This window comes from Microtus pennsylvanicus, chromosome 3 (assembly GCF_037038515.1).
Source record: "Microtus pennsylvanicus isolate mMicPen1 chromosome 3, mMicPen1.hap1, whole genome shotgun sequence".
Classification (NCBI taxonomy): Eukaryota; Metazoa; Chordata; class Mammalia; order Rodentia; family Cricetidae; genus Microtus; species Microtus pennsylvanicus.
In genome coordinates this window covers 18,174,695-18,463,052 of record NC_134581.1, presented here as the reverse complement: position 1 = coordinate 18,463,052, position 288,358 = coordinate 18,174,695, and the positions used below count along the sequence as shown (strand labels likewise).

Below are 288,358 nucleotides of genomic sequence, written 5' to 3'. Positions count from 1 at the left end.
AAGTGCTAACCCCTGAACTAAACCTGTGTGTGTGGGACCATAAGTCCATCACATCCACCCCCTGTCAAGATGACACCCAAGTGCATCTCCTTAAACATTAACATCCTGTCCCTGACCTCCAAAGGCTCATGTCACTTCATATTATAAAATATCTCCATTGTGCCCATGCTCAACAGCTCCATGGATGCTGTTAGTCAAAGTTTACAGCCTTGATACTTGAGCAAACTCTTAGATGTGAGGCACTATAAAAGTAAAAAGTTAGATATTTTCAAAGTACAATTACTCAGAGTAAAAATCCCATTGCAAAGATGGGAGATGTGTGATTAAAAAAAGGAAGAATGGTACCAAAGCAAGATATAAACCCCGCTGGAAAAACATCAAATCTTACAGCTCCATATCCAGTACTCGGGGTACACAGAGATGTGAGGTGAGCTCCAGAGGGCCTACGTAGTCCTTACATAGTCCTTCCTTGTTCCTGCTGCCTACAGCCACAGGACCTGCTCCTTGGGCTGAAGTCCTCTGGGGCAGACATGACACACCACTGGGTCTCCTCTGCAGCCTTGGATTCACCATCACAACTTGACCCACCACCTTCCCAGAGACTGCCTGTCACAATTCTGGCACACATCCCTTGGCTGTGGAACCTCCATGTCCTCACGCATTTTGCATTCTGCATTCCTGAAAACTAGCGCCATGTGGACAACACTAAGGTCTACTGCCAATTTGAGCAGTTGGCAAGCTCTTAGATTACAGCTGCTTTGGCTTCTGAGTGGGGAGCGGATGAGCATGGAAGAATAAAACCTGGAGAAGCGAGTGTTTAGACAGTCCTGTGAAAGCAAGGTGCCCTGGAGAGTCTCTCCTCTGAAGGGTGTCTCTCAAATAAGTTTACTCACATTCTTGAGCCTGCAGCTGGTGGAATCTGACCAATTTCTGAGAGAGCCGGTGCAAAGGATTCGGCTTCTTAGTAATGTCTTTAGTATCTCCAGCAGCTATACCTTTCCCTGCGTCAACTTGATGGGTGCTACTTTTCTGGCAAAACGTCACAGTTTTCAAATTTTCTGCTCTGCCTTTTGCACCAAATTCTCACTACAAACCTGGCTACACGTACCTTGCAAAACTTATACAATACCCTACATAGTAGCTGCCTCAGTTTCTCCTCTATCAGCTGAGTTAGTCTATCACTAACAAGAGCTTCAACAGTCTTGGGACTTAGATAAAAATAAGCAAATTATTTACAAGAATGTAGCATGCATGGCCTCAAACCCAACTCCTGACAGAAGCCTGGCTTCCATCTGAAGCTCTGTGAGTACAGTTATTCCTGCCAGTATTCCCATCAGCACTCTGGTTTGGAGCCTCAACAAAGCCAGTCATTAAGTTCTGCTATGCATTGCAGCGGTTTCCTGACACACATCTCCAAACTCCCAAATTCCTACCATAGATTAGTCCCCAAAGTCTCTGGACCTCCTCATCAGGAAGAGTCACATCAATGCCCCCATGTCCCTAGGGTCATCTTTCTACACTAGCTTTTCCATCACTATGACGAGTAAGAAAACAACCTATGAGGAGGCATTGATTTGGGGCTATGGTGTCTAGGCTTTCAGTCGTGGCAGTAAGGTAAGCAATGAAGAAGTGCAGCTACTATGACGGTGGCCGTGAAGGGTTGGAGAGGAAAAGAGAGAGAGAAGGAGAAAGAGTAAAAGGGAGGGAAGAGGAGCAAGGGGGAGGGAGGGAAGAACAGAGGGAAATACAGATAATAGATGAATAGACACACAGACACACACATAGAGACACACAGGCAGACAGCAATCTGCCTATGTCCCCTCAGGCGTTTTCCTCTTCCTTATTCCATACATATTGGGGTCCACACATACTGGATGTACTGTAAACATCCAGGTAGCTTCACCTTCTCTGAGTTAATCCTCAGTGCTCTCTGGAAATGTCCTGGCATACCTAGATGTGTGCCTTTCAATCTAATGACTTAACAGTCAAGGTTAACCAGTGGCTATCCCAACATTTTATTTACATTATGAAGCCCTCATGTTGTTCTGGGGCGCACTAAAGCATTCTGTGTATATCTTCTGGTATACACATGCACATATCCTTCCAAGGAATACATTCTGGGCCTAAATTGTGGAGCCGTGCTACTGATGCCAGGAGCTAGTTCACACAGACTACACACCAGTGTAAACTCTTGCCAGCAATGGAAGCATTTGTTCTGACAGTTCTGCACCCCTGAAGAGAGCTGGTACTCTCCGGCTTTCAGGCTTCTGCCTGTTTTAGCGATTGTGCCTCGGTGCGTGCCGGGTTACTCTCTGTGGATGGCAGGTGGGAGGCTTCTGCCCATGCGCTGGAGCTGCCCCCGCTCTGCCGCTATAGGTCAGCAGCTGCTTTGGTACTCCCCTGAAAATCATTTCTTGTTTTTCTCTCTGGGTTCTTTTAAGAACATAGACGACTTTGCTTGTCTGAAGTTTAATATGATTAACAATTCTATTTTTCTTTTCTTTATGTTTTCCACTTGGCACTGCGCATCTCTAAAATTTATATAATGTTGTCTACCATCAATTCTAGGCATTTCTATCCATTCCTTCTTCAAACACTCTTCTCGGACTCTATCAGTCACGTAAATTTCACTACACCCTTCCTGCAGCCCCTCCTCTGTAATTCACATGCATTGCCTCTTCACATTTTCATCCTCCAGTTTGTTTCTTTCTGCTTCTACTGTATTGAACCTGCTACTCGACTCATTTATGGGCTTATAAATTTCAATGCACTTCACTTTAATGTCTATGTGCTTTCTAATTCTAATATGTGACATCTTCATAGTCTTTTGCTTTCTAAAACTGCACTCAGTGTTTGATTATTTAAGCACAGGGAACCTTATTGCTTTGCGCGCTGTGTCAGTTTCAACGTGTGAGAGCTGCGTGACCTGTAAGCACTTTGTGATGGCGCCCCCTACTGGTCATCTTAGTCCACTCTAGTGGAAACCTGCAGCAATCCCTGGCCTACACTAACAGAAGGACTCCGCTGCGTTTTGTAAGATACCATCTCTAATTTATATTTAGTTATTCTTATTAATTCCCCACTTGTCGTCTGTAATTCTGCATTCCATATGGGAAAGGGCTTTTTAAAATCACCATGTCAGCAACAACCACAACAGCGCTCTACATACAATCCTTTAGGAATCAGTAAGTCAAGAAAGAACGAACCCACTATTCAGTATTCCAGGAGAAACACTTACCTGTGGCAGTCAGCCATTTGTAACAGTGAAGCAAACACAAAGTGGCCCCATGGAAAAGGAAGGAGTTTAACAAAAATATGAATTATTTTTAAATAAAGATATTTCCTTAAAACGATGCTGTTTTAGCAACAATATATAAGTAATCCTGATGTGGAATTCCCCTCTGTGTGCTGTGATTGCCATTAGTGAATAAAGAAACAGCTTTGGGCCTATAGCAGAGCTATAGGGGAACAGAGCTAGGCCGGGAAAACTAAACTGAATTCAGGGAGAGAGGTGGCAGAGTCAGAGAGAAGTCATGTAGCCCTGCCGGAGACAGACACCAAAACTTTATCTGGTAAGCCACAACCATGTGACGATACACAGATTAATAAAAAATGGATTAAATTAGTACATAATAGTTAGCCAATAAGAAGCTAGAGCTAATGGACCAAGCGGTGTTTTAATTAATTCAGCTTCTGTGTGATGGAGGAGGGTCATCTGTCTATTTGATGCTTTCATTGGTTAATTAATAAAGAAACTGCTTGGCCTTTGATAGAACAGAAAATTAGGTAGGCGGAGTAAACAGAACAGAATGCTGGGAGAAAGAAGCAGATTCAGGCAGTCGCCATGATTCTCCCACCCAACACAGACGCAGGTAAAGATCTTCCCTGGTAATTCACCTCATGGTGCTACACACATTATTAGAAATGGGTTAATCAAGATGTGAGAATTAGCCAATAAGAGGCTGGAACTAATGGGCCAGGCAGTGTTTAAAAGAATACAGTTTCCATGTAATTATTTCGGGTGTAAAGCTAGCTGGGAGCCGGGGCCGCAGCCCGCCGCCCCTCACTACATCTGTGTGATTATTTTGGGGCTAAGCGGGCGGGAACCAACTAGTGGCTTTCCTCCTACATAATCCTGTTTTTCTCCAAGTATTATCTGACAATGTATATTCCCAAGTCTTATAAATACTTGTTGTTTTATAAAATGTGACACATCAAAATGTGAAAATTTCTTCTGATTAAATAATTAGCAAGGTTAGCCGGGTGGTGGTGGTGCACACTCCTTTAATCCCAGCATTCTGGAAGCAGAGGCCGGTGGATTCTGCTGAGTTCCAGGCCAGCCTGGGCTACAGAGTGAGTTTCAGGACAGGCTCCAAAGGTACAGAGAAACCCTGTATCAAGAAAATTTAGCAAGGTCAAACCACTATTAGTCATTTGTGGTAGTTCTTCATGAACTTGGTGATTTTCCTTTCCTATATTTTTTTCTGTTGGATTGTTCTAATTTTCTTTTAGTTATGGAAATATATATGAAGTATTACATTTTATATATTAAAAAGTATATTAATTAAAAGAAATGAAACTATTTTCTTAACTTGGTATGTCTCATTTTTATATCTTTTATTTTATTGATATTGTGCATCTATATACACAATTCTGTAGGTCTTATATTTTATGGGTTTATGTCACAAAATGCATTTTAATATAAAAACTCACAAATAAAAACATCACATACTAAAATTAACTGGACCCAAAGTGAATATAACTCAATGAATGTCTATACAGTTAGAGTAGGCATTTGGAGTGGGAGATGTGGAACTTTTCATTAAATTTTACACTTTCAATATTGAATATATTTTATGTATCCTCTACCAAAACCTAAAAAAATGCCATGACAGAATTAGAACTAGGAAAACAGTCTTTTATCCTTTCATAACTCATGTCCATAACCTCCCCTTATGTTTGCCTTTCTTGTTCTCTTTTCTTCATGTTATACTGCAATCACATGTACATTTGTTTACACATAAACATATATTATTGGCTAGATTTCACATATGAAGGAGAACATTCAATATTATACATTCTGAATCCATTCATTTTACCTGCAGTTTTACACTCAATTTTGCTGTAGTGCTGGTTAGTGTTGATATATATTTCCATTATCCATCCACCTGCGGATGAATAAGGAGGTTGATTCCAATTCTTTGAGATAGTGAATAAACCAGCAGTAAACATGGTGGGTACAAGGATCTCTGTGATGGGGTGTGGAGATGTCTGGGTATATGCCCAGAAGTTAAACTGTGTGGTCATGTGGTACTTCTAGATATATTTTTTTGAGATATATAGAAACAGATTTTCACAATGGCTGTATTAATTTGCACTCCCACAAACAGTGAGTAAGTGTTCCTTTCTCTCCACATCCTCTCCAACACTTGTCAAATTTGTTGATGATAGCTATTCTGATTGGGGTGAGGTGGTATCTCAAAGTACATTTAATTTGCATTTCCCTGATGACTGGGGATGCTGAACACTTTTAAAAATAGTTATTGTCTATTTGTATTTCTTTTTCTTTTTGAAAATTGACTATTCAATGAATCTGCTTATTTGCTAATTGGCAGTTTTATTCTCTTGGCATTTAGTTTCTGTGTCATAATTATAAAGAAATTTCATATTCCAAGATTAGAAAATTATTCTCCAATATATTATTTCATTATTTAATGTTCCATACATTTTAATTTATTATAACTTATTTACTTATGTAGGAAGCTACCCTTTTTCACAAGGAGTTCTTTCCAACATCACTTACTTCAATACATCATTTTTTACTAAATAAAATAATGCATTTTCTATAATTCACATGCACACTGGGGCAAGTGTTTAAATTCATCATTTACTACCATACCTTCCTGGAGAATCTTGTGCTATTTTAAAGACACTTAGAAGTTTTATTCTGCACTAGAATCTAGGCCCTTTTTAAATCATCATTTTCCTATTTTACCATTACCATAAAAATAGTTATTATCACCATTTGAACTTGCAAAGGTCTTTCAGTTCTTAACATACAAAAGTCATCAAATCCATATGAAATGTCTGTTTTCACACATTTATTAGCATATATTTATTTGCTGGCACACAGGCAACAAATCAGTAATTGTGTATTAGTAGGATCAAATCATAGAGATTTACATGAAACTTGAAGCCAATGGACTACATAAAACTTCTTAAACATATGTATATATTTTAAATATATAGTACACGTATATTTTATATATTTTAATTAGACATACTAAATGTACACCAACAACTGTTCTCTGAGGGGAAAGAGCAGGGTTCCAGCATTGGCTAGCTGTACCACTCCAGGGAATACATTCACATCATCTACTTGATCACTGATGTTCTGCAGTACACACCAGGTAAAACCGTGTGCAGTGGCCCTGGTGGTGCTAAGGCAAGTGAGAATAACATGTAGGATCTTGTTTCTGTCTGTCATTCAAGGGAGAACGAGCTGACATTTAAACAGGGGCTGGAGAGTGGAAAAGCATATGTACATGGTGAGATAATGAGATTTCCAGGAGAACTTTTAAATAGTGAGGAAGAGGGGGACACACCGAAGGATGAGGGAGAGAGCCAGCAAGGCTGAACCATCCATAGGGATTGGGGAAGACAGTCATTCTGGTTCTTCATGATGAAATCGAGCTAGCTGAGTCACCCCACCAGATCAGATGCTACATGGTACGGGATGAGATGACAGGGTTGAGGACAGGAGTAAGGAAACAGGGGACACTGCAGGTATTGATGTATTTTTATGTTTTACCTATTCATAAGATTCCACTTTACAGCTGGCAGTGCCAAGGCCTGGTCTTATGCCACTCAGCTGCTACTGGGATGGATGGACTTGACCTTAAATCTTGTGCTAATATCATGAGCCTCACTATATATACTGCATAGCTTTCTTTGCTTGATTATATATATAAGTAAGCCCCTCAGGCGGGGTAGATGCCTGCAACTGTATGATGGATAAGATGAAAGTTTCTTAAGGAAATAAAGGGGCAATCATTTGTTTTACAAATATTATGCCTTCTATTTAAACTATTTTAAGAGTCTACTTAAAAGATAAACAAAAATCAGTTAAAATGGTATAATAGTTCACTATTAAAATGCTACTGGAAAAGATAAAATGCTGGGCTAGAGATATGGCTCAGTTAGTTAAATGCCTGTCCTGCAAACACAAGGACCCCCGTTCAATCCCCAGAATCCTTACAAAACTCTCTGTAAACCAAGAAGGCAGAGAGAGGCAGGCCTGGGGCTCACTGGACCAGCCTAACTCTCACTGGCAGAAAGCCAGCCTAGCCCTCATTGGCGGGCAAGCCAGCCAAGCTCTCATTGGTGGGCAGTCAGCCAAGCTCTCATTGGCGGGCAAGCCAGCCTAGCCCTCATTGGTGGGCAGTCAGCCAAGCTCTCATTGGTGGGCAGCCAGCCTAGCCCTCATTGGCGGTCAAGCCGGCCTAGCTTTCATTGGTGGGCAGCCAGCCTAGCCCTCATTGGCAGGCAAGCCAGCCTAGCCCACAGTAGTGGGCTGCAGAGTGGGAGATCTTATCCTCAGGAATGACACCAGAAGCTGCTCTCTAGCCTCCACAGGTACATGTAAACACATGCTATCACACACAAAAGGTAAATGTATAGAACTTAATGCAATGCAAATGACATTAATACAATAAAATTGACATAAATGGAAATGGAACTGGACACGTGTTCAGTGCTAGTTTGGCAAGCTTAAGGCCCTGGGTTCAACCCTAATTACAGCAAATACAAGCAAGCACATAAACCACAATAAGTGTGACTTTTAATAATGGGGAAGAGAAATATTAGCAACAGTAAAGTAAGAAGATGTGAGTCAATCTAGACCCCAGTGTCTGGATCATCCAGGTTCTAACAAGGGAGCCCTAGGAGACTCTGTAGGAGCTAATACATGTAGACAATGGAGAAAGAGAGAGAAATAGCAAGAAATACAAATTCCGGATCACTGGTATTTTTGTTGTGCACTCAACTAGAATCGGGTTTATTCAAACTGCACATTAAATGCATTTGCCCAAATGCACCAATTTTTCCATAAGCTATTCAACTAAAAATAATTTCATACTTTCCCAAGAGAGAATCAAGCAAAATGGGAATGTATTCATTTAAGATTATTCCTGGATAAGCCAAAATAGAGATGGTTGTGTGTTCCATTCATCAATGCTGACATAGAACAATGCATCTAAAGACACTCTCTGAAATGCCACCAGGGACAGTCACATGTCACCCTCACCACTCCTCCAAGTGTCTGAAGGGACCATCTCCACAATGAGAAAAGCGAAAACAGACCAGCTATAATGTATTTGTTGTACTTTCTGATGCTATGTCTCTTCAAGGTTGTTTACTTGAGATTTGAAGAGTAATACAAAATACACTATCAGATAATTTGCTTCTTATATGGAATTCCTTGAGGATGATAAAATGCTGTACCTATAAAGCGTTGGAATTGGGCATTTGGGTAGTTGACTTAGAAACTCCCAAACTCTTTGAGAGAGGTAAGTCGAGAAACTATTTTAGCACATACTTATCCCTGTAGGAGACCCTCTCAAGCAATTCCAAGACCTTGCACTACCTACTTAGCATATACAGTGCAGTCACTGAGAACATAAAGTGCACCATGGCAGTAAGACCGCACATTTTATGACCATTATAATAATATCGGCAACATTAATTCTGCTTATTAATGATTCCACACCCATGAAATTTAAATAAGCAGAGCTTTTACCTTAGAATACCCTGTTCATAAAATAGGCTCCTACTGCCCCATTATCCTTCTCGGGATTATTAAAGATTGTTTAACAGAGCAGTATGAGTAGAGAAATTATTTATGATCTCCTGGAATATTTAATACCCCCTCTTTTAGTGTCTCTACTTTGTGCCTAGAGCAGCAGTTCTCAAAGACTGGTCCAGGGACCCCGGGGAGTTCCTAAGATGCTTCGAGCAGGGAGTCCAAAGCTTTAATATTTCATAGCATCTGCCCTTATCAAGCTTCTGGAGTGACTAGAACTTCCCAGAGACTATACAGCATGTAATATGACAAAGGCCCAAACACAAAGCAGCCGTCTTCTATTAGAGTAGCTATTAAGAACTGTAAATGTAAAAAATAACAATTTTCAACTCATTACTAATTTTGGAAAACACAATTTTAATAAGAAATATGCTATGTCTATCAACATGCAATTGACATACTGTTCTTACTTTAAAATGATTGTTTTGCATGTGTAATGCATGTGTGTGTGGCCATGAGTATTGCACATGAGTGTGCAGGTCCATTTATGCAGGCAGAGGCCAGATGTCTTTCTCAATCACTCTGTATTTTGTTTTCTGAGGCAGGGTCACTCACAGAACCTAGAGCTGACTGGTTCAGTTAGTCTGACTACTTAGCAAGCTTCAGGGCCCTGTCTGTCTCCATTCTCCCTGTACACTCCAATCTCCTCAATGCTGAGCTTACAGATGCCTGCCACCAAGCCCAGCATTGTACTCAGGTGCTGGAGATATGAGCTCTGGTCCTCATGCTTCTGAGGCAAGCAATTTACCATCTTCCTAGTTCTGAATGAGCGGGTTTTTGTTTTGCTTTGTTTTTTGAGGTCTCAATTTCCCTATGTGACACAGACCATATCTGTATTAGGAAGAGGAGGAAGCTCAGTAGTGCTCTGAAGGATTTTAAAGAGTGTAAAGGTGTCCCGGGATGAAAATGCTTGAGGAATGGTGAACTAGAGATCATCCAACAGCCAGGGACAAGGGGACCACCTTGTTGAAGAGATCCAGGTCAACATCAGGAGCAAACAAGCACAAGAACATCAAGTGCCCCCACGTGACACTCAGAAGGACACAATGTCAGATCCACGGTCATCTTATCTGGAAGACACAACTTCAGTCTAACTATGAGAAAATGCGTTATGGAGAATTCACAAAATACGTGATGGGCTCCCACTCAAAATGCTAAGGTGCCATGGATTAGAAGTGTCCCAGTCTAAGAGCCTGTGCTCGGACATACAAACCAGGTCGCCCAGTTACCAGATTCAAGGTCAGTAAGATCATTTTAGTCTGGGCCACAGACTTTAAGGCAGAGGGTCACATCTAACCCAAGTTCCTTCGAGCAGCCATTTCATACCTTCATCCTGATAAGATGAATGCTGTCACAGGCCTAACCTACTCCATGGGCAGTCCAAAGCACAAGCCACGCACCATTTTAACCACAAGGTGTGCTCGCTCGCTCTCTCTCTCTCTCTCTCTCTCTCTCTCTCTCTCTCCCTCTCTCCTACTTAAAAAGTGCGGATTATGTTGTTTTAGTTAAAATAATCTAGAATTGGCTACAATTATTTTTAAAAAACTCTCTCACATCTAGTCAGCATTCCAGTATGGGGGGTACAAGAGCCCCCGCCCCTACAGCAGAGGAGTTATTGACAGTTGATGGCTAGTAGATGGGGGGGATCAGTTTCTTTATGGGCATGGGCCCTGTACATTAACCCTGCTCCAGTGGGTAGCCCGATATCTAAGTGCACATAGGCAATACTTAATAGATTCAGTGGGTTATTCTTTAAAAGAGGACATGAAGATAGGAGGAGTACATGGGAGCACTCAGGAGGAGTTGTAATGAGGAGTGGGATATGTATATTATCAAAATATATCAAATGTCCAAAGATTTAAATAAAGAATCTAAATATACTGTATAGCTTTGTGACTCACAGTAACCAAAAGTACCATTTCAAAGATGCTTTCATCATGTTTGAAAGAAAGGTATGCCCTTCTTTCAAATAAATTTGATTTGTCTGTCTCAATAGATTTGTGATATGATTCAAATGTTGAAACTATGGATAGGAAATCATTTCTAGAATATTTTAATACCAGATATACTTCCAAAGGGAACAAAATCCCATCCTCCTTTGAATGGAGCATCAATTTTTATGTCTTAGAAATCTATACTGTGGGAAAGGAGATTCCTGAAGTCTCCTTACCCTCTAAGTAAAAAGGAAACTAATAGAAGGGATCCCAAGATGCCTCGCTGAAGGCAGGGGGTACACAGCCTCTGAGGTGGAGAACATACATCAAGGTATCAGCAAATCACCCGACTTCATTATAATCCCAGAGCAGAGAGAGTTCCATCAAAATAACTGCATGAACAGACTGAATATTTCCATTGCAAGGACATTATCAGGCTCTGCATTTTTATCTGATAGATTTGCCCTAAATCCCAAATGAGATTCCAGTGGGAAAACTGATGTACATTCTTGCTCTTATTATACTCCTTAGCACAACATGCATTTGCATCTCTAATGCATTTAGAGAAAGTAGCTGAATTTTTATCTGTTGGCGTATGGACTCCAGATGGCTGGCAAAGGCATGTCTTTAAAGAGCTCTGGTCCAAGTCTTGCACTGGGCACAGCGAGGGCATCACTGACCCTTGGGCAGGGGCACACTCTGCAGACAGCTTTCCTGGCTTGAATTGTAGTGCTGCCAACTCTGCCCACACACCTGCAGGGACTTGGTGGAATTCCTGGGCACTGTCCAAGATCCTGACAAAGAAAATAATTTATCTTGGTGCTAAACTAATTGGCCCAAATGGACATCTTTATGGCCACAGTTTGACAAGGGGAACTAACCAGGCCAAGCAAATTTCTATTTTTCAGAAGCGAAAAAAAAAACCAGATCAAATGTTGTTACAGGTTACACATAACTCACAAGGGAAGATGTTAAAGAGTTGTAATCAGATTTCTGGGTGATTCAAAGTATCCATGATAATCTCAAAAGTTTTATGTGGAACTTGAGAAAACATGAATCTTGCCTGAACATTGCTTACACTTCTTTTGTGGAAGGTTACTGGGTGCTTTTTATGACTTAAGTCCTGTGCTAAGCTTGCTGTTTTCATTAACTCCAAAATTTGGATTATTATTATTCCCATTATACAGATGAGAACACTTAGCCTTGAAAAGGTTTTCCCCATGATCCATAAAGCTTGTATGTGGTAAAAATGAACAACAAGAACAAGAACAACAAAAAAAGATAAAATGAGAAAGAAATATCTGACTTCGAACCTCCTTTAAGTATACTAACAGCTTTTGGTCTGGGGGGTGCGGCATGTGAAATCTCTATGGATATTCTAGATTTCAGGAATTCTCGCTTTGAACATACTAAAGGTAATATGGAGAAAATAACTGGACCAAACTGGAGTTTTATCAAAACACCACGCTATTCATCTCAAGCACAAGAAATGATTCCAGTGGACTACTGCAGTATCTATGGAGATGCCTCTGAGATTTCCTTCCTACACTTTGTTAGTTAGCTCAGCACACACAACAAGCCAAGATTCTCCATCTGCAGTACATTGGTGATCAACTGAACAGTTGAGCTTTTACTGGAGACCAGGCCCCAGAATTTCAGCTCTATATAGCTTTATTTTGTGGGAAATCATTGGCAGCAGCTGACTGTGACTCTGCCCACTCCTCCTCCCTTCCATCCGCCTTTCACAGTGTTAGGCTGACTCCATGATCTGAAGACTCTCAGCTACCACCGATGCTAAGGCTTTCTTTTAGCTGATGATATGCTCTATACTACTCCCCTTGGCTTTGAACTCTGTCTTATATGCTCACAAAAGTACACTAAGTATTTTCAGAATGGCCCTCAAAAGTCTTATTACTTAAAAAAAACAAAAAAAAAATTACTCACCAAACAGTATTTGCTCATATCCTGCCATGGAGACTGCTGTGGATTTCATGGACACACGCGAGAGACACACTATTTCCCAAAACCTCTTAGCACCTTTAATTTTTGGTGGAAAATACATTTATGAGGTCAGGGAGAGCCAGGTGGGTTCGCATATGCCTTTAATTCCAAAACTCAGGAGGCAGAGGCAGGAGTTCAAAACCAGCCTGGTCTACAGAGTGAGTTCAGGACAACCAGGGCTGTTACACAGAGAACCCCCCCCCCCAAAACAAAAGAGGTAAGGGAGAATGATTCTGTGACGAGGCCACTTCTAGGGTAAGGCGTGGTCATTCTAACAAAAGCACACATTTTCATCCTGTTGCTGACCTGTAAGATAGTATTTGGACATAACTCTATTTGTAAAGAAAGAAGCATGACCAGGGAACTTAGACAGTATAAGCAGGGGATCATGTCCCCCATGTCTCAGGTACTCATTACTTTCTACCTCTCTGGTATATAACATATAGACTATATACCAGAATACACACACACACACACACACACACACACACACACACACAAAACAATGATCTTCTCAAGAAGAAAGAGAAATATATTTCAGGAGATACTAAGCACACACATTCTGCCAACTTGTTTGAACAATTGTCTAAACAAATTAATCCTTACAAGAAAGGTATGCTGACATATAATTTTTCACAAAAAAATAACAAAAAAGTAGTACTGCTTATAGTATCCAGATTTAGCCTGTTATTCAATAATGTCTAAGCAAGAATCATCTCAAAGCTAGTCATTGGGAAAGGTGATATGGTGACAAGACAGATGCCATAATAGGGCTTAGAGTCAAGCTTGGTGCTTTTCAATCCCTTTAATACGAACACAGATCACTGGAATTCTGTTTAAAACACATCATCTGATCCAGTCAGTCAAGACTCTCGACTTCTAACGAGTGTCAGCAATCCAGCGATGCTCTTGTAGAGATAACGCGTCAGCAGCAAAGGACCAGCTGACAGCTGTCAGCTGATATGCTATGCCAGCCTCCCATTTCTGAGCCCTGCTCAGGAGTACCACCCCTGAGAACTAAAGCCAACAGATACTGGTGGCATGAAAATCAACAGATATTGCTAATACAAGAGAAAACCTATGATTTTACAGTGATGAGTTGTCAGAGAAATTTTGAACTTGGAACACAATGGCTGTAGGAGTAGGAAGCGTGCAGTGACATCATGGTAGCTTCAAAGAAAAATGGGATTCTCAGGGACAGGTAACAATGTGGCCTATCAACATGCCAGCAGTCAGGACATTGGCTCAATCTTCTCATTAGATACAGAGCTAATGGAACCCTCATTCCTCCCCTTCTTTCTCCTTTCCTTCTCCCTCCTTCCTTCTAGACAGTGTCTCACTGTGTATCCCAGGCTGGCACTGAATTCCCAATCCTCAGCTCAAACAGTACTGGGACCTCAGCTGAGTGTCACCACTCCCAGCCAAGTAAAACATTTAAAAGAAATGTTTAGTCCTGACAAGGAGGCCTCTAAATTTCCTCATTCAAAGTGCTGTGAACACACAAAAGCTGCTCTTACTCAAAACTGTAATCTCAGAAATAAAAGGATGCTAAATACGTAGCTGAAGGCCATATGTTCATAAGCATCTGCTTGTATAAGTTGTCCAATTATATCTGAAGACGAAGCCGTGAGGAGGTTGGGGGCAGAGGGAGGGGACTCTGTGCTATTTGAAACCAGGAAAACAGGTCACATTGAATTCAGCTGGCAGAGAGGTTGAGTTTCTTCCTTTTTCCTGAGCTAACAGGAGGAAATCAATCCAGGTCATAAAAGGGGTAAACCGCCTTGATCTTCACAAGCCCAAACACCCATGTGCAAAATCTAAGATATTTGCTTTGCTGGCCAATCTTTAATAGTAATAACGCCCACTAAAGATTTAAAGGAACCAAGAAGGGAGAAAGAAATACAGATGCGTCAATGGGTTAGCAGGAAGGAAAGATGAAAGTACTGGACGTGTGTATTCTACATACTGATATGAGTGTATTGCCACATGTGGACCCCATACCTCCAGAGCAACAAGACTGGGTTTTGAATGTCCAGTCTTGCTAGCTCGGAGACCATGCCAGGGTGAGCTACCAATTCTGGCAACCTTACAGACATAATGCCCTGAAGTTAACAGGAAAACTGGATCGACTTTAGAAAAACTCAAGTTCATGACGGTGTTCAGACACAGACTGCCCCTGTGAAACTGACAGTTGGATCCTTTTGAAGGCTTCTAAGTTTTATGTTTTGATAGTTATTTTAGAAACAAGAGAGACATGTTTGGTGAAAAGTGGTGTCAGTCATTCACGGCAAAGTCATTAGATGCTGCTCCCATGGTGCCTTGCCAAAAACTGCTATGCTTCTTCGCCCTTTGTAGAAACTGTTCTCGTTTACTCCACAAACCACGATTTTGACTAATGGTCAATAAAGAAAGCGCGCTTGCCTACAACAATTTAATTAGTATCTGGTGTGATGGGGTGCTCAACTATCACAAAACAAAATAGAAAAGTGACATGGGTTGGGAGGCAAAATTTTTGAATGCCTATCAGAAAAATGTAGATTAATGCCTAAAACCAAGCAAAATACTCCAATCATACACACACACACACAGAGAGAGAGAGAGAGAGAGAGAGAGAGAGAGAGAGAGAGAGAGAGAGAGAGAGAGAGAGAGAGAGAGAGAGAGAGGAGGGAGGGAGGGAGGGAGGGAGGGAGGGAGGGAGGGAGGGAGGGAGGGAGGGAGGGAGGGAGAGGGAGAGCACATACAAAGCAATTGGTGGCTGCGGCTATTGACTGGAAGCCAGTATAGCTGTATTAGTTTTCTATGAGCATTAGTCACAAGTTACCATAAATTTAGTGACTCACAAAATAATACAAAACTGTCTCCTCAGAGCTGTACAGACCAAAGTCTGACACGGATCTCTGAGTGAGGATACTTCTTTGCTGGAGGTTCCGTTATCTCGTCATCTTCCTCTTTTGAGATATCACCTATTTCCCCTAACTTGTCACCTTTCCCTGGATCTCCAAAAGAGCAATGGGGGCTAAGTTCTCCCACACCACCTCTCTGATCTTCCTCTTTGCCTTCCTCTCCCATTAAAAAATTTAAAATTTATTTTTATTTCATGGGTATGCACATGGGTACAGTACCTGTAGCAGTCAGGGTAAGGTGTTGGACCCCCTGGAAGTGGTATTACAGAGGTCATGAGCCACCACATGGGTGCTGGGAATTGAACCCTGGCTCTCTGGTAGATCAGCTAGTGCTCTTAACCACTGAGCTATCTATCTCTCCAGCCCCCTTTCTTGTCTAAGGACTCCTGAGACTACACGGAGGCTGTTCAAAGACTCAGAACAGTCTCCCATCTTGAACTTAGCAGATTCAAATCTTAGTTCCATTTGCAACGTTAATTCACAGCCTCTCTCATGTCTACAGACCCAAGGATGTGAGTGTCCTTGTCCTTTTGTCCCCACTCTACTGCCTACCATAACAGCTTTTAGCTGGTGGAGATGAAGACTTAAGCTTAGCTTAAAAATATTTCCTTTGCACATAAAATTTGTCCACCAGCAGTTTTGGCAAAGCTCTGTGTGGACACAAAATAGAATATTTTACATGTCGAGGACTGAATTAAGAGATTTAAGGGCTTTCTTAAACGCTTCACATTTAGTGAAAAGTTTTGCTTTTCAGGCTTAATTAGATAATCTAAAAGACTAAAAAGACGTGATGTTTTAGTCAGTAGGCTCACGAGATCCAGTCACATAAAGAAGTCGGACCATTTTACTTCGTAATAAGATCAGTGTGTACTACTGGAAAGCAGGCCTTAAATGAGCCAATTATGTACATGAGTTTTGTTAATTATACCATAACTAGGTCTAACCATAATGCTGTAATACCTTTTCTGGCATACATAAAATGTCTATTTACCCCTGTTAGAGAGGGCAATGACAGACCAAGAAACAAGACCGGCCAGGTCTGGGTTGGGTGAACCAGTGAGTTTATGAGGGTGACATACAGGAGCTGGGTGACTCTGATAGCGTCATCACTGAAAGGCGCACCCCGATGTGGGCGACATCGTCTGAGTCTAAACCACTGAGTTCTCTGCACAGCTGGCAGACAGCTACAGCTCCTCAGCCCCAGCAGCTGTTTCCTGCTCTTAGAACCTTGGGGAGGGGCAGGGGCCTCCAGTGGCTTATGATTTCCATGAGCCTCCATAGTTCCCCTGTCCTCTAGGAGGGAATGTGTCAATCGGGAGGAAACAGCTACATGGCACACGGGGAGACATGCAAACTTTCCCCCCACTTTCTAGTAAGTATATTATTTCTAATAAGAATATTATAACATCACACTATTAGCAATATAAATTAAACAGATAAATGTCTGAGTGCAATATTCATTGCTAATTTGATAAATTTAAAATTCTGTTCCTACACCGTATAATGAAATACATTTGGAGGCAATATTGTGTTTCCACTCTGAAATGTCATGAGACTCAATTATTCAAACTCCTCACACAGACAGAACATCCCTGGCGCGACTCTGGACTCTGACTTCTGTAGAGTCATGCAACCCCGGTTCTGAGAGCCCTTACAGTAAAGACTGGCTGAGCATCAGCCTTCCCCCCCTCTGTGCAGCGGGTGGCCATTTTTGAGTCCTAGTCCACTTGTGCTGCTATTGCAACACGTCACTGACTGGGCAAATCTGAAAAGGACAGGACTCAATTCTTCAGCGCTAGACGCTACATTTCCAACTCCCAGGCCTCTGGCTGGATCTGAGACCTGCTCCACAGGACGGAATTTCACATCTGGTACTTGAACTCTGGGCAAAATCCCATGGCTACGGAGGCTATAGGCCTAGGTAGGACCTGCAGTTATTATTTTGCTAAAAGGCCATATTGACTAATCAACTTCTAAACATGTGTTCCTATCCTAGACCCAGGCTGCTCTCAACATTGATCAGAGGAGCTTCTCTCTGCAGGGGCAACAGTCAATGACGAGATGCACAGCTGGTCAAAACATCTTTCTCACCCCTCTGCACCGAGGCTCAGGGAACACCATGGAAGGGGAAGAGACTATGATGGGGAGGGGAGCTATGACATGTAAACTACTGGATATGACATGATTGTCACACACATGAGAGAATAGACACATGATGGGGAGGGGAGCTATGACATGTAAACTACTGGACATGACATGACTGTCATACACACAAACCCAGAGCAGCCATGGTTACTTGCACAAGACCAAACCAGCCAAAATTCTGTCTCCAGGCCCTCCTGTTCATTACTGAGGAGTAACTGACAGTTGATAGCAGTCTTTATAAATGTGTGGCCACCGGTACATTTCACATGCTCTATTGGATGGTCCCAAACTCAAACACATAGGTAAGTACTAACTGGGACTTAGTGAGAGCTGGAGGGGGATGAGGGAGATGGAGGAGGATGAGAATAAAAACCATCCTATATTAGTGTATATATATTTCAAGCACAAGAATAAAGAAAAATTAATACAAGTTTTTAATTAACATATAATGAAATTTAAATCCTTAAAAAGTGATTCTGAAAAGGTCTGTTAGCAACAATATCCCAGCTTTAGAACTCAGGTTAGGGCATGACTCAGGTACAGACTCACGGTACTCCAAAGCAACGTAAAGCAAGTCCTAAGGAGAACACAATCATTGATGACAGTCAAGGAGTCCCAGTGGTAGTTATCAGAACAGGCTAAAGCAAGCAAATGTCTTTGAGCCAGATCTTCAGGATATCAGGATGTCAGCCAGGATATCAGGCATCCTGGAGGCAGTAAGAACCATCTACCATTCTGTCTGGCTGGGTAAAAACAGCCCCTATTCAAGTGAGCCACATGCCGGAAGTGCCATTTAGTGCATCCAATCCCATTTAATATTCATAGTGGCATCATTAATTCCACTGCATGATTTATAAAAACTATAACCCGAGTAACTGTCTTATCCAAAATCTGAGTGCTAGCACATAGAAGTCAAGGCTCAAACATGAGTCTAAATTGGTCTTTTTCCTGAGTCCCATGGCAACTTAGGAATGGCTGAGCATCAGAGTATAGTCTCCAAGTAGGAGAACCCAGAGTGCAACTGTAGAATACGCATGCATGCGGACTGAATGTACCTACTGAAGGAGAATGCTGCGGTCTGTCCAGACCGCTGTAATGTATATTGCATAAGATTTTGCCATCTAACCTTAGGCTGCAATGGACATTGATAATTTTCTACTTAACTGGTTCATTCCGAACTTGAACTATAATGGGCCAGGCAAGGTAACAAGGTAACTCTTCTCCAGCAGTGTGGCCTTTAGTTTAATGACTGTGTTTTATTTTTATTTCACTAGGATGAGGGTCACAGCCTTCTCAGATGAGAAAGCTTACTTTCTGAGGTCCACAAGCGCTGCTTTCCTATGACTGCTGATGTTCTGGGGCTCAACCGTCCTATTTCTGTGACTCTTTCTTAGGCTATGACAGCAAAGTGGCTGGCAGGCCAGTGTCAGTCTATACCCACTTTAATTTTTCAAGTTGAATATAACTTTAAAATTTTAGTTAGAGACCAATCATGCAGAAGAAACACTCTAAATTATTAATTATGCTTCAGGGTGGAGAATATACCATTTTAATTCAATATTATATTCATTCTAATTATCCTCTAGAATGCAGAGAATTAGTGAATGACTGCAGGGGCCTTTATTCCTAGGAATTAATTATTACAGTAGGAAGAAACACTGTAATAAAACACACATAACAATGAAATAGGTGGCAAATATTAATAAAACTACCATCGATGTTCCTCAGTCATGCTTGAAGAGAGCCAAGCTTTAATAGTGAGGAAAATCTAGGAATGCCTAAGTGGCCCCAGTGTTTGGTATTCTTTTCTGAGCCAGCATCTCACTGGCTTCTCTGTCATGAGCTAGATTTGCAATCCGGGCTGAGATTGCAGCCTACCCCACCACACCCAGCTCCAGGCTATCATTTTCTGCTCTATTATGCCCAGTGTCTTCGTTAGGTTTCTAATGCTGGGACGAAACAGAGTGACCAAAAATTAAGTTGGGGAGAAAAGGGCTTGTTTGGATTACACACAGTTCATTATCAAAGGAAGTCAGGACAGGAACTCAAACAGGGCAGGGATCCGGAGCAGCAGGTGATGCAGAGGCCTTGTGGGGTGCTGCTTACTGGCTTGCTCCTCCTGGCTTGCTCAGCCTTCTCTCCTTCCTTCCTTCCTTTCTTTCTTTTCTTTTCTTCCTTTCTTCATTCTTCTTTCTCTTTCTTCCTTCGTTCCTTCTTTCCCTCCTTCCTTCCTTTCATTTTTGTGATTTCATAGCAACAGTTTTATTCACACAGAAAGAACATGTAATTGGCTGTTATAAATATGCCGGAGATTATTGCTCAGAACAAAATTCAGTTTAAAAGCACACACACACACACACACACACACACACACACACACACACACACAAACTTCTCCTTAAGTTTCTTGCTTACTTTTCTTTGTAAAAAGAGTGCAGTACTAACAAGTCCACTATCATAACACACTTTTAAGGCAAACATCTTCCATTTAAAAGCTATTTAAAATGTTCGATAAAGGTGCCTTTTCCCACTTAGAAATTCAAAAGTCTACAGTGGTAGTCATTTCTCTTACAGAAGTAAATCATGGATACCTAACAGTTGGATGGCAAGATATTTGTTAAGTGTGCACTCGCCGTCAAGCTGCGACTATTAAGTACTATTAAGACTAAGTACTCTATCATCAGACTGAAGTGGGCCTTTTTGTGTTTGAGATTGCTATGTGGGTATCATAAACTAAAGTTAACGTGTTCTTGTTTTCTTTGCTAAGAGTACTTCATAAAATGCCTGACAAAAACCTGAAAATAATTTTTAATATTTGTAATATTATTTGGTTAGAGATAGAACCAAACATATCAAAGATTTCTATTTAGGTCTGAAAAACTTTCAGTTCTGAGTTTACCCCATGAATTTCCCTGGAAATTTTCACAAACTAAGCTGTAAGCATCACTCCCGAATCGCTGAATACAGTTTAGTAGTCTATAAGTTTTTAGGTGTATGTATATGGCCAGACAGTTTTCTTTAAGTACCAAAGTTCCACTAGCGTTTTTATACCATTATTCTACCATATTTTGTTGGTATGGAACTAAAGTAGTTATTACCAATGTGTGCAGAGAGTGGAATTTTAGGTCCCGCTTCAGTGTGAGTCTGATGCATGTGCCACATTTAAGAGTGTGTCTGAATGACTACTACTTTATTGGCAAAGTGAGGAAAATTCGGGTTATCACTGGGCCTTTTAGAAACTAGAAGGACTGGTCATTGTTACCAAGCAAACTTCCAGTAATGGTTCTTTTTTTTTAGATTTATTTATTTATTATGTATACAATGTTCTGCCTCCATGTATGCCCACACGCCAGAGGAGGGTGCCAGATCTCATTACAGATGGTTGTGAGCCACCATGTGGTTGCTGGGAATTGAACTCAGGACCTTTGGAAGAGCAGCTAGTGCTCTTAACCACTGAGCCATCTAATTTGGTTCTTAATGCAGGAAGTCAATTCATGCTTTTAGGCTTAATTATGAATCAAAGTAATTTTTAACTTTTAACACACTAGGGCAGTGTAGACTCCAGTGGAAAAACTATGAACTACAAAGTCTGTTAACAAAACTATGGGCAACTAAGAAATTCTGAGAGTGAAAATAGTCTTTTCCATGGTAGATCATGCCAACTGCTTATCCAACATCAAACGGTCAATCCTAAAAACACACAAACTGAGCAGATTACATGCTTACAAACACACACACACATACTCACATCCCTCACCACCACCACCACCAACAAAGACAAAGAGTCCATGAATTTGAAAGAGAACAAGGGTATGAGGATTTGGAGGAACAAAAAGAAGAGTGAAATGTAATTAAATTCTCCAAAAGAACATTTTTAAAAATTAATGTGCAAGAAGTCAGGAATTAAATGGGGATACAGTCCTTAGTGTTCCTGCTGTGTGTTCTCATTTGACTATAACAGTAAGCCATGACTAGCTAGATTAACTCAAATAAATGCATATCAAATGCAACTAATAGCTTATCCTGTCTTCCTTTTCTACAGCTAGCTCCATACTTCCTAGGGAAATAAATTTTCCAGTTCATTATCAAAAACTGATTAAATAATTGGGGTAGGAGCATTTAAAAATGACTGCATAATTTATGTGTCCACGCTAGGCAAATAAATAATGGTTCCTCTAGGTGTTGAATTAAAAAAAAAAGGACCCTGAGTAAAATAATTAACCATTTCAGGGTTAATCAACAAATTAAATAATCCTATTACAAAATTTCACAATTACCTAATATGCTCACCAATAATCTTAACCTCAGTCACTTACCACTCTAATACTGTCAACTTCAAATGTTACATACTTCTAAGCTTTTCTTTTCAATTTAGTGTTTGTGAGAAAATAATATTTATAGAAAAATAAGGGAAATGTTCAAAGTATTTTATAAGGCATCTGCCCCATTAAAGCTACTGTGTGTTTCTTCTATTCTGAATTTTATGACTTACAATGGAGACTAAGCATGCAGGAGGTGGTTCGGGGATAGGGCTGACCAGTGGCAGTTGGCCTGATAAATCAAGATATTGTCTACCCCAGTGAAACACACCAAACAAGTGTGCTCCTCTCTCCATGGCAGACAGAGCTAGCCTTAACGCAGAGACCCACAGCAAAGGCAAACTGTGAAAATCTCAGTCAGTCTCCACACTTGACTGTTTCTCCACACTGCAGTACAAGTGGATGGCAGCCGAGGAAAGACTGAAGAGATGTTGCTCTGGAATGAAGTTACACGATCTTTGAGTGAATGTCTTCATGTCTTTGGTTTCTCTTTGCAGAAACACATTTAAAGTTACCATTTCCTCTTTGAACAGACTGACTTCTCTATCTCAGACAATAGTTTATTATCCTATGCTGGGCTGTATTCATAGCAAGGACTCTGCCATCCAGCATAACATCACCTACATCAGGGGCTACACAAGATCTAACTTTCCAACTCATGGAAAGAAAAACCCTTGGAACAGTTGATCCCTCCACTTTCCTCAAATGGAAACAAATAATACAGTACAAAATACTTCAAAAATTACCACAGATCCAGCTGATATAAACATTTCATCATCGTGCCTAGGATGGCCTCCACAACATCACTTTGAACTTGGTAACTGGCAGCTTAAAGAGCTTTAGGTGCTCGTCTCCATACAGCAGAAAGAGATAACCTGTATTCTACTAGTTCAGGAAACCCCAAGTGCAAATTTGGGCTGAGATGAAGACACAATCCAAGTTTCACTTCTTCAGTGTTCGATTAGTGAAGAGTTTACACGTGGCACCTCCAGTTCCCTTCCTCCCAAACAGTTTACAACCTTGTAACACAAGGCATTGACAGCACTGCCTTGCTATTGTGTGCCAGAGTGGCTCAGCTGCTGCCCTGGAACCATCCTGCGTTCTCTCAGAAGCTACGGCTCCTGTTGACAAACACTGCTAATACACAACAGCCATTCGCTACAAGGGCGGGTACCTGGCAGCTGGCCTGGCTCTGGACTTCCTGGGTAGAACAGTTCATTTCCACTGAGCATCCCCTCCTCTTAGAGCAATAAGATTTGGGTTGCGGTCTACCGGCTCTCCTAGCCTCACCTAGTTCTTTTCTTTCATGCAAGTATTTTTTTTAAAAAATTATTCATTTTAGTCTTGCATTGTCATTTGCTTTTTTTTTATTTTTTTCCATTCAAAAATTTACACTTCCTCTCCTCCTCCCATTCCCCTCCCCCACTCATCCTCTCCCCCCCCCCCCCACTTAAGAGAGGGCAGGGAACCCTACCCTGTGGGAAGTCCAAGGCCCTCCCCCTTACATCCAGGCCTAGGAAGCTTTGCATCCAAATAGACTAGGGTCCCAAAAAGCCAGTACATGCAGTAGAAACAAATCCCAGTGCCTTTATCAGTCAGCCCCCATTGTCAGCCACATTCAGAGAGTCCAGTTTGATTGCAAACGCACCCGATCTCGGCTGTCATTTGCTTTTTAAGGGTCTAAATTAATATAGCATCCATTCATTTCTTCATCTACTCATTAATTAATAATAAATTCATTCAAGAAATACTGAGAATAATATTCCTGGTGTGTTATTCTAGGCAAGAGGGATATTGGTGAACAAGACTTTTGCATTCAAAAATATCCTCAAAGTGTTGTAACTGCTTCTTTTTTCTATTCTTACTATGCTAGGCACTAAGCTAAGAGAACATCCATGTCCAACCTTGTTTGCTCTTGATAATAACCAAAGGAGGACTCGTTATTCCTGTTCTATGGGTAGGGCAGCAAAGACCCAGAAAGACCCTGTAGCCAGGGCCTTCCTCTCTAGAGGGCATGCAGCACCTCCAGCTGGGTAACAGCTCTGAACACTCTTACTTTCCAGCAAGTAAGTACCTCTCAACAGTGGCTCTTGCAAAGTCTGCTTCATGCCTTCAATTTAAATATATCAAAGGAGCAGGGGAGCCATTCATGGAAAAGGGGACTAGAGCTTTGGGGAATTCTTAATCAGGTTAATGACAATATTGTTTAACCCAGGAAATGAAATCTCCCACCAGAAGTTTCTAACCCATCTTCACTATTGCCATGAAGACAGAAAGGACAAAGGACCTGAACATCACAGTCCAGGGCTGGGCAGCAATGGCAGGTAGTCACATTCATGGGGACAAGTACCTGCTAACAGGTGACACAAACACATACCATAATGTCCAAGGCCAACTATGGTGTCGTCTAAACTTGACTCTACTTCGACGAGGTCCAGGGAAGGAAGGGACTGAGGGTCAGGCAGGTTCTCCGAAGTCCGTTCATCTAATTCCTTGTGGAAGGGAATCAATAAATGATGAGAAGCAGACAGAAGGAAACGGCCCTGCCACAAATGAAGCAACATTTTTCTCCCTTAAGCCTGATAACATTTTCAAACTTTGGGTTGGTAACTCGGGATAAGTGAACCAGACTTGGGCAAAGCATTTAACCTCTCTCTGTAGGAATCAGTTTCTAGGCCATAAGTAGGCGAGCCAAGCAAAATAGCCAGGGAGCTAAGTCAAAGGTTCAGGCAAATACAGGCTCCATCAGCATCTAGAAGCAAGCATCTCTCTCCAATGTGCACCCACTGTATCCCACCTAACTTCTCATTCCACTCCTTCTCGGCTTCATTTCAAAACTAACCAGCTTGAATAGCTCCCATGTCTCATCGGGATTTACAAGTCCTGAGTCTGAGAATTTCAATTTCCTAAAAGACAAATATCTAAGAAATGATGAAGGAATTCACGCTTCGAAAACATAAAAGATAGGGTTGGAAATGTGTGTTAGTTGGTAGATCACTTTCCAGGAATAAAAGAAGTTCTGTGCTCAATCCCCAGCCCTGTGTAAACGCATGCCTACAATTCCTGCTGGAGAAACTGTCCTAGCTACTGCCCTATTGCCATGAAAAGACACCATGACCAAGGCAGCTCTTATTTTGAAATGCATTTAATTAAGGGCTTGCTTACAGTCTTAGAGGGTTAGTCCATGATCATCGTGGCAGGAAGCAGGCCAGCATGACAATGGGGCAGTAGCTAAGGGCTTTACATCTTGATTGGCAGGCAGCTGGGAAAAAGAGGAGAGGGGAGGAAGGCAGGGAGGGAAACTGGGCCTCAAAGACCACTCCCAGGGACACAATTCCTCCACTAAGGCCACTCCTACTCCAACAAGGTTAATCTTTCCCAAACTGTTCCACCCTCTGGTGACTAAAGCATTCAAATGTATAAGCCTATGGGGGTGGGGTGGGGCGGGGTGCAGGTGGGGAGTATTCTCATTCAAACCACCACAGAGGTGGAGGCAGGAACATTAAGTAATCCTGGACTAAATGGCAGGTTTGAAGTAAGCCTGTGCAATGTGAGATATTGCCTCAACCAAACAAAACAAAAATTAAGTAAATAAATAAAAATAAAAGGTAAAATGCCCAAATTTATAAATGGGAATTTTAATAGGCCATTTGTAGTTTACTACTTTTTTACATGGGTGTGTGTGTGTGTGTGTGTTTGCAAACTACATGTAATATTGAATTGCCCTATTTTCTCATGGGGGAACTATTCAAAGGCTGTCTTGTTAAGAAAGACATTAAGTCCAAAGTAATATTAAATGAGTAAGTCCCATGAAGCCAGGCCCCACCACAGCAAGCCATTTATAAGAAGGCATTCTGAAAGTATTGCTAAGAAGTCTGCTTCCTGTATGGTCTGGTCATTGTTTAAGGAGGTACAGCTGGGTCCAGATTGCAAAGTTTCACTGCTGGTCCACACAGAATATAAAGAACAAGGAGACTGCAGGCTATCAATGCTGCATGCCCTTCAGAAGACATCTCAAAAGAATCACCCAGGTTCTCTCTGGAGAGGACAGGATTGCTAGAGCTGCCACTCTTAGGAAGAGAAGCACCGGACTCCCATTCCCAGCGCACATTGGAGCCCAGGTCTAGCACCAGTACAACTGTACACGCCAAGGGAAAAGGAGAGCCTGGGCTTAGGCTTGCCTTGTATGGTACTGTGGGTTTTCTTTGTTTCTCTTGTTTTCTAAGCTGCTATCCTCTTAAGAAATGGAGTCAAGCATGATTCCACACTCAACTGGGCTTCAAGATTTCAAAACCCCAATTCAGTCAAGCAGAAAATGCCAGTCAAAATAAAATCATTGTCAAATAAGTCTGAAAACAAATCAAGCCACTCCCCTGAATGACTTAAGGAATTTTCTTATCAATGACATACTGAGTCCATTCTCTCTCAAAACTGTCCCTCCTCTAACTGTTTCTGAGATATATGAAGGGGGTTCTGGAGATATGGCCCATGAGGACCTAAATTCAGATTCCTAGCATCTGGATTTAAAAGAAAAAGGCAGATGTTAATCCCAAAGGTGGAAGGCAGAGACAGTAAGATCCCCAGGGTTTGCTGCCCGGCCAGCATGGTGTGATCAACCAACGAGCTCTAGGTTGAGTGGGAGACATGCGCTCACAAAATAAGGTCAAGAGGAATAGAGAGGGAGCCCAATATTCCCCTCTAGTCTTCACATACATGCATGTATGAACATGCACACACATGAACACACTCTCCACAGTGAAGCACAGAGGAGTTCATTCCAGCCTGACTAGAGAGGAAGAAGGAATTGAGAGCAGATCTTCAATGAGCTTAGGAAGAAATGAAGCCATCAAAACGGAGAGAAGAGGAGCGAGGAAATGCATTTGAATACAGGTGCATTTTTCCTTTATTGGGTTTTCCTTCAGCCTCTTGCGTCTGATTAATCCAGTTTCTGTCATATTTTATTTCATCCTTTTTAGTTCAACAATGCCTTTCCCCGAGATGATGAAAACCCTTCAGGCCTCTGCAGAGTGTTTAGCTTCTTCCTTTGTTCTGTGAATATCATTAAGCCTGTCTCCCGCTTGTGCCTGTGAGTATAATTAAGTCTTGCCTCTTCCCTGCCTGGCTGCCCCACTCCCTCCTCTGCCTGGGGTGAACAAGAAAGTCTTCCCCTCAGGTCATGGCTCCTTTTCTTCCATTCCCATTAAATGATTTTTTTTTCCTCTGAAGAGATAAGAGATCTATTCAGTGGTGCCATTTCAGTTCTTCCTTCATCTAGGGGAGGATGGTCATGTTCAGGAGCCCCACTTTCTGCCCCTGACTAATGGGATATAATTCTTGGTCAGCAGCATTGGAAGCAAGGCAGAGCTTATTAGACATCTGACAGCCCAGGCCCTAACTCCAACCAATAGAACCAGAATCAAGATAACACAGAATACTCTGGCATGCTCTGAAGTTTAAGAAGTGTCCCTTAAGTCACAGAATTCAGAAGGAATTTAGAAGAGAACCAGCAGGTTTGTGGACCTGAGAAGTCAGAAGGTTTTTTCAAAGACAAAGAAACCTCTGAAGGAGAGAAGGGCACTAACAATGAATCGCTTATTGTTGCTACGCTGCCATGTGATGTGGGAAGTCCTTCTGTATATGTGTTGCTTTTAGTGGTTGATGAATAAAGCTGCTTTGGCCAATGGCTTTGCAGAGTAAAGCCAGGTGGGAAATCCGAACAGAGATATATAGAGAGAGTAGGCGGAGTCAGGGAGATGCCATGTAGCAGAAGAAGAAGGCAAATGCTGGAACCTTACCAGTAGGCCACAGCTTTGTGACGATACACAGATTAATAGAAATGGATTAATTTAAGATATAAGAGCTAGCTAGGAATATGCCTAAGCTATGGGCCAAACAGAGTTTTAATTAATATAGTTTCTGTGTGATTATTCGAGTATGGGTGGCTGGGACACAAACGAACAGTCTCAAACTACAGCCATGCCAACAATGCTTCATCCATATACAAACTTAGGAAACAATGAGATATTGAACATAAGAACCTACTGTTCTCAGGAGATCTTGTCTATTTCCCCTCCCAGGGGAATCTATATATGTTTCTCTTACGGTTCTCCTTGTTACTTAGCTTCTCTGGGGTCGTGGACTATGGGCTCATTATCCTTTGTTTCACAGTTGGTATCTACTTATGAGTGGGTACATATCATACTCATCTTTCTGGATCTGGGTTACCTCACTCAGGATGGATTTTTCTAGTTCCATCCATTTGCATGCAAATTTCAAGATGCCCAGACAGTGTAGGAACCAGCATAGGACTAAACTAGGCATGTGGGTGACAGTTGTATGGCTGGGGCAGACTATGGAGCCACTGGCAGTGAGACCGGGATTTATCCCTACTGCTTGCTTGTTCTGGCTTTTTGGAACCCGTTCTCTTTGGTGGGATACCTTTCTCAGCCTAGGCATGGGAGAGGGGTACCCTGGCCCTGCCTCAAAGCAATGTGCTAGACTTTGTTGACTCCCCATGGGAAGCCTTACCCTCTTTGAGGAGGGGATGGGGGTGGGGTGGGGAGGAAGATGGAAGTAATGGGAGGAGAGGAGGAAGTGGGAACTGAGATTGGTATATAAAATGAGAAAAGATCTTATTTTTATTCCTATTGCTCCTATGCTGCCATGTTAACAGTGCTCCTATCCATATGCAAACTCAGAAAACACTCCTGAGAAGTTCCGAACCAGTGACAGTGACTAAACCTCAGAAAACTCAAAGAATGAACCAAAACCTTTAGCCAGGACAGGACTGTGTGTGCATGTGTGTACACACTTGCGCACATGCACAAACACACACACACACACTACTTGGTGAGAGAAAGGAAAGCATGAGGGTCAGTCTTACTTGTCTACTGGATGAGATTTAGAATCACTATGGAAACACACTTCTGGGTGTGCCTACCTAAGTGCTGGCAGAAAGGCTGACTGAACAAGGAACGCCTACTCTGAATGTGGGCAGCATCAGCCCACAGGCTGGGTTCCTAGGCTGGCTGAAATGAGAAAGTCAGCTGGGCAGTGACGGTCCCTGCGTCCTGAGTGCAGTTGTAATGTCTTTGCCATCACTACTCCGCAGCCATTATGGACTAGAGTTTCAAATTACGAGTTCCTCAAAACTCTTCCCCAAAGCAAAAGCCTTCCTTAAGTTGCTTGTGTTGCTTGTGTTGGGAATTTTGTTACTGCATCAAGAAAAGTGACTCTCCCAGGAAGTCACTGGGGATGTATGCTGGGAACAACAGGGTCTTAGTGTGACCTCTTCCTTAATCTGAGCTGAGCCAAATTGAAGATGCTTTCTCTGGCTCCATGTTCTGTGTGGTAACATGTGGATAACAAAATCTCTTAGGTTCTGCCTGACATGCAGCCTTGAGATCATCGTTGTTACCTTAATCCCCCAGTTTGCAGAGATTACCAAGGGCTTTGGCTTCCATAGCTGTTCAGCTACACCATGTGTCATATAGTGTGCTCAGAATACTGGCAATAATTACATCAAACACCAAGATAATTATCTTAAAGGTCAAAGAATAAACCAAACAGGTGAAGTAGATTATCAGTCTCTAATACAAAAGACCTTACTTTTTATTTGTCATAGATAACTGCGAAATAAAAGCAGGGCTTGGTGTGGCTTTTCATGCCTGTAATCTCAGCCCCTGAGAGGCTGAGGCAGGAGGCTCATGAAGTTAAGGACAGCCTGAGACACATAATAAAACCCTCTCTGGAAGGAAGGAAAGAAGGGAAGGAGGGAGGGAGAAGGGAAGTAAGGGAATGAGGGAGGAAAAGAGGGAGGGAGGCCATTTGGGCATCATAATACAAAAAAAGGAGACCATATCTGGTTTTCAAGCTCCAGTCTTAGCAAAGAAATGTTTCTGATCTCAAGGGTTCCTGGTATTCCAGAAATAAGCACCCCAATTTATTTTGGTGATTGAGCAAACAGTTTGAACACATTAACACACAGAGAATCTTCATAACCTTATCAGCTTGGAAATGCCTGGTTTTCAGTCTTGTTCATCCTCTGGGTGAACATCACAAAGGTTTTCTGCCCCAATGAATGTGCTGTGTGAGGCTGACATCAGCTGCCCCACACGGCCCCTCACATAGACTACCTTAGTATCAGATCCTGCCACCAAGGCCCAGAGAGATATTCTAACCATGAATGAAAACAGTGTTTGCCACTCAGAGATTTCAAATGCAGAAGTACAGGAAGAGGGGTCCTGCAAATCTATTTATTCACTATCAGATATCTGTGGTAGTTCTTCAGTTTGAATGACATTCTTATCACAGTGCATGATAGATAGATAGAAAACAGAAAATAAAGGGTTAAAAAATAATAATAAGACAAAAAGGGATTGACAGACTGGAGAGGTAAAACACACAGGATAGAAGTGAAAATCAGATATGTGCATATTTGTTCTATTAATTAATCATCTTAACCATAATCTCTGCATTCAGGGAAATTCAGTTATTTTGTAAACAATAGCCACTGGCTGGGTGATGGCTGAATCAACTGGTCCACTTCCAGACATAAGCTGCTTTACGCTAGGGTCACCATCCACTGTGGGCTTACTTGTAGAGCCCTCCCTGAGCTGGGCCAAGTTCGTCTGGGGTTTTCTACACTTTTCCTACACATCTAGCTCAGTGAATCTGAAGTACTCAAAGCAAGAAAACATTCCATGTGAACATGAAATAGGGATGCTTACATGGGGCACACCAACTCCTAGAGGTTCAAACTCCTGGAATCTTGAGTCTTTCATCTGCTTGCTATTTTCTTTATATTTTTCTTCCACAATCTTTCTGTAAATTTAACGTGAATGTATAAAAATCAGTACAAGATGTTTAAGCATATCTATAGAATACAAACAAGCATGATCACTATTTTAACAGGCAGACCGGCTTATCATGTCTGTCCCTCAAGGTGCAGCACCCTAAATGAGTCTTTCTCTCTTTAAAATTTTAAGTGAAATTGCTCTTCCGAAGCACACACAAGGAAGCTATGGTTCCTTTGTCAACTCTGGAACCTCTATCAGGAGACGATAACACTCAGCCCTGAGCATCCTGACTGTGAAGACACTGATTTATTTATTCTGCTTCATGATGAGCAAGCCTCTATACAGGACAATGGAAGCACATGTCAGGGAATGTGTGAGCACTGTGGAAGTGGTAACAGATCTACTGCCCAAGTAGCTTTCAACTCTCCAATTCTGTATTATTAGTCTCCATAACACATGACAGACTTCTAGGGCTTAGGATTCCTTTTGTCTAACATGCCCGCCTCTCTCCAGAAACCACCATAATTCTTTACTTCCACAAGCTTCAGTTTTCATACTATATAATAACTAAGATTGTGCACAGTGTTGGCATGTCTAAACGACATTAAATAATATATACGGCCCCTTTAGAATCCTAGAAACAATGGTCAAAATTCTAATTCAACTAATTTATAAAATTAAGATCAAATTGCAACAATATTAGTATAGCATGTGGAATACTTATGCTATTCTTTTGCCTATAAATAATTTTAATCTGTATAATGATTTTAATATGCATGCGAAATATTACATTTACCTTTTTTATATCTTCCTTTCAGATTGAATCACCCATAACATTCAACCAATGACATGAATTTTTGCTACCTCGGAGACATTAACATTACTTGCATTTAGACACAGATTTGAAGCTCTGAGTTGATGTAATAACTCAAATAATTTCAGGGCATATATTTCCTCAGTTAGAGCCACAATCAGTGGTTTATAGGGACCAGCATGCTTTGGCTCTCAACAACAGACTGCACATAAATCTTCCCAACTGAATAACCCATAATATCACCTGGTAACCTGAAACTGGCCATGATAAGAACATTTACCCCACAGAGTTCAGCAAACAAATGAGCTGCCTCCCAATCCAAGTTTGTTCAATAACCATTCTTCACAGTCCTACTGCCTGTGACTTCACTGTGGAGGACTGCACCCTCCAACAGCTAGCCGAAGCAGGCCTTTCTCCCTTAAGTTGCTTCTTTCAGGACACTTTATCAAACAATGGGAAAAGTAACGAAGGCAGACTAAATTGTAAAGCTGTTCTGTTCGGCTTCTTGATGGGATAGGTCCAAGTATCAGCAGCCAATGAGGTTTCCTTTAGAGCCTGCCCACATTCTCATCACTAGTAACCTCCCTACCTTTCAGTCCGCCTTCACACAGGCCTGAACATATGATGTAAACAGTACTTGACATCCAATCTCTGGCTCAGGAACCTTGTTCGGGGGAGCAGGTGAACGAAGGCATAAGTGATCATGTGCGCCTTGGTTTTGGCTTTTGCCTTCCTTGTGTGAGTTCTTTGAGAGCGCTGTTAGGCAGCGCAGGGCACGGGGCACCCAAAGGAAAGGCAGCTTACTTGACCTTCCTGGCTTTCTCATCAGCGGCCTGCAGCTTCCTCAGCCGCATCCTTTCCCTCGGAGTCATTTTCTGCACTTCAGACAGGGCTTGCAGAGTCTGAAGGTGGGTCTTTTTCTGCCTAGAAGTAATAAACATTCCCCAACATGCAACTCATACCAAACATGCTCAGAAAAAAAAATAAACAAATATCTTACAGAAGTATCATTGCTCTATGGAGAGAGCGGCAGCGTCTCAGGGCAGGCCATGAAAATCTAATAAACTCCAAGTGGGTAATGAGCAATAAGGACTGGAGTTAATCAGCATTATTTTTCAAATTAGATTTCTGCTTAAAAGCAAATTGTGTACATTCTAAATTCCTGCTCATTTTGTTGCCTATGGCTGGCCTTTCTAATGGAAGCCAAATTAGGATCATGCCGTTAGAGAGGAAATAGGCGGCCACAGTCACTCGTCTCTGGGCAGGATTAGCTCGCAGTCTTTGGAAAGATGGTGAATCCTACCTCCGCCAAGGTGGGATTCTACCTACCTCCACCACCCATCCTCTCTGTAGCCAAGGGCAGAAAGAGGACCCAGGTTTCTACCTCTGTAAAGAGCGGGCTGTGTTACAGTGAGCATCATGTGGGATAATGTATGCACACTGCCCAAGGGTAGCATTATAACAACTGTATTTTCTTCAACGGCTTATATTATCTGGGCTCACTCCCACAGACATTTTATGGTAGCATGGTCCAGTGGGTAACTACGAAGGTTAATAATACTCCCTAGGCTCAAATTGTAGCTCCGGGGTTACACACCGCATGTCTCTTGGAGGTTTCGGAATCTCTGTGTAATTCTGAAAGAGAACATTGCCACCTACTTCACAGGGGCATCCCTCATTTATTGAAGAACCTCTTTTTGTTAAGTTGAAGAAACCACTCACACTAAACAAGGATGGCAAGGCCTGAGGTTACATTCCCAGTGACCTCAGCTTCTTCCTTAGGAAACACTGTGAGAAACTGAATATCATCCAGACCACAGTGTCCCAGGAAGGGAGAATTTATCAGGAATATGCACCCCTTATTTTGTAGGACTTAATGAACTCCCCCTGAAACATAACCACAGATCTTGAAATCAATATTTTACAGTGTGAAGTGCCCTCCTGACAATTGATTTCCAGCATGCAATTGACTGTAAACTGTGCTAGGCAATCTGCCCCACAACTGCTGTGCAAAATGATAGCTAAATTTGCTATTTTAAAAATAAGATAACCTCTATTCTCACACCTATAAACAAAACTAAAACTTAGACTTTCTTGAAATAATGGGTAGCAACACAAGAAAATAATCATATTAGAAACCTGTCTATAAATTTACCCCAAGGGACCTTTCCAGGTGCACGTTTGTTAGGTGGACTGTGAGGCTGGGAAAACATATAGGACACAGTTGAGAAACCACTGGGGTGTGTCAGAAAAGAGTGTCTGCATTGGTGTGTGTGTGTGTGTGAGTGTGTCAGAGGAGAGTGTCTGTACTGGGGTGGGTGAGTGGGTGTGTCAGAGGAGAGTGTCTGCCCTGGGGTGTGAGTGTGTCAGAGAAGCGTGTCTGCCCTGGGGTGTGAGTGTGTCAGAGAAGCGTGTCTGCCCTGGGGTGTGAGTGTGTCAGAGAAGTGTGCCTGCCCTCAGTGTGAGTGTGTCAGAGAAGCGTGTCTGCCCTCAGTGTGAGTGTGTCAGAGAAGTGTGTCTGCCCTGGGGTGTGAGTGTGTCAGAGGAGCGTGTCTGCCCTGGGGTGTGAGTGTGTCAGAGGAGCGTGTCTGCCCTCAGTGTGAGTGTGTCAGAGGAGCGTGTCTGCCCTGGGGTGTGAGTGTGTCAGAGAAGCGTGTCTGCCCTGGGGTGTGAGTGTGTCAGAGAAGCGTGTCTGCCCTCAGTGTGAGTGTGTCAGAGAAGCGTGTCTGCCCTGGGGTGTGAGTGTGTCAGAGAAGTGTGTCTGCCCTCAGTGTGAGTGTGTCAGAGAAGCGTGTCTGCCCTGGGGTGTGAGTGTGTCAGAGAAGTGTGTCTGCCCTCAGTGTGAGTGTGTCAGAGGAGCGTGTCTGCCCTGGGGTGTGAGTGTGTCAGAGGAGCGTGTCTGCCCTGGGGTGTGAGTGTGTCAGAGGAGCTTGTCTGCCCTCAGTGTGAGTCATCTGAGAGTAGGAGAGTATCTGGCTATTTGGCCTTGAAGGTCAGCCTGGGGTTCTCCTGTATCAGCCTGGGGGCTCCTTATCAGCCTGGGGGCTCTTCTTCTCATACTACTGGGGAGGTAGAGCCATTGCCTTTGGATCCTTATAAAATAAAGCAGAGTCCCATCAGCAAAATCATAGGTTCCATCTTTAAGAAGGGGCCCTGGCACCTGTAATTCACTGCTTGTCCAGGTGCCCACCACTGGAGCCGCCACCATCTGTACTTTAAGTTAAACCAAAGTAATTTCTTAAATGAGAAAGGAGTCAGGCCCAGAAATTATTGTTGCTCTTTTGGAAAGTACCTTATATTTTTATTTTTCCAGAGAGATAGTGTGTATAATATGTAAAGAAAGCGAATTTTGGCTTTCCCCCCCAAATGCCTACAGCACTCTCTTTCTATAGATACATATTCTTGTCAGTTAAACAAATACCATATGAAGCCACTTAGGTTTCTGATAGAAGAGTCATTAGCAGAAACATTCCTAAATGTCTGAGATATTCGCTTCTCTATGCCATCACAGGGTAACTGTGGTGCTGCCCTGCAGATCTGTGAGTGTGTGGAGGTTTAGACAGTCAGGATTTCAGCCTGCGATCACCCGGGGCAAATGGCTCTTGAATACCACGTTACCGAAACTTCTTAATTTCCTGGCAAGATTTAAGTGCAATCTAGGATGCCCCGCACAGTCAGCTTAGCGCTAATAGATTTTTAAAGACAGACACACTTAGCATTTACATGGAATGGGCTTGTTAAAAATAAAGCAATTACTTACATGGCACTAATTATATGAACAGCATCCTTCTGACAAACCGAGTTCTTGCCTTCCAGCGTCGCATCTGAATATTTACACATCAGGTGCTGAAATGAAGGAAACCACCATGGCCTTAGAACCCCTTTCCAGGAACGGAAGGGCACGAGGACCCACGCGCCTTTTCCAGCTGATCTTCCTGACCACAGCAAAGCACTGAGGTAAACTCACAGCAGCGGTTCTTTCTCTCTCCGAAGGGTTAAATTAGATGGTGTTGCAGGTTGTGTGAGATCCCCCAGAAGGAGCTCCTGCCTTCTTCTCTAACTTACCTTGTCCTTGTCTCTCCCTCCTCACTCACCCCCCACGGTGCACCAACAGACCTTCCCTCAGCTCCAGGAATACTCACTCATCTCTCGGCCTTTAACCGTCAATGTCAACCCTCTCACCCCGACGAGATGGACATTAGCAAATGAGACACTTAGCTAAGGTACAAGATTCAAAGGTGTAACCCAGACCTCAGCAAGCAGGGGAGGTACTTCCTTAATACACGGCAGCATCTGTGAAATCAAAATCAGTGCCCAAACCCATGAAGAACAGAATTCCATATGCTTACAGACAAGGTCCAACCCTAAACCTGAGCAACTATACCCCGTGTGCCTCTCACCAATCTTGGCCTTGTTGGAGTTTTCTTTAAATTTTTATATTTTGCTATCAGGGTGATATTGATTCTGAAATACTGCAGAGCTAGAGAGATGGCTCAGCAGTTCAGAGCACTGGCTGCCCTTCCAGAGAACCCTGGTTTGTTTTTCTGCACCCACATGGCAGATCATAAACGTCTGTGACTCTACTTCAGGGGGATCTGATACCTTCTTCAAGTTCTCCTCTTAGACTGCTTACATGGCTGGCTGCGTCTTCCCGCTGTTAAGATGGTGTCAACACCTATGACTACCAAAGAGCCCTTCTCTCTCTTTATTCTTAGTGAAGACCCAGTCCCCTTTCTTCTTGGTTCTTCATGTTCCTTACGTTTCCTCAGCTACTGAATTCTTACTCTAGCAGACAAACGTCAGCAGAGCAGACCATGCCTGCCCCTTTCGTTTTAGCCTTCCTGGGGTCAGCACTGTATCTCATGGTTGAGCACACCTCACTGTTGTCTTTGCATCCTCTGATTTAGATCTTACCCCACTGGTGAAAAGTAGGCACCCGTGACAAGGTAGGTGACCCGGTGGTTCCTGTTAGACTTATTTATAACAGAGGAAACTTGCTGAGGAGCTGGCAAATGCCTGAGAGGGTCATAAAAGAGAAAAGCCTTGGAGAAAACAGCCAGCTTCTTACATCCTAGACAGACCCTCTGTCTAATCAAGCTCTCCAATGCAAAGGAAAAGAAAAGAGACACCTGGTCAATTGAAGACGCTAAGTCGTGTCCGAAGGAGGGAATAATAACAGCTCAATGAAAATCCCAGATTTACATATTCTTAGCAGTATATTCCTGTATTAACAGGGATGGATTTCAAAGTGTTCAGGTAAGATCTGTCAATCTCAGAGCCACTGGGTAGATAACAACGATTTTAAGCAGAAAATTAGAACTCCAGCTTCCCATGTCTCATGGCATCATGCAGCCAGAGTTTGTGTAGCCTGCTTTGTAAAGAGATTTTCCCAGTGTTCCTCTTGGCTTCGCTTAAGTCCTGCTTTCCTCCTTTCTGGCTGATTCATATATATATATATATATATATATATATATATATATATATATATATATATATATATATATATATAATTTATTTTATATATATTATATATAATTTATTTTATTTTTTCAGAAAAAGAAAACAAACTTATCTTTTGTTCATTTTACATACCAATCCCAGTTCCCACTTCCTCCCATCCTTCCATTCCTTCCACCTAACCCCTCCCCACCTTACCCCCCATCTTCCACTCCTCAGAAAGGGTAAGGCACATTGCTTTGAGTAAGGTCCAAGGCCCTCCTTATTATATCCAGGCTGAGAAAGGTATCCATCCAAAGAGAATGGGTCCCCCAATAAAGACAGTACAAGCAGACTGCCAATGGCCCCTCAGTCTGCCCCAGCCATACAACTGACACCCACATTCAGAGGGACTAGTTTGGACCTACACTGTTTCCTTCCCTGTCCAGCTGGAGTTGGTGAGCTCCCATTAGCTCAGGTAGACTGTTTCAGTGGGTGAACCCATCATGGTCTTGACCTCTTTGCTCATATTCTCACTCCTCCTGACTCACTTCAACATGACTTTGGGAGCTCAGTCCAGTGTTCCACTGTGGGTCTCTGCCTCTGTTTCCATCAGTCACTAGATGAAGTTTCTATGGTGACATTTAAGATATTCCCCAGTCAGACTACAGGGCAAGGCCAGTTTGGGCACCCTCTCCTCTATCGCTTAGGGTCTTAGCTGGGGTCATCCTTGTGGATTCCTGGGAATTTCTCTAGTGCCAGGTTTCTTGCTAGCCCCGTAATGGCTCCTTCAATCAAAATATCTCTTTCCTTGCTCTCATCTCTGTCCTTCTTCCATCTCTTCTATCTCATTCTTTCAAGTTCTCCTCCCCTTCCCTTTTTTCTCTCCTCTTCCTCTTCTGCCCTCCCTTCTCCCCCACCCCCATACTCCCAATTTTCTGACTGATTCTTAACCATATCTGAGTCCCACAGCATATCCTTGAGACACAGAATGGTAGGTGGCCCTGATATTACTCTCATTCCCAGTACCTGAAGGTGCTCTTCGATGTAAGGGATTTTTAAAACTTCTATAGCAGATGGTCTCAAGGAAGGACTCTTGTTCAACATGCTGTAATATTAAAAAAGAAAATTACTCTTCAAATGAACAAAAACCAAAGTTCATTTCAAGCAGAGGAATGAAACTTCAATGGCCTCTCATTCAGACTTGCTGCCATACCATTCCAGGATGGTGTTTAGTTCTCGTGAGAATCTCTCGGGAAGTGAAGGTGTGCTGCCTTCAACAATATTTAAAACCACAGACAAGAAACTGGAACCAGCAAACGCGTGATCCATGCAACACATCTCGTATAAAATGCATGCCAGCGACCTGCAGACAAAAATCAAAACATTTAAACAGAGAACAAACATCCCATATAAAATTTGTCTATCAAGAAAAACCTCACAGATATTGGGCATTAGCTTGTTGTAAGCACCACTCTGGGCTGCCATCTGTCATAAGGTTCGTACATTCCAGGCTAGGGGCATGAGGATTAGAAATATCAGGTAGGAAGAACAGAGATTTGAAAGAGACATAGGATAGTACCAGGAGGGGCAACTCAGCAGATAACGAATGCTAATTCGCCCACATTTATTTTCCATACATTTTCCTATCCCAATATAAAACAGGGGGAAGAAGGTAAGACTGCTTTAACATGACACAAAGGACAACCAGAACAGTTACTTGTTTCAATACTTGAGACATCAAGCCATTATTTCCTGAGTAAAGTATTTGATGTTTGGGCAGGAATGTGCAGTGAATCAAGTATCCTATAGGCAGCCACCCCCTATGTCAAACCTCCTATTTTAGAGAAGAATCATAGGAGTATGCTTAAGTTCTCTGACAGATGGTCACGGTGGAACAGATCCACCTCTATGGGCCATTTTAATATCCAAAACACCAAGTAATCACACCCTAGCTCAAGATATCTTGTTTTGTAGCCACAACTTTGAAAGACAAAAATAAGCTCAAATTCTCTGACCTCCAGACAAGGTGGAACAAGCTCACATGTGTGTGTGTCCTCATATTAGAGCCAATGTACCAGCATCGATTTGCGTTTGTTTACAGACTACTATTCTCCTGGACCCAAAAGACAGACAGACAGACAGACAGAGACACACACAGAGGGAAACACACATACACAGGGACACATAGGCACACACATATGCATGTAGGCACGCTGCACACAAATCCAAGACCCAACACAGGATGGAGTACAGAGAGACCTGAACACTACTTTCTCCAAAGGAAAAATAAACAGTCCAATAGCAAAATGTCTGCACAGAGTAAAGAGTCTAAGATTTGATTAATGTAGCTGGGAATTTTTAAATTAGCTCCTGTGAAAGACAAACAAAATGAGGCTGCATATTACCTGCCTAAGGTAGTTTTTGAAAGCTATGTATGTAGAAGGAAATTTTAATTTATCAGCCTGACCTGGCCTCTGTGTGCGCTGTGCATGTTGAAAAGCAAGCAGGCTTATTTACTCGCTTTCTGAATAGAATCCATTTGCAGGTAGAAAGGGAGGGAAACTATTTGCTGCTCACATTAAAATGTCTAACTCTCCCTTGGGGACCATGAAACAGGGGCTGAGAATCAGTGATCAGCCCAACTCTGAGGTGGATTCACCGTGTCAAGTGGTCACCTCTGAGCCGACAGGAACACATTCTTAATGGTTCCACATTACAAAGAAAATGACCATGACCTTTAAAGTCTTCCCTGACCTAGTATTAAGAAACAATAGGCTGTTTTTATCTTGTGGGCATTGTGAATGATTTAACAGCTAGATCCCTCTTTTCATAGTGGTTTTCTGAAAGACGGAAAAAATGAGTTTGTAATAGAGTGTTTATAAGCTATATTTTATATAACTTCTAACACAGTGTTTAGTAAGGGGAGAGTATACACAAATAAACACATGAACACAGAATTTATTCCATGGTTTGTTATGGAAATGCACACATGTAAGAGAATTCTGAAAATGGTTCTGTTCTAATAAGCAAAGCAACATTAAAGCTTTCCAGTTGACTACAAAGCACTTTCATGTGAATCACAACAAACTCAGACCTCCCCAGTGAAACAAGCCAAAATCAGATATTTGTTTCCAACTCTTAGGTGAGGAAACTGGCTGTGAGAAGCTAAATGATCTGGTCAAGGTGATACAGTAGTAAATGGCAGAACTGACTCTCGATTAAAGCATTGTCTGTCCAAACTCTTTTAGAAAGACAATATCAGAAGCAATTACACAGTACTGACTAGAGCAGCAATATCAACATAAATATTATAAATCAAAATATTTGAAGCTCAATCTATTTTGTGTCCATCTTTAAGAGTATCAAGTGGCATCTTACATAGGAATTTTAATATACTTAGATTTCTGACAGGATGATAAATTTCTTCAAATAAATATAAAATAATGACATTTTTAGAACAATAAAACCAGAGTGTCCATGTCAGCAGGAAAGCACTAAACACGTTCAGGAAGGGAGTTTTTCTAAAAAAGAAAAATGATCCTAGGCAGAAACAAGCAATTCTAGAACAAAGAAACAACATTAAAGAAGCACTCTGTGAATATGCATAAATAGACATTAATGTTACACGACAGTATAGATAATATCTTGTTGGGCCGGAAAATTGTATATAATAAAATGCATGGCAGGATAACACAAAAGACAAAAAAGAACAAGACAAAGTGTTTTCTGCTCCTTCTGCTACTGAGAAAGAGGTCATAATGACATCTTTACTAGACAGTAATAAGGATGCATGTTGTATTTTCTAAAGTTATCATTAAAGGATAAGATAAGACAGAAGCAAAACAAGCTAAAGGAAGAAAAATCAACTACCAAATTTTAAACTAAAAGGAAGAAAGGAAATAAAAACGAAAACAAAACAAATGGGACATGGAGAGATTAAACACAGTTCAACCACAAACATAGTTACACTAAATGTCATAGCAGTAAAATAGTTCAATTGAAAAAGGCTTATCAGACTAGATTTAAAAAATAATGCTCTCCAAATAACCTTGAGTATCTGACCTTGAGCAAGCCTGGTGGAGTTGTACACAGAGCCAGGGAGACACCTTAGCAGGTGAAGGTGCCTGTGGCCAAACCTGATGACAGGAGTTGAATCGACCTACCCAGAGGAGAACCAGCTTCTGAGGTTCCCCCCCATCTCCACACTCACACCATGACATGACCATGCTCCACAAATAAATAAAAATTCAAAAGACAAAGATATTTCATACAAGCACTTGCCAAAATACTGCTAGTATAGGTATACTCATATCTCATGAATCAGGCTTTGAGGTAAGAATCACTATTAAAATTAACATGAGGGATTAATAAAGAAACCAAGCTATCAGGAGTATATGATAACTTTAAATGTGCATGCATCAAATGTGTGTGTAAGTGTGTGTGAGAGACAGAACAGAATTAAAGCTCAATCATGGTGTTTCATAATCATTCAATAGCTAACAGAACACACAGATATCAAAATCAATAAGAATGGAGAAAATATACACAATAACCCAAATTGACAAATTGCTATTAGGAAACCCTATAATGACAAAATTCAGATTATTTTAAAGAACTCACGAGCCATATATCAAGACTGGCCATACACAAGGTCACAGACAAGCTTCAATGAGTTCAAGAATCAAAATCTTGAGATCATACTCTCTGACTACAGAGCAAGTAAGCTAGATATTAAAAATGAGAAGAAGGGAGATAGGAGAGGCGGTGTGGGTGCAGGAGAGCTGGGCCCCCTGAAGGTGTGAGAACAGAACTGGCCCAGCCCCTTGCTACCTGCTTCATTGGGTGAGCTAGCCTGGGCAACTCTGGAGAGCTCACCTTGGTGGTGAGGATGAGGGAGAGCTAGCGGGATGACCAACCCCACTACCGCCCAGGCCCAGAACCAGGGCTATGAGTTGGCCCACACCATCTATGATCTACTGGAGCATGTGAAGGGGCCAGTCCTGAGGATCCAAAGCAGCAGGGTCTCCATGACACAGGGCAACAACAGGATATCCATGAAGAGTCCTTGTGAGGGTTCAGTACTGATGGTGGAGCAGAAACTAGAGGCATCAAACCAGACTAATGACTCAATGCAATGAACACTTGCAAGTAAAGATGTACGGACTAAAGGGTATACTGTGTGACTCACCGGCCCATACTACGGCTTCCATGACGAAACTTTTTTTTCTTTTAAATTTTGTTTTATTTTATTTTGGGGGGGGGGGTGCAAGGGCAGAAGGCAGATATAAAGGGACAGGGAGATGAATAAGATTGGGATGCATGATTTGAAATCCACAAAGAATCAATAAAATGTTTTTAAAAACACAAAATAAATTTTAAAAAAAGGACAGGAGAAAGGGCTAAGAAATCTCCAACAGCTTAGAAATTAGGAAACACACATTTAAATTCCTTAGATTAAACATGAAATACACATCTAAAGCCCTTGGATTACACAGGAAAGCTTACTAAATGAAGCTATAACAAAATTGAAAGTATCAGATATATAAGGAGATAAAAGTTTAAATCTATGACCTAAGTCAAACTTGATCATTTAATATATTTATTAATATATATAAAATTATCAATTTTAATATATCTCAAAATAGGGATATATTAAATTATCAAGTATATATCTCAAAATAGGGATAGAGACAGGGTTCTAGGGGTGAAGAGGCAGGGTACAGGATCCACGAAACAAATTTTCTTTGAAAATGTTCTGATGAGACAATGCTTTGTATGCAAAAGAAAGATAAAGAAAAGACACTCCCAAGAAAGAAAGGTTAGATAACGAGTTTCCTTTTTTTTAAAGATTTATTTATTTATTATGTATACAGTGTTCTGTCTGCATATATCTCTGCAGGCCAGAAGAGGGTGCCAGATCTCATCACAGTTGGTTGTGAACCATCATGTGGTTGCTGGGAATTGAACTATTCGGGAACCTCCCGAAGAGGTTCCCGAATAGTTCAATGCTTTTAACCACTGAGCCATCTCTCCAGCAAGATAAAGATTTTCCACAGCAGAAAAAAAAGACAATAGCTTGCTAAATAAACATGCTGTCAAACAGTCTTCTAAACATTTATGTTTCCATACATAAACTAACGCTGCCCTCAATCAGAGGGAAGCTTCTCTTTACAGTGGACAGCAGACATTCATAATTGGCCAAAGAGCTGAGAAGAAGTGACTACTATATATTCAGCCCTAAATGGGACTTTTACGTCAACCACTCACCAAAGCTCAGGAGATGCCACAGGAAGGGGTAAAAGAATGTCAGAGCTGGAGGAGGGGAGCGGGCTATGAAATGCTGTCCTCTGGACATGACAAGGCCACTACCCACACAAATTCACTAAAGCTAGGGTTAGCTGCACAAGAGCAAGGCAAGAAGATGTGTCAACAGTTCAACATGCAGCATATTTTGGATGGGTAACCAAGGGAGGAGCAAGGTGTGGGCTACCTGAGGAAAGTTGGAGGTGGATATAATCAAGTTACATTGTTTGCATGTATAGGACAGTCAAAGAATAAATAGCGATTCTATTTTTAAAAAGACAATAAAAGTAGAATGTATAAAACCAAGAAAATTTAATAGATCTCTAGCAAGACTAATAAGAAAACCAAGTAGGAAAAAACACATCAAAAATCATAGGAATGGGGAAAAGCATAACACTGCAGACTCCACGTGTCTCAGAAAAAGGCACAGGAAGGTGTCTCCATGAGTCAAGCACTTGCTGTGCCCACATGAGGCTATGAGCTTGGGTCACCAGCACCCACAAAAGAGCTGGGCATAGCGTCACAATCTGTAACTGCAGTGCTGGAGAAGTGAAGGATTCCCGAGGCTTGCTGTTGCCAGTCAAGTCAAAATGGCAAGACCCAGATTCAGTGAGATAAACCATAAAGTGGAGATAAGTTATAGAGGAACATACCTAATGTCAATCTTAGACCTCAGTATACATCTCACGTGCTCACACGGCCAAGTATTAGAAAGTGTTAGAGCAGCATTTATAAGCACGTTTCCCTCAAATAAATTGACAGTTCAGATGAAATCATCTTTCAAATATAGTATATCAAACTGACATAAGAAAAAAAACAGAAAACACTCCCTATCCTATTTAATTGCTATCTATTACCTAAATAATAAATCTGAGTTTCAAAAAAAATCTGTGGTTCTTACTATCAAATTCTTCTAAACATTTATTGAATGACTCATACTAATCTAACTCAATCTGTTCATGTTATAAAGTCAGAAAAATATAGATAGTAAAATACAACAAATGCATTATATGAAGTAAAAATTATAAATTTTCTCATGATTATAGGTTTTAAACCCCCAATACACACACACACACACACACACACACACACACACACACACACACCACAAATAGAATATTATGATATATTTAAAAGGTCCATATCATTAACAAGTGATTTTTATTTCAGGAATATGGTATTGACCTAAAATTCACATAGCCAATCAATAAAAAACTAGAAGAAACAAAAGAAAAACTGTAACATCACCTTCACGTATTTGGAAAAAGTGGGCTGGAGAGATGGCTCAGCCATTAAAGGCTAAGCTCATGACAGACTGGGAAAAAACATTTCACTCAATAGTCAACATTCATCTGTAGTTTTGTAAAGAAGAATAGATAAGAATTCTCAACAGAAGAATCTCAAATGGCCAAAAGATATTTTAGGAAATGTTCAAAATCCTTAGCCATCACAGAAATGTAAATTAAAACAACTCTGAGATACCATCTTACACCTGTCAGAATGGCTAAGATCAAAAACACCAATGACAGCTTATGCTGGAGAAGATGTAGAGTAAGGGGAACACTCATCGGCTGACGGGAATGCAAACTTGTACAACCACTTTGGAAATCAGTATGGTGGTTTCTCAGAAAATTGGGAATCAACCTACCTCAGGACCCAGCAATACCACTCTTGGGCATATACCCAAAAGATGCTCAATCATATTACAAAGGTATTTGTTCAACTATATTCATAGCAGCATTATTTGTAATAGACAAAACCTGGAAACAACCTAGATACCCCTCAACCAAAGAATGGATTAAAAAATGTGGTACATTTACACATTAGAGTACTACTTAGTGGTAAAAAGCAATGACATTTTGAATTTTGCATGCAAATGGTGCAATTAGAAAACACTATCCTGAGTGAGGTAACCCAGATGCAAAAAGATGAATACAGTATGTACTCACTCATAAGTGGATACTAGCTACAAACAAAGAATATTGAGTCATGATTCTAGAGAAGCTAAGTAATAAGGTGAACACTAAGGAAAAAACATATATAGATTCACCTGGAAAGTCAAAATAGACAAGATCACCTGACAAAATTGGGAGCATGGGAGTGGGGGGAGTAGGGAGGGTAAAAGGAAAAGACAAGAGGAGAAGGGGAGGTGTGAGGAGAAGTTGAGGGAATGGGATAGAAGATATGGAGGAAGGACAGAGATGAGAGCAAGGAAAGAGATATTTTGATTGAGGGAGCCATTATAAGATTAGCAAGAAACCTAGCTCTAGAGAAATTCCCAGGAATCCACAAGGATAACCCCAGCTAAGACCCTAAGCAATAGAGCAGAGGGTGCCAAAACTGGCCTTATCTAATAGTCAGACTGATAAATATCTTAAATATCACCATAGAATCTTCATCAGCAACTGATGAAAACAGAGAAAGAAACCCACACTGAAGACATGAGCTGAGCTCCCAAGTCCAGTTGAAGAGTGGGAGGAATGAGAATATGAGCAAAGAAGTCAAGACCATGATGGGTAAACCCACTAAAACAGTGTACTTAAGCTAATGGGAGCTCACCAACTCCAGCTGGACTGGGAAGGAACCAGCATAGGACCAAACTGGTTCCTCTGAATGTGGGTGTCAGTTGCATGGCTGGAGTAGACTGCGGGGCCATTGGCAGTGGCACCAGGATTTATCCCTACTGCTTGTACTGGCGTTTTGGGAACCCATTCTCTTTGGATGGATACCTTGCTCAGCCTGGATATAGTAGGGAGGGCCTTGGATCTTCCTCAAAGCAATGTGCCTTACCCTCTCTGAGGAGTGAATGGGGAGTGGGGTGGAGGGGAAGGTGGAGGGAATGGGAAGAGGGAAGGGAGTGGGAATTTCGATTGGTATGTATTATGAAAAAAGTTTGTTTTCTTTTTAAAGATAAATTCTTTAAAGAGGAAAAAAAGAAGAAAAACGGACAGTGGAAGAAATCCATATTTCTATTTGTAGGGTTTTAAAATATAAAGCAAAAATATACTTATTGGTAAAATACTGAAATTTACAATTTTCTATGATTGGGATCAAGATAAGAATCAATATATCTTATCTATACTACAGGAAATGAATACCTAGACAATAAGGTTAGAAAAATTAATTATAAAGATAAGCTAAGAATATTAAGTTATCATTAATCATGCCAAAATGACTGAGTACATGTAAACACTAGAACACTTTAAAAACCGTTGGAAATAGCAAACAAACTCAGCAATCCTGCTAGATACAAAGGTCATTCTTGTCTCTAAGTTGGCAAAAAAAAAATGCACTTTTTAAATAAAATTAAAATTAATTACACTGGCATCACAAAATGTCAAATATCTAGAAATAAGCCTAGTAAGAGGAATGCCAGATCCTACAGTGTCAGCCATGATATAGTGATAAGGGAAATTAATTGTCAAAAGGCAAGAGAGGAAGAAGGAAAGATAGATGCACTTACACTGGTAGATACAGTAAGAGGAAGATATCAATTTCCTAAAATAATCTACAGACCCAATGCAATCATGGTCAGAACCTTACTGGGTTTGTGTTCTTACACAGGATTGATAAAATGACTTGAAATTTAAGTGAAAATGCTACCAAAAGAGTTTATTTAACAATTCATTCCTGCTGGGCGGTGGTGGCGCTCGCCTTTAATCCCAGCACTTGGGAGGCAGAGGCAGGCGGATCTCTGTGAGTTGGAGGCCAGCCTGGTCTACAAGAGCTAGTTCTAGGACAGGCTCCAAAGCCACAGAGAAACCCTGTCTCGAAAATAAAAAAAAAAAATCCTTCCTTATAAGAGTGTGGTAATGGCAAAGAAGAAAGGAAGATGAGTGAAGATAAAGAGAACTGTTGTCTAAGGACATGCAAATTCTATCGCTTGATTAAGGCAAGGAGGGAAAGCATAACTGCATAGGAAAAGAGAGAGAGAAAGTGGGTAAAGATCTTCAACAGATACTAAAGATCAAAACTCATGAGATGCTCAACCATATTAGACATCAGAGAAATGCAAATAAGCACCCCAGGGTAGTAATTCTGCATGCTCCTAGAATGGCTAAAAACTGTCAAGATCAAATCAGTACTTGTTATGCTAGGAATAAAAGTTTTTAAGAAAAAAAAAGAAGTTGAAAGAACAAAGCCATACAAACCCCACCTCACTCTACCAGATCAGAAGGGCTGCGTGAGAACAGTAGTCTCTGCCTTGGTCAGTGTTCTATTGCTGTGAAGAGATGCCATGACCATGTCAACTCTTAAAAAGGAAAACAATTAATTGGGGCTTGCTTACAGTTCAGAAGTTTAGTCCATTGTCAGCATGACAGGAAGCATGGGTGCATGCCAGCAGACATGATGCTGGGGAGTAATTGAAAGTTCTACATGTGGTTCAGCAGGCAGAGAAAGACACTGAGCCTGACATGAGCATTTGAAATCCCAAAACACACTCCCAGTGACACACTTCCTCCAACAAGACCACAACTACTCCAACAAGGCCACACTTCTTAATCTCTCTCAAGTAGGGCCACTTCCTGATGAACAAACATTCAAATATATGAGCCTATAGGGACCTATTCAAGCTACCACAATCTCTGACCCAGGACATCCTGAGCTGTCATGGAATCAGACTGGTGAATGTATTTACCAATAACACAAATGGTTACCATGACACCAATGAAACTGATAGCTGAAAACTTAATGTCTACCAATGAGCTAAATCTGCTTTCTTGACACACACACACACACACACACAGAAAGAGAGAGAGAGAGAGAGAGAGAGAGACAGACAGACAGACAGACAGACAGACAGAGACAGACACACAGAGAGACAGAGACAGAGAGAAAGAGAGATACATACATCATATATGTATTTCTGTGTATATGTCTATGTGTAGCGTGTGTGTGTGTGTGTGCGCGCTTGCAAGTGCCTGTAGAAGCCCAAAGCTGACACGGGTTATTTTCCTCAATTGCTCCACACTTTATTTATTGAGGTAGGGTCTCTCACTTGAAACAGAGCTAGCCAACTTGCTCCAGGGATAGCTTGTGTCTGCTTCCCAAGTGCTGAGCTTACAAGTGGCCTCCATGATACCCCAGCTGTTTACACGGGTTCTGGGGACCCAAACCTGAGTACCCATGCTTGCATAACAAGCACTTTATCCACTGAGCCATTGCCACAATGCTTCCTTACATATTTTAACTCACTGAATTAGCCTCACAACTATTACTATAATTGCAATTGGGTCAGGTAAGAGGTTCAGGGCACCATCCATACTTAGCAGGTGGTAGAACTAGGATTGCGATCCTGACTGCCTGCCTACACAGACATGAGCTCTGGGTCAATCTGCCTCTCAATGCTGCCTCTATCTGAGCATTTCAGATGCTCATTATAAGCTGTTGAGTTAGAAATTGGGGCTGGCTCCAACAGAGCCTTTCAGATAGGGTTTGGCTTCAAACTTACTTCAGGAGCTTATATAGAGTTGTAATCCACCTTTAATGATTGCTGGGGCCTTAGGCAACAGCACACAGGGCATCTGATCAAGGCAAATACAGGCTATGCTGTGAGACCCTGTGGGAAAGGGAAAGGAGGGCCATGAGCATGGATTTTGATTTTGCATGGCTTAGAAGCAAACAGGGATTAGATAGAGGTCTATGAACTGTGAGCACATCACAAAATAAACCCTGGTGTTGTGGAGCCCTAACTCCACCTGAGCCATGCTTGGTGAATTTATTAAGGTTGTAAAATGATGAACAATTGCTTTGCTAAGCAGATGATGGAATAATTAGATCCACAGTCTGATTAAGTAACCAAAGAGTATTGATGTGACTACTCTTTTATGGAAATCCTCTTAGTTACACTTCAAGCATGCTGGTTTTTCGTTACTCAGATCACTTTGATCTACTGCTATGTGCTTGTGCTTGAATGCGCAGAGGCTTCATTTTATCAGCCAGGAACTTCTAGAAAATAACCTGCAGTGCTACTGTACACACACACAAGTAGGTGCTAGCAAAAGAAATATGAGACAATGTGACTGGAATAACTTCTATTTGGGGTCAAAGATGTCTTGATTGTCCAGTCATAGATTTTAAAACCTATCTTCTGGATGTGTTGTCTATTCTGATAACTGTAACTGCATCTATCTATGCTTTTATTTTCTCTAATTTTCAACCAAATATTTTTATATGACACTTATAGCACCTCCTAACTCCCATCCTTTTCAGGACAGAAAGCACATTTTGGAAAGCAAAAATAGAGAAACACACACACACACACATATGGTGTAGGAGGTTCTTCTGTTCATGTGTTGTTTTCATTGGTTAACAAATAAAGAAACTGCCTTGACCTAGCTGATAGGGACAGAACTTAGGTAGGCGTGGAAAACAGAACTGAATGCTGGGAGGAAAAAAGCAGAGTAAGGGAGAAGCCATGGATCCTCTGCCTGAGATGGGCGCCGGTTAGAATCTTGGGTAAGCCAGTACCACTAGATGATACACAGATTAATGGAGATCGGTTAAACTAATATGTAAGAGTTAGCCAATAAGAAGTAGAACTAATAGCCAAGCAGTGTTTTAATTAATACAGTTTCTCTGTGTTTATTCTGGGTGTAAGCTAGCCAGGCAGCTGGGACAAACAAGGGCCCGCTCCTTGCAACACACACACACACACACACACACACACACACACACCAAGTGCATTTTACTTTGAGGTCTGTGATTTGCATTCTTTCCTTTTCCAAAATATATACAACTTAGAAGAGCTAAACACATATATCCTGAGGGATCACATTGTATGAAGTGAAAGGAGAAGAGGGGATTAGGTAAATGTGAGACATTCCCCACCCTAAATCTCCCAAGCTGCCATCTGTCCAGGTTGCCAGACCTAGAGAGAGGGTTTCCAAGCACGGAGTCATAATGAATCGCAAATGGAATGACAACTGCCTTGCCACTGTGTAGCTAAAGTTACTCCTTTACAGATCTTCCAGGCCCTCAAGCAGAAAACTGCCCCAGTGTGCATGACCATGGTGTGCTGGAAAATCTTATCATCGTTTAAGTACTATTTCCATTCAATGTGATTGAGAGACATTCTGACGTTTTCATTAAAAAGGTATGTGTAGAAAGAGCTGCAGGCAGTCAAGAGCTGCTGAGAGAGTGAGATTCAATATTCTCCAAGGACTGCTTTCCTGATAGGTTAACCAGTTCCAAGTATGAGCAGCACTAAATGGGCTCAGTGGATTTTAGACACACACATTGTAACAATAATAATAAAAGAAGAGGTCATGAACTTCAGAATAGGGGTATATGGGAGGAGTTAGGAGATGCAGGAAAGATGGAAATAATGTAATAAAGTACTAATATATGAAAGTCTCAAAAAGAAAATTAATATTATTCATTTTATTTTAGAAAGGAATGGTTTATTTATTTTTACATTTTAAATTAAAATACAATCATATAACTTCTCCCCTTCCTTTTCTTCCCTCCAGCTCCTAATAAGTCCCTTGCCTCTGACTCTTCCCATGCCTCCCTATTCTCAAGTTGTTAATCATAATAGAACACAAGAAGGTTATTTTATTTTTCAGTCCAACATAAAGTGAAAATTTGGGATCAAGCTTCATTAGTAAACTGCTTGCTACACAAACATGAGGATGTGAGCTTGATTCCCAGAAAGCTGGATGTAGCCGAATATGCTTACTTGTAACTGCAGCAAATCCCTGAGCCTCTCTGGTGAGTCAGTTTAGCCTCATGAGCGAGGCCAAAACCAGTGGAAGATCTTGCTTCACAAAAAGAGGTGAATGGTAGCCCAAAGTTACGCTTTGATCTACAGACACACACACGCACACCTATACACAAATGAATACATATGAACACACACAAAAGCTGATAGTGTGTGCATTATTGAATATAACATATATCATTTGCAGGTAGACTTTGTGATGGTTTGAAAAATGTCCCCCATAGGCTCATAAGGAATGGCATTATTAGGAGGTGTGGCCTTACTGGAGGAAGTGCATCACTGGTGGGTGGGATCTAAGGTCTCAGATGCTCAAGACAATGTCTCACTATCTTCCTGCTGCCTGCAAATCTGGATGTAAAACACTCAGCTAGCTCTCTAGCACCATGTCTGCCTGTGTGCCGCCATGCTTCCTGCAATGATGATAATGAGCTAAACCTCTGAACTGTACACCAGCCCCAATTGAATGTTCCCTTAGGGGACTGGAGAGATGGCTCACTGGTTAAGAGCACTGGCCGCTCTTCCCAAGGTCCTGAGTTCAGTTCCCAGCAACTGTATGGTGGCTCACAACCGTCCCCAATGATATCTGGCGCCCTCTTCTGGCCCGCAGGCACATATACATGGCAGAATACTGTATACAAAATAAATAATAAACAAATCTTAAATAATAATAATAATAACTGTTTCCTTATAAGAGTTGCCGTCGTCATGGTGTCTTTCAAAAAGAAAATTAAAATTTAAAAGGCATACATAATGACTACAGCTACATGTCTAGAGAAAGAAATAAAAAGTTAATACAAGAGGAATGGGCTTCCCTTTAGTGTATAATAACCTAAATAACTCTTAGAATTGAAAATTAGCATAAACTGCCCAGGTGTAGTGAAACTTAAAAAGTTAAAACACACAGGTCTTCCACTTGCTTGGTTAGAGTTACCCCAAGACATTTTATATTGTTTGTGGCTATTGTGAAGGGTGTTGTTTCCCTGATTGCTTTCTCGGCCATCTTATCATTTGTATATAAGAGGGATACTGATTTTTTCTGAGCTAATCTTGCCATCCAGCCACTTTGCTAAAAGTGTTTATCAGCTGTAGGAACTCCCTGGTAGAATTTTGGGGGGTGCTTATGTATACTGTCATATCATCTGCAAAGAGTAACACTTTGACTTCTTCCTTTCCAATTAATATACACTTGATCTCCTTTTGTTGTCTTATTGTTCTAGCTAAAATTTTGATTACTATTTGGAGAGAGTGAATAGCATTGTCTTGTTCCTGATTTCAGTGGAATTGCTTTGAGTGTCTCTCTATTAAATGTAATCTGTCAGCTTGTTGTATATTGCTTTTATTATATTTAATTATGTTTCTTGTATCCCTGATCTCTATAAGAATTTTTTTCTTTTTTAAAAAAGAAAACTATTGTTTTTGATTTTATATACCAATCCCAGTTTCTACTCCCTCCCCTCCCTACTCCCATTCTTTCCATCTAATCTCCCTGCCCTACCTCCCATTCTCTCCTCAGAGAGGGTAAGGCATATTGCTGAGGTCCGAGGCCCTCCCTACTATATCCAGGCTGAGCAAAGTATTTATCCTATGAGAACAGATTTCAAAAAAGTCAGTACAAGCAATAGGGATAAAATCCGGGTGCCACTGCCAGTGGCCCAGCAGTCTGTCCCAGCCACACAACTGACACCCACATTCAGAGGGACTAGTTTGGACCTATGTTGTTTCCTCCCCTGTCTGGCTGGAGTTGGTGAGCTCCAATTAGCTCAGGTAAACAGTTTCAGTAGGTGTACCCATCATGATGTTGACCTCTTTGCTCATATTTCTCATTCCTCCCACTCTTCAACTGGACTTTGGGAGCTCAGTCCAGTGCTCCAATGTGGGTCTCTGCCTCTGTTTCCATCAGTTGTTGGACAAAGGTTCTATGGTGACATTTAAGATATTCATCAGTCTGACTACAGGACAAGGTCAGTTCAGGCCCCCTCTCCTCTTCTCTGTCCTTCTTTCATCTTGACTATTCAATTCCCTCAAGTTCTTCTCACCCTTCTCCTTCTCCCCTCATCTTCCCCTTCCACCCTCCCTACTCCCACCAACCCCATGCTCCCAATTTTGTCAAGCAATCTTGTCTATTTCCCCTTTCCAGGTGGATCTATGAATCTTCTTTCCTTAGGGTTTGCCTGGTTTCTTAGCTTCTCTAGGAGCATGAACCATAGCCTCAATATCCTTTGCTTTACAGCTAGTAATCACTTATGAGTGAGTACATACCATGTTCATCATTCTGGGTTTGGGTTACCTCACTCAGGATTGTTTTTTCTAGTTCCATACATTCACATAAAAATTTCAAAAAATGAGACAACAAAAGGAGATCAAGGAGATTCAAATTGGAAAGGAAGAAGTCAAACTTTAATTATTTGCAGATGACATGATAGTATACATAAGTGACCCCAAAAACTCTATTAGGGAACTTTCAAAACTGATAAATGCCTTCAGTAATGTGGCAGGGTACAAGATCAACTAAAAACAAACCAGTATCCCTCCTATATACAAATGATGAATAAGCTGAGAAAGAAATCAGAGAAACATCAACCTTCACAATAGCCACAAATAATATAAAATATCATGGAGTAACACTAATCAAAGAAGTAAAAGACCTGTTTGACAAAAACTTTAAGTCTTTAAAGAAAGAAATTGAAGAAGATACCAGAAAATGGAAAGATCTCCCATGTTCTTGGACAGGTAGGATCAACATAATAAAAATGGCAGTCCTACCAAAAGCAATCTATAGATTCAATTCAATCCCCATTAAAATCCCAACACAATTCTTCACAGACCATGCAAGAACAATAATCAACCTCATATGGAAAAACAAAAAAACCTAGGATAGCCGAAACAATCCTGTACAATAAAGGAACTTCCGGAGGTATCACCAGCCCTGACATCAACCTCTATTATAGAGCTATAGTAATGAAAACAGCTTGGAATTGGCATAAAAACAGAGAGAATGACCCGGCAGGCAGGTCTAACAGATTACAGAAGGAAGGTAAGGCTGCATATGGGCAAGTGTTAACAGATGAAAATGTAATTAGTATTAGACTAATTCTTTTTTTAAGTGCTATAAATATAGTATGTCCCACTATTAGTGCTAAAGCAAAGCTCTATAAATTATTCATATATACTCCCAGTTCCAAGAAAATATTGCCCGGTACATAGATGCTACCCACTCAGAGGCTGAGATGAGTTCCCAGCTTGTGCAATCTAATTTTCCTGAGTGTGTCCCTAAGATCACTTGTCACACTTCTCTATCTGCACTATAATTAATAGTTCTCTCATATTTGTCCCACTTTAGACTTGGCAGCCGAAATTTCATTACTAGATAAGCCCGTTTTGATTTAGATACAAGCAAAGTAATTACTAAATTCATAATAAAGTGGTTATTTGGGGTCAAGATGCTGATACATTCTCAGCTCACACTTGCTGAGTAGTTTATAATCACGGTAGGGGGCTGATCCAACACCAGGATTTTGTGTGTGTCAGGTACTTCTGTAGCCACAAAACACCACAGGGATACTGCTTGATATTCTTATCATTTCCCATGTAATACAAGGATAATTTGTAAATAAAAAAAAAGTGGAATGGGCACAGATGAAGTGAAAAAGAGGCTTTGTTTCCCTTGGGGTTCTACTGCCTCCATTTCCTGAGAGTCATCCCTCTGATCTGGCAGAAAGGTGTGAACACCCAGTCTAAAGGAATCAGGCATACTGCCACACATCATCCCTGACACTTACACTATGGCTTTCTGAACTTTCTGTTCCTAACCAGATGAAATGGCACAGTAACTTAAGATGACATAGTCATAAGTCATAAAGACATTACATATTTGAATCTATTTTTATTCATCTGTTTATTTTACATCCTCCCCACATCCTTCCCTCCAAGTTCCTCTCCCCCATTGTCCTCCTCACCCCTATTTGAATTTATTTTAAAATTCATAGTATTTTAAAAGTGTGAAGAGAGAGGTGGGTAGGTAACTAACAGCCACTGCAAAGCCCAGAACTGCTGTCTTTGAGCTGAAAACGGAATCACAAAATGAGCAAGGTTTTTCACAAGGAGCCAAGAGGCAAGTGTTTCTGCTTTTAGACCCAGGATACTGATCAGTGCTAGGGAAGAAGTATGCGCTCAGTTAAACGATGTAAAGAAGGAGGTTCTTGGTGGCATTCTTTTGTAGGTTTTGTTTTCTACCTTTTGTTTCAGTTTTCTTTTTACTTTGGTGTGGGGTGCACATGGGGAAGGACTAGGGAAAGTGAAGGGAGAACTGGAATGAACCTCTAGGACAAAAGACTCTAGCGAGAGCAAGCTATAATGGAAAACCTAAGAAAACACAATCACAAGACAGAAACAAAGGGATGGGATTATGTGGAGGTCAGAGACAGAGCAAATCTTAACAGCTCCTCTCCCATGGGAGGCACCAGAGTAAAGAGAGAAATAACTCTTACATGGGCCCTCCACCAGCTGCTCTGTGGTGGTTCACTCTTCCCTAATCACACCAAAGGGCATTTTCTACCTCATCATCTTTAGAAAACAGAGTGGGCATGCCTTTCACATTGCTCATCCTTGAAAGTTCAGAGCTACTTAATGCTGATTTGCATACAATAATTATTTTTACTTAATGAACAAGCTCTCAGCTAGATTGTCCTTCAACCCATGGATGCTGAAAATTATGTAAGCTCCCTTCAAAGCACAACAACACTCCCTGAACAGGGCCCGCTGCTGAGGCATTTTCCCAGTGGCTCTGCCTGATCCAAGAGCGCCACGGAACTGGAATATCACAGAAGCCTCTTTCACTGAAAACCCAGGAAACGGTAAATGTTGGTTACCCATAAATCCAGTATCTTTAGAAAACTTCTTTAAAAATGCAGAAAAGCAGCATATTCCCTACAGAGCTGGGAGTTAACCTTAAAATAAAATAAAGCCTGGTCTTTAGGATGACAAATGCCTTATTTAACAGGCTAGCTGAAGCACATCAAAATTTAATGTGTCTGCCGCATTAAGAACTTTCCCCTGTGGTTCAGGAATGACAGAATCCAAACCTGTCGACTCATCTACGAATAGAGAGAATCTTTGAAATGAATTTCACAGAGTATAACAAGCTCCAAGGCCTCATCTCCCTCCGGCCACGGAACAACTCAAATGCCAAAAGGGACAGAGTAGCTGGAGTAAGCAGATGAACTTCAAAACAAAGCGTACAGCCCTCTTAGACGGCAGAGAAAGAAGTCCCTGGGCAGCCACCACCTACTCACCAGATGTCAGACTTGGCATCATAGCCTTGGTGCTTCAGGGCCTCAGGACTCATATAATGGGGAGTCCCGGTTAAAGTTGTAGCCAGCTCACACGATCCCATTAGCAGTCGAGAAACTCCAAAATCCCCTGGAAATTGTGGTTACTTTGTATAAATATTTTAAACAGACAAAAAAGTTGGAAATTAACAACTAAAACTGATTTAACAACTTCATCATATGTATCGCAGTGCTTCGTGCCATTTAAAGGAAGAGGAAAGTGACATTTTAAATGACATAATGGTGATCAATAACTTCAGACATATGTGCTCTATAGGAGAAGGAAGACTGAACAAGGAAAGTGAATTATATAACCTCAGATTCCTTATTATTTCTAGAATTATAGAAAACTAGAGTCACCTGCTGTTAAGCCACTTGAAGTATAATAAGAACTAGCAGAAGGATTCTGGTAGGATTGATGAAGACATGAAAGTTCACGAGCAGGAAGAAGAGTTTCATCTAAATTCACAACAGAGGGAAAATTCTAAAGATTTAAACTATTCATGAATATACGTACAAAAATTTGAACCAACTGACTTTTCTAATTAGTCACAACCTGTTTTCTTTACTTCCCTAAGAACACCCTGTGAGATGCTTAGACAGCTGAGTGACTATTTGAATGGAGATATTGTTCCAAAGAATTAAATATTAATAAAGCCATTATAGCGGCATTTAAATTATGTATGGTCACTGCTCACTGATCATACTAAAATAAGTGAGTGGGGATGGAGAGATGGCTCAGTAGTTAAAAGTACTCATTGGCTGCTCTTCCAGAGGACCCAGGTTCAATTCACAGCACCCACAGTTTCACAACCAAGCTCTAACTGTAGTTCCAGGGGATCCAAGGCCCCCTTCTGGCCTCAGTGAGTACTGCATGCAAGAGGTGCAGGAACATACATACAGGCATGATGCTCATACACATAAAAATCATACAACTTTTAAGTAGATGAAGAACCTACAGCAGTTCATAAAACCAGCAAAACAAGTCAACTGTTTACAAAGTGCCCCGTAAAGGGGAGGATTGCAAAGCATGCCTGTTAAATCAACCAGCCATGGAGCAAGGGTTTTATGCTTCAATTTATATCAGACAATCACAGACAAAATAACTGGAATTTGTTGGTCTCATCCAGGTCAAAGCAAACATTTTCAAAGATTGAAGAAGCCAGGGCTGGATTACTTCAGTACCAACTTGAACTATGCACTTCAGCTTGCTGTGACTACATCTAGGATAAACCCACTTGGAGCTTTAGAGTAGGCATTTGAAACATCTTACCGATTTTAAGTTGATTATTTTTCAGAAATACATTCTTTGATTTCAAGTCTCGATGGAGTATCCTCCTACAAAGGGAAAAAAAGATGACAAAACAGAAAAACCAAACCCAGTTTGAAATCAAGAGTTTGGTTGTATATGGGGAGTAAACATAGATCCACAGATCCAGCTTTCACTGTTTAAAGGCTGCAAAGCCACACTTCTCATTCTCCAAGGGAAGAAGACTTTGTAAATGGGAGCTTTAGAGGGGAAGGAGCCCAGAGTCTTGCCTTTTTACAAGTGTTTCAAGGGGTCAGATTGTGCTGAGGGGTTTGTTTGGTTGGTTTTGCTTCATGGTTGTTGTGGTAAGGTTGAGGTAAGGTCTCATAGCTCAGGTTGACCAAGAACACTCCATGTAGGCCAGGCTGTCTACTTTTTTTGTAGCACAATATACGTAGCACCTCATCCAGTAACAATACCCTCAGCTGATGGGCAGGTTAGCACAGAACTTTATATTATTACCAGATGTTTACATTCTGTAAAAGCAACAATACAGGCAATGCTACTGGTAAATACTTATTGAGTCTTGCTATAAGCCAGCAGTGTGAAATATGTACATTAAGACTTCTATTTCTGAAATTGAGAGAATCACACAAGAAGTCTTTTCTATAAAGGCCCCAAATGCTGAACAAAGCTTACAAACGGGCATCATGAGCTGAGCCCACGATGCGGCAAAGTACCTGGGGTTCTATATGAAAGAAACTGAAAACAGAGTGGACAGTTGGTATGGACTGCTAGGCTGCCGCTGGGAATGCCGTGGTCTCAGAAAGCTGTGGGCGGGCTGTAATGGTCACAGCAGAAGATGGAAAGTCTGGACAAAGCGTCAGAGAGTGCTAGTGCACACCCAGAGAGGCAGAAGCCCACACGTGCTGCAGACAGACAGTGACCAGATGACCAAAGAAGGATGCCTGTGTGCGCACAGAAGGGAAGTTGGTAATCTGAGTGAAGGACAGTGCTCACCCCAACAAGGGGTTTAGGTATGCAATAGCTGTGTGGCCACAGAGGCCCTGACCCAAGAGAATAAAATCTAATGTGATCGTTATCATCCTCTTCACTCCTCTGGCAGAAACAAATGCAGGCTAGGAGCCAGCAGAGAATAAGCAATGGTACCAGATGCCTGGGCTGCTCAGACAAGCAAATGAGATACAGACTCTCAGTGCATTTCAAGTGTTCAAAACCACAAAGGAGACAGAAGAAAACTTGAAGCAGAAACATCAAAAGGATGGGGCTGATTGCCAAGCAGAACTTCAAAGGGAACATGTGACCCCTGAAATTAGGAGCTGGGGATTAAGTCATATGTCTTGGTTTAACCCCATTGAACACATAACAACATGTTCAGTGGGGATAAATCTTAGATCCACATCAAACCTCTCATTGATTAGCTGTATTCACAATGGTTAAGGCATGGAGGTAAATAAGATGTTCTTCAGTAAGTAAACAGCCAAGCCACTGACACTGTGGACAACGAGGTGTCATTCAGGGCTAACATGAAACAAGCTATCAAGCCAGGAAAGGACCTGGCAGAAACTAAACCCATACAGTAGAATGAAATAAGCCAGTCTGAGAAGCCTGTATATCATATGGTATCAATGAAGTCTGAGAAGCCTATATATCATATGGTACCAACAAAGTCTGAGAAGTCTGTATATCATATGGTACCAACAAAAGGGACATTCAGGAAAAGGCAAAATAACCAAGATGATAAATACAAGAGCGGCTGCCAGAGGCAAGGGGGAAGAAAACTGAGTAAGCAGAGCCTAACGGATTTGGCCGCCAAACCCTGCTTCAGTTTGATGCATTCATGCCAGCAAACATTCTTCCCAATCCCTATACAACACCAAGAATGAGCCCGGGGTAATCTATGGACTTTGGTGGTGGTTTGAATAATAATGAACCCTCCAGGCTCACATACTTGAATGCTCAGTCACTAGGGAATGGAAGCCTTTGTTAGAAGGATTAGGAGGCGTGGCCTTGTTGAAGGAAATGTGTGGCTGGGGGGTGCTCTGAGGTTTCAAAAGCCCATGCCAGGTCCAGTCCACTTCCTCCCCTGACCATGGGTTAGGATGTAGCTATCAGTTACTTCTTCAGCTCCATGCCTTCCTGTCATCATGCTCTCTACCGTGATAATAGACTAAGTCTCTAAACTGTTAGTAAGGCCCCAATTAAATGTCTTCTTTTAAAAGAGGGAAAGTATAAGAGAAAGTTAGAGTAGCATGGTTGGTTTAAATTGTTAACCTGACAAAACTCTAGGATCACCGGGGAAGGGAGTCTCAAGGGGGAACTGTGTAGAGGAGGTTGACCTGTGGACATGCACGCCTGTGCATGTTTTCCTAACTGGGTTAAATGGGGTAGAAGACCCAGCCAGACTTGGTGGCACCATTTCAAAGGCTATGCCCTGGGATGAATAAAAAGGATAGAGTGGTCTGAGGGTAACATTAATGGATTCTTTGTGTTTGCCTGGGGGCTTCACCCCAGCTCCTCCAGGGAGGGTCAAGAAAGCCCACCAAACAGTAACCCCTCCCGAGGAAAGGTCAAGACCACTCCCACAGACTATTTAAACTGCCCCCCACAAGAGAATGAACTCGTGGTCTCTGGGTTTTGCATGGTCTCCCCTTCTCTCTCGTTCCTCTCCATGCTTTCCCAGTCTCACTCGGGAGCACTGCATTAAACATGGGCATCTTTTATTTGGTCTTATTTGGTCTGATTGGAATTATTTGTGTAGGCAGAGAGGCTTGTCGTAAGAAAAACTGAACACTTTGTTCTCTCTTTCTGATTATGATGTAGCTGACAAGCTTCCTTAAGCTCTGCTGCTCTGATGTCCCTACAATGATGGGCCTGGAACTCTGAGATGAAGCAAACCCTCTCTCCCCTAAGTTGCTTTTGTTACACATTAGAAGTCTCTTAATAACTCGCCTACCTTCTTCAGTCACTCAGAATTACCAGGAATACTAGGTAACAAGACTGGCCAAGACCAAAATAAATGAGAAATAACAGCCAAAAGCTCCAAGAGGAATCCATAAATGATTGACCTATTGACATCACTAGATTAGTGCACATGAGGCCCTTCCCTGGGGTTACATGGTGTAGTGTGCAAATGCTATAGTGTGCAAATGGACCGTAGTGTACAGTAGAGCTGTCTGCAAGCTGTGCAGTAAGCACCAATGATAGTCTTTGTGAGTCAACGTCCACCTTGGAGTGGGCATTAGGGTAATACAGCTGTCTTTCAGTCATCCATGAGCTTCTTAGTAACCTCAATAAACCCATTCATTCACTAAGTGTTCCTGGTACCCTAACTGGGGTAGACATTTGTTCACGTCTCTCAGGAAAAGTCATGCAATATAAACTTGTAGATGATATTTCTCTGTTCTTAGAAAAGATAAAAAAAAAAGGTGTGTGTGTGTGTGTAAGAGAGTGAGAGATCAACTTCATACTTTCTGGACCCTAGTTATTGTTATAGCATGGGGAAGTTTATGGAAATGTTTCAGGCAGCCTGACAACTACAAGAGAACAAGTCTGACCGGATAACAGAGGCAGAAAGAACAGGAACCCCAGAGGACATTGCTGAGGTCACCTCAGTTAACCAACTCCTGAACTGTCCTCATGGAAAGCAAAATGATGAATCCTTCCTATTGATTGAGATATTTCTGTTACTTGCAATTAAAGGACTCCTCTGTTGAGTCTCTTCACACTGGCCCTATTGATTCTGGATCCAAGGAGACAGCATCTTCTCTTTTGGAGCTGTAAGCATGCAAGGAGTCAGAATATCTAAGGGTTGGGCTTTGTGGTAGTGAGCTAGGGAACATGCCAGAAGACTGGCTGACAGGACATTAGGATAAGTAAAGCACACATACGGGAGTTATCTGTGACAACTGGACAGGTAGAAGATGAGTTACAAATAGTAATTTATTACTGTCCCTCACATACAAAGACATGAAAATATGTGAATTAGCATTATGCACAGAATATGCTAGAACACAGCTTTTAAGATCCAATGGACTGTCTCTGCGATGGAGTAAGAAGGCTTCTGTAACAGGCCAGCTGTCAAGCTATTGGGGAACTGTAAAACTGTGACTTACGACTTTGTAGTTTGAGTGAGAAAAATGTATCCTGCAATAAAAAGTCTCACTATGTCCTGGGCCAACAACAAGCTCTTTAAAATAGGCTTTTAAAAATCCAGGGAATAAAAAAGGGTAACAAACAGTCTAGACTGCTTAAATTTTTCTCCAGAAATCCCAAAGTATCTCTAATGGTTCACCAATCACTACCCCACCTCTTATCTACGGAAGTGAAACCTTTCTCTCCTTTCTGGTCCATGGCACCCAGGTGCTGTGTAAAGATTCAGGAGCTGCTTGTTTGTGGTCAGCATCATGTTAGGATTCCATCTCTACCTCCCCCTCGGGCTATTCTCCACAGCCTCCAGGTCTTTCCTGGGGTGAAGAGCAGCTTTACAGAGGCAGAGTGCCATGAGGCAGACTTGTGGATAAAGCACAGACAACCTAGCCTTCTTTCCGTAGACCCTATGTAAATAGTGTCTGACACCTTAGCTCCTTCCCCTGATGGTGTATCTTTCACCTGGCAGGGACTCACAGTGGCCTGCAAACTCTGCTTCCCAGAGGCCAATGACTCCTTCCTAATTCTCAGTCTGGGAAGATCCTGCTCTTTTCTCTGCCATGGGACCCCTTCCTGAGCTCCAAGGTACCTGCTTGACTTTCCTCATCTGTGATTTGATGATGAGCTTCCATGCTGAAGCCGGAGACAGACGTTAGGTCCTTCTAAAATATCCTGCCTATGGCCAACACACCAGACGTCTAGACTTGAAGTGGAAAAGTGCTGACAAGAACTGACCACACAGCATTCTCAAGAAGGGGAAAAAGAAATAAGTTAGAGTTCAAAGGAACACAGACAAAAGACACTTAAGGAAATGCTCAACATCTTTAGTCATCAGAGAAATGCAAATCAAAAGAACTCTGAGATTCCATCTTACACCTGTAAAAATAGCCAAGATCAAAACACTGATGACAACTTATGCTGGAGAAGTTGTAAGGTAAAGGGAACACTCCTGCATTGCTGGTGGGAGCGCAAGCTGGTACAGCCCCTTTGGATATCAGTGTAGCAATTTCTCAGAAAATTAGAAAACAACCTTTCTCAAGACCCAACAATATACTTTTGAGTATGTAGCCAAAGGATGCTCAACTGTGCCACAAGGACATGTTCTCAACTATGTTCATAGCAGCATTGTTTGTTATAGCCAGACCCTAGAAACAACCTAAATGCCCCTTGACTGAAGAATGGATAAGGAAAATGTGGTACATATACACAATGGAGTACTACACAACAGAAAAAATAATGATATCTTGAAATTTGCAGGCAGATGGATGAAGCTAGAAAATATCATTTTGAGTGAGGTAACCCAGGCTCAGAAAGACAATTATCATATGTACTCACTCATAAGTGGTTTTTAAATATTAAAGCAAAGAAAACCAGTCTACAAATCACAATCCTAGAGAACCTAGACAACATTGGGACTTTAAGAGAGACATACATGGATCTAATCTACATGGGAAGTAGAAAAGGACAAGATCTCCTGAGTAAATTGGGAGCATGGGGACCTTGGGAGAGGGTTGAAGGGGAGGGGAGGCTCAGGGATGGGAGGAAAGAAAAATGTAGAGCTCAATAGAAATAAATAAAAAAAGAAGTTGACTAACTACTTCTCAGAAGAAGGAGGAGGAGGAGGAAGAGGAAAAGAAGAAGAAGAAGAAGAAGAAGAAGAAGAAGAAGAAGAAGAAGAAGAAGAAGAAGAAATAACAGAGACTCCACAGCTTACCTCAGCATTCCCATCCCCCCAGACTTGGGTGGGACCCCTCCTTCCTCAGCCAAATATGCTGACATGCATTCTGAAGCAGGTGCCTTCCTCAGGAAATGAGTTCTCCATGCCACTTTTTAGAGACTCAGTTAGATACCTTATCACAACACTTTTGCAAGCTGGCTGAAAAATGTGTGTGTGGCGAGGTGATGCCAAAGCCACCTCAGGGAAAGTACATTAGCCTGTCCCCCACACTGGGGAAGCGCACTAACATAAGCATCAGCAACATTTCCAGATCACCAAGGCTGTGCACACCACAAGGGGCTGCCAACCTTCCCTCAAGAAACAAGGGCTAATAAGCTCTACACCCCGTCAGGAAGGTTTTGCAGCAGTCTCAAGACAGCTGAGCGAACTGTTAATATCCCTAGGCTTTAACAGTCTCATTTTTGAACCTGCCATATGCTACAGACTCCAAGTATTCCAAATTTAAAAAACAAACCAAATTAAAACATAGTACAGGAATGTTTCAAAGGAAGGAGCCCATTTTTCCTTTCTTCTGTTCCCTCCCTCTTCTTAATCCCCCTACCATTATCTTTGTCTTCTCTAGAATACTGTATTTTGTCAAGGTTCTCCCCAGAGATGAAACCAAATACATGACTTAGGACTGAGAACTGGCTTGTGCACGTGTGTCTCAGAAGGCCTATCACCTGCATACGCAGGCTAGTGGCCCAGGAGAACCGGGGCGTCAGTCTCCATCTGAAGACCAGAGTCCCTGGGGAGCGAGCACTTAAATACCTGTCTGAGGTCAGAAGCGGGGAAGGGGGCCCTTCCCTCTTCCTTCACGCACAATGGGGAGGAAACCTTCTTTACTAATTCAAGGGCCAGTCTCACACAGACAGATTCTCAGAGACCACCCAGAAGCAGCATTTTAAATTGGGCATCCCATTGTTCACTCCAGTGGACATAAAATTAACCAATATTTGCACTGAGTTATTTTGCAAGACATTGGAAACAAAGGCCTAAAGCCTAACCTCTCACATGTGTGCACTGTTTCCAATGTGATCCTCCAGATTAACACGTAAGCAATCTGTGTACTTTTCAAAGCACACTAATAGATGCTACAGAACATGTGTGAAGCTGGAATAATTTCCATAGACCTATTTTAGTTGGAAAGTAGTAAGTTCAAATCTGAGAAAAATATTGTGTATGTATGTGCTGTGTTCTTGTTCCTAAATATCCAAGTGTTTTCTGTCTTGTAAGGAGTACTACTTTGGGGAGGTAAGGGCATCTCCACCTCTTTGCCACTGGGCTTGGCCATGTGACTTGCTGTGGTCACTGGACATGAGCAGGCAGTCACTGTGTCTGAGGAGTGATGAATGCTGTCCTGACTCCCCCATGCCTTCCTCAGCCAAAGCAGCTTTTACTGGACTATGAATACTCTTGGCTTCTAACATTACATTTTTAGTTGTTTATTTTAGAAAAATCCTTTTGGATTTTACCCATTTTTAAAACAGACAATTAAGTTTATTTTCTAAACTGAAGACAGGTACAATGTCACATGTCTGTAATTCCAGCACTTAGGAATGGAGGTTTGAGGCTAGCCTGGGCTATACATGGAAACCTAATCTCTGACAAACAAAAACTATTCTAAGGGCTAAGAATGTAGCTCAGTAGTAGAGTACTTGTCTATCAGGGCCCTATGTTCAGTGTAGTGATGGGAGCGGTGGCTGTGGCCCGGCTCTCGGCTAGCTTTACCTGAAATAATTACACGGAAACTGTATTCTTTTAAACACTGCCTGGCCCATTAGCTTCAACCTCTTATTGGCTAACTCTCACATCTTGCTTTAACCCATATTTAGTAATCTGTGTAGCACCATGAGGTGGTGGCTTACTGGGAAAGATCTTAACCTGCGTCCGTCTCAGAGAGGAGAGGCATGGCAACTGACCCCATGGGGGCTGCCTTCTACCCAGCATCCTGTTCTGTTTACTCCACCTACCTAATTTTCTGCCCTATCAAAGAGTCAAGACAGTTTCTTTATTAACCAATGAAAGTAACACATAGACAGATGACCCTCCTCCATCAGTTCAGCTCAGTAGAATAGCCAAAAACCAAAAAAAAAAAAAAAATCAAAGCCCTCTGGAGACTGAATTTAGATGGAGTTATTTGTCTTTCAAATTCAAATCAAAAGTTCCAAACTATAAAATAATTCAAGAGGGAATTGATAAATAATGTTATAAAATAAGAGCTATATGTAGTCAAGAATTTGTGAACAATTTCTTGGAAAAAATGCACAAAGAGGAATCCAAAACCTAAACCAAGCAGGAAAGAGTCCTGCCTCTATGTTGTTCTGACTGCCCTGCCCAGCAGCTCAGCTGTGCACTGGTGCCACTGTGCCCCTCTGACCACCCACCCCAGCAGCTCAGCCATGCCCTGGTGCTTCTGTGTCCATTCAACAATGGCCCCAGCAGCTCAGGTGTGCACTGGATGCTCTTCTCTTTTCTCCCTACACATTGGTTTCTGCTTCCTGAGCTCACCTCCTGTCAGAGTGACTTTCCTATTGCTGTGATAAGATACCATGACCAAGACAACTTATAAAAGAAAGCATTTAATGGGGAATCACGGTTCCATGGGGTTAGAGTCCATGACCATCATAATGGGGGAGCATGGAAGCAGACAGGTGAGGATGGTGCTGGATCAGTAGTTGAGAACTCACATCTTAAAACACAGTTATGAGGCAGAGAGAGTTAACTGGGAATAGTGTGGGCTTTTGAAACCTCAGAGCTCACTCCCACAAACTTCTCCAACAAAGACACACCCAACAATCCTTCTCAAACAATTCCACCAATTGGGAACCAAGCATTCAAATATATAAGGCTGTGAGGGTCATTCTCATTCAAACCAATGCACTTTCTAAGCAAACTATACCCTAGTATTGGTTTTAGGACTTTAATAGTATAGGAATCAAAACAAATACAAGCCCTGGTGCTTCCCCAAGACTCTCTTGAAACTCCCTTCTCTCACCCCTCCACTCTCCATATTTTACCTGCAATGGTCGCAATCTCAGCACAATTGTGTCCAACCTGTTTTCGCTCTCACCTTCCTAGACCCCAGACCTCAATTTCATCTTTGATAACCACCTCCAGTTCTGGGGACCCTCCAGAATGAAAGATGAGTAGGTCCAACCACTCTAACCCTTATTTTTGCCCTTTCTGTCATAGGTTAAAATACCTACTTCAAGTTCAGTCACTGCAGCTCACCAAGCTCATTATAATCCTCCCCAAATCTCTACTGCCTCCCCTTTGCCTCAGGTCTCATAGCCAGCACCTCATGTTACAATAACCTCACATATGGAAAATATAAGATGTTTATTATTCATAGTTTAGCTCTCTATCTCCTTTTCTGTGTATCTGTCTCTCTGTCTGTCTCTGTCTCTCACTCTCTGTGTCCCACACCCCACCTCTCTTCCACAAGTTATCATCTGATCTCACTGAAGCAAGCTCTGGCCACACAGCATCACTAAGCCTCTTAATCATATCCACTGTCCAAGCTACATAAGGCCCCTCTTGGCCCCAACTTCTCTCTGCCCATATCTCCATCCAAACCCTCACCTCAAGAGCCTTCCCAACAGAACCACTTGTCATTCACTCGACCTGGATTGTTTTCCAACCTCTGTGTGTCTCTTCTCACTGTTCCTTAAACCCGGGAAGCCCCTGGGCCATCTTTCACCACACTCAAAGCCTACCCTTGGGCAAATCAAACACCATTTCTCTCAAGAAGCCTTCTAGAGCATACCAAATGAAATACCTCTTCTGATCTCCTATAGAGTATACATCTACTTTTCTTGACAGTCTTATCATTTGCTGTAATGTACCCTGAAGTGCATAAATCCTGAGCTTAATATATTTGTATATATCACCCAAGTAGTCCTCAACCCTAATCTCCATACAGAACAATTTCAATATCCCACATCCTTTCTTTGAGTCACTTACAGTACATTCCCAAGGGCACTCTCTATTGTGACTCATCATCAGTTGAATGCATCTTAGTTTGAACTTAGATTTGAACAATCACACAATAGTGTGCACCCACCTACATCCATCTTCTTTCATCCTACATTGTATATTGGAGAGTCATTCAGATCATACATTATTGCTGATGTGTTATTTTTATTATAGGCTAATATTTCACTATATAATGATACAGTTTATTTAATCATTCCATTGTAGACAAAGATTTAAGAGTCTTAAATGCATTAGTCATTACAAAAAAAAGGCATCCTCAGTCATTTTTATCTATATGATCAGGCCTCATCTCTCCTCTTTTGATATTTATGTCAGTCCATATCATTTATACAAAAGAATGCATTTCGTTATGACATTTCCACACCTGCATCTTGTAGACTTTGATCATTCTTATCCCTTTCAGCCCCTTCCCCTCCCACTGATCTCCTCAATAGGCTCCTCCTACTTTCATGTCCTTTTATAAAAATTTAGATTCTACATGTGGGAGAAAACACCTGGCATGTCTCTAAGTCTGATGTCGCCTGATTTGATTATCTCTGACTCCATCCAGTTTCCTGCAAATGACACATGGTTCTTCATTATGCCTGAGTAAGCCCCACCGTGTATATAGATACTAAGTTTTCTTTACCCATCCACCCCAGTGATGGGTATCTTTGATGATTGCACAACTTGATCATGTGTAGGCATCAGAGAGAGCATGAGTACAGGTCTGTCTACTGTATATTCACTATGATTCTTTTGGTCTATATTCAACTCATCATTGACCCCCCAAGGACTAGAACCCCTATTTGTATGCTTAGTCTAGCAAACACCATCACACATTTCCCCAACGCATTTCTACCAGTGGACACCCCACAAATAATGTGACAAATGTCGAGTTGCTCTGCATCCTTGCCAACATACGTGATTGTTACATTTTAAAAACCCTGTCTGCTAGCTGTGCCCTTACGCCTATATTTAATTATTACCACAGACGATAATGTTACAGAAGCTTCTTGTGCTCATTAGTTTCCAGTGTGCACGCCCTGCGAAACAAGCAGTGACAGTCCCTTCCTTGTTACTGTCTTACAGAGAAAGAAACAAGGCTCAGAGACGTCAAGCAGCTTGTCATGGTCTGTCATTCAATGAAGACAGTGACTCTGTATAGCCACCTGCCTTGCAGCTATGACATCCTAAGTTTTTATCACTCACAGTTAACTGTTCTCTGAGCTTAGGACTTCCTTTAGTTTAGTGCTATTACATGAATAAAGTAAATTAAAACATAAAATTAGCATTGCATATACATAGGAAGCTTATAATGATTGGATACAATATAATGATTTAGTGAGACCATCATTTTTCATCTGAATCACAAAAAATAAAATTTCAGATCCATAGATTCAGTAACATCCATATATGTAGCCCTGTTGAATGACTCTATAAATAGTGACAGATGGAAAATGGCAATCCTCTCTTTGGAGGTTCTTTTTAAGTTCATTTATTCTTCACTATCACTAAATAATCTTAAGCACATCAAAAACATTGGGGGAATGTGCTCGGAGCATATTTTATACTGACATGGGAATAGCCTTATGTAATTCTGTATAATAAAACTAAAATAACAAAATAGAAAAACAAGAATAAAAAATAAATCAAGTCAACCAGATTCCAATTGTCTATTTGCATACAGAACAGCCCCACAGTGGGCATCGTTGATGGTATTGTTTTATAATCACATCCTTTATGTAATAAGCCAACAATATGCTAGCAAGCAGTGGGGCAGGAAATACAGGAAGGAGAGAGACGGGGAGGAGGGAGAGAGATGGGGAGGAGGGAGAGAGACGGGGAGGAGGGAAGATGCTAGCAATGTGAGTGTCCATGCTCAGCAGCTGCCAGTCAGCAGCTTCAGACCGCTTACTAAACATTATGTGATATTTCATCGTCATCTCAGGACAGAGACGGCTGGAGTCAAGCTGAATTAGTCACATCTGTGCTACCAAGTGTGTGTTTCAGCAGATACAAGGCCAGTTGCAGAGGAATCTGATTACTTTTTGCACTATCAGACCACAGATAGCACACGTAAGCAATGACATCCCTGGACCACCAAGCCTTGCTGTGCCCTACGATTATCGCTATCACTCAAGATGGCTGTTCTGGGTGTTCTGCTCACTCCCGCAGCGAGCATGCCATGACCACCCACTTTGCAAGAGTCTATTCTTACAAATTCATCGGTACTATTTGATGAGTCTAAAAAGATTTAAAACCTTCACATCTGAAAAGATCATACAATGTTTTAAAATGTATTGTTGAGGCAAATTCCATAAATAAGACTGGCAGATAACTGAAACTTGAAGGATACACTTTGACTGTTGCTTGACATTTTATAGCAAAACTGACTTTTAGTTTGACTATTTATCTGCCATGACCTGCTAATGATGCCTGAGTATCATCTCTAGTTCACAAAAGATGGTTAGAGAAGGCACCCACCATACTCAATACAGTTGCTGCTACATTGAGGATCAACTTGGTTTCTAGAGGAGAAGAAGAAGAAGGAGAAGGAGAAGGAGGGGGAGGGGGAGGGGGAGGGGGAGGGGGGAGGGGGAGAAAGAGGAAGAAGAAGAAGAAGAAGAAGAAGAAGAAGAAGAAGAAGAAGAAGAAGAAGAAGAAGAAAGAGAAAGAGAGAGAGAGAGAAGCAGGAGATACGGCTCAGTACGCAAAGTGCTGACTGTACAAACACGAGGATCTGGATTCAAATCCCAAATACCTACATAAAAAAAAGCTGAATATAGAAACTCCTGTCTGTAAACTGAGCCCTCCTGACAGGATGGGAGGTAATAGAGGTAGAGGATACTCAGAGGCCAATAGGCCTGGAATATTTAGCAGAGAAGATGAGCTATCCAATCGCAGACAAGGGGAAAGGTAAGGACTTACCAAAGGCTGTCCTCCACACCCAAGCTGTGGCATGCACACATGTGCACACACCTGCACACACCTGCACTGACATACACACAACTGATATAAAAAATATTATGTGAGTAAATAATTAATCAACAGTTTCCTCAAGAAAAAAAAATGTCATATTATAAAATACTACAGATGTTTGACTGTAGTGATTCATCTTCTGAACCTGTTTGCTTTCAAATCAATGAAAAATATTCACCTTTCAAGTTCAGACACAAGCATTAAAAACTATACCTGTGCCCAGAAGAAAGTCAGCATACCTCTCGTGCATATAATCAACTCCAAGCAACAACTGGATAAACCATTCCACAATCTGATTTTCAGGAAAGATTTTCCCAGCTTCTTTATATTCCTGAATTTTATAGTCCAGATCTCGGCCCTGAAACAAAATAACATAATCTTTCATACTGTTATAGATAAAAATTTAATATCAAGTTCTGTGAACAATGTAAGGTAGGCAGGCCCAAGAAGAAGTCACCTAAGAGGACACTGAGATGGATGCCCCAGGAGGGGCCAGCCCTTCTGGGGAACTGGAAACTGAACACTCTGCACACCTCAGAAGCCATCTGACCCTGCCTTCCTATCAACCAGGAGATCCGTCCTCCTAAAAACGTCGTCACTCCCACAGAAATCCAAACAGAGCGCCTATTCCTATTGTCATCAGTCAACAAGCAAAATCTGCCATCCCTCCTCCAGTTCATGTCCATCTAACCGGGTTTTATCTTTGCCATCAAACAAGGAAAAAACAAACCATATAACAGAGAAATGGTATCAGGTGTAACATCCATATGACATCCCCTGAATCTGTGTTCATATACGACTAGGAATAACATTCCTAGTACCCTAATTTTGCATACAGAACCCTAACATGAGGGAAAGTTAAAAATGGAAGACAGTAAAATTCAAATCAGAGATATTAATTGAATTGCAGTGATGTTTGCAAGAAATGAAATTGGTATTGACATGGGGCACCAGTGCTGGTTGCCATGGGAGACACTTTAGAATTTTAACTTATTTTGTTGTATTGTTAATGTGTGTATAAATGGGGTGTATGTGTGGTACAGCTGGAGGTCAGAGGACAATTTCAAGAGAAGATTATTTTAGGCCATCAGATGTGTGGCCTAAGTGCTTCTCCTCACTGAGCCATCTTGCAGCTCCAGATTATTTTGACTCTGGCATGGACAAACAGACAGTGTCTTGGAGTGAGTGAGTTTCCTCTTCTCTATTAAACCCCAGCACACCCCTCAGGAATACAAGGGCTGGTGGTAAGTGCATGGCTCTCCACACAACAGTGAAACATTCGGTCATTCAAGTGGTGATGAAATAACAGTGATTAAAATTAAGACCAGAAACTGACAATCATGAATGCCTCAATCTGCCTGGCAGTGTCTGGTGTGACTCTGATGATAATATGTCTTAATATATTTTAATTGCCATGGAAAACAAAACATAAAGGGTTAGATTCTCTTAGAGAAACCATACACCTCAAAAGTTTTATATAAAAACATTGAAAGATTAAAGCTTGTTTGATATATGTCCTTGGAAGAAAAGGCAAGGAAAAATGTTCTTTGTGGGACGAGAGGCACAGATCCATGGAGCGTGCAAACGGTGAGAGGAAAATGAAGCCATACACAGACTATGGAAGTCCTCCTCAGCAGCAGAGCAAAAGTATTTCTAGCCAATGAGGCAACTGGGAGAGATTACTTGTAATCAAGTAATCAAACAACATGTGGTCAACTGACAAAATGCTTGTAATGCAGTGTTTAATTTCCTTTCAGTGCGATGTGTAAATATTTGCTTAGCATTTTCTCTTTCCAAATCAAGAAATAAGAAGTCAAAAGCATATCACACATTCACAAGCAGGCTTGATGAAATCGTCTTCCTTGCTGGATTTTCTAGGCCAAGGGGATCAAAGCTTCTTGGAATTAAAAACTGAAGTGAATTAATATTTAACTCTTGGCAATAAAAAGAGAGAGAGCCCAGTTCCCATGTCCTTCTCCAGCACTCACTTTCCAACCATGGCACGCCTCAGAGTTCTGGGTCAGCACACAAGTTGTGCAGTAATAATATTTTTGACAGTGGATCGTTGTGGCTTCCTAAAGAGTGGATGAGAAAGTCCTTCAGACAAAAGGCAACCCATGTCTACTACACGGTCTCTATTATATACAGTTTTATATTCCCATCCAGCGACTCAAACTCTGACCATAGTAAACATTTCTAATGTCAGAAAACAGTGTTTCACCTCCTGGGGAGGGAGGGAGCAAGGGAAAGATGAACAGATGGATGGACTAAAAACATATAAATGAGGGGCGAGAGTGAGAGTTCAGTTGGTAAACTGTTTGCTGTGAAATCCTGAAACCACGAGTTTGATTCCCAAAATGCACATGAAGAAGCAGGGGATGGTGATAAGTAATCACAGCTCCAGAGCTGGAGTGGTAGGGACACACAGACCTGCACACTGCAAACACAGGCATGCACACTACACACACACATACACACACAAGAAATATCATTGAAACTGCCTTCTAGTTTCTTATATCTTTCCAATATTTAGCACTTTAGGACAATCATAAGTATAGCCGTCATCATAAATTTAATTTTCAAGTGTATAATTATCTATCTCACTTATAATAATACTGAGATTTCAAAACTTCATCTGTGAATTAAAATAGCATTCCTTTTAGGAATTTATTCTCAAACTACAGGTTCCTATTGTTGATGCAGAATATTCCTTTACACTGTGGGAAGATGTGTTACTGTGCTTGGTTTAATAAAGAGATGACTGGCCAGTAGCTAGATATGAAAAGATTAGTTGGGACTTCTAGGGAGAGAGAGGTCTCAGGGAAAAAGAAAGCAGAGTCTCCACACAGATAGAGAAGAATCAGGATGTAAAGGTAACCAGACCATGTAAAAGATATAGGTTAATATAGGTTATAAGAACTAGTTAGGGACAAGCCTAAACTAAGACTGAGCTTCCATAATTAATAATAAGTCTCTACCTTGCTTTTTGTGGATTGGCAGCCCAAAGAAAAATCTGTCTAAATATTGTCATTATAAAACCATGTCAATTGGATATGAAACTCTGCATACTCATGGTGTCTGCACTGTCTTCTTTGAGAATGAGCAGAATTGTGTTTCCTGTGGTGATACTGACTGATACTCTGCTACCTCTCTCTTCAAACCCTCTATCACCAGTAAACGCAGAACCTCTCAAATACTAGGCAAACCCTTTACCACAAAGGTGCATCCCCAGGCCCCATCACACTTTAATCCCAGCACTCGAGAGGCAGAGGCAGAGGCAGGTGGATCTCTGTGAGTTTGAGACCAACCCGATCTGTAAAGCAAGTTCCAGGACAGCCAGGACTGTTACACAGAGAAACACTGTCCTGAAAAACAAACAAAAAAAGAAGGAAAAAGAAGAGAAAGGAAGACAGAAAGGAAGGAAGGAAGGAAGGAAGGAAGGAAGGAAGGAAGGAAGGAAGGAAGGAAGGAAGGAAGGAAGGAAGAAAGAAAGAAAGGTCTGAATGTTTTATGCTAACCTCTTTGTGGTTCAATATCTAGACCCAAGGTGTGATTTGTAAAATGAATGAGAACAACTCTCATGTGTTGGAGTCTGAGATGATCCATATAATTACACTGAGTTTCATGCAAAAGAAAAATACTTCACCAGTTAGAGATATGGGGGTGCAAATGGCTTCTAGCCAATGACTCCCCCTATTCCTCCTTGCATTCTCACTATACATGTGAGAGGAGAGCCTTCCTTATGAAAGGAAGCCTCTGGTTGTGAGAGAAGAGGAACCTGGATAGAACCTGAAGATGTGGGGCTAGAAGACAAAGTGTTAGAAAAGTAATGGCTAAAACGAGAGCTATGAGACTGTGGAGGAAGAACAGGAAGGAGAGGGCACATAGCTCCATTTCCTTCTTGTGTGGAGGGGAACAGAAGACACCAGGGTCCAGAGTTCTTCTGATTTGGTGGCTTTGGAACTCTCAGGCCGTACCTGGTTCTGCAGCTCAGACTGGCCTTGAATCTGTGAGCTTCCTGTTTTTGATCCTTCATCCTGGGATGATGGATGTTTTGCTTATGTATTTATTAAGTGCATATGTAATGTATATATGTGCTTGTGTATGTATGTACATGTGTGTGTGTGTATGTGTGTGTATACATATGTATGTGCAAGGCATTTGTCCTCTATCACTTCCACCTCATGTTTTGAGACAGTGTGTCACTGAGCCTGGAGCTCACTGATTGCACTGGCCAGCTCTGGGCATCCACCTGTCCACACCTCCCCTGTGCTAAGGTTATAGATACATGCCACCATATTCAGATTTTACATGAGTTCTGGGGATCTAAACTATGGTTCTCAATTCTTGTGCAGCAGGCCCTTTACTGATTGAGTCATCTTCTCAGCCCCTGGCTGCTTGTATTTTCACACACATAATCTGAGGTGCCCAGTGGGTTGAGCAGCAGATATAGACATATCAGAGATGAATGAATACATTACAGACTTGAAAGGTCCCAAATTAAATTTCACAAGAGGAAACATGGACATAGAGAGATAGACATAGAAATGGTGATAACCTTTTTTATGAGGCCAAGGTTTAGTTTTAGTTATCTGCCATTTCCTATATCAATAACTTTACCTCAATTAAGAAAAATATAACATCAGTCCTGAGCAAGCTAAGAGTGAATTTGCATCTGAAGATGAGAAATATCTCTGTTAACAAGAAACATGCACACATCATTTCTCAGGAGCCTGAGAAGAGGATCCATAGACCCCTGGACGCCCAGCAGCTGTGTAGTGCAGCTGGCAGCCATCACCATGGCAACATTCCTTCCCAGGAGAGCAGCTCAGTCCATGGAAACCAACCATCATTTAAAAATTAACGCAGATGATCCTGCATTGGATCCTGCACAACAAAAGCCGTTTTTAGAAAAATGCCCTTTCTAAGGACATAATTGGAACAAATGAGCAAATTTGAATATAGATTGTGAGTTAGATGGGCGGCTCTCAAACTTCAGTTTGTTTCAGACTCACCTGGTGAGCTTGTCAAAACACAGATGGTTGAACCCCACCCCCACAAAGTCTGATTCAGTATAGCTGGGCTTCCGGCCAGGACTCTGTATTTCCACCAAGTTACTAAGTGGGGTTGGTGCTGCAGATGTGAGATTCTGCTTAAGAATTACAGTGACTTACATGCTCACATTGGTTCAGTGCTAATTTCTTGAGTTCTTATGACTTTAACAGTTGCTATGAAAGAGAAGGTCCTTTACCTTAGATATTCTAATATGAAGCTTTAGCCTTTAAGCAACATAGGTATATCATTCAAGTCTGGTGGTCCACAACTACCTGAAATATATGCTCCATGGCATCTGATAACATCTTCTAGTGCCAGTGGGCACAGGCACACAAATGGGCATAGGGCTGCACACACACACACACAACACACATCCACACACAACACATACACAAACAACACATAAACACACAGAGACCATTAAAAGTAAAAATAAAATGTTACTCATTGCAATGATATTATTTAAAATTTCCTGTCTTATAATATTTTATACTTACCACAACATTAAAAACAAGTCTATAATAAACAAAAGAAAATACAGTAGCTATTTGGACAAGATTAGGGCTGGAACTTAGTCTTCATTAGCTTTCTGTTGCTGTGGGGGAACCCATAGAAGTGGGTCCACTCCACCTTGACTGAAGGTCAGAAATCTTAAGCCTACTCTTGCTCTTCCAAAGTTATTGGCAAGAATTCTGACTTAAGATGTAGCTACAAACAAGATATCCTGACCTAGGCTGTGTTTACTGGGTGTTTTGGATATTAAGATGGCCTGTAGAGGTAGAGCCACTCCACCTTGACCAAAGGTCAGAGAATTCAAGCCTATTCCTGCTCCTTCGTTTTTAAGAAAGGAGGTTTGACCCAGGAAGTGGCTGCCCACAGTATACTTGATCTAAGGTGTAGTAGCTACATGTCCTACCTAAAACATCAGAAGGCTTAACTCAGAAAATAGTGACTTGATGTCTCAAGTATTGAAGCAAGGAAGTGTTCTGTTTGTCCTTTGTATCACATTAAAACAGTCTTTTGCCTCCTTCCCCATTTTTGGATTTTGGTATATAAGCATGCGGAAAATAAATACGGGCATATTCAGGATTACGTATTCCCTGCTTGCCCTCCCAGTACTATCCTATGTCTCTGTGTTTCTTTTATATCTCTGTTCCTCTTGCCTAACATTTCTAGTCCACATTCCCCTCCCCTGGAACATACGAACCCGTCGAGGCTGGACCCCAACGTGTGGCTATGACAGCTATCGCAAAATCCCTGAGAAAATCAACTCAAAAGCAGGAAAGATTTATTTTAACTCCTGGTTTCGGAGGTTCCAGTCAGCAGTCAGTTGCCTCTATTGCTGTGGGGGCCAATGAGACAGATTGTTATAGTGGGACGCATGTGGCAGAGAGAAGCTACTCATGTCCTAGCAGCTGGGGGGAAAGAGTGAGAAGGAGGCTTGCATTCTGACACCATCTTGAAAGGAATGGTGCCAATGGCCTCACCTTCTCCTAAGGTCCTACTTTCTAGAGTTTCTGTCACTTTCCAATAAAGATGCTGGCAGCTAAGCCTCTATTTTACATGGGTTTCTGGGAGATGTGCAAGCAGTTCAAGATGCAAACTACATGTTTATTCTCAAGTAGTTCAGGAAAGAGCTAGGTAGAGTGTGTATACATGGACAAAAGAAATAATGATGCAAACGTGGGAAGCAAACAAGAAAACTGGGAAGTCTGAGGAAAGGAGATGTGGGAGAAGCAAATAGTCTCACAACCTGTCTGAAAGCTCAAAATTACAGTCAATTTTAGAAAAAAAATCAAAATTAGCATGGGAAAAGAAAGTTAGACCATGTCATCTATCACCCATGGCAGCCACTAGCTGCACAGGCCAATTCATTTTAAGTTAATTAAAATTAAACATAAATTTTGCTTACACCAAATTCCTTAATTTCAAAGACAAAAAGCCAACGTGACTAGAGGTGACCGTGGCAGAAGGCACAAGCACAGGCCACTTCAGTTTCCCAGAGCCTTCTACGGAACACTGCTGACTTCAGTCAAAGGTGTTTTAAGAGGAGGAGAAGTGTCTTTAGAAAAACTTCGTGTGCCCCTAGGTGTGGTGACCAACACCTACAATCTCATTTCTTGGGAGATGGAAGCAGGGGGATCAGAAGTTCAAGGCCAGCTATGACGACAGAGTGAATTTAGGAACAGCCTGAATTACAGAGACAATATAACATCTTACAAACAAATGAATACGCCAAAATCAGCAGTGGGGAAAGATCATCATCTTATGTAGTAATAGCCAATTGTTTTTTCTGAAAGTTTAGCAACTAAAGGAGCTAAAGAAGAAAAAGTCTTAAATAATAACAGGTAGATTACAAGAGAGCTACATTAGAAACACATTTTCCAGAGCGGCTATTCAATAGTTCACTGCTACCACCCTATACTCCTCTTCATCTTACTGATTTTTTTTAACAACCCATTAGGTAAAGAAGTTACATATCTAAGTAACTGGTGTTCATCACTACCACCCCTGTGTGTGTGTGTGTGTGTGTGTCTGTCTGTCTGTCTATATTTCTGCCTCTCCCTCCCTCTGTCCTCAAAGCAGAGAAGGAGCAAACCAGGAGAGTGATTTAAAGTGAAAGGCCAAGGTTTAGATTACTCCAGGTTCATTGAGAGGAATGTGACTACTGGTATCTTAGTGGTTGCACCAGCAAATGGGGAAGCAGCATGGTGGTTTGGGTACAGTCTCTACTCTTCCTTCTGCCACTCAAACACAGGGCACCCTCAGCTTCCATCTGCTTGTCCAAATTCTCAGAGCCAAGCCTGCTTGTCTTCTGTTCCAAAAAGACACTTCTTTCTTCCCAACATAATTTCTCTAGGGCCACCCAAGTGATGAGCTGACTAATTCCATTTTCCACGGTTTCAAATCCTCCTAAGAAGTATTTGGCTAGCCTAGCTCAAAGAGCACCTGAGCATAATTTTAAGCATGGCATCTTCTTTTATGCTCTGCCTGACACAACCCCAGTCACCCACCCTACGCCTAACCTCTGAGTTGTAAACACAAAGATCCACAATTCATATTGTCCGTCTTCTCCTCTCTCATCTTTCTAAACTTCGCGTTCGTTTCAGACTCAGTAAAGCACAAAGATGTACTTAAGAGAACAGAGAGCAGCGGAGAAAACTGCAAATGCTGTGCCACAGTTCACAAGTCAACAAATAGGAAAGACTTCTCTAGGAGAAATGAGATGTACGTCAGATCTTCACATATCAAACAACAGAACTGGAAATCAAACTGTGAGCTATGCCTCCACTGTACCCAAGCCTTGGTTAAGAGTCTAGATGTCCAGCTAAGCATTCATGATACTATCATAGGAGGTTTGGGCAACTTGCCCCCCATATATGTAAAAGCACTCCCCAATCACGACACAGAGAATTATTATTAATATTGAATGCTTCACCTTAGCTTAGGCTTATTTCTAGCTAGAATTTTTTTTAACTTAAATTAACCCATTTCTATGAACCTGTGTCCTGCCCCAAGGCTCGATTACCTCATTTTGAACTGTTTATTCTGCATCCCTGCTTCCTCCGTGTTTGTCTGTCTCGACCCTAGCTGGCTGGCCACTGGCTGGCTGGCTCCCTTCTCTTTCTGCCCACCAGTACCACCTATCCCTCCTCTGTCTAACTATTGGCCATTCAGCTTTTTATGAGACCAATTAGACCTGTCAGGTGCCGTAGGCAGGCAAGGTGAAACAGCTACGCATCTTTACATAGCTAAACAAATGTGTCATAAACAAAATCAACACACCTTTATATAGTTAAACAATTATTCTATTCCACAACATTTGTCAGTTACTTAGAGTAGATTATTCTTAGCCACAAGACATGAGACACTAGGCCTTTAGAATTCAACTTGCTGTTTGATAATAAAACTTCTAAGATATCTCTTTATATAAATTTTTTTACCATGCAACAGATTTTTACAAGTATTTCTAAGAGAGGAGAGTCTCACCTCACAGTATTCTGTGATAATGCAGAAATTATCCTGCTCCACGAAGCTTGCATGGAACTTGACAATGGCTGGATGATTTAGCTTGGAAAGGAGCTGGGCTTCCACACTGGCCTGAACAGTTTCATTTGGGTTTAATTCTCCAACAGAGATTTCCTTGAGTACCTTTCTGCAGTCAAAAAAAGAAAAAAAAGAAAGGAAGGAAGAAAGAAAGAAAGAAAGAAAGAAAGAAAGAAAGAACAGAGAAAAGTGAAGAAAGACATTAAGAGTTGAGAAGTACATTTAACACATCTGAGCAAATAGTACAGAGCCCCGTCACTGTGGCCAGGTGATCAGCTGCTCAAATGTCTAGTTCTGTCTGCTAGGATGCTGATGCCCTAGGCCTGCTTCCTATCCTGGTCAGTCCCATGGTGTCCCGAAGTCTCTGACTTCCACACCTATACCCTTTACAAGTGAATGTCAGTCAAAATGTGTGATATTTATTTATTCTAACCTAACTGTCCTTGGTGCACCATGTTTTATTGCTAGCAGGATTTAAGAAGACAAAGTTTTAACTGAAAACACTGATAGAGATAGTAAGAATTTCTATCCTGGGAGAGGATGTACGGTAAAGGGAACACTCCTGCATTGCTAGTGGGAGTGCAAGCTGGTACAGCCCCTTTGGATATCAGTGTCGAAATTTCTCAGAAAATTAGTAAACAACCTTCCTCAAGACCCAGCAATACAGTTTTGAGTATGTAGCCAAAGGATGCTCAATCGTGCCAAGTATGTGTGCTCAACGATGTTCATAGCAGCTTTGTTTGTCACAGCCAGAACCTGGAAACACCCTAAATGCCCCTTGACTGAAGAATGGATTAGGAAATGTGGTACATTTACACAATGGAGTACTACACAGCAGAAAAACTTAATGATATCTTGAATTTTGCAGGAAAATGGATGGAGCTAGAAAATATCATTTTGAGTGAGGTAACCCAGACCCAGAAAGACAATTATCATATGTACTCACTCATAAGTGGTTTTTAAACATAAAGGAAAGAAAACCAGCCTACAAATCACAATCCCAGAGAACCTAGACAGCAATGAGGACTCTAAAAGAGACATACATGGATCTAATCTACATGGGAAGTAGAAAAGGAAAAGGTCTCCTGAGTAAAAATTGGGAGCATGGGGACCTTGGGAGAAGGTTGAAGGGGAAGGGAGAGGCAGGGAGAGGAGCAGAGAAAAATGTAGAGCTCAATAAAAATTAAAAAAAAAAGAATTTCTATCCTGGATAAATGGAAGATTTCATTAAATCTCCAAATCATTAATTTAAAAATTTGTGATAGCGCCATGAAGAGTGGACCAAAACACTACCTTTCCCTATCCAAGAAAAGAAAATAGTCTGATGAGCCAAGCAATTATACACTGTACACTAGCTCGCCCGGGGGCAGTGCTTTAGCATGCCAATTACACTGTGCAGACAGACGCTGCTGATTGCCAGGGAGCCTGGCTGCTCATTAAGGCTGTTCTGTAGAACTCCTGCTAGAAAACACTTTGCAAAAACTGTTAAGAGTTACTTCTTGGGCATATTAGTAGAAATGCTTAATTAAAGACTGTAACTGACTCATAGACTATCCGGCAGACCCCAGTCATGTCGAGCAGGTGTTCACTCTGTCCTTGCCATATGGAGTGCCCGAAGCTGGTAGTCTGGCATGCCCATGAACTTCTGTCTTCCCTCTGATTGGGAGATGCTTATCCAAATCCCTGGGTCTCATTCCAGGTCCGTTTCTGCCACTGTACTCACTATTATGAATTTACATATAATATAAACTGATGGAAAATGAATATCCTTGCTAGGAAAAAATAAATCAAAGGCTTACCAAAAAGGTCTGACGGTGACAAATGGAAAAAAAATCATACTTTCTTGTCATTGACAGGCCAGTTCTTTGTTTGTTTGTTTTGTTTTGTTTTGTTTGTTTTTCAGTACAGTGTTTCTCTGTGTAACAGTCTTGGCTGTCCTGGAACTCACTCTGTAGACCAGGCTGGCTTTGAACTCACCGAGATCCTCCTGCCTCTACCTCCTGAGTGCTGGGATTTAAGGCCTGTTCTACCACAGCCCGGCTTTCTTTTCTTTTCTTTTCCTTTCTTTCTTTCTTTCTTTCTTTCTTTCTTTTTCTTTCTTTACTTTTTTTGATACAGGGTTTTTTTTGGAGCCTCTCCTTGAACTAGCTCTTGTAGACAAGGCTAGCCTCAAACTCACAGAGATCTGTCTCTGACTCCCAAGTGCTGGGATTAAAGGTGCGTGCCACCACACCCAGCCTTAAGTCAGTTCCTAATGGAGCAAACTTGTAAAACTATTGTCTGAACTCAGATTTCTAAGTTCTCAGTCTAGCCAGTAAAAGATAAACCTGGAAGACTAGATATACATGGGTGTGCTCTATGAAAAAAGATGAAAGAGAAACTAACCAAAGAATTTTAGATTTTGGCAATACATAATAAATTTTTCTTCCAATGGATGTCGTTCCAATTTACTAATTGTCTTTTCTACCCAGGCAAATACCAGCTTTGATTACACCGAATAAGAGGGCTCTTCCCAGTCTCTGAGGAGTGCTCCAAGCTTTTCATTCACTTGGACAAGCCTTTCCTTCCAGCTGTATTACTGTAAAAGAACAGCAATTGTCTTGGGCAATGCTAGACCTTAATACTCAGCCAGACCTGGGGTCAGAAGGTTTGCGATTGCAGTCAGTACCCTAGTGTGTACAGCTGAGTGACACTCTGTGGGTTATGTTTTCAGTGGCATTATAAATGAAGGGGGCAGGAGATGCTTCAGCATCAGCTGCACAAGCATGAGGACCTGAGTTTGGACCCCCAAATATCGGGTATAATCTGAGTGTGGCAGACAAAGGGATCCATGGGCTTGCTAGTCAGTCTAGCCAATCAGTGAATTCCATATCTCAGAAAGGAAGGTAGGGGAGTGACTGAACAAGGCATGTCTTGTTCAACCTATAGCCTCCTTACACACCTGCACTGATGGACGCACACACAAGAAATAAAATTCTAAGTAAGAAACTTTGTCCTGCAAGTTGAGAATGTAAATATGAAAACTTGAAAAATGACCTCTGGTGTTAGAGGATTAACATTTGACTTTTCTGCTGGACCAATAAAAAAAAGTCATATTTTTCTTCTCCAAAAGAAAGAAAACGCTTCAATGCTGAGATGAACATCACTGAGAATACAATTTTCTTAAATGCAAGCATGTTAGCATGCTCAGTTTAAAGGCTTTCCATAGCCTATTAATTTTAAACTCATCCCATTTCCAAAGAAAACCAAGAAAGAACTGTCAGTTCCCACAAAGAACACATGGACTGTGGCAGGGGTGGGCCCTCTCCAAGAGATGCGCAGGCTTTGGCCTCCTCCTCCATTTTACAGGAGTCTTTCTGTATATTGTAATTTTAAAAATTATTTATACATTTGCTTCTCTTCCCTAGTTTCATTAGATGCTAAAGAGACTATTAGACCCCTTCCTTGATAATGAAGTAGAATCTGCAGAAATGCATGGTGGGTAAACTAACATTGTATTTTAAAAAAAAAACTCTTATATTAAGACTTTTTCAGAGAGTGGGGATAGTCCTGTTTTTAGAAGTGGTGGCTCAGACCGCTAATATGCCCCAAAGAAACAAAAATGACATATGAAGACGCATTTTCTTCTCTAGCTTCTGAAGGGTATACAGCAGCAGCAGGCCGTTTAAAGACATCTTCATAGTGCTTTCAGTAATCTGCATGCCCCAGCTGGTATGCAGCGGTAAAAGTCACAGTGGTTAAGCATGCCAATATAAAAGCCTTACACAGACTTGCAGTGTTCTCTTACTGCAAAGGAATATGTACTATAAAAAGACTGAACACACTTAATTTTCAGGCAAGCACTAGCTACTTGGGATTTTCCATGGGATTTTGCCCAGGCCCTGCCTGACCACCCAATGACAAAGCATAAGACTGTATTTGCCCCTAGCTTAGCAGATGAAGCTGGGACTATTATGACAGACGGTATATACCACATCATCACTAGGGGACACAGATGCATTCTTCCTTCCTTGCCTAGAACTGTGTCACTGGGTAACAGAGGGAACTTTCATGGCAGATCAATGTGAGAACCATATCCACTGAAGACGCATGGAAGTTTGCCAAGTCAAGGGCAGCTTATCACTTGCTCAGTGGCTCTCAGCCTGCCATCCCTTCCTAAATAACATGACAGATACTTATTTTATCAAAGCCCTGACTGTTTGAGAGGAACTCTGTGACAGCAGAGAAGAGAGCTGTCCCTGGAGACCCATCTTATTTTTGCAAACGGCCTCTTCTCCCGCCTGAGTGGCATGCTGCTTTCTAGAGTTTGTAGTAAACTGACAAACTTCGTAAAGGGATTTTTGAAATTTGGGATAACTGTCAGCAATTTGTTTCCCTTGAAATCAGTCCACTGTTTCCATAAATGAGACAGACAGATAACATATTCAAGAGATTAACCCTGCATTATTCTCCACCAAATGTCTGTGTGTTTTCTCATGACCTCCATGTTCAGTCAGAAGCAGACACTGCCTCATGACCAAGAGAACACTACAAAACTGTAACTCAGACTTCTGGCCCATTGGTCTTCAGGAGATAAGACAAGCCTAAAACACAAGACCCTGGAGGAACTCTTAGCCAGAGGGTGAGCACTGTCCCTAACCAGTGCAAGGGTCAGGAAACAGATAGGAAACAAAGTGCTTCTGAGCCCTTGAAAGCAGCTTTGAGATGCTGAAGGCCAGGCCCAGGGAGGGAGCTACATGTGGGAATTCCAGAGGGTTCAGAGCAGAAGGCTTGCATGCTTCCCTAGGTGAGCAGAGCACAGCACAGAAACCCACATTTTCTGTGTCCAGATAAAGAAAGGTCTTCAATTCAGGCGCCCTCTCCTCAGCTGCTCAAGGAACAAGCTGGGGACATCTCCTTGGACACCTGGGAACCCCACTAGAGTCCAGTCTCTTGCCAACCCTAAAATGGCTCCCTTAATTAAGATACATATTTTCCTGCTCTAGCCACACTGATGAATATCTTGCATATTATCATAGAACCTTCATCTGGCGATGGATGAAGATAGAGACAGAGACCCACATTGGAGCACTGGACTGAGCTCCCAAGGTCCAAATGAGGAGCAGAAGGAGAGAGAACATGAGCAAGGAAGTCAGGACCGTGAGGGGTGTGCCCAACCACTGTGACGGTGGGGCTTATCTAATGGGAACTCACCAAGACCAGCTGGACTGAGACTGATGGAGCATGTGATCAAACCGGACTCTCTGAACATAGCTGACAAGGAGGGCTGACTGAGAAGCCAAGGACAATGGCACTGGGTTTTGATTCTACTGCATGTACTGGCTTTGTGGGAACCTAGTCTGTTTGGATGCTCACCTTCCTAGACCTGGATGGAGCGGGGAGGACCTTGGACTTCCCACAGGGCAGGGAACCCTGACTGCTCTTTGGACTGGAGAGGGAGGGGGAGGAAAAATGGGGGGAGGGAAATGGGAGGAGGGGAGGAGGTGAAAATTTTTAATAATAATAATAAAAGAAAGGTCCGGGATCCTGTGTGAGCCTTGCCTGAACACTGGAGATGGGAATAGCCTCCAATGACAGCAATGTCTCAGAGAGTCAGGGCAACTAGACAGCTTTCTAGCAAGCTTAAAGAAACTAGGATCATTTCCTTTGTGATTTAGCCACCAACATCCATGCTGGACACAGTGGTAAATGCTTACAAGATGTAGCAGCACGTGAACACTGTGCGGTTCTGGTCCCTTCCCTGTGTGCACTGGGGAAGGCAAAAAATAAATAGAAATGTGTGCATGGATAGAGCATAAATATATGCTTTTAAAACCGCAAATTGAGAAAAACGTCTAGATGTTAGAGTAAAGAGTATCTGACTTCAAGACTAGGAAGGCAATGTGGTAAGCAACTATGGTTCCTGTTTAGGACAAAATCACAGGAAATAGATTTTAACCTTAATGAAACAAAGTTTGGATTTTTGTTTGCTTTTGAGAAATATCCAGTGTTTAGCAAAGAAGAGTAAGATAATCCTTTCCCATCAATCTAACAAGGTGGTAGGTGTTCTTCGTGCCTTTCTTAGACAGGAAGACCTCCATTTGCCCGTTGCCATCTCTGCAGCACATACCTGTTATGAGAGCCCGCTTGTTTGTGCCTGGATTCTTGGCCCCAAAATAATCACATAGAAACCATATTATTTGCAATACTGTTTGACTAATAGCTTAAGCATATTTCTGGCTAACTCATATCTTAAATTAATCCATCTCTATTATTCTGTGTATTGCCATGAGGCTGTGGCTTACTGGGTAAAGTTCTAGCATCTGTCTCTGGGGGGCTACATGGCTTCTCTCTGACTCCATCTTCTTTCTCCCAACATTTAGTTCAGTCTTCCCCACCTAGCTCTACTCTACCCTATCACAGGCCAAAGAGAGTTTCTTTATTTACCAATAGTATTCACAGCATGCAGAAGGGAATCCCACATCACCTACCTGTCATTTCAGCAGCCCTGCATCAGACACCTTCCTTACATTGAGACAGATTCCTGGGCTGAGAACCCAACCTTCTCCAGATGACATGACAAACACAGACAGGTGCCCTGCACCACACACACACACACACACACACACACACACACACATCATTTTCGACACTGATGGGTAGGTAGCCCATGCTTTGATAAATCAGTTGTGCCCACCTAAGATCTTAACATGGGGCTGAGTCATATGAAGAGTTGGTGGGGCAGGGCTTTCCTCATGCTGAGGCAGGTGTTGGACAACATCTGTGGTAGTGTTGTGACCTCTATCTGGCTCCCCATGCCAACAGCTGTGAGCGATCTATTGCCTTTACCATCTAAACTAGGCAAGCTTCCAGCTCTGACCTACACCTAGAAGCCCTGATGGATGCAGCTAAGTACCACAGCAGACTTTGCAGTGACCACAAGTCGCTGCTAGACCTGGAGTGGAACTGCCAGAGGCTTAACTCACTTGACTTAATTTCTTTTCTTCTTAAAACTTAGACTCTTCTAAAGGACTTAAGGCCACAGTGTTGCTCTCTTACTTTATAACTAGAAGCATCATGATAGTGTTAACATCCTGTTTTAATGGTTTCTCATCTCCTTTAATATGACATATAACTTTATTAAGTATAAAGACATGAAATGAAATGGCAGAGATGCATCATTTTTAGCTAGTACATTGATTTAAAAAACAGAAAAGTCAAAATCTAAAGACACTTAAAAAGGGGAAATTACAGAGTAGGGAGACCAATACAGATAGAATTTTATTGCTGATATTTTTCTTTCCTTTGAGAGTCACAAAAAAGTATCTTTAATTTAAGACAGAATTCCTTAATGGGTTATCTTCATGTGCCTTAAACATGACATCACATTTGCTTTTTTTGTTTGTTTGTTTTTCAAGACAGGGTTTCTCTGCGGCTTTGGAGCCTATCCTGGAACTAGCTCTGTAGACCAGGCTGGTCTCGAACTCACAGAGATCCGCCTGCCTCTGCCTCCCAAGTGCTGGGATTAAAGGCGTGCGCCACCATTGCCCGTCTCACATTTGCTTTTTTAACAATTAAATCTTTTTTATTTTTTATTTTTATTTTTAAAACAACCTTATTTTACATACCAACCACAGTTCCCTCTCCCTTCCTTCCTCCTGCTCCCCCTATCATCCCCCTACCCCACCCCATTCACTGTTCAGAGAGGATGAGGCTTCCCGTGGGGAGTCACCAAGTCTAGCACATCACTTTGAGGCAGGACCAAGGCCCTCCCCACTACATCTAGGCTGAGCAAGGTATCCCACCATAGGGAGTGGGCTCTAAAGAGCCAGTTCATGCATTGGGATAAATACTGGTTCCACTGCCAGTGGCCCCACAGACTGCCCAAGCCACACAACTGTCACCCACATCCACAGGGCCTAGTTCGGTCCTATGCAGGTTCCCCAGCTGTGTCTGGGGTCAGTGAGCTCGCACTAGCTCAGGGCAGCTGTAAGAATTAAATCTTGATTCCAGCTCATGTGGGATTCTAGTTCATCCTGTATAGTCCTCGGCGCCTCTTATCACAAACATGCAGCAGGTCGCGGCAGGGACTTCAGTGACATTAAGGAACAAAATATGGACAGCCGACAGAAGCTGAGGAGCAGGCTGCTGGCATGACAACTCGGGGTCCCTCTGGGTCTGTACAAGGTCCCAAGCAGCCACTACTAAAGACCTAAAGGTAGGAAATGCCACACTTCTGTTACCTTGCTGTCTATAGAGTACTTTTTGTGAGGCAGACACCATGCTATGGGTTGAGGACACAAATGTGGAGAAGGTAACCTCCTACCTCCTGAGGGCACAGGAAGCAAATCTAGAACCCCTGTCAACCTCATAGTAAAACTACAGCAGAGCTAGAAATGAGGCTGAGACCCCAGACCATTCACTGAGGAGAAAAGAAAAGCAAACATCTTCGGTCTTGAATGCCAGGACCCTGACTTTTGTACATACAAAGTTCTAAAAAACTAGCCGAATCATCTTTTCCCAGGCGAATCCCATAAAGTGAAAAAGGTGACTTTATCATTCTTTACTATTTTGCCCATACAAATCAATATCCAGTAGAGGAATGATTGCATTTGTAGTATTTAAATAGGGTATTAAAGTCAATAAGCATATAGCTTTTAAAATAAAACTACTTAGTGCATTATATAATATGAAAATGTTGTGGACACGTGCTTTTTGCTGAGAGGAGATATCACACTATTTCTTTTAAAAATATTTTTAATTCTTTAATAATTTCATCCATTGCATTTTGATCACATTCAGTCCCCTCCTCCTAGCCCTTCTCAGATCTGTCACATTGCATGCCCACCCATGTTTGTGCCCTCATATTTTAAAATCCATTGAGTCCAATTAGTATTACCCATATGCTCTTGGATGTGTGGTCAACCTACTATGGAACATATGCTTAGAGAAAGCAGACTCTCCCATTCCTGGGAGCTGTCAATTGCCAATGCTCTTCAGTTGGGGTGGGACATTGTGCCCACCTCCTCCCTCCAGGCTAGGATTTTGTCTGACCTAAGCTTACATAGACAGTGCATGCTTTCTCAACTGCTGTGAGTTCACATGCGTAGCTACCCCATTGTGCCCAAATAACACTGCCTGGCTATAGTCACCAACCACCTCCGGCTCCTACAATCTCTCCGCCCTTTTCTCCTCTGTGACCCCTGAGTATGATAAAGATGTACCAGGCAAGGCTGAGAACTCTGAAGTGGCAAAAATCACTTTTTAAGAGACATGTAAAACCATCAGATTCACAAACCACTCCTTCCTTTCTCCCTACCCATCTACCCCAGACTTTTAACCAGAGAGTCTAGAAACTCCAGCATGTTTCGGGAATAAGAGTGAGACAAATTACAAGTAAGCTCTACTGTGCTCCAGAGGACTCCTCATGCTCTTTCTCCAGAAAGCAGGTCCTGAGATAAGAATTTGTGTGCAAGCAGTCAATGCGGAGAAGTGATGGGAAAATAAGGCAAGCTAGAGAAGGGGAGGAGGCCATTGCAGGGTTCGTTATCAAGAGAGTTACCAACGTGAGCATTGCCTTGCCTCTGGGGAGCAACATTGAGAGCCAGTGACTAATGTGATGCTCAGAGTTCTGCTTCACAGCAGAGAGCTGGGGAGCTGCTCTTACTCCACCTCCTATCGCTCCCTAGTTACCAAATTGAATCACTTCCTTCTGGAGGGAGGATGGAGACTCAGCAGACTGAGGAAACCAATGAGACTCTGGAAGCTAACACAGCTCAGCAAATTACTAAACTCCTGGGCTCCCTTCCCAAGGTCTAGAACCACTGCTGGGGGTAGATAAAGGGAGAGCTTGCAGTCCATGCAGGGAGCTCAAGGAACGGAGCTCTCATGAGTGTGAGTCCTTACCTATACCAAGGTGGGCTTTTCAGTGATGCAGCTGCCTTTGATCACCCACACTCTTGGGAGTAACCCCAACAAACTCACTGACTCACCCCACAGACTTGAGATAAAACTCGTTCATTCATCTCTCCCCAGGAAAAGTCACACAACAGGGGATGCCTCCTGAGAATACGAATTTCCACACCCTTCTATCCTGCCAGAACACAGTAGGCCCAAAACTGCAGGAGAGCCCGCAGGCAGAGCTGCAGGCTTTGCTAGTGCAGGCTGGGAGGGGCACGGAGTGTGTTTTGTGCTCAGGAAACACAGACAGGACCCCAATTCTGCCTTCCACAAGGATAAAAATGAAGGAAAAGTCCCATTTTAGAAGCTGGTCTACTGCATATTCCTGAAGATGGCGGGTGTTTCACTTAACTTTGCATTTCTGAGTTGACAGAAAAAACTCAGGGGAGGGTTCCTTCTGACTCAGAGTTTCTGAAGGATTCAGTCCGGTGGGTGGGTGAGTGGCTCTGTCCCTAGGGAAAGAAGCAGGAGGCTGAGCAGCTGTTCACACAGAACTGAGGACAAGCCAGAACTGGGGAGGGGGGTTAGACTTCAAAGGGACTACTTTACCAGCCAGGGCCCACCCTCCTAAAGACCCAACACCCTCCAAATGTGGACCCACAAGCTGGGGTCCACATTCAAGGCATTAACCCATGGGAATAGTTTACCTTTAAACTGTGTAGTGGTTTGAATGAGAATAGCCCCTATAGGCTCATCTATATGAATGCTTGGTTCCTATTGGTGGAACTGTTTGGGGAAGGATTAGGAGGTGTGTCACTAGAGGTGGGCCTTGAGGTTTCAAAAGCCCAAGCCTGACACAGTCTTGTTCTCCCTCTCTGCCTGCTGCCTGTAGATCAGGATGTGAGCACTCAGCGTCTGCCTCGGCACCATGCCTTCCCGCTGCTGCCATACTCCCACCATGGACTAACCCTGAAGCTATAAGCAAACCCTCAATTAAATGCTTTCTTTTGTATGCTGCCTTGGTGATGGTATCTCTTCACAGCAATAGAACAGTAACTAAGAAAAATGATTAATAGTAGGACATAGTGATTCCTAGACAAAGTGAAATCAAGTGTCACAAATATAGGTAGATGATAGATAGATAGATAGATAGATAGATAGATAGATAGATAGATAGATAGATAGATAGATCAGAGAGATGATAGCCAAATTATAGATAAATGGTAGATAGATAAATGAATAGACAGGAAGATTGTTGGGTGGATGGATGGATGGATGGATGGATGGACGGACAGATGAATGGATGAAGCAAATAATACTACAAGTAAGACATTTTCAGTAGCAATTTCACTATTCCTGGGTATGGTCTGGGTTATATTTCCAAGGCTGGTACTACAATACATTTCACATGTTATTTCTCATTTTTGAGAAGAACAGAGTAAATAGAACTTTCAGGAGGGGGAAGTTTGAAGATGGGTGTCGCCTCATTAAAAAAATCACTACTCATGAATTCAGTGATTTTATTTTTGGCCTTTATGGATAAGAAAAATAAAACCAAATGTGTCATAATTAGAGATGGGCTGATGCTCAGTGGACATTCTTAGTGGAGCTCCAACGGTGACAATGCAAGAACAGGATAGCTTCAGGATAGTCCACATCCAGCCCCTAGTCACGTGGAGAAATGAAAAACCTCAAACTACTATGTTGTGTAAAGCCCTTTCCCCAGGACCCCCTATTTGATCAAGAACTCCAGGGCTGTAAGCATGGACACCAGCATTTCCCGGGCATGAGATCAGCCAGTGTGCTTGTACACCCCTTGAAAGCCGCCACTCTCTCCCACCTCTAAAGAACAGCCTCCGGCAAGCTGCCAGGACAATCCCCAGAAGGGCCATTGAGAGCAATGCTTTTTCTCTCTTTAGCTCAAATATGAGTGGGTTCCCTTACAGAAGCCAGCTTCTGGAACTTCTCGTTAGTCTGTTCTTTACAACTCTGTGTATGAAAGGCCTCTTCCAACCTCACCACTCAGTTGTCTGTGGCCCCCCCTCTCCCCACCCTTCCTTCCCTATGTCTTGAGACAAGCAGTCCGGCAATCCTATGTTTCTTCTTCCTACAGATGAGAAAAATCAGCAAATATTGAAGATCAAGTATTTCAAATACAATGGAAGTTATCTCCGCCAACAAGTCCTTGTTCCCCACCCTCACTCCCATGGGCTCTGGAGGGCAAACCTCCTGCCCCAGAGCAGAGCCTGACTTTAGGCAGGCTGCAGAGTTCTGGCCTGAGAGGTGTGAAGAAGTCTCTCGAAGAGCTTTAAAAAAAACAAACAAACAGGTATTTCTATTATTATTTGTCTGATAGTGGAAAAGAAAGAAAATTCCTCAGATAAAGAATCACTTTGTCCAAAGCCTAAGCTTGAGACATTAAAAATAAATCTAGCAGGTGACAGAGGCACAAAATTGATCACAATCATTTTTATTTAAAAAAAGTAAATCAAAGTTCTAATAGTAAGCAAAACATAGTGGTTCACAGCTGTAATTCTAGTACTCGAGGCACGAGACAGGAGGATCACTGCATGCTCGAGCCCAGCCTAGGCTACAGACTGAAAGGCTGTCTCAGAGAAACAAAACAAACAGAACAAAGGAGTTCAGAGCCCAGCCCAGATCCTCTTACATCATGTTACTCTACGCTAATCCCACTAACAAAGATATGAACGTGCCCATCAGCTGACGGATGGATAAAGAAAAGCAGCTTCTGCATACAATATAACTTACCCAGTTGTTTAGAAAAAAATTGCAAGAGTTGCCAGAAAATGCACGGAACCGGAAACTGATGTGATGTTGCCTCAGAAAGACACAATTCGCATGACTCTTTTTCGGGTGAGGATCCTAACCTTTAATGCTTGTATGTAGGCAAATCGGGCTGGTCAGAGTGGCTACAGACTATCAAACTAGACAGACGACGGTGAGAGGGAAACAAGAAGCATAGCGAGCCGAGCAAAGGTCAAATGTGTGTGATGTGAAAATGACCGTATTGGGGGTGGGAGGTCACTAGGGAGGAGGAGCGTAAAGAAGAGGGGAAGAGAAATTAAAAAAAATTGTTTGGAAATGCCTCAATAAAATCTAATCCTTTGCAAGCTAATAAAAAAAATTAAAAATTGTTCGTTAACTTTAAAAGACTATATGTAGCATTTATTTGTATTGAAACACTGAAAAAAAAGCTTCCCTCTCAAAGCCTTTCTTAACTCTTACAGGTGTAGGCCAGAGTCCTCCCCTGTCTGTGCTCCCTCACTCTGCTGTTTAAGACATTTCTTTTTGGTTTTGGTTTTGCATAACAGCTCTGGCTGTCCTGGAACTCACTTTGTAGACCAGGCTGACCTCAAACTCACAGAGATCTACCTTCTTCTGCCTCTCAAGTACTGCGATTAAAGGCATGCACCACCTTCCTGACTAACAATGTCTACTTACATTCTTGGTCAGCACAGAGATTTCTCTTGCTAGACTGTAGACACTCAAAGGCCAGACTGATACTTATTTCCCACGGAATTCCCAGTTCCTGGGAGCACCCAGGACGGGAGCACTCCTCGCTGTCAGTTCACTCCACCATCACCCTCTAAACATCATTTATGTCTGCATTTATTTCTTTGTCTTTCTCCGGCTGAGCATCATCACGGTTTACATGGCAACAATCCCTGGTACATAGTAGCTGCCCCGGAAACATCGGTTACTGACTGCATGCTCCAAGGTCCAGTTGAAGAGTAGAAGGAGGGAGAGTATGAGCAAGGAAGTCAGGACCACGAGGGGTGCACCCACTGAGACAGTGTGCCTGAGCTAATGGGAGCTCACCAACTCCAACTGGACTGGGAATGAATGAGCATGGGATCAAACTGGTCCCTCTGAATGTGGTTGACAGTTTGGGCAGACTGAGGGGCCAATGACAATAGCACTAGGGTTTGTCTCTAGTGCATGGACTGGTGTTTTGGGATCCTATTCTCTTTGGATGTGTACCTTGCTCAGCCTGGATGTAGTGGGGCGGGCCTTGGATTTCCCACAGGGCAGGGTGCCTTGCCCTCTCTTAGGACTGGAGGGGGGTGGGGGGAAGGGAGGAGCAAAAAGAAAACTAAAATTTATAAGAAATTTAAAAAAAGTCAAGAGCACCCCAAACACTGGAAGCAAAGGTCCTATAAGTCACAGCTCTTACACATGAGGCCCACTGACCCTGAGATACACTTGTTAGCAGAGCATCAAACAGAAAATATAAATTTATTTTTAAAATCTGCTTTCTAACACATATTGGAATAGAATTTTACTGGGAGTTGACATACCCACAAGAGCTGACAAGAACATTAACACAAATAAAGAAAAATAGAGGTGAATGAGAGCAGACAAATGGCTTGGTTTAGTCACTTCATAATACGGAGAGAAATGGTAACACCCACAGCAGTCACCCTGCCAAGCAAGTACAAGGCTACCCAGTTTTCCGAAGGCCACGCCCTTATTCTACCTCTTCTCCAGTTTGGGGGTGGATTTGCTTCATTTTAACAGGAGGCACTGAACTCAGGGATCAGACAAGAGCAACACCTCCAGCCAGGAAGGTCCTGAAAGGTTAGGGGGTCATCCAGGAAGGTCCTGAAAGGTTAGGGGGTCATCCAGGAAGGTCCTGAATGGTTAGAGGGGTCAGCCAGGAAAGTCCTGACTCTAAGGCTGGTCCCTTCCTAAGGCTGGTCCTAAGGGGCATCTCAGCAGAGGCAGCACTAACTCTTCCAGGATGAACCAACCACTGACTCTAAAGAAGAAATTCTTGTCTCTGAAGGTAAGATCTTTTCTTTCCCGCTTAGTCATAGAGCTCCTGAGTGTCTAACAATTAAGAAATCTAAAATATGTTTTTAAGGATGAAAACACCTGCCACCCACTCTCTTCCTGTCTTTAGAATCAAAGACAAACAAAAACAAAAATCACACTCAGTGATTTGGAATGTGGGCCTCCTTCTGATGAGGCGCTAATGAGGCCATGTCTCCTGTTCATTAATTATCTTTTGAGACGTAGAGAAAATCTTACTCACTGTCAATTAGGAAGCCACAGTTGAGGCAAGCTGGGTGGCATACTCCTGTAATCCCAGTACTCGAGGCTGGAGACAGGACCTAAAATTCAAGGTCAGCCTCTGCGGCAGGCCCTTCCTTCTTTTAAGGTGCTTTTGTGGGGATATTTAATTATAGCAGACGGAACAGTAACTACTGAATGCATTCTGACAACTACTGAGTTCTGAGTAAACAAAGACTCTGTTTATGTCAGCATGGAAATTAAGGAGCATAACAATGTCAGTGAGGAGATGAAAAAATAATTTACCATGAATAATTGGATTATCTTTTGATATTATTGTTATGGGATGCAAATTCATAATTAATATTAGGTTAATATTTAAAATGCAATATTGGGATGAATAATTCATGTCATGCCTTTATTTTTAGTATTATAGGAAAATATCAGAATTGTTTACTTCAATAAGATGATCTGTCATGACTCAAAGAATGCCATGAAACCAGGCTACAGTGACAAATTAAGTTTTTAAGAAGCAACAAAAAAAGCTCCATTTTCTTAGCTAAGTAAAGCTGATCAAGCAGAAGCACCACTGGTGCAGGACAATTGTCTATATTCTGTCAATTATGTTTTAAATAAATGCTGATTGGCCAGTAGTCAGGCAGGAAGTATAGGCAGGACAACTAGACAAGAAGTAGAGGTGGGTCAATGAGAACAGGAGAATTCTGGGAAGAGGGAAGCTCCCTCTGGGGTCCTGTCTAGACACAAAAGAAGCAAGATGTGACTACGCCGCTGAAAAAGATACTGAGCCATGTGGCTAACACAGATAAGAATAATGGGCTAATGTAAGTTATAAGAGTTAATAAGAAGCCTGAGCTAATGGGCCAATTGTTTATGATTAATGTGTGATTTCTTTGGGACTTAACAACTGCAGGAACCAGACAGGACAGAAACCTCAGATAACACACTGCATAATGCAAAATTAAATTAGGATGTAGTAAGATTTTGGTTTTCCAAATATAAAATGGAAAAAAAACTAAGCTTTGGGGATGTGGCAAAATGGCAAGAACACTTGCCTAGCATGCCCTAGGCCCTGGGTTCCATTCCCAGCACTGAAAATCATTATCACCACCACCACCATTATCATCACCATCAAGAGTTTTAATAAATTCCCATAACTGCATTTGTAACAGGTGCTAGTTAGCCTCAGGTTATAAAAGGCAATTTTCTTTGAAATTTGTAACTCTAAATTTTAGTCTCTATACCATCATTATGGTGAAGAACCTGAACTAAACAAAATCTTCTAACTTTAGCATTAAAAAAGTTGTTCCTTTTATTTTTAATCCTTTTGAGCCTTTTCTATTCCTGTGTGTGATTTGTATGGTGTATACGTGTGCACTTGTGTGTCTATGTGCCACACATGTGGAGGCCACACATCAAGTCAGCTGTCTTCCTCTGTCTCCATCTTAGTTTTGAGACAGGGTCTCTTTACAGAATCTGCAGCTCATGGATTAGCTAAACTAGTGGGCCAGTGAGCTCTAGGGATCCATCTGTCTAGAGAGACAGAGAGACACACAGACACACACCATATACACACAGATACCCACCACATACACACCACTCATACCACAAACACATGCATCACACACACATACACACACACACAGCCCAGAAATGGAATTCCAGAAGTTCACAGCCATGAATGGCTCTTTAATGGGTGCTGGGTATCCTAACTCAGATCCCAATCCTTTACCAATAAGCACTTTACCCACTAAGCCATCTTCCCAGCCCCTTCTTCATTTTGATGAAAATAGGAGGAAATGAGGTCTGGCTAGCATTCCTCCATTAGAGAGTTTAAGCAACTGATTTTGGGTCTTAATAGTTTTGCTAAATTGTGCTTATACTAAAATTAAGCCTGCTTCATACAACTAAAAGGGTAAAGCCTCACTTAACAACAGAGCTCAAACTAGAACCTACAACTAGGAAAGAGTGGTGTGTGTGTGTGTGTGTGGTGGGTGTCTATGTGGACGTGGTGGATGAAGGACGTGCCCAGGCCTCAGAGCACGCAGTGGGCCTCACAGGAAGGGCTGTGTACGTCATCCTGCACACATACTCTCTCCAGAGGAACTACATAGATGATATTGGTCTCACATGTAACACTGACAACAGGACGCTAAAGAAGGAGTCCCCTGGGAAACTAGACCAGCTCTGTCTCCAGAGTTTCTGGAGTTTATTTGAGGATAAGCCAAAGTGTTCCATGTTCAGATGTTGAGAGGAAGAACGTTTTTAGGATCCTAAGGTGTGATACCCAGTTAGGGATTTAATGAGAAACGTGGAATCTCAAAGCAGTCCTCACATTCAGCGTGTGTACTAATCACCGCAGGAGCTGCTAAACGCTGCCTCTCAAAGTGGAATAATGCCTGCTGGGGAAACTGAAGGAGGGCGGGATGGAGAAAAGATAGAATATTCAGGCCTACAGTCGGATGGCGGGACAATGTCTAATGCTCTGTAGTACAGTAGCATAACTATCATTCACAAAATTAACTGTCTATTTCATGACAGCCAGGACAGTGCCTTCTGGATTTCCTCAACACAAGGAAAAGATAAATGCCTGAGGCAGTAGCCATGCCAGTTACCCCAGCTGATCTTCATGCACATGAACACACTGTATTCCATTAACCAAGGCCAGCTGGCCTGGGTCTGAAAAAGCATGGGATAAAACCGGACTAGCTGAACATAGCGGACAATGAGGACTACTGAGAACTCAAGAACAATGGCAGTGGGTTTTTGATCCTACTGCACGTACTGGCTTTGGGGGAGCCTAGGCAGTTTGGATGCTCACCTTACTAGACCTGGATAGAGGTGGGCAGTCCTTGGGCTTCCCACAGGTCAGGGAACCCTGATTGCTCTTTGAGCTGATGAGGGAGGGGGACTTGATCGGGGGAGGGGGAGGGAAATGGGAGGCGGTAGTGGGGAGGAGGCAGAAATCCTTAAATAAATAAATTAATTTAAAAAAAAAAAAGAATTGTGTTATCACTGAAAATGTTCTTAACTGCTGCCTCTGGTGTGGCAGGTCGAGGGAGGGCCTGGGGAGCTGGCTTTCTAACACAGGCGCAGATGCTGGCCAGGGCAGCTTCTTCAACCAGAACCACTTTTTAAACAGCAAAGCTGTAATTAGGGATCCAGAAGCCTGCCACGGATAAGTGTCAGATGGCCCTGGTCTTCCCCAGCGTCAGAGGGAAGAGGGCTAATTTGAAGAACAGGCCAAGTGAGAGGGCACGCAGCCCCTGAAAGCCGTGAAGCATGCACTCTCATCTGATAATGAAGGCCAGGCTGTTAGAACAGCTCATTCGTCACACGGGGCAGGACGACATGACAGAATACAAGGCTGAAGTAAAGGCTCCCGAGCATACAGGGTTCTGTTCTGTTCAAAATGGAGTCTTTCCAGCGAAGTCCAAGATGGTCTCAAAAGTAACATCCTCCTGCCTTCTGAGAGCTGAATTACAAGTGTGCACTACCATGTCTGGCAACTTGCAAACTTTAAAGCTCAGTTAAGAAAGTCCATACAGTTTGGCCCATATGTTTCAACTGCAGGTTCTACTGACTTCCTCTCATTCCGTTCCCAGCAGGGACAGATTAGAGCTTCCCATTGACCTTCCCAATTTTTCTTGCTGCACAATTGATTAATTTAATGTATCCATACTCAGTCTTATTTCTCAGGTAATTTGACATAATTTATATAATAAAGCAGAAAATTAGGACCAACATGACTAGATGGGAAGGGGAAATCAAGTAAAGAATGCAGATACGTTGACCAAACATTATTGCTAACTGAAAAGATTTCTTTTCATCTTCTGTGTATGGGCACTCATACCTGCATACATGTCTGTGTACCAGTGGAGAGCAGAAGAAGGCATGGATCCTCTGACACTGGGGTTACAGTTGCCTGTCAGCTGCTATGTGGGTGCAGGGAATCAAACTCTGGCTCTCTGCAAGTGCGGCTGGTGCTCTTAACTACTGGGAAATCTCTTCACCCATTGTTATGATGTTTGAGGTTCAAAGGAAGCTCCAAACTTCATACAATATATTACTAGAATCATTGCTACTATACATACTGTGGCTGCTATTGACAACAATGTCACAGGTGCAATTCTGCCTGTTGTAAGAGGCCACGTCAATCTCTGGTTCCTGTGACATATAAGCCAGTTTTGATTTTAGTCACAGAGTAGTGGAGGACATTATTTGTGCACTCAGCTGGGCACGGTGCTGCACATGTCTCTAATCCTAGCACTAAAGAAGCTGAGGATCAAGTTCAAGGCCAATCTAAACCATATAAGAAAATTCTATCTCACTAAATTTAGAGGGAAAAAATGTACCTTAAACAGAACAATTTTTTGAGAAAACCAAATAGAGGTAATTATAAGAAAACATCAACACAAAAAAATGGTAGCAATGATGGCAAACAGCAAACACCACTCATCTGACACGTGAACTGTGCCAAGAGATTATTATCACAACCTCCCATTTAAAAATTCTTTAAATATGTTTGAATTAAAATATGATTAAATCGGGAGAGCGGACCCCAGAGAGCCCTGAGAGCCCCACCGCCGCTGCCGGCCTAGTCACCATCACACCCCGGGAGGAGCTGCAGCCGTCGCTGCCGGCCCCAGTCACCACCACCGCAACCATGAGCAGCGAGGCGGAGACCCAGCAGCCGCCCTCAGCACCGCCAACACCAAGCCCGGCTCCACGGGCAGCGACCTCCACGGGCAGCAACACGGGGAGTAGCGGCCTGGGCAGCCTCACATCGGCGGCGCCCGCCCGCAGGGACAAAAAGGTCATCACAACGAAGATTTTGGGAACATTAAAATGGTTCAATGTAAGGAACGGATACGGTTTCATCAACAGGAATGACACCAAGGAAGACGTATTTGTACACCAGACTGCCATAAAGAAGAATAACCCCAGGAAGTACCTTCGCAGTGTAGGAGATGGAGAGACTGTGGAGTTTGATGTTGTTGAAGGAGAAAAGGGTGCGGAGGCAGCAAATGTTACAGGCCCTGGTGGAGTTCCAGTTCAAGGCAGTAAATACGCAGCAGACCGTAACCATTATAGACGCTACCCACGTCGTAGGGGTCCTCCACGTAATTACCAGCAGAATTACCAGAATAGTGAGAGTGGGGAAAAGAACGAGGGATCGGAAAGTGCTCCTGAAGGCCAAGCCCAACAACGCCGGCCCTATCGCAGGCGAACGTTCCCACCTTACTATTTGTGGAGACCCTATGGGCGTCAACCACAGTATTCCAACCCTCCTGTGCAAGGAGAAGTGATGGAGGGTGCTGACAACCAGGGTGCAGGAGAGCAAGGTAAGACCAGTGAGACAGAATATGTATCGGGGTTACAGACCACGATTTCGCAGGGGCCCTCCTCGCCAAAGACAGCCTAGAGAGGATGGCAATAAAGAGGACAAAGAAAATCAAGGAGAGGAGATCCAAGGTCAGCAGCCACCTCAACGTCGGTATCGCCGCAACTTCAATTACCGACGCAGACGCCCAGAGAACCCTAAACCACAAGATGGCAAAGAGACAAAAGCAGCCTATCCACCAGCTGAGAATTTGTCCGCTCCTGAGGCTGAGCAGGGCGGGGCTGAGTAAATGCCGGCTTACCATCTCTACCATCATCCGGTTTGGTCATCCAACAAGAAGAAACGAATATGAAATTCCAGCAATAAGAAATGAACAAAGATTGGAGCTGAAGACCTTAAGTGCTTGCTTTTTGCCCGTTGACCAGATACGCTAGAACTATCTGTATTATCTATGCAGCATGGGGTTTTTTATTATTTTTACCTAAAGATGTCTTTTTTGGTAATGACAGATGTGTTTTTTTTTTTTAAAAAAAAGGTCTGGTTTTTCTCAATACACCTTTAATGGTTTTTAAATTGTTTCATATCTGGTCAAGTTAAGATTTTTAAGAACTTCATTTTTAATTTGTAATAAAAAGTTTACAACTTGAAAAAAAATATGATCAAATCCCTTCCCTCCTTTCCCTTTCCTTCCACCATGCTCCCAAGTCTTCTCACTTTCAAAGTGATAGCCTCGTTTTCTTTATTATTGTTTTATATATTTACATATATATAAACACAACCTGTTGAGTCAATTGTTACTGTTTGTGTATACGTTAGTTCTAGGTTGACCACTTGGATAACCAATTGGAGGGTTCACTCTTGGGAGAGGCCGGTCCTCCCTCAAGCAGTCGTCAATGGCCTGTAGTTCTTTGTCTGGGTGTGGAACCCTGTGTGAAAGGGAGAAAATCCTATTTCTAACATAAAGAAACTGTGGTATGCAGAGGTTTAAAGCCGTAGGCAGCAGAGTATCCTCTAGCCCGAGCAGTTAGAAGATAAAAGCAAGAGGATCGGGAGCTCAAGGGCAGCCTCAGCTACACAGCAATTTTAAGCCAGCCTAAACTACATGATATTATTTTCTCAAAAAATAAAATAAAACACTAAAGTTGAGACCCTCTGCCAAAAACAGTTGGTCAAGTGATAGCTTGAAGACAGGGTCTCAATGAGCTGCTTTCAATCCTCCTGTCTCAGCCTCCTCAACAGATGGGAAAGCAGAGATATCCTCAGGCTAGGACCTTACCTATTGAGTCTGGGTATCATTTTGGGAAGCTATCTTCTGGATTTATAAAGTTGAATTCCAATGAGCTGCACACAGTGAGCTCAACTTGAAAATGCATTCTCTACACGTGGTTGCCAATCTGAATAATTCGAGAGGAGGAGCATACTTCCCTACAAAGCTCAACTTGTCATCCAAATTATGCTTCAAAAATCATAGAGCAGGAGTTCAGGCACAGTCTTAATTGGTGACGAAACCGATGGCTCTGAGCCACTCCAACATGCAACATCAGGCTCACACGGGCTTCTGAAGAATAGGCCAATTTCTTTCTGTAAAAGCGTTACTTGATTGGTAGACCAGAGAATAGTCATCAGTCATACTTTATCCTGATTTTAGACCATCTGATGACACCCTGAACTTTCTCATAATGCCATTTGAATCTGTCCATAACAATGAATCCCCCACCTCTGGTGTATATGTGCTCATGGGTATATGAGCAGGTGTATACCCCCGTACTGATCAGGATTTAATGACGTCTTCCTCAATCAATTCTGGGCCTCACTTTTTCCTTTTTGAAACAGGGTCTCTCATTGGGCCTAGAACTCAAGGTTTTAGCTAGACTGACTGTCCAATAGCCCCCAGGATCTTTCTGTCTCCACTCTCCTTCAGAGCTGGGGTCACGGGCACACGCTGCCTTGCCTAGCTTTTATATGGATGATGATGGGGATCCAACCTCAAGTCCTCACGCTTGTGCAGCAGGTGCTGTACCCACTGAGCCACCTCCCCTGCCTTCTAAAGATATCTTCACCAACATTTATTAATGATTTGGACTAGACATAAGAAGATATGTCTTAATCTCAGCACTCAGGAAGCAGAGGCAGGTGGAGCTCTGTGAGTTCGAGGCCAGCCTGGTCTACAAGAGCTAGTTCCAGGACAGGCTCCAAAGCTACAGAGAAACTCTGTCTCAGGAAGAAAAATTAGATATGTCTATATCTTTTTTTCGATATATGTCTATGTCCACAGGTGCTTCCCCAACACTGGGCACATAGTACAGGCTCAATAAGCAGAAGTTATAAAGCACTTGTTACAAAACTACCACAGCTCATGAATCCCAGCTGATAACTACAGGATCAAATTTCCTAGGCTTGAAAAATCTCTATCCATTTGTAAAAGGATCAGGGGTGTCTGCCTCACTGCAGTGGTTTGAATGAGAAAGGTTCCCACCCATGTATGTTCACGTATGTGAACACTTGGTTCCCAGTTAGCAGTGCTGTTTGGGAAGGTTACAGAACCATTAGGAGAAGGAGCTTGCTGGAGAAAGAATTAACACTGGAAGCAGATGTTAAGAGTTATAGTCACACACACACACACACAAACACTTCCTATTATTTCTCTGTTTCATACATAAGGAAGAAAGCGTGATCAGCCAGCTTCCTGTTCCTGCCCCTTGCCTTTCTTCCATGATAAACCCACTGGAACCTTAAGCTAAAATAAACCCCGTCTCCCCTGACTTGCTTTTTGTTGGGGTATTCTATCATAGCAATAGCAAAGTACCAAACACAGTGAATCAGTCCTTTAACTGGATGAAGATTCTTTAGATACCCTAGGAGCCGGGATGATTCAGAAGTCCACATGATCTGTGTGGTTCTAGACCCCAGCAGTAGGACTCATGGGCAATGGAACCTGTGTATAGCACTGTAAGTGTAGTGTTGTGGAGTCACAAGTAGCTAAGAAACTTGGCAACCCATAAGCTCTGAGCTCTGGAGACACACACACACACTGAACCAGGGAACTTCTAAGAACTTCTAAGTTAAATATCCACTCTTTCCTTTGCTCAATTTGCATCACCACAGTCTGTCTTTAAAATAAATAAATCTATTTTTAATTGTGTGTGTGTGTGTGTGTGCCTGACTGAGTTTATGTGGGCCTCAAGAGTACAAGCACCCACAGAAGCCAGCGGGCATGGATCTTCTAGAACTGGAGTTACAGACATGTGAGTTACCATGTGGGTGTTAGGACCCCAACCTGGTTCCTCTGCCAGAGCCACAACACTCATGACTGCTGGTCCATCTCTCCAACCCCCATAGCCCTGCATAGTTGACTCTGTAGCATTATAATGTATGTGCAATAAAAGGTCCCATTTTAAGTGTACAGTTCTAATAATACTGAAATGTTTATGTGTTCTGCTAACTACAGCCATGGATAAAACATAGAGCTTTCTACTCCCACCCTAAAGTTCCCATCATCCACTCTTCTCCATTTCACTCAGGTCTAGGCCCCACTTTCAACCCAAGTACTGGTAGGAAACTCTGGCATTTCCTACAACCCAGTACTGGGAGAAATGGAATAAAGGTTCCCAAGAACACGGTGGACCAAAACCAGTAAAGATAATGTCCCCTCTGCCAGGATCTCAGATATGATGGGAGCTTGTATGCTATGGGTCCCAAGGCCCTTATTCTCCGCCTAGGATATTTAAGCACCACAGCATTTATTCTAGGACCTGAATACTAGATCTATTTACAAAGACAAATTGCAGGTGGAGAAGTCCACAGACTTGCATCCTTTCTTCCAAGAACAACAGAGAAGAGTGAGACAGAAACAAGAGAAGGTAAAAGGAGGGGAGGTAGATGGGTTAGATGCTGGTTATTGATCAGCCAGCCCAGCTGACAAGAGTGCCTCAAATATGGGGCTTCGTTTAAGTTTTGTCTGACACGATGATTCAAGAGCTAGAAAGATCTTTGCCAAGGGATTGACAAGATAAAAATAGTATTCAAAAAATCATTATCCTTGAGCTTGAGGAAAATAAGGAGTAATTGGCAAGCCCAAGAAGTGGCTGCACTTGTGAATTATTAGAGGTCTGAGTTAAGGTGACAGAGGAAAACAGAAGCAAGGCAGAGAGACCCTTGGTCACCTGGGCATGTGGAAGACAAGCAGACAGAAACAGCAGTCCCCAGTCTTCAGGCTCTGGGGTGCACCATAGGAAAGGATCTATGTCTTTGATTTTCTAAATCCTAATCTAGACAGTCCAGTGAAGATTCCTCTCAAGGCTCTAAATGTATGAGTGCAAAAAATAATGTGGCCAAAAGGTCAGAGAAGTCCAAAAGGCCAAAGGTCCAAGCCAGAGAAGTAGGCATTAGGGATGCCTGCTTGCAGATGAGAAGGAAAATCAAGAAGGAAAATGGCTCCTTCAAATCTTCTCACAACCCTGGATCTAGATGACCACAACTCAACTCTGTCAGTATAGCTATGTTTTCTTAAGAGTTCTGAGTCAGTACAGTCAGTGTAGTCACACTTAGGTGCGTATGGCTTCTTCCACTCAGCACAGTGGTGTAGCCCAGAAAAGCCTGATCTACAGTGTGAGTTTCAGGATAGCCAGGGCTACACAGAGAAACCTTGTTTAGAAAAGAACAAATACAGTACAATACAATACAATACAATGTATTCTCAGCAGGAAATCAGGAGTCAAGAAACCCATCAGAACGCATCTGAAGCCTGTAACACTGTTTCCCCCACTTTGCTCTAACCTGCCTATGAGTCCTACCTTTATTTCTGACTTTACTTGCTTGATAGTAATGAAATCTCAAGCAGCCATTGCCACAGTGAAACATGTCTTTCATGAATCCATATTCTCAGGCCACGGGCACTCATTCTTGACTCAAGAATGAACTATAACATATTCCCTTTGTAAGAACTGTGCTATTGTTGCATTGACAATAATTTAGAGGGGCCTTCACCCTTAGAGATATTCTTCCAGATAAATGTAGAACCCACTAATCATCAGAAAGTTGGATAAACTGTCCCAATGAGAAAAGCAATCAAGGCCCATAGTCCATGGTGACAGTTTACTACCTTTATGTCAAAGAATCTCTGGTCAATTTGCCCAAATGAGATAATTTCATCCTTAAAATCAAAATATTGCAATTACAGTGACTATCCGATCTATGCACAATGGCAATCATCAGGGACATTGTCCTGCTCCCCACCAGTGGCAATCCCAGCCTACGCTGTCTCCAGCTGCTTTCTTAGGCTTGGAGCTACACAGTCACATGAAAGCCTGTAATCAGGAGGACCCTGAATTTTCACTCGTATTGGGTCCCACAAGCTATGTATGTATGTATCTGGTCTGGTTGACATTATCCCGGCATAAATGTATGGTCCCACAAACTATGTATCCAGTCTGGTTGATATTACTCTGGGATAAATGCCATTTCTAATTACTCTCACAAAAGTAACCAACCTGATTCTTGGTCACTGGGTCGTTTGCTTTTATATGTTCAAGAAAGTGAGCTGTGTGGCTCAGCTCTAGAAATCCATGTCTTTCAAAGCTATCAGCGGCCTTCACGTATAAGCGGTAGAGAACTGTGGTGCGGACTGGAAAGTTACGAAGGCCGCAGGAACACTGGGAGAAAGGAAAACACCTTGTCTATGCCTATGCAAATGAGGTGTTTAAAGGAATACTGGCACCAAGGGAGCCACTTTAAAATGTACTCTTTTGAGTCTCCAGAAACGCCTCATCAAGTGGAAATAAACTGCATGCATATTTGATACATGGGCCATTAAACACATGTACCTCACACCATGCTAATGGATCTTAATTTGGCTCGCCTCTTGAAAGGACTATAAAAAATAACTAATGCACATATCTGCAAATTGACAGAGCTTTGATAAATGATTTACAATTCATATTTAGGATACCTTATGGCTCACTATTTTAATTTTTAAAATTTATTGTGTGTTTATATGTGGGCATGCATGCCAAGTCAAAACTGCTCAGTGGGTAAAGGCACTTGCTGCCAAAACTGATAACCTGGGTTCAATCCCTGGAGTCAATAGGTAGGAAATATATACTTCTAACAACTTTTTTAAGGTTTACTTTATAAAGAAAAACTGCACTTAAATGTGTACAATTTGACACGTTTAAACATGCACAAACCCACAATAGAATCACCATACACACCCTTCTGTAGCCTGGAAAGACGGCTCAGAGGATAAAGAGTGATGACATGAATTCAATACCCAAGACCTACAGCAGAAGGAGAGAACCAAAATCCAAAAGATGGCCTTTCACCGCCACCTGAGCACCACGGCCCCACACATATGTCCATATATACAATAAATAAAAAAAATTAAATAAATTTCTCTAGTGTTGAATCACCAGTACCAGAGAGAAAAATACCTTGAAAAAAATATTTTTATGAAAACCAAGCAAAATAATGCCTTAAGATAGGGAGATACTCTCTAGGCCCAGCTCCCCGGTGAGGAGCTATTGGCGGTGGACAGCTAGCTCCTGGGGGTGGGGGGTAATCATTCTCTTTCAGGGGTGTTCTCACTGGTAGGCATCCAGTGCTCTACCAAAGGCGCCACCCACACGTATGCACACAAGTGACTGTTTCTTGGGCTTAGCTGGTTGTCAGAACACCAAGAAAGAGACAGACAGACATGGGGTTGGGAGGGCCAACTGGGGAAATGGAAAGATTGGAGGAAGAAATGGGGAGTTGATGATAATTCATGGTATCCATGTATGAAATTCTCATAAAGAAAAATTATGAATAAAAAGAGTAACTGTGGTGGCATGTCTAGATGAAAGTTTTCACAAAAATCACATTTTCTAGGACTAAAACCTGAGCTATTCAGCTGTGCTTTACGTTCTACATTAAACACACTGGTAACGTCCCATCTCCTTTGGTGGTGGTTACATGTGACCAACGGCCTTGCTTTGAAACAGTGTGTGTGTGTGTGTGTACATTAAAACACACAGCAGATTTCCTTTTCCATTTATTCTATTAAAATTAAAAATGTCTATGGTTCTAAATAAAAAATGATGACTTTCACTATGAGAATTTGGAAATGGATCTTCACTGTTAGGCATTCACAGGTCAGCGTGCTAAGGGTCACGTGGTGCTCAAAGGTCAGCGTGCTGAGGGTTACGCGTGTGCTGAGGGTGACTTGGTAGGTTCGGTTTGGGTTTCTATTTAGATTTGTGCCGCTGGTCAGCCACTGAGAGGACGTGTACATGCTAAGCAATCATTTCTCACTGAGCAGCAACCTCAGTCCTGGGTATTTAAAAAATATTTTGTTGGGTGTGGTGATTCATGCATTTAATCCCAGCACTTGGGAGGCAGCAGCAGGCAGATCTCTGTGAGTTTGAGGCCAGCCTGGTCTACAGAGTGAACTCCAGAACAGCCAGGGCTGCACAGATAAACCCAGTCTCAAGAAAACAAAATGTTATCATTGAAGTACTTTTTGTTAAAAGAAAAAAATTATACTATTGTTAATACAGAATAGAGTAAAATGCGTAATTTCTGGGATTAAAAGTATAAGCTTTGTGGAGTGTTACTTTATGCACCCCATATTGTAAAGAAAATGGATAAAATTCAGTCATAAAAATGAGAAAAAAGAAATTCAATATTCGCTCTTAGATACAGATTTTATTTTTGACATTTAGTGGTCAAGCCCACAATTAGACAGAGGAAACCTCAGTTTAGGGATGATATATGATGTATAGAGTTTGCCTACAGACAAAGGGCCCTTGATCCATTAAGACTTAAGGGAGGGAAGAGAACACAAGAGGGGCCAGGGAGAATAGTTGTTCCCCAGCGCGCCCTCCATCTGGGCCCAGCCCCTCTTGTGGCATACCTCTGCCTTCCAGATGATCTCTGTGAAGACCGGTGGACAAACAGGGACTGACTTAGGATAGCTCAGGATCTTAAATTACAGTCCATTTCCCTCTTTTGTCTAAATTCTCCTGAGAGTCTTTTGAGGGGCTGTGGGGGCGGCTTTCTGGGCTCGTACAGAGAGGTGAGTCAGTAGGTTTTATTTGTAAAAAAACAAGATACGTGATGTTCAGAGAAAACACCAGAGTCCTCAGTATGAGGGGGAGAGTCTTCACCTTCTTAATACCATATAAGATCATTAATAATGACTATTGGCTCATATAATCTGCCAAAGACTCATACCAAGCACGTAAGACTTTCTTTCTTTTTTTTTGGGGGGGGGGTGTTCAGGACAGGGTTTCTCTGTAGCTTTGGAGCCTGTCCTGAAACTAGCTCTTGTAGACCAGGCTGGCCTCGAACTCACAGAGATCCGCCTACGTCTGCCTCCCAAGTGCTGGGATTATTTTTTTGAAGACTTTCATTTTTATCTATAGCATTAACTAATATTTCAGTATTGCGTAGCTCTATATATGATCCATCACCTTCTACTATCCCACCAGAATGTCCTGTGCCTCAAACACTGTAGAGAGCCCTGCCTAGGACAGTGGCTGCCACTGCCATCAGCCCATTCACTAGCCAGGACTGAAGAACGATAGTCACACTAAATGTTCCTTGCCGTAAATGCTGTTTCCTCACTTGGTACTAGCCAACGGTCTCCTCTGCAGTAAGCAGCTAGCGGATAGAAGTTCTTCGTATTTCTTTATCGTATAACCTCGAGAGATAAGTTCAAAAGGGCAATTTCCTTTCACTTGAGGAGCAGCAAGCCATCAGGACCCTCCTTTCCAAAGAGGTGAGGTGGTGTGGCCAGTGTGTGGAGGGCAGTTTATCAGCTACCAGTGAGAGGGCTCAGCGAGCGGAGGCATTGCCACCAAGTTGATGACCTGAGTTCAGTCCTAGCCATCCCCCACAATGGGAAGAGAGAATTACTCCTGTCCTTTGGCCTCCATACATACATCACGGCACACATGAGTATACATGTACACACATATACAGACACACACACACACACACATCCATGTGCACAGTCAATAATTCACAGACGATGTACCTATGTGGAAACATCATCCCTGCCTGAAGCTGCTAGGTTACGTCTTGAAAGTAGGGGTAAGAAAGCGCACTCCTGGATCAAGGAGCAGAGGACAGGCAGGAAAATTGTACCCTTGAAGGGTCGTGGTTTTACACATTAGGGGACACCCGTTTGTGTAAATCATAACACCCCCAGGCCATTTCTATCAATTTCTTGTCTACCGGTAGCTCCAGATCACCTTTCCTGGGAGAAGAGCCATCCTGCAGCTCTCTAGGCTCATCAGTCTACACCAAGACTCCAAGATTCACCTCACAAGTAGCCAAGAGTCTCGCTCAGGGATGCAGACTAACAGCTTCAGATGCTCATCTCCTGTCACCCCTTCTCTCTCCCTCCTCTCTCTCTCTCTCTCTCTCTCTCTCTCTCTCTCTCTCTCTCTCTCTCTCTCTCTCTCTGTCTCTCTCTCTCTCTGTGTGTGTGTGTGTGTGTGTGTGTGTGTGTGTGTAAGGACAGAGGTCATCAGGAGTCTACTTTAATCTCTCTCCACCTAGTTTTTGAGATGGTGTCTCTCAATTTGGCTATACCAATTTAAAACTGGCTGGCCAGTGAACCCTAAAGATCCACATATCTCTGCCTTCATCACGCCTGGCTTCTTATTGCATGGGTTCTGGGAACTAAACCATACATATCCCCAGCCCCAAATGCTACTCTTCTTGTATTACTACATTTATTAATCCATAGTGTGCATGTGGGCATAGGTGGGGGTGTGGTGTGGAAGTCAGAGTATAACTTGCAGGGGTCAGTTAGTTCTCTCATTCCACTGTGCAGGTTCTGGGGATTAAAGTAGGTAGTCAGCTTGGCGGAAAGTGCCTTTACCTTCTGAGTCACTATGTCCTGAATGTTCATTCTTAACAAGACCTATAATCCAGGACACACCTCTGTCATAGACACACACTGACGGCCTGAAAAGCTCTTCACCACACATACTCAAACGGGTACCCCATTTCTGGCCTTGACATACTGTGAATTAAAATTCATAGTAATCCTGTAATTCTCTTATTAATAGTATACTCAAATTTTATTGTATTTTTGTCTTCATCTTATTCAATGTAAATATTCAAAGTGTATCAAATATTTCATTGTCCTGTCGCAGTTTTCATGTAAAAAGAATGGAAGTGAAACACATGCCTCTCAGCATCTAAGAGGCCATACCTGTCTCACGCCACTGGCTTGTCGTGCTCTCAGCTAAGTGTCATTTTAACTGACATGATTGTTTCATCACTGAGATCACAGAGTGTCCCTAACAGCACCAACTAGCAGCTTCCTGAATGATTGCAACTGCTCTCCGTCCTTCTATGGGCAATGGAGACTTCAGGTTTTCTTTCAAGAGAAAGAGAGCACACATACATCTGTGTGTGCATGTAAGGTAGGAACGCCCAGCCAATACACCGAGGGCATGACCACACAAATCTATCCCATCCCATAGAAAATGCTCTGTGAAGATACAAAGATTTCTCCAAGCTTATTTCTCAGCTGATCTGTTCTTTTCCTAGAGTATGTTAATGACCCATATTTAGCCTTTATTTACTTAATCAGCAAAACTAAAGGATTGGTAGACCTTAATTAAATAAAGACATGTTGGACCTGGAACTAACGCTGCCATTAGAAATACTGTCATGTCATAACAGCTGACGTACATGTCGCATTACCACCATCTGCTGTCCGTCATGGCCAGCTTTCAAACGGGGACTTGCATTCTGACTTCTGCTCCTTCCTTTAGCAACACTATGTGTGCTTATAACTTCTGATTTCACCATGCCATCCCCAACTTGGCTCCTCAGTTTAACAGTGTTAATAAAGCCTGCGGTGGGAGGAACAAGTTTGGGTACTGCCATGGGATCTGTCCAGGTCTTTGAGCCGCAGCCTGCCTCAGTAGATCAGTACCCAGAGTCCTTTGGAAAGGAGTCTGCTCTAATTCTGTGGAACCCAGTGTTTTACAAATGTGTTTCGCATGAAATCCTTTTTAATACAGAAACTTTACTAGCAATTTCCAAAGTTCAGTGTTGGGTGCGCTAGGGTTTAAAGTGATGGGGCCCTGAGCTTGTTATGGAAACAGCTCTACATGTCACAGTGTATCGAATGTCTGCAAGAAAGAGAGGCTATTTTACAAGGTCTCTGCTTACAGATAAAGTGCCACCACACTCACACCTTTTCTTAGATAACCAGGAAAACAGGATGGGAAAGTGACTGCTGTCACCCTCCCTCCAAAGTAGAGCCATTTAGGAGAGTGAGCAGTCATCCAGCAGCCAAACTCAGGAACAGTCTCTAGCAGGGCTTCTCAAAGCAAAATACCCCAAACAGCAGAGGATTGGCTTGTCCCCCTGGAATAGGACTGGCAGGGCATGTCCCCCAAATCTCATGTTTTGTCTTAAGAATCCAAGTAAGAAACAGTGACATATTTGTGAAATGACAAATATCCAGGCTTGTTCATTGTGGCAGTGCTTGCAAAAACAAAAGAATTAAAGCAATCCAAATGACAGCAATAGAAAAATAGTTATATTCTACTAGCTTACCATGGAATATACTATTGAGCTGCTTACAAGAAAAAAAAGGACAAGGTGTTCCTTGTAAGGGGCGTAATAACCAGGCTAGCTTAATATGAAACAGCAAATTTTAATGAAGGGATAGCTTACAACACCAGGGATCCAGCGATGAGCAGGAAATAAAAAAAAAGAGAGCGGTGGGGCTCACACTCGCCAGATTTATATGTAAACATTAGCCCAAGGCGAACATGCCCTCTAAGGGGCTGGGCTATTCCCTACAGTTCCCATATACAAATATGGAAATGCATTCTAGATTTTTTACAGACTAAAAAGCATCAAACACAATATGTAATATGCTAGAATCTATCATGGGGGAAAGGAGAAAATAAGACTCAATATTCTGAAGCTATTTGTGTATGTATATACATCAGTTCTAGGAGCATCTATATTCAGAAATTCCTTTTTGTTTAATGGATTTGGTTTGAGTTTTGCTTAGTTTTTGAGACACGCTATGATACAGCCCCAGCTGGTCTGTACCTAACAGTCTACCTGCCCCAGACTCCTAAGTACTACAATAACAGGTGTGTACCGTGTGTGTGTGTGTGTGAGAGAGAGAGACAGACAGACAGACAGACAGACAGACAGACAGACAGACAGACAGAGAAGGGACACCCTCAGGCAGTCAGTCCTTGCCTTTCTACCCTATTTGAGATAGGATCTCATTCACTGCAGGGTAAGCCAGGCTAGCTGAGGATCTTGCACTACTACTGAATCGGGGCTCCGTAGATCAAAACTCTGGGCCTCACACTTAAATGTTTCAAGCATTTATCCACTGAGCCATCTTTCCAGCCCAGGAAATTCCCAGTAATGGTTCTATGGGGGTGGGGGGGGGAGCAGTGTGAGAATAATGGTTCTATGTGGGAGGACAAGTATAAGAGACTTTTAAAATTCACCTTTTTATATGAACCACGCAGATGTATAACATACTAAAATTAAATTTAAAAGCCACAGAAACTTTACTCTGCTTCATGGCATATTCACATATGTACTTTTATAATAGCAAAACTCATAAGTGGTGCGTTCTGGAACACTATATATGGTCTAGTGTGTATTCGGGCCACTTTAAAGCAGTCTAGCATTGAGCTCACATGCGCTATGATTACCTGCTTAAAACTACACAAGACAGGCCTAGGTAACATACTGTCATGGAGTGGGGAGGGGCTTACAAGCCCCACCTCCCCCAAGATCTAGATGCAGTTCACAGTCACTCCTGGACAGACATACTTTCTTCAGTGGTGTAGCCACTAGGGGAGGTGCCTATTATGCTCCTGGAATAACCTGTCACACAGATGCTCACGGGCAACTCTGATGAAATGGACTGGGTCATAAAAATATGAACATAGAAGGGGAACAAATTGAAAAAGTAGAGAACCAACAGGACTAGGAGGAGAAGACAGTAAAGAGGGCTGAATATGACCAAAATATATTGTATACATGCATGAAAATGTTATGATAAAACCCATTATTAGTTTACCTCAGAAAAGACAGTCTACAGGCAACTTTTATATCTCTGTGGACTTCCTGAAAATGATTTCATAAACCAAGAGAGCTATAAATGTCTTCTACATCCCCTCAAACTGAGATTTTATTTGTAGGTGTAAATGAGGCCAGAATTCAAAAGACAAACAGCGTGAGGAGCAGCGGGGAGGTGGCTGTCACTTTCATGAATTCTGATTCTCTCTCGCAGGCTGTTCTCTTTGGAATCCCTTCAGAGGAATAAACAGGCAGAGGGGATGGCAAGGACTTCACCTCCACCGTGGTCTCCTGATGATCTCTTGGATATTCATAAGTAGCAGAACGATTGCACCTTTAGGTTTTGGTTCGGTTGTAATAATGAGTTATGAATAATTGATTACCATATGATCAATTATTCAGGCAGGCACACAGTTTCCAAGAAATCCTGGGGGAGCCTGGTTAATGGCTTAAGAGGAGCCAAAGGCAGTTGCCAAGGGGACACATTGGCAAAAGCCCATGCTGCTGCGGTGTGGGCAGCTATAGTTAATGCCCCTCACTGTGAGCCTCTCAGGGAGGAGCCATATGAACACCTTTTGAACTTTCATGAAGTAGGAGTTCCCACTGGGTACTTCTGGTGCCTGTCCATGTGTGGTACGGAAATATTAGCCCCAATCCCTCCACCACCACACCGGATCTGGTAAGCTAAGTACAGCTTTGCCAATGAAACCCGTGGTAAAGTGAAAACCTACAGAATCAAGATGCAGACCAGGACTCATACAAGTGCATACACACACACACACACACAGAGAGAGAGAGAGAGAGAGAGAGAGAGAGAGAGAGAGAGAGAGAGAGAGAGAACAGACAGACAGAGACAGAGACAGAGACAGAGACAGGGGGAGGAACAACCTGAGGGCGACAGTCCTTGCCTTTCTGCTTTGTTAGCAATAGAATCTATTTCACTGCTGAGTAAGCCAGGCTAGTTGAGGAGCTGTGTGTGTGTGTGTCTGTCTGTCTGTCCTTGCACATGTGGGTACACTCGTCTGTGCCTGCACATGCAGAGCCCAGAGGTCATCACTAAGGCAGGGCCTCTCACTGAAGCTGGAGCTCATTCCTTGGCCAGTGACACCCCTCCCCCACACTTCTGCCTCCACCTACAGATTACAGGCACAAGCTGCAAAGTCCAGTTTTTGACCTGGGTGTTGGGGATCCAAACTCAGACCCTCACATTTGCAAAGGGAGCACTTCCCCCATGGAGCCACCTGCCCGCTGCGATTTCACAATTCTCCATCTTAAAACAACTCTGGCAATAATGCTACTCACCGAAGTACAGCAACCACAGCACTGACATCTCTAAACAGCAATACCAATCAAAAGCACTTGATCACTAAATAGCAAATCAAATATTATAAAACATGGAGCAGCAGTTTTGTTTTTAAACTCCCAGCATGTACATTTGTAGGCGGCCCAGGAGATGGAAGACACTGAGAGGAAAGAGCAAGGGCAGCTGGGCCCCACATCTGGGGAAGCAGGGAGAGAGCTAAGTGATCCAGTTTAAACGGATTTCTGCATAAGAAACTAATGAGAAAAAAGAAACATGGGCCAAAGTTTAATTAAAATGCTAAGTGACTAGCGCATGTGGGCAAAGCTAAGAAAACCTCCTTCCAAACGCGTCCTGATAAGAGACTCAATATTCCCAACTCTCCACTCTTCAAAACTCAGGATAAATGTGATAAATGTTGCTACGTTACAACCTTCCTTTCCCACACGCTCAATAAAGGTCAAATAAAGCAAACTCTATAATTTTCTCTAAATTAGAAACAGTAAGATTAATTAGAATGACCTTGAGGTTAAAGACCACTCTAAACTATTAAATTTCATAACGCTCAACACTGGCAAACTATCCACGTGAATTTACCCAGCTGAGCGGTCTCGAAGGCCTCAGGTGTCGGAGCTTGGATTTTCAGAAGGTAAATATTATGGTAGAGCTAGCACATGTCCTACAAATGCACATGGTCCATATGTTAAGTGTGTGCTTTTAGGGAGTTTGATGTAACATCTCCAGAGTCACAGTAACAGAATATCCAATTAGCCCCAAAGTTTTCTCATACACACAATTTAATCTCCCCACAGCCCGCCTCCAAAGACAGGGTGTCAAGATCCCAGGCTGACCTCAAACTAATTATGTAGCTAAGAATGACCTGGAACTCCCATATTCCTGCCTCAACCTCTCAAGTGCTGGGATTAGGGGAAGCTTTGTTAACTAATTATCTTCGTGAGGTGGGACCAAGTTAGGGTGTGGCTTTCTGGCACCTGGAGAAAAAACAGGCGCACGACCCAGGTGCTCTCTCTCTCTGTGGTTTCCTTGTGGCACCGCTGAATTTGGACTTCTTGTTCCGATTTCGTGAGTTTTTCCCCTTATAATAAATAAAAATATAATTCTTTTAGCTAGGCTGGTTATTTCCCGAATCAAGCTAACTTCTACAGATTACAGGTACGCACAACCATATCTAGCTTATGCAGTGCTGGGATTCGAACTCAGGACTTCATGCCTGTTAGCCTTTCACTGTACCAATTGGATTCACCTTTGACCTCTAGGATTTGCTTTTTAACAACTGAAACTTTGAGTTTTTCACATAACCACCTAAATACAGTTCTCAGTGTGTTCTGAAGTACATCAAAGGTTCACAATTAGTTTTTCATATTTGTGAGTATTGATAACAGGGTTTGAAAGGGCAGCTGAGGAGTAAGAAGCCACTGTGTTCTTAGTAGGCTATGTACAAACAACCACTAAAGGTCACATAGTAAATATTAAGTGCTTGTTTTCAATACTGTAGGAGCACTTGCAGTGGAGAATAAGTAGAGGACACAGGCTACTTTCAGAATCTTTATACCAATGACGTTTACTTCCCATGTAAATACATATTCACAAACCACTCTTTAAAAAAAAAGCTAATTTTGATTCTACTCCATGTACTGGTTTTGTGGAAACCTAGTCTCTTTGGATCCTAGACCTGGATGGAGGGGAGAGGACCTTGGACTTCCCACAGGGCAGGGAACCCTGGCTGTTCTTTGGACTGGAGAGGGAGGGTGGAGTTGGGGGAAGGGGGAGGGAAATGGGAGGAGGGGAAGAGGTGAAAATTTGTAATAATAATAATAAAGAAAAAAAGCTAAGCTTGGAGAATGCTAAGCAAGAAGCTGTTAGTGCCATGTTTGATCTTGTGTTTCTGTTTATAGTAAGGTGCATATGCACATGTATGCACATGTATGTAAGGACCAGAGAGAAACTTCAGGTGTCTTTCTCAGCAAAGCTGCACCCTCCTGCGAGAAAGGCCTCTCCTTAGCCTGAGGCTCCTCAATCAGGCCAGACTGGTTGGTCAGTGCACCCCAGGGATCTGCCTGTCTCTGCCTCCCCACTCGGGGTGACACGGGGCAACTGTGCTCAGCATACTTAGAGGGTTGGGGAATCAAACTTAGTTTCTTATGCTTACAAGACAAGTATTTTACTGACTGAGCAATCTGCCCCGCCCCCCACCATCTTATATATTTAAGTGGATATTTCTAATTTCCTTCAGGGGACATTTAGCGTTGGCAGAGCTGTTGGCTTCCCTCTTCAAAAATTCACAAGACAAGCAAAGCACCCTGCGAGGCCGACGGCAGAGGGGTTTAAAGTCTGAACTCTCAATCGTCTATAGTAATTCGAAGGCACTCTTTACTGTCAGCACTGACCTGAGTGTGCTGTCTGAGCAATCACTTGCTTTCTTTTTCATAATGGTAACCTTATTTTGTTAAAGAAAAGAATGCACAGAGAAACCCTGTCTTGAAAAAAACAAAAAAAAAAAAAAAAGAAAAAAAAGAAAAGAAAAGAATGCTTGAGTGTTGTCTCCAAACAAGCTTCTCTGGCCTCCTGCCATGGGCAAAAAGAAACCCAGAGTTTCCCTGCATCCTCGTCACCCCACAATATTGTGCTCATCGCCATCACTGGTCCATGAAAGCAGGAGGAAAGGTACACGGTTTCTTCTATCCCAGATGTGCAGATCAGAAAGGTACACGGTTTCTTCTATCCCAGATGTGCAGATCAGAAAGGTACACGGTTTCTTCTATCCCAGATGTGCAGATCAGAAAGGTACACGGTTTCTTCTATCCCAGATGTGCAGATCAGAAAGGTACACGGTTTCTTCTATCCCAGATATGCAGATCAGAAAGGTACACGGTTTCTTCTATCCCAGATGTGCAGATCAGAAAGGTACACGGTTTCTTCTATCCCAGATGTGCAGATCAGAAAGGTACACGGTTTCTTCTATCCCGGGATGTGCAGATCAGAAAGGTACACAGTTTCTTCTATCCCGGATGTGCAGTGGAGCTGAGGAAAGTCCCCTATCTCACAATATGGCTTCTTTACCAGGGTTGGAATAAATGAAAACAACTGTCTGACTTCGCATTTTCTTCTCTTGTTCACCCCATCCCAATCTCCCCACACTGCAAGATGGCCACAGCACAGTGCTGAGCCTTTTACAGGCAGGGAACGGGGAAAGACCAAATGAGGCTACATTCAAGCCTAGCCTTGCTAGATTACCCACGGACAAAACTGCAAGAACACCAGTATTTTAAAGACAATTTTGGTACACTTTCACTTTATCATTTATCATAGAAGACAAGACTGATGTTTTTGAAAAATGATCACTATAAAATAAAACTGAAGAAAACTGTTTTGATATCTAGCAAGACAATACGGAAAGAAATCCTGGGTCCCTCTAATTTGCTTTCATAGTTCTCCACTACTAAACTAGGTCAGCCCACTCATCAACTTCAGTCTTCCGTTACAGATCCCCACTGCAGAGAATTGGCCAGAATATAAAAATCATAGCTTTAATACGGTATATGGAATGAGCTCAAAGTTAAGCCATTAAACCCACTGACGCTTTCTTAGAATGACTCACAAACAGTAAGCACATGTTAAGATGATTGAGTAATTTTGACGGAAAGATGCATTAAGTAGTGTTAGTGGGTGCCATACATAAACACCCGCTTTGCTAAGGGCTGCTCACTATTAAACAGCTCACAGCTGAGTTGCTGAAATTTGACTTGGTTATCTCCTCTCTCACCCCGCCCTCTGCCCTGCCCTCCGGTCCCTTTCTCCATTTAAACCTCCCTCTCCTTTATCCCCTCTGTCCACTTTATATCACCTCCATTCTACTATACCCACTTGTCACCAACGGTGTCTTCTAGTTCCCTGGATGCTAATTTAAACACAGAGGGCTACAGCTTTAACGCTAAGATCTGAGTAAGACTCAACTGGATAGACCAGGCTTAGCTGACTCTACCTGTGGATGTCTTACCCTCTCTAAGGAGTGGATGGGGGTTTGTGGGGGAGGGGAGGGAAGGGGAACTGTGGTTGTTATGTAAAAATGAATAAAAAAGATATGAGTGAGAACATGCGATGTTTCTCTTTCTGGGTCTGAATTATTTCATAATAATGTTTTCCAGCTCTGTCCATTTACCTAAAAATTCCACAAATTCTTTTTCCTTCACAGCTGAATAAAATCCCACTGTATACGAATACTACATCTTTATCGTCCATGCAACAGTGGATGGGCACTTAGGCTGTGTCCACGTCTCAGTTATTGTGATTGGAGCCAGAATGAAAGTGGATGCACATGTGTCTCTGTGCTAGAGAACAGACTCCTTTGTTACATGCCCAGGAGTGGTATAACTGCCTTATATGACAGCTGTTTTTCTAGTTTTTTAAGGAACTGAACACCGATTTCCATAGTAGTGACTTATAAAGTTCATATATACTTTGTGTGTGTGTGTAAGAAGAGTTTAATTGGAGTTAACATAACAAGAGTATGTTCTTCCTAAAAATCAAAGGTTGCCAAATAGAAAGCCCAGTGCTAGGTGTGGGATACCTTCCCTGAAGTTATTGGTCAGGTGTGTTCTGGAGAGCAATTGCCATTGCTCCTGGATATCCAACAGAACCTGATGGTAAGACCACAGTGCTGAAGACACAGCACACTCTAGCCACGGAACATGAAAAAGTCAAGCTGGTACTGACCAGGGAGCTGCCTCCTTGGTGGCTAGCTTCCAAGTATCCAATGGTGCTATGCAGGGCACTAGTGGAGAAAACATTCACAATAGCCTTACACAGCTCTGAACAGAGCAAGCTATACAATAAAGACCTGGCAAGACATGCCCATGATGCAACAGTGGCCCCCAAGCTTTAAAGACAACACTGCTTTCTGACCCACTCCACAGGAGGAACTTCATGCCGGGCACTATAAGTCTGACCAATAACCCACGGCTGAAACTGCCCTCTTCGTTTTTATCTCAGTGCCCACAGAAAAGTGCAGCACTCAGAACGCATCAGAAAAGATTCTCTGTGGGATGAACAGTGGGTAACACAGAAACTCACAACTAGTCAAAGCACAGAGGAAAAGTTCCAGTGGGATATTCAGTTACGAATGCGACATTTCTAGCACATCCTGGGCAGAGGCTCAGGGACCATCATGGAGGTTGGGGTGGAAAGATTTTAAGAGTCAAAAGTTGAGGAGGACCAGAGTAAAACGGTGTCTGCTAGAGATGGCAGGACTGCAGCCCTCATGAGCTGTGGTCGCCTGCAGAAGACCTGAACAAGATGGAGCCAGTCAACATGCTAGCCTGGGGCGCTCATGAGCCCCCACTCCTAACTGAAGAACCATGGGCAGGTAATGGCTTCCGGAGAAGGAAGAGTCAGTTTTGTAGAGGGTGCTGAGTCCTGGCTGCCTGACCCCGTTCCAGTATATGGGCTGCATACCCATGAGTATCTGAGCAGCATAAATTGGACTCTTGGTGGGTTATTTTTAAAGAGAGGGGGGTAAGAAAGTAAGGGTGGACCTGGGAGAAGAGAAGGGAAGGAATGTGGGGTGAATATGATCAAAATACATTGCATGGACCTCTTTGATAATTAATAAAATACATTTAAAAAGCAAATTGTCTTATTGTATTACAAAACCTATGCATTCAAGAAAGAATATCCACTTAAAATTGGATTTGGCGATATTGAGCTACTAACCTCAAATTATTAATCCTTTGAGAATAATGTCCTTTTTATGAACAGTGAAGCCTTATACAGAGAAAGGAGGGTGTCCTGGTTCACTCCTAACAATTTGAACCTGTTTTCTCCATTTCTTAACATGTCATAAATAAACTTGAAAACAAATGAAGTGCTTTATTTCTAATTACAACTGAGCCCCTTGGCAAATAGAGTCATAATTTATATCTGATTCTCAAATACATCCAGTGAACGATGCAGAGTGCCTTCGACTTTCCAGTGACTGCAGCCGAGTTTCCCATTAGCCTGCACTTATGCACTGCAGAAAGGGTGTGCTGGAGGAGGCACAACGCACCCTCTCCAAGCACTTGAGCAGCTACAGCTAACAGTCGTATAGAACAGAAGCTGGATGTGCAGCCAGGGGGCTTGCATGATATAAATCAGCACGGTAAATCACTATGTAGGAATTTAAGATAGGGTGTCTTGCCTGCATGTATGTGCACCAAGTATGTGCCTGGCACCCTCAAAAGGCCACAAAAGGACATCAGACAGCCTGAAACTGGAGTTACAGACATTTGTGAGCCATCATGTGGGTGCTGGTGTTCAAGCCTGGGTCCTCTGGAAGAGCAGCCAGTGTTCTTAACTGCTGAGCCCTCTCTCCAGCTCCTGAAATGATGCTTTTACACAGTAGTCAGCAACCTGGGAAAATACTTAAATCTTACTGCTTTAAAAATGATGCAGCTAGATACACACTGAACCCCTGCCCCATTTTAGGGTCTCGTGCATGGAATGGAATCATTCCTCCACAGCTGTGCAGAGTTCAGTGCACCTTAAAGTGTACTCCTCTCAAAACCAGGACGGCCCCAGCATTGCTCATTCTTGAGCCCTCCCACCAGATCTGCTCAGTCAGAAGCCTTGCGGGACGAAGGAGCCAGCCATGTATTCTTTTTATAAGCCTTCTTCACAATTCTGATACCCAATAATGCATGAAAATCAACTCCTAGCAAATCCTTCAGGCCTCACATGAAATAATCCCTTCCAGGAAGCCTTGCTCCACATCTGAGCCTGCAAGCTTAGACAGATCTGTGTTATGTGACAGCAACCAAAACTTTTAATCCCCCAGAGTTGTAGGTGCCTCAGCTTTTTCCTTCCGGTTATAAAATCACTGTTTTCAGCTTCCGTCAGACCGGACACTCTTGATACTGAATGTACACTCAAATCACCTGTAAGTGCTCAGGAATTCAGAGGCCCATGTCAGACCCCAGGCCAGGCAGCATCTACTGCAAGGTTCAAGCATCTATACTTTTGAAATGCGAGTCTTCTGTTCAGCCAGAGTTAAGAAAACACTCCTATGTATTCCAATTTCTTGAGGATTTGGTAACCAGTAAATAGTGACCAATATGATGTGTTAATTAGGTTTTTGGTGTATTTGTGTGTGTGTATACATGTTTTCCTTTTAATTTTTTGTGAGTTCTTCCCCTAATATTGGACATAATAGAAAGCTGCCAAACCACATGAAGTTCTCAGGGAAGAGTCAGTCTCCTTTGCCACTCATCTCTTAGGCAAGATCATGTTTTCTTACTTGCTAATCCATACAGGAAAAGACCAAAAGTTGTGCAGATTATTCTCCTGCTTTTGTAGCCGCATCTGCACTTCTCATAAAATGCATACACATTGCATTCAGTATCAGGAAGGGGGAGCCCTAAAGACATCATAAGATAGAGACACTGAGAATGTCCACAAAAATAGTGCCTGTGGGTGAAGTTTCACGTTACGATGAAGACATTATCTGCCTGGTATAAACAAGTAACTGTCAAATTATCCCACTGACTTTGTTTAGAAGTATTTTCACTTCGGATTGAATATTCAGGATTTCCCAAAACTGACACCAGGAAATATGGAAGACAGGCACTACTCGATATAAGCTTTGAGCTCAATTAGAATCAAAGTTCCAACCTTCCCTTGTCATGGCTCACACCAGAACTACCGCAGCAACACCCAACATGGGACATCTTGAGTAGCTGAGGCCTGGCTTCCAGAGAGTGATTCAAACATGTTCTGTTCTTCAAAGACCTAGGTTCCTTCAAGTCCATGCCAGAATATGATTGTATCTCATAGCAAGACTGCTGTGGAATAATGCTCCTATACACTGTAAAGATTTATCATTCATATTGGTCTAATAAAATGATGATTGGCCAGTAGTCAGGCAGGAAGTATAGGTGAGGCAACCAGACTAGGAGAATTCTGGGAAGCAGAAAGACAAAGAGTCAGTTACCAGCCAGATGCAGAAGAAGCAAGATGAGAATGACTTACTGAGAAAAGGTATAAAGACATGCAGCTAAACATAGACAATAATTAAGGATTCATCTAAGTTGTAATAGCTAGCTAATAATAAGCCTAAGCTAACAGTGCAGCTGGTTTATAATTAATAAAAAGCCTCATGTGTTTCTTTGGAACTGAATGGCTGTGGTGGGAAAGGAACTTTCATCTATATAACACTACACATGCCTGAAACCTCTTCTAGAGAAATGGACTGATATTGAAGTTTGGACTTAGTTGGTTGACTGATTTGGCTGACTTGCTTTTTGTCCTCTTCCTCTCCAGCTCTACCACCACTTCTCTCTGTTGTCACTCTTCAGTTCATTCTATGAGCTACTCCTGGTTCTGGAGCTCCTCTGGTTTGTGTGCCTGAGTGGGAAATCAGCTTGTTCAGACTTTGAAAATCACCCACTACAGAGCCAAAAATTCTCCAGGGAGGTAAGAGCTTTGGGGTTGAAGCATGTGCTTGAGAACATTTCTTTGAAGACTGATGAGTTTTTCATCTTTAATTCCTCATCCTCAGCTCATGCTATAGTCATAGGAGATCAGGAAGAAATGACCTAAGAAAAGATCAAGTATTTCCATGACTGCCAAGCTGACAATGTTATTTTGGTAGTGGTCAAAGGACCATATTATAATTAATGGGAAAATGTTTGATATTTGAATGGACAGGATTATGGGAAAAATATTAGAACTCTTATCTAATGATGACAACTAGAAAGATAATGACTAAAATTACCTAAAGGAGAGCCACTCAGCTCCTCTGAGAGCAGCCTACCATACAGACACTTGTACTTGTCCTGTACCAGTGCCATCTACTTTATGTATGTTTGTTGTGTCTCTCTTCTAACCTAGAAATGAGTGGGGTGGGGGAAGCAGACCTTCTCTCCTTATGCCTCAGTTTCTGGTGCTGAGTCCAGGGCAAAGTTCTATTAAATTCTGTTCACTATACTAAATCAAAGTAACATGTTAGCCCACCCAAATTTTTTGTGCTTGCCTTTACATCTTTCCAAGGGTCAATATCTAGAATATATAAGAAGCTTAAAAACTGGGTAGCAAAAAATAATGAAACAATATGGTTTAAAATGGAGACCCTGTCTCAAGGAAATTCTGCCTCAAGGTGAACAGATGGAGCAGGACACCCAATGTCCTCCTTTGTCCTCCTTGCTTATACACAGGCATGCACAGTGCACATACATGCACATGATTACACCATGCAACATCCCCCCATTGACATACATAATGGGAAATAGAGACATTTATCAAAAGAATACAAGCAAATCACCAACAAATACATGATAAGGTACTTAGCATCATTAATCACTAGGAAAATGTAACTTAAAGTCACAATAAGTTACTTCCTCATTATATTTAGTGTGGTTATTATCAAAAACACAGAAGAAAAAGGTGATGGCATGGATACAGAGAAAAAGAAACATATTCTGTAGGTAGGCATGTAATTAGTACAGCTCTTATGAAAAATAAGGTAGAAATTTTTCAGAAAATTAAAAAAAGAACTATTCTCTGATCCAGCAATAAGCACAAAACCAGAGGAAAATGGTTCAAAAAGACATCTGTATCCCCATGTTTATTGAAACAGTATTCCTAATCACAGAGAAACAGAGTCAACTGGAGCATCCATCAACTGGCAAGACAGGAAGTAAAGTATGATACACACATATGAACATAAACAATGAAACACTACTCAGTCTTAAAGGACAAATTGTGTCAATACAGCATCATGGACACAACTGGAAGCTAAGCCCAACGCTGCTCTGGGACAATAATTTGTACCCTGTCACTTGTATTTTAATAAAATACTGATTGGCCAGTAGCCAGGCAGGAAGTATAGCTGGGACGACGAGAACAGGAAAATTCTGGGAAGAGGAGTCAGTCAGCAGTTGTCATCCAGACACAGAGGAAGCAAGATGAGAAAGTCTTGCTGATAAAAAGTACCAAGACATGTGGCTAACCAGACAAGAAATATGGGTTAAGTTAATAAGAAGCCTGAGCTAATAGGCTACCCAGTTTATAATTAATGCAGACCTCTGTGTGTTTCTTTGGGACTGAATGGCTTGTGGGACCAGGCAGGACAAAAATCTCTGTCAAGACAAGACCCACACAGAAAGATAAATACCACAGGATTTCACACAAATGTGTAATCCAGACGTTTACCTCAGAGAGGTAGAAAAGAAAGCCAGAAGCAGGGCAGAGGACTAGGAAGGTCTAGCAGTGATGATGAAAGGAGGGAGAAATAAGTTCCATTTCATTGCAGGACGATTGACCATAATGACAATGTGGAGAATTTTAATGTCTTTCCACAAAAAATGATAATATTTAGAGAGAGGTATGTTTATCCTGATTTGAACATTATACAATGATACATATACTGAAATATTACATGGTACCCCATAGATACACATAATTTTATGTATCAAGAAACCCTTGGGAATTTTCTTTTTAAAATGCATTGACAGCTTAGTGAAAATATAAACTGAAACTATGAACTATAATATTCCTTTAGAACATAATTACAGTCATTAGACCAGAGCATCTATAATTATGAAAGAAAATACTCAACAAAATATATTTCTAAATTTTATGAGACATAATTTCATAATGCAAGAAACAACTTTCTGATTCACTACTCAATGTAACAGTTTAATCTTATTATAACTGCAGTAACTAAAAATGGAATGTCAGATATCTGTGCCCAAAGAAAATTCTCTCCAAACATGCACTAATTAAACATAATGCCTGCAGCTTTATTTTTAACCCACAGCTAATCTGGAGAGCAATAAAAATTTAAAGGAATGTGGAATTTACATTTCCACTGTAATTAAAGTTCCCAGCATACACAAAATGTCACTGGTGATGTGGTGCCCCCACGTGGTAAAATGATGAACTGCAGGACTCTGTTATGAGGATCAAAAGTTATTTTGTCAAGTTGATTGTATATATGAGTGTATTACATAAACCTGTATTTCACAGGAGCCAATAAGAAGTTTCTTACATCCAAATTCAGAACAGGGGGATGTTAAAGTCCATTTTTTAATATTTAATATTAGGGATATCTGCTTTGATCCACTAAGGAAACAGTAGTAATAACATTATAGAAATCTTCTTAGTAAGCATTCACTTTTGCCTAGTCATAACATCACTTCCTTCTATTTGTGGTCCAAGACATAAAGCAGAGATCAACATCTTTCCTAAAAACCAAATTTTCAGATAATGAGGGGTGTCAATGAGGTAGCCCTGTTCATAAAACAAAAGATATAAAGTCAACAGCACAGGGGTGAGAGGGGTCATTGTAAAAAAATAATATAAGCCAAACTACAACATTCTCTTTTAGACATAATTACATCAAGTAGTTATCAGAAATTTAGCATTCATTATGTGTGACTAGAGGACCAACGTTAGGACTGAAGTTGAAAATTCTTTTCAGAAAGAACACGTAATGTTTAATCTTTATTGTCAACCTGACAATTTAGAATTTACCTAGGAGGCATACTGATGTGCTTTTATTGGATAATAAATAAAGCTGTTTGGCCAATGGCTTAGCAGAGTAAAGCCAGGTGGGAAATATGAACAAAGACATATAGAGAGAGTAAGAGAACGCACAGAGAAGTCATGTAGCTGCTGAAGGGAAAGGACGCAGGAAACTTACCAGTAGGCTATAGCCTCGGGGTGATTCACAGATTAATAGAAATGGGCTAATTTAATATGCAAGAGCTACCTAGAAATAAGCATGAACAATTGGCCAAATAGTATACAATTTCTGTGTGATTATTTAGGCCTGGGCATCTGGGAAATGAAAAAGCAGTCTCCATTTACAAAATGGTACCCATCTCTGAGGCATGGATCCACAGAAGACCTAGAAAAGTTTTTTAAAAAAGGAGGGCTTCTAGGTCCACAAAAATGGGAGCCAAGCACAGCTTCATGTTAACATTTTTTTTTCCAGATAAGCTCTGTTTTCTGATGGCAAGCAGAGGCTTGGTTCCTTTAAGAGGTTTCCTGACTCAGCCTTAGCAGCAAAAACTGCATGGTTTCTTTAAGAGATGGCTTCAAGATTTATGCTTGCAGCTCTTTCAGGAGGTCCTGCATTTAAATGGGTTTTGTGAGCAGAGTGCTACAAGCTGATTAATAGTGACATAGACCCCCTGTGTCCCTGGAGCTGAGACAATTAAGCATACCTCACAAAGGCAGTGGACTGTATTTTCGCAATATTGGATGGGACAGAGCCAACAGGTAGGACTGCAGACTTGGTCCTAACCATGCCCACTTTTTTTTTTAAAAAAAAAAAACTTACCTCTAAATGAGTCACAGTATTGGACTCATTTATATATATATAAGAGGGAAAGATGAAATAATACAGACAATCATAGATTAAAGGAGTAAAGATAATAAAACAAATACTTTGGAAAAGAAGTTCTGCTTTTGGTTCCACAGAAGATGAGAATCTGTGGATTCCTTCCAGGTTAATGTGATTTGATAAAACAGGACCCTACCCCAAAAGATCTACATGAGCCCTAAAAATACTTTGCCCAACAAACAGCAGAAAGCAACTTGGAGAAAACTATGCCCAAATTCTCAAAATGATTGTTTATAAATGTTTGTTTTCATTTAAAGGGAGAGATGATATAAAGATGAATACTTTGTATTGGTATGGATCTTGGTCTATTGATACAAATTTAACATTAATTTTGTTACACTGTGTATATGTATTTTTATTCTTGTTTAAGGTATTATGTTTATTCAGCTCATTTAAAATATAATGTATAATTAAGAAATACAGACTAATAGATAGTCATAATAATCAAACTTGTAGTCATGTTAGGTTTTCTAGATATACACAGAAATATTTCAGTTAGATAGAAATGATTTTCAAACCTTTCAAAGACCTACAGAATATGGCATTTAAAATGTTAAAGACCTTAGACTTTTCTTGACAGTGAGGCATGTCTGCTTCTAGCAGCACAAATTACTTCAGAGAGGTTGATGGGCTCTGAAGAAACTTGTTATAGAATATGCCTTCAATGGGATAAGGCTAATCATTTGGGCAAGAAACTGCTCTTGCCTGAACTGCTTGATGGTATGCTGCATGAACTGGACACATGCAGGACCCACAGAAAATAGACTGCTGAACTTTCCAAAAGATGGAATGGTCCTTCAGGGCTCCTGCTTCATAGAACAAACTGTCATACATTCTGCAGGACACAGAAGAAAGCAACTGATGAACTTTGCCATTACAAGGCATAACAGGTCTTCAAGTTTCCTGTTTCATGGAAAAGTCTGCCAGATACTATGGGCCTGTAGGCTGAAGATGGATACCCCAATGTTACAGAAAAACTCTGGGTGACTGTCCAGGCAGTAAGATGTCTCTGTCAATTCTAGAGTTTTGGAAGTTGCTTACAATACACTTTTTGTTTATTTAGGTAATATTATATCTTTCTTGAGTCTCCAAAGAGTTGAAAACAGATAATTATAGTTACAGTTTTCCTTAGTTATGACAAAGGATAAATTAGATATGAAACTTTAGACTCGCAAAGATAGGATAGATGATAGAGTATTTTCCTTAATTTGCCAAATGCAAATGGACTAAATATTGTAACTATGATTCTTGCTTGAAAACTGTTGCTTATGAATTTTTCTGTGCTAAAGTTAAAACCTTTCTTTTTATTTAGACAGAGGAGGAGATGATGTGGGATGTCCTTCTGCATATGTGCTGCTTTTATTGGATAATAAATAAAGCTATTTTGGCCAATGGCTTAGGAGAGTAAAGCCAGGCAGGAAGTCTGAACATATATATATATATATATATATATATATATATATATATATATATACACACACACACACACACACACACACACACACACACACAGAAGGTAGAGTCACAGACAAGCCATGTAGCAGCCAAAGGAAAAGGCCATCAGAACCTTTCTGGTAGACCACAGCCTTGTGGTAATATGCAGATTAATAGATATGGGTTAATTTAAGATCTAAGAGCTAGCTACTAAATGCCTAGGCTATTGGCCAAGCAGTGCTGTAATTAATATAGTTTCTGTGTGATTATTTGAGTCTGTGTGACAAGGAAACGAAAAAGCAATATCCATTTACAGCAAACCTCTAGGCATGTCTGGAAAGGTGTTTCCAGAGGGGTTGAACTGGGGAGGAAAGATCCACCCCAAATGTGAGCAACATCATCTGATGAGCTGTGGTTCTGGACCCAATAAAGAGATAATGGAGAGAGCTGAGTACTGCTTTCGTGGTGCTGTTTTCTGACTGCAGAGACAATGTGACCAGCTATTTCACACTTCCACTGCCATGCATTACCATGATGGACAGTATTCCCTCAGTCCCTGGGTCAAAACAAACCTTCCTTGTTCAAGTTGTTTTGTGTGTTGTTATAGCATCAAAAAAAATAGCAAATATATAGTATAAATCATGCTTGAAGAACCAGGAAAATACCAGATTTCACCCTTCTTCATGCTGGACTGACTGAAAATGCCAAATTCTAGAAAACTACAACTTGTTCAAATGTTATACATAGAGACAATTTCAAAAGTTGATATTTAAAATAAACCATTGGTAACACTTTTATAATTCATACAATATAGCAAGACATTGAAAGTCATTTATCATGTTGATTTCAACCCATACTTAAATATTCAATGGCAGGAGCCAGAGGCTGCTAAAGACAAAAATAGACACTAGCTGGTGTGCCAATGTGGGGCAGCTACAGCCAATTACCACTGGAGAAAGCTTTGAAAGGAATTCTAGGCACAAAAGAACAGAGTTTAGCAGTTTCTTGGAAGCCACATTTTTTTTTTCAGATGAGCTCTGTTTGCTGGCAGTGAGCAGAGATGCCACAGCTCCTTTAAGAAAAGGGTTACTGACTAAACATAAGAAATGGTGGGTGGCTTCCGGGTTTGGGCAGCACAAACTCTGGCTCTTTAGGAGGCTGAGCACTTGAATGGGACTTGTGGGCAGAATGCTGCAAGTTACTTGGTAGCAGCATGGGCCAACTGGTTACCAGAGTTGAGGTGGTAAGGGTGGCTTCCACCTGGCAGTCTCAGAGAAAGTAAATGGACCCCCACCAAATTGGACTGAGTGGAGCCAAAAGACAAAGCAGCTTAGCCACACCGCTTAGCATTTTAAGAAGTGGTCCTGGTCAGAAAAGCATTACAGATACACAATTAAAAGAGATTCATAGCCGGGCGGTGGTGGAGCACGCCTTTAATCCCAGCACTCGGGAGGCAGAGGCAGGTGGATCTCTGTGAGTTTGAGGCCAGCCTGGTCTACAAGAGCTAGTTCCAGGACAGGAACCAAAAGCTATGGAGAAACCCTGTCTCGAAAATCAAAAGAGAGAGAGAGAGAGAGAGAGAGAGAGAGAGAGAGATATTCAGATGAAAAAGACCCCTGAATGGGTCAACAGTGTTGGATAAATGTACGTAGGCTTGGGAGAGAGAAAAAGAGTATAGAGAGTTATAAAAAGAAGTAAATTGTTTAAAAAAAACCCCAAAGTCTTTAAAGAGACAGACTACAATCATAGATTAAAGGAGAAAAGAAAAATAAGCCATGTAAAGATGGAATATACAGAGAGCATCTCGATTATGTATATTATTGTGTTTTCTTTTAATTTTTTGTCTGTGAATGAGGTAAGTACAGAGAGACATTTCATCGTACAGGCTGCTAAGATAAAGCAACATACATATTTTAAAGGTATCTTGACTTCAAAATTTGGGTCTAAAAATATGTTGCTTTAGAAAAGAAGTTCAGTTTTTGTTTCCAGAGGATGAGAACCTGTGGATTCCTTCCAGAGTAATGTGGTTTGATAAACCAAGACACTCTGAAAGGTCTCCATAAAGCCCCCCCAAATACTTAGCCTAACAAAAAGCAGGAAACAATTTGGAGAGAACTACATCCAAATTCCCTAATCAATTGTTTATAAATGCTTGTTTACATTTAAAGGGGGATATGATTTAGAGAGGAATATTTTGCATTGGTATGGATCTTGGTTTATTGATACAAATTTAAGGTCAATTATGTTATATGTATTTCTGTTCTTGTTTAAGGTATTGTGTTTGTGCAGCTCATTTAAAAATGTAGTGTATAATTAAGATATATATTAATAGATAGTCATTTAGAATAGTCAAAATTGTAGTCATGTGAGTTAGGTTTTCTAGATATACAGAGATATATTTCAGATGAATAGTTATTCTTCAAACCTTTCAAAGACTAATTGAATATGGCATTTAAAATGGTTAAGAACTTGGGACTTTACATGACAATGAGACACATCTGTTCCTGGCAGCACCAATCTACTTCAAGAGGATGATGGGCATCTAAGAGGCTCTTTATGGAGTTTCTTAGCCATTTGGGCAGGAAACTGCTATTGCCTAGACTGTTTGATGGTATGCTGTATGAACTGGACACTCAGGACCCACAGAAAAATGATTGCTGAAGTTGCCTAAAGAAGGTGAGGCAATCCTTGAGGGTCCCGCTTCATGACAGAGTCGGCCAGACATTCTGCAGTACACAGAAGAAAGTGACTGACAAACTGCCAATATAGGTGGAACTATCTTTGAAATTTCCTACTTCATGGAAAAGTCTGTCAGATACTATGGGCCAGTAGACTGAAGATGGGTGCCTCAATATTACAGAAGAACTTTGGGTGACTATCCAGGCAGCAAGATGTCTTTATCAATTATAGAGTTTTGGGAGTTGCTTACAATGCAATTCCTGTTTACTTGGTACTATTACATCCTTCTTGAGTCTTTCTTTCACGGAGTTGATGAACAGTTATAATTATAGTTTTCCCTTAGTTATGATAAAAGATGAAGTAGATATAAATATTGTAACTGTAAACCTTGGTTGATAACTGTTTTGTTGTATGTAATATTACTATGTTAAAGTTAAAACCTTCCTTTTTATTTAGACAGAAAAGGGGAGGTGATGTAGGATTCCCCCTCTTTATGCTATGAATACCATTGTTTAATAAAGAAGCTGCTTTGGGCCTATTGCAGTACAGAATAGAGTGAGGCGGGAATTCCAAGCCGATAGAGGAGGAGAGAGCAGGCGGAGTCAAAGAGAAGCCATGGAGCTGTAGCAGGAGACAGACGCTGGACTAAACCTTACTGGTAGGCCACAAACACGTGGTGATTCACAGATTAATAGAAATGGGTTAATTTAAGATGTTAGAACTAGCTAGAAATATGCTTAAGCTAATGACCAAACAGTATTGCAATTAATACAGTTTCTGTGTGATTATTTCAGGTCCAGGCAGCCGGGAACAAACAAGCAGCCTCTGCCTACATACTAGGACAGACACTTGATCTTCCAGAGCAAAGAGCTTCTTGGGTACATCATTTGTTTTATATTCCTTCCATGTTACCTCCCTTTCTCTCTCTCTCTCTCTCTCTCTCTCTCTCTCTCTCTCTCTCTCTCTCTCTCTCTGTCGTGTGTGTGTGTGTGTGTGTGTGTGTGTGTGTGTGTGTGTGTAGAGAGAGAGAGAAAGAAAGACTAGGAATCAACTTTAGGTGTCATTGTTCTTCAGTTTCTAATCACCTTGTTTTTGAGACAAGGTCTCTCACTGAAACAGGAGTTTGGCAATTTTGCTTGGCTGATGGCTAGCTAGCTCCAGGGACCAATCTGTCTCAGACTCCACAGCACAGAGATTATAAATACATGTCACCACACCTAGCTTGTTTTGTGGAGGTCCTAGGGATCAAACTCAGGCCCAAAGCTTGCATGACAAGCATTTGTCAACTGAACCACCATCCCAGCCTAACTTCAGTTCCAACTAACTTTAAACTGCAACAAATAGAAAACAGATTAATCCAAAATGGATACTGTAAGAGAGGATCAAGCAATGGTATCAAGAATTTTCCAGAGTTTACAGGGTCTGAGCAAAATTACAGGTGACAAGGGTACCATTAATGTGAACTATTTTGAATGAGAAGATCCATTCATTTTAAGTTTCTAGCTTCTGACTACTGATTCTGGAGGGCTCTTCAAATAAGCCTAAGAAAATACCGTCTTTCCTTCAGCAGGCATTTATCTGGCATGTGAATTATTGTTTATTTTCATTTTGTAGCATTTCTAAAAACAGTCATCATCTTGAAGAATTCAACTTTTCTCGGTAGAGAAGTCCTGACCAAGGTCAGTGGGGACATATTGCCACTGAGACTGTGGTATGCATTAAAGAGTCATTTTTACATAATCTACCCTATTCACCTTCTCTGCATCATCTGAATACTTTATCTGGATCTGAAGTGATTATTATTGTTGTTTTTTATAATCTTACCTGGGGCTGGGAGTGTAGCTCAATTTTAGAGCAAAACCCTGTGAGTTCAAAGAAAATGGGATGGGGGATCTAAGGAGGAACCAGTGAAGGGATGTTTCCATGATTAGCAGTTTCTTGCTTCATATAAAGTACAGCCTAGCCTGTGGCTATGCACAGATTTGAACATTTTATTACTTACAGCTCCTCCCCCTGTTTGGCTTTCTTGTCTGACACCAGATAGACAGTTCCAAAACTTCCACTGCCAAGTTTCTGCTGAAGAACATATCTTCTTGCAATCAAGGGAGCTGGATGCTTGGAAGTGGCTGTGCACCCTCTCGCACACTTAGTCTCTTGGAATTTCAGCATTGCTCCAAGCAAGTTAAAACTGGCTTGTTTATCCACAGAAACAGTCCCAGCTAGTGGTCAAAGAGTCAAGCAGGAAGTGGCGACTGATGCCGGAAATATGGAAAATCCACAGATCATGTCTAAAGGCAGCTATAAGATTCCTACAAAAAAAGTATAAGCTTTTGAAAATGATACCTGCACCATACCTTGTGTTATCACACCAGTTAGCGTGTGTGTGTGTGTGTGTGTGTGTGTGTGTGTGTGTGTGTTGTGGTGAAAATGCTGCAAACTCTAGAAGGCACTTTCTTATAAAGACAGCCTTACTTGGATTTACAGTCAAAACTTTACTGACTTCTGAGATGTGTATACTCCCCATCAATGTAAAGAGATTATCCAAACACAGGACCATATCTTCCCTTAATGCACAGATTGTATCAACTTTCTTGTGGTGATTTCTCCCTTCTATGTCTACTCTGGTTTAAACCAGGAATTAGCATAGTCTGCTTTCCTTTGCATTTCTTCCATGTAGACTAAAGTAAATCACAGGGTTTTTTTTAGTTTATTAAACTAGATATGTGAAGGAATATTAATTTGGAGTGTTTTTTTTCTCCCTTTCATCCTAAGCAAAGTTTGATTCTGTTTTTATTATACTGGGTGCAGTTATCTCCTTGGATTAGAAGTCACAAAATACAACTCGAACCTAAAGCTGCGTTTTAAAAGTAGCTGAATATGAATATATTATCGGTAAAACCATAATTCCTCAAGGAGCTTTGAAATATACAGCAGTGATGAACAGCAGAACCGTTTCATGAGAAGATATTCCACAGAACATACCCTTGTTCCATCCAAGTGTTAAATGTTTTCTTGAAAATTTTGCTTTGTTTTAAATTTGTATGAAAATGATTTTATGCTGAATACTATGTATTGGCCTTAGTTTTCATATTCAACAATTTCATCAAGAAAAAGTACTGTTATTAATGATGACCTCTAGGCTTGGCATTTACCACAAAACCTACCAGGGCAATCAGACACGAAAATTTGCAAAACAGAAGCATAAGGCCCGGTTGTAATACTGTCTTCTTTAAAGAATATACTAATCTGCTGTTTCACCCAGTTCCAGTGACAGTGATACTCCTCCTCATGGAAATGTTAGAAAAATCTACAGCACCTACAGTGTAGGCCTCTAAAAGGTACCTTGTTTGCTTTTTGATTGCCACAAAAGTGGTCATTTCTAGATAAAAGTAAGCTGTTTGGAAAAGTGTATGGCGTAACCACAGCCTTGAGGATCACTAATAATTTTCCTTATTGTGGAGAGGAGACTAAAGTTTAGTGAAGGACCCAACGCAAGATGGAGTTCTATAGCTTCTATCTGTAATGGAGAGATAAACCCGGCAGTGTGTAAGCAGCCCCTCCAGGCTAATCTCACAGACTCAGCTCTGTCCATAACCACAGTGTACATATAGGGCAGCGTGGATCTGAAACTAGGACGGTGGATGAACTTGGGCGATGGGAACAAATGTTATCGTTGTATCCCTGGTGTCTCGCTAACAGCTGATATACAGTATCAGTAAACGTTTGGAGAGCAAAGAAGGGTTTAGAAAACCAACTGTGGTCCAAAGACAAAAAAAAAAAAAAAAAAAGGAAAGAAAGCAGGATGGGAAACTCGGAGAAAGCAGAGAGATGCCCACTTTGTGCTAACCATTCCTAAGAAAAAAACCCATCCCACTGGGACAGGGCAAGGAAAAGGCAAGTGTTGACCGCGGTGGAGACCGAGTGGTTTATGCCCACATAACAGACTTTAGGAAGCGGTCCTGACCGGGTTCTGCTAAATCTTACCTGAGAGGTAAACGCTAACCCTGAGGTAAAAGGAACAACTTCCTGTCTCTTCAACAAATAAACCCTGATTTTGGCAAAGCAGGTAAAAGTATATCGAGGGGCTGAGCGCTTATTCTTCCGAGGGGAAATAGGGTCCGGGGGCTGCGGGGGCCCGGCTGCCCGAGCTCCACTTTTGTTACCTTTCCCGGTCCCTGACCGGCGACCGCCCACGCCTCAGCCTAAAGCTTCTTTGCCTCGGCGGGCGTGGTTGTTTGACGCCGTCGCCACGGAGACGGCGCGGGGGCTGCTGGGAAGTCGGGATTGGGCCGCCAGGCCCGCGGAAGCGCGTGGGACCCTATGAGGCGGCGGGAAGGGTCGGGGCGTGGCGGGCAGAGAATCCCTGAGGAAGAGGTCGCTCTCGTGAGACAAACACCTCATCCTACACCAAGTTACCGCCACTGGCCCGAAAACACTTTCCCTACCAGCAGTGCCCTCAGCTTCTCTGAGCCAGGCTTCCCAGTGACGTCCAGGTACTTCCGGTTTCCGCTCGTGGTCTTCAACTCACCTGCGGGCCTGCCAGGCCACCCTGGACTGCTGATGAAGGAAGTGGGGGGCCAGGAGGAAGCAGCAGGTGGGTCGAGGGCTGGAGATGGCTTGGGGTAGGAGGTCTGTGTATGAGCAATTAGATCCTACGTCTTTTGCGCACCTTTGCCCTACCCGGCTTGCATTTGTTGAGCAAATGCAAGGTCATGTCATTAGCTCACATTAGTCGTGAGTTTGCAGAAACCACACGACAGACCGGGAAAGAAATGACTGTTCAGTGCAGAGGTGTCGACTGAGGTGGATCTGAAGTGAGGTGAAATGTAGGCAGATGCCAAAACCAAAAAATTCTGGGTGATGAATTTTTACGTAGCATCTCTAAAAATCAAAGTGCAAGAATTCTAAGACTGAAAAAACATTTCACAATTTTAAAGAAAGGCAAGGCTGGTAATAGTGCCACACTAAGCTAGAGGGAAAATCAGTAGCACCAACCAGTCCTATGAGTCGTTAGCCAGAGATAGGCCAGACGCTGATGTAAATAATTGGGGCTAAAATTGGATAGTTGGGGGTCTTAGAAGCATAAAGCGGTTGCTTTTTCTTACCCTAGACTGCATCTAATGGCCCCACACTCAAGACCTGTAAGAAGGGTCCATAAGAAAAACTGGATCCTTATGTGCCCAACACTGAGATTTAAGACATTGATAAGGATGTCATTTTTATAGGTTAGGACTTTTTACCTTGACCCTCACCAAACAGATACTCCACCTTATAAAATGGAAACATAAGCCAGGCGGTGGTGGCGCACGCCTTTAATCCCAGCACTTGGGAGGCAGAGGCAGGCGGATCTCTGTGAGTTCGAGACCAGCCTGGTCTACAAGAGCTAGTTCCAGGACAGGCTCCAAAACCACAGAGAAACCCTGTCTCGAAAAAACAAAAAAACAAACAAACAAAAAAATGGAAACGTAATACCAGTAGCAGAATCCATAGAATTCCTGTTGATGTGACCATGGTGTTCCAGTGAGGCCAGGAGTAGCCTCCACCATTAACCAAAGATCAAACCCCATGAAGCAATTGGGTTTGTGCCTTGTGAATGCTCAGCTAGACATGCTGACGGCCAATATAGTTTATCCGAAGAGCAGGTCTCATTTTCTACTGAGGCGATGATCTGGTGCCCCTGAGAGCACTGTGTTAGTCAGGATTCTCTAGAGAAACAGAACGGGTAGTAGGATCTGTCTACACACACATGCACACAGGGCTTAGCAGAGGGACTTAAAGTCTAACAGTGGCAATGAAAAGCCCAAGAATGCAGTAGTTGTTCAGTCCATGAGACTGCATATCTCAGCTGCTCTTCAGTGCCCTCCAGAATGCTGAAGAAGTCGGCTCTAACGCCAGGCAAGGAATGAATTTGCCAGGGAGAGTTAGAGCAAGTGGGCCAAGAGCAAGAACTTTGTATCCTTTATATAGGCTGCTGCCAGAAGGTATGGCCTAGATTAAAGGTGGGTCTTCCCACCTCCAGTGATCCAATTAAGAACAATTCCTTTATCAGTATACCCAGCAGCTTGGGTCTGGGTTGGTTCCAGATACAGTGAGATTAGCAACCAGGAATGGCCTTTGGAAGCACCGTCCACTGAAATTGTTTTTTTTCTCATTTCCCAGGCAGCTCTTTCAGTCATCATGGGCATCAGAGGACTCATGAGTTTCGTGGAAGATTACAGTAATGAGTTCTTCACTGATCTGAAACTGAGGGACACAAAAATTATCATCGATGGCTATTCTCTTTTCCATCGACTTTGCTTCAACTCAAACTTGGAACTCCGGTATGGAGGGGACTATGATTCATTTGCAGACGTTGTACAGAGATTCTTTGAGTCACTGTTCGCTTGTCATATCTGTCCCTATGTTGTATTAGATGGAGGATGTGACATTTCAGATAAGAAGCTTACAACTCTGAAGGATCGAGCTAGAGAGAAGATCCAGGCGGCCCATTCCCTTTCTGTCGGCGGGGGTGGGAATGTGTGTCCCTTACTCATCCGAGAAGTGTTTATACAGGTTTTGATCAGGCTTAAGGTATGTTTTGTTCAGAGCTTCTCGGAAGCAGATCGGGACATCATGACACTTGCCAATCACTGGAATTGCCCTGTGCTGTCATCAGATAGTGACTTTTGCATTTTTGACCTGAGAAGTGGGTTTTGCCCACTGAATAGTTTTCAGTGGAGAAATCTGAACACTGTTAAGAATACACAGGATTACTATATTCCTGCCAAATGCTTTTCCCCCGATGCATTCTGCCATTACTTCAGCAATATGAACAAGACTCTATTACCTCTCTTTGCGGTGCTGTGTGGAAATGACCACGTTAATCTGCCCATCATAGAGACACTCATCAGCAAAGCACGGCTTCCTCTTAGTTCTAAGGGGAGGAGATACCACCGAGTTCTGGGACTTCTGAACTGGTTGTCTCATTTTGATGACCCCGCTGAAGCACTGGAGAATGTCCTGAAGCATCTCCCCAGAAAGGGCCGAGAAGATGTTAAGGAACATCTCTGCACTTCCATGGAGGAGTACCAGCCGTCCCAGGTGAAGCTGCAGGACTTCTTCTACTATGGAACTTATGTCTGTCCAGACGCTTTGAATCTGGGCTTGCCAGAGTGGGTACTAGTAGCCTTAGCCAAAGGCCAGCTACCACCTTTCATCAGTGATGCTCTGGTGCTTCAGAGGACCTTTCTTCACACACAGGTAGAAAACATGCAGAGACCAAATGCCCACAGAATAGCTCAGCCCATCCGGCAATTCATCTATGGGCTTCTTTTGAATACCTCATCACATCCAGAAGGTATTTCCCAGAATGCAGCGCCTTCTCAGCCTCCAGCTTTCAATGAAGTGGAAAGAATTGATAAAAATATCAAAACATCGGTTGTTTATGCAAAACAGCTGCTCAAGAATCATTCTGACTTGAACAAATTGACTGAGGTAAGTTTGTAAAACTAATACAATTCTTAAAAATCTATAGATAATAAGTTGCTTTCATATGTTGTAGCATGATTAACAAAAACCCAGAGATAGATAGTGGGGTTCAAGCTGAAAGATCAGAGAAGCAAAGCAGCCACCTACTAGCGAGCTCTTACCTCTACAAAATCTTCAGACTAAAAAGAGAGTGAGTTCCTGTCTCATCCCGCTTTACATTCCTCTAGTGCTGGGATTAAAGGTGTGTGATCCCAAGTGCTGGGATCACCTCTGTGTGTTTAGACAGATTCAATCTTAAGTAGTTCAAGGTGGCCTTGAACTAACAGAGATCCCTTTGCCTCTGTCTCCCAAATCCTGGGATTAAAGGTGTGTGCCACCACCACCCAACTTCTATGGCTAACTAGTGTGGCTGCTGGGATTAAATGTGTGTGCCACCACTACCTGGCCTGTATGGCTGACTGGTGTGGCTAGCTTTGCACTCTGATCTTCAGGCAAACTTTGTTAGATCATAAACAATATCACTATAATATGTACTGTCTCTCTTAATGTAACACATTGTTTCCCACCATGCCTTAATGTTGTGTTTGAAAACGAACTCCAGGGAACTAGGTAACCTCTTAGTCACCTAGTTAGTGTCAGTACTAACAGCAAACCTAGCACCTGTAGCGCTAAATTTGCTATTCTCAGTGCTGTGTTCTTCAGTAACCCGTTCCTTTGCAGTTGTTGTACTATATTGATCCCAACTAGAACAGAGTTATATAACTTGAATTGTAAAAGGAGTGTACATATAGGCACTTGCTTCGGGCCTAACAGCATCTTAGATTATCTCAGAGTTGAATTAAGATTGATACTGATGCTTCTATCTAAAGGTTTCGTTTTTATCAATGAAGGTCTCTTTTTAGGCTTTAAGCTTGTGGCATCCTGGCGACTTGCTTAAACCCATCCTTAAAAGCATGCCTTACCCTACTTTGTTGTTGCTTAATTCTAAGTAACACTCAAATCAGTCATCATTTCAAGGAAGAAAATATTCTCATGGATTCCAGTCTTGCCTTTATTTTGATAATATGTCAATATACTAAGAATAACAGATGAAACTATTTTGATAACATAATTAAACATACAAATTAAATGTAAATGAATTTATAAAGCCAGTTGCAGTACCCACTAGATTTTTGTTTGTTTTTTAGCACCAACTAAATATTCACTTGCATATTCACAGGGTCATTGGCATGAACCTACTCAAGTATGAAAGTCAGCAGCCTGTTTCCTGACTTCCAATTCGATCCCCAAGGGACATGTGGTAGTGATCGTCACTTCCTAGGGAGTGGAAAAGGTGGAGCTGCCACTAAGATCTAGTTGGGAAAAGCAAGAATGTTCAGCCTCTTAGAATGAACAGATTGGCACTCCACAAGAAAGAATTATGTGACCCAAAATGCCCCTTGTGTGTCCACTAGTGACAGCATAGGCACAAGAAAAAGATTTGGAAGTGGGTATCAGAAGCATCCTTGGCACTGGGAATTAACTACTTGCAGCAACAGTGCTGCTTTTGGAGGTGATGAGATTGTTCTGGGATTAATAAAGGATGCACAAGCCTATAAATATACTAAAACTACTGAATTGTGTACTTTAAAGGGGTGAATTTTCTGACCACAGGATTTATATCGCAAAGAAAGCAGAGTTTCAGTTAAAAGTCCCACAGGAAGAATGGATCTTTTCCACCAGGCATCTTCTGTTCGGTGTATCTGTGAGACTCGCTCACAACTCCTTCCTTCCTCAGTGTATCTGTGAGACTCGCTCACAACTCCTTCCTTCCTCAGTGTATCTGTGAGACTCGCTCACAACTCCTTCCTTCCTCAGTGTATCTGTGAGACTCGCTCACAACTCCTTCCTTCCTCAGTGTATCTGTCTGTGAGACTCGCTCACAACTCCTTCCTTCCTCAGTGTATCTGTGAGACTCGCTCACAACTCCTTCCTTCCTCAGTGTATCTGTCTGTGAGACTCGCTCACAACTCCTTCCTTCCTCAGTGTATCTGTGAGACTCACAACTCCTTCCTTCCTCAGTGTATCTGTGAGACTCGCTCACAACTCCTTCCTTCCTCAGTGTATCTGTCTGTGAGACTCGCTCACAACTCCTTCCTTCCTCAGTGTATCTGTGAGACTCGCTCACAACTCCTTCCTTCCTCAGTGTATCTGTGAGACTCGCTCACAACTCCTTCCTTCCTCAGTGTATCTGTGAGACTCGCTCACAACTCCTTCCTTCCTCAGTGTATCTGTGAGACTCACAACTCCTTCCTTCCTCAGTGTATCTGTGAGACTCCCAACTCCTTCCTTCCTCAGTGTATCTGTGAGACTCACAACTCCTTCCTTCCTCAGTGTATCTGTGAGACTCGCTCACAACTCCTTCCTTCCTCAGTGTATCTGTGAGACTCGCTCACAACTCCTTCCTTCCTCAGTGTATCTGTGAGACTCGCTCACAACTCCTTCCTTCCTCAGTGTATCTGTGAGACTCGCTCACAACTCCTTCCTTCCTCAGTGTATCTGTCTGTGAGACTCGCTCACAACTCCTTCCTTCCTCAGTGTATCTGTGAGACTCGCTCACAACTCCTTCCTTCCTCAGTGTATCTGTCTGTGAGACTCGCTCACAACTCCTTCCTTCCTCAGTGTATCTGTGAGACTCGCTCACAACTCCTTCCTTCCTCAGTGTATCTGTCTGTGAGACTCGCTCACAACTCCTTCCTTCCTCAGTGTATCTGTGAGACTCGCTCACAACTCCTTCCTTCCTCAGTGTATCTGTGAGACTCGCTCACAACTCCTTCCTTCCTCAGTGTATCTGTCTGTGAGACTCGCTCACAACTCCTTCCTTCCTCAGTGTATCTGTGAGACTCGCTCACAACTCCTTCCTTCCTCAGTGTATCTGTGAGACTCACAACTCCTTCCTTCCTGAGTGTATCTGTGAGACTCACAACTCCTTCCTTCCTCAGTGTATCTGTGAGACTCGCTCACAACTCCTTCCTTCCTCAGTGTATCTGTGAGACTCGCTCACAACTCCTTCATTCCTCAGTGTATCTGTGAGACTCACTTATAACTCCTTCATTTGTCCTGCTGTAAACTCACTGCACTGTGACAACGGATATAGCACGAGTGACTTTCCTTCTGGGTGGTTTCCAGTAGTGCTGTTTCAGACAGCACGTGAATACCGCGGTGCGCATCACCCATGACATACTTCTGTTGCACATATATGGAATTGCTGGGTGGGGTGGGGAGACTTTGTGCCCAGCTCTTTAGAAGTCTTGCCAAAAGATCTTGACAGTGGACCCACTAACATTCCCACCAACAGCACAGGAGAGTGCTTCTTCCTGTGCTCTTGCCAATACTAGGTGTTTATTAGCCCAGGAAACATTCCGGCTGTTCTAGTGGGGTTACAGCATCTTAGTCATTTGGGTGGGCAACTTGCATTTGTCTGATGACTTCCTTGTGTTCAGTAGCCATTTAGATATTCTATGTAAAGTCTTTTGCCTACTAATCATTTGTCAATTAACACTGGCTGGAACCTCCCATTCTGACTTTCACTGTGGTATATTTTATTAAACAGTTTTAGTGCAGTCATTTAATTTTTTATTACTTACGATTACCCTTTTGTGATCTTCGTATGAAATTACTACCTACTCCCAAGAGCATGAAAACAATTACCTTTCCCTTTCACATTACACCTGCAATCTGTCCAGACGGCAGGATATGAATAGGGATCGGGACACTTTTTTCCCTATGAAATCTGATCTGATCAATGAGATGTAGCATGCTGATTGTATTTCCTGATGAGTGTAGCTAAAGCATTCTCGGCAGTTAGTTGTAGTCACAGTCAGAGGACGTTTTCACACACTTTGTACCACTGTAGATCATTTGGCTTGCCTTTGGCATGAGTTAATCAGTTCTGTGTTTAGCTCAATGGTTTTAATCTGTAATTAGCCCGTAATTCTAAGTGCTGCCAGGTGCAAATGTATTTCCAAACACAAACGCAGGTTCAACTACAGAAACCCTGTGATCATTCCTGCTTTTAACATGACGTTATTACTGTAGTTTTGTGTCAGCCTCATGAGGGAGACTTTACATGCTGGCTCATTTCAGTCCCATCAAATCCAAATGGGATGTTGTAGGATATTTTGATCGCATTCGAGAATTCCCAATAAAGTTATACGCTGAATCACGGAGTGGAACTAGTGACTAGCTGACCAGAGCCAGCAATTTGGATAGAGAAGACCCACAGGAAGGAAAGAGAGCAGGGACTACAGGGACTAGAGTTTGAGTACTTTTGGTTCTGGGACAAGGGAAGAGACCCGTCCCTTGAGATTTCTCTGACCTAAAAAACAAGGTCATCTAGTTGCTTTTCACCCCAGCCTTTGACTTCTGAGCGTTATTGATAAGTAGAACGATAGAGACTTAATTTAAACCTACATATCCACGCCACAGGATCAGATATCCCACCAGGCCTTAGCTGGTGAGGTACTGACTGAGGAGCTATGAGGCAGCAGACAATAATTAAAATATCAGCAGATTCATGTACAGCCACTAAGCCGACAGAAAAACATCAATGGCATAGTGCCACACAGGCCTGGGAGCAAAACAGATGAGACCACCAACAGAGTAATTCCTTCTCTAGAAGGCGCTGAGGACAGAGCAGTTAAAGCAAAGAAACAAACAAACAAAAAAACACCCGGTGCAACTCCAACACATACGGCTCATTTTACAGATGATCAAACTAGAAAAAACCCGTTAGAAACTTGCCCAAAGCCACTTGCCGAGAGCAGAATCTCTGATGTCAAATCCTAGACTACTTTGTTCATAAAAGTTCTAATTTGAAGTTTAGACTTGTTTTCACTTAATGTATGAGTCCTGTAGGGGTTGCTGCTATACTATGAAGAAATCGTTTATTTCTGATTATAAAGCTAAATTACTGAAACAATATTAAATTGCTGAAACTATATTTAGAGTCACCGTACTATCCAAAGACCTCTGACATTAATGATGTAACTATTATGTCAATCATGATGTTGTTTGAATTAACATTTCATCTCATCTCTCAGTCACTATACTAACCACCCGTTAAGTGCTAAGGATGTACGGCACTGGCTCATCCTCTGGAAGGGAGGGTATTTCTCTGACTGCATAGAGACACTAGGAGTCTTTCGTAAATGTTCATCAAAGTGTGGCCTATAAGGCCCTTTATGATTCCCAACATCTTGAGATTCAAAATTCAGCGAGCAGCCCAAAGCTCCAGGCTGTTTCCTTCTCCGCCTGTGTTTGAAGTACTTTCTACTATAAAGTGTAGGGAAAGTGAGTGCGTCCATGTGCTGCAGACACAGCATGGGACTGCACTAAGACTGTCCTATCTGACTTCAGTAGATCTCTCACCCTGGAGCAGCCACATGCCAGAGGTATTTGTAATTTATTTTGTGGAGATGCTTAGTTATGGCATCAGAGAAAGTGGTAACAGATCCACTAGCAAGTAAGAGCAGAGCGGATGTAGATCTTTGTTTCCCATAGTAAAGTATGTGGGCTTCAGTTACAAGTTCTTAGGCTCCCCTCAGATTACTGAACCAAAATTAAGGGGGAGAGCCTCAGAACTGAATTTCTAACAAGCTTCCTGAAGGATGTGTGTATTGAATATGCAGTACAGAGAGACAGGGCAGAAACACAAGAAAAGCTATTTAGAGGGCATAGAAGATACATTCCTTCAAAGAACCAAATGTAATTTATTAACTTCTATAACTCAATTAGATCTCTTCATGCTACCACACAAAAAAAAAATCCCTAATTTGCGGAATATTTGATGTTTCAGCTCCCCTTGCCTAGGCGGCGGATGCTTCTGTTAGAAGCCCTGAAGGTCAAACAGGTTGTCCTGGAGGCCATCCCTACTTTGCTGAAGTTGCCCATTGCTGTCACTTGTTACTGGTTGCAGTCCACAGAGGCCAAGGCAAAGCTCCATCATCTGCAGGCCTTACTGCTGGGAATGCTGATGGAGCCCTTGAATGCCATCATCAACTGCCCTGGTAGGTTCTAGAAACCCAGGAATGTTTTGTCAAGTTGTATATAAACTGTACATCCTCAAGAATTTACACACTCACACACACACACACACAATTGACTATTACAGAACTTAGAAGTGAAGGTGCCAAAATGCCCTTCACAGGTAAAAATATTCCTAACAGTTGCATATACCAAACTTGGAGCCAGGAGTTTGGCCACAGGTAAAGAGCTGAGATGTACTAGTACTGCCTAACTGTCTGCTATGAGGTAGTTGATGCCCCATCGCCACCAATGCAGCAGCAGCAGCAGCAGCAACAGAATACATGACTTGCACTTGCCCAGAAAATGAAACTTCTCAATACTCCAACCTTAGCATTCTTGCTTGTATTGTTTTCTTTCTTTAAGGATATCAAGTTTCAACTAATATGTAAGTAATAATAGAAAGAAAAAAATAAAAACTTGTTTCCATTAGAGAAATAGCCTGGGCAGTTTTGTCTACATTAAAATATTTGGTGAGATAATAAGTGAAGCATTGGAACATTTTAGTTCTTTAATGCAACTTTCTCCTTAAAAGATTATGAATGCCATGTGTGGACAGAGAAAAAACATCATGGGAAGAGTTTTGTAGATGGTCCTACCTTGGGTGTATTCTATATTAAGAATGAAACAGCATGGACTCAAAACATCCCAAATAGTCAAGCTCAAATGTGACAAGAGGGACCACTAATATATGACAATCAAAACAAGTCAGGCTCATGGCTGTAAGAACACTGTTTGAAGCTATGTTCTGTTTAAATAAACACAGAAACTCCCATAGCATGAGCCCGTTAAGATTTTGCATGAGTCCTATAGCAGGGGCATGTCTGTTTGTTTTCTTTTAGGAAATATGGACCCTGCACCAAGGCAGGCCCAGTGCCTTGCTTCCTGCTAATTGTGAAAGGTGGGCCTCCTTTTTATTACTTTCAAGTTGGTCCCAAGGTTATTTTGTGCACCTCTGCTCAAACAAACCTGCATAAGTTGCATCTGCTAAGGTTGTCAGTTCTTGTCCCTTCTGTTAAGCAATGAAGTATTCATACTTTAGTTTTCCTCCTGTACAACAGGCAAAAATGTACTTTGAACCTATATGAGCTGTCTTTAAGCAAGTGTGCTACCCTCATGGGGGCATTTGTGAAAGGAAAGAGCAGATAAAAACAGTAAAGAGAATGGTGTTTAATGTGATATTTTCATAGACACTGATCTTAGAGAATTACATACAGATTTGTTTAAGGTCACGTAGCATACTACTATAGGAGAGATCTTATTTCAAGGAAAAATAAATAATTTGTGATTGAATAAAGTCATGAAAAGGGACTGTTAGTGTAAATATTTCAGCTTTTATAAGACATTTATGAAACCAAAAGAGAAAAACAACGAGTTTTCAAACTAACTGTCTTTGGGGCTTTGATGCTGCTATGTACAAAGAGTGCAAACAAATGCAGTGCTTGGGAAATGCTGCCTTTCGGTGGTTTCTTTATCTAGGTGAGGAAGATCCACAGGCAGGTGGTGCCAAGGTGCTGTATGAAGAGTTACAGCGGGTGAAGGCGCCCATGCTGCCAGGTGCAAGATTGGATTTAGACACAGCTCACGTCTTCTGTCAGTGGCAGTGCTGTCTCCAGATGGGGTTGTATCTCAACCAGCTGCTGTGCACTCCTCTCCCAGAGCCAGACCTAACTCAGTAAGCACCATGGGTACAAAGAGTCCTTTCTTTATGTCTAAAACAGGATGCTCTGACAATAGTCAGTGTTACTGTTCTCAGTCTCAGAGCAGTTAGAACTCAAGTTCTGGAAATGGAAAATAGTCCCAGTTTCTACTGTCTCTAGTTTCTCAAAATCAGTTAATAGGATATAACTAATTACCTCTCATTTCTTTTGGGTGTTTGAATGATTACTTTGTGGAGAATTTTTATGCCACCCTACTCCTAGGCATATCTTATTACTGGTGTATTGTGTGTGTGTGTATGTTATGTGTGTGTGTGTATATATATATATACACACATAATACATACATATACGTATGTATGTATATGATGACATTTCTTGCCATTTGACATTCACTCAAATAGTAAATGCCTACTTTGTGCTAGGGTGAGGTAAACAACAAGAAAATCTCTGTTCTCTTGGAGCTTTCTCTGGGGATTTGTCTTGTCAGACAGTATAGGAAGAAGGGAGCTGAACATGTATGCCTGAGTTTAACTCTGGAGTTTAAGCTGGGTGGGACAGACGGGAGCCCATGGGAAAGTGATAGTAACAACGGATTAGGCATCGGGGTAACTGTCCATCAGAAAGTATCAGAGGGAGAGTAAGATAATAAGGCAATGGCTAGGAAATGGGATTTGAGGTTGTATACATGCTTCATCTGTATTCCATGCAAACTCAAGTACAAGTTCAGAGCCTGGTGTATTTTCAATGAGTAAAAAGATGTGGCACCATAAAGTTTAGCAACAAAAGGGTTGCTTGCTTGGTGTTTGTGTGGTACTAGGAACCGAAGACAAGGCCTTGTGCAAGTCAGGCAAGCACTCTACCACTGACCTGTAAGCCCAACCCTACTTTTGTTAATGTATCTCTGGACCGCATGTCTGAGCTAACACAAAACCCTCCACACAAGTCTAATAAACTGGCCTTTTGTTTTTGTGCTTGTTCCTTTGATAATTTTGGTCATTCTTAATTGGATCTTCGCTGGGTACACATGCCACAGTTCCCTTCACATCAAAACAGGAGCAACAATATCACATATGTTTTTGCTAATATGTTTTCTGCAGGATTATTGTTGCATCTCAGCATAATCAAGACTTCTTAAATGATGATTTTACACTTATTGAGGACTGCACTGATTGCCAAAGTACACCAGGTTGATCAGCTCTGTCCATGAGTCATTAAATTTAGGGGTTCTAGTTAATACCCTTTTGCATTTGTGTAGTGGCTTTTTATTCCAAATGGCCATACAAATGATGCCACTGCAATTTTCTGATACTTTAATAAACTGCCTATTTTGTTTACCAAGGCCGTTTCATTAAATTCCTTTCCTCTGAAGTGTTAGAGAGGCCTATTTAACTCTGGTCTAGCATCATCACAAGGTTTCATGTCACTCGGTTCTAGTAAGTAATTTTACTGTTTATATAGGAGCAGTAAGCTGAGTGTTTAGATACTTCTATTGGAAATGTTCATCGTAGTTATCCCATTGCATTGAACTGATGCTTTCAAATCATGTTCTCCCACTGAACAGGTTGTACAGTGGAAGCTTGGTGCACGGACTCTGCCAGCAACTGCTAGCATCCACTTCTGCAGAAAGCCTCCTGAGCATGTGTCCTGAGGCAAAGCAACTGTATGAACATCTGTTCAATGCCACGAAGTCATATGCCCCAGCTGAGTTATTTGTACCAAAGACTCAATCAAACTCAAAGAAAAGGAGGCAAAAGAAAAAGGTTGCCAGCCAGTCAAAGAACAAAGTGGTAACCACTTCAGACAGCAGGCACTGGTATGACAGAAGCAATCGGTTTGGGCTGTTAATGGTTGAAAGCTTGGAGGAGCACTTAGAGACCTCAGAGCTTGAATAAACAGTCTGTGTAGCACATGAGACTTGTTGTTCTAACTTAAAAAAAAAAAATCTCTTACCTCCCTTGAAACTAACTTTTCTTTAGGAGTTGCCTATTATGGGATAAACCTTATAACAGATCATCTGAATTCCAAGATATTTTGTACTCTATTTTTAATACAGCCTAATTTAAGAAATGTATCACTTATTTACTTGCATGTGTGTTGGGGACGCAAAAGCCATGGTACTTGTGTAGAAATTGGAGAACAACTCAGGAGACTTGGTTCTGATTCTATCATGTGGGCTCCAGGGATCAAACTCAGGTAGTCAGGCTTAGAAGCAAGTGCTGTACCTCCTGAGTCATCTTGCTGGCCCAGAAACGTCTATATTTAAGCGGGTTTTCACTCTTCATGGTCCTTCAAAGCAAACACTAATACTTTATAGCCTTTAAGTTGCAATAGCTTAGCCAACTATATTCTTAAGAATAGGAATCTCACATAGTAAATTACCACAAAACCTAGTAGTGATCGTTTCGTTAAAAAGTTTTGTTTTGTATTTGAGGTTGGAAAGTCTGGGTCATATAAAAGACAGGAGGCCTAAGAGAAAGTTAGAAATGTGGTAGACTACATATGATCGCTAAAAGTACAGATACACTGCAGGTCTTACAGCATAAACTGCAACTCTAGCAATCCACAAACAGTATTCTGAGCTGCTACATCTCCAACAGAAATGAAAATCTCAGATCCACTCTGGACTCGAGATCTTCCACATGCTAGGTTTTGACAAGGGCTCCAACACTTTGTTTTGTTTTGAATTTTGCTGTGATGGAGATCCAACCCAGGCCTGGCATATCCTAAGCAAGCATTCTACTACTGAGATAAACCCTCAACCACAGGCCAGCATTTTATACATCAAAAAATGAGGACGGAAAGTAGCAGAATGGACATCTCCTACTTGGCAGTTCTAAAAATGCGTATCTTAGCATATTCAAAACAGTTTGAGCTGGGTGTGCTAACACGTCTCAGGAGGCTCAGACAGGAAGAGTGGAGGTCGGGTAGCCTGATGTTTGAGAGGTGCTATTCTAAAACTCCTAATACCAATAGGTTTGTAAAGATGCTAGCTAGTTCCAGAGCTCAGGCAAACAAGAATTAGCAAGTAGGAGAAGTACATTGGGGCAGGTGCCAAAGTATAGTCTAACTTGTACAGCTGTGCATTCTCCTGCTCTGTCCTCCCACTAGTATATTCCAACAGTGATAATATTCATTATGGCTGTAAGTTGCCAATTTTAGCCTGCCCATGACTAGTTCTTGACAGTTGACAATTCTCTACACTAGGTAGACAAACACACTCATAGAAAACAAACTGGGCATCAACCAGTAAGTATATACTCACATGACTTCAAATGTTTCCACAAATAATGCTATTTGCTCCTCAAGTATTTAATCCTAAACACTATCTTCTTTTCAAATATTTTAGGAGAGCGTTATGTTCCTTAATGGGGTTGATTATGTATCTATAAAGACTGTTTTTACTAAAAGGATCAAGAACAACATTGTTGTGCATCCATGTTTGAAAAGAAACATTCTTTACCCACAGTAGGTCTAATGGGGAGTATGTTATACCAAAGTGTTACCTTCCTTGGCTCCTAGACATACTGATGTACAAATTATGCCAGTCCAAGTGTCCCACTCGCGGGCTAATCAACACCGCTTTTCAAAACTGCCAACCTTGCATGGAGCTCTCATTTTGGCAAATAACTGGCTTAACAGGCACTAAGGAGGAATGCATAAGCTACAGAGTTTAATTGAAACTCATGAGACTAATAGCAGGCTTTCCCATTCATTAAGACTGTTACCACCTGTAGTCTCAGCACTCGAAGGTTAAGGCAGGAAGGCTGTGTGCCAGTTTGAACTATATAGTGAAGTTGGCTGGCCTAGGCTACACAGTAATATTTTCTCAAATAAATTAAGGAATGAATGAATGAGTGAGTAAATAAATAAATGGTCCCTCCTAAACACCAGTCATTTGGTTTTCCTTTTCTTACCATTGATACCAGGTGGCCCGGACTACAGAGAAATTATTTCCTCAGACAGACAGATAATGGAGGGAGAAAGATGGATGATGGATGGGTGGGTGGATGGATCTTTTAAACAATAGTCACTTGGCTTTCCTTTTTTAACCACTGATACCAAATGGGCAATTCCCTTAAAATCCGCCCATTCAGTAAAGGAAATAGCGTCCAGTAGTCTCCCATTTCTTGTGAAAATCAAAACGTTTTCCTACCCTGTTGTATACTGTGTAATAGAGTAGAGGCCACAGGCACTCCACAGGATATTCAGTGGGCTTCGCCAGACAGTAAGGACCTAGTACCTGATTCCAGGAGTCATATTTGCTTAAGCTGCTTGGGGGAAAGCACACAAAGAAATAATGAGAACATTTTATCAACAGTCTGCCAAGTACAAAGACCAGACTTGACTGCTGTGTACTGAGACAAGAAGTCACCAAGAGGCACGGTTGAATCAGGAAGATTCACTACATGTGGCGTTTGGCCTGGCCTTTCTTTTCCTCCCTCTTCTATTTACCTTTGGTTGACTGGCCTTTTAAGACTGAAAAGAAAGAACAGGGATGAGGCAATGAGGGCACCTCATATAAAGAGAACGTGGCGTGTTCCGTATTCCCAAAATCTACAGTATCCCGTGTTTTCAATCAAGTCTTGCTCTGTGTGACTCAGTTCTAGCAAATGAAACCTCATGAGGCTCTGGATGTGTCAATCTTCAGTGAGCAGTTCAAGTAACAAAAGGAGTTCTGGACAGCTAAGATGAGTAAATCTTGGGGTAAATCTTGGTCATGAAAAAGGGACTTAAGTGGACCTTAGTATTTCAACTTGAATTCCTAATTTAAATTAATTTTAGCAAGCAAAGGAGCTTTATTACCTAAATGACCTTACCATTCCCTCCTTTGTGCATAAAGCAATCAGTGACTACATCTCAGTTGCCCTACCTGTGAAATAGAATTGCTACCCTCAGATCACTGCACAAAATCAAAATAATGTGCCTATATGCATTTCGTATCAGTACTAAAGCATGGTAATTCATGCCTGGCACTAAAATGTGCTAAATCACCAATAATGTTACATCTGTACATGAAAAGAAAGGAGCCTGGGGAAAAGGTGAATGCCAAGTGGTAGAAAAGGATACCATGGGACAAGGGATGTCTAAACTAAGAGCAGAATTCTGCAAAGGCAGTCAAGATTATTAGATATGGTGGGGAATGTGAGAATTGTATAAGAACGAGGTGTCAAGTTCAAGTCAGTACAAAGACATGTAACTTGGATTAATCGACATGTTAGCAGATGAATTTGCTTTGAAAAAAAATGTAGGCACTAGGTTGAAGACAGCCCAGTTGCAAGCAGAAGGATCTAGTCAATTTCCAGATTCCCATGTTTGGTTTTGCTTTTTAAAAGCTGGCATGCTTGTAATCCCTATTGCCTGGCCTCAAAACTGTAGACACATTGTGAAGGAGGAGCTGAAATCTAGGAATGGGAACATCCCCAAACCCAAGTTTCTAATGACAAAGTTCTATAGGCCTTTAAAATCCAGACCTAAATGAGTTTTCAATAGACAAATTCAGGCTGGGGAGATGGCTCTGTGGGAAAATCACTTTGTACACATGCATGAAGACCTAAGTTTGGATCCCCAGAACCCGTGTGAAGCTAGACATGGCTGCATACAGTTGTAACCCTAGAGCTGAAAGGGTGAAGACAGTGGATCCTGGGGGACTTGCTGGCTAGCCAGTGAACTTTAGGTTCAGACAAGAACCTGTCTAAAAAATAAGGGGGAGCATGACAGAGGAAGACAGCCAGTGCCAACCTCTAGCCTCAACACAAACACATGGGCAGCCATATCTACACACACACTTAAACACAAACACATGGGCAGCCGTATCTACACACACATTTAAACACAAACACATGGGCAGCCGTATCTACACACACACTTAAACACAAACACATGGGCAGCCGTATCTACACACACATTTAAACACAAACACATGGGCAGCCGTATCTACACACACATTTAAACACAAACACATGGGCAGCCATATCTACACACACACTTAAACACAAACACATGAGCAGCCGTATCTACACACACATTTAAACACAAACACATGGGCAGCCGTATCTACACACACATTTAAACACAAACACATGGGCAGCCGTATCTACACACACATTTAAACACAAACACATGGGCAGCCGTATCTACACACACATTTAAACACAAACACATGGGCAGCCGTATCTACACACACATTTAAACACAAACACATGGGCAGCCGTATCTACACACACATTTAAACACAAACACATGGGCAGCCGTATCTACACACACATTTAAACACAAACACATGGGCAGCCATATCTACACACACATCTAAAATGCACACACATAAACAAAGACAGGCGTGGTAGTGAGCATTTGTAATTCCAGGACAGGGACGTGCAGACAGGCCAGCCTAGTCTACTCGCTTGTCAGACGGCATGTGAGAATCGACATCTGAGGATATCTCTTCCACATATGCATACAGAGAAGACAAACTGATTAAACTGGCTCTGCTATAACTAATTATAATGTGTTTAATAAAGAATGGGGAGAAAAGAATGAATGCTAAGAATAATTCACTAAAAAGTATAACAGTTTTACCTTTGATAAAAGCTGTATAACACATTTTCAGGTAGAATGTTCTATGAAAATGAGGAAAGAGTATGCTTTCCCTTAAGACTAGGCTGTTGGGTTATTTTAATTTCTACTATTGAAGTTTGTTTTTTCTAAGCAAAATAATAAATTTTAGCTTACTCAAATTAAGCTGCAGTCCCTGGGAGGTTGCCATTTCTCTTGTGCACTAAAGAGGGTAGGAGAGCAGATGATCAGACAGGAGATGTTACATCAGAGGGATACACGCTTGGATGAAGGGTGTGGGAGCAGAGGAAGGAAATGCACGGAGGGAGACTGCAAGTGCAGGTGTAGTGGTGCAGCGTTCAAAACACTCGACCCACTTAAGAACAGTGGCCAACCCTGCTGATGAGTTGAGGACAGGCTGAGACACACCTTCTCTACACTAACATCCAATCTGCTACAGAATGGCAACTTAGAGATGGGCAGTTGCATAACTGGTGCACTTCCTAGCCAATATTTTCTTGATATTTAAATATTATAGGCAAATATTTTCTATAAAGGACCAGATGGCATTTTAATTTTTTATTATTAATTTTATGTGTGTATGCCTGCTTCTATGTCTGTGACTGGTTTCTTCCATGGCCAAAAGAGGGCATCCAATCCCCTAGAACTGAAGTTAGAGATGGTAGTGAGCTACCCTGTGAGTGCGCAGAATTGAACCTGGATCTTCTGGAAGAACACCAAGTATTCTCAACCACTAAGCCATCTTTCTCCTGTTCTGGTTAAGTAGTTTAGGTATTTTGAGCCTTGGCATCCCTATTTTTTTAAGCCTTGCAATCCCTATTCTACCTACCCTTGCTGCTGGGGCATGTAAACAGTAATAATCAATAAATGAATGCAACTGTGTTCCAATAAACTATTTACAAAAAAATTTAAATGTAGCATGCAGATTTGGCCTACACAGCATCACCTGTCAACTTCTAAATAACAATTCCATGTAAGTGATGCAGCTCACTGCCATCTGTAACTTCAGTTCTAGGGGACCTGATGAAGAATGTGAGATGCAGTTCCTCATGTCTTCTCTATCAGGCATACAACCAGCTATGTAAGAGTAACTTTTCCCATATTGTTTCATGGCTAGTGTTTTATAAGCCTTGCCTATCAGCCTCATCCATACTATGCTGTAAGATGCAGACTTGACAAACAGGAGCTGACTGGTGAAGGCATAGGATTTTCTTTATGACCATAAGATGGCACCAAAATGCCACTTCTCAGCTAAATACACTTCAGTAGGCTTACAACAGGAAAACTTTAGTAGGCAATCACCTACCTGAAATATGAGATATGTATTTTTAAAATATTTAAAAGCACATTTTGTCAGAGTTCTAATGCTAGAAACACAGCATCTCTGAAAATAATGTAACTATTTGCCCAATTTCTGCTCAATGATACTGGGAGATGTGGTTTCTATAGAAAATATTACCAAGAGGAAGAAATGTACCCAATACTTTGAAAATAAACTGGGCATGGTAGTGCACACATTCCAGCAGTCAGGAGGCAGAGGTCAGCCTGGTTTACAGAGTAAGTTCCGGGACAACTACGGCTACACAGAGAACCCCTGTCTCAACACTCCCCCCTACAGAAAAAAGTTAGTTTTACTTTTGATGGAGCCATCACAGAAATGTGAGCTACAAAGAATATTTGTCAGTTTGGCTAGAATTGAGCAAAACTAACAAGAAAATCATGACATGGACCAGTCCTACAACTGACCTTTCCTGCCTCCCTGGATACACTCGTGTTGCCATACACAGGAACACCGACAGGCATGGAAACAAACAAACGAAGGCTATGACTCAGATTGCTTCAATTTTCTCTTCACGCTTGCCAAACTTCTGCCTAGATTTATCAACCAAGTGACTTGAACTTGCATTTCTAACATTTTCTAAAAGATGAAAACTTTTCATTTTCCCCACTCAAATTTATAGCTGTATGTTTTTTTTTCCCTTGGCAAAGTGTAAGGTGCGGCACCGGAACCACCGCACACACCCCTTCCCTTCCAAGCAATTGGAACCATCCTAAGCTGATGTTTCTGCGGGGCCTTAAAAGTACAGGTGAAATTTGTAATTCTCACAACCAACTAAGGCTAATGAACATTGCCCCCAGAAATGGACACAGAACTGGAGAACTGTGTGAGAGGAGGCTAGAGAGGGCCTCGGCTGACAGGACACAGAACTGGAGAACGGTGTGAGAGGAGACTAGAGAGGGCCTCGGCTGACACAGGACACAGAACTGTGTGAGAGGAGACTAGAGAGGCCTCGGCTGACACAGAACTGGAGAACTGTGTGAGAGGAGGCTAGAGAGGGCCTCGGCTGACAGGACACAGAACTGGAGAACTGTGTGAGAGGAAGACTAGAGAGGGCCTCGGCTGACACAGGACACAGAACCTCACTGATCTGCTGCCACCACTTGTCAGAGCATGCCATTGTTGTCTGATGCTAATCCTGCTGTCCACCACACAGCAAACCAAACCACAGGACTCTGACTCAGAAACACAGTCATTCATTATCCCTGCCTCACCTAAGAGAATCTAACTACAGATACTAAAGAGGGGTACTACCAATGGTTCAGACAGGTGTTCCCGGCTTGTTGGCCTTAATAAAAAGATTCAATGTGGAGGCTCTGTAACAAAAGAGACTACAAGGTTCGTACTTCCACTTTCTTAACGTATCCAGCTGCATGCTGTGTGAACTAGGTCAAACTTTAAAGAATCAAGTTCTGTCAAGCTGAGCTTTAGTATAGTTATTTATTTATTTATTTATTTATTTATTTTACTTGTATATGGGTATGTGTGTGGGCACAGGTGCTATGGTGCATACAAGATGGTCAGAAAGCATCCTGAGGAAGTCAGCCCTCTCTTTCTATCATGTGGGCTTTGGGGATTGAACTCAGACCCTTCAGGATTAGTGGTAATTTTTACCCACTGCGCCTTTCTGCCAGCTCACTCATTTTATTACCTCCAAGATTTCAAATGAGCCTGTATCCCACTAAAGCCTGCTCTGCTTTGATTACTGTCTCAATAGCTCAAAAGCATGTCTTCCAGCATGCCACAGTAAACAAGTTCTGCCTGTCACTAGCCCTTCACACTACAGACCTGCAGCCTTAATAACAGAACTTCTGTGGGTCTCAATGTTCCTTCATCTCTCTACCAACCTCTCTTGGACACTCTACTGTCCAGCTGCAAAGGCCCACTGCTTCTTGGCTGGAACGTCCCCCATTGAAAGATTTAATAATATGCCACTAGTCCTAGGACATTTCTTCAGCAAGACCCTTCCACAAAGTCATTTGTCTCCTTCACTCACTACTATTTTAGATGGTATATTTCACGCTGGTCTCCAGTGTGAATTAAAAGCTTCCTAGAACAAGATACTTATTATAAATCTAACACTACAGCAGTATTTTTAGAAAATTATGTCTGTCAATCAATACATTATCCATTATCAGCAATCAACAACTCTGACAACTATAAGCCAAAGTAAGACTATCAAACAAGAGTCTAACTGAACTCAACAGTCACATCAAATGCCAACTGAGTTCATCAGGATAATGTGTATGTTCAGTCACAGACGAGTGGGATTAATATTTTATATCTTCATATGTTAGTGCACACATCACTTGCTATTTAGATCACTGAGCTTAGTCTGAAAAGCCACTTCAAAGATTTTCAGATGCTAAAGGGAAATGTGTGCAGTATTTAATGTATGAATTCTTTTAAAATAAATGTACAAAGATCACTATTAACATTAATAAAGTAGCTTTTAAACAGTTTGTATCTGCTTTTCCTGTCCAGGAAGTACTGATGGGCAAGAATGCCATTGTATTCCTAGTACATTCAGTTTACTAAATAAAAACTGAATGAAAAACTGATCAATTTATCACACTTTTTGGATGAGTTATACAAGCCAAACAAACTGTACATACATTGCCAGGCAACAGGCAGAAAGCAGTGTAATGTTAAATAATTTATAACCAGATAGTTACTGATGCTACTGACTCATCTCAGTGAAAAATTTGCTTATGTACTACATCAGAGATCCAAAATTACAGCAACCTCAGAAAGATCACCATTTACCAGATGTACAGTGAGTGAGTGTAAAATGTGAAGAACAACATGTCTTATCCTCATGGAGGTAGTTAATGCCTTTGGATAGATCCCATACCCCGGGTAGGGGGCGGGGCGATTCCTTGGGTTGAGCAATTTCATTGTTACTTTGCCTCAGATCTCCAGTACCTAGCACAGGTATGCTCAGACTTTATTTTTTTTTAATATTTATTTATTTATTATGTATACAATATTCTGTCTGTGTGTATGCCTGCAGGCCAGAAGAGGGCACCAGACCCCAATACAAATGGTTGTGAGCCACCATGTAGTTGCTGGGAATTGAACGCAGGACCTTTGGAAGAGCAGGCAATGCTCTTAACCTCTGAGCCATCTCTCCAGCCCCCTATGCTCAGACTTTAGCATTTGAAAGATGTCTACCTAAATGGTCCATTATGTCAAGGTCATTTCTTTTTTCTTTGAAGCTTAGCTACCATGGAATTGAATAACTTAAAGAAGTAGTCTTAATGGGGGTAAAAAAAAAAAAAGATACAGCCAAGGACAAGAACTAGAACAAGGAGAATGAGTGAAAATTAACACAATGAAGTAATCCACACTAATCTGGACTAATAGAATTTAAAAAACTGAAATCTGAATCTGTATTACACATTTAATATTTTTTCAAAACTATAAAAATTTCTGTCTTTCAGCATCCACAGACATAACTTTATTATTAACAGTACTAAGTGGGAAGTCATTAATGAACTTATGAAAAAAATCATTTTATTTTTATACTTCAAAAACCAAGTGAGAAGATAGGCACATTCATTTCACGAGTTATGTTCTCAACTCTAATGTAAAACAAAGAAGACTGAATACGCACTCTAATGTATTTTTCAAGTCTGTAACAGAATGTAAAAACCATTATAAAATTTAGGTATGAGACATCAAACCTCTGAGAGTTGATAGGACAATGACATCATGTTCCATCTAATCAGACAGAACAATGTACATGACAGCTCGGCCTCAAAGAGTGAGAACGAAGAGCAGACGTTCTGGCTCCGTATACTCATGCTTCAGTAGTAAGGACTCAAACAACAGACTCCTCCTATCAGTAACAGCACATCAGTGTTAACATTCACCATTAACATTGAACAAGCTCAGGAACAGTTTATTCTGATTGATAGGTTATGAAATACAAAACTTAACACTTACCTTTATTTTGTCAAGCTTTTATAAAAACTGATGGTATTACACAGAGCAAACCCATCAATTTCCAAAGCATGCCCAGTGAAATAGAAGACAGAGCACAAACAAACAGTAGAAGGAACAGACTCAGGGTTGTGCTACACTCTAGGCCAAGGCAGCTGCCTAGAAAATTCAGAGGAGCAAGGCCAGCACAGGATCTCCCAAGTACACCCTGGTTCATATACTATCTATATGAGTTTGGGACTTTTTATTCTGTAAGTATAGTAGTCTATACTCTCTAAGAAATAGGCTTAAAAATATACATATGAAACAGTAATAAAGGTTAATTATTCAGCTGAAGTGTTTGATTTATGAGCAAGGAATGACAAAATGATATTGACAAAGTATATTTATATTAAAATAAAATGGAGACAAAGACGTGTTACTATAATCTGTCATAAATTCCAACCCGGCCTTGTTTTTTACTCTATGACTGTGTGTTAACTACAATTACTCTAACTGTAATACCAGTGACAGCCCTGAACTAATTCTGCTAGAATTAAAAGACTCATATCTCTATGAAAAAAAAAAACAACTACAAAAAAAACAACCATTTACACTTACAAAGAAGAGCAAACATTTACTTCAATTGCAGTATATGCTTTTCAGTCACAAGAAGAAAGAAAAGAAAGTGATCAGACAGTGGTCATATCCTGTGCAAAATAAAAAAAAAAAACGTAAAATACAAAAATGGTAGCACAAAGTATCAGTCTGCTTATATTGCAGGAAAAAGGTAACACGGGAGCTGAGATGTGGCACTCCTGGCAATTTCTAAACCAAATAGAATGCCTTTGAAATGATTAAATTTATTTGTGTATTAGTAAGAAAGCCCCACCACCATAAATAGTACAATATTTAAAAATAAAAAAAATATTTATATCCATCTAAGACAGACAGTGTATTTGTACATTAGAACTCTTTAAGTGCAGAAGGTGGTTCAGGTTTTGTCTTCTGTATTTTTAATTCAGTACTTGCCCATATGTTTACAAAGTTCCACTCAATTGCAAAGCCAATTCAAATCAAGGATTATGTTATCAAAGCTGCATAATTTCATTTGGGACTACCAAACAGGTTAAAGGCTGAAATCAAGTCTTTAACATTAATGTTCATTTTTAGTCAATGGAAAGGTAAAAAGTCCTTAAATCTTCATTATCCTCTTGAACTTGCCCTTCTAAATGATCCTTGGACTGCAATTCCTAGTTTGCAAATTAAAAAAATGCAATATGCATCATACTTCAAGAAAAGACGATGATGTCGAACTCGCATTCTTCTGGATCTTTTCCCTGCTTCTTTCAACCTTCTTTATAATTTCAGACACAATACACACTGACGAGGTAAGACCCAAAAGAAACAACAGATCTGCAAGAGAAAGCAAACTGAGTTTTACAATTCTTACACAGCAGCGACTTATGCATTAAAACACACTGTTTCAAGTATTTCATGTGGTAGAGACTATTCCTAGGAACTAAAAATGCTGAGATGGAGGACAAGCAAGGTGGCCCATACGTAAAGGCCTCGCTAGCAAAGCTAGAGTACCCAGTTCAACCCAGAACCCACGAGGGAGGGTGTCCAGACCTCTGTGCGGGGCTGCAGCACAAGCGCCTGCACACAACACACACCAGTGATGAACCTTAGAACATGTATGGAAGAGAATGCTCAAATCAACTGCCCAAAGTCACACAGCTAACAGAGCAGTCAGAGCCAGAACCCAGATTCCAGGCCACCTCCTCTGAATCCTAAGTTCACATAGTGACTTTAATAGCAACATCAAGGGTTTCCTATTTGATAGAACAGGTCTTTCGCAAAGCACTCTTCAAGCAGTGGTACCGAGGCCTGACTGACAGTGCCTTCCTAGTGTGAGAGTCACTGCATCTCTAAACCTAGGACTGCCTGTTAGTAGTCACACAATCTCTACTCTTATTTGTTTAAAAAAATAGATCTGTGCTTTGAAAATTCTGCTTTTTAAAAAGTGGAAGCAATATGAATATAGAATTAGAATATTAAAATTAAATTAGCTCAAGTTTTAAGGTAAACTTCAACTTATACCAAAAAAAAATAGGAATCATAAAACTCACTTCATAAATACACAAATTAACTTTTAAAAAAAGTCTAAGAAATAGGGCAGGCACAAGCCTATAATTCCAGCACTCAGGAGGCAGAGGCAGGTGGATCTCTGTGAGTTCAGGCCAGCCTGGTCTACAAGAGCTAGTTCCAGGACAGGCTCCAAAGCTATAGAGAAACACTGTCTCGGAAGAAAAAAAAACAATTAAAAATAAAGGCACATTTATAAATACACTCTCCACATACTTAAGAACATTAATTTTTGATGCATCTGATGGAGGTGGTTGTTTCTAGTGCTGAAGATAAAACCAAGGACTGCAAAGCGGTAGTGGCAATGCCTTTAATCCCAGCACTCAGGAGGCAGAGGCATGTGGATCCCTGTGAGTTCGAGGCCAACCTGGTCTAGAGAGGATAGCAAGGGCTGTTACACAGAGAAACCCTACTTACATAGAGAAACACTGTCTTGAAAAAAACAAAACAAAGTAAAACAACAAAAAAAGAAAAAAACCAAGCGCCTTAGCTTGCCAGCCAAACATCACCAGCAAGCTCTATAGCTGGCCTTGCACCATATACTTAATGCATATGAAAGAATAATAATTTCCACAGAAACATTATAAAAGTTAATGTCTCTTGGATCAAACTGAGATTTCATCAAGTAAGAATGTATGAGAATGATGAAATATTAAATATTAATTTTATTTAAAAATGACTAAGTTTTAAGAACAATTTGATTTAATATAAGCATAAGTATAGTTCTCTCATTTCATGAAAGAAATGTCCTGATTTTTTTTTAAATAAATTGAAATATAAACTACAATTAATCTACAACAGGTTTTGTGAGTTGCTGTATTTCAAAATCACCAAACATGATTTTATAACAACTGATGTAATAAATAAATAAATGAAAATGAGTTTTCCTCTGAATGTCCTGAAATGAAAACATTTCATTTGTTACAAGTAAAGGCAGTTGTTTTTCTATTTCCTATTTTAAAATAGTTTTTTATTATGATAAACACATGAGAAAATACAACAATCATTTATTGTACATAGACAGCATTTTCTTTACCCAGTATACTTAGGCTCTCGGTCTGAAAAACCTTCTGAAGTGGAGGGAAGTAAATAACAAGTAACTGTCCCATGATGGATCCAAGAACTGCATAGCAAAACATCTTATTACTGCAGAGTCCAATCTCAAACACAGACTTGGTCTGTTGAAAAATAGAGAGTTCTAATTATTCCACCCTGGTCATAGAAATGACACCATTATAGTTTGTTCAAGTCTAAATAATTGGTATCATTGGATTCTATCATGCCAACACCATAAAGACTAAAGGAAATTCTAATCCAACTTTTATTTTCCAAGGAGTTTATGGGGGGAGGGCAAAGAGATTCTAAGAACAAAAAGTAGTGAATGTCTGTAGCAAAACAGCATTTGTTGGCTATGGCAGGACTCTGCACACATGTCAAGGATACTGAGCATGCACTCAAGCAGGTCTGACTGCATGGACAAGATCCAGCCAGCTAAACCCCAGCATGAACAAAAGGGTTCATGAAGCTCCAACCCTAGCTAGAAAGCTATGGACAACTGATTGCTGGGGGAAAGAGTAAGTTTTCTCCAGATAAACTAGCTATGCTCAGGAAGAGAGTCTTACAGTCATGTGTATATGGGCATCACGAAGCAGACTCAATGAGTATTTTAAAAAAAGAAAAACAAATGAAGTGGGGAGGGAGTAATAAGGGAGGTTTGGAGAGAAGGGAATAAGAAGCAGATCTGACCAAAACACATTATATGAACATATCAAATTCTCAAACAATAAAAAATTAAATTTAGCAGATTATATTTACTATATCTTTACATATATGTACATCACAATAATAGCCAAGAAAGACCACTTTGAAAGGAAGAGGATATAAAAAGTTGGAGAAAGGGTACATAAGAGGGACTAGAGGGAAGAATGAAAAGAGGAAAAGAGGAAATTACATTCTAATTAAAATTAAAGAAAAAAATTGCACACTGGGGAGTTTAGATCCCCATCCACAATGTGAAAAGCCAGGACTGAGTACTGGCTATAATCTTAGCCAGCCCCAACAGGTGGAGACAGGTAGATCTCAAGGGTTCCTGTAGGTGGAGGCTGCTTTTTCATTCCCATCCGCCCAGATCCGAAATAATCACACAGAAACTATATTAACTGCAACACAGTTTGGCCTACTAGCTTAGGCTTCTTGTGAACTAACTCTTACATCTTAAATTAGCCTATTTCTATTATTCTTTGTATCTCCCCAAGGCTGTGGCCTATCAGGTAAAGTTTTGGAGTCTATCTCCTTGGTAGCAACATGGTGTCTCCCTGCCTGACTCCAAGGCCTTCTCTTCTCTTCTCTTCTCTTTTCTTTTCTCTCTCTCTCTCTCTCTCTCTCTCTCTCTCTCTCTCTCTCTCTCTCTCTCTCTCTCTCTCTCTCTCTCATACACACATCAGTTCACTGGTCAACAATCTCACTAATCTGTGAGTTCCAGTTTCAATGAAAGGCTGAACAAACAAACCATCAAACAAACAAAGATATACATCTCAAAAAAAAAAGAAAGAAACAAAGGCAAAAGCAAAAGGACACTTACTAAAAAGCTTCAGTTATAAAAATGAGTCCATAAAAAGAAAAATACTTGAGTACTTGCGGTGCTTTAAATAAGAATGGCCCATAGGCTCATATACTTGAATGTTTAATCACCAGTTTAGCACTACTTGAGAAGGATTAGGAGGTAATGGCTTTATTGGGAGAAGTGTGTCACTAGGGGTGGGCTTTCTGTGCGTGTGTCCCTGCCCCCCCCCCCCATTTATAGATTAGGATGTAGTCTCAGCTATTCTCCAGGACCATACCTGCCAAGCTCTCTGTCATGATTAAGAAGGAACTAAGTCTGAAACTGTAAGCAAGCCTCCAACTGAATGTTTTCTAAAAGTTGCCTTGGTCGTGGTGTCTCTTCACAGCAAGAAAACACCGACTAAGATAATACCTCCAAAATATTAATAAATTTTATTCATATTTTGTGAACTCTTTTCTAACCATTCACTAAAGTAGACAAACTCAAACACTTTCTCAACAAAAACACCTAATTATGTGTATATGAAAAAGGTAAACCACCTTTCACATAACAAACACAAGTACTAGTTTCTAAAACAAGTAGTCTAAATTAGTGATAAATCACTGTCCTTGGAAAGTTCTAATATAAAAGATGCTAACAGATACAGTCAAGGACTCATTAAGGGTTAAGGCTTTCAAGCCAGGTAGTGGTGGTGCATGCCTTTATTCCCAGCACTCAGGCGGCAGAAGCAGGCAGATCTCCATGAGTTCAAGGCCAGCCTGGTTTACAAAGCGAATGCCAGGACAGGATCTAAAGCTATAGAGAGAACCTCTGTCTTGAAAAACAAAAACAGGGTGGAGCAGGGGGGGCACTAATGCCTTCAAAGGGTAAAAGACTCCTAGAAGTCAAAGAGAAACCAGAGTGTATAAAGCTTTGAAGCTGCGGTGATGCCGTGTACACAGAACTGGTTTTCAAGGACACTATGCTCTCAGGAGGACCAGAGGTTCTGGTGCTGGCACAGCATTCTTTATCGAAATGGCAAACAGTTTAATGTAGAACACGGGAAGAAAAAAATAAGAATCTAAACGTTGACACAATGACAGATGTAAGGAACAACAAACTGTCCTTTTAACAAGGCTTTCTAAAATGAGACTAATATTATCTTTACAGCCCCGTGAGGTTTGTCCTATGTTCAGATATTGTACTGACTGGTTTCGTATGTCAACTTGACACAAGCTAGAGTCATCAGAGAGGAAGGAGCCTCAGTTAAGGAGATGCCTCCATGAGATGCAGTTGTATCACATTTTCTCAATCATTGATCAATGGAGGAGGGCCCAGCCCATGGTACGTGGTGCCATCCCTGGGCTGGATTCTCTAAGAAAGTAGGCTAGGCAAGGCATGGGGAATAAACTAGTAAACAGCAGCAACTCCCCTCCCCCATAATCTCTGCATCAGCTCCAGCCTCCATATTCCTGCCCTGTTTCAGTTCCTGTACTGAATTCCTTCAGTGGTGAAAAAACTGTAGAAGTATAAGCCTAATAAACCCTTTTCCTACCCAACTTGCTTTTTGGTCATGGTGTTTAGTTGCAGCAACCGGCACCCTATCTAAGACAGATGTTAGCCTAAAACTACTCTATAGCTATAGCTAATACCTGAAGAAAGACCAGATCTCCTCTGAGATCAAACCCCATCCTTATTGTTGACCATAGAACATCTCTATAGTAAAATGTGTGGTACTGTAATCTGTGGCTACAAAATCAAAGCTAAAATATTTATAATCTGTCTACTTCTTATAAAAGGGCTCTTCTCAAACAGGTGAACTAGATAAGACCATTTAAGCATACCTGAGATCTGGAACTCAGTGCATTGAACATGTCAAAAAACACAAAGCAAGTGAAAGTCATAGTAGTGTCTCGTGGTGTTATCACATTGTCTCGAAGCTGCCAAGAAGAAAGACAAAATGACCTCTTTTCCCCCTTTTTGTGGCAGAATAAAATGGATAAACATTAACATTACATGCTTTCAAAATGAAATAGCTTTCGTCCAAACATGACACTTAAAAACTATCTGAATTTTCTATAAACCACTTAGTGAATAAACACAGTCTACATCAAAGTTAAAAAATCTCTCATGGGCTAGGTATCAGAAATTAAAATACTGGCACTATTTAACACAGCCATGTAAGATTTTGTTTTCTGACTTTCCCAAATTTCCATCCACATGATACTTTACTATATACTTAATGACTTTAGATTATAGTTCCTTAACTTGTATTTTTCAATCAGAAGGCTCTTCACTTGCCAAACATCTGTACAACACACCAAAAAAAACTAAGAATCCTACTACAGAGACACATGGTAACACAGCAGTTTATCAGTGAATATACCTCTCGCCAGAAGACAAACAGAGTCCCACAAACAATGATTATTGATGAAACAAGTATTTTAAGTATCAAATTTTTTGTCAAAATGCTGTCCTTCCAGTTTCGAGGAGGTTTGCGAATGACGTCTTTATCCACTGGCTCTACTCCAAGGCTTAAAAACAGAAAACAAAGTACTTTGAAATGTTTACACTCACTTTCATAGTCTAACTAGCTTCAATTATCTAGAAAACGAAATGTTTTCTTTTAAAAATAAAACGTTGAATATAAAGAAAATACCGGCCATGATTATTTGAAAACTATCACTGTTGGACATGCTGATATAATGTCTATAGTACTAACTACTAGCAAGAAGAAGGAAGGGAAGGGAAGAAGGAAAGGGAGAGAGGGCAAGAAGACTACTGATTTTGTCATCTTCTGAATTCTTACACTTATGCTTTGGCCGAGGTATGACAGACAATTGATAGCCAACTTTCAAAAGACCATCCAATTTCATTTACATATAAATTGATTTTTCAAATCCATAACCTACCAAGGAAATGATATAGTTCATGCAAGGATGTCTTTGATTAGAAGGATTTACTGGGATGACCATGACAGATATCACCCAATTACCATACTATTAAAAACGACACTGAAATATTTGAACATGTATTTTAGCAAGGCTCTTAAACAAAATTCAGATATAAAACTTGGAGAGATGGTGTTGATGCAGTATTATGAAAGTATCCCCTTTGTACTAAGAGCCTGGAACTTCTGCCAGACTTCAGCAGAGTTAACAATACACCTTGAAGTAACGTAACAACTGCTATCCTACTATGTACTCAGCATGTATAATCTGCATTTAAGAGAACAGTAACAAAACCAATCTTGTCTTAGACTTCCCATGTAATCAATTTTTACAGTTTGAGCTAATACGTAGCTGTAATCTTCAGTTACATACTTTGCAATGCTCCGACCCAGAGTAATGCATATGTGTTTTCATGTGTATTATAACCATTTGCTGGAAACAGCAAATAAGCTGAAAGCAACCTTATAAAACAAATATCCATAAATGCTGGACACACATTAGGATATTGCTTGATAGTGTCTATTATCCGGGTCAGTTGGAGTAAGTGACTTAATTCCTTATAAAACTCTAGTTAAAATTGCTGTAAAGTATCCACCTTTCCTTCCACATGTGAAGCGTTCTGTGCTGTTCAATAAGAGCCCTTCATTAGGGACAGATATAACAAACACAGATACACAGAACACAATACAACTTTCAGGCAGGCAGAGCTTCTCAGATTCATACATCTGCCATAAAACAGAAGACACAGGAAAAATGAAGAAGTAATGTAATGACGGGGGGGGGGGGGCGTTGATTCCTTCCCATAGTGCAACATCAATGCATTGGTGGTGACCAAGTTTATTGTTAATGTGTTCAAACTGACTGTAGAAAATTTCTCCATTATATCCAGTTCTGTCCAAAAAACAAGAAAGAACTGCAATTGTTCCATGATCTGTTTGGACCCAAAAGCTGGCACCTCAGACAATGTAAACAATCAGATCTATGCTGAATGAATGGGCAATCAAAGAGAATAAATGATATGCAGACATGACAATTCCTAAGAAGCATGTTGCTGGAAAGTGTACATGATGAAAGTTTGATAGAGCTTATTCACAGCTGCCTTCTCTTTTCAGTTCATCCATGAAGAAACTCTTACCTCTGAGCTGGCGGTCCATCCATAATAATATTGATCCACAAAATTTGCATTGCATTCAGAGGGTTAGGAAAGTTCATTAACGTAGCCAATGAGATTAAAGTTAATGCTGCTATACTCCTGTTGAAAAAGAGTCATTTAAAAATTAGCACAATAAATTTTATACATTTTATTAGAACTTAATCCTCATATTACTAGGGCTGGGAAACCAGCTCAGCTGGTAAAATATTTTCTGAGTAAAAGCCTGAGAACCTGAGTTTAGATCCTCAGAACCAAAGGTGAAAAGCTAGGGGCAGTGGTGCACACCTGCAATCCCAGTACTGGGGACAGAGAGACAAGAAGGTCCCAAAAACTTGCTGGAGGAGCAGAATGGTTAATCAGTGAACCCAGGTTCAGTAAAGACATATCATCAAAAATTAAGGTAGGAGATGACTGAGAAAAACATCTAGTGTCAATATCGGGGCTCCACATGTAAGTACATACATGTGTACACAGAAATAGGTACATTAATGAACATATTCACTACATAAAAAAATCATGTTCTACATATTTTAAAGAAATCCTATTAATTCAACTGAGCTATGCTTCATTCATATAAATATTTTGTTAAGAAACTAAGGGGAATTTTTGAAAGTGAGTCTGATTCTGCAGCTCAGGGTCTTGCTGTATAGACTAGGCTGCCTCAAACAACAATCTACTTGGTCTCCCAGGTGATACAATAAAAAATAAGAGCCACCTATCAGGCAAGCTAAGAGTATTTTAACAGAAGACTTTTCTAAAAGAAAAAAAAAAATCTTATGCAACAACAACAAAAATACAAAGACCTCCTAACCCTGACAGAGGCTCTCACCTAAGTAATACAGACCAGGCCTCTTGAATTCTCCTGCCTCAGCCTTCTAGAATGCTGGGATTACAGATGTACCACCAAACCCAGATGAAAGGAAGGATTTTTGGACCTACCACAAAGTCAGCTTCAAAAATATTTAACAACTTTGAATAGAGAAAACCTATTTTATTTTTAGAAAAAGATACCAAGAAACATTACTGAGATTTGACACATCCCCTTTTAGATTTCAGAATCAATTAAATAAATCCCAAAGGTTTATGCAAGCATCCTTTAGTTGGGAGTTGGTCGGGTTGCAGGATCTCCTTCAAATGCCAGGTCCCAGTCACTTACATAAATGGCAAATATAAAATGACAAAATATCTACCTATTATTTATACATTTCCTATTTTATACTTTAAATCATCCCTTTGAGAGCATCTAATATGACCTAAACGGTATGTTCATAGTTGTTAATACTTTTTTCTTTTTAGAAAACTACTTATAAGCAATCTTCAAGAATATAAGTAGGGGGGGCTGGAGAGATGGCTCAGCAATTAAGAGCATTGCCTGCTCTTCCAAAGGTCCTGAGTTCAATTCCCAGCAACCACATGGTGGCTCACAACCATCTGTAATGGGGTCTGGTGCCCTCTTCTGGCCTGAAGGCATACACACAGACAGAATATTGTATATATAATAAATAATAAATACTTAGAAAAAAGAATATAAGTAGGAAGTTTCTAGACATTACTTCTCAAATAATTTCTCTAGAAGACCCATTGGCAAAAGTTCTTGCAAACTTACGTGCTCAGTTGAAATCTAACAAAATTCTTAATGTTATTATAAATGCCTTTACCCTCTTCAATTGCAGACCTGAAATTTAAAAATAATGAAATAAGAAACTATCACAAAAAATATACCCATATGAAAACATTTTAAAACTAAGTTTCCAAATAAATAATAATTAGCATGTTTTAAAAAATTTATTATTAGGTAAGAGTAGGAAAGATGGGCTTGTTTTGTTTTTCAAGATAAGAGTTTCTCTGTGTAGCCCAGGCTGTCTTGGAACTCACTCTGTATATCAGGCTGGCCTAGAACTTACAGAGATATACTTGTCTGTGCCTCCCCAATGCTGAATTAGAGGTGTATATTACCACCACTGCCTGGCACAAACTCTTACTCTTTAAAAAAAAAAAAAGGTTGGCTAGAAAGATGGCGATGGCTGAGCATTGAGAGGGGCATGCTGCTCCTGCAGAGGACCTGGGTTCTACTTCCAGGACCATGTCAAGTGGCTCACAGCCATCCCTAACTCCAGTTTGTGGAGGAATACCACCTCTGGTCTCCAGAGACACCTGCACCATTATGTACAATCATACATGTAATTAAAAATAAATCTTTAAAAAAAACATGTATTATCTCTCTCCACACAAGAGAGATTTCTATATATTTCTGGTAATAAAACAATGACATTCTATATCCTTCTTAGCTCACTTTTCTTAGTAGGTTAAATTAAAACATGTCAAAAATTAAATGGCATTGAGTTATATAAGAATTATGAAATTTATTTATTGTTTCTATCTAACTATGAAGAATTTAAAGATATGGTTTACAAAAATTTACTTAGGAATTCTCGGATTCACTTGGTTGAGTACAGGGAAAGGTGAATTCTTAAAACAACTGCACCCTCCAAGATTTTCAGATAAATGGGGGACAAAACATCACTCTTCTTGCAAAAAGTTGGCATATGCAGAGTCCTGTGCTCCAAAGTGAACCCCTTTAGGCCATATTTGGATGATAAAGCCTGGCGGGACTCATTAGAATTCATCACTGTGGGGAGTTATGGACAGTGAGATTCACACGATCTCCCCCACTGGCATTAATCTGGAGTCTCAATCAACTGAAAACACGGACTACCAAAGGCATTCGGGGATAAGGTGCTGTCTCATGAAAATGAAGGACAACAAGAACACTCACTAATATATAAAAATATTCATGAATGTGAACTTAACTTTTAATGCTGCATATATGTCTCCCATAAACTCAACCTAACTAAAATAAAGACTCTGCAAGAAGGGTTGTGCCATCATTCTATGCCCAGAAAAACATGACATGTGGCTGTCACTCAGTAAATATTCCTTAAATGAACAGTCTTCTCATTTATTATGTGTGTTCCACTGACACAAATAATTTTCTCTTGAACTACATAAAACAAGATTCTCCAAAACAAAATCATGTTTTAGTTTGCCCAATCTTGCTAATTCTTTTCAAGCTGAATTATCTGAAGGTAAGATGCATGTAGGCAAGGAAAACCAATGTCTCACATTATTGTTTGAAAGTCATCATCCACCAAGATCATGTCTGCAGCCTCTTTGCAAACATCTGTGCCAGTCTGGCCCATGGCAACTCCAATGTCTGCAGCCTTCAGAGCAACGGCATCATTTACTCCATCTCCTGTCATGGCTACAACTGACCCATTCTTCTGGAGAGACTAAGAGGGCCAGAAAAGAAGAGCAGAGACAACTGTTCTGATTTTTTGAAATTATATAATAGGATAAGGAAATATTATCAATCACTTTTCACATAATTAAGATTGGAAAAAATATATAACCACTTTTTTGGTCAACTTAAATACATCAAAGTCTTTATAAAATAAATCTTAGAAAATACTGTTAATAGCATTCCCAAGCAAGAGAAATGTATATCTGAAATGTGACAGTCAACTATATAATGGTTCGTAACTAGGGGTATTTTCATTATCCAGAGAACATCTAACAACGTTTGATGGCATTTTGATTATCTTAAGTTGTAGGATGGCACTGGCATCTACTGGGTAGGAGCTAGGGATGATACTAAACATTCTAGAATACTCAGGAGAGCCCTATCACTCCTACCTACAAATAACCCATCCTAAGATATCAACAACCTCAAAACTCAGAAGTTCTCAACTATACAATGTCTGGCTACTATATGTAACAATTAAATCTGCTTATCTGTTGGATAAAATTCCAGTTGATATATACAATTAAATAGAACATAAAAATATTCCAGGAAATAATGCATCATACATACAGCAGGTGGTGCTAAAACATTGCTAATGCCTGGTGACATGCAAGTGGTATTGGTGTTCAACACACTGCTCACTAATTTGTGGAGCATACTATCTATTGACAACATAGCTTGGTTAGTGAACTGATGGAAATAATAAGCCTTCTTGATACTGCTCACTCTTATAAAACATCTTTCTTACACTGACACAGTGTCTATCACTATTCACGCTGGGATGATTCAGCTATGCATCCCTGCCATATTATACTTCTACACTCTTGTTTAAAGAGGCTGTACTGGAAAATGCTTTATAGCTTTCTTCTGTCTTTATATGCCAACCATCTATTTTAAGGTATAACTCTTAAAGAATTATACCTGTTTTGTCTCATAATACCCTAAAACTTTGCCATACTCATGAACAAAAGACAAAGTAGCAACCTTTTGTAAAGAGAATTCAAAATAATTTAGTTGTCAGACACCCACCTTAATAATTTTCATCTTGTGTCTTGGGCTTGCTCTGTAAAATACTGCGACCTGTTAAAACACAGATACACTAAAAATCTCTGATGCTAACAAGTGCCAGTGTTTCTAAGAAACATTTTTAACAATTTAGTTTGGCACAAAGGCTGAAATTAGTTAGTGCCATTTATGTGCCAAGATCCCTACCTTGTGCAGGGATTCAATCTTTACCAAAGAAAAGGGTATATTCATCATAAGAAACACATAATCTAAGCATGTGTGTCCTCACAACACTAGTGTACAACAGGAACTGCTTTTCTCTTTGGTGTGTCTCAGAGAAGAATGGCTGCTTCCCAATGTCTGAGGGGCTATTTTCACAGTGTGATGTAGGTGCCCCCTCTTGATCTGGAATAATGCATCAGCCTCTCTTCAACTGTAATTCAAAGCTACTTAATGATCACAATTATTTCTTCATAACTCTTCTGTGTAATCCTATCACCATGCCAAATGCCAGCCAGAACAGTGAGTCTTGTACCCTTAACTTTCACCTTGTTTTGGTAACATTGCCAGCCCTTACACCTCTCTCACACAGTCCCAGTGGGGGAGTGAGAAAGGGGAGCTTCATGGCATCCTCCTTCATAAAACCAGTTATGAGTGTCACATCAGTTCATACTTCTAACTGTAAGCATCCATGTTGCAAATCATAAATAATCTTTTGAATTTTATTATTTGTTTCTCAGTCTAGCAAAAGGGAGCAGCAGTGACTAAAGAACAAAACATAACCACTGTGGTTTGGAAGTAGAAATGAGGAGAGAGGAGAACAGACAGTGGAAAGCTGCATTATAAAAGAAAAGAATACAGGGAAATACTGGGGTTGGGAAAAACACCAAATAAAAATCCACAAAAGGCCTTCACATTTTCAGGAGGACTCTTCAAGGGCATTTCATTCTTCTTAGCACTGCTCTGGGAACTGAACTTGTGGTCAGCATTCACAGTTCTTTAGAATGGCATAAACTGACAGGGTGAGATGGGGAAAGGAAGTCAGGAAGAAAATAGGAAAACATTAAAAAAGAGGTTGATGAAAACAGAGATTGAAAGATTAGAACAACCTGTCACAGTCCTCAAATCTAGGAGACTTCCTACTGATGTACTGGATAAACTGTAGGTGAACTACAAAAAATGAAAGCATGAGTGTGAGGATTTGTTAACAGAGTAAACAAAAACAAGTACTAATATCAAAAACAGAAAACAGATGAACAAGGACACTCAGTTCTATCTATGGACAACGGGACAGAATCTAAAATAAATCACAAATGGAAAATGCTAAGAACTTTCAGGAATACTTCACAAAGCAGGCACAAATCAGCTTCCATATTGCTTTCTAATTGGTTCTAGGTAAGTGAATAATTCCACATATAGAAGTTAAAAGGTTGGAATATATTCCCCAGAATCACAAAAATAAAATACAGAAATGACAAACAATTACATAATGTTAAGATGTGGGAAAACTAGCAGGCTAGTAATTTAGAACACTTTTATCTACACACTAAGAAAACAGGCTCTGCAAATTAACTGAAAACAAAAGCAGATGAAATAAAACCTGCCCGTTGTCAGAGGTTTTCATGAACACAAGATGAAGGGTGGGGGCAAAGGGAGAGGAAAACCGCTCACTAAAAAAATCATTAGTACTTGGAGAACACTCACTTAAAACACATTAAGTTCCATGGTATTATACAAATTCCTCTTCTAAGTTGAATACATTTAACCGATTCAATAAACTGACTTCAATGCTTATTTGATTCAAGTCTCTTTAGAATAGTGCCAGTGTATCTGCCATCATTAACACTCTGTCTATTTGGAAAAGAAAGATGATGTCATCTGTCCAGGCTAATGATACAATTCGGAATTTGCTTCTTCCTTCTCTAAATACCTTTTAGGCTCGTTTCCAAAATGTTTTATCAAAGAAACAGAAGGGGAACAAGACGAGGCAAACGCAAGGCTGGCAGCTCTAGAAAGAGGCTGCACAAAGGTCTAGTGGGAAAATGGTTAATTAACTTTAGATTTTACAACCACTTAGTAATGTATACTCTAGCCCATACCCCGGGAGAGGCCAAGGAAGGATTTGTTCATCCATAAATAAACTATAAGGTAATAGGCACACAGAAGCTCCTATTCAAATAAGTAACACTTTCTCCCTTTAATCTCAAACAAAGAAAATGTTTGTGCTGCTCTAGAAGATTGGGAAATAACATTCACGAATGGGTAGAGCTTGATTAAACTAATTTTGGCTGAACAAAACAGTGATATTGCTGGCAACCACATCCCCAATCAGTTTACTAGAAGATGGAGAAAGTACAACTGGAAGTCTAGGAACTCAACACCATTGCATAAAGTACAGACTGTGAAAATATAAATTGAAATCTCTTCAGAAGACAGTTCAGCAGTAAGCTTTAAGAGGTCTCTCAGTGCACTGAACTTTGGTTAAATCACTTTAGATTCAGGGATCTGTTCTACAAAAGAAAGTGCATCTAGATGCTGCATGTACAGTAATGTTCGGAACTACAAAGAAACAGATGGTGAACAATTTCGGAGTAGCAGACATGGGCTCCAGTATCAGTGGTATCTCCTCTCACTGGCTCTAAAACATCAGCCAGACTTTATAACTGCCCAAAATGGAAGTAGCCAAGATGCCCTTCAAAATGAAACGTCACCATCATATATATTAAGGAAGAATCAGATGCCAGGTGGGTGGTACACATCCTTAATCCTAGCACTCAGGAGGCAGAGGCAGGCAGATCTGTGGGTTTGAGGCCAGCCTGGTCTACAGAGCTAGTTCTAGGACAGCCTGGAACACAGTTACACAGAGAAACCCTGGTGAAATACCAAATGTATACAGGCTAGTCTAAAAAGCCAGCCTGAAAAGGCGACTTATGACATAATCAACCCCATGACACTTTTGAAAGTATGAGGAACAAGTAAACTACCAAGGATTTCTTAAAGCAACGGCACAGTTCTACATAAAACTAATGGTTGACAAAGTAAATACTCATTTGTCAAAACCCCTAGAAATAGTAGAGTTGGACTAAGTGTTATTTCCTAAGTTTTTTTGAAAATCAAAACTTGAGCTAACAAAAATCTACTAATTACTTGAAAATTTTTAAGTGATCCAACCTTTAGAAGGTAACTGTAGAGTAAATAAGATATGTATAATATATGCACTCCTGGTTGCTACTATTATCATTAAAACATTATTCACAGTAAAAATATATAAACTAAAACTTCACTAAGAAAATGACTTTATAAATACATATATTAAAGGCATATTTTCTAGTATTAATTTGTGATTTCAGAAATGCTGAAATTACATAAAATGAATATTAAGCTTGTGAATATATGAAGTCCAATCTATGTTTCTGTTTTTTTGTTTTGTTTTGGTTTTTCGAGACAGGGTTTCTCTGTAGCTTTGGAGCCTGTCCTAGGGCTAGCTTTCGTAGACCAGGCTGGCCTCGAACTCACAGTGATCCGCCTGCCTCTGCCTCCCAAGTGCTGGGACTAAAGGCGTGCACCACCACCACCCGGCTCTATGTTTCTGTTAAATGTGTATTTGAAAAGTCACAGTGGGTTAACTTATTATGCTAATGATATGTGGGCACATAACTTCTGAGTGTCTTGATTATATTACTAATAGTTTGAATTGACCTTACTGTTCAATTCTTTTACAATAATTATATACTATTATTGACTTTTTCTAATCAGGAAAAAGTATTATAAAGATATATACAATATATATGCATCTAAATACAGAATGCCATAAGTCTATAAAAAGCTATAAGTGAAGATACTGAGATAATTTAAGAAAATTCCATATTCTCAAAAGACAGCTTTTAAGTAGCACGTTTTATTATTAATGGCAACAGACAGCTAAAACTGCTAACCAAATAAATATCAGGTAAGTACTTATTCTGAAGGACATATAAATACATACACTCAAATATTAACAACATGGAAAAATAATGCTGCCCAAATCTCATGAGGCCAACTTCCTATGTGTCTTGTATATGTGATAACCAGATTCTATAAGACTTCCCCAAAGCAGACTTGGATAATAAAATTAATTTCATTTAAGGGAAACTGGCTTATAGAAGTTACTATGTTATACAAAACAGCACTATTCTTTGATGGAGGAAGGTCATTGGTTAAATAAAAAGAAACTGCTTGGTCCTCCCTCATTGGTTAGGAGATAGGTGGGAGGAGTAAACAGAACAGAACGCTGGGAGGAAGAGGAAGTGAGGTCAGACTCGACAGCTCTCCTCTCCGGAGCAGACGCAGGAGAGACGCCATGCTACCTGCTCCAGGGAAGACGCACGCTATGAAGCTCCGACCCAGGATGGACTTAGGCTAGAATCTTCCCGGTAAGCGCACCTAGGGGCGCTACACAGATGATTAGAAATGGGCTAAATTAATATGTGAGAATTAGCCTAGAAGAGGCTAGATAGAAATGGGCCAAAGCAGTGTTTAAAAGAATACAGTTTCCGTGTAATTATTTTGGGTAAAGCTAGCCGTGCGGGCGGGGTGCTGGGGATGCAGCCCTGCCGTCGCCCCTATTACTACAATTCTTTATTTCCTATAAATTCCTACAAAAAGCATTAGAATCAAAGATTAAAAAGCATTTCAATGCCAAACAACCGGCCTTTTCAACAGAAGGTGCTGGAACAAACAAATACCATGCATAATAAAATCAAATGTGACCACTGTAATATACATAAAATTTAACTCAAAATGATCACTGGACAAAGCAAAAAAAAAAAAGAAAGAAAAAAAAACCCAAACTATAAAACTTCTAAGAGAAAATACTCTGTAACTATAGTTTAGATTGGTCTCCTAAAAAAGAATATGCATGATCCATGAAAGTAAAGATTAATAAGCTAGACTTTATCAAGTTAAATAGCTCTCTGTAGCCACACTAGAAAAAAAAAAGGCTGAAAAGGGCTATAAATACACTTAAAAAAAAAAAACCAAAAACAAAACTCTGAACTAAATAAGAAAAAAACATAATTTGTAAAAATATTCAGAAGGTGTAAATGACATAATATGTTAAAAAAATATTTAACATGAGAAGTTTTTGAGAGAATGCAAAGGAACACCACAAAAAAGTCTTCCTATACCCCATGAGATGAGCACTCACAGGCGATGGGACTAAAGACGGGAGCATACCCACATGCTACACTAAGCTTCAAATGGATGCTGTCCTGTCGCCCAACCTGAGTGAAGTCCTTAGAAAGCTGTATGATCATTCAAGCATTTACACAACTTTCACAAAGAAACTGACACACACAGCTTTATTCACTGACAGCAAATACTGAACCGATCCAACTGTCATTGAGCTGAAACGATACAGTCCACCCCTTCAGTCAAACACTGCTCAGCAATTTAAGTGGGGGAAAGAAAACGGAGTAACGTACACTAAGACACACAGCAACACAGCCAAGTGACATCTCCAAGGCATTCAAAAGCTTCATACTACATGGTCTTATTCTTGTAGAATTCAATAAAAGATGACACTATAGGAACAGAAAGTGAATCTCTGCTGCCAAGCTCTAGGCCAAGGGGAGCAGATGACTATAAGAGGTCATGAAAGCATTGAGAGGTGGGAGGAAACTGCTCTATATCCTAATTGGGAAAGACTTTGTGAGATACCACGAATCAGTCCAAACTCAGAACTATAAACCAGAAGAGGTGTGTTTACTGTCTGCCAACAATACCTCATTTTTAAAATAGTAAAATAAAAACAGAACTAAAGTATAAGTAGCGGTATCTCTCCATCTTCTACCTCACACATATAAGTCCTAGATTACCATAGTACTCTCTTCAGAGGAAATTCAGTTTTTATCAGAGTTAATGCTTTTATAACATTTTCATAATGACCTCATCATAAATAATAATATGGTTTATTTCAAGGAAATTTCATTTCACAATCTGGACCAGCAAATTTGGTAGGCATGTCTCATTTGTAAGTGAGCAGTTTCCCCGAGACAGTAGCAATATCTGAGGTTGAATAAGGGCGTCAGTATTTCCTTGTGCAGGCTCACCTTTGGTACTATCTGTGAAAGCTGCTGGACTTCCATGGTATCTACTTCTTCTCCAGACACTGACTGGGAAGTTTTAGAATACAATCCCAGACGACTAGCTAAAGTAAAAGGTAACAAAAAAGTATAATTAAATTTCTTTGCTTGAAAAGTTAGTAAAATTATGCTTATTAGACAATTTTATTTACTTATTAAAGATAAAAAGTGTATCAAGGAATCATAAGACAAACAACTGGTAAGACAAAACTATCTGAAATTTATAGTGAGTCTGAAATTACTGCCGTGTATTTTATTTTTACTTAAATTTAAGAATAAAGAATTGTCTCTACGTGAGCAAAACCTAAAAATTAAAACTATACTAATCAGTTTCTGCTCAGCAGCTCAATTTCAATGACAATCAGAATGTACTAAAAGCAAAGTAACTGAAGCCAGGAAAACCGGTGGCAGATTTAGTTGCACGCAATCATGCAGCTGCACGGAAATGAAAATACATGCTGAAAAACGACCCTCCCAGTATCATGACTCTCGTGATCCTTTGACACTTTAGTCCAGACCTATCACAAATTAATCAAGTCAGAATGGACAGACTTGGCAAATGCTGAATGTATGCTTTACGGGCACCAAGGCCAAGACTCTGCACTTCCGCTTCTTCCACCTTCCATTGCACCTAACGTTCAAACCATACAAGTACATCTCTGATGAGAAAAAAGAAGTACACAAACCTATCCTCTTAGTATTTATGCTCCAGTCTGCTTTGAAAGTTTTACTGAAATTAAAAAGAAAAACCTCAACTCAACTTTCAGTTCACATCCCTAAACTAGTGTTTTATACCTGTCAGCAAGTGGATTATAAAGTTAAAAGTCAGCTACTTTTCCGTGAATAAATACACAAATGATTTCATGAGCTAGTCATGTGTTTTTAATATTCTTTTTAAATTCAAATCCTGTGTACCTGTAATCTTTCTTAAATCTGAGCAAAAACAACTAAGTTATTATATAATTATAATATTATATAAACATATTTCCTAGCTAACGTTCATAAAACTATACACTGCAGTATTTTATGAAAACCAAAATGCAGCAGCTCAGTTATACCGATTGCAATTGCAGTCTCCTGTGAATCTCCAGTGATCATTTTGATGGAGACCCCTGAGGCAATAAGTGTTGTGACCGCTTCTTTCACACCAGTTCTAGGAGGATCGATGATTCCTACCAGGCCAAGGAAGGTCAGTTGTCCCAGTTCCGGACCAGAAGCCAGGGCGAGAACTTAGGAAATAATAAAATACAAAACCAGAAAGCATTGGCTGTGAAAGCATTAAACTTAGCTGATAATAATCACATACGGCTATAATGTCATCTGAAGTTAAAGCCTATTATTTACAATTCAAATTTATCACATTATGGTTCAATAGTTCTGGATATAGGATTGCTTTTAAGCTATTTAGAAATTAAAAGGGGGAGCTGGAGAGATGGCTCAGTGGTTAAGAGCATTGCCTGCTCTTCCAAAGGTCCTGAGTTCAATTCCCAGCAACCACATGGTGGCTCACAACCATCTGTAAAGAGGTCTGGCGCCCTCTTCTGGCCTTCAGGCATACAGACAGAATATTGTATAATATATATATATATATATATATTATATATATATATATATTAAAAAAAAGAAATTAAAAGGGATAAACCATAGATTTTAAAAGGGATAAAACCAAAGAACTACTAAGCATATAAGACAAATGAAAAAGAATTATAACATTCTTTCCTAACAACCATATGGAGCTATTCTCCAAAGAAACTACAACCTCTATAGAAAATACATTCATTATTTAGGGGCAAAGAGAGGTTATCAAGCCAAATTTTAAACACACAGACTCCTTTGAAGGAAGCTTTTAACATATCTTCATCTGAGAAAGCTTTATTAATTATATACCGCCTGTATATACACAATTTCATACACGCTGAACACTAGAAATAAAATTTCATCTATAAAGTGGTATTAACACCATTAATACCAATAAAGTCAGTTTTCACTGCCTCCAAACATTAACAAACATTTCTTGCTCATAATTTAGGTCTCTAAGAGCTCATAACTATCATATCCTTATGTTTAGCTTTCTGTCATCATTGGGCAACAAGATATAACAAAGTCAGGCTCATTTCCCAAATAGCACTCAGTTTACTCTCAGAATTCTGGGTCTTTTGGTAACTATCCTTATAAATCAAAGGTTACTCCTCCATCAGGGAGATTATTAGACCAAACACTTAATAACAAGCATCCACAAAGGTACACTAAACCTAAGTGTCTCAGAGGGAGCCTGTGAAGTCCCAAAAGGGACAAAGGAGAACTTATTCCTACTCAAGCAAAAACTATGGAGGACTAAAAAATCAAAGCTGAAGGCAAACCACTTCTGTTTGAGTGGTAGACAAAACCCACAAAGGTTTTTTCACTTTGAAGGGGAAGCGATTCCTGGCAACCTCTGATGTTAGGATAGAGGCAGAAGTCAATACAAGGACATGAAGATTATCAGCTTACATGCTCTCAAATCCTGAGAAAGGAGATTATTTCTGCACACTAGGAGGGTGACACTAGCCCAGGGATTGTTACTCTACATTTGAGCACTCTTTAGCACTAAAGACTACTGAAACTATTCTTTAGATCAACAGTAGACAAACAGTGTTTATACAGAAGCCCTCTGATACAAAACAGCTATCATGGTTTGAATATATTTCCCATACCCTCAGAGTTAGAACATTTGGTCCCCAGATGGTAATGTTTTGTAAGGTTGTGGAACCTTCAGAATATGGAGAAAGTGGGTCTCTTCAGGACAGAACTTAGTTTTATAGCTCATTATCCTGCCTCCCCCCCCCCACTGCCTTATGATATGAAGTAGCAACCTTGCTACCTTAAGCCATTACTACCACCATGGATCCCCACCATGATGGGCAGTAACCTGCATCTATGCATCAAAATAAAGTCTTCCTCACTTAAGTGGTTTCTTGTCAGGTCGTAATCACCAATAAAAAATTCCAACTAAAATATGTTAGAATTTCAAAGTTTATGACCACAAGCATTTCTAAGAAACTACCTTGTTAAGATACTGTATAACCACATGTATCAATTAATATTTTAATGTATACACATTAATATTTAGTATTTTATTCTTCCATTACAGTAACAAAAAAGAGGGGAAAGATGAAAAAAGGCCTAAGAGACAAAGATCACAGTATTTCCTAAAACTCTATGAAACAAATGTTTTCCTCTAATAATTCAAGTCTACATTGTGAAGTGCAGCACAAACCATACACAAAAACATCAACAATTCTTCAGTGAAATGGCCCAACAGATAAAGGCACTTGCTATAGACCCTACCAACCTGAGTTTCATTCCTGAACTCACACAGTAAGTATAAAACAGATTTTTATGTGTTATCTATTGTGCCACCTCCTGCCCCTCACACACACACACTCTAAATAAAAGTAACAGAAATCCACAGCAGATAAACTTCTTGAAAGTAAAATCTCAATCCTAATCAAAGAACACTGCAGAGCTACAGAAACTCAAGAGTTCATACTTTGCTATATTCTTGACTTTCCACATCTGAGGGCCAGTTCCCCAGTTATAAGAACATGACATCTCAGCAATTTCAATGGTTCTGAGACTTGAAATAGAACTGGACTGCTCAGAAGTGAAGTGGGAATTCAACTGCAATTAAAAGAAGGCCCTTTTCCCCCCAGAACAGTGAGTATGCTGAAACAGCCTTACCTCTGAGTCCCGCAGAGCCCATCCGTGCCTTCTCTTGTTGATACAGATCTCTCTGCTGCTGGGTAAGTGCCAAAGTCTGCCCTTTGTTGTTATATGTAGTACAATACTTAATCACCTGTTCATAAGCACCCTTCATAAAACAAATCTCTGGTCTGTCCTATAAAGAACAACATACAAAGTTTATATTCACATTGTATATATATCCTACATGAATCCAAAAAGAGACCTCAATCTCTCATAATCCTTCACAAAGTAAGTCATTCGAACATAATTCTTTGAGTGGCATTTAAACTCTGAAGATCATTAATGCATGTGGGAGCACACTCTAAAAAATAAATAAATAAACAAACAAACAAATAAATATTTCTGTGGTGCCATACCTTGCACCTTACACTATAAGCAATGTTTTACTACACCGCAATTTGCGTACAGTGAGATTTGGGAGATTGTTCTTCACCATGCAGCAGGAAAATGAAGGAGATCTAGTATCAGTCTGGGGGTAATGTTTCAGATTCTTTACAAATGACTGTTTACATATCTCTATCTATGGCTATCTATCTATGATGCTTCTGTAATGCTCATAATGACAGATTTCTTCCGTTTATCATAAGAGAAGTAAAATTTAGACTAGTATATACAAGGCCCTAAATTTAATCCCCAAATGGGAAAAACAAATACAAAAGAATCCCTAGGACCTTCTACTGAAACCTGTAGTCTCTACCTGCCTGTTTCATTTTAGGCACTTCTCCCAACAAGGCAAACTAATTTACAATTCTTTCAGCTGTCTTCTTTGTTTTTTACCTCTGAATATTTAATACACTTACATTGCGACTGCTCTGTTAACAATTTTACACATGTCTGCCAGGCAGTGGTAGCACACACCTTTAATCCCAGTGCCCAGTGTTGTAGCACAAAGCACCAAGGAGCCAGATTAGCCCTAACACCTCTCACCTCTCCTCTTCACATGGCATTGCCTCCTATTGAAAACATCTCTGGAAGCTTTACAAATGCTTTCTCCAAGTATCTCATCACTCTTCAACATAAGGGAGCATCCCTTCTTGATTATAGACCTTGTATTTATCTCCTTACTCTATCCTCCATTTAACATAGTTTAGTGCAACAGGGGAGGATATTTCACTATAAAACCCAAAATCTTTCTGTTTTGAAAATATTTCAAGCATTATCTGGTAAAATTTCATTTCTTTCTTCTTCTGTTTTTGTTTTGTTTGGCTATTTATTTTTTCATGACAGGTTTCTCTATGTAGCCTTTGGCTGTCCCAGAACTTGATATGCACAGACCAGGCTGGCCTCAAACTTACAGATCCATCTCGCTCTGCCTCCTGAGTGCCGGGATTCAAAGCGTGAGCAGCAAGCCTGGCACAATCGTATTTCATGTCTTCTATGCTATTTCCATTATTACATGTGGTCTCAACCCCAAAACTTAATCTCCTCATCTTCTTATCTTCTCTATAGCTACTCCTCTGTGTCTACTCTACTTTCTCAGAGTCCTTACTTAAATAGAGCTTCTACTTAAGCATTTTTCTGTCATTTTTCATGATCTTTAGGAATCTCCTTCAGCATGTGCACTACCTTTGCTTCTCTGAACCTTAGCCTGCTGTTCAATCTGCATCTTTATACTAAATATTTCTCTGGTTACCAGAAAGAAAATTCACCTATCAATTTACACTCACACTAAAAAACTAGTAGCTGCCTGGGCACCGTTAACACCGATCAGCTGGCAGACCTTGCCGCAGGGGGCAGGGGAAGCCCAAGAGGGAAGCTTTTGTCCTTGTTATTGAAAAGAACAGGGAGCTTTTCCAGAACTCTCCACTATTCTGAGGGAACAAGTGTGGGGCAGGGCCTGGCTGCACATACTCAGAGAGTGCAACTGGAGCCTAGGAATTTGTCCTTCATAATGACTTCCCTTGCTCAGCTTTCAGTGTTAAGCTTGCTAGCACACCACCTCCTGTATTCCTCATATCTTCTATATTCCACAAGGATAAAGGAATACTGAAGGTCTAAAGAGGCAGAAAAGGCATTTGTGGAAGAAAGGTTTCTACTGGTTCCTCTTTTAGACCTCAACCTTCCCTCCCAGTATTTATCTTAGTACTTGCCTTTAAAAGTACTTATGGATTTTTATCTTTTTATTCCAGAGATTGAGAAAATATATTCTTACTGTCATATTCAAAAGACACTTCTAAAAACAAACTAGTTGAGCCATTCTAATTGTTTTTAAATTAGTAAGTTTGTCCAATCTATGGCAGGCTGATGTCCCCTCTACATCTACTGAGTCTCATTTGTGTGTTTAGGTTTTGTATGTTAAATCCATTGGTTGCTTTCATCTTGCAGCAAGTCTTTAGGTTGGAAAATGACAAGAATCACACAATTAGCAGTGTTATCTATTATAAGGATAAGACATTCCTTTAGTGAAGAGCAGTCCACCAACACAAAAACAGCAGAGACCTACAGTGAACTATCAATGAGAAGAAAATCAGATCAAGAGACCTGGATGTCAAAGTCCTCCATACCTAAGACCGGGCTAAAAAACACTTAAGCAGGTGGCTTACAAACAACACTAAATATTTCAATACAGAAATTTTATAAAGAAGACTGTCACAGTAAAGAATAAAATAAAGACTTAAGAACACTGCTGATTACTATGCTTTAAGGCAGTGGTTCTCAAGTTTCCTAATGTTGTGACCCTTTAGTACAATTCCTCATGCTGTGCTGATGCCAATCATAAAAGTATTTTTGCTGCTGATTCATAACTGTAATTTTTCTACTATTATGAATCGCAACATAAGTATCTGTGTTTTTCTGATGGTCTTAAGCAACCCCTATAAAAGGGTTGCTCAACCCCCGCAAAGACTGTGACTCAGAGATTGAGAACCACTGCTCTTAGGCCAGAGGATTTATTGATGCCGTAATTCACTAAAATTAATGTAGACCCCTTCCCCAAAAAATGTCACCTAAGCTGAAACAGATGTGCTTTTATTATTTTATTATTTTGAAAGCCTCACCCTATATCCCAGGCTTGTCTGGAACACACTGTGTAACTGACCTCAAACTTGTAGCAATCCTGTCTCAGCCTCCTAAATGCTAGAGTTGTGTATAAATATTTTTAAAGAGATACCTGCTGTGTTCGGTGTACACACTTAACAGCCATCCATTTCTGCTCAGAACTAAAAGGGTATTCAGTTTTTCTGATATAATCCTGTTGCAGTCCATCAAGACCCATCTATAAGAACAAAATAAAAATAAAATTAATTCTAATCAACATGTATTGTTTTTCCCTTTAACACGCAATGTAAAGAACCTATGACATGGTGAGCTAAGATAACTGGTTACTCTTCCAGTTTTATTTATATGGGACTGCATTTTCTAAAGAGAGCATACAATTACAACATGAAATCCTGCATGTATAGATAGAATACTAGGCTATATGTATACCAAGCCTTCATATATTAATCTCTCTACCAGATCAAAATATGAAAGAAAACAAGATACAAACAAAAGTGCCTAATACTGAAGATGAACGTTGCCAATCAAGAAAAGTTTCTTATTTAACTTCACTTATTAGCAATGGGGATCTTTCTTGCCTGTTGCTATCATCTTCATTCTAACCCTTTAGGTCACCGTTTTGTAATACTTTCCTCCAGATTGAAACATTGAGTCCTTAAGCAGGAAGGTAAACAAATCAAAATTGCTTTGAGTCCTGAAACTGACCAGATTCACTAGACTAAATAATGAAGATTGCTGAGAACTACTCTCAAACAACCAGACTCTGTGCCTGAAATAGGAAGAGGTTCAGATCCGAGTGACTTGGAAAGGACCCAGACTGTTCAGCTGCCTGCAAGTTCCTAGCTGTTGTGAACTATCACCTGTGCTCGGGTGGGCTCCGATGATGTACCAGTCTTTGAGTCATTTCTGTTCTTATAAGTAACTCCTCACCCATATTCCCGTGGGCAACCCCAATAAAACTCATTGGTTCACTAAGTTGGACTTTGGTAGTATCTACAGTTTGGTCTGTTGTGGGTTCCCTATCTGGGGTGAATACATGTACTGTGTGTGCATGTACGCACGCGCATGCATGTACAAATTGTGTGTTATATCTCTATGAAGTTTTGTTACACAACAATACCACTGTAACTAATGTCATGCATTTGTTCTCACTAATCCCTTTTGAAACCTTTGCCTCTTATTCCAAATATCTAACTGTATTTTAGAACTAGTCAAAAGTCCATGTTATTAACTTCTGTTTTCTTTAGAAATATGATCAGAGTTCTCTTAGTATTCACATAACCACCAAAATAGAGCCTATTTAACAATTCCTTCCATCTTAGCTGACTGGCCGTGACCTATTCCCTCCATGCCGATTTCTTCCCTCCCTCATGCTTTCATTTTAGCTCCTTCTAGCTATCCTCACTAAACCCTTTCTGTCCTTTAAAGTCAAGCCTCCAGCTCTGAACTTTCACTGTTCAAGACAGGTAGAGGTAGCTAGGTAGGTAGATAGGTATGTATGGAGACAGACAGACATAGATAGATATGGCTGTTCAGTACTTTAGGTTTAACTATCTTGCCCTGCCTGTTCTTTGTTCCTGGAATGTCAGTATTAATGCCTCTAAAAAGAAGCTCGTAGCTTGTTAAACAGAAACATGGGAAACAGCCGACGCTTCCGTCATATTTTATTAATCTTCCAAAAGCTATACATTACTTTTAGTTGTAAGGCCAAATGATAGAGAAATATAGGTTTCAAAAGAGAAAACATACATATTTTAAAACTAGTGGGCAGAGTTGCAGTGCTTACCCGGCATATAGAAGGCCCTGGATTTGATCTCTATTATATATATTAAAACGAACAAATGAATGACTAAGTAAATCTAGTGATGATCTTCTGAATGAAAACCTAGAATAACTTGCAACAGTATAATGGTTCTCATTCCCAGTAATCTCACATAGAAAGATACTGTTTCATTCAAATTTCGGTGTTTTCTCAAACTGTTCTTAAAAGTGGGAAAGGCTGCTCTAGTCATGTAAATACCAGGTTTCTTGCTGAAAGAAATGTAAATATAGGATGCAAGCTCAATCTGAATGGAATACAGGAGCAATACCTCCTCCCAAACACAGATTTCAACAACATACATTATGAGAAATGGAAAAGGAAGCAAACCTTGGAAGGGAAAAAATTGACTTCTACCTTTTACTAATGTAAAGGTACAAAAGTATTTCAGAATAACATCGCTTATTCACTCACGTACAAGTATTTAACAGCAACTACACACAGTTTTAATACCTCACTACTAAAAACACATCCAACACTGGCCATTAGTTTGTACCTTGCAGTGAGGAATAAGTTATACTGAAACTGTTCTAGTCTCTATATTGAACTGATCCCCAATGCCAGTTAGAAATAATGGAAAAATGAGTCTTACTGGACATTTAAAAACACAGTATGATGAATCTGAAAGGCCTCACATTCTGCTAACAGGATAATATCCCACATGCCAAGGACACTAAACACATACCTTCATTGCAAGAGCAATTAAGGCTCCTTCAGTTGGCTTTCCCATCAGAGTGTTGTTCCTAATTACAGCATCATTGCACACACAGCCCGCCTAAAAGAAATGCATATGGACTTTAAATCCATCACTCTGGCTGAAGTCATTATGAACTAAGTTAACTTCTTGAATATATTTTTACCTCAACAATTCTGCTAACAGCTGGGTTATAGAATCCATGAACAACATCGCCATCAACAATGACTTCACCAAACTGATTATAGCCAACTCCAGTAACCTAAGGGTTAATAACACACACAGTATAGTAGGAAGGCTTAATGGCAGCCAAACAACAGCCTGAGCTATATTCATGCCATTTTCTAGTCATGCTGTTGGTAATACAAATGCTTATAATAAATCTAAAACACAATTTAATATTAGAAGAACAGAAATTCTATTTAGGGTACTAATTAACCAAAAAAGATATTTTTGCCTGCTCAATAATACATTATAAAAAGACAAGAAAACCATGGACAACATCTCTACATAACTGAGCTTAAATTAAATTTATATAACAGTACACTACAGCTTGCAAAAAAACAAAACAAAACAAAAAAACAAAAAACCTCAAACCCACTATTACCACATCTAGCCTCTCACACAGACCCAGGATCAGGTAATAGCTAAAACCTGGTTTCCAGGCAAATAGTCTAACAGTCTTAGGGGCAGTGAAGGACTCATCCTGGAACTGACAGACTGCTCTGAAAGCACAGTACATGGCCATATTAAAATTTAAACAAGCCAAGTATCCCAAGTGGCTAGAGTCTAGGTAAAACAACTATCATAATAAAAATAATAAAGTTTAAAGAAATAATTAAAATTATTAATGTCTAATATAAAATGATAGACTCTGAAGAGAAACTACTACCCTGTCATCCATACACAAGCACAGGTGCTGCAGGATAATCCTTCTTTTGCTGTGACTATGTGTTGCTCTCATTGGTTGACTAGGCTGGAACCCCAAACGAAGATGTAGGGAAAAAGAAAAGCAGAATCAAGAGAAATGTGACCCATTTTTTTACCTGCTAGAGAACAGGTAAAGCCACAAAACCACGTGGCAAAAAATGGATTAACAGAAATAGGTTAATTTAAGTTCTAAGAGCTAATTAGTAATAAGCCTGAGCAATAGACCAAACATTCTGTAATTAATGTAAGCTTCTATGTGATTATTTGGGACTGGGCAGTCTGGACAAAAGAAAAGCTCCAGCTCCATTTACATATGGTGCTTCAACAGGGCCAGAATTTCCACATAAGACATAACAAAGTTTAAAAAAGAGTTCTAAACACACAAAAACAGAGCTAAGAGTAACTTCATAATTCATGTCTCTCATTGGCGGTCGCAGTACAGAACTGTGTCCCTTGGCCACAGCAGGCTTGATCTGAAACATGGAGGATTCCTGCAGTCTCTCATAGGTTGCAATAAAATAAAGGCTCCTCCTAGCCACTGCATGCAGGCTTGAGAGCACAGCTGTGCACTGCATGGCAGATTTTGAGTTTTTGCTCATAAAAACAAAAAGGGTTAGAGATTCACAGTAAGGGCAGATTCAAACAAAAATGTCTCTGAACAGAGTACTTATAAATGTATGCAGGCTTGGGAGACAGAGGAAAAAGGGTAGAAACAGTCATAGATTTAAAAGAAAAGGTTTTAAAATAGTAAAGTCCTTAAGGGAACAGAGTAGTGATGTATATATTACACACACACACACACAAACATACACACACAAATATGACATGCAAAAATGAAAAATACACAGAGTCTGGATATTGTTTGTTATTCTGTTGTATTTTAATTTTTCTCACTGTTGAGGAAGGAACAATAGCTGCTAAGCCACACTGGATTACCAATGTTGCTAGATTAAACCAGCCTATATAATTGAAAATATTAAGTCAAAAGATATGATACTTTGGAGAAGAGATTATGCTTTTGTTTCCACAGGAAATGAGAAGCTCTGGATTCATTTGTGGTGAAAAAAAAGTCCGATTTGATTAAGAAGACACCCTAAAAAATCTCTGATGGGAACAGATGGCCTAGATGATCCAACGTGTCAGTGCACCTCTGATGCAATTTCCTCTGAGTTCTACGTCTAAAACAGCTTCAAGGCTACTGGCTGAGATGAACCAACCTCACAGAATATTCTAGCCAAGGCTTAACAATTATCCTGATTTTCTCAGGGCCCCTCAAAGATCACCAGCACCCACCAATCAGCAGAAAGTAGCCTAGAAAACTAAGCACACATTCTCAAAATATTGGCTATAAATGTTTGTTTTTATTTAAGGGGGCAGTTACAAATTATTACTGGTCACAGTGAATGTCTTTCAAAAAGAAGAAAGGGGAATATGATATACAAATGATGGGAGAAAGGGGTAGATTACTGAATCTACTTTAATCAAAAAACTATTAATCTTAAATATTTTACATTGGTATGGATTTTGGTTTACTGATACAACTTTAAAGTTAATTTTCTTATATTGTATGTATATTTCTATTCTTTTTTTAAAGAATTATGTCAATGAAACTCATTTAAAGGTATAATGTATACTTAAAAGTACAGATTAATAGTCATGTATAATATATAACAATATAATAGTCATCTGTAATTGTAATTACAGTCATGTTAGGTATGTTTTCAAGTTAGCACATGGACATATTTTGAGATGGTCTCCAAATACTTCAAAGATGTACAGAATATGGTATTTAATATATTTAATAATTAAGGATTTTCATTACAGTGAGACATCTGCTTCTGGCAGCAACAATCTACAGCAAGAAAAAAAAAGATGATGGACATCAAAGAAACTGTATGGTGTTTATTTTCTTTATGGCAAAAGCTAGCCATGTGGGCAAAGAAACTGTCCTTGCCTCAATTTGCTGACAGTATTCTGTCCAAACTGGATAAGCAGGACACAAAAGAAAGTGACTACAAAACTTTGCCAAGACAAGATATCCAATAAAGGCAGATTCAGATAAAAGAAAACCCATAAACTGTGTACAGTGGTTTTAAAATATATGTAGGCTTGAGAGAGAAAAGAAAAAGGATAAAGTCCGAGAGAGAGAATGAGAGAGAGAGAGAGAGAGAGAGAGAGAGAGAGAGAGAGAGAGAGAGAGAGAGAGAGAGAGAATAGTTGGGTGTGGTGGCTCACACCTTTAATCCCATCACTTGGGAGGCAGAAACAGGCAGATCTCCATTAGTTCAAAGCACAGCCTGGCTTACAGTGTGAGATCCACAATAGCCAAGATAAACAGAGAAATCCTGTCTCAAAAAAACAAAAATTAAAAAATAAAAATGGAAGAAATAGAGTAAAAAAATAAAAAGATATGTAAAGATAAAAAGTACAAAAAAGAGTGCAGTATGTATATTATTGTGTTTTCATTGATTTTTTTTTTTGACTGTGAATGAGCTAATTACAGAGAGACATTTCATTGTAGGGGCTGCTAAGCTACCTCAAAACATGCATTTTAAAGGTATCTTGACTTCAAAATTTCAGTCTAAGGATGTGTTACTTCGGAAAGAAGTTCTGCTTTTGTTTCCACAGAGTACAGAAAGCTGTGGATTCCTTACCAGCTAATACAGTTTGATAAAACAAGACACCCAGAAGCAATGGTAGCCCACATTTAGGACAGCTTCAGGACTGCTGGTTGAGACGAACCAAACACACAAGATACATGAAGGACCTAATTAACAGTGCCCCCAATCAGAAGGAAGTAGTTCTAGAGAACTATGCCCAAATTCCTAAATATTGTTCATAAATATTTGTTTTCATTTCAAGGGGTTGATTATAAATAGTCGATGGTCACAGTCAATTTCTTTAAAAAAAATAAGGGAGGATATGATATAGGTCAAGACTTTGCATTGGTATGGATTTTGGTTTATTGATACAAATTTAAGGTCATATTGTTGTATGTATATTTCTGCTCTTGTTTAAGGTATTATGTTTATACAGTCATTTAAAAATGCAATGTATAATTAAGAAATACAGATTAATAGTCACCTAAAATAATCAAAATTTTAATCATGTTAATTAGGTTTTCTAGATATACAGAGATATATTTCAGTAAGATAGCCTTTAAACCTTTCAAAGACCTACAGAATATGGGATTTAAAATATTTTAAGAACTTAAGTCTTCTCAAGAATGAGACATGTCTGCTCCTCACAGTACCAATTACTTCAGTGAGGTTGATGGGCATTGAAGAAACTCATGGAATTAGACTTCAATGTGACAAGGGTAGCCATTTGAGCAAGAAACTTTTCTTACCTGGACTTTTTAATGATATGCTGTATAAACTGGACATACAGGACCCTCAGAAAAATGACTGCTGAACGTGCCTAAAGAAGGTGAGACAGCCCTTCAGGGCTCTTGCTTCAAGATAGAATCTGCCAGATATTCCTCAGGATGTAGAAGAAAGTGACTGACAAACTGCCAATATAGGCGAAACAGTAAGAAGGAGTCTTTCAAATTTCCTGCTTCATGGAAAAGTCTGCCAGAAACTATAAGCCTGTAGGCTAAAGATGGATGCCCCAATGTTACAAAACAAATTTGGGCAGTAAGATGTTTCTCTCAATTCCAGAGTTTTGGAAGCTGCTTACAATGCTCTTCTTGTTTACTTAGATAATATTATATCCTTCTGGGATCTTTGATGGAGTTGAAGACAGATAATTATAGATTTCCTTGTTTACATGACACAGTAAGTTATAGTAGAAAGTAAATTAGGTACAAGAATTTGGACACACCAAGATAGAATAGATATGGAGTATTTTTTCTGAATTTGTCAAATGCAAATGGACTAGATATTGTTGATGTATTTATTGCCTGTATATACTGTATAGTTACTATACTTATTGTATATAGTTTTTTATATTAGTTATAGCCTTCTTTCTTATTTTAGACAAAAACGGAAACTAGTGGCATTTCACTTGTATTTTAATAAATAAAACTTGCCTGAGGATCAAAAAAGTAAAATAGTCACAATGGCCAGCCTTATAGGCCAGGCAGCAATGACATGCATCTTTAATCCCAGTAGCCACACTAGTTGCCATAGAAACTGGGAAGTGCATGCCTTTCAATCCCAGTGGTGCACACCTTTAATCCCAGAACTAGGGAGAATTATAAAAGGGGAGGAGACAGTTCTCAGACACAGTCTCATTCTACAATTCCTGGAGAAAGGATCACCATTTTGGACTAAGGTCAAGCTAAGAGTCAGTGGCTGACTATTTTGCTTTTCAGACCTTCAGATTGAACTCCAATTTCTCTCTGAGTTTTTATTAATTGTGCTATACAACACAGCTTCTGCTCTTAACTCATCGTCTAGTAGGAAGGAGGGAAGGAATTTTCAGTTGGGATAAAGACTGGAATACATTTGCAGCACACAGCCAGTTCTCAGTTCTCAGTTCTCAGCAAGGGTTACCTTAAGAGTGGGAAGAATCAATACCAAAGAAAAAGAGACATTCAGGTATATTACATAGTGCACCAGCAACAAAGGTCATGGGGGAAATTTTGTCAAACAGAAATATGAAGCTAGTATGTTTCATGTACCATAGACAAGGGGGATTAGCTATGGCTGGAAAAGGAAGGAAAAGGCCATGAGGAGCCTTAAGAGCCACAGTTCAGAATCCTCTGCACAACGGAGACAATTGGGGTGGGGGATCTGCAATTCTACAAAAGGCTCTCAAAGTACACAGAGTATGAGAAACAAAAATAAAATAAATACAGGAAGTCAAAAGGATCCATCAGAAAGCCAGATGAAAAACATGAAACATAGTCTAGAAAAGCTGGCTAAAAAAAGGAAATTTAGAAGGTCGAAACTGGCAGGACTTGGTGATAAGTTGGATGGAGGACGATTTAAAGGATGCAGAGAGATTCAAGTTTCTAAACCGTACACGCAACATGAAACAAGCGATAAAATCACATGTAAAGAAAAGAATTGGTAAGCATTTTAAACACTACGTTTCTTTAAAAGAGTAGACTTTTTTATAAAGAAAAACCTCAGTACCTCAGCATGCAGACCATCTGAAGTAAATATGTGAGTAACAGTCATTTCATTCTTCGTCAATGTTCCAGTTTTATCTGAACAAATCACATTGCAGCAGCCTAAAAATAAATCACTGGGCATCACCACGAGAATCAGAGAAAAATATATTAACTTAGAAAATAAATAAAACACCTGGAAACAGTGTTCTAGTACTCTGAATTCCCAAGTCAACGGGAATTATAATTTCTTACATTGTGTTTGCTTCATCCTAAGGTAAACTTTCTAAAGTTAGAAACAAAATTTAGTTCCTAGAAACCTATTTCATATTGGTTTGGTCAATGACTTTCACAATGTATTTTGTAGGTAGTTTAGAAGATTCTGACATGTAAACCCACATAATATCTTTAGTCAGAGTTTTTCAAGGTATTATAAACAAAAAAAAAAAAAAGAACTTAAAAGAGTTTGGATAGCTAAACTGCTCTTAAAAGAAATTTTGTAATATTTTGAGAATAAAGTTGTCCAATCAATATAACCAAGATATATTTATTGTTCTTACTATAAACAAAGTCAACCTAAGCAGGAAACTGAGTTCTATAACAATCAACTATCAAAAAAAAAATCTTCTATTAATTTTGCTCTAGGACTTTATTTGCAATATGGATATCAAAAATATGATCTAAGCATTAACACATTCCATAATGCATAAAGATTCCTCTTGAGAAATGAATTTTTAATTGCCTATTTTGGTTGTTAAAACTGTCCATCACTGCTTGGCCCCAATATCATTATAATGTTCCTAACAGAGAAACTGTAAGGTTTCTGCCATGTGCACTGACACCTCACAGCACTTACCTAGCGTTTCAACAATAGGCAGTTTCTTCACGATAGCCCTTTTCTTCACCATTCTCATAACACCGAGGGCTAGTGTCACTGTGACCACAATTGGCAAACCTTCAGGAATTGCTGCTACAGCCAAACTATACACAATGAATAAACAGTATTAAAACTGAAGTTGACTAACATCACAACAATATTCCTAGTCCTACTTCCTAACATTAACATTCCGTTCTACTTCTGTAATCATAATTTACATTTTCATCCTTTGTTTAGATGTTGATTACAAAGGCTGAAAGGAAGCAGTATTTACAAAACTACTTGGCAGACTGAGCATCCTGAAGGGTTAAACACATGCACACCCTCTACCTCTCATTTGAGCAATGGTGAAAAGAAATCCTTTGCTCTTGTGCTTCCACTATGCCTTAATGTACCAAAAATATTTTTTAAAAGCACATCATGATTTATAATCCACATCTAACAAGGCTTCTCAATCTTTTGCTCTTTAGTCATTTTACAAATGGCATATAGAAAAATAGGTTATGAATAACTTCATTAGAATTTTTAAATCTTAATCCAAAACTATTCCTTGCTTTTTTGACAGTCTATATGCCTCTGGGTACAGTGGACTGTTCAACTGCAATTAAAGAAGCAAAAACATTCTAAAACACATTCCTAACAGATTCTAACTTACAATCCTGGTTCTTCTTTGATGGTCTTGGTGTTTTGTGTGTTTGCTTGGGTTTGGGGGTTGTTTTTTACTTTTTGTAAGACAGTGTCTCATTACCCTGGACTAGCCGCAAATTCATGATCCTCCTGCCTCAGCTGGGTAGCAGACATGATCCACCAAACCAAACCAGATACTTTTGCAGTTGTTTTATCAGCAAGCAGCACTTCTAAAAATAATGAGGTCTCTTAACTTGGTGGGAAAGGAAAATCATATTTTAGGTAACTGTGAAATATTTCTGTTCTTAGATTTTGAAACATCAATTATCAATTATAGTAGTAATTTTCCCATTTCTGCATAACATTTCTTTGTAATCACCTCTATACTCAAGACATTTCTCCACTTCCATATAAACAGTATGAAGTGAACAAAAATGAGCATTAAATATGAAAGAATGTCATATTGTTTTGGCAAAAAAGGGATGGTTTAGATTCTTATTGGAGATATTACATCAAAGAAATCTTTGCTGCAAAAATAACCAGGAGAAAAGGCCTTTTTCATTTTACCCTTAGAAACACACCACTCACTCATCAAGCCGAAAATTTAGAGCCCTGATACTTCAATTACACGGTTAACTTCATGCATTTTGACAGTCGAAAGAATTTCTATCTGGTTTCCTGTATTCTCTTTTGTCTGGTAACTGTCTAGTCGCCTGTCAATTTTCCTCTTTGCCATTACAGTGCAAAACTCAGAATTTTCACTTTGTTTAATGAAGGCTTCAAATATTTAGGGGACTCTAAAACAAGCAAACAAAACAAAACGAGCAAAAAAAAAAACTTGAAAACCTATAAAGACCATCTCTAAGATTTCTTTTATTCTTTCCTATCTGGTAATGGGATATACTGATCAAAAACCCTAAAGGACTGTAAAATAATAATGGTTTATTACTATAACAATCTTCCACTTTCAGGCCATCCCATCATTCTACTTCTTTATATCAGTCATTGTTGGTACATAAAAAAATCATTGCTAAATTAATTCTTAAAGTAATAAAACCAAAATGTTTAAAGAAATGAGAAAAATTAGATCACTAAAGTTTTCATCATCAATCATATATTTATACTTGAGTCCAATGGAATGACAGTTTTTATCCTGTTAGTTTTTTTTTTTAATTTTTGGAATGTTGACATATCCTGAAGAAATAATAAAAGCAATACTGTGAACCCTTATGAATAGAATGACTTAAAAGAAAAAATACTAAAGAACTAAACTTTCCCTATCATATGTAACGGTATCTCAAACACATTCCCCATTTTTATTTTTATTTCATATTTCATGAGCCACACACAGGGAGACACGTTTTTTAAAAGGAGAGTATCAGCCTGTGCTCTAGCTCCGTTACTATGTCACAAATACCTTCAAGAGACACTATCTCCCTGCTTATTCCTTAGAATATACTCAAGTTCTTCTTTGGAAATACTGATTTTTGTTTTATTTTTATATTTGAACTTTTCCATCCTGATCTACTATATAGAGATGCTACTCAGACTTTCTTTTCCTTAAGCTGACTAGGTAAGTTCTATTTCTTACATACCCACACATCATTTCTCCCTTTTCTTCCCTTCACAAATATCCTGAGCATCTGCTATTTATAACTGACTGAACAAATACTTGGGCTAGGCATTAACCTTCAGACTTGTAATCACTTTCCTTTGTTGTTGATACTGTCCCACCATCTTACAATGTAACCCGATGTTGCTATAGATGAAAAGTGAATAAATGTTTCCCTTTCTTCAACTGATTAACTTTCTAATGCTGTTTCCCTAATGACCTGATATGAGGTATTGTCTAATTGATGCTGGGCCACAGCACTGATAATAAAGGAGATCACTTGCAATCTTTCTCTGGTCTAAGAAAATCATAAGTATCTCGTAAGAAGTCACAGTTATGTAATATCCAGATACAGTGATTCTTTTAGCTACACCTGTATCTTTGCAAGCACTACGGTAAATGAGGCTAACTGTAACTCAGAGCAATGCCAAACTCGGAACCTTCATGACTGTGTGCCTGAGTGCACGGCTCACTCTGCTGCAGGAACACCCTGAACTGGCCCTGCTGTCTTAAGGACACAGATACAGGATGGGGTCTGTGAAAACCTCAGTTAAAACATTTAGTGCATCTTATAGTGGGGATCCACAGATAATGAGAAGTCTGAAGACAACCCAACTGTACTTCTTTTGTAGATGGCTTGTATTCCTACAGTCTTTTCCATCTAGATGGGTATATGATGAATTCATTCAGTCTCCATGGACCCAGGGTGCACTTTACCCTGCATGCTTTGTCCTGCGAAGATTTCCTGCATGGTTTTCTCTTACTTCTTCTTTAGAAATAATTCTACTCTGCTTTTATCTCATTATAGGTTATTATTATCTTTTTCATGGTTTTTTTGCTTATTTCTTTAACTTTCTGCTTTTTCTCTTGAACTTCATACTGAATTTTTAATTTCAGCAATCAAGATCTTACATTTCTAGAAATTCTTTGTTCTCTGATGCTTTTCTACAATAACATGTTCCTCTTCCATGGATGACAAAGAATACTTGATGTTTAGAGATTTTCTTTTTCTTTGGAGGCTGATTATTCAACTAATACAGTGTGGTTTTCTATTTCATATTATGAGCTTTTGAACATTTCTTGTCTACCTACATACAAAAATGTAACAGCCAAGTCTCCACTGACAAATAAATAGGTTTCCATTTTCCCAATATATGGCTTTTGTGAGGCAATTCTTTAATTGTATAGTATACATGTGTGTGTATATGTACAGAGTTACAATGTTTATATATAGCATATCTAATATAATGTACATTAGATGTGTATATTGTGTGTGTATATATATATATATATATATATATAATATACACAACAAAAACAGAATATGGCTTTTAAACTACTTAAGTAGAAACATTATATTCTTATGGGCTCCAAATAAAACCAATCTCTATAATGAAAAGAACTCCCCTAGGGAAGAGATAAGATACTGTATCTACAAATATTAGAACTTACCTTACACTAATCGTAAACATTTCCAGAATGTCTTTTCCTAGTAACCAGCCAACCAACATGATGATACCTAGAACAAAATCAAATACTAATTTTTCCTTTTTCTATATAATCACCTACAAAGGCTAGATTAACAAGCTCAAGGGTACATTAAAAAAAAAAAAAAAAGTATATCCCCTAGAGGCTGTCCTGAATAGGCATGTACAGAGACTACAGATTCATCTTTGGCTCTGACGCACCCATTCATCTCTCAAAACAGAAACTAACAGTTCAAAGAGCATCGACAACATTTCATAGGATGAAATTGGAGGCAGATCTATAAAATACATAGGTCTTATACTATCAACTTTACAAACAACACTGTAATTTAACTTTACATAAATCAATAAGAGGTACTGTATGTGAGGTATGTACTTCCTTTGGAGGTATATATGTAGGACCACCTCCTGAGGTGACAACTGATCACCATACAGATACAAAACAAATATTCTAGGGACTGTTTCACTGAAACTACACCAGGGAAAAGACTGCTTTAAAATGCATTAATGACTTTAACACACTAAGAACTATAATAATTAAAACAGTAGGAGAATTTCTACATTAAAATTCTAAATTAATATATGTGTTGTATATAAATAAGATAAAGACATCATTTCAAAATAGTAAATAATGAATTATAAAACTAGTAGTACCAGGATAATTAACTTTTGAGTAAGAAAGTTACAACTCTACCTTAACCTACATAATTTTAAAAATAAGTATTTTATTTAAATTTAAATTAACTGATTATGTAGAAGCAAAAGGCATTTTTACACAGTTTCTGATGCCAACTATAAACTACACAATGTTTACAACAAAGAAAATACAGCTTCCTCCTTGGTTACCATTCCATTCTGATTTTTTTCTTTGTTCTTTGAGAATTTCACACACGTATACAATGTATTTTATCCAGCTACCCTCCCCTCCTCCAGCTCCTTTCTGGCTACATACTCCCACACACATATTTCCCCCTCAACTTCAAGTTTTCAATTCTTTTATAACCCAGGGAGCCTAAACAGTGTTGCTCTTATGCACATGGGTGAAGGGCCATCCACTAAGGCATAAACAATCTACCAGGGGCCAAACCCTAACCAGCAGCCACAACTGCCACTCTCCAGTTAGGGGGTGGAGCTTCATGAGCCCCTCCATACTAGAATGTTCACTCACTTTATCTTGTGCAGGTCTCATTCAGGCAATTACAGCTGCTCTGAATCTATGACACAGGATCCTCATTGGATCCTGTCACATTCTGGAGACACTGTTTGTGACTCTGACAACCCTTCTGCTACCTCTTCTACAATATTCCCTAAGCCTTAGTGGGGTTTGCTATAGACATCCTGTTTAGGGATGAGCACTCCAATCACTGATTCTGGACTTGGACCAGGTAAGCCTACGACTCACTGTCTACTAGAAAAAAGCAGCTTCTCTTTAAGATGAGAGCTGCACTCATCTAAGGACATAAGAATAAGTATTCAGAAGGCAGCTTGATACTATGTTCATTTAGCAAACAACAGCAGCAGGCTCTCCTAAGCCTATGACCTCCTCAGCTGTGAGTTCTTGTCAGACTTACAGTTACAGGCATCAGTACCTTGCTGCGAAGCTGATAATCTTTAAATGAAATAGTAAAGTAAGCCAGGCATATCCCAACCCTTGTGAAGTACAGCAAGACCTGGAGTCCATCTTTGACTACAAAGTAAGTGTGAAGTCGCTATGGTCTACTTGTTACCACAGTAGTAAAATTGAGCATTAAAATTTAAACTTATATAGTGGCTAGAAGTATAGCTCTATAGTAGACCATTTGATTGGCACATGTGAGGCCCTGGATTCAATCACCAAAAACAAAGAAACATGAAAATTTAAACAAAAAGAAATTAATCTATAGCACTATTCTTAAAGTAAACATCTTTCTAAATGTGAGGATGATATATTCCTCGGATGATCAAAACTTACAACTACTTGGATACCTGTTACCTTAATAATTTTATTTCTGAAAGTGTATCCCAAAGAAATGAACAATGTTTACAATATGTTATTAATGATCTACACTGGAAGGATAATACATATGGATTAAATACAATCAGAAAATCTAAGTAAATATCTGAAAAGATACAAGATTATAGATCCAGAAAACAGAATAGTACAGTATCTTTAACTCTACTGTTGGTCAAATGCCCCTTGACCAAAGAATGGATAAGGAAAATGTGGTACATTTACACAATGGAATACTACACAACAGAAAAAAAAATGACATCTTGAAATTTGCAGGCAAATGGATGAAGCTAGAAAACATCATATTGAGTGAGGTAACCCAGACTCAGAAAGACAATCATCATATGTACTTACTCATAAGTGGTTTTTAAACATAAAGCAAAGAAAACTAGCCTAAAAACCACAATCCCAGAGAACCTAGAAAACAATGAAGGCCCTAAGAGAGACATACATGGATCTAATCTACATTGGAAGTAGAAAAAGACAAGATCTCCTGAGTAAATTGGGAGCATGGGGACCATGGGAGAGGGTTGAAGGGAAGGGGAGAGGCAGGGAAGGGAGAAGAGAAAAATGTAGAGCTCAATAAATCAATTTTTAAAAAAATCTGCTTTAGGTCATTATCAACTTAACAGAAAGAAGGAAAAAGAAAAAGGGGAAGGGAAGGGGGAAGGATGACGGTGAAAGAGGAAGAGAGACAAAACTAAGAAGAGCCATCAACACTATCATAGCTGGAAAGACAAGTACTGAAATGTTTAGAGAGATGCTCACTGACTACACATAGGAATTACAGTTCTGGTTTTATCTGTTCCCAGAGTTGGTTTTATAATTTTAAAAAAATGAGAACTAAGCTAAAAGGAAACACGGGAGTGAAATAATATAGCCTTTATACTCAACAGAAAACAGATTTCACACTCACATTCAACAGAAAACCCAGGAAGCCAATGAAATGGCTCAGTGGGTAAGGGAGCTCGCCATCACACCAGACAGCATGAGTTCAATCCCCAGAACCCATGGAGACCTGAATCCCAGAAGTTGTCCTCTGGCCTCCAAATGTGTGCAAATATATGTGCAAAATAAATATGTAAAAACAACAACAAAAAAGAAAACACAAGTAAGAATTGCAAACATACTCACTCTTCTCTTACCTATTATACCAAAGGAGTAAAAGGACAGCTGTTTGCCTAAGAGGTCCATGCTCTTCTGCAGAGGGGTTTTCGGGGCCTTGACAAATTAGAAAAGATTGCCACAGTAAGTTAACTGCCATACATTTTCCAGGTGCCAGGAACTCTGCAAAGCACTCGAAATGCATTTCTGAGCTGAGCACAGAACTCTGCTAGAGATTAACACTTTTACCTTCATTGAAGAAACTGGGGCCTATGCTCTCAGTGCAGGTCACACAGGAAGCAGTGACTACTTTCTGCTATAAAGACCTGGCTTACCTGAAAAGATTTATTGCTATGCTTCCCACTAAGTTAAAAAAAACTCTCTCCTGCCAGCCTCTAGCAGACTTCACTACTGTCAGCTATTCCTGCCATTTTCCAGTTCTCCTCTCTGTACCCACAAACATGCCTAGTGCCCAAAGTTTATGTTTGATCCTGTACCTCCCTGATCTGCTAATCTTTAGTCATCTCGCACTGCCAAGCTTCGTGTTCGACATTATACCACAAACTGGAGTTTTGGAAGGTTAGCTAAGAAATCCAGATGATTGTGAAAGAACATAGCATTTACAGAATGCAGTTTTCACACACACACGCACACACACACCACAATGAAATTGTGTTAAAATTCTGGGTAAAATATATGTAATCCTATGGTCAAAGGCCATCAGTGGCAGAACATGTGCTGAGTATATGCAACACATTCAGTAAAATCAGGTTAAAATTAGGTTAACAACAAAACAGAACCATTTTCTGTAAGGAATAATACCTATCCAAAGTGGCTATGAATGGCTTCCTAACAGAAACAATGAAAAAAAGTAAGAATCTTTCAGAACAGTAACAATGTAAATTCCAGCCCTTCCAATTTTAAAATTCCCAATTGATTTTGTAAGCAAAAACAATGAGTAATATCCTGAAGAAAATAGTCTTAATAGTATATGCAAGAATCTATATACACTTATATTCTACTTAAGATAAAAAAAATTACAGATTTGAATAAACCGCTGACACTAAGTACTCACTTCTTCTGCTTGCATCATCTTAAAAACCTCTCCAAATTCAGAATTTTCTCCTGTTCCAATAACAATACCCTAAGGGAAAAACAAGGAAAATTCATTATATTCAGATGGCATCACTGATAACAAAGAAAGAAAAAAGGAGTGAGGCCAAGTGGAGAACAAAGACCGTTCATTTCCTTTCTTCACTCTTACCCCCAGATCTAGGAGATATATAAATATTCAGATTCCCATTGCAAATGTACATGTTTATGTTACTCTTATTAATAATTACCACTTTAAAATACAGACCCTGGAAACAAACTGATCCAAATGTGAGGCCCATATTTTAAATTTTAATGTCTTATACTCAATAAACATTTAACATTGCTTCTTGTAGTCCCCCACTCCAACCCCACTTCTATGAATGAATTTGTGCCTTCTTTTAAAAAGTTATTTATTTGTGTATTTTTTTTTTTTAGGTATGGACACTATGTCTGCAGGTATGCCTGTAGGTCAGAAGAGGGTACCAAATCCTACTATAGATGGTTGTGAGCCACCATGTGGTTACTGGGAATTAAACTCAAAACTCAGTGCTCTTTAACTGCTAAGCCATCTCTCTAGCCAAAATGGCGGCTTTTATAGTGGTAAAATATTAGAAACCAGGAAACAAAATAGCTGAAATACATCATTAGGTGAAAAACATATAGTGAGAATATTATAACCAGTGCTACTTAAAAAAAAATAAAATCTAACCAAAAGGGGGAGAGAGAGAAAAAAATTAAAAATAAAATTTCATCAGTGGTGTAGGTCAGCAAGTAAAGATTCCTGCGGTGAGGCTGCTGACCGTGCAGCTATACAGAGCTAGAGACAAGTGACTCCACAAAGTTGTCCTGGCCTCCATGTCCATGCTACGGTGCCCATTTACCTAAACATACATATTCTAGAAAAAGGTTTTTTTTTTTTAAATGAAACCACCTTTTTTAAAGAGAAGAATCATAATCACCTTTGCTTTGCCACATCTGACCAGTGTTCCCATGAAGGCAATGTTACTTCTGGATGCAAGATCTCCATTAGCAGCAGCTGCCTGAGGAGCTGTCACCTTAGAACAAGGAGTTGTCTCGCCTGTCAAGCTGGACTCATCAATGGAAAGATCCACAGCCTTGGAAAACAAGTGTTCCATAATTTTAATTTATAGTACTTTTCACATTTCAAGAGTTCAAGACCACCCCACTTCTTCCAATATTCACATTCAGCCATTAGCTACATCTTATTTTATATTCATTAATTTAAGACAAAAGACTAGATCAGTATAAACAAATACCTTAAATGAGTCAATAAAACCTGATGCATGCAACAAGGAATGCTTACCATAAGAATATGTTAACCTAAAATTCAAAATACAACTAAAGAAATGGAGACACCAGGTGAACCTACAGCTAAGAACCCAACTTTCCTAACAAAACATATTATTGTTTAGTTTTCCATGTCTCAAAGTATTCACCTTTTAAGTATAAAAAATGCTATTTTAGGTGAGAAAACTACTATCTATGTGACCTAGATCAGTTTCTGAAGCCAGAATCCGCAGAAGAATATTGCCCAAGAGTAGGGAGCAAAGGAAGCCCTACATGACTGCAGTACTGAATGAGTGAGATCTGCTGACGGGGCCATGTCAAGGATGACAGCCTCAGTCCCATGGGAATGGCAAAGCTTCCTCCTCCTCCACCCTCACACTGGGAGGAGGATTTGAATTTAAGTCCCAGCAACCACATATGAAGTCAGGCATAGCGACAGGGGATTGTAGTCCCAGTGTTGGGGAAGTACAGACAGGAGCCTAAGGCTCACTGGTCAGCAACCATCACCTAGAGTCTTGGGATCCAGTGAGAGGCCTTATCTGAAAAAACAAGACAGCACCTGAGGAATAACATCCAACACTGATCTCTTATCTCCACATGCATGCGCACACACACCCACACACAACAAAATATTTTTAAATATATTTGAAGTTGGTTTTATCCCTGTCTATAAATTGCTGACTTTCTAATACTTAATGAAGAAAAGGGTCCGTGAAATTTTGATAAGCTAATTTTTTAAATTAGCATGCCTACTATCTGCTATCACCCCGAGAGAAGCAGTTATAACACTCCACAAAAATAAAATTAAGAAATATGGCCTTGAGGGCTGGAGAGATTGTTCAGTAATTAAAAGCACTGGTTGGTCTTCCAGAGGACCCAGGTTTGACCCTTAGTATGGCAGATCACAACTGTCTATAACTCCAGCTCCAGATTTAATGCCCTCTTTCAACCCCCTCAGGCACCAAGCATGCAAATGGAGCACAGACACACATACAGGCAAAACACCAATACCCATAAAAGAAAATAATAGGCTTAAGTTTTTTTTAAGAATCTTGAGTTTTATATATATATATATACACACACACACATGCATGCATGGCTGACTTCACAAGAAAAAAAATTAACTGGCAAAAACCCTCTATGAGGAAGCCTAAACATCAAACTTACAGACTAGAAAAAAGTGAACTGTATTAACTATGCTTAAGAAACTAATAGAACCAAGAAACAAACTTTATATATAAAAAAAAACTTAGTAGAAACTACATAAGGAAATGATTGGAAATCTGGAGGCTGGGACCACAGCTCGATAGAACAGGACCTGTTTGGGTTATGTAAGACACAACACAGTTAATCTATCAACATTTATTATATAAACCAGGAACTGAAAATAATACCTGAGAGAGAAATTACTTAGAGGAAGTTCAACATTAGAAATTAAAAAGATCAAAAACCCATTGCCATTATTCTTGAGTTCTCAGTAGTCCTCATTGTCCGCTATGTTCAGCAAGTCCGGTTTTATCCCATGCTTTTTCAGACCCAGGCCAGGTGGCCTTAGTGGGTTCCCGATAGAACATCCCCATTGTCTCCTACTGCACGTACTGGCTTTGGGGGAGCCTAGGCAGTTTGGATGCTCACATTACTAGACCTGGATGGAGGTGGGTGGTCCTTTGGACTTCCCACAGGTCAGGGAACCCTGATTGCTCTTCGAGCTGATGAGGGAGGGGGACTTGATAGGGGGAGGAGGAGGGAAATGGGAGGCGGTGGCAGGGAGGAGGCAGAAATCTTTAATAAATAAATTTAAAAAAAAAAAGAAAAAAGCAATCAATAACCCGCAAGCTGGGACAATTACAAACCGCCAGTACAGGGGTTCAAGAGATGGTTCAGATGTTAGGAACACCTGCTACTTTTACAGGGGACCAGGCTTCATTTCCCAGAACCCACATGGTAGCTCACAAATCTGTAACTCTAGTTCCTAGGGATCTGACATCCTTTTCCAGACATGTTTCAGATACCAGGCATGTTCATAATTCTCATACACACAAATATTGTTCCAAATCACCACTTGAGCTAACGATATAGCTTCGTGGTTATGAACACTGACTATTCTTCCAGAGAACCCAGGCTCAATTCTCAGCATCCATCTGAAGGCACGTATCTATTGTACCTCCAGTGCCAGAGGATCAGATGCCATTTCCTGACCTCCATGGGTACTACCTGGTACCTAGAGGCAAAATACCAACACAAATAAAATAATAATAAAAATTTTAAATAAGAATAAAATAAGATGATGGAGGAAGGTCATTGGCTAATAAAGGAACTGCCTTGGCCCATTTTATTGGTTAGAACATAGAGGTAGGTGGAGTAAACAGAACAGAACGCTGGGAGGAAGAGGAAATGAGCTCAGACTCCACAGCTCTCCTCTTGGGAGCAGACACCTCAGCAGAGACGCCATGCCCCGCTCCCGGGCAGACACACGCGATGAAGCTCCGGCCTAGAATCTTCCCAGTAAGACCGGTGCTCACAGATTATTAGAGATGGGTTGATTGGGATATCAGAATTAGCCAGTAAGGGCTAGAGCTAAAAGGCCAAGCAGTGATTAAAAGAATACAGTGTCCGTGTAATTATTTTGGGGCATAAGCTACCCGAGCAGGTGGCTGGGGTGTCGGGGACGCAGCCCCACCGCCACCCTTATTACTACAATAAGAAATTATTTAAAAATAACTAGTTTAAAGAGCAGAATGAAAAAAATAGTAAGAAAAACTAGAATTGAAGGATGTGTAGGAAACACTACCAAGCAGAACGATACACTACAGGCATTCCAGAAGAAGAAAGACAAGCAATGAACATCTGACTACATAATGGTCGAAAACTTTCCAAACTTGATGGAAAACACAAATCTAAACAATCAAGAAGCTCAATCAATTTACAATGAGACATACTTTTTTAAAAATGTTGGGCAGGCAGATGACAAATCTTTAAAACAGCAGAAAAAGCAAGTTTATCACTTAGAGTAAAAAAAAAATTAACAATCCAATTCTTATCAAAGTCCACAAAAGGAGTTTAGAGAAAGAGCTCAGAAGTTAAGAGTACTTGCTGCTCTTCCAGAGAACTGGAGTTTGGGTCTCAGAAAACCACTTGGTTTATTTCCTAGCTTGGGGACGGAATGAACTCTCCACCCTATTTTTGAGGCAAGGTTTCTCACTGAACCTAAAAGCTCACTGTGATGCTTACTGTTCTCAATTTCACAGAATCTAGAATCACTCAGGAGATGGGCTTCTAAGCAGGTCTGTAGGTCAGAGATTCCCAACCTGTGGGCTGTGACCCCTTTGGGGACTGCATATCAGATATCCTGTATTATCAGATATTTACATTACAATTCATAGCAGTAGCAAAGTTAGTTATGAAGCAGCAACGAAATAGCTTTATGGTTGGGGGTCACTACAGTGAGGATCTGTATAAAGGATCTCAGCATTAAGAAGGTTGAGACCACTGCTATGGGGTATGACCTTGATTACACTAATGGAGGTGGGAAGACCTACCCACTACAGGTGGCACCATTCCCTCGGCTGAGGACAGTATAAAAGAGTGGAAATCAAGTCAAGCTGAGTGCTAGCATGCCCTCTTCTAAACAATGGCATCAGTTATTCCAAGCTCCTGATGGCCTGACTTCCCTGCCACCATGGACTGCAACCATGAACTGTGAGCTAAATTGTTTTTGACAGAGGATTTTATCATAACCACTAAAAAAAACTAAGACCATGTGTCCATGCTAGCAAGCACCAGATCTGCCTGTTTCTACCATAATTCTGGGGTTCCAAACATGTGCAGTCTTGCCCAGCTTTACCATGGGTCCTAGAGATCAAACTCAGGCCTTCTTGCTTATAGTATTCTGATCCACTCAACCATCTCCTCAGCCCTAGGGAGCACAACAACTTTTAAACTACAGTCATAACACAGCTTGAGATCACATTAATTATAAGAGGTCATGAAAAATTTGACAACAGTGAAAGATTTCTGAACATCCAATAACCGTACAAATATTTAACATCAAATGCATAATAAATCTGAGGATTTTTTCTGCCAGGACTCACCCATGTTGAACTGTGCAACTTCACTGCTGCCTGGTTCTAAACACACAACATACACTTTGTGCATACAGTCACACCACACACTGCCTAAGTATTTTATGAACTGGAAGGCTTTTATTGTCCGTAGAAAGGTTTCTGCTGTTACATAAACGTAACAGTTTACTAATGATGAAGACTTTCAATATTCTTCTGGCATCAGTCCTTAACAAGTAGGTATCAAATCAGTATAAGTTTCGTTTGTATAACGATAACGTTAGAATATTTTATCTTAAACATTACTATATGAATTGTTAACACAAGTTTCACAAGAAATGATGAATTTTGGCTTGGGATTAGGGCAAATTTTTCAATAATTTCAGAAATAACCTTAAACATACTTCTGCCATTTTGTGTTATGTGTTTATGCAAAGTGGCATTCTCAGCATTAATAATTATAAAATGAAAATATTGATCAATTCTGGAGAATATTCATCTTGCTCAGGCAGGATTTTTATTTTTAACAAAAGGTTTGTTTTTATAAGTGTTTGCCCCTGCATGTATGCTGTGATGACTATTATTGGTTGTCAACTTGACAACAATGGACCACTTCTTCCATGGAAAGACAATGTTTTGTCCTTCCTTACTGGAGTAGATACTTATTCTGGTTAGGAATCTGTCTTTCCTGAACATAATGCATCTGACAAAACCACCATACAGGAACTTAGAGGATGCCTATTCCACCACAATATTGTATTCCACAAAGTATTGCTTCTTACCAAGGATCTCACTTCTCAGCCAGAGAAATATGAGATCATGGAATCTACCTGCCTCACCATGTTTCCTACCATCCTAACGCAACTGACCTGGCAGAAAGGCAGAGGGCCTTTAGAAGACACAGTTACAGCACCAAATAGCTGGCTGGCAACAGCCAATAGGGCTAAGGGCAGGTTCCCAGGAGGCAGGCAGTATGTACTGTGAATTGGCATCCAATACATGGTCCAATTTCTCCCACAGCCAGGACCCACAGGTCCAGCAATCAAGGGGTGAAAACAGGAATACTTTCACACTCACTATTACACCTAATGACACACCAGGAAAATTTTAGCTTCCTGTCCCACCAGGGAGAAGTCTGAGCTTCCAGTCAATGGCATGTTTGCAGTGGCTCCTGGCAGGAGCACTCCCCTCTAGAAGCAAAACTTCTTGGCATGACCTGTAAGAATGTAACAGGGGTATGACAGCTTGGTTGACAACTCAACAAAATAGAGACACTTGTGAGAAATTTTTATTTTCTTTATTCAGTCATTTGAAGTGGGAAGACCCACATCTAATCCAGACTTTTTGAGGTGGGAAGATCCACCTTTAATCTGGGCCACACCCTCTGCTAGTAGTCCATATAAAGAACATGAAAGAAGGAAGCTTGTTCTTTCTCACTGCCTGCTAGCTCTCACTGGCAAGTCCATTCCTTCATACTTCTTAGGGATTCCAATGTACACTGAAGACCAGCCGAGACATCTAGGCTTGTGGACTGAACAACTACTGGACTCTTGAACCTTCCACCGGTAGACAGACAACCACTGCTGGACAAGCTAGACCACAGTCTGCAAGCCATTCTAATAAATCTCTGTTTCTCTGTGTGCGCACGTGTGCATGCACACGTATATTCATTCTCTGGTGCTAACAAAGGCCACAAGAGAGCATTGGGTCCCCAGAAACTGGAGTTACTAATGGTTGTGAGCAAACCCAGTTCTCTGCAAGAGGCATAAGTACTCTTTAAATACTCAGTCATCTCTCCAGTCCAAAATTTAATTCGTTATGCAAAAATTAAAAAGTATTCCCATCGCATTGGTTAGCTTGCTTTCCCTTTAATAAATGGTAAATTACATACATACTGAAGAACTGTCATTTTTGTGATGTATTATCTGTTAATGCTTCATTTGCAGATATATTTTATATGCCTACATTTGGGGTGACAAAAAATTTCTCTGGCAAAAGAAGTCATAAGTGGAGGGGCCTGGAAACACAGTCCCACAGGTAACAGCACTGCAGTGACGTAAATAATAAAGCAGCAAAAGCCCTTCCCTACTAGAAGTGTTTCAACATAAGCGGATTAAATTTACTATGTGTATATCCATAAAACAGAAAATCATATGGCAATAAAAGGTAATAAAGTACTAGATGAAGTACCTGAAAATATGTTAAGTGAAACATACAGACAAAAAAAAACCCTACATGTTATATGATTCCTTTAAGTTAATAAAATGTCTAGAATAAGAAAACATACTTTTGTGTCAAAAGAAAACAGTGGCTAAAATCAGTGGCTATTGGAGGTAAAAACACAGTCAATGTTAAAAGATAAGGAGTTTTCTTTGAAAAGATATGAAACTTTATAATTAGCTTGTGGTAATGTGAACAGACTGAAAACCACTAAATGTTAGAGTTTACTTGTGCATGTCTTATCATATGTGAATTATTTCTCTAAAAATACTTAGGGCAAGTATGGTGGCTTCAAACCTATGCTACACTGAGAAAGGAGGGGGCCAGACTGATCAATATTTTAAGAACCTCTTCCAAAAGAACCTGTCTCAGAATATAAACAATGGATTCTTAATGAATTGGTAAGGAGGTGGGTGAAGCAGCACTTTGGCAGGAACTGGTTCATGTTCAGAATCTTGCACTTCCAGGCCATGGCCCCAGATGATTTCTGTGCACTTCCAGAGGAGGGATGCACTGTTAGGCAACTCTGCCTCTCATCAAGAAAGTAAAGTACACATTCAGTAGAAACCACTCTTCCATTGTTTACTTAGCTCTTTTCTAAGATTACAATAGGATATTCTCGTGTGATTCTGAGCAGTGTAGTAAGCCAGAGTCAGATGTACAGTTTCACTGGGTAAGCAATTAATACAGTGCACTGTGTGCCTTAATCCCGGTTAGGTACAGGCAATTGTTTCTTACACAGTATTTTAAACTTTCAGTGGGTCTTTTGAGACAAAACCTCCGCACTGAGTCCAGGAGTACCTCTACTCCAATTGTCAAGGAGGTTAATACTCTTCTCCTTTCCTCTCCCACACTGTTTTTCAAATATCATGGCTACATAGCATTCTCTGTTCGCTGCTATGCCAGAAATAATGTCTCTTCTCTCAGTTTCTATTTTTTAACTTCTCTTACCTGATTACTGACTTCTATCATATACTGATCTGTGTTCACAAATACTGGATTCCCTAAACAACATAATTCTATCACCTCTGTCTGCTACAGTACCTAACTCAGGCTGTCATAAAGGTATGTTAACTGACGAAGTAGATAACTCTAAAGACTTTACAGCAGAACAAATATATATAAGGGGGGACATGCTTACACTTGTCACTATTTCAGTCACAATACTAAATATTTCAAGTAAACTATGTGTTAATCATTAGATCTGCTAACCATTTAATTAACTGACATCCATGCACCCTCAATTTACCTCAAATAAACGTAAGTCCGCAGGAACTCTGTCTCCCACAGAAAGGCAAACTGTGTCACCTGGAACCAAGTCTCGGGCGAGTGTATGCTCCAATTTTCCTTCACGCACACTGTAGCATGAAATAGAAATCATCACAGTAAGAAAACCATACTATTTCCCTTTAAGACTACATGAACCTGTCTTAAGAAAAACACTGTTACTTCCAAAGAGATAAGTCAAATATAAAAACTTAGAGCAGGCTAGAAAGAAGGCTTAGTAGTTACAAAAGCACATGATGTTCTTGATGAGGACGCAAGTGTAGTTCCCAGCACCCACATCAGGCAGCTCGCAACTGCCTAAAACTCCAAAACCAGAGAATCCAACACTTCCTCCTCAAGCACCGGAACTCACATGCATATACCCACACAGACAGACACACACAGACACACACACAATTATTTAAAACAATTTTTAAAAATTAATCTTTAAAAAAAAACAAAAAAAAGCTAGACATCATCACACATTCCTTTAATTCTAGCATTTGTAAGGCAGAGGCAGGCAGATCTCTGAGTTTGAAGATGGCCTGGTCAATGTCACAAGTTTCAGGCCAGTCAATGCTACGCAGTAAGACCTGTCTTAAAAAGAAAAAAAGGAAAGAAGGAAGGGAGGGAGGGAGGGAGGGAGGGAGGGAGGGAGGAAAGGAGGGAGGAGGGAGGGAGGGAGGGAGGGAGGGAGGGAGGGAGGGAGGGAGGGAGGGAGGGAGGGAGGGAGAAAGGAAGGAGAGAGAAAGACTTAAGCACTTGATTAACTGTATGCTCTTATAAAAATTACACAGGTAAGAGAGGGGGAAATCCTTACAAAAATTGATTAGTTAACTCAAATATGAACACTGAGGCTAACATGAGATTAATTTCCTGAGGTTAATCTCATGACACTGTTTCCATAAGAGAGTGCCTACAGGTAAAGTACGGGAAGCACAAGTGAGCCGAACTGAACAACGTCCCATCAACTGCATCCCTGCCCAGCTACAGGAAGACAGGAGGCAGAAACAGAGAATCCCCACAAGTCCCCTCAAGGCCAGCACACACGGTGATGAACAAGACAGACTCTGCCTCAAAAAATGTGGAAGGTGAATGCCAACACCTGATGACCTTCCCAGGTGTGTAGAGGCACATGTATGCCCACACTCACAATAGGAATATGCGCATACCTGAACAATTAAAAAAAAGACTGTTGAACAAAGCTTTCTCAAAACCACCAGTAATGCAATGTTTGCTATACTGATCAGACTTTTTTGTCATATTCAATAATTTTCTTTATGTTAAAACAAAGCCAGAACAATAATGCTTACAACGCTAGTCACATTCAAATTCTACTTTTTTAAGGTGTAGAACTCTAAAGTAAAAGGAACATACCAATGGCATTCTGGTGGGACAAGTTTACTCAATTCTTCAAGAGATTTTTCTGAACGATATTCCTAATTAAAGAAAAAGTAGAATTTAATATTAACACAATACAAAGGAATTTACATGGTCCTTTTATACTTAAATATTAATCATTATCACTTAAAATTTTCTCCCAATTCGTATCTTGATTTACTTATCCTTATATTAAATCATAAAAATTTGTTCCTAAATTATTATAATCAAACAATTATGAAAATTATATATTCCCAATTATACACTTTAAAAATCAATGTGCAAATCTAAGATTGTTCAGAAGGAAATGAAATCCAATTACTGCATCCAAAGAATACATTAAAAGTTAACATAATTGAGCCTTAGTTTTAACATAATTTTACATTTGAGTTTAGCGACCAATAAAGCCAAAATACTAATCTGTACGTAATTTTACTTTGAGGACTTAAGTCCACACTAACTACACTCGTTTGTGGAATGTATTTACTTAGAAATAATAGTGTGGCTGATAATATTCCGACGCTCGCTTTTCTTGCCAACCTGAATTATATGAAAGGGAAGCTGCCGAGAGGCCCTGTGCTGTTCTGCAATCACACCCTTCCATGCACACAGCCAACAGCTATGGGTCAGGAGCATCTTCCATCTCACTGCACTGCTTGGCCTACGCTTCCATTAGCACTTGTGCTTCATATGGCCACAAGGCTATTCTTGCTTTGTTTCTAATCTTTTGGTCTGAAGTTAAAAGGTGAGGGACAAAAGCAAAATAGAAGATAAGGAGAGTCTTGAAATACCTGCCATGTTAGCAATCACTAAGTCTACCTGTCATCAGCTGCAGAGTATCTCAGAACTTTATCAGTCACTACCCAGACAAGAGGGACAAATGTAAGCACAACCTACAAATATAAAAAATTATTAGGTATGCCTCTCAATCCACCAACCACAGTGTAGAATTTGAAAGTTTTATACAAAATTCAGTAAGGGTAGAAAATACTAGCCAACTGTAGTCTCCAGTAACTAATCAAACAGAAGCTATCAGTCTTTATCTTTGTAAAGCTGTTGTAAATCAGGTCATTCTATGACAGTGCTAGGTAGCCAGTGACTTGAAGGGCTGGGCAGAAGAAAAATGGTGGGAAGAATGGTTTCGATTTGTTTGTAAAAATATTTTGTTGCTTTCTTAAGACATGTTTGAGGAAAGGAGTCAAATCTGTATCAAAACATACTTAATTATAAAAATTAAGCTTTTCATAATGTTTTGGAGCTTTTTTTTATTTCTCAGTTGTTTGTGGTTTGAATGTGAAATATCCCATAGGCTCATGTGGTGGTATTTTTGACAGTTGTAGAACCTGTAGGAACATAGCTTCATTGGAGGACATGGGTCAGTCACTAAGGCTGGCCTTCAAGTTCTATATTCTAACCCACTTGCTGCCAGCTCTTAGCTCTCTACCTGCAGGTTTAAATGCAACTAGCCACAAGCTCTTGCCTCCTGCCACCACATCTTCCCTAAACTCAATTCTTTCTCCCTCAAGTTACTTCTGCCCAGACACTGGGTCACAGCAATAAGGGAAGCAGCAATGCAGCATCAAATAAAATACCATTGAAACAGCAACAAGAGACCTCAGCTACATTTAAAACACATAACACACTCCATGTAAAACTCTACGTTGATTACGTTGATGACTGAAACTCTGTGGGGTATTTTGAGGATAGGAGCTCTTTATTTTCCAAAGACAGCAAGTTGCTAAGGCTTTTCATACAATAGTAATACCTAAATGAAATCTTTCATACATCTGATATACTAAAGAAGATCCAAGAGGGAGTTGACTGCCACAATTTAGAGGAGGGGTTATGAGAGAACTCCAGTTACTGGCCCTATACAGATCACACCATTAGCTTGACTGGAAGTGAGGAACTTCCTTAGATGATGCACAGCCTGCGACGGCTTAAGCCGCATTTACTAGCGCCAATAGCCCAAAGGCAATACTCTGTCTTAAGAAGATGCCCCGCCCTTGACCCTTCAACCCTGAATAAGAGCGCTGATGGTCTCCTAAAGGAGCTCATAAATTTCCAAGTAATCAGACTCCAGCGGCTTCTTACATTCAGTTAATATAGAATTAGAAACTTAATGTGTCAGGAACTACTTTAAGACACCAGGACAGTGACAAGTTATCATGAAATAAATTATACACGATGTAAGAATAATTACAATCACTGTCTTAAAAAAATCAGAGCACTGACCTCAGGACATACAGCATCATTACATTTATCTCTACAGTGGGTTAATCCTTCCACTCTTATTAGCTGTATTCAAAGTAAGACCTGATAATTGTAGAAACTTAATATACAGAAGTTTCAAAGATTTAAATAAACATAAAGCACACTTATAAAACCAAACCTCTATGTTTGTATTCCTATACTTGTTGACCTGACACCATGCCTGGTATGTTATGATCCCTCTCTTCTCTGCCCCCTTCTTTTTCCCTTCTTTGTTTAACCTTAGGGTTTTAGCATGTGGCCCATGTTAGCCTTGAGTTGACAATCCTCCTACCTCTCCCTAAGCGTAAAGAAAGAAATCATGACCTTATCTCCACATTATTCAGAATCATCTTTAAAAGAGACTTCTTATCCCTTTCTTTTGCTGTTGGAATGACTATAACGAACAGGAAGTAGGACCATTCCTTCTGAGGAAAGTAAGAAATTTTAGAAGTGGAGTAAGGGATTTATCAATACTGAAAAAAAAAACTTTAATCCCAAAACAAGACTAATAAGGCAAAGAAATAAATTCAGTGAAAAAGTGTACTGCTAACTAAGAGAAAGCAGTCTCAGTAACCCACCAGGTCTTCTTCAGATGGATCTAATAAACTGCTCACTAAGAGAAAGCAGTCTCAGTAACCCACCAGGTCTTCTTCAGATGGATCTAATAAACTGCTCACTAAGAGAAAGCAGTCTCAGTAACCCACCAGGTCTTCTTCAGATGGATCTAATAAACTGCTCACTAAGAGAAAGCAGTCTCAGTAACCCACCAGGTCTTCTTCAGATGGATCTAATAAACTGCTCACTAAGAGAAAGCAGTCTCAGTAACCCACCAGGTCTTCTTCAGATGGATCTAATAAACTGCTCACTAAGAGAAAGCAGTCTCAGTAACCCACCAGGTCTTCTTCAGATGGATCTAATAAACTGCTCACTAAGAGAAAGCAGTCTCAGTAACCCACCAGGTCTTCTTCAGATGGATCTAATAAACTGCTCACTGACTTTTCACTCCCCTTTCTGTTTTCCTCATCTAGACATTGCACTAATAGGTACTGGCCCAATTCATAACTAGAAAAACATTTTTAAACCTAGTGGATTATATTTATTGCTCTGCTTTTTTTCTCATCTGTCTCTACCAAAAATATAGGCTATGTTCTTCTCACTACCCACCCAGTGCCCTCTTCTCAGGAACTATCCGCAGTTGGCTATTAGCTGAGACTCTTTCAAGACAATGAATTAGGAATACACTACCACCCATTAAGTTCAGATTATTTCACATAAGTCACTTTGTTTTTAAGCAATCAACTAATATACCACTATTAACCTGGAAAAATTAGATTACTCACCTGAACAAAGGCCACAGTGACGACAATAAGTATTGCCTAAAAAACAAACAGCCTTTTAAATCAGACATTAACAAGAAATAACTTTTCGTCACAATGTGTTTCTCTGGCTGTGCAGCCCAGGAGATCGGATTTTTGCACTAGCTAGTGAAAGAAGAAAGCAATTTGCCTGAGGGTCTGAGGGAGAAGAATATGAACTTAAATGGCTAACCATCCCCATGACAGCTTCCAAAACTTTCTGAATCCACCCAAGTCCTCCCAAATTAAGGACTATCTTTTAGTTATGTGGATAACATTTGCTATAACAGACATAATAATTACTTGTTTAACCTTAGTTCCTACATACTAATTTACGAAAAGAATTTAAAAATCTGATAAGTTAACACATAGCTTTTTCCAGAAAAAAAATTTTTTTTAAAATTGGTCATTTTTTCCCAGTGGTGATTTGTAAAACAAATGATAGGCAAGAGCTCTCTATTGCTGAGTTAACCGTAATCCTACTTTTTCATAGAAAGCTATAATCCAATTAATGTTTTGTTAGGTAAAAGCAGCATAATATGAGAATTTTTTTAATAAACTATGAGAGGAAAAAAAAATCAAGCCTCAGACCAAAAAATAAAAATTGGCAAAGGAAGAAGTATTCACTATTATTGTACAATACAAAACTGTATCAATGAACTTTTCATAATCTGCCACATTAAACTTTATTATCTACCTATATTTTTTCAACTGAATCCATTGATCTTTTTCCCTAATGAAATTTGATAATCTCAGATATCAATCATTTGGAAAATACTGGTTCACCTAATTATTTAAATATAGATGCTGGCGTAATTTCTAAATTTAATAATTGTTAAAATTGCTACTAATATCATTAAAGTTTTAAATACTTGGAAGCTATCAAAAGTTCATGGTGAAAAATGGTATTTATGTCCTGGCAGTACCGAAGCATGCATGGGCAGCCTGTATATGGCGGTTTCCTGGTCTAAGTTCTAAGTATTTATGTCCTGGCAGTACCGAAGCATGCATGGGCAGCCTGTATATGGCGGTTTCCTGGTCTAAGTCAATGAGGATGAATAACCAGGTGTCTTGCTCATCGAAAATCCCAAGTTCATGGTAATGCATAAAAATTTGCAGTAACTTTAATTATTACTTCAAAGTTCTTATCACTAGTAACATTATTCTTTTAAGGAAAAGGATCGTTTATCTCACAGCTGCCCTTCCTTAGGACAGGTACTGCATTTCAATCTATTCGCGCTACCCATTCATCACAGATGTATAGACTCAGGGGAAAATTTTTATATATTTCGTTTTACTCCTCTATCAAAAACATTCCAGACATTTGAGGAAGGGCTTCCTTCACTGTGTTGCCCATGATACCCTAAGACTTGTTATCCCCCGCCTCTGCCTCCCAAGTAGCACAGCGGTGTTAGTAGTGTGTACTCCCACACCCGGCTACTGTACTTGTCTAAAGAGGACTAAAGAAAACAATGACTACTGATACAGCTTAAGGCCATTTCCAATTGTGCTAAAGCTCTAACAGTTTCATACACCGTAACATTTGCCATTAAGACAAAAAGCCTATAGTAACAAGAACGTGTTATTAAAATAGCTTTGACATCACATATTCCTTGAGCAATTACTGTTAGTCAAAATATTTTCAACTGAAAAGCATGAGGAATTTTGATTTAACTAGAAAATTATAAACTATTTCTCATCTGTGAGACTGAGGGCACAAGCCTGTAATCACAGCTACCTGGGAAGCTAACACAACAGCACAGCTGAGCCCAGGAGGGCAAGATCAGCCTGAGAAACACAAGAAGACCTCCATCTCAAACCAGAACTAAAGAAAATTAATAAAAAAGTGGATTTGATTATTTTTTAATCTGATTCATTTTGATTCACATTAATTTCCAAAGTAAAGCCAAATCCAACTCACAGAATTAACTAACAGATTAGAATTTTAAGAATAGAGGAGTGTACTTACCACAGTGATGCTGACAGCATCATCAAACTGATGCATTAAAATACTGATGACTGCAGAAGCCAGGAGCAGCATAATGAGGGGGTTTTTAAACTGGAGGTGAAAAACAAACAATTCAACACTCTCAGATGAAGGACAATCCCACTCTACCTCAGTAAAAGCTTTTTTTTATAAAGGACATCATTACAAAATTACAAGAGTCTATATGTGGTTTATTTTCAAGCAACAAAAAAGTAGAGATCATGCTTAAAAGCTATGTAACAGTTCCTTTCAGAAAAAGAAAATTAAATATCAATATTTACAATAAAGAATTTGCTAAACTGAGTAGTGGTGGCACATGCCTTTAATCCCAGCACTTGGAAGGCAAAGGCAGGCAGATCTATGAGTTAAAAATCAGCCAAGTTTCAGAGCCAAGGAACACAGAAAAATCCTCTACAAAACAAGTTTCAGAACAATCAGGGCTATACAGAAAAATCCTATCTCCAAACATAACAACAAAATTGTTAATTCTTTATAGTATGTATGTACCTGCAGCAGTATATTAATTTTTGGCTCTTTTATGCTTTTATGTAGTTCAGGCTAGCTTCAAATAGATGATCTTCTTGCCTAAGTCTTCCAGTATTGGAATGATAGGAATCCATTACCAAACCTGGCTTACAGTACTGTATTAATGTCACAAAGACAGGGGCCTGCCTGAATTTCTGAGACTAAAAATGAAGGCTTTTAACCTAAGTACTGAGACTAAAAACTGATAGAAAATAAAACTATAGCTAACATACAGTGTATGGCTGAATAAAAGTAACTGGCTGTGGTTCCAGCTGTGTCACCTGTGTGCTAAATAATTTTTTAGAAAGATTTATTTATTTATTATGTATACAGGATTCTGCCCACCAGAAGAGGGCACCAGATCTCATTATAGATGGTTGTGAGCCATCATGTGGTGGCCAGGAACTGAACTCAGGACCTCTGGAAGAGCAGCCAGTACTCTTAACCTATGAGCCATCTCTCCAATTCCAACTTAAATAATTTTAAGTGCCATAATCTTCTAATAGACCCTAAAATGAAGGAATCTGTCATAACTAAGAATGAGACTAATGCTGTAGGAAGTCTAGTGGTGACCCGCCTACTGGGGCGTGGCCTCTCATACTATATATGCTGATGCAGTGCCTGTGTCCGGCCTCTTTTCCGGCCTCTCTGTTCGGGTTGTGGTTTTCAGTTTCTGATCTTCGTTCCAGCAATGGACTCTGATTTGTGAGTTTACCCCAAATAAATAACCATCTATTTCTCAATTCTGAGCTAGTGTGGAATTTCTGTTAAGCATCCTTCTTCAGACTAAAGCATTGGGTAAACCACAGAACTCTCTTTAATGTGAAGTGCTAACCATCACACCTTGGTGGAGACCCTTTTACCAGCCCTAAGAAAAGCTCTGCCATGGTTCTAATTAAGTATGTCACTTCACAGGAGTACCAGACAGATGTTTACAGAACAACAAACTCAGTATTCTCCTAAAGAAGAACCACCCAATATTGAATGACTAACAGATGATAGATGTTAACTGTTATTTATACTTAACTATATCTCTGGCACTGTCTAATTCTTACAGGAATCCTAAGAGTCAGGTACTCTGGCTAGAATAACAGGATCAAGAAAGAAAACAATTCAATTACATTGCCAGTCAAGCGCAATAGGTCCAGATGAACTACAGTAGGATTTCCTTAGAGTAGGGTGCAAATATGAAGCTACAGCTACGAACGGGAAGGCACCACAGTCAGTTAGTTATTCAGTTCTTTACACAACCATGTGTACAAAGCTTATGGCATTAGCTGACACTGTCTTTTAAACAAGTTAAACCCAAACTTTCTAATACCTTCACGAAGTATTTCTTTGTTTAGCACACCAAACTTTTAACTAGTTAAAACCAGCCACAGAATCATCCAGCTTTTTACATTAATGCAACTGTTACCAAATTTTTAAAAGCTATAGTAAGTCTTTGCTAAAAATTAAAATAAAGGTAATTATGAACGACCATAATCTACTGTAAGCTTACTATTTCCTGAGGTCATAACCAATGGAGGCAAATAGAAATCACAGACTTGATAAGAAAGGTATAACTTATACCCTGGCAGTTAGGATTTAATTATGTATTTAATACTTTTCCAAGACAGCATTCTCCTATCACTATGAAGCCTAAGCTCAGCATTCACAAAGAGGCCACTGTCTAGTGTTGCTTATAAGGAAATTTTGAACATTGGTACGGAAAATGCTGCCCTGTGAGTAATTTTGCCTAAAATCAAATGAAAAAAATCATCCTGTGGGCTAATGCTCTTATACCCTGTAAAGATTTGTCACTCATAATGGTTTAATAAAATGCTGATTGGCCAGTAGCCAGGCAGGAAGTATAGGCAGAGCAACCAGACTAGGAGAATTCTGGGAAGAATAAAGGCAGAGACAGTCACCAGCCAGACACAGAGGAAGCAAGATGAGAATGCCTCAATGACAAAAGGTACCAAGCCATGTGGTTGAACATAGATAAAAATTATGGGTTAATGTAAAATGTAAGAGCTAGTTGGTAATAAGCCTGAGCAATAGGCCAAACAGTTTATAATTAATATAAGTCTCTGTGTGTCTATTTGGGACTGGACGGCTGTGGAACCGGGTGTCTACAGATTCAGAACTAAGACTACAGAAATTCCAACTTAACATGCAAATTTTTAGGGGAAGACATTACAAAAATATTATTTCCTTTCTCTGTATTCAGGGAATTCACAACCATAAAAGTCAATGTAAATTATACCACAGAGATAGAGAGGGAGTATCTTACCTGAGAAATATACTTCTTCCATAGTGGTTCATCTTCACTAATATCAAACTCATTCCAGCCATGGAAGGCTCGCCTATGACTAACTTCAGATTTGTTTAAGCCATTCTGAAGATCAGCCTATTAAATTTTACATTAAAAGTTATTTAAAATGTTGGCATAGAGCAAACAAACACAAAAAAAACACAGTATATTATTCCATTAAAAGAAGCTTTTTAAAAATGTATATAAACATTCTGCCTGTTTTGTATATCACATTCTTGCATTGCCTGCAGAGGCTAGAAGAGGACACTGGATTCCCTGAACTAGAGTCACAGACATCAGAGTCACTGAGTGGGTACTGTTTGCTAACTGAACCTGGGTCCTTGGCAAGAACAGGAAGCGAGTGGCCTTAACCACTGAGCCATCTCTCCAGCCCCTAATAATTACAGAAAGTGTACTAGAGGTTTTGCATGGGACTTGCAGCCGTAATACTCAGACATGGTTAACTATAAAGAATTATCATTTGTTGGAGGACAACCTGAGATATACAGTGAGTTCTAGACCACCAGTCTGAGCTACAGGGTATGATCTTGCTGGTCCCATTTGTCAAAATACATACTTAAAACCAATGTAGGGTGAACCTACTTTTATTTTGGTAAGTGGGTATATCAAACTGCTTCTTAAATACTTATTTATATCCACGAACTGGTGCTGTGTTCAGACTTGATCTTCTCTTTACCACAAATGGCAGTAAATGAAGACCTTCACAGCTAGTCAAGGTTCTGAGAATAAGTGACTTCTGAGAGCTTAGCATTAAAGAGAACACCCAAAAACATCCTTTCATGGAAGCCAAACGAGTAGAGGAGGGCCCAGAAACACCATCTTACAGGTATGGCATACCTACTATCTTGGGCCATGGCACTCATGAAGTCACAGCAGCTATAGCTGCCTGCATAGGCCCTATGCAACACTGAGTCAGTAAATCTGCAGTCACAAACTAGGGTAGGGGTTCATGGAGCCCCATTCTACCTGGGGGACCTGACAGCAGTCAGGAGTTGACAGAGAAGTCATTGTCATCAGTGATATAGCCACTGGTGAGTTATCCTTGCTCTTATACAGCACCACACTCAGGCCCACCCAACTAGTCCTAGCTAACCCATGGGGCCACAAAGGGAAACAAAAGGCACAGGAAGTGGAATGGGGACCTGGTGGAAGAAGGCCAGGGCTGGTGAGTAGAGAGGGTAAAGGATGAGTGTAACCAGAATATATTATACCCATGAATGAAATTATCAAAGATTAACTTTTTAAAAGTACACTGATATTTATATAAATAATAGCTCAATAAGCAACAAGATGGTGTTTTCTTTTTCTATGAAAAAAGGAATAATAAAAGTAAGCCGTAATTCATATGAACTTTAATTAGATTTTAATTATTTTTTTCTAAAATTTGTGTCTCCAAAAGAATATTAGTGGGTTACATGTACTTATCACTGAGATTTATATTTTTGCTCCTATATTATATCAGAATGAAAATTTTGGTGTCTTAAATTAATCAAAATAATAAAGTTAACATGAACTTTTTCATGTCTTGGGACATGTCTTATAGTTATTATCATAATTTTAACAATCATAAAAAATGAAATTACAACATCCCAGAAATGGCTAATTTCCCTGGTCAGAAAGTTGGCAGGAGTTCAGTAATAAAGCTTTCTAAAACTTAAATTTACTTAAAAAGTGGTTTTAAAGCTAAGTATAAATATACCAAAATAAAACTTGCTAAAAATGGATACCAGTGTCTTTGGAAGAACAATTAAAATGGGTGAATGAAAAATATTCTTTTCTTCATGTTACTAGACAGTACTTTTTAAAACTAGGAAGAGACTGAAATTATATAATTAACACTTATTTGCAAAGCTGCACCTGTACTTAGCTTTCACTTTACCTTAGAAAAATCTACTTAAATTAAAAAAAGGAAAATCCTGGTGGGCATGGTGGCGCAAACCTTTAATCCCACCACTGAGGAGGTAGAGATAGGCAGATCTCTGTAAATTCTAGGCCAGTATGGTCTACAAAGAGAGTTCCAGGACAGCCAGGGCTGTTACACAGAGAAACTCTGCCCTGGGAAACAAACAAGCAAAAAAATTCTAACACCATTTCTATTACTAATTAAATTACTTTCCCAACCCAACTGATAGAGAGTGCACACAGACGCTGGCCATACTACTCATCTTGAGCTGTACTGCCCAGCAACCACACAGCCATTACTCCAGCCACACTTCCTGTCCTGTCGCAATTTACCTGGGGCTATTATGCTAGACAGCACAAACCAGTATTTCTATCACTAAAGACGCAATAGGTCAGCACTGACCTAAGCTAGATGGCTGCTTTACACTTCCCACCTCCTCCTCACCAACCACTTACTTGGAGAATGCCTGCAACCTCACTGACTGGTAATTCACTTGCTTTCTTTGATGTCAATACAGGAATCATTGTTTCATTTTCACCATTTGGTATTTTTTGAAAACGTGCAACCTAGGAATAAAAACAAAAATTACTTGAATATACTAAACAACTAGAATGTAGTATAGAATAATAAATGAAAATCCTAATATTCACAGCAACTTACTTTCCACTTAGGAATGTATACTCAGATTAATAATGAGTATCTAAAGCAATTCGATACTAACATTTTTTGAAGGCAAACTTTAAAATTATTAACACAAAGTATCATCCAAAATCTTCACATTATATTTTTTAAAGATGCTAATTCTCCAGCGACATAAGATTAAAAAAATAAAACAAATGCTTTTCCTGTCAGATTCTGATGATTATGCACAATTATAACCCTATAAACTCATTATATTTAATTTGGAGAACAAGAACTGCTAAGTTTTCTCCATATTGATTGCTCCCGTGCTCTCACTTCTCTTCCTGGGACACCTGGCTACCCTTCCATACACCTCAACAGCATGCAAGACTTCAAAAGTCATTCTCAAACCAGGAGGAAACTGAGCCGCTCCACAGACGAGACAAGCAGAGGCAGCTGGCTGGGTAGGAACACACAGAATAAGAGGCAGCAATGATGCTAGCTATTTCATACAATTTTATAAACAAATACCCAAGTGTTTAATCACAGTTCTGAGCTCAGTCCTCAGAACCCACAGAAAAGCTGGGTGAAGCAGTGCACACTTACAATCCAAGAACCAGGAAGGTGGAATGGTGGATTCCTTGAGCCATCCATCCTAATCTAACCGGTGAGTTCCAGGTCAGTGAGACACCCTGTATCAAATCCAAAGTAAACTGTATCCAAGGCTGGCCTCTGTCCTCCAAACGTCATGCACCCACACACAAGAACAGACAAAAAGACAACACATGAACTACCCAATTATTAATGCACTCATTCATGCACCCACACACAAGAACAGACACACAAAGACAACACATGAACTACCCAATTATTAATGCACTCATTCACTTCTATCATTAGCTTGTGAACGTCAATACCGAAGTTAATTATCAAAATAAGCTAAATGTACAGTGATGTTCCAATTAAACTGTAGTTTCTATCATCAAGCTGCTGGCTGGATGCAGAGCTCTGTGGTAGAGTGTATGCTGCATGCCTAACATGCTTAAGACTCTGGGTTAGGACCCCAGCATGAAAAAAACAAAGGTATTGAAAACTGCTAACTCTGACACTCAATACACAGGATAAGAGCCTTATTCAAAAATTTCACGTCATCTTTTGGCAAATGGTTCCTATAAAGGGTCTCCATTTGAGGACACTTTATATAAAACCCTTCAAGGGCATTCCACTGCCCCAAAGAGCTGAAAAATCTCAAGAAGACAGACTTCACTTACTAGAGGTGAGACAGTCAGGGGTGTAATGACAACGCTCTAAGCACATCCAGGGCTGTTTTAAGACATTCTCCAACTGCAACCACATCTACTGTCTCAAGTGTGTTCACAAGTGAAGGAGAACTAAACAACCAGAAAGCAAAACATCCGAGCCCTGCCCCAATGCTGGATGGAATTTATTCGTTTACTGCCCTCACCCCAGTGAGTACTCAGTGAGGCAGAAAGCAACAGATGCTTATCTGGAAACAAGGAGACAATGACAAGGGATGAGGGACCCCATGAAGGAACGGAGCCTGCCCATTTGGAGGGAACATTCTCCAGAAGCCTGCTTACCCTAACTACTGAACAGAGGCACCACAGAACATAAAACAGAGGCCGTCCCAAAGAATGAGAGCGAGCAGCAGCCCCACTGATGCCCAGGAAGAGCCGTCATCCTGAGCACACAGGGGCTCACACTGTTGCGCAGGTAGAGAAAAGTTTCTTAAGAATAAGACCTGTGTTAGGAAGAACTGAAAGCGCTTTATGCTTCTGTTTTACAACAACACACTAAGACATGGGTCTCAGACAGCAGCGAGCTGGCCTCTGGTGATCTGCCTGTTTCTCTCTTGGGCAAGGCAATCAAATTTCAGGTGCAGTCACAACCATTTCTACTCGGGCCCCCATCTCCTCCTCCAGGAAAATGCTGTTTTCTCCTCTATTTAAAAAAATTTCAAAAATAAATCTTAAAGACAGTATCCTACAAGCCGATATTTACTGCCAATGTAATCTTGCTCCATCTGTTTCAATGTGATTCACTTTCCACACTCACTCTGAGGACCCAGGTACAAAAGTAGATGTGCTGACCCTCCTAAGGACCAAGAAAGGGGTGATTAGGCAGAACCCCTGATCTGGAAAGTAGGCGGCCTTTAAGGAGTACAGACATAAGGCTCTGGTAAAAACCTGTGTTTTTAGGTCTACCATACACACCTGGTTAGTGGTTTCTGTTTCTTTATTTCATTGACACAGACATACTGAGTAATCAGCCTCAGGTCCAAGTGTATTTGGGCATTTACTAGGTTTTATAAGATAAACTGGGAAAGAATAGGGGCATAAAATAGAGTTGGATGTTGATCCTCATGGTACACAAATTGTTTTGTGAGTCTGAACATTCAACCAGTTGCTTATCCATGCACAGATGCCTATTCTTAACATTCCTGGGAAGTCCTGGTTTCAGCCTAGTCTAAGAAGATTTTGTACAGGGAGGAATGGAAATAGGGTCTCTCTACTAGGCTAGCTTGATCTCAAGAGATCCTCCTGCCTCTGCCTCCAAAGTGCTAGGATTAAAAGTGTGCGACACTCCAACCCACAAGAAGCAGAAATTAAAAGATAAAGTAGTATACTAGTGTATTAGCAATGCTAACTTTGTACACATACAGAAAGGACAGGACTATCCCATATATGAACACAAACTGAGTTCAGGACACACAGTTTAATGCATTATGATCTTCCCGTCAGTCCGGGAACTTTCTGGATACCTGTGTCTGTATTTGAGAAATTATATTTTCAGTTTGTTCTTCTGAACATCTGCTTTACTTCACCTCCAAAATTTTGTAGATAGACAAATGTTAATCAAAATTCCATTCTAACGTATTTACTACACTGGAGTAAGCGGTTTGCAGTAACAGATCATGCTTTCCCACTAAAAGGAAGAAGATAGTAGCCTTCAAGTTGTTAGGATTAGGAACTGGATTTCCAGGAGAGAGAGGAGAGACATATCTGTGTCAGAGATTCTACAGGGCTGACAAAGTAGAATTACAATTTCCATAACTGCAGAAAGATGGACTATTGCAGAGACAGGCCCAAGTTATATTGAGCTACTATTAGCGTTCTTAATAGCTATTTACCGCCCATCTCTGGCTCCGACTTAACACTTTAAGACTACCAGGGAAATCCTTTTAGAATGAATAGACAAGGCACTAATTTCCACCAACCCAAAGACTAAGACTATTATCAAACAGACCTAACAGGATAGACTGATAATGTAGATACGAGATGGTACAGTACAAATTAAGACCACAATAAGACACCACTCTGAAATACTAGACTCCACTAGGTCCACTACAATAGTTACAGTCAAAGGACAAGAAAAAGATTACAATGCTGGTGAAGCGCAGATACAGTGGCCTCCTACTCTGGTGTGGCTGTTCAATGTGTATCTATTACAGGAACTAGCTGCTGCACGTTAGTCTCATGTTATTAAGCAATCATCTGATCTTTCTTAGTTAAATGAAATGTTATTTTTAAAAAACTGAATGACTTAGGGCTTAATTTTGAGAATTACAAAACATGAAAAGATCGCGTTCAAGCCAGGCAGTGGTGGCATGTGCCTTTAATCCCAGCATTCAGAAGGCAGAGGCAGGCAGATCTCTTAGTCCAAGGCCAACCTCGCCTACAAAGTGAATTCCAGGATAGCCAAGGCTACGTGGAGAAACTGTCTTGAAAAACCAGGAAAAAAAAAAAGATCAAGTTCAGCTGAAGGTAAACGTATCTTAAGAGCTACTGTGACTAGCGCAGCCTGTTTAAAGAAGTCCACTGTCTATGGTCTCAACTGTCAAATATGCTTATCTCCTACTCAGTCTTAAACTTACCCTAATGGCTGGAAGGTAGCTCAGTGAGGGAGCCTGCCCTGCAGCTGAGACTGGTTTTAATCTCCAGTGGGGTGTGGGGAAGGCACCTGAGCTTCAATTTAAATTCCCTCCTCAGAGTTTTCACTTTCTGAACTACTACATTTTGGACCACTAACTCAAGCAACAAGCAAGCCTTTTACAAACAAAAGCCCACAGATACAAACACTCCTTCCACATCTATATCCTACAGGGCATATTAATTCAAGAGATTAAAATATTTAGAGTGTGTAAATAATTAAATGTTAGTCTTATATGCATTAGACTCCTTCAGAGTTCCACTGAAGCCAGATTTTCATTTTACAAAGAGTCCAAGATTTTAATATTTATTTTTAATAGTAAGCACTGCTACACAGTTTCTAATCTCACCCATATCAGAACTACACAGAAGCTACTGTGCCCCTAAAATTCACATTGAAGTCCCCAGCCCTTAAAGTGATGGAATTTAGAGAGTCCTTTAGGAAGTTAAATAGGTTCTGAGAACAATGTCTCCAAGGTAGGTTTACTACCAGACACATGAGAGCAGCAGAGGAAACCTTCTCCTGGAACTCCACTATGTAGAACCTCCTGACAGGGCTCCTCAACTCCAGAACCTAGAGAAATAAATGCTGTTTAAGCCTATGAGGTCTGCCATGCTCTACTGCATCAACAGAAATGAGCTAAGATGCAGGCTTTTTTATGCTTTTTATAAACATAACCATGCATCCACCATCTCCAGAGAGCATAAATCATTAGGTCTTAAGTGGAGCCAAAACATATTTAGTTTTAAAAATTCCCCTTGCTGAGTCTAACATGCAGCCAAAGTTAATAATCACTGACTTCAGAGGGCAGAAAACACAGTTCCATTTTAAGAATGTGCAGAAGGTATATTATATAGACAGAAGAAAAAAGCAAGATGACCGCAGGTCCAAATAAGAAATGAAGTTCACAGTGATCTCCAGAAACCAAGCAGACTTGCTCAATTTAAAAACCAAGTGCTTCACCAGCTGGGGATACAGGTTAATTAGCAGGACGCCCCATCCACCCCTACCCCACCCCACACCCACCCTACTTCAATCTCTAGAACTACATGCGGTGCATTCTTGTAATCCCAGTACTCCTGAGTTGGAAGTAAGAAAGTTTGAGGACAGCCTAGGCTACATGAGATCCTGTCTTTAAAAAAAAAAAAATGCATGTTGATTAAAGCCCAAAGTCAAGGACACTAAATAATTCAATCTAGAACAGAGCTTACATACATGAACACAATCCTGGTAGAATTTGTACTTTTGCTACCTACATGTAAGCAATATATACAAAAAGGTTCACACATTATCATTAAAATTAGTAAAATTCTTGGTCCCCAAAATATCCTAACAATTTCCAAGCCCCACCCCCACAAATTCCTTTCACTGATGTTCTGGTTGAGGAAGCAGTCACACCAGCCCACACTGTACCACAGAGATAACAGCTTGGAGTAACAAGTATCAAACCAAACACCTTTAGAGCTTAAGACAGGACAACACTGAAGGCTCCCCTAATTTCAAATGCAGGGGCTTGGGCGTTAACAAAAGTTAAATTTAAGCAAGGAGTTTTATAACTTTAAAAGAGGAAGGAATGGGAATCCTTTGGTTCATTGTCCTCACTGTTTACTAGTAAGCAACAGCAAGATTTATAAAGCAAGAATTTACTGTACTAACTGCTCGGCACTTCTGCACCAGCAGGTCTGAGTGAGACCCAGAAGATGCATCTTTAATAAGGTCTAAGTAGTAGGGATGCTTCTGGTCCAGGGACTATACCTGAGAACCACCACTACAGTCAAGGTCAGACCTCATCAACTCCAATTCATAATTCCATGTCTGTTTTCCCAGCTGTGTGACCAGGAACACTTGTTTATCTTCTGAGTTCCTTCCCTCAGTGAAAAACTAGGAAAAATAGTTATTTTGATTTCAAGAAGAATAAAAGTCAAGCTGTTTATTTAAGGTGTATATCAGAGTATAATGAGAAGTATTCAAATTATGAACACTAGTACATATGGTCGTCCCATTCTAGATCTTCAGAAGGGTCTAACCATGTTTTTGACATCTTGGTATCTTTTGAAAAGTTTGTTTGTTTTTCCATCCAGGCTGCAGTTTCCCCTTCCTCCTCTCTTCCCTGCCACTTCCCCTTTGCAGGGGGGGGAGTAGTAAGGAGGGAGTTGGGGCAAGGTGGGGGCGAGATGGGGGTTGGGGGCTCTCCCCTCTCGTCTCCTCCTCCATTTCTATTCAGAAAAGGGCAAGCCTCCCATGGATACCAACAAAACAAGGCATATCTATCAAGCTGCAGCAAGACTAAGCACCTCCCCCTAGGAGAGGTAACTCAATAGGAGGAATAGGGTCCCAAAAGGCAGCAAAATAGTCAAAGACAGCCCTTCCCTCCTCCCAAGCTATAAACTGTCACATATGTGCAGAGGGCCTAGACCAGTCCCATGCAGGCTTCCTGGTTGTTGATTCAGTCTCTGTGAGCTCCTATGAACCCAGATTAGTAGATTCTGTGGGGTTTGTAGTGTCCTTGACCCCTATGGCTCCTACAATCCTTCCTCCCTTTCTTCAGCAGGATTCCCTAAACTAGTCTAATATCTGGCTGTTTCCATCAGTTGCTGGATGAAGCCTCTCTGATGACAACTGGGCTAGGCGCCAATCTGGGAGTACGACATAATATCGTTAGGCATCATTACCTTGACATTTTTTTTCTCCGTTTGGTTCTCTGGGTCATCCAGCTTCTAGGTCCTGGCCCTCAAGGCTGTGTCAGTGGTGGGAACACTCTCGTGGTATGAGTCTAAGGCTTGACTAATCACTGGCTGACCATTTCCACAATCTCTGTGCCACCCTTATCCCAGCACATCCCATAGTTAGGACAGACTGTAGATGGAAGGTTGTGTGGGGGCATTTCAGGGTGAGGTAGAAAACTCTCAGCAATCTACAAGGATGACCCCAGCTAAGACTCCAAGCAATATGGGATACTAGACTGAACCAGCCATCTCCTGTGACCAGGCAAGACTTCCAGTGGAGGGACTGGGACACCAACCCAGCCACACAACCTCGAAAAGTTCTTAGAACATCAAAACTACTAATGGGGAATGGGGGGAATCAGCAGGCTTTTCTTCTTAATAGGCAATTATGCAACAAACTTTGAAAGGAAATATTATATTATCCTGAAATTGACCTGCACCTTTTAGATGATCTTCCACTGAAAGCAAAAAAGATGAAAACTGATCTGAAAAATACCCTCCATCATCTGTGAATTACAGATATTTTCTAAAGAAACAGGCAAAGCTATGAATTCCACTGAAAGGGCCAAGATTAAGGTTTTTAGCCCCCAAACATTATTTTATTGGCAAATGCAGCTGTGTAAACAGAAGGTAAATTCTCATCTGATTGAGGTCTTCAAGGACTACACTCTAGCAAAGGACTGGCAGTGGTCAGCAGGTACCAGTATGGCAAAGTCCCCTTAGATGGGAATCTCTCTTCAGCCTACCAAGGAGGACATGACAAAGGCAATGTGGATACACTTTATGAAATAATGCATAAGTGTCTAGAGACTGGTAATACCAAAATATTCAGGAATATGCACAAATGCTTCTATAATATTCAAGCTGACAGATGGCCTGCCAACTAACTGTACTTGCCAAAATTACCAACATAAAATTCTGTCTTAGAGTCTAAAGGGCAGGATGGAATGTGTTGAATCTCAAACTAGATCTAGATCAATGCTTCCTAACTTTGGCTGTGCATTAAAAATCAGAAGGGAAGCTGTTGTTATTTTTCTTTTCTATGATCAGAAATCCAGACAACCTGGATCAGAATCCATATGCCATCCTGAGGATGAGTGGGCTCCAGAAATGGGTCCTTCTTTATTCTCTCCAATTTACAAGAAGTCCAGGAGCCAGAAGAACAGACTAAATTTTCCAAACAACGAGTTCAGCAAAGTACAAGCTGTGGAAAATCCTACAGAATAGCGTGTTATCCACAGATAAACTGTGAGGAAAAGGAGAAACAGTTTCAAACTTTATTAAAAAAAAATATGTCAACCAAAGGAGTTAGAGGTAAGGGACTCAAACCTCAATCCAGACTTTGAAAGAATACCTTAAGTCCTTTTATCTTGCAGACCTTCACTTTTCTGTTTAAAACAAGATTAATTTTATAGAACAGTCCCATTTATATATCATGATTTGGATTTTTCCCCACTGATTCAAGTAATACATTCTGAAGGGAAGGAAATACCGGTGAAGAACTGGTATATCCTTTTCAGCATATACTAACGGGCACAAGATGCTTTCTCTGGAATAAACTGTGTCCCTTTGCCCCTCCAAAATTTTTATACTGAAACCTTAACTTCCAGTGTGACGGTTGACGGTTACTTCAATGTCACTGTATTAGAAATGGGGCCATTACAGAGATAACGGTGGCTCTACAAAAAGAGAAAGCAGAAGAATGAGCATACAGAAGACAACGCCAGGGAAGACAGCAAGAAGGTAGTTGTCTTCGGCAAAGAGAGGCCTCACCAGAAGCTAGTGCTGTAACTGTACAACTTTAGACTTCTAGCCTTAAACATGCAGGAAAGTAATTTTTGTTTAAGCACACAGCAGCTCAGGCATACTAATACAATGTGATTGTCCTATTTACAGCAATGTGGATTTTGATTACTTTACTAAAATGGCTTACTTATAAGGTTGGGTTTCTTTGGCTATCAAATTACTGTTTGGGGATTTATAATTAATGTATCTCATGCACTTAGTTACCATGAGAGTATGTAAATATCAGGCATTTTATCATACTTTGCTGAATAGATATTTCTTTCCAGTAGTACTATTATAAATTGCTTTGTTTATACAAATTACATGGACTCTTCAGGTTTCTTTCCTATTTCAATGTGTGGCTTTAAACACATGGATAGCCCCATTTTTATGTCACAGACCTTCTATTATTCTATGAATTACATTACATCACACAATCACTCAACTGCTCCCAATTGTGGCTCACAGAAAGCACTGAATAAACCGGTTTATAAGGCCTTCTGACCTGTGCTCACCAATTTTTAAGTACTTCCTTATTTTCTAGTGCAAGATGTTCCAAGATTACCTTTGTATTTTCTTAGCTACAGCACTGGAATTAACCATTTCTCAAACAAGCTTTGCTTCCTTTTACTGAAAAGTAATATTCATAAGTGTTATGGATTCTAGGGCATCACAACAGTGTTAAGGAATTTTATTTACACGTATGCGTGTGCGCATACAACCAGAAACACCCATCTTTGCTAATCCTGAGTGCATGAAAACATAACTTACTTCTAACTGTAAAAACTACTCACAAAGAGAAGTGCTGTATCCCCCCCACCCCCCGCCTCCATGTTTCCCATCTCTCTTCCATTCAGGAAACTTTCTTCAGCATGAGATGCATGTTTTATGGTTCGTTGTTTCCAATTGTTGAAAAAACTATGGTTATTTGCAAACTCGCAGTAGTAAGAATAAGGAAGCTTTCTGAATAGCTGAGTGATGTTGGATATCCACTATTTAGTAAAAGGAAGGTACCTGCATTCAGAGTTACCCTAAATCAAAGAAGAGGAAATAAGAAACCATATACTTTATCTGTGCAGAAGGAAACAGAGGAAGGATGTGTTAGAAACAGATTGGTGGTAAAGAGATGGAAAGAATGGCTCTCCTTGAATGTGACCCTTATAAAATGCAGCTTAATGTGCTGTATTACCTCTAAATAGACCAAAAATTTCCACATATACCCTTGAATTAAAGTCCCTACTAGTATACTTTAAAGTTAAGCTTGAACTTTTTTTCTTGAACAAAGCAGTAAGAATTCAACTATACATACATTCTATTGTCAGAGTTCAACCACCTAATACCAAAACTTAAGGGATGTAGCAAAAGTAGTACTAAGAGGGAGGTTGATGGCAATAAACACATTTAAAAGAAGAAAAAGTCTCAAACAGCCTTACTTTATACTTCGAGAAAAAAAAAGTTGAGAATATAGCTTGACTAGTGAATAGTTGTCCAGTGTACGCAATACCCCCAACTTGAAGCAGGAAAACCACATTCAAGGTCATCCCTAACTACACAGAAAGTTAAAGGCCAGCCTGGGTAACAGAAGACCTTGTGTAAGAGAACAACAAGAACTCCAAGGACAAGGAAAAGAGGAGAGGAGAAGAGAAGGAAGGTAAAGGGAAGAAGAGGAGGGGGAGGGGAGGAAAAGGAGAGCCAAAGTAGGCACAAAGATTAGAACAGAAACAAATGAAATCAAAATGGGCGGAATCAACTAAAAGTTGGCTTTTTAAAATGATAAAACTGACACACCCTTTACTAGACTAACAGAAAAAGACTGAAAGTCAGAAATAAAAAGAAGACCCATTATAACACTGGAGACACAAAGACAATAACTCATAGAGTACCACTATCAACAACAGTCCACTCATAAATTGAATAACCCAGAAGAAATGGGTAAAATGAAATAGAGCAGGGCCCAAAAATAAGTCCGTGCATATGCTGTAATTGAATTTTCAACAGGGGTTCTAAGAATATACAACAGGAATGGTGTTAGGAAAACTGCTAACCCGCAGTGCAAATAACAAACCCACTCCTCATCTCCCACCGTCCAGATACTACAGAAATGGAGTCCCAGTCTAAATTTATGATCTGAAACTGTAAAAATCTTACAAGAAAACAGGGAAAACTTGGTGTCATTGGTCTTAACAATTCATGCACTTAACATCAAAATCAAAAACAACAAAAATAAGCAAGTGAAACTTTACCAAACTAAAAAGCAAAATCTAGAAGCAGAGAAAGGAAAATATTAGTATTAAAAAGAGCCTATGGTACAGGAGAAAACATTTGCACACTGTGAATATGAAATAGGTTAGTCTATAAAGTACATAAAGAATTCTTACTCACTGAGCGGGTACAAAACAGTTACTCCATTAGAAAATAAGCATATAAACAAATATTTCTTCAAAGAATATATATGAATGGCCAATAAGCACATCAATATACTCAATACCATTAATAGTGAGGGAATAGCATCAAAACCACAGTGAGATATCTCACACCTATGAAGATTACTACAATAATGAAATACAACCCAAGTGTCAGTGAGCCCTTGAACAATGTTGGCTTTATAGTTTAAATATGAAATTCTGCTACAAGTTCATATGTTGACTGGTTGGTCCCCAACTCTCCTGGTCCCCCAAGTGCTCCAGAAACAACATTTTTTTGAGTCTTGATTAGCAAAAATTAAAATCAGATCTCAAATACATTAGTATTCCAGTGTTCTTCACAGCACTATTCATAAGGTAACAGAGACAGGTGTGTGAACACCCTAAATATCCATCAACAAATTGATAGATAGAATATGGTATATGCATACCACATTGGAAAAAATAAATTCTGCAAAATATCAGAACACAAACCCTAAGGCTGCTTATATAAGCAAAATAAGATAGATGCAAGGAGAGAAACACTTCAGGGTTCTGTTTACATATGAGTAGAATTCATAGACTTATAGAATGGAGTGGTGGATGGGGGGGTGTTATTAATAGCATAAAGTTTCAGCCTCAAGGAAATCAAATCAAAAACAGTGTCCATAATCAACAAATGGATGCTTAATATCTGATAATAAAGTGCACCGTATGTTGTTGTGTTCTTACCATGTGCTGGGTAGTTTTTTGTCAATTTGACACAATGAAGGGGAATTTAAGAAAGAGAACTCAATTGAGAAAACATCCCAGGTAGGACTGGCCTATAGGCAGGTCTGTGGGGCATCCTCTTGATAAAGATGTGGGAGGGCCCAGTCCACTGTGGGAGGTGCCAACCCTGGAAAGGTGATCCCGTATTTAAAAAAAAAAAAAAAAAAAAAACAGGCCAACAGGAGCCAGCCAGGAAGCAATGCTTCTCCCTGGTCTTGGCATCCAGGTTGCCCTCTTCAGTTTCCTGCCCTGCCTTTCCTCGATGATGGGCTGAGTAAAGTGCAAGCCAAAGAAATCCTTTCCTCCAGGAGCTGGTTTCTGTCAGTGTTTAGCACAATAGAAAACAAAACATTACCACAAGAGAACATTTTAAGCAAAATTTACATAAGCAAAATTACACCTCTTGATGCCAAGTTTTGGGCAGCTTTATGAACTCTCACAGTAAAATAAAAGAGCTACATTTCAATTCCCAGCAGAGAGGGCACTGAAAGCAAGTGGTGGCGTACCCTTTAATCCCAGCACTCGGGAGGCAGAGGCAGGCGGATCTCTGTGAGTTCGAGACCAGCCTGGTCTACAAGGGCTAGTTCCAGGACAGGCTCCAAAACCACAGAGAAACCCTGTCTCGAAAAATCAAAAAAAAAAAAAAAAAAAAAAAGATTCTGAAACAGACTCTGGTATTCATCCCAACTACTGGGGCTGAATACAACTGTCAACTATCTATAATCCAACTAAACCATGTCTGACTTACATACAGCCAACAAACCAACTCCAAGATGCTTAGCATTATTAGTCTGGGGGAAAATACTCTTTACTCAGTTTATTCTTTGTAGAATCCCCCACTGTGCTTCGCTTCTGCCAACCAATGGTTGGCAATGACCACTTGAAGGCACAACCCCAGAAATGAATTCAACCAGTATACACCAACAAAAGTTGTCTAGAAAAACCAGTCCCCAACATGAATAAAGGCAAGCAAAAGGAAAATAATGATAAAGCAGGCAAGGAAACACCACACACGTTTTTATAGGCAATAGAGATAGCTCACGAGTGTGTGTCAGGTGACACAGAGAGCAAGCTAGGACACACAGTTCTCTCCTCACTGACTAGTCAGCCTGAATTTTACCTGGCTGGCAACCAACCGTTTTCCTCTCAAGTAAAGGAAACCGATATTGCATTTTCTGGCATATGATGGTTCTGAGTTTGCTTTTGGCTGGTTCCTTGTTTAGTTGGTTGATTTTGTTTGTTTGTTTTGGTGGCAGGGTGGTGAGACAAGGTCTTCTGACTATGTAGCAACAGCTGGCCTGGAACTAGCTATGTAGACAAGGATGGCCTCAAATTCTGCCTCCCAAAACATCAAAGGTGTCTGCCACTATTTGAAAAGCCCTTAAAGAACCTGGAATATATAGGCATCTCTACTATTCTGACTCTTTAGGGTGTAGGTCAGTGGTAGGTACACAGCACACATAGGAGCAGCAGCAGGAGTGCAGAGGGAGAGAACAGGAAAGTGGGTGAGGACACAGTTCCTTAGGACCTGGGTTACTGCACAGCCCTAAGAAAGCCCTTTGAAGAAGGTATTGTTTTCCTATTTCATAGTTGGAGCAATTAAAAACAAAAGAATAACTTACCCAGGGTAAAGAGAAAATAACAAGTAGTATGAAAAACTGAGCCAATGTCAGACTCTCAAAAATTTCTTAAGTCCCACAGACAATATTTAAACTAAGCAGGTAACACAAAAGCTTCAAAAAACCAAACCACGCTCAGACTTATTTAAGAAAGGTGAGACCAGCTTTAATTACAATCTGAAAACAAAATTTACCTAAAAGCAAACTCAGAACCAAAGAGTTTTCACCCTCTTTTTCACGCACGCATGCACAAAAATTCCTCTAATAGACTGAGTTGATGATTTCTAAAATTTATACAAAGCACACAATGATCACTTACAGGCAGGATTCATCTAAGAACTCTAGGATTATACTGTCTGCCAACAAAACATTTTATCAATTCTGTCACACTGAAGCCCAAGGCCAAAAACTAGGTAATCTCTGGCTAGGTGAGTCTACAGTCCTAACAACTCAGTATACTAGATGTTTCGCTAGGCTGCATCCTGTTTAATACTTTATTACTTATCCAAGATGACATCAATGTGAGGCTTTATTATGGAAATAAAATTCAAAGGAGCTTATCAGGATGCACCAATGTGTAGAAGCAATACACTTCCACTTCCTCTTTGCAGCAGTAAATATACATTTATTACACACAAATGTAAAAACCGACGACTAAATACCGATGGAATGGCTCTAGAATAGCACTTCAGGCAAACATGAAGGTGAGCTGGCTTTATCCACCACGTAAAGACACTGTGAAAGTCTCTCCTCAGTGTGACTTCAGTCCTAAAAAGGCAAATACCAACCCTACACTACATCACCAAAAAGACAGCTTTTCCAACTGGGTAGTAACAAGCTCAGAACACCTGACAATAATCTAAGAATGTCTTAAGGAGCCTATGTGCATTGTAGGGCATTACTGGAGCTTACTCTAAAACATTTCATATCACTGTAATGTTTCTGGAAAATACTTTAAGGAAGACTTGAAGGGAAACAATTAAATTTTTTAAAAAGAATTTAATGGGAAGAATTAAAATGTTTGGTCTGGAAAAGAGACTTATGAAGGGCAGTGCCTGACCATTACCTGGATTCCAATAAGGTTTTCTATAAAGAAAGAACATGACAGAAACAGTCTAATACTTTAAAAGGAAGCATGACATGTGTAAGAACAGAATGAATACAACCAACTCCCACAGCTGCCAGAAAGTCCTTAGGCAAGCACTAGAGCCACTTCATATGGGGTAGGAAGTTGGCCCCCTTCTGACCCCAATCATTCTAGAATTAACATGGCAAGCGCAGGGGATTTCACTGCCACTGACAGCCCATGGTAAGGCCCCAGGTAACACCAGCTTCCAGCACGAGTGGGTGGCGTCTCCGAGGAGATGCTATGGAACGTGTCCCTCCATCAGAGCCCTAACTTCCAGAGCATGGCCTGCATGGGGCTCACAGTCAGGCTAGTTCGTAGATGCTCTACACAGAGAACTGAGTCTGGCAAAGTCAGGACAGCTCCTGATTAGGAGAGCACCTGTTCAGCACTCACTCGGCCCCCGCACCACAGAAACAAAACCCTAGTGGAATCACTTCTAGAAAATCAGGTTTTGCCTCCAATGCATGCAATACTTAGGAAGGAAATAAAAGGTCCCAAATGCTTAAAAATATTTGTACTTAAAGGCTCATTCTAATCCATTTGAAGTTGAGCACATATAAATAAAAAAATAAAAGCATTACCTCTGAAGACCAGCAGGGATTATGCATAGGGAAAAACATCTTATTCCTAAACTATAGTATAATTTTATTTTAATGAGTTTTCTTACAAAACTCCAAACTTTCTCATTTAAAAAAAAAAGGAGGGGGCAAGTTATAAGAAAACGAGTTTGAGGTAGATGAGACAGTGTTATGCATCCCAATCCTATGGCCAGAGGGAAGCTGTCTCTCCACACCGTATTTCCACCTTTGGTAGACATACTTAAATACTTTTGACTTCCTTTTTATCAGTATTACAAACAGAACCAAATAACTACAATTATTTTTTTAACTCAATTCATCTTGGACCCAGTGTCACCACAGCTGCTCCAATAGACATCCCAGCACAGAGCTATGCTGTTCAAGTATAGGTTATATCCCAGAAGAGACACTATTGATGTGTTTGTTATTCTGGTAGTTACTGCTAAACTGACCTCCACAGAACTGCATCAAGCCTCTCCCACAATGCTCAGAAGCTTCTACTGTGCCTGCAATCTGGCCAGGCCTAGGTACCAACTGCTACCAATCAGATGCGTAGGCAATCATTGATATGTAGACTGTGGGGAGGGTTTCAGACAGGATTCTGTTATGTAGCTCAGGCTGACAATGAACTGGAGATCTTTCTGCCTCAGCTGCAAGCATGTGCCAGCACTTAGCTGGTACTTGCTCTAACGGGTCCACTTCATCATCAGCACTGAAAACCTTTTCAGGGTTCTTGTGGCCATCTGCAATCTCTTTCTGTGAAGGACTTTCTTGTGGCTTTTGCCTTGTTTCTCTACAAGCTACCATTTCTTATAGATTAACAAAGTCTTTTGCAGGAAAGTAACCCTCTATAAATTATTTCAAGTGTGTATAATTCATTTTGAGATTTCACATTACGTTTGTTTTTTGTTTTTGTTTTTTTTTAACGTTTCACTATTCCAACTTCACATTGCCTCCCTAAGGTCAGCTAGCCATCTTTGCAACACTGGATAATTCATCAATAAAAAGGAATAAAACAGAATGAATGTAAGCTCTTAGACAGACTCCTTGTACACTACCTAAAATAAGGTCATAAGCAAATACCCCAAAAGCCCTTCCTTGTGGAGCTGGAGAGATGGCTCAGCAGTTTACTGCTCTTGAGGACCAGAGTTTGGTTCCCAGCACTTATATCAGGTGGCTCACAACTGACTGTAACTCCAGTTCCAGGGAATCTGACACCCTCTTCTGGCCTCCTAGGGAACCAGGCACACATGCGATACACAGATATCTCTGTAGGTACTCAATCATACACACACACACACAAATAAAAATAAAAAATAAAATAAACAAAATCCCTTTTTAAAAGCTTTATTTTTGGCCTGGCAGTGGTGGCGCACACCTTTAATCCCAGCACTCAGGAGGCAGAGGCAGGTAGATCTCTGTGAATTTGAGGCCAGCCTGATCTATAAGAGCTAGTTCCAGGACAGACTCCAAAGCTACAGAGAAACCCTATCACAAAATACAAAAACAAACAAAAAAAGAAACAACTTTTTTTGTACCTATGTAAGAATACTAAAATCTCAATAAAGGACAATTCAATGTAATATCTATAAAAATTCCAACTAACTCTTTACAGAAACAGACAAGCAGATTTTAAAACTCACACAGAAATGCAAGGGAACCAAAGCAGAAGAAACAGTCTGGGGAGAAAAAAAAGTTGGTCTCATACTTTGTTTCAGAATGGACTATAAAACTATACATTAGTCAAAATAGTGTGATGCTGGCAACAGCAGACAGACAATGAAACAGGGCTGTGTGTCAGGAGATATGGAAAACAGAGGGTACACAGACAACTCAATGAAGAAATAGTTTTATAAATGGATGACACTGATGATATTCCCTACAAAAGAATACAGCTGGATTTTTATCTCAAAATTAGCAAGTACAAGAGCTTACCTGTAAAATACTTAGATAAAACAAATCTTTCTAAGGTTTAATCATCATGGTCTACAATGAAAGCACAAACAAGAAAGAAAACAAAAATAACCACAATTTAAAGCTTATCATAAATGCAAGGAAAACCACATGAAAAACTAAAAAGAAAGTCCACAGAACATAGGAACTACTTGAAAGCCATGCTTCTGATAAGGGCCTAATAAATAATTGTGCAACTAACTCTTATATAAGTACAGCTAAAGCATGTATTTCTATCAGTATCCAGGCTATTTAGAGAGAGAGAGAGATAAAAAATCTTCTATTTATGAACTCTTAACTAAAAAATAAAAAGCAAATTAAAAAAAAATTATGAAGTGGTTAGAGACCTGAGCTTCTCCAAAGACACACAAGTAGCCAAAAGTACACGAAAAGATGCTGGGCATCCTTAGTGATTGGGAAAACACACACCGAAACTACAATGTCCAACACTTACACCCTGGGATGGAGATTTTAAAACAAAGGAGTAAAATGTAGGAGAGGATGTGAAGGAAATACTTTGACACCTGCATTGCCAGAAAGAATGAAAATGATCAAATACTGCTGCAGGTCCTCAGCTAAACATAGTATCATCACACGGCTCATCATGCTACTCCTACAAGTGTACCCAAATAATGGGAAACATACTCAGGAAAAAAAATTATATATGAATATTTACAGTAGTATTACTTAAGTTGCCACAAAGTAGAAACAGATCAATGTCCATCAAATGATGAGTAAATATGATACAGCCATACCTTAGAATATTATTCAGTCACAAATAGAAATAAAGCACTAATACATACCTAAACAAGGATAAACTGAAAGAAGTCAAACATAAAAAGTCACATATTGTTTGAATACATTTATACAAAACGTACAGAGTATAGGAAAATCCAAACGCAGAAACTAGATTAGCGGCTGCTAGGAGCTGGGGAAGGAAAGAACAGCAAGTAAATGTTAATAAGTAAAGATTTCTTTGGGGAGGTGATGCAGAAGCTCTGCAATCAGACTGTGCAGGATGCTGTGAATGGGCTGGAGCACAGGGAGTTACACTTCATAACAGGACTCCATGGCAATACAAACGGACTGTATCTTCTTTAAAAAGTAAAGATCAAGTTGCACAAAGCAAATCATGAGTTACTACAACAAAAGAATAAGCACAGTCAAGTGACTCTGGATCTAGAACATCCAGAGCAAAGATATTCATCTGGGAAGCAACATCAAATACTGACAGTCATGGACCTCTAGCTGATACAAATCCCCCAGTGTGGAAGGAAGATGGAGACAGAGGGCTGTAACTAGGGAACCAAGCAAGCCATCCCAGGGGAATGAAGGCTCCGATGATCCAACTGCTACCTGGCACACGATGCAGCTCTGCCCATCTGTAAGCAAATCCAGTGCTTTAACAAGCAGCTCTCTACTACAAATAAATCAGAGAAAGATGCAGTCACCATTTACTTCAAATAGATTTAAAAATAATTAAAAACCAAGCAAGATGTGGGAGGAGGCTAAAACAGAATACAAATGGTAAGAAGTGAACCTAATCTGCATTGCACATGGAAACCCAAGTAGGCAGGGATGAAACCAAGCCAAGGATCTTTGGAAAGGAGAATTTGCCTACATACTCAAAGCTAATGAAAAAATAGTGTGTTCTACTTTAAAATTTATTTCCTGGACCAGGGAGATAGCTCAACAGATAAAGGCACTTGCCACACACGCCTGGTGACCTGAACCCACATAGACAGAAGGAGAACAAAATCCACAAAGTTCTCATCTAGCGTCCACATGTGTAACATGGCATGCACAACCAAATATAGCCACATTATTCACATACACTTAACAGTTTTTAATGTATTTCTTATGAGGAAGTGGTTGTGAATTAGGACTGAACAAGTCAATCAATAACTGTGGATGAGACTTTTGAAAAAAGATATAAGAAGGAAAGTGCGGGAGCAGAAGAAGCCTTGAATGAATGTATAAAGAGTAAATGAAGTCCTGAGTGTGTGTACTGTTGATATGGGAACAGCCAAATCCAAATGCCTCAGACACATGGGAAATCGGCAGACACACACACACACACACACACATACACACACACACACACACACTCCCATATACCCCAAGTTAGGCTCAGAAGTATAGCAAAGCCTTCCTTTGGTCCGAGTGCAAATATTAGCAGTGTATGCAAAAGCTGGCACCCACAGATTCCTCCTCCCAGATGTTTATATCCTGAGACTGCTCACCTAGGGATACTAGTTAATGCACCACATCACACCCCTCGGCGCTGTACGTAATTAATGCTGAAGTGCCAGGTTCCTGTGTAGCTGGAACGGCTTCATAAGGGCATGCATGGCCCACCTGATCCCAGCTTTTCTGTATGTCTATGTGTCTGTGCTTTCCTCATCCCATCACTGCCCCACTCCAGTGTCCAGAACCAAGCAACACAGGTAATCGTAGGAAAGAGAGGTTTCAACAAATATTAGACTAGAATGAATTCTGTGGTTCCACAAGTTGAAACAACCATCAGCATCCACTCACATAACTGATATATAGTACAAATGACAAATAGAGAAATAAAAACATGTAGCTATGCATGCTATTGTATGTGACCTGCTAACTCAGTTCAACAAGACCTCAGAGCACTGAGCTCACCCACCACCCACATGTTGGTTTCTAGATACTGTTCTCCATATGCTCTCAGATCCTTTAGGAAAATGGTATGATTCCATAGTTGGTTCAAACAAACAATGTAACAACCAAGATGCACCTGCAACATGAGGTACCAGAATGTATACTAGTACTGTCAAAATAAAAAAGGACACGGGAACAATTTGCTCAAAAAAATATATTCCGTGTTAATTCATAAGGTAAATATTCAAGATTTCACATAAAAAACAAGCAAGAATACAGAACAGTACTTTCTTAAGAACCACGGGAATGGGGCAGGAGAGATGGCTCAATGGTTAAGGGAACAGGCTGTTCTTCCAGAGGTCCTCAGTTCAGTTCCCAGCACTCACATGGTGGCTCACAACCATCTCATAACTGTCATGAGATCCAATGCCCTTTTTCTGGTATGCAGATGTACATGTAGACAAGAACATATATATAAATAAATAAATATTTTTTTTAAAAAAAAGAGCTACAGGAATGAGGAAACTGGCAGTAGTTAAGCAAACATCACAGAAGCAACTGTTACCTCAAAGAAACAATACAGATGGGAGAACGAGCCTAAGACAGTGAAAAGCACAGATGCAAAGTGCTTCCCCACTAGAGGAAGTGTTCACGACAAAGAAATTATTAACTATTCTCTCACAAGAGTAAAAATAATATGCATTATGAAATGCAAAGGGGAAACTGACTTTAAATAGACGAACCTGGCAGACACTATCTTAATCAAGTGATCTTCCTAACTTCACCAGTCATAAGAAATACTAACCATGAATAATCACTCATCCAATAAACTCAAAATCAAGAGACAAGACGAAAGCAAGTGAGTGACCATCACTCTTCAAATGTCCAACTCACACACAATGAGAAAGGAAAAGTTAGAAAACATGACAGATGAAGGAAACAAGAACAATGACAATGAAAAGAGAAAATGGATCCTGAATTGGGCTAGGAAAAGGATACTGTAGAACTGTGAATTTCCTAGTTTTGATAATTACACCATGATTATATACAGTGCAACCATAAAAGAAAGGAACCTTTAGGAAGCAGACACCTGGGAATTCTTTGGACTAGTACTGTACCTTTAATGTAAGTCTAACGTTAGCAAGACACAAAAAGTTTAATCAATCTTAGAAAAACTTTTCTTTGACAATTAGATTTATATCCAACAGATAATTACTCTGAACTATATTGTTCTGTAAAAAGAATCTAGCATTGTTTTTTATTCAAATTTCAAGGTGGGCATATTTCATTAATATCAGTTTATACAAATCACTGAAGCTATCTGGTAGAGAGAAGAGGGTATGTCATGTTACCTATACTTTTTCAAATCTACGACTTTTTTTTAACTACCCACGTTCAGCACTTGAAGTTTTTGTTGCCTCTCTTTCATCAACTGCAGAAACAAATGTTAGATCCCACCGTATTTTCTAGCAACATTTCTATGCAATATTCACTTTATTAAGCAACTAACTGGTGACCTTAACTTCGCAGGTTATCGCAAACCAAACCTTGACGAAATCAGTCACTGCTGTGATACCTTTCCACCTGCTGGCCAAGTTTGTAGTTAGTTAAGGGGCAAGTGGGAGCTACTAAGTCCTTAAAAGTAGTTCACCAGCAGATATAACTATCATCAAATATAATCAAATCTGAACACTATACGTTTTAATTGAAGGAAAGTGTTTTGCTGACATTAAATACACAGTAACTTCTAACCTCAAAGAAGTATCAACTGAGATTTTGTAAAGAGATAAAAGGGAAAAAGTATTACAGACCCTGGAAGTCTGGCATATTCACAAAGAAACAGTTCAGAGGGCTGGGAAAATCATTCAGTGGGTAAAGTCCCTGCTATACTAGCATCCCCAGCACCCTTGTATAAGGCCAAGTGTGGCTGAGCACATCTATAGCCCTAGCGCTGGGGCTACAGACAGGTAGGCTCCAGGGCTCAATGAAAAACCAGTTCAACAGAAGTGGCAAGTTCAGGTTCAGTTAAAGACCCTTTCTCAAAAATTTAGTGAAAAGTAAGAAGAAAACAATCAACCTGAACTTCTAGCCTACACAAGCATATGCATGTATGCACACACATGCACGCATGTACACACACACACACACATACAATTTTATAATACTTCAGTCTTGATCTAAAAAAAGAAAAGTTCCGGAGCAACAGATAATACCTGCAATGTATTTATAGTCTAAAAATAAAATTAAGAATTTAACCCTGGTGAACAGAAGCTAAAACATTAATCTAGTTTCAGTATGTTTGTCTACTACAAAGTTATGAAATACTAAAATTCCAAACCAAAGCATAAAACCACAAGAAAAGCAAGCATCTATAAAAGCTACTATAGGCTTCTTAGACATCCAACTTAAAACTCAGACAAATACTGAAGTCTTTGAATCCTAAGTTAGTATCAGTGGCCAAAATGCCCCTCTTTCCTTAAACTAAGTTAAAGTCAAAGGCTTTGCAGCCTTTGACTGCTAGGCACCTGTACACATGTGACCCTATTTAACCCTGACAAACTTTCTTTACAAAGGTGGAAACCAAGGGTCAGAAGTAATTTTCTTGCCTTTGGTTAGCAAAATGTTTCTCAACAGCTACCAACCTCTGGGGCTAAATAATGCCTTAAAGGAAGAAGGATGAGGAAGGTGCTGTGTACAGCGCAATGCTTCTCAGCCTCCTAGGAGTCTACCCACTGGATGCCAGCAGCACTGCGGCAGCTGTGACAACCAGTAATGTCTGCAGACATAGCCAAATGTTCTCCGGAGTGTGAAATTACCCCCAGATGAGAGAACCAGAGTGAAAGCCAACTTTTATATTCAATCAACAATACGTATGTGCCAGACCCTGCTCAAACTAAGTAAGAGACAACCTGAGGTTCTCTACCACAAGAATACACGTTAAGCCTTGGTCTTCCAACAGAAGTGGTATTTATTTAAGACCTCTCTCCATACACAGCTCCCTAAGACTTATTTAAAAAAAGAAAAACAAGAGAGAAGAGGAGAGGAGAGGAGAGGAGAGGAGAGGAGAGGAGAGGAGAGGAGAGGAGAGGAGAGGAGAGGAGAGGAGAGGAGAGGAGAGGAGAGAAGAGAAGAGAAGAGAAGAGAAGAGAAGAGAAGAGAAGGGAGGAGAAGCAATAGTCACATCTTTTACTGGAGAGGAAAGGAAGCTGAAGTTCACACAGGTAGTTTCTATTTTCACAAGGCAGGATCAACTCTGGGTAATAGCAGGCCTCAGCAGCACTAAGAAAAGCACATAGGAAAGATTAGTTTACATGACTTTACAAAGTGCACCACATGCTGTTTCTGGCTCTCACAGCATGAAAAGCTTTGCCTCCTCTGAGGAAACATAGCAATGACGCTCCATAGAAGGAGGAAGGTCTGACTCCCAAAGAAAGCCTGAGGCTAATACTTCTCCTCTCACCTACAGAAAAACTCAAATGAAGAAAAGCAAATAATCTACTAAGCAAACACTAACACAGCCAAGCAAAGTCTACTAGAGTTATTGTACACTAAGAGGGAAGGGGGTCCATCATTACATATACGAATGAAAAGGCAACATGAAAAGCTAAGTCTCGGGAGCTATGAATGAAAGGTGACAGGATGAGAGAAAAAAACAAAATACATTGTAAGTTAACTTTGCCCTAAAACATTACTGCAGTGTTTCTTGGGAAAATGTTACCCTTCCTGATGGCCGACGGCTGGGGATCTGACCAGCTCGGCCAAAGGCAATGAGCTCTGAAGACACCACAGCATTCAAAACCTTTCAGTGTTCCACTTCAGCTGTTCCTTCTGTTTTTCTGTAAAGGACTGAACATGAAACAGCAAAACATTTCCTGCAGCCCAATTCTCCTCGAGTAAATACAAGTAACTTTCTACAAGGATGTCATCAAGTCCTCCTAAGAACGCCATGTTAGATTATTTCATGAGTCCGAGGAACAGGAACATACAACTTAAGGTCAGCACATTTACAAAGTGACCACATGTCAAAGCCAAAAGGCGTTACTTAAGCAATTATAATTAGCAAGGTATAGTACGTAAGTCCAACTCCTAAATTCTTTAATACCTGTAGCAGAAAAAAAAAAAAGCAAGTAGAGACGCCGATTACAGCCACCCTGAGATAATGTTCCTGACCCCTGCCAAATCACTAACCTTTTCACATTCCACACTTTTTCTAAACATCACAAGTCTAGCCTATGGAACCATCTGAATAATTGCTTATATACTAAAATTTATGTTCTTGTCAAAAGCAGCTTAAAGCCAGAAGACAAAGGAAACAGTAGCAAATGCATATAAAATGAACAAGTGAATAAACCCTAGTCATTAAAATTCATAAAGAATTGTATCAACTTAGTCTAAAATGTTAGAGAAATTATTCCTCGTGTGAAATTACAGCACTAGCCCGAGAGCTCACTAACCAATTTTACTTCCTTTTACCAACATTTGTCCTCAGAAAAGCACAACGAGCCTTGTCATAATGGATGCCTGAAATTATTAGTAAAGACTATCTTTCAAATAGGTCAATTCAGGACCCTTTTGAACTAATCGTACGCTATCTTTATGATATTACCTGTAATAAAAGTGCGATTTAAAATTACCCTAACTTACTTTACCAGCAAGATAAAATATTCTTGCCACCTTTAAAACAAAATCCAACCTTGTAAACACACCCGGTTAAGTAAGCTCTCAAAGGAGAAGCAGCTCTGTGCCTCACGAGTATGTCCTCCAGACAACTATTTTGTTTCATAATGTTTCAATTAACAGAGCTTGATTCTGCTGACATTAACTGGTCAGAATATTAAGACAAACCAGGGCTCAAGTTTTATTTCGCAGGGTACCTATTTCACAAGCATGAGAACACACATTTAAAATTCAATTGTCAAAGATCATTGCTAGTCTAGTGAGATATCTCAGTGGGTAAAGACACTTGCCGAAAAGTCTGACAACCTAAATTTAATCTACAGAACCCACAAAATGGAGATCACCAACTCCCACCTCTGCCTCCTGCAAGCTAGGATGAAAGGCATGCACTACCACCACCAGGTGTGTGTGTGGGGGGGGGGGGGTTCTAGCTAGATGTAGCATTTCTGAAATCTTGAAGATTATTACATTTCTATTCAAGAATTAAAGATACATTTCAACTTAAGAAACATTAAACGGCCAGCTCTTTAGAAAAGGCCAAATTTGTTACAAAGACTAAAGTAGTTTAACAGGAAGGAAAAAAATTATCTACAAAACCCTCCAGCTAGAAATGTCTTCTCTACTAAGTCATCCTTTAAATTATCAACAACTATTAAAAAACAAAACGCTATATATATGTGTGTGTATCTCAGATTGTTAAATGATAGTTATCTTGTTAGTTTAGACTTGTAATAAGCATGCTAAAAGGAGTTTCAAAGGATTAGGACGCAAATCCCCACAACTGGTTGTCTAGGACTAATCCTTGAAATTCCAGGAAATAAATTAAGGCTTCAATTACTCCTACTGACTGGTAGGCAGTATTGGTGAAGCATCCAGAAGACTATGGGTAAAAACAGGTCAAGTCCTGACAAAGTTCAAGTAGGCCCTGGGGGGGGAAGTCTAGAAGGATCAAAATCTAGTGCTGAGGCAAACACCTCTACTGTGAAGTAAATGGATAAAAGCCTTTTCCTCCCAGGATGTGACCACTGTAAACAGGACTGCTAAGAATTCTTCCTGTGCAGATGCTCTCGAGGGCCACTATCAGATAACACACACAGTTCACACCTAGCACTGTAACTTAGCTGAACTTACTGGAAAACTCTTTCTGAACAACAGTAGCACGGCTGAATCACTCATTAAAGCCTTGCCAACCACTTCCCTGGCTTCACTTAATATAGCAACCCTCCAACAAGGCAATATCCCATTCACAGACAAACTTAGGCTGAGAAAGCTCAGCACAGTGTCAGTGTCAGATGCTGGGCGAGGGAGCAGGAGGACCTACCTCCCCCCTACTACAGAAAATTCCTTAACCTCACCCCATACTGAACTAGCAACTTCATTCTGAGCATTTTGGCCAATATGATTTCCAGTTCCAACAATGAACTGTCATGACATTAATGCCAGGTGGCATAATAGCATGCATCAAACAGTGAACTAGGCTATTCACAATTACCATTTACTGAGTATCTGTTGTATGCCAGAAGCTGTATTGAGCCCTTACAACAACCTCATAGGTAGCTACCATTACCCTCATTTTATACGTGAAGAAACCAGAGAACGAAAAGCACTGCTAATTTGCATAAGGGCAAATAATGTGAAAATGGAGTATTCACAGTAAGATGCCTCGCTCTGCAAGCCATGCTCTTAAACGCCAACATTCCCCTCTCCCAGGAGAATGTCTGCAGTGTTCTTACCCTCATCTCAACTTTGTGAGCTGCACATTTGCAATCCCAATTATAGATGAAACTCAGTAAGGTGAAATGTTTTACCTAAAGCCATTCTTACATTAGGGCAAGAATTTAATATTTTGGAGCCACACTTCTTTCTGAGCTGTTAATAATCAGATCAGAAGAGGGTACAAACTATAAAAGGAAAAGAAATACAAAGCTATTTTAGGACAGTCAATTGCTTTGGAAGATTTTAGGCTATCTTCAAGTTTTTTCTAAAAAATAGTTAAATAGGAAAAAAATGCTGACCTACTAAGAGATTAACAAAAATGGTCTTTTGATGATCAAAAATAATTGGGCAGAAAACCTGTCAAGTTTTAAGACAATATAATCTTTTACTATGATGCCACATCATTCTTGCACGGCCATAAAATAGACACACTCCTATCTAACAACCGCCCCTTGCACCTCACAGATGAGTGCTAGCTCCATTACTCATGCTCTGATTCCTAGGACACCAAGAAAAAAACCAACAGCCAAGTATCCACCTACTCCAGGCTACCCCCTAATCTGGTAACATCCTGAAAATAGCTCCACAGATGTACACCAACGCTGAGATGTTACAGAGATTTCTAAATAGAAACCACTACATGAATGGACTTAATAGTGTCTTATGAAAAATAATCTGCCTTTCCTAAATCTACAAAAGACAAGAGGAAAGGGGCTTAGAAAAACAGTTTTCCATACCACCAGGAAAAAAACACAACTGCTTTCTTCAAGACCCAATTAGCCTAAGTCCTCTGCAGTTCCACACTTCGGTATGTCAGAAAATGCCTTCCACCAATTATCCATCTAGAATGGAACTGGACAAGACCATCATCCGGTCGTCACTTTTCCTACACATGCCACCGTTCTCCAATAGCACAGCGGATTACCGCATCCACAAGAAACACCTCTTTTAAAATTTCCAGTCCTACTTAGCCAATCAAGCTTACATCCTCAACAATGGAAAAACATCAGCTTAGCTGCAGCTCCTGGGTAACAGATTTTAAAACCAAAAGAATCAGGGAAGAGGGGGGAAAAAAAGCAACCATTTGTCCAGTATCTTTTCTAGCATCTTAGAGCCCAGTCAAAAAAAGGTTGAAAAAAAAAGAGAAATGATCACACACAAGCCAGAAATCGGTTCAAACAATAAGCATGGTCCGTACAAGAGGGAAGAAAAAGCATTTATTCAGTTATTCAATAATTTCTAAAACAGCAGTGCTATTATATGAAGAGCATTATTTTAATGAGGCCAAAGTAGTTGAGTAACATGCAACAACCGAACGCGTCCAAATGCAATGTGTAATAGGGACAAACAGGTTCCACTGTCAGCCTCTTAAAGATGTTTTGAAATAGGGAGTAACTTTAAGAAGGGAAACTGTTTCGAAAGATTTCGTTAAACTCAAGGTTATGTTTTCTGAAGGTTTTTTTCTATGAATTTTTTTAAAAACCGTTTTTTTCCCCAAAGACAGAATTTATTTTTAAAAAGCTTTTTATAACTGATTCAGTCGCACATCTTTAACAAAGCTTGCTATGCAAATATACAGGGATAGGATCATTGCCTTCTCTTCCCATTCCCACTTCTCATCTGCCGGTTCCTTTCAAAGAGCCTTAAGGACATGCACAGATGATATCGCAAATGAAAACTTCCGTTCCATTCCCGATACTAAAGAAAATAATTTCCCAGAGAAGCAGAATCAAGCTGTCACCCGCAGAACCCTAATCCCCGCAATGCCCATGTAACCAAAATAAAAGCTAGATGCTCTTAGGGAAGCAATCCTCGGACATTTCGCATGCAAGGGGGGGGGGGGGGGGTGTGAAATCAATTAAATAAAATCATGAAAATAAAAAGGTGGAAAAAGACAGACAACTTAAAAAGCAAACCACCACACCCTCAACTCTGCTCTGCAAACCCATCTGCCGGGGCCTTTTTACCTTCATTTTCCATCGAAACTGCACTCGGGTTGATGGCTACAAAGTCTTTAGTGTCAGCAACGGCCACACTGGGAATAGAGAGAAGAGGAGGACAAGGAAGAGAAGACCCCGGAATCCCAGGCTGTCACCCCCGCTCCCGGCCACGCGTCCCACGGCTGCTCCCACCACCCCTAGCAGCAGCATCTGCAAGAGAAACCAGGAGAAGCGGAGCTGAGGACAGGGGAGAGGAGCAGGGCGACCCCCTGCCCAGCCGCCACCTCCCGAGCCCACCCCCTGCGCCGCCCGCAGCGCCAGCGCCTCCCACCAGCCGGGCGGCGCCCGAGAGGCGCCCTACGGACAGGCAGCAGTCCCCCGGACGCCCCCTTCCCTCCGGACCTGGAAGTTTCTGGAAATAGGGGCAGGAGTGGCTACCCGGAATCCTCCCCGACACCCTAGACGCCCACCCCGCCTCCAGGCTCCGAGGACTCACTCGCGGGGCTGCGGGGAGCGCCCCACGCGCCTCGGGCGAACGGGCGCTGCTGGCGGCGCGGGTAGCGCCACACACGGAGCCCAGCCGCGCGTCCGGAGGAGAACGGAGATCGAGCAGGACAGCGGGCGGGGAGGGAGGGGAGAGGAGGAGCGGCAAGAGGCCGTCAAGCTCGGCCCGTCGGCTCCGCGCGCGCGCGCGTCTCCGCGCACGGCCGAGCAGCTCTGCTCCCGCCTCCGCCTCCTGCGCTCCGCCCCTCCCCGCCGCCTGCCGCCCGGCGCGCCCTGCACTCCCCGGCCCGCCGCCCACCGAGCTTTGTCGCTACCACTTCCGCCGGGAGAAGCGCGCGCGCAGGCGCACTCGAGCTCTCTGCGCGGGTGAGCGGAAGTGCAGTGAGGCCGAGGCTGCGGACCGTAATGGACGTTGTGCGGGGATGGGGAGGCTTTGTGGGGGAGCGCGTTTGACCCGCGGCTCTTCGGGAGCTCTTGGGATGGTGTCTGCCCGCTTTCTACACACCCGCCGGGTGTAAGGGGCGGAAGCACGCCCAACCCCGTCTCCCTCCGGCCACACATCCCCTCGAGGCGGCCATGGGATCGAGATGTAGGGACGGACACAGTCGTTCATGGCCGTGTCCCAGAGTCACCTGGGCACTCTAAACACTGTCCTGGAAGTCTCTCCTGACCCGCGGCCGTCACAATCTCCTCGGACGACGCAGTGAGAAGCTGGTGTTCCTTTCGGCGGCCTCCCACGCGTCGTACCCTCCGGTGCAAACACCATCGCTGGCTGCTTCTCTGGTCTTGCGGAGGGCCAGTAATCATGGAGCCAGTTTCCAAAAATTCTGTCCTGGTCAGGAGTGTGCTCCGAGGCCCGTGTGTCATGAAAGGGCAAGGTTCAGAGTGACAGCTCACGGAAGGACTCCTGGCCTTTTTCATTGAGTGTATGCAACCAGAACAGCTAAACTAGCAACTAGCCCTACCACCGAAGCTGAAGAACCGGTATTACATTAACCTCTATCATTTTCCAAGTCAGCCTTACACTTAGCACCTCACACAAACCCCTAGTAAGTGATTTTTAATGAAAAATTGCTAAACTTGATGAGCACAGGTAGCATTTGAACCGATCTCTCACCTACATCCACTAGAGGGCAGAACTACACCTGTGGCCAGTTCTTGAGCATCCTCGGAAGACAACCCTTACCCCCAACTCTGCTCAAAAAAAAAACAACCAAACCTACATGTTACAGGTATTTGTCTTCCATCACTAAATAACTATTACAAAGTTGTTCTTTTATATTAGGGCCTGTAACATGCTTCTCACCACACGTTCAATATAGTGAACCAAGTCCTCTGTCTTCCTTTGTTACATGCCTGGTAAGTTAAACTAAATTTAGGATCAGAAACTCTGGACAGTTTTGAGGCTGACATACACACACCACTTCCATTTTGAAAATAACCTTTTTCCGGGTGTAGTGTTTCATGCTACTATTAGGAGACAGAAGCGGAGGATGGCCACAAATTAGACTCCAGAGTAATCTAGAATTAAAAAAAAAAAAAAAACCCTGACAATGCTGAAGCATGCATGGGCAGCCCATATATGGCGGCTCTGTTGAACTTGTCCATATTGGATTTCATGGGCTCAGTTGATGAAGACAGTAGACCAGGTCCTTTCCTCAAGAGAAGCTAATCTAGAAATCTATAATAATTCTTATTATCTCCACTTTGGTTTGTATGCTTATTTATGTTTGTATGCCCAGTGGCATAAGCTTGTGGTTTCTATAGTAAATTTGCTGTTTTATGCTAAGTTTTAAAATCAGTTTGTAACAGTTATTAGTATTTAACAGAACCTTAATGGTACAACAATCACAACTAACAAACTATATTTGTAAGGTAGATTACATAATATGAGCAGACTTCAGAAATGCTTCCTCATTTCCTCCTCAAAGCAGGCTGGACCCTTCTGTGAGGCGTTGTATAGCCATTCCCACCTCAGCATGTGTTAAAGGGACAAACAACACACAGTGAACTGTAAGTGTAAAATACATGCACATATATGAGACTCCTTTTCCTCTTACGTAATGAAACTCTTGGTGGAACTGAAAAACAAGTGAAGTTAATATATTAAGTACAAGCACTGCCAGGGTGCAAGCTTGGCACATCAAAAACAAGCAGCGTGGCAATAATGAGACTGATGGCAATGAAATATAATGTGTTCCCTTGCAGTCAACTGTTGGGGAATATTACTTTAACTATGTAAAGGTGTGTTACATTTGTTTATGCTGCATTTGCTTAATGATGTAAAGAGAAACAGGTTAAATTAAGTTAAAGGAGCTATGGGACAAGCATAAGATAAGGCCGAGCATTCATAACTAATAATAAGTCTCTGTGTCATGGTTTGTGACTTGGTGGCAGCTGAAAGAAAGCCTGCCACAGTCCACCCCCAAAAGTTCCCTTAGAAATCAACCTCCTAAAATTTGAGTTTTGCTCTTTTTGTTTTGAATATTTAACCGACAAAATTAAATGCATCTTGTGCAAAAGTAGTTACAGGAGCTGAGGATGTTCCTTAGTGGTGAGGCACTTTGGTGCAAGAAAGATAGAACGTGGGATGAGAAGAGGAAGAAATGCGGTCCCATGAGAGATAAGGGGAGAACTGTAGGCTTCTTTTCTTGGGGGAAGTATTACAGTTGAGAAAGAGCGGGGATGAACGGTCAGAATACTCAGTGTTATCATACTGTGCCTTATTCTACACAGGATAGGAGCCACCTTGTTTCTAATATTAAATTAGAATAAAAATTGAACATTAAAAGTCTATGAAGACAAAACACATTTTATAAGATAGCCTAGTCAAACTAATATTTTTACCCAAAAAAAGGACATGCAAAGTGTCAAGTATGACAGCTGCCATTTATATAAATCCAGATGATAAAGGAATGTGGATTATAAAACTTAAGAAAAGTTACTTTTAAATCTTCCTTCTATTAATGTCTTCTCTTAAACTTTTAACGTATCTGAACTAACGCATCAAAATGTAATAGTTCACTACTTCCTAGGAAAAGTAAGCAGACAAAGACATATGCCCTGAAGTTCACTATCCCATACAGATGGTCTAAAAATTTAATGAGCATTTTTATGTATATATATGTATGCTCAGGTGTGTGTGTGTGTAGACGCCAACCTTGGACACCATCCTTAGAAACACCCTTCACCTTCATTGAGACAAATCTGTAATGGACCTGAGACTACCCAGGTCTCCTCCCATTTCTGCCTCCCTAGTGCTGGAATTATAGGCACATGCCACCGTGCTCAGCTGGAAATGGAACTCAGTACGTTTTCACACTTGCAAGACAAGCATATTACAGACAGAGCTATCTTCCTAGACTCTCAAAGTTGCACATTTTTCTAAGAGATACAAAGACACAAGCCTTTTTGTAAATTAACCTATTCCAACTATACAACAGAATTTTCTTATGCAATAAAGGGCATGTGAAGTGTCAAGTATGGGGAAATGGGGTCACTGCAAAGAATGTCATATGAAAGCAGTATCCAGCAGCTGCCTGCCAGAATCACCAGAAATCTTTTTGCAGAGCTACAGTAGAAGTTGAAAGCAAGAAAGAAAAAGTCCAAGGGATCAAATACAAGTTACCTGTGTTTGGTTAGTTTAATTGCACACAGATCCCTACGTACTAGGCAAATACTTTTATCTCCCACAGAATTCCATAGCCTCGTTCACATTTAATGGCATTCAAAATGCAAAACATTTGATGTGTCTGTGAAGACGCCAGGGAAGTTTAAAGTGTACTTTGAATCTTTATCTTCCAAGTTTGTGCTGAGTTTGACTCCCCAGTCTACAGATCTGAACCTAGTGGTATTTGGAATTGCTACTATATATTGCCAGACTTCAGATTGGAGAGGAAGCTGCCAAAGGGTGCAGATGAGGATAAGAAAAGGAAAAGTAAAACAAGATGAATGTGAGTGGTCACCCAAGAGTCAACTCAAGACCTCACTATTTCCATATGAAATAGACACACGGTATCCTAAGTTCTGTAAACCTTAAGATTTGTTGTGAAATGTAACTGCATCCACTTAAAAAGATACCATCCTGCGAACTGGTGAAAAAGCTCACTGGTAAGTCTGAGACTAGCCTGCACCAAGTCCTAGCTCAATCACTAGCCCTCAATAAAGGAAAAGATGAGAGGAAATACCTTTCTATCTCATTTTCAAACTTGCATAAATCATCTCTATCTCTAAAACATTTGACTGTAATATATATAAATATAATATTATTGTATATATTGCCACTTAAAATATAATTATTTAATATTACAATAAGCTAATATAAATATAATTATACTGAAATATATGTATATATGAGAAGATTTGTTGAATAAATGCTAATATGAAAGACTGCCATTGTAAGTATTTATTGAGGAATAAATAAAGGTCATTCCATCTGGACTTTGCTACTGAGCTTTTCTGTAGAGCAACAGATGGGGTAAGGGAAGAATTTAAGGTGTTTTCAAAATGTGACGATGTAACATTCTTCTCCAGTTAAGTCGGACACTTGATCAAAGCAGGAGTAAGTCTTGAACAGTATCAAGCCTTGGCCCAAAACAGAGGCAATGATATGAGTCTTTAAATCTAAGTAACAACCTCAATTAGAAGCCATCAATGCTGAGGTGCATGCTTCTTTACACATGGGAAATTTCCTCTTTACCTGTGCTTTGGATTTTAATGGCGTGCCTCCAGCACAAGTTTCAGCCATTAGCTTAGGGATCAAGGAATATATTCTTCATCCCCAAACAATCCAGGGATAAACAGGCTGTTCAGAAGCAACAGGCTGCCAGACATGGTGGCACATGCTTTTAATCCCAGCACTTGGGAGGCTGAGTCAGACGGATCTCTGTGAGTTCGAGGACAGCCTGATCTACACCGCTGAGCTCCAGGACAGCTAGGGCTGTTATGTTGAGAAACCCTGTCTCAAACAAAACAAAACAAAACAAAAAAGCAAAAACCAAGCCATGGGCCTTAGAGGAGCCAAAGAAGTTTATACGCCACTGGTGAGTATCTTCTACTCAAAGCTTTGCTGGTCGCTTTATTGTTGGATATTTGTACACTGTGCTAAGAGATGTTACTGTGATTGATGTAACAAAAAAGCTGAACATTCAATAGCTAGGCAGGAGGTATAGGCAGGATTTCCAGGGAGAAAGGAAAAGGAGAAGGAATCTAGGCACGCAGGAGACGCCAGGATACGCGGAGAAGAAACAGGAGGTGTAAGATGGAAGAGAGTTAACACCACGTGACAGAATATAGATTAATATAAATGGATTCATTTAAGTTATAAGAGCTAGTTAGGAACAAGTCTAAGCTATAGGCTGAGCTTCCGAAATTAATAAGAAGTCTCCATGTCTATATCTGTGAGCTGACAGCCTAAAGAAATATCATATAGGAAACATTTCAGGCTCTTTATCCTGCTGAGTTCTGGTCTGAGAGCTTTGTGAAAGGTGTTTCTTCATACCTTCAAAATGGCACATTTTCTATTTTGATGTTTTCTACTCCAATTAGAAGTCAGTATATGTTTTTTTTTTCTTTCCTCTGTCTGAACTTGCCCTGTGTCCTTCCTTTTCCCTACAGAAATCATTTCTCTCTACTGTGTTTCCCATTGTGAAAATAAATGAGAAAGGGGGCCATTATGATAATAAAGTTGAAGGGGAGACACTCAAGACAGAAAATAGCCCGAGGCTTATGAGAATTCTGAAGTTTAGCCCAAATCAATCATGCAAGCAGACTGTTACAGCCAGTAAACAAGCTACAAAATACGGACCCCATATCAGAGAGATGGTCAACAAGACAGTTAATTTAGAAGGAGCAATTATAATTTGGCAAAAAGGCTTGGGAGAAAGAAGGGAGAAACACAAATCCAAAATTGGCAGGGAAGCATTTGTGCAACACAAGCAAATTGTCAAGACCTTTAGACTAGAAAGTTCTTTGCTACAATTATATGGAAAACCAGAAGCATTTACAATTTGCCTTCAGGTAACTTTATTTTTGGTTCGTGGTTCTAAGAGTCAAGGCCTGAACATACCCTTGTCATGGGACTTCATTCAGCCAACAGCTTTGGGGGTACCAGCCCTAGGGAATCATCTGAGGTGCTACTTGTGGACTCATAAGTGGGAAGAAGCATGCTCACTCTCTTGTTCTGGCTCTTAGTGTGAGGGGAGACCCAGGATGGCAGAGAGTCAGCGGTGCAGGAGGCTCAGACTTAGGGCCTCACACGCGCTAAGCAAGCATTTCAACCCTACACTCAACCTCTAGCCCAGGCTGTTGGTTTTCTCTTCTTTCTTTTCTTAACTAGTAATAATGGCAGATTCTATGACAGACCTGAAAAACAAAGTTGAGTATGTACCTTCTAGTTGACTTAGATGATCTTTCTTCAAATGAACTTAAAGACAGTTAATTGGGTAGGATTCGTACATCAACTAGTTTTTTATTATCTTATTTAAAGCAGGTGAAAAATCTGCAGCACTTGGCATTTTTTTTTTAGAAAGCCTACATGTGTCAGGCAGTGGTGGTGCATGCTTTTAATCCCAGCACTTGGAAGGCAGAAGCAGGCAGATGGATCTCTGTGAGTTTTGAGGCCAGCCTGATCTACAGCACTAGTTCCAGGACAGCCAGGGCTACACAAAGAAACACTGTCTCAAGTGAAAGACTGAAGGAAGGAAGGGAGGGAGGGAGGGAGGGAGGGAGGGAGGGAGGGAGGGAGGGAGGGAGGGAGGGAGGATGGAAGGAAGGGAGACTACATGTATTTATTGTTCCATAATGTAAAAGGTCGGACTACGTTTTGTTTGTTTCTGTAACAGAAGGGAGTACTTTGGATTGAACCTAAGGCCTCATAATGCAAGGCAGACACTTTACCACTGAGCTATACCGCCAAATGACTCATGTACACCATGGAAAAATACTAATGTGCTGGGGAGGTAAAGACGCCAACATTGCATGTTTTGATTAAAGCATTTAATTTTAGGAAAATAAAAATCAATTTTCACTGAATAACCCAACTTGTTTATTGCTTTTCAGTAGAGATAAAACAATTCTCTGAGGTAATTAGACCCAGTCATCTCAACCCTGTGAGGCAAAGAGCTCCATTGCTGCTTCGAGCTGATTCAAGCCAGGACCCGCACAGGTGAAGCTCCTTGTACAAGGCTTTCTTCCTGTCCATCTCTGATTGCCTGCGCATGCCCACAGTGCACTGCCAGGGAGTACACGGGACATTACCCGGCTTATTGCATTTTCCCTCAGCTCCCGATCCTGTTTCACTCAAGTCTTGTCTCATTCATTTCATTATGAATGCATACAACCTTGAGAGGGACTAATTCCCGAATCTAGGCCATTTGTCCTGCAGCTCCCTTGATGACAGTGAAGACTATATTATTTAATTATATAGTAGTTGTCTTTCTTGGCTGCTCTCAGTTATTGTCTCCAATCTACTTGTTTGTTTTTATTTAACCTTCAAATACCATTACTGGGGAATTCATGCTCCAAGCAGAAGCTCTTCAAATACCTTGGGTTTATCTTCTCATAGTTGCTAAAATGAGAACGTAATCTTAGGAATAAATAAGCAGCGATAAGTATTTTAGAGAGATTGATTATTCAGTGGGTAATTGAGACATGTTCATTAACATGCTCTATTGAAAAAATAAGCAAAATACATATTAAACATATGTCTAGGATCTAAAAGCTACTCGGCAGTATCAGGAATACCGATTTCATCTTTCCGGCTAAATTGTTGTTCTGAGTCTTTAACATCCTATTTGCATATGAAGCAGAGGGAAGTAGGAGCAAGGGAAATTTATTTTTTTAATATTAAGACTTCATGGTGGCTTAAGTTAGGATCCTATAGAGGACAAACAACTATTATATCCCCTTGATGTCCCATAATTTAAATCTGCAATGAAAAGTCTCAGTTGCCCAATCAGTTTAATCAGTAAACATCTATAAAAGAAAGAAGTAAATGGTTATGAATATGTATGTTAGAGGCTTAGAGCAAAGAAACTGCCTAATCATTTCTCGCATTAGTAAGTATTATGTAATGCTAGTCACGGGACTGCTGTACTTGAAAATGGTCAATTAAGACCTTTCCAAGCCGTAGGTCCTCATTACTGCTCCCCTGGCTTTAGCAATGATATGCCATCTTCCTAAGTGGCACCAGGGCTGCTCTGCGAAGGCATGGCAACCCCTATCAGCTCTAAGAATTATGCGTCATCAAATGACCTCCATCAGTAGTTCCCAAAGCAGGGTCCCAGCCACCTGGGAACTCGTTAGGAAGGCAGATTCTTGGGCTTCATCCAGCCCTACTGAATTAGTAACTCTGGAGGGGAAGTCCAGTAGTCAGTGTTTTAATTAGCCCCTCGGGTGATTCCAGTGCATGCCTGGGTCTGAGCACTGATTCTCAGGAAACATGAAGCATTCATCTAAAGAATGTTTTGATGGTGATAGTCTTTAAAGAACAGTGAGGGTGCATACCAGCATTTAAAACTCTCGTCATGAAATCATGGAGGGCACAAAACCCTTTCAAAGAGATGTGTATTGGCCTAAAACCTGGTGTCTTAAAACATGAGGAGAAAGAGCATTATGATCATAAAGGGGTGGCATTTCTCCCGTGTAGGCCCCTCTGCACAGCATGCCAGCCACACTCTGGGCACTAAGGACAAACGACAGAGAGCAGCGCAGCGGTAAGGGCTGGAGCTGGGATGGCGGTTGTACAGCAGCCTTTGTTTCCTGATTCTAGGCAGGCCCTTTGGAACAATGCCTCTTTGACCAGAGGTTATCAGGCTTTTTAGCCAGAGCAGTAAAGATGAAAGGAAGAGATTTTTTTTTTCTACAAAGTAAATAGAAAATTCAATTCTCTTAAAACTGGATCCTCCCTAGGGAAATAGTTCCATTTAATATATATATTAAAAATAAAAGGATTTTAGTCATGTAACAAAAGGATACAATGATTTTTTGGAGATTTTATGTACATTTTTTATTGGAGACAGAGCAAAAGGTAAGGTTTCACACTAGTGAAAAAGCATATACATACATACATATATATACATACATAAGCATAATATACAGATAGCATTTCACTATTCAGCGTCTTTTGAAAATTTTTATTTTATCTGTATTCAGTTTTCATCTACATATGTGTCTATGCACCCCTTGTTTTTCTGATACCCTTGGAAATCAGAAGAGAGCATTGGATCCTCTGGAACTAGAATTCCAGATGACCGTGAGTCACAGTTAACAATGCTAGAAATTGAACCCAAGTCCTCTGGAAGTAGTAAGTGCTTTTAACCCTTGAGAAACCTCTCCAGCCACCTATACAATCATTTTAAAAAGTTTTTGTGGGCTGGAGAGATGGCTCAGTAGTTAAGAGAACATGCCACTCTTCCAGAGGGCCTGAGTTCAATTCCTAGCACCTATGTATTGTTGTCTCACAACCACCTGTAACTTTAGCTTGAGAGCAATCTGATATGTGATTTTAAAAAGAGCAATATACTGCTTTACAGAAGACTCAAGGTCAGTTTCCAACACCCACACCAGGTGGCTCTGAGGCACCTGTAACCCCAGTCCTAGGGAATGAGTCATCCAGCGTTGGTTGCCATGGATACTCACTGGCACGTTCATGCCTCCACTCATACATACACGGAAAGACAGAATTTAAAATTGTAAACGTGTATATTTGATATATAAAGCTAACGTGTTTTTATAATTTGCTTTGTTTTCTGAGCTGTTTTTATTTATAAGCTATGGCCTAGCTGAGCGATAAGGATTGTCAGCTCAAATGATGGTACAGACACAATTAGAAGTGCTGCTTACATTTTATCTGTGGATGCAATGAAGGTTTAAAAAAGAAATCAAGAGTTTCTGCTAAGAAAAGAACCCAGGGAAAAGCGGGGCCTCGGAAGGCATGAGCAATGAACACAGCAAGAGAAACAAACAAAAAGGTGCCTTTTTATGGGATATCGGGCCAGTTACAGTAACTATGTTATAATTGCAAATAACAGATGGGTTTGCAAAAGCTTGATTATGCCTTAATGAATTTTTAAAGACTTCCTTTAGCGCAGTCACAATTTTTATACTATGGGGTCTTTAACAGAATAACACGCTCTTACCCTCTCCGTGGTAATGCGCCTCCTTGAAAGAATAGTAAACGGTGCGTTTAATATTAATTAAGCCGATATAGGAGTTTGAGACCTATTTGTATTTGCAAACAATCCCTTTGCAAATAAAAATCCCTTGTCAGAGATCAATGGGGACAGAGAGACGAGAACCTTTGAGACTTGCCAGCGCTAGGACAGCTCCAATTTACCTTACTCTGTTTACAAAATACACTGGGAGAAAAATGGCCCCCACTTCACTCTGGGAGGTTGGGCACTACAGTTGCTCAGGATAACCCTGTAGAGCATCTTTTTGCTGCGTCTGTGACATCAACTCGTGTGTATTACAGTATAAGACCCTCTTTAAATTGTGTACCCATCCAGGGCAGGTTTTCTTGGAAGCCAACAGAAGCTACCTTCAGGGAACCTCCCTCGCAGAAGTCTGTCTCAGAGATCAGCTCCAGCATGCACTCACAGTCTTGCGTTTGGTTGACATTTGCAGATTATTTGAATGGCAGTTGACTTTGGGGTGCTTGCTTTGCTGACTCTTCTCCATCCAATGCCATGTAAGTGATCACTGGTATATTCTCATCCTGACTCAAAGGAGCGTAAGTTGGGGAAAGCATTTAGATTGTGCTTGGGTTTAGTGGCATATATAAATGTGATTTGCCAGCAGTATGTATGGTCAAGTGATGGAGGAAGGTCATTGGTTAATTAAATAAAGAAACTGCTTGCCCTGATAGGTTAGAACATAGGTGGGTGGCGTAAACAGAACAGAATGCTGGGAGGAAAAGGAAGTGAGCTCAGAGACGCCATGCTCCCCTCTCCTGGGTAGACGTGATAGCTCTGCTCTCTGAGGCAGACGCATGAAGCTCAGACCCAGGATGGACGTAGGCTAGAATCTTTCCCGGTAAGACTGATGCTACACAGATTATTAGAGATGGGTTGATCGGGATATGAGAATTAGCCTGTAAGGGCTAGAGTTAATGGGCCAAGCAGTGTTTAAAAGAATACAGTGTCCGTTTAATTATTTCGGGGCATAAGCTAGCAGGCAGCCGGGGTGCTGGGGACGCAACCCCGCTGCTCGAAGTGATGTGGGAGTGTCATACATCAATCTGTTGATTTCATTGGTTAAGCAATAAAGAAACTGCTTGGCCCTGATAGGTTAAAACATAGGTGGGAGGAGTAAACAGAATAGAATGCTGGGAGGAAGAGGAAGTGAGCTCAGAGACGCCATGCTTCCCTCTCCCGGGCAATGGGCCAAGCAGTGTTTAAATGGATACAGTTTGTGTGTTGTTATTTCGGGCGTAAGCTAGCAGGTGGCCAGGGTGCTGGGGACGCAGACCCGCCGCTCCTATTACAACAGTCAAGTTGTTGCTAACTGCTCTGGTGGAGAAATGACAACCGGGACTACTCTGACTACCTGAACTAAGTCACGGAACTGGAAAAGGGGCTGTAAATGTGTTTTATATCATGCAGAACCTGAAGGACATAGATAGTGTAGGAGAAAACAGAGCCAGAAGCTCATCTGAGGTCCTTTTTGGTCTTAATTTAAAAACAAATATAAATTAACCATGCCCAGGGAGTGTCTGTATAGTGGCATTTCATTTGTATTTTAATAAATAACACTTGCCTGAAGATCAGAAAAGTAAAACAGCCACACTGGCCAGCCTTACAGACCAGGCAATGACACACAACTTTAATCCCAGTAGCCACCTTAATTTGCCATAGAAACCAGGCAGTAGTGGTACATGCCCTTAATCCCAGAACTAGAGTGGATTATAAAACCAGAGGAAACAACTCTCAGTCAGTCTCATTCTGAGATTCCTGGAGGCAGGATCACCATTTTCAAACTGAGGTTGAGGTAAGAGCCAGTGGCTGGCTGCTTTGCATTTCTGGTCTTCAGGTTGAACCCCAATATCTGTCTCTGAGCTTTTATTAATCGTGTTTCATGTCTGCATTCCTAGATTCTATTTAAAGAATGTTAGGAAATTTCTGTCATGCGAGGGGTTGATTAAACATCCCAGACCCCCAAAAGATAAAGTCATTTTAGGATATCTCAGCTACTTAGTAAAAAATGTTTTTATCCTCTACATTTTCTGATATTTGTGGTGTTTGTCACTCAACTTTGTAATTGTTGATTTAGTTTATTCTAAATAAATATTGACTTTGTATCATCTTTGATATTTATAGCTTCTGATGTTTATGTTTCAATTCACTGGGTTAATGATGGCTGGTTGGTCAGCACCTGGTAAGACATTATTTCTGATTATATATTTGAGGATGATTCAAGAATAGATTAGCATGTAAATTAATAGGCTGAATATGTGTAGTAACATGGTTGGTCATCATGAAACCCACAAAGGGCCAAACTGAACTCAAAAGCATAGACACGGCATGTTTGTTCCCCCTGTGCTGGAACCCCCATCAGTGTTCCTGGCTCTCAGGCCTTCTTCCTTGAACCAAATTAAATCATCAGTTCTCCTGGTCCTTCAACCCGCAAAAGAAAGACCATGGGAATTCTAAGCCTCTATAATCATATAGGATATATATCATAAGTACCCATAATAAATATAAGTATCCTGATAGAAAATAAATGAGAGATAGATAAATGATTGATTGTCTCATATGTGGTATGTTTCCCTAGTTAACACTAATACACATCTTATACTTTTTCCTAAAGAAGTTTCCAAAAATTGAATTAGCTGCAAATAACTCTAAAATCTGGACCACTACTCGTATTCCTGATACCAAAAAACCAAAATAAACAAACAAACAAACCAAAACAAGAAAAACCCCCACATGTTCCTAACATAACGGTTGCCACAGTTTGATGTCTAACCATTGTCATTTTAAATTTTTATTTATTTTATGTGTATGGTGTTTTGCCTGCATGTATGTGTCTGTACACCATATGTGAGTTACATGAGGATGCCGGGAATTGTACCTGTGTCCTCTGGAAGAGCAGTTAGCACCCTAAGCCACTAAGCCACATGTCCAGTTTTGCTATCTCTAATAAGTTTAAGAAAATCTAATTGCAAGAGGAAAAAATGAAAGGAAGGAGGGAAAGGGACCAGGCAATAGCTGTGGCAGGTGGCGGATGGGGTGGTGGGTGAGGAGAATCTGTCTCACATGGAGAGGCTTTGTCAACAAATCTGGGATCAAAATCTTACTGTCACTATTTATGACCTACATACCCAGTCATTTCACATCTTTACCCACAAAGTGAGGGTGACACTACCCATTTTGCCCTGCTCTGAGGACTAACTTGTGGCAGATCTAAAAGGACCTGGCCAAGTGTTTAACACAGGTGAGTCATTGGATTAAAATCCTAAGGTTCCTCATTCTAAAATGTACAATCTCATTACTTTTCCCAAACCATACTACCATTAGGATATGCAAGCAAAAATAATAATAATAATTTCATCATTTTCCCAGCAAATTTTGAGCAGTATGACATATGTAGAAAGTTCATTTCTTTTTCTGTCAAGACATGGAACTGTCTGTACAAGGTGTAAGAGTATGTCCTCTTCTGTTCTGAACAGAACTTAGCAAAATGTTTGCACAATCTGTTGAAGGAGTGAAATTGGGTAGCAAACCTCTATATTTGGGATCTTGAGTTCTCCTGGAGAACTGTGTATTATCAAAGAGCCCTTACCTGGTACTATTGAAAGATGGTGGGACCATTAGGAGGGTCTAGTGAAAGAAAGGCCCCTGAGGTCATGCCCTCAAAGGGGATATTTCAGGTCACAACCCCTCTTGCTCTCTGGCTCCCGGACAAATTAAGTAAACAGTTTTCTTTGTCTACGGCTCCCAGCATGGTGTGAGAGAACTATGGACTGAAATTTTCCCGGTATTTTATCATAGAGTCTGATGAACACACACTTCAGGGGACTTCACAAACACCCAGGGTTTTGAAGCTGAGTTCCTATACTTCAGAGACATAGTGCCAGTTCAGGCAGTCACCTGCTCTGTGTTTCAAAGACAGCTGAGTGCAGTAAGTGGGAAAAATTCCCAAGCACATGACCGGATTGCTAACAGCTCAGAATTCAGCCCATAATCCTGGTGTCCCTTAAGTAGATCTGCATAGCCATGGTGATAGGAACAATAAGGATGGAACAACTTTATAAGTTCCCGTTGAAAAACAGAAAATTGGCTGTGTTACATTCAGGGGAAAAATGAAAGTAAATGAGAGACTTTACATTGGGAGGTGCTAATGGTTAAAACGTCACAAAAAAGGAGACTGAAATTCCTCAATGTCCCTATCCATCCATGACTGCATACACAGTTATCTCTCCCTAGACTGGAAGGCGCTATAACAGCTCCACCGCTGTGCATAGAAGTAGCCAGTGGTCCAGTAGGTTCATGAACACTAGTCCTGGTACATGAGCTTTTCACCTGAGGTCTTTACTAGACATCGTTATATTTCATCTCTTGCTGGAGGATTTGCGTTCCACCCAAACCTCCAAAGCCATTAGATTCTATCTTCCTCGCTCTTAGACTTTGGAGCATAGTTCATTCTATAGAATTTTTACAACTAGATAAATAAAAAAAAATCCATCTGTGCTTTTCATCTTTCTGCTGCCGACTGATCTAGAATCTTAGGGCTAGAATGGGCCAAATAAATCATCTCTTTGATGATCAGAAGCCGTTGTTACAGTGATCATCGAAGAGGGATATGTAACGGTGTGTTCTGTGATAGGCAGTTCATTCCTTCCTTTCTCGTCTGGCTTTACTATTACAACGCAGCCCTTCTCTGCAATTCTACCCTCGAGTCATGCTTAATTTTCTCCTTAACCTCCGAAATACACCCAAGCTTTCTAAACAAATTAGCCCTGTGAATCTTACGAAACACATACACAAGCACAATTGAAAGCAATCACACCCTGCCTCTTCTTCATAAAGCCTAGCAGCCAGGATTCTTTTAAGCACTTCTGTCTCAGGGTCAAATCCATGACATCCATTTTATCCTATTCATTCATTTCCATCAACCTGTATTCAGTGTCCCACATCTGACAGGCATGCTGCTAATTGTCTAGGACCTATTGATATTAAATAGCTCCACGGATGGATGGAATTGCTCAGGACAGGGACAGCAAAGGAGAATTAATTACAAGGTTTCTTTGGAGCATTTATTAGACACAGGACTGTGGTAGGAAACCTGCTTGAGAGCTGGGGATACAGCTCAGGGTAAGAGCACTTGCTCGGCCGGGAAAGCTGCCCACCCTGGGGGAGTTAATAGGTAATGGAGAGTTGAAGGGAGAGTAGATGTTAACACAGTGGAGGGACGAGCCTGGCCAGGCAGTGACAAGGAAATGGGGTAAGTAGACAGGCAGTGAGAAAGGACATCAGTGCCCAACCAAATTAAGCCCTTTGTGACAGGGTGTCAGGGAGCTTCTTCCTTATCCCAAAGCAGGGAAGAAGTCATTGAAAGATCACAAGCAGGGGCCTGGGAGGTCTGTCTCTGAAAGACAGTCTGTCTCTAGTGGAAACGCAGAAGGCTATTCTGTGTCTCAGACAAGAAGTAATGATGGTCTGTGGGCTAAGGGTCTGGGAAAGAGAAGACTGGCATCCAGGTATAAGATTGAAAGGACATGGCGACAGCATAGATGCCAACCGAGGAAACACAAAGCATCTACCTGAATAATAGGATGGGTTGGTGGCGCCACTGCCCTAAGATAGGTGTGTAAGGAAGGCAGGTCATGAAGCTGGGTGATGGTGACTCAGAACCTATTAATCTTTCTGCACCCTCTCAGTTATAGGCTCTTGGGATGTTGGTAATTACAACATCCTAAAGTACAGCATTTTCTTTCCTAAAATACAGCATTTCCCCCTCCCCTCATTAGAGGAATTTTGTAATTACCACAATAAAATGCTTCCACTCTTAATGTCATATTTAATAGTCAGAAATATTAAAGTGCAGCTTCATCTTATCGCAGCAATTGACTTCAATGCTACCTACATAGAGTTACACAAATTCCTACGCAAGAGTGCTGTAAAATCTCTGCCTTCTGTTTGAAATTCCACACAGATAATCTTTTACTCCTAAACCTAAACCATTAAATCTTTCTCTTTTCAAACCAACTACAAGGACACAGGCCACTTTCCAGTTTTCTCAAGTGTTACTTAACTACCAACAACACTGCAGTACTCTATAAATGTGCACACACACACACACACACACACACACACACACACACACACACCTGCATGCACACACAAGTGCAAACAAACACAATCACACACATACTAGACACAGCCCAGAGCTTTGTGGTACTAAGTGGATATTCTGCCACTGCTCTTGAGATCACACGACTTCCCTTTCACATTCTTTGTGTGTGTGTGTGTGTGTGTGTGTGTGTATACACAGAAGAAGTTTCAGTCCTTTTCTTCTATCACGTGACTCTCAGAGAACCAACTCAAGTCACCAGTTGGACCATCTCATTGACTAGACTTAAAACAAATGAACAAAACCCCACAACTTTTAAAAACTTTGGTGCAATCCCAAGCTAACCATTTCCCCTAATGAGCTAAAAAACTCTTATCATTCCTTAGAACATGTTAGAGTAAAGTGTGTGTCATTTCACCCAGGGAGGCTGTGCCTGTATCAGCAATCCTCTAAAACTTTTTGAGAATACTGAGCCTCAACATAGATTTATTCGAGAAGGGAAATTAGAGCGGCCTCAAGATTTAGAGTGTTATGTAGGTCAGGGATAAGAGCCAAACTTCTTAAAGTTCAAATTCAATTCATGTTGGAAGTTGTTTGCTCTGCACTTCCTGTTTATTCAGGTAATATTACATCCTCTGGAGTCTTTGATGGACTTGAAGACTAGGTAGTTTTCCTCTGTTAGATTAGAAGGCAAATTAGGTACAGAGCTTTGGACTCACCGGGATAGAAGAAATAATGGAGTATTTTCTCCAAATATGCCAAATACAAATGGACTGGACATTGTAAAAGTAATTCTTACCTAATAATTATTCTTAATGTTTATAGTTTTATGTTAGAGTTAAAAACCTTTCCTTTTCATTTAGACAAAAAGGGGGAAATGTTGCAGAATAATCTTTTTGCATATTGAGAATATGTGTTACTCTGATTGGTTTAATAAAACGCTGAATGACCAATAGCTAGGCAGGATTTGGAGGGCAGAGAGAATGCTGGGAAGAAGAAGGCAGAGACAAGAGGAGATGCAAAACAAGCAGCATGGACATTACAAAGCAGAGGTGATAAAGCCACGAGGCAGAAAGTAAATGAATGGGGATGGGTTAAGTTATAAGAGCTAGTGAGAAACAAGCCTAAGCTACCAGCCAACTTTCATAATTAATAAGTCTCCGTGTTGTGATTTGGAAGCTGGCCGGAGGGACAAAAAAACCCACCTACAAGAGAGCAAGACTCTATTAGCCCAGATCATCTCAAATTCTTAATCGGTTAAACTTGTCAGTCTGTGTTTTCTGCTCCCTCCTATTTTCCCTTTGCCAGGGATCTGTAGAAGGAGAGACTTAGGTTGGTGAAACTGCTGGAGGGAAGCACTAGCTGAAGGCCACATTCTCAAAAGTAAGCGTTTCTCTGCCTCAGCCTTATGCCATTGCCATCTCTTGCTCTGAGTAACAGCATCCTACCCCTGGGAAGTTCCTGGCCCCACAACTTCTCCAACAGTGATGAAGTTCATTCGACTGTATAAATGTGTCTCGTTTGTGCCAGATATGTGCTTGGTATTGATGCAGAAACAACGAATGTGCAGAATCATGTTCCTTCATTGAGGTGAAGGAAGATTTCATTTGGAGAGGAGAACTCTGAATGCTGGAAAGAATGCACATTGCAGCAGTAAGAGCAGTGTGGGGCACACACCGTAGGGCTATGGTTGTAAGAATCCAATGAGGAGAAGATGGTAGGATGATCATGGCAAATTTAATACTTATTTGGGAATTGTCTAGTGTATTAGTTACTTGTCACCTTGGAAACCTTCTGATGGGTGGCCCACGTATACGAAGACCTGAGGGAAAGCAGTGCTGTTTGCCTGCCTGTCTCTGCTTCTTGCTGGTATGTTTATGAAGGCGTAAGTCACAAACAATGCCACACCAAGTTGGGATTATGATTAATAGGGTGATATTTATTTAAAGGGGAAAAACTTACGGATCACTGTCCCAGGCAACAGCCCTCTACGCGACCGGCGGAGCAGGAAGTGAAGAGAGAGAGGAGAGGGAAGTGGCCGCTTTTTTAAAGGGAGAGAGACCACGCCCCAAGGGGCTGGTATCTCAGCGGCGATAGGCTGGAGGAGTGGGAGGACCTCCCGCAACACCTCCCCCTTCTGTTTAAATAAGAGAGTTCTAAACCTACTATGAAATTATATACAATAAGTACAAATATCCTATTCTAACTAGCTTAGGTCTTGTATAATAAATAACTTGGCCAAGTCATGAGAGAAAGTAACTACATTTATATAGTCTTCAACCCCATCAAAGATCTGAGAAGGGAAATAATGTTACCTGGGTAATTAGGAAGTTCAGTAAAACAACTTCCAAAACATGCAACAAATCACAGAGACAACTAGCTACCTAGGCAATCACCCAAAGTCACATTAGCAGCGTTGAAGCAACCAACTTTGGCTAAGGCCTAACATAACTGACACACCATTTTCAAAGGCAAGCAACTTTTCAAAACTATCTTACCCTGTCTTGGCAGGATAAGACAGTCCTGTTTTATCCATTGATGCATGCTCTGTATCTTTGTCGGTGGTTGAGGTACGGGCATTTCTTTGCCCCAAGGCCAGTTCTGCCAAAAAGAAATGCTCCAGGTGGAGTGTCTTTGGTGCTCAACATTCTCTCGGGAATAGAGTGGTGTTGCCAGGAGCAATTGTGTCTCACTACCACAAAACTCTGAGTTAGATTAAAGGCCATTTTCTACAGCTCTTTGAAGAAGTTGAAGATTATCTATCTATACTGAGTATAATCTCTATATATCTAAAGAACCTGATTAGTCTAATTATAAATGACAAACTTAGATGACTATTAGTCTATATAATTCTCAATATCTATCTAACTTAAAGACTAAGACAATAAACGACTGTGAAACAAATGAGGACAATGACCTCCAAATATAAACAATGTACAAATATACATTGCAGTAGGTAAATATATATCAATACACAAACATTATATAAGTATCTTAATCAGAGGTAGAAATGTACACTGCAATATGGTAAATGTATACAATATATATATATCAATACAATATATGTCAATACATAAAAAATGTTTTAAACAGAGGTAGAAACATGCATGCATACAATAGTCAATACAATTTAACTTTGTATCAATATACAAGAATCTATATCAATATATTTGTCTAACAACAGTAACTCACAATTACAAATCTATTATCCCATCATGTTTATGTGTTCCTGCTGTCGCCATCAAACTCCAGATTCTTCAGTCTTCCAACATGGACTGAAGAGAAATAACTCTTCGCAGACTTCCTAGGACTGCAGCACCAGAATGAGACTGTTAGAGGATTCAGCTTTATAGACGGAACAGCTACGAGGTTCAGTGTGATAGTTTGAATGTAATTGGCTCCATAAACTCACAGGGAGTGGCACTATTAGGAGGCGTGGCTTTGTTGAAGTAGGTATGGCCTTGTTGGAGGAAGTGTGTCACTGTTGGGGTGGGCTTCAAGGTCTCAAAAATGCACACGTGACATCCAGTGCTTCAGTCCACTTCCTGTTGCCTTCTGATTAAGATGCAGCCCACACCATGTCTGCCTGTGTGCCACCATGCTCCCTGCCATGATGATAATATACTGAAACTCTGAACTGTAAGTGAGCTACCCCAATGAAATGTTTTCCTTATAAGAGATGCTGAGGTCATGGTGTCTCTTCACGGCAATAGAAACCCTAACTAAGACACTCAGTGTCTTCCTCGTAAGTGTGCGTGTGTGTATGTGTGTGTGTGTTTTCAGTTCTTTTCCTTTAAAGGACACAGTCTTTTGAAATGGTCAAGAATAGGAGATAGTGAGGAGGAGAAACCAAGACAAAGCTAAGTTTTCATGGTCTGAGCTTTCAGGATGATTAATGGAAAAAGTGGAAGAGGAATCAGCTTAGGGGGCATAGTTTGTGAGTTCTATCTGCATTCATTCAAGTTGCCATGTTTGCAGGACGTTCAGATGGAGGCATTGAATAGGTGACTAGATATACAAGGCTGCAGGGCACTCACAGGCTACATTTGAGAGCTACTGGGTTGAAGGCAGTGGTTGAAAGCTACGGGAATGGCAGACCTCATCAAGCAAAAAAGAACAGGCTTTCCAGATGCGCTCACAAACTAGCTCTTTATATTCTCACACAATCTCTACGCCAGTCTGCCACCCTTAAGAGCAAGCAGTACAGAGTTCTGGATACCCATAGGCCACCCTCCATAGGCAGAAGCCAAGGAACAGCATACAAGAGGTAGAAGAAATTCCCCCTTCCCCTTTCAGTGTCCAGCTTGGTCACCGAGTCACAGAGCAGCTCGTTTCTGGTGTTCAGAAGAACATCGCCTACAAGTTGTATTCATTCCCCCACTAACTGAACTCTGACATCTGAACCAGACCTAGGCTGCTGCCCTGAGGCCAAAATAAAGTTATAGCAACCACACAGTCTCGCCTATGTCTGACGGACCTTCCACATTCTCCTGAAGGACCATGTAGGCTCAGGCTACCAACTCCTACCAAACCATCTCACGAATTTTGAGAAAAATGACCTCAAATCTTCCCAATCTATAGCATCTTCACCTAATCATGACCTTAATCTTCTACCTGTTTAGGGACCTAGATTTGTGAAATATTCGCTATAGAATATCTAGGAAGGCAAGGGATGAGAGACTTTGTTCTCAGTCTGATGGACAACCATCTATTTTACCTGTTGGTGGTTGCACACCATCAGAAATATCACCCACCAACAAAAACTACCACACAAACCAGGCCCTGTGTCAAATCCTGTCTCTATAGCACGAGGTACAAGGGGAAGAACATTGAGATGTTTCAAAACATCTGTGGATAAAAACAATGACCATTCCTACAGGTTCCCTTGGCCTACTCAAGACATGGGTAAAAGTGATATGTGTCACAGACAATCCAGTGTGTCTCATCTGTCTGTGGTAAAGGTGTCTCTTATACCAGCTTTTGCCATGTGGCAAAGTGAGCCTGAGAGAGTAAACAGCACATGAGGTGGGGTCACATATGCATATGTATATTGACATATAAGCAAATAATTACCACACTGAATATAGTAGCAACATCTAGTAATCAAAGCAAACAGACTGTGTCAGGAAAGAGGGAGTTGTGTGTGTCTGCCAGCAGAACCAGAGAATGGTTTCCTTTCAGTCTCTGTAACCTGAGTATAAGGAGACAGAGGGCATATAATAAATAATATAATCCAGGAAGGCCAATAATAAGTAGGAATTCTAAGCGAGAGAGGAGTGTGTTTGAATGCACAAAGGAGCAGAAGCAGATGGCGTGTCTGGGATACCACACCTCTGCTAGTATTGAGAGTGAAGACATTGGCGTGCAGACATTACATTCAGTAACAGTGACTCATTCAAAATTGAGAGCATTGTCTAACCTTCTTATTCCCCTCATCTTCATTCAGGAAACCGTCTCAGCCAGCCTCAAAGGAGGCTCTGAACATTTCTCCTTTGGGTTGTAGGGGGGCACTTTGTGTCAACCCTTGGGCCTTGTGCATGCTAAGTGACTACCACCGAGTCACACTCCCAGTCCCAAACACCTCTCTTGAAGTCAATTGTCCTTCTTAAAAAGCAGGTTCCAGGCTTAGAAGGCTGTTTTGATGTGTTTTTTTGGGTCCTTTCACCCCCCCACCCCGCACTATGTAGCTTAGTCTACATACAGGAACTGCAGTTCCCAATCCTCCTACTTAGCTTGCCAACAGCTGCCAGTACAGGTGTGTGCCACTGCACAGGTAACACTGTCTGTCTGCCGAATTTGCTTTGTGTACCATCCATACTAGTACATGTACTATGATACTCTGCCTGTGTTGTCTGAATTTTCTGTCCTGCCCAGTTCCCGCATTCCTTAAGTCCCAAAGAAAATCACACAGAGGTCTACATTAGTTATAAACTGATTGGCCCATTAGCTCAGGCTTCTTATTAACTCTTATAACTTACATTAGCCTATTATTCTAGTATACATTAGCCACATGGCTCGGTACCTTTTTCAGCGGGGTATGTCACATCTTCCTTCTTCTTTGTCTGGGGAGGACTGCAGAGGAATGGGCTTCTTCCTTCCCAGAATTCTCCTGTTTTCATTTACCTGCCTCTACTTCCTGTCTGGTTGTCCCACCTATATTTCCTGCCTGGCTACTGGCCAATCAGCATTTATTTAAAACATAATTAACAGAATATAGACAATTGTCCCACACCACACTGGTAGTGCAGAGCCTGCACTACAGGACCATTTGGAAGCCGGGCAAGGGCCTGGAGATTTAAACACTCTCACAGACAGAAACATGGGTCATCCTTGAAGCAGGGATGCCCCCTTTACTGTGTACCAGAGCCGCTTATATAGGGATCCTTAACTGATAGCCATGCCCCAGCCAAACCCACCAGAAACCACTCCCCTGCCATCAGGAGCTCCTGAGGGTCTCATGCTCAGAGCAGCTGTAAACACAGGAAAACAAGTTGTTTTGCTCAGAGCAGTTGTATGCATAACAAGTTGTTTACAGGAAAGTCAGGGTCTGGGTCCACAGCCCAACAGCTTTGAACGTATTTAGTCTCCTAGTTAGAGCAAATGCCATTGATTTTTGTACTTACAGTAAGAATATGAAGTTTTTCCTAAACAAATTTGCTAATGGGTGATTTGAATTGACAGTACAGAAAAATAGGAGTTAATCATAGACACGGTAATTGCAGTCAGGATTATGACAGTGGTCAAGCTTTTAGAATACTGCCTAGGAGAGAGGTCAGTGGCCCCCTGTTATGAATGGCTTGTTATAGGGGGTATGGCAAAAAGGATAAAGTATGAAAACCCAAACTTAGGCATTCCTGTTCCCTAGCTGTCCTGAAACTCTTTCTGAAGTTTGGCCTCAGACTCACAGGGATTCATGTGCTTCTGCCTCCTGAGTGCTGGGATTACAGGAGTGTGCCACCGCTGCCTGTCTCCTGTCTCCTTTTATAGCTTCTAGCCAGGTGACTTCTAGGACAGTGTCATACTCTCCATGTCCCTGTCCTTGTAACTTTCTATTGCAGGTCTGGTTTACAGGACTGTAAGGAATAAAGACAATAAATGTGACAGCCATTTGAACATTGATATCATTAGCTTTGTTTGTAAGTTTTCAACATGCTTTCCAAGGTTAACCAGATTGGCCCAGTTTCTCTAACTCTGTTAGGCTGCAGGTCTGCACAGCTGCAATTTGCTTTAGAAAGGAATCAAATATAGCATTTCCCATTAATATATTCAGAAAATTAATAATGTAGCATAATGCTCCCAGCTATTCCCAGACCATCCAGTATGATAGCCCAAGTCTCATGTCCCCATACTGGGTGCTCATGTTCTTCTGAAGGCACAATTGTGTAGCACTTTCAAAATAAACTTGCAGCAGTTGGGTGTGGTAGTGTACGAGTAATCCCAGCACTTGGGCAGTAAAGACAGGGGGCATTTGAGGACAGTCTTGGCCAACCTGGGCTATAATGAGACTCTATCTCAAAATACCAAAAAGTTAGGCCTGGGGAGATGACTCAGTGGGAAATGCACTTGCTGTGCAAGCTGAGAGCTGAACTCTGATGCCCAGAACCCATGTGAAGAGCTGTGCTTAGCAATGCATACCCATAATGCTAGCACCAGAGACGGAGAGGCATCCCGAGGGCTTGCTGGCCAGCCAATATAATCACAATGACCAGCTTCGGCTTCAGTAAGATTACCTCAAGAAATAATGAGAATAATAACAATAATAATAATGAGGAGGAGAAGGAGAAACTAAGAAAAGACATTTTGTACTCAACCTCTGGCCTCCTTGTCTATCCCATGGTCACTCACTCATAGCACACACACATACGGATATGTGCATACATCACACCCTCTTCATACATGCATAAATACACACAGCACACATTAAAATAACTTAGTAAATAAGTTAACAGTAAGACAAACTTCCAAAAAGAAAAAAAGTAGGAGCCTGAAAGCCGTTTCCTCACAAATCATGATCTATTCTTTTCCAAATGAGGCTTGAGCTTTGGGGGAAGGGGTCACAGGAGGGTTTTCCTCCACTGTCCTCTGCTTCCTTTTCTGGGAAGTGTATCCATAACTGGGTCATCTACCACAGAGGAAGACAAACGCAGTAAAGATGTCGGCAAGCTCCTGACTAGTTCTGCCATTCTAGGTAAAGTCCAATGCCAAAGGCTTGTGGCTGGTCATCTTCAGTGTCGTGACAGCCTTGCCCTTTACTTCATATCCCATTGCCGTATTTCAAAATAAACTGCTGGATTTACATGGACCAGATGTCGCTATTTCTTCTAACAATACAGTACAATTATAAAAGCAGTTTTTAGATATATAGAGTGCAATCGGTGTAACAAACACACATGTTTTTAAATGAAAATAACCTGACCTTTTAAACGGGTTTTAAAAATGCTTACACACCCACATGCTGTTGGATTTGTTTTGATGGGCTAAAAGGACTGAAAATTATTGTGCTCTGCCCCGACCCGCCACATACAAGAAATTACCTGTTACATCTAAATGATCTCATCGGCCCATTAATGATCTGATTATGGTCATGGAAATGTTTTTCATTTTGCAAATCCTGGTGACATTAACATAATCACAGAAACATGCAGGAAAACAAGTATGTTTCTAGGGTATGATATTTCATCTATTGAGCTATTTATAGTTTCAGAAACTGTCTTTGAAACACTGAAAACATTATCAAAGCATCCAAGAGGAATAGCGGAAGAAAGCAAGGCATGTGTTCCCCCCAGAGAACATTTGCTTCATCTCAGGATCCAAATGTTCCGAGTTCAAGTAAACCCTCCCAGGCCTGCCTGTTCGTCCGATTGTCAAGTGTGAATAACCACAAGCTGGAACCGACCCTGTGCCTATGAAAACAAGCAAACCAGCAGAAACAGAGTTCCTAAGCATCGCAAAGCCACACCCAGAAATAAACACTAGCTATTTTTAAAGTTAGCACAAGCAAAACAATACCTGCTCTTCGTCTCTTTGGTTTCTCAGTGTTGAGAAATACTTCCTAATGGAGTGGAGAGGATACTTTTTGAAGTAAGAAAATCTAGACGGTGGTAACAAATTCTCCATAGTGAAGGAAGCCAGAGGGTCTTCGTCGGCCCCTCCCTGCCAGCAACCAAACGCAACTGCGAAACTTGGCCTCTGACGCCTAGTGGGTTGAGGCTCCAACACTTCCACGCAAGCAAACAAAGCAGGCTTCCTCCTTAGGGTGTGAGTTCCTGGAGAAAGTAGACAGCCAGAGTGTGGTCGATTCTCTAGAAGCCTCCAGAAAGGCAATGCCCAGGGGCCAGAGCTAGGAAGAAGTTCAGGGCTGGCCCAGGGAATGTAAACAGCCCAGTGACAGCGATGTGACTGGCTGTCCTATTTCCAGCAGCAGTGCTCGGTTGCAAGCTATGTTAATATTAGCTAGCTGGTGACTTTCCATACCCACAAACTCTCGTGAGGTTTAATTTTAATTCTTCCAACAGTCTTTCTGTTTTTTTTTTTCTTAAAGAGGGCATGACTTGTGGTTTTCCCAGTTTCCTTTTCCATTTCTTGTCATTACCAGCACAAAACCTTCGGCTGTGTTTCAACTCTAACGTGTCTATTCTTTCATCCCTAGAAGCACTGTTCTAGGGGGCTTCTTTTTTGAAACTGATCTCACATCACACACACACACACACACACACACACACACACACACACACACACACACACTCGGGGGCATCATGGAGTTGGCCCGCTCTGAGGACATTCACTGTGCTCTGTGTTGCATTATGCTACACGCCAGTAACCAGATACTTTGCATTAATTGGACAATGGCTGCAAACAGATTCTTTTCTGAGTTAAAAGGTTTCTTGCCTTGAATCCTTATCGCAAATCCACAGGCTGAATTTGGAACCATTAAATTTCCTCAGGCTTTCTCCTGAATGTTTGGGAGAGGATACTTCTATTACAAAAGCAATTGGCACTTTCAAAGGAGGGAGAAAACGGGGGGGGGGGGGGGTAGGAAAGAACACGACAAGAGGTCTGGGGTCTTAAAGGATATAAAATTATAAATTTGAAAGTTTGTTTTTGCTGTCATCCATAGAGGTCACAGGGTTTGTAATCTGAGTCCTCATACCCCCCTTTCCCACTGTGTATGTGTGTGTGTGTGTGTGTGTGTGTGTGTGTGTGTGTGTGTGTGTGTGTGTGTATACAGACCCATGCTTGACCATAAGGCCAGGGGATCAATATCCTGCTTTCTTCCTTTCTACCTTATTCCCTTGAGAAAGGGTCTCTCAGTGAACCTGGGGCTAACTGGGCAAGCCAGCACCTTCCAGCCTTCCTCTTGAGTTTGCACACCACAGGGCTGCAGTTACAGGAATATACAACCATGCCAGGCTCTCTATGAAGGTGCTAGGGGCTCAAATACAAATCCCTGGTCCAGCATAGCAAGTACTATTGCCTACTGAGCCATCTCCTAACCCCCATCTCTGTTCTTTCCTAGGCTTTTAAGCCTTTCAGTAGCTGAGTTGATTGGCGAAAACAGACCATTTCAGTTGGCGACTGTCATGTAGGAACTAGGGTGGACATCTACCCACCAGCATGTAACTCGGAGATGTGCTTCAAGGTGAAAAAGCTAGTCTTCCCCTCCAGTAAGAGCAGACCTTGGGAGGAAGAGGCGGTAGGCAGAGCTCATGTCACAGACTGAGAAGTCCCCCAGGACAGCCTCTCTGACACTCCTGGATGGGTCACTTGCCTTCAGGGAACACACCTGGCAGCCTGAAATAGAGTGTGCTGCGAGCAGTAAGACCATCTGTCAGACTGGCATGGGGCCCACCAGCGAGGTGCTTTTCCAGACTCACCAGGGCCTGGAAGCAATTCCAAGAAGTCTTCTCCCTATTGTTGCTGGAGTTGACTCCTCAGAGGCCCTGCCCTGCTGCCAGCTCTCTAGGTTCACTGCTGCATCCTCACGAAGCTCTGAGTGTCTCATGCTGGAGACTGTAGGCTCTAATGAGGGCAGGAGAGAAGCGGTGTGCTCTTTGCCAGTCGATGACCCAGAAAAGCAATCAGCTCCCAAGTCCAGACACCTGGGCCACCCCAAGTCCCTAGAAAGAGAAAGGGCCCCAGGGATAATAGTGACAAGTTCTGCTCACATCCATTCTGGGATCCACAAGCTGCTTCCTGCTCCCTTTTATAGCCCTTCTTAGGATATTTGAACTTTTCTGCTTTTATTGTGGGCAGAAGCCCACAGCTTGCCCAGCATGGCTGCTGATCAAAACCTTCTCCCAATGAGGAACACAAAGCAGACTTCATTTTAGACCAGATGGCTGTTTTGTGATCCCCGTTCCCAGGCCCAAGGAGAGTGATGAAAAAGAAGAAAAAAAGAGCACAAAACAAATTTCTGTTCTATTATAACATTAAACAGAAAACATAAAATAGATGTTGGTGAGCTAGAGATATGGCTCGGTGGTAAAGCAGGCCCCTGGTATAGTCTCCAGTGCTGCAAAAAAGAAGAAAGAAAGAAGGGAGGGAGGGAAGAAAGAAAGAAAGGGATGAAACAAATGTAACTAAGATTCTTTTAGGTGTTTAATAACAAATATAAATTTTAGGGAGCATTTATCTGGCCTTTGGACACTACAGTAAATTATTTGTTCTGTGGCAATGTAATCTTACAGCACCCCTCAAATGAAGGTCCAGAGAAGGTAGTAAGACCACCAGCAAAGAGAAAGGGGTTCTAACCGGAGAGGCCCTTTTCCAGAGTCTCCCTGCCCAACCACCAACCCAGAAACACACCAAGGCTCAAAACCCGTGAAGCTGTTAAAGAGAAAAACCCATGTTGTCTGATAGGAATCTACTCACGAGGATGATAAGATTTAAGACCAAATGCATCTTTGTGGGGAAAAAAAATCATACAACTTCTATCCTGAATTTTCTATAAATAAAATATGCATCACCTATATTTTTATCCTCTTTGTTTCACTAGGAATCAAACCCAGAGACTCACACATGCTAGACAAATGTCTGCCACTGAGCCACTTACTCAGCCAGCCCTTCTGAAAACTTCTATTTTATTTGGAGATAGTATCTTGACAAATGGCCCACGTTGGTCTGGAACTCGTGATTCTCCTGTCTCAGCCTCCAGAGCAGTTGAAATGATGTGTGTGTTCTTGCTTTACCTAGATCTTAAAGATTCTCTTATGCTACGATTCTGGTGATGACATAGAGAGGCTGTGTCTGTGGATACAGGCATTCCGCTCCCAGATCTTAAAAACTATGCACTTCCTGTTTCTGTTGACATGAGTTGCAACAACCCTTCTCATGCCGATACAAAAAATGAGTAAGGATTTTCACATACGCCATTTCTCAGGTGGGAGTCATAACCAGCTTGTGTTTCTAATGTGCATATCTCTGCTGCTGTGGCCTTCATGAGGGCCAGTTTTGATTGGCACTGTAACTTGGGTGCATTGGTGTCCTTGTGACTACAGTGTATATCTGCAAGGATCCAAAGGTCTCTGGCACAGCAGAACAATAGGGGATAAGGACAATTATCTGTTACTGTGTATAGTTCACCCCCACCCCCCACCCCTTGTCTACTCTATAGGAAAATAACTAACAGGAACCAAACATCTAGAAAAGTCATGGACTTAGCCTGGCAGTGTTGGCTCATGCCTTTAATCCCCACCCTGGGGAGGCAGAGGCAGGAGGATCTCTGTGAGTTCAAGGCTAGCCTGGTCTACAAGAGCTAGTTCCAGGACAGGCTCCAAAGCTACAGAGAAACGCTGTCTTGAAAAACCAAGAAAAAAAAAGTCATGAGCCATGGATGAGTTCTCTTTTATTTCTAAAAATTGCAAGTTTATTTTTTTAATAAAATAGCTTTAAACCCCTTTTCCCCACTGGAAAAGCAACACTGAAAGGCCAAATAGTGGCAAGGGGTTGAGGCTAGATATATTTCAGTTTTCTCCTTTCCAAATGTTAGAGGAGAGGGGATGGAGATGTGAGTTTGGGAACCGTCTTCCCTGTGCATTGCACAGTTATGTGCTTCATCAATGCATACCATTGTGTATTTATTAAAAGGAAGAGGCACAGAGAGAAGAAAGGGACCCAGGAGTTAAATCCAGGCTGGGATTTAACAACAGAAAACGTATCTCCAGGATACCTTTGTTTTTTCCCAATTGCATCAGGACAAAAACTAAAACCTCACTAATCTCTTTGTCCTTCCAATCAGTGCTGAGGGTTTCCGTTGGGAAAATGACTCCACTCTCTGGGAATTAATCCAACCTAGAAACAGAGTGACAAGCAGGCAGGCAGAATGATGGAGAAGCTGCTAGCCCCGAACATAGAAGCCATTTTTTATTATAAATTCTACTGAGAAGTCTCGCGTCCCTCCCGATCTGCAGACACTGGCCTGGCCTCTTCAAGGACAGTGCTAAATGAGGTCAGCGGAGGGGAATGGAAGCCATTTAGCCCCGCTCATTAGGACAAGTTAATGCAGTATCAGATTCCGCCTCACAGCAAGATTGCAGTCCGTCGGCAGCTGCGCAGGGCGTTTTCTTAGAGAGCACGCCACACGGGCCATGACTATACTACAATACATGTGCAACGTTTTTGCTTTTCTGAAAGCCACAGAGAGAATCCCTGGTCATCCCCTCTTCAACCACAACTCAGAAAATTCCACGTCTAACTGTTCTCTAAGCTGTAGAACATTTGATACCTCTAGCTTTCTAGATCCACGTGCTAATGTCTCAGGTTTAACAATATCCAAGAGACTCTTGCATTCTATTTAAGAAACAAAGCTATTTTTCTGCAGAGTTTAGCTGCAGTGGTTCTCAACCTGTGAGCCACAACCCCTTTGGCAAGCCCCTCTCTCTCTCCAAAAATATTTCCATTATAATTCATAACAGTAGCGAAATTATAGTTATGAAGTAGCAACGAAGTTTTCTGGTTGGGGTCAGCACAACATGAGGAACTGTATTAAAGGGGCGCAGCATTAGAGAGGGTGAGAACCACTGGTTTAGGGTCAAACGTGAATACACATCAGAATCACCTGCATGGTTTGTTGATGCATCTGTGAGGGCTTTTCTCTCAGAGGTTCTAATTCAGTTACGTCTAGGGTGAGAAGCCTCTGTTGTTTTTCTGGTGGTGCTGATGCTGCCAGGCTGGGACCCTCACTTTGAACTGCTAAGTAGGGATGTAGATGGAAAGGGATGCCTGGTGCCTACAGGTAGGCCAGAGCTGTTTGAGAGCTTCCATCCAACACACATCTGTAAATGCATTTCCCAAATTCGTTGTGTTCCCCCAAACCAAAGCCCATCTCTTTTCCTGTAGCCACTCCTCCATGAGGAGGCTCGTGTAGTTAGTTATCAGGTGCCACACGGGCATCCCATGAACTCCTTGTCCTCTCTGGTACACCTTGACTTAATATTGGATTGCTTTTAAACTCTCAGCTCCTCTTACGTGTTGCTGTGACACCATCAGTTCAGGCGCTAACACAGAGAGGTCAGCCATCAGTCACTGGACAGGAAACCACGGCTCTCCCTTCTCTTCTACCACGGGTCCTGGTGCTTTTCAAATTGGGAAATTAAGTCTAAAACCAAGACTTCTCAAATTCACAGCCCTTTAGAAGCCCTCCCAGGCATAATCTACCCACCTGTCTTCATCATAGCTGCGTTAGGTGGACCCTCTACAATTGTACATCAACGATTTAACTGCAAACAAATTCCTTAGAAGAAACACAAGGAGCCACCAGGACGCTTACTGTTTGCAGAGGATTTCGAGGAGTGTCTTTGGAGCTGTGCGGCCTTCTTCTCACGCCCTTCTCCTGCATGCTTTGCTGCCTCGGGAGGCTCAGCCTCAGCCCAGAAGAGGCAAGAGGCCTTTCTGGTCAAGGGAAGTGGTTCAATTCCAGGACAGTTTTCAAACTGGTGGCCATACCACCTGTCATTCTCTATGAAATTCAATAATGTGGTTTTAGAAAGAATAGTTTTTATTTTTAAGTTAATAGTTCTGCCTCCCGAGGATGATGGAGCGAGTGGGCGGTTTGGGGCGGGGGGTGGGGGGGTAGCCTTGGTTTAAAGCTAAGGATGTAAATGAAAGCAGATGTGTATCAGGCTGGGCCTGCTTCAGCAGGTGAGGGCCATCAGGGTTAAAACAGTGACACCCCCATCCCGGGAAACCCCATCCAGTCTTCCTTCCCCGTTCTCTGATTCTAATGCCCAGGAGGAAGTTAAGGGATCAGAGAACATGATACTTCAAGATGAACCTCAGATATTTGCCTTCGGCCTGGTGGGAAAACCCAGGTCTAAGGAGCTTATCTTCCGCCTCAGATGGAGGTGAGGCAGAGGAACCCGAAGGGGACAGATAGCATGCGTGCCATGTGAAGTGGAGAAGTTGCTACAGCAAACCTTATGAAGTTGTGTGAATTTTTTTAATACAAAGAAAATTTCCTTAAACATGTGTGTGAGGGGTCCTTCTTTGGCTGGGTCACACACAGAATCAAGCCCAAACTATGCAGAGGCTCAATGACGTGAGCCACTGTCACCGCAGTGTCAACTGGTCTTTCTTGCTGAAATCTTGAGTGCCGAGATAGGGACATGAGGGCATGCTTATTTATTGGTTCTTGGAGTGAGAGTGAGTTCAGGTGTAGTGACACTTGCCTGTAACCTCAAGACTTGGAAGGCTAAGGAATGAGGTCCTATATCGTGAGTTCTGAGTCAGCCTGAGCTACATAGTGAGACCCTGTTTCAGAAAAGCCAAAATAGGACTGGAGGGATGGCTTACTGGTTAAGAACGCTGACTGCTTTTCCAGGAGGACCAAGATTCAATTCTCTGCACCCGCATTGGGGCTCATAACTGTTTGTAACTCCAGTTCTAGAGGTCCCAAAAGCTTCTTCCTGTCTCCATAGCCTGTAAGTGGAGGTATGTAGGCAAACACTCACACATATATGATTTCAAAATAATAATAACAAATAAACATAGGCATATTTATTTCCCCCCAAAGGACATGTTACATGTTACCTAAAGCCTTGCTACTCTGAAGGCCCATGGACCAACAATACTCATGTCTCCTGGTCCTGGAACTTGTTAGAAATTCAAGATCTCAGGCCCTGCACCAGAATCAGACTCCATATATTTCCAAGGCTCCCAGGGGATTTGTATGATGTGAGAAGTTGAGACTCACCACCTGGGAACAAGGATAGCTTATAACTTGGTCCTACTTATCAGCCTATAAGAGGACCGGTTTTACTGGTCAGTAGCCCCTTGGCTGGAAAGCTCTTCCCCAACCTGCCTTGGGGTCAGTAACCGTGTCTTGTCTGTTGTTCGTCAGAGTCCCCTCGTGATCAACAGACTTCTTAAGGGAACAAATGATTAATTGCACATAATGATTCTATGCGGAGTGTAGAATTTTGATGTGACCACCTTGAGTTTTCTCCTGTCCTATTGGTTTCTGAATCCAGCCCAGTTATAATAATGCTAATCCATTCATGTCTTCATATGTACATACAGGTTGCTCTTTTGCAAACTGCTGGCCCAGTACTTGTGGGAGCCATGAGTGTGTCTCTGTAGAGTTTCAAGCAAATGTTTGCTCTTTGCTAGGTATGTCCACTATTCCCTTTCCTGTTCACACTCTGGTGCCCCAACCCTGTGCACCTGTCACTGCAATAACACCCTAATAAGGCTCCCTCTCCCAAGAGAAGCCTTGAGATTCTTCAGAACCGCAGACTCTTCCAGGTTTCTGTCATTTGATTCTCTATGATCTGGCCCACTGTATGCTGTCATAAGCGGCTTGCCTGGGTGTGCACCTACTCATTAATTCTTAGGAGGTTCTTCAACTACAACTCCCAGGATCCTCTTCCAACCTTCAACTCTTGGTACAGCCCACAGACGTTACTCTGTGTTTCTCACTTGGCCTACTGCCCCTCGCACAGGATCCTTTCTATGGTGATCTCTGGACAATACTTCTACCCCGGATTCCCCACTTAGGCCCTAGAGCTTGATGGCTATTACAGGACCACACCTGCAAGAACAACACTTGGGAGCCTAAGAAAGAAAAAGCCCAGTTCAAGCCTAGCCTGGGCTAGGAAGATATTGCTCATAAAATTATTTCTTTCTTTCTCCATCACTTGATTCCCTGACCTCCAGTTGAAAAGGTGTCTATGCAAAGTCAGGCTCCTCTGAGTCCTTTATTTTATTTATTTATTTATTTATTTTCTAGACCCCCAACTGTGGGCTAAACTTGGCCTGTTTAGCTCACTCTTACCAAGAATTCTGCTGGTCATTTCAGCAGAAGTCATGTCTCTCTGTTGATGCCTGATTAATTTCCTTATCCTTCTGCCCTCAATATCACCCAGACTGCCTCCTGCAAAAATCCAATTGAGCCTTCGAACAAAGAACCCTCTAGACTGGATGTTTCCTCTCAGTGATTTTCCACTCACAGACATCGAATCTGCCCTTTGACTACGTATCTTCCTATCCTTACTGTATCTGGACTTGAGCCCAGTCTCTCTCCCCTATTACGACGTCCAGATTCTAATAGTCCCTTCATTAAGTGTGCTTTGTCATCTATGACTAGTGTCAGGAATATTATTTTCTTTTCCAGTACTGGAGATGCAATCAGAATCTTGTACATGCTAGGCAAGTGCTCCTCCACTAAAGCCTCATTCCCAGCCCTAACAGTGATGTTTTTTTAAACAGATGAGATAAGATTCAATAGTTGTAAAATACGTTATCTGCTGAAGCCTTTGGAACAGTATTGGTGTTGGGGGCTGAGACCCCTGGCCCCTTTGCCTTTTTGGCCCGCCTCAGACCCTTTGCCTGCTGGAGTGAACTGAGCAACACAACTTGTTTACCTGTGCCTGCAGCTGCTCTGAGCACGAGGTCTTGATGGCAGAAGAGTGGGTTCTGGTGGGCCTGCAACTGAATGATCCCAAGAGCTGGGGTGTGGCCAGAGCCCAATATAAGCTGCCCCTGAGCACAATAAAGTTGGCATCCTTGTATCAAGGATGATCCATGTGTCTCTGTCTGTCTGTGTGTGTGTGTGTTTTTAAGTCTTCAGCTTAGTTCCTGGCTCACGCTACATACAGGATCCTAGTATAATGCTTCTTGGCCTTTCAAATGCACCCCTTTGCCTGGTTGGGATCAACATAGAGCCTAGGAGTCTTTATTTATAACAAGCTTTACAGTGCCCTGGGTGTTTATGCACCCCACTTTGATTATTAATACCACTCCTTGGAAGCCTTGATTTCAAAGCCCTGGTTACATTAGTTTCCCCAATAACATACACCTAAGCTTTAAAATTTTTCTATTGTATTTGTGGTTTATCTAACACTCACTTACTAAATTAGCTTATTTGTTTTTGACTTCTCCATTGGTGTATGTATTCTAGGAACCACAGTCACCTCAGTCTCCGTTTTTATAATAGTTTATTGTGTGTGTGTGTGTGTGTGTGTGTGTGTGTGTGTGTGTGTGTGTGTATGCCGGAGGCTTTGGAGGTCAGGAGGGGATATTGGATCCCTGGATCTGGAGTTTTAGGCAGTTGTGAGGCACCATGTGGGTCCTGAGAACAGAACCCAGGTCCTCGGCAAGAGCAGCCAGTGCTCTTAACTGCTCGGTCAACATTTTATCCCCAGCACTGAACACAAATAGTAAAATCATGTGGAAGTCAGGGACGAGAACAAACGGCATCTCTCTAGCAGAAGAAATAGGATGAACCCTAAGGTAAGTGTAAGGAAAGCCGTTGGTTTGTGCTGCAGAACCTCCAGACTCAAGGACCTGATCCGTGGTTCTGGAAGTAGATGTGGGAGCAGAAACTTGGCTGAAAGCATTTAAGAGGCGCTTGGGCCACACCCATCTTATTCCATCAAGGAAGGGATTGACATTTCCTTGCAGAGGAATGAAGTATATCTTCTCATAATCTCTTGGTTCTTGGAGCATGGGCATTTAAATTTTCTGCCTATGTGTGGTTGCTTTTGTTTTCATTCGACTGGCCTCAGTTTAAATAAGGCTTCCCGTGAGAGGTTTTCTAGGTTGTCATATTTAAAATAGGACCCGTTTGTTTCTTCCTCCTTAGCTAAGTCCCTTTTTCATGAATCCAGTTTATTGAACATGGCGTGACGTGAAAAGAAGTGTTTTTGCTCTGGTATGGTGGCCACATCTGTCATTCCAGCACGAGGAAGGCTGAAGAAGGAGGGTTGCTATGGTTGAAAGCTCATAGACTGGGCTACAGCCAGCTTGTCTCAACAGAAAGCACTAAGGCTGTAGCCCAATAGGTGAGTGCTAGCAGCAATGAAACTCCAGGTTCCATCCCCACTACTGCATGAGGCAAGTGTGCTGGCCCGTGCCTTAGTACCATGCACTTGAGACTCGGAGGCAGGATTGGAAGCTTGAGACCATCCTTGGCTACATAGAAAGTCTGAGGCCAGCCTGGAGTGCATGATTCTCTGTGTACATATGCACATTTGGACACACATACATGAACACACATACACAGCATATTTAAAGAGGTGAAAGAAATAGAAATCCCTTCCTCCATGCACCTACCCTTCCCTCCTTCCTTCCTGCTTCCCTGTCTCTGTCTCCTCCCACCCCCCACCCACCTTTCCCATCATTCAGGAGGCTGTAGCAGTATGGTTATGTAGTCCAGACAGCCTGGGCTACATAATGAAATCCTATATCTCTCGACAGCATAATGAAGGGGTTTTTGTTCAAGACATGATAAGTAATGTGTGCTGACTTGTGCCACCCAGGAGGCTGAAGCAGGAAAGTGGCCGTGGGTTTGAGACCAATGTGGGCTATATAGTGAGGTTTAGACTATCCTGGGCTTTAAAGTTGAGACCCTGTCTTAAAACCCAACAAAACAATAAATAGATGAGCAAATATTACAATTAAAAATAAATATGATGGTGGCGCACGCCTTTAATCCCAGCACTCGGGAGGCAGAGGCAGGCGGATCTCTGTGAGTTCGAGACCAGCCTGGTCTACAGAGCTAGTTCCAGGACAGGCTCCAAAGCCACAGAGAAACCCTGTCTTGAAAAACCAAAAAAAAAAAAAAAATAAAATAAATAAATAAATAAATATGTAAATAAAGTAACTGTGGGCTAGATTAAGAAGGACATAGTAGACGTCTGTGTATTTGTTTGCTAAGAATACCACGGAACAGGGGGTGGGTAGTTTGAGGTCAAGGTCCTGGATGAGGTGGGATCTACTTGCCCCTGCCTTGTAGGCGACCTTCTCCCATGGCTGTCACTTGGTCTTCTTAGATTTCCTAACAAAGTCACATTCCAAGTTCCAGGCAGCTCTGACTTCAGCAGGTGAATTTCTTGAGGTTACAGGTCAGCCCTTAGCCACCTGGACCGCTTCAAATGCTGTATTTATCCATGCCTCATCGTCCCAAGCCTAGCTTGTACTCAGAGACAATCTGCGGTTGACAATTCTTAATAGCTCGGGTGTTTCATCCTGCATAAGACATTTTGCAGCTTCTCCGTCCTGCTGGAAACAAATGCTTCTGAATGTACTTTACCTGAGTTTCTACTGTAACACTGTTTGTCTTATAGTAATGTCAACTTCTGCCTTCAAACTGTGTTATAAGATCCCAAGGCACAGATAAATATTTAAATTATTCTTTGCTGGTGTGCTATAGTGGCGTTTCAAATGCATTTTAATAAATAAAGATTGCCTGAAGAAAGATCTGTGAGTAAAACAGTCCCACTGGCCAGCCTTACAGACCAGATTATGGTAACACACATCTTTAATCTCAGTAGCCATAATGACACACACCTTTAATTCCAGTAGCTATACTAGTTGCCATAGAAACTGGGTGGTGCATGCCTTTAATCCCAGTCCTAGAGAGCCATATAAGATGGGGGAAGACAGCTCTCAGACGCAGTATTATTCTGAAATTTCTAGAGGCAGGATCGCCATTTCAGTCTGAGGTTGAGGTAAGAGCCAGTGGCTGGCTATTTTGCTTTTCAGATCTTCAAGTTGAACCCCAATTTTTGACCCTGAGTGTTCATTTAATCATGCTTCAGTGTTCTGGATAGTTTTATGCCAACTTGACACAGGCTTAAGTCATCTGAGAGGAAAGAGGATCAATTAAGAACATGTTTCCATAAGATTGGGCTATAGACAAGCCTGTAGAGAATTTCTTAATTATTGGTTCATGGGGGAATTTCCAGCTCATTGTGAGTGGTTCCATTCCTGGGCTGGTGGTCCTGGGTTCTATAAGAAAGCAGGCTGAGCAAGCCAGGAAAAAATGAATCAGTAAGCCGCTTCCTTCCAT

At 40.9% G+C, this 288,358-nt stretch overlaps 3 protein-coding genes and 1 pseudogene across 10 annotated transcripts in view; 2 read left to right on the top strand and 2 right to left on the bottom strand.

The window, feature by feature from the left end:
- Window positions 1–133,086, bottom strand: part of Nek11 (NIMA related kinase 11) — a 219,299-nt gene extending 86,213 nt beyond the window's left edge. Inside the window, 11 exon segments of the mRNA XM_075967715.1 lie at window positions 24,540–24,654; window positions 30,892–30,985; window positions 32,579–32,698; window positions 35,535–35,620; window positions 38,240–38,318; window positions 38,427–38,576; window positions 56,531–56,657; window positions 57,840–57,904; window positions 70,902–71,020; window positions 79,708–79,873; window positions 132,920–133,086. Coding sequence (XP_075823830.1) covers window positions 24,540–24,654; window positions 30,892–30,985; window positions 32,579–32,698; window positions 35,535–35,620; window positions 38,240–38,318; window positions 38,427–38,576; window positions 56,531–56,657; window positions 57,840–57,904; window positions 70,902–71,020; window positions 79,708–79,873; window positions 132,920–133,086 — 1,288 coding nt within the window.
- Window positions 99,251–100,523, top strand: LOC142845647 (Y-box-binding protein 1 pseudogene; annotated as a pseudogene).
- Window positions 133,087–135,190: 2,104 nt separating the features above from the next.
- On the top strand, window positions 135,191–149,990 carry Aste1 (asteroid structure-specific endonuclease 1). Of its 3 annotated transcripts, none has more exons than XM_075964800.1 (5): window positions 135,191–135,511; window positions 137,077–138,390; window positions 144,221–144,431; window positions 145,927–146,122; window positions 147,670–149,990. In XM_075964800.1, exons 2-5 carry the CDS (start codon window positions 137,095–137,097, stop codon window positions 147,998–148,000), a joined length of 2,034 nt encoding a protein of 677 aa, XP_075820915.1. In that variant the 5' UTR covers window positions 135,191–135,511; window positions 137,077–137,094; the 3' UTR covers window positions 148,001–149,990. The 3 variants fall into 3 exon arrangements, with proteins under 3 accessions (XP_075820915.1, XP_075820916.1, XP_075820917.1); XM_075964801.1 differs by having other exon boundaries at window positions 135,326–135,410; window positions 147,670–148,127; XM_075964802.1 differs by lacking the exon at window positions 135,191–135,511 and having other exon boundaries at window positions 137,089–137,237; window positions 137,330–138,390; window positions 147,670–148,127.
- A 7,524-nt stretch (window positions 149,991–157,514) lies between these two features.
- Atp2c1 (ATPase secretory pathway Ca2+ transporting 1) lies at window positions 157,515–276,560 on the bottom strand. 6 transcript variants are annotated; one of them, XM_075964795.1, is made up of 28 exons: window positions 250,772–250,976; window positions 250,303–250,485; window positions 222,232–222,342; window positions 219,832–219,948; window positions 217,014–217,103; window positions 215,030–215,065; window positions 211,434–211,495; window positions 210,040–210,148; window positions 202,161–202,316; window positions 201,182–201,250; window positions 200,148–200,223; window positions 196,978–197,044; window positions 193,266–193,390; window positions 192,435–192,532; window positions 186,587–186,682; window positions 186,412–186,501; window positions 184,020–184,124; window positions 180,887–181,043; window positions 178,225–178,395; window positions 177,134–177,231; window positions 171,069–171,119; window positions 169,862–170,028; window positions 168,345–168,413; window positions 166,721–166,837; window positions 165,021–165,168; window positions 164,479–164,574; window positions 161,129–161,270; window positions 157,515–159,360 (listed from the first exon to the last, which is right to left on the bottom strand). In XM_075964795.1, the coding sequence occupies exons 2-28, from the start codon at window positions 250,306–250,308 to the stop codon at window positions 159,230–159,232; spliced, it is 2,760 nt and encodes a 919-aa protein (XP_075820910.1). In that variant the 5' UTR covers window positions 250,309–250,485; window positions 250,772–250,976; the 3' UTR covers window positions 157,515–159,229. The 6 variants fall into 6 exon arrangements, with proteins under 6 accessions (XP_075820910.1, XP_075820913.1, XP_075820909.1 ...); XM_075964798.1 differs by having other exon boundaries at window positions 250,303–250,370; window positions 250,772–250,898; XM_075964794.1 differs by lacking the exon at window positions 250,772–250,976 and adding an exon at window positions 223,004–223,089 and having other exon boundaries at window positions 250,303–250,604.
- Between the last annotated feature and the right edge of the window lie 11,798 nt (window positions 276,561–288,358).

Coding starts and splice junctions, on each gene's coding strand:
- Aste1 (XM_075964800.1), top strand. CDS start 137,095: ATGGGCATCAGAGGACTCATGAGTTTCGTGGAAGATTACAGTAATGAG. Junction 138,391..144,220: donor ACTTGAACAAATTGACTGAG/GTAAGTTTGTAA, acceptor TTGATGTTTCAG/CTCCCCTTGCCTAGGCGGCG. Junction 146,123..147,669: donor CCAGAGCCAGACCTAACTCA/GTAAGCACCATG, acceptor CCCACTGAACAG/GTTGTACAGTGGAAGCTTGG.
- Atp2c1 (XM_075964793.1), bottom strand. CDS start 276,189: ATGGAGAATTTGTTACCACCGTCTAGATTTTCTTACTTCAAAAAGTAT. Junction 217,104..219,831: donor GGAAGAAGTATATTTCTCAG/GTAAGATACTCC, acceptor TTTCACCTCCAG/TTTAAAAACCCCCTCATTAT. Junction 186,502..186,586: donor CTGTTAGCAGAATTGTTGAG/GTAAAAATATAT, acceptor CATTTCTTTTAG/GCGGGCTGTGTGTGCAATGA.